The sequence below is a fragment of the Xyrauchen texanus genome, chromosome 4 (assembly GCF_025860055.1).
Source record: "Xyrauchen texanus isolate HMW12.3.18 chromosome 4, RBS_HiC_50CHRs, whole genome shotgun sequence".
NCBI lineage: Eukaryota > Metazoa > Chordata > Actinopteri > Cypriniformes > Catostomidae > Xyrauchen > Xyrauchen texanus.
The window spans coordinates 45624058-45885828 of NC_068279.1; the positions used below are offsets into that span (position 1 = coordinate 45624058).

At 38.2% G+C, this 261771-nt stretch overlaps 8 protein-coding genes across 13 annotated transcripts; 7 read left to right on the forward strand and 1 right to left on the reverse strand.

The window, feature by feature from the left end:
- Window positions 1–13118: 13118 nt before the first annotated feature.
- Window positions 13119–22048, forward strand: LOC127636312 (WD repeat-containing protein 36-like). Its single transcript, XM_052116776.1, has 3 exons — window positions 13119–15043; window positions 17278–17465; window positions 19096–22048. The coding sequence occupies exons 1-3, from the start codon at window positions 15007–15009 to the stop codon at window positions 19243–19245; spliced, it is 375 nt and encodes a 124-aa protein (XP_051972736.1). The 5' UTR covers window positions 13119–15006; the 3' UTR covers window positions 19246–22048.
- A 3019-nt stretch (window positions 22049–25067) lies between these two features.
- Window positions 25068–73767, forward strand: LOC127636296 (calcium/calmodulin-dependent protein kinase type IV-like). The gene is made up of 12 exons (XM_052116756.1): window positions 25068–25192; window positions 25295–25423; window positions 49675–49753; window positions 51151–51213; window positions 51510–51592; window positions 53433–53505; window positions 66296–66386; window positions 67748–67822; window positions 67931–68006; window positions 69598–69724; window positions 70943–71095; window positions 72620–73767. Exons 2-12 carry the CDS (start codon window positions 25314–25316, stop codon window positions 72779–72781), a joined length of 1092 nt encoding a protein of 363 aa, XP_051972716.1. The 5' UTR covers window positions 25068–25192; window positions 25295–25313; the 3' UTR covers window positions 72782–73767.
- Window positions 73768–77201: 3434 nt separating this feature from the next.
- LOC127640051 (E3 ubiquitin-protein ligase KCMF1) lies at window positions 77202–112130 on the forward strand. Its single transcript, XM_052122424.1, has 7 exons — window positions 77202–77411; window positions 91852–92019; window positions 92114–92253; window positions 100811–100912; window positions 101385–101562; window positions 107167–107452; window positions 109020–112130. Exons 1-7 carry the CDS (start codon window positions 77396–77398, stop codon window positions 109279–109281), a joined length of 1152 nt encoding a protein of 383 aa, XP_051978384.1. The 5' UTR covers window positions 77202–77395; the 3' UTR covers window positions 109282–112130.
- A 1928-nt stretch (window positions 112131–114058) lies between these two features.
- Window positions 114059–154867, reverse strand: LOC127634457 (BDNF/NT-3 growth factors receptor-like). 2 transcript variants are annotated; one of them, XR_007969348.1, is made up of 19 exons: window positions 154398–154867; window positions 143372–143446; window positions 143208–143279; window positions 142623–142691; window positions 142370–142515; window positions 141191–141342; window positions 135507–135639; window positions 131882–132196; window positions 130851–130868; window positions 130639–130656; window positions 130515–130543; window positions 130015–130114; window positions 126989–127177; window positions 125629–125759; window positions 124170–124342; window positions 122633–122870; window positions 118918–119076; window positions 116932–117758; window positions 114059–116363 (listed from the first exon to the last, which is right to left on the reverse strand). XR_007969348.1 is itself a non-coding variant. In XM_052114037.1 (18 exons), the coding sequence occupies exons 1-18, from the start codon at window positions 154589–154591 to the stop codon at window positions 117573–117575; spliced, it is 2397 nt and encodes a 798-aa protein (XP_051969997.1). In that variant the 5' UTR covers window positions 154592–154867; the 3' UTR covers window positions 114059–117572. The 2 variants fall into 2 exon arrangements, 1 of the variants encoding a protein (XP_051969997.1); XM_052114037.1 differs by having other exon boundaries at window positions 114059–117758.
- A 2210-nt stretch (window positions 154868–157077) lies between these two features.
- Window positions 157078–191470, forward strand: LOC127637647 (heterogeneous nuclear ribonucleoprotein K-like). Of its 4 annotated transcripts, none has more exons than XM_052118821.1 (16): window positions 157078–157151; window positions 165740–165850; window positions 170700–170797; window positions 170935–170991; window positions 171709–171752; window positions 179128–179200; window positions 181633–181746; window positions 181884–182012; window positions 182426–182736; window positions 183384–183437; window positions 184859–184901; window positions 186005–186020; window positions 186244–186276; window positions 186398–186465; window positions 187353–187522; window positions 190643–191470. In XM_052118821.1, the coding sequence occupies exons 2-16, from the start codon at window positions 165790–165792 to the stop codon at window positions 190671–190673; spliced, it is 1302 nt and encodes a 433-aa protein (XP_051974781.1). In that variant the 5' UTR covers window positions 157078–157151; window positions 165740–165789; the 3' UTR covers window positions 190674–191470. The 4 variants fall into 4 exon arrangements, with proteins under 4 accessions (XP_051974781.1, XP_051974790.1, XP_051974799.1 ...); XM_052118830.1 differs by having other exon boundaries at window positions 184862–184901; XM_052118839.1 differs by lacking the exon at window positions 186244–186276.
- A 2473-nt stretch (window positions 191471–193943) lies between these two features.
- On the forward strand, window positions 193944–203531 carry LOC127642958 (guanine nucleotide-binding protein G(q) subunit alpha-like). Its single transcript, XM_052125429.1, has 7 exons — window positions 193944–194172; window positions 195129–195313; window positions 196071–196225; window positions 197296–197424; window positions 197532–197661; window positions 198866–199019; window positions 201953–203531. The coding sequence occupies exons 1-7, from the start codon at window positions 194037–194039 to the stop codon at window positions 202147–202149; spliced, it is 1086 nt and encodes a 361-aa protein (XP_051981389.1). The 5' UTR covers window positions 193944–194036; the 3' UTR covers window positions 202150–203531.
- A 1816-nt stretch (window positions 203532–205347) lies between these two features.
- On the forward strand, window positions 205348–221817 carry LOC127643196 (guanine nucleotide-binding protein subunit alpha-14-like). The gene is made up of 7 exons (XM_052125822.1): window positions 205348–205528; window positions 209980–210164; window positions 211348–211502; window positions 214860–214988; window positions 215075–215204; window positions 215346–215499; window positions 216114–221817. The coding sequence occupies exons 1-7, from the start codon at window positions 205408–205410 to the stop codon at window positions 216302–216304; spliced, it is 1065 nt and encodes a 354-aa protein (XP_051981782.1). The 5' UTR covers window positions 205348–205407; the 3' UTR covers window positions 216305–221817.
- A 905-nt stretch (window positions 221818–222722) lies between these two features.
- LOC127634522 (protein prune homolog 2-like) lies at window positions 222723–243242 on the forward strand. 2 transcript variants are annotated; one of them, XM_052114123.1, is made up of 12 exons: window positions 222723–222739; window positions 228332–228464; window positions 231382–231458; window positions 231893–232093; window positions 235208–235393; window positions 237067–237169; window positions 237348–237479; window positions 238027–238113; window positions 238220–238318; window positions 242297–242335; window positions 242447–242494; window positions 243076–243242. In XM_052114123.1, exons 3-12 carry the CDS (start codon window positions 231404–231406, stop codon window positions 243101–243103), a joined length of 978 nt encoding a protein of 325 aa, XP_051970083.1. In that variant the 5' UTR covers window positions 222723–222739; window positions 228332–228464; window positions 231382–231403; the 3' UTR covers window positions 243104–243242. The 2 variants fall into 2 exon arrangements, with proteins under 2 accessions (XP_051970083.1, XP_051970091.1); XM_052114131.1 differs by lacking the exons at window positions 242297–242335; window positions 242447–242494; window positions 243076–243242 and adding an exon at window positions 238886–241558.
- The last annotated feature ends 18529 nt before the right edge of the window (window positions 243243–261771 follow it).

Here is a 261771-nt window from a genome sequence, read left to right on the forward strand (position 1 = left end):
TTACCATGCCTAATTATTAAATATTTTTTCATCCTTTCATTCTCATTCACATTTTTGCCTATGTTTTTTCAATATATGTTTCGCTTTCCACTCTAATTCATCTCCAAACGAATAGCAAAAAACTAAAAGTTTATCCAATCAGAATTAATCCCTCGATGCTTATAAGCAAAGCATGTTGCTGTTTCAAAAATCACATGCTCCTTAGCTGAAGCACTGTGTGAGTCTGAGCTCCACCCCATTAGGCCTTCAGAATGTCTGCAGAATCCCTCAACAGTGCAAATAAATGGGCATTTAAAGTCAGATTGTCAGATTCATCAGCCAATCAGATTGATTTATTAGTTTTTAGTGGGTGTGGTCTTTAGGACATGTCCCAGTTCAGGACTTCTAGCTGGCCTTGAGTGACACAATCACTCTTTAAGTAGGGAGTAATACACTGATGCCTCATGACCTTTTCCAAAAGCAGTAATCACCACTACCAGTGTCTGCCGCTTTAGATGCACTTGCCAGGAAACTTTTCTTTGCAGAAGTTTGCATTTTTTTTACAAGTGAGATAAGAAATTATTTCAACCTAATTAAATATTGTCCAACTATTTACTTTTCCTCATACTTTTCCCCAACTCATGGACTGAGCTAAAAGTTAACTTACATTGCATGCACTATAAAGTGATGGATGGTTGTCACAAAGATGACTCAGATTGTACGCGTTGCCCTGTTTCGCAGAGACTTTCCTGATGCAAGCTCTGCAGACAGGGTTACCATCTTCTTTCGGCATGTTTTCACACAAAAAAAAATACAACAATAACAATGTTGCATGATGAAAATCACGCACTGTTTTAATGATAATTAAACGTGACACGGTAATACTGTCTGGGAATTTTATTGTGGTTTACCGTGAAACCGTAATCGTTTCATCCCATATTTTGTGTATTAATCCCCCTCACAATCCACTCTGTCCAGCAGAAAGGGGACTTATTAATAAATCATTTGGGGTTCAGCCAGATACTAAAAGCAACATTTAAGTAAATGTCTGAAATAAAAACTCTGGACACGTTTGTCCATACCGAGTACAAATGTGAGATAATGGGTTGCAATTTAACTTCTCCAGTTAGTTTGATAGAAAGTCTTTGCAATGGTGAAATAGGGGCAAGAACTTCCTGTTCAATACAAAACCAGGGAGGGACTCTTAGCTGGAAGCGACCATTGAGCCAAATGTCTAAGACCGAATTCATAATAATAAAACAAAATCTTGTGTAGGCCTAGCCCACCTTTGTCAATCAGCTAAGGATGTAACTTAGTGAAGTGTAATGTGGGATGCTTACCATTCCAAATGAAGGACTTCACTGTGATCTCAAATTGCTTGAAAGAAGAGAGGGGTCATCTACAGGGAGAGATTGTAGCAGGTAGTTGAATTTTGGAATACAATTCCAAATTTTAATAACATTAATCTTCCCAGTCATAGATAAATGTAATAAAGCCCAACTGCCCACATCGCTCAATCCTTTTTATTAAAGGGTCAAAATTAACTCTAACTAAATCACACACATTTGCTGGGAATAAAATATCTGAATATATAAAAGTTTGTTTGAAATCTTTGCAAATTTATGAAAAATAAAAAACGAAAAAAAATCACATGTTGATGCTGCCACCACCATGCTTCACTGTAGGGATGGTATTGGCCAGGTGATGAGCGGTGCCTGGTTTCCTCCAGACTTGACGCTTGCCATTCAGGCCAATCTTTGTTTCATCAGAACAGAGAATTTTGTTTCTTATGGTCTGAGAGTCCTTCAGGTGCCTTTTGGCAAACTCCAGGCAGGCTGTCATGTGCCTTTTACTGAGGAGTGGCTTCCGTCTGGCCACTCTACCATACAGGCCTGATTGGTGGAGTGCTGCAGAGATGGTTGTTCTTCTGGAAGGTTCTCCTCTCTCCACAGAGAAATGCTGGAGCTCTGTCACAGTGACCATCGGGTTCTTGGTACCCTCCCTGACTAAGGCCCTTCTCCCCCGATCGCTCAGTTTGGCTGGACGGCCAGCTCTAGGAAGAGTCTTGGTGGTTCCAAACTTCTTCCATTTACGGATGATGGAGGCCATTGTGCTCATTGGGACCTTCAATGCTGCAGAAATGTTTCTGTACCCTTCCCCAGATCTGTGCCTCGATACAATCCTGTGGTCTACAGACAATTCCTTGGACTTCATGGCTTGGTTTGTGCACTGACATGCACTGTTAACTGTGGGACCTTATATAGACAGTTGTGTGCCTATCCAAATCATGTCCAATCAACTGAATTTACCACAGGTGGACTCCAATCAAGTTGTAGAAACATCTAAAGGATGATCAGTGGAAACAGGATGCACCTGAGCTCAATTTTGAGTGTCATGGCAAAGACTGTGAATACTTATGTACATGGGAATTATTATTTTTTTTTTTTTTTAATTTACAAAGATTTCAAACAAACTTCTTTCACGTTGTCATTATGGGGTATTGTTTGTAGAATTTTGAGGACAATAATGAATATAATCATTTTAGAATAAGACTGTAACATAACAAAATGTGGAAAAAAAAGTGCTGTGAATACTTTCTGGATGCACTGTATAAAATAACATCTTAAGAAAAAGACTTTCTCTGTTTAATGTATCTAGCCAAAAGCTTCCCTGCTTTGTCCCCCAACTCAAAGTATTACTGTTTTGCCCTGAATAGCCAAAACTCCTCCTTCCCTGACAAAATAGCCTTATATCTGTATTTCAATCAGGTAAATTCTATGAGGCCATCATACGACATTCGGTGCTTCAGCTCTGCCTCTGCACTTTTAATATTCCCTTTCAACAAAGTTCTCGTCTGCCGCCACTGGTCTTCAGAGATTTCTTTTTTGCAAGGCATGGTCCATGTCAGCAGATGCTTCTTGTGAATAGTTTGAATGTTTGAGTGCTTTTTCTAAGTCAAAGTAGCTCTAACCCACACCTCCAATCTGGTTTCATTAATTGGATGCCAGGTCTGCCAACTCCTGACTCTAATAACCTTTTGTTGACATCATTAACCTAGGGGTTTACTTACTTTTCCCAACCTACACTGTGAATGTTTAAATGGTGTTTTCAATATGTACAAGAACAATACAATAATTTGTGTGTTATTAGTTAAAACTGATTGTGTTTGTTCATTATTGTAGTTTAGATGAAGGTCAAACCAGATTTTATTCCAAAGGGTTCGCATACTTTTTCTTGCCATTGTATACTGCTCTGTTTTCTTTGTTATGGAAAGTAGAATAGTCCCATGTTTATGGAGACCAGGGACAAAAAGTCCACCAAAAGTGACAAAAATACCCCTGAAATTCAAAGAGCTTTCTTGATAATTTTTTCATTTAATTATTTTATTTATAAAAACTGATATAGTTATTAATATTCTATTCTAAGCCTATTTAGAAACAATAACAACAATAAAACATAAAATGAAATAAAAAGAAAATTAAATAAAATAATTTGATAATTTAATTTTATGGGTAGGAGGTAATATATTCTCAATCTAAATATTCAAATAAGAATGTATGATAATAAATTGATTACACTTAAGTATTTTAATAAAAGTATGATGTCAATTTTTCTGCTTCAGTCATTGTGGGATTGACTCACATTGTTTGTAGTTTATTGTGCAGAGTGATCAGATGCATTTTAAATAATTGTAAAAAGCTTCATTGGCCAAAACAAATTAACTTTATCACAAAAACCCAAATTTAACTGTTTTTAGGTCCTGGCACAAAATGACAAGCTAACATCATTTCACTAATCATATAGCAGCACCTGGGAAAGTGTGAACGAGTACTAGTCAGGTGACATCACTCTATCATTCTGAGTGGATTATAAGAGCAGATTGATTGCTATAAAAGGAGGGAAGATGTGCTTCTAATCATTGTGTTTTGTTAGCAATGGTTACCTCTAAAGAAAGACATGCAGCCATCATCGCTTTGCATCAAAATTGACTCACATGCAAAGAAATTGCTGCAAAGATTATCGCACCTGAAAGAACCATTTACCGGATCATCAAGAACTTCGAGGAGAGAGGTTCAACTGCAGTAAAGAAGGCTTCAGAACATCCCAGAGTGTCTCTTCCTGAGGAGTCAGCTACGTAATCGTGTCTCCACCAGTGCAGAACTTGCTCAATACTGGCAGCAGGATGTGTGAGTGCATCTGCACACACAGTGAGGTGAAGACTTTTGGACAATGGCCTGGTGTCAAGAAGGGCATCAAAGAAGCAACTTCTCTCCAAGAAAAACATCAAGGACAGACTGAAATTCTGCAGGAAGTACAAGGATTGGACAGCAGAAGGCTGCTGCAAACATATTTTCTCTGATGAAGCCCCCTTCCGAATGTTTGGGACATCTGGAAAATCGATAGTCCGGAGAAGAAAAGATGAATGCTCCTAAGGGGGAGAGATTGAATGAGTCCTGTGTCGTGCCAACAGTGAAGCATCCTGAGACCATCCATGTGTGGGGTTGCTTTTCATCCAAGGGAGTGGGCTCTCTCGCAATTCTGCCCAAAAACACTGCCATGAATAAAGAATGGTATCAAAATGTCCTGCCAGAGCAACTTTTCCCAACGATCTAGGAGCAATTTGGTGATGATCCGTGCATTTTCCAGCATGATGGAGCACCATATCACAAGGCAAGAGTGATAATGAAGTGGCTCGGCGATCATTATATTGAAATTTTGGATCCGTGGCCAGGCAACTCCCCGGATCTTAATCCCATAGAGAACCTGTGGTCAATCTTCAAATGGCGAGTGGACAAACAGAAGCCCACAAATTGTGATCAACTTCAAGCACTAATAAGTCAAGAATGGATCGCCATCAGCCAGGATTTGGCCCAGAAGCTGATATCCAGCAAGCCAGAGTGAATTGCAGAGGTTATGAAGAACAAGGGTCAACACTGTAAATATTGACTCTTTGTATATATTGAATGTTTTTCAATTTACTTATGAAATTATTATTATTATTATTTTCTAGTATACCATAGAAACATGTGAAAAAATTATCTACAAATATTGAAGCAGCAAAACACAAAATAATAGCTTTTTCGTTTCGTTTGGCATGCAATTTTAATTTAGAAATGTATTTGATTTATGTTTCGTTTTTTTTTATTTAAATTAATTAAATTTTCAATGCAAAATCACTACAGAAAGAATATTCACCAACCCCTCAGCCCAGGGGTTGCTGATGTAATTGGATATGGAAATAGCATTATTGCTGAATATATAACAAATATTTACAATATATACACAGTTTTGTTGGCAATTTAAAATTGTCTTCATGACGATCTTGGTTATCTTATGATTATCTTATGGCAGGAAGTTAGTCTCAATCTGAACTGAAGCTGGAGATCTGATTTCATTTTTGGCAATCATTTCTTTCAAACTGAATTATCAGTTTAAACAAGCACAGATTCAGTCATTTGTTTGCATCGTCACAAGCGATTTTATGGAAGGCCTCACAGGGCATTTTACTTTCAATTGTTTTAGTTAAATATATTTGTAGCAAAATACATTGTAGGTGTACAATGTTGGTGTTAATTGTTATGTGTTGTCATACACATATTAATGGTACTAATAAATGGGTATAATGACAAAAAATGATTTTGTGTGTTCAAATAGGGGGTATTTACACTTGGTCACTTTGTGTGTTTTTGCTGATCAGATTGCTATCCGATCATGAAAAGACCTCTGGAGGAAGTTTGAGATGCATTCCATTTAATTAGAGATGCACCTGGATCGGTATCACCTCCAATACTGAAGCTTTTATACGGATCGGGTATCGGTCCGACGAGCCCGATCCAAATCCGATACTGTGTATTAGTCATGTTCGTTACTGTCAAGCTCCAAAAGTAAAACATAAAAGTACAATACCAGTAAAGTAGTTCATATGACTCGTGCATTTTATTCAAAGCCACTTTAAGACGTGCGATAGCTCTGTGAATCACAAAAGGCTGTGTTTAATAAATCTTCATGCCAGCATGTTAATGAATGGTGCTGCTCTTTTGACACAAAGTCACGCACAGGTTGGTGATGCACTCATGGCTATTTTTAGCCTTCACAGCGGTGTTCAATATTTGAGCGCTACTCAAGAACAGCATCTCGGATGTAGATGATCAATAGTTTGGTTTAATATGATTAATATGCTGTGGCAGGGCAGAGGGCCGGGTCGTGATTCTACACGCCCGGTCCCGTATTAGGCTAATCAAGCCTCACAAGAGGGATAAAGGTCGACTGCAGAGGATCGTGCGAGAGAGAGAGATCATTTACGGACATGTCTGTCATGTGTGTGTTTGTCTGTTAAAGTTTCAGTTTATTATTAAACCATTATTTATATTGTCAAGCCGGTTCTCGCCTCTTCCTTTCCATTGATCCCTTTACATATGCATTTAGAACCAAACATTTTACCAGAATTTGAATAAGCAAATTAAACTAATGTGAACTCACCTACAAACAGACACTTACAGGACAGTAGAGTGCAGAATGTCAAAATAAAAGCCTGGAGGTCAGGGGCGTGTCTAGGGGGAGGCTGGGGGAGGCAGTGCCTCCCCTAGGATAAGCTCTGCCTCCCCTGGGAATTTGAGAAATAATCTGTCCATCTGATCAGAGGCGGAGGCAGCCGATTTTGCCGGGGCTGAATGTTTTGAGTGTAGCCTCGAATGTATTTTGAATAGTTGACTGACAAATATGAAACCGGACAAAAGACTATGTAAACCCCCGAAATTATAAGTTGCCTTATTTCATTGTGCTTTGGCTTTGCACATACTGCATACAGCCTGTAAAAATAGACATAGGCATAATCTAGCCTATAGAATAAGTTCCTTTGCTGTCGGTAGCCTATGGGCGACTCGGCAAATAGCAGGAAAGACAGCAAAAATTAAGCAAATGAGGCTTTGGGGATTTTTCCGAAAGAAGTCAGTGGGTAAAAATTCACATTTGTTTTTGTCCTTAAAGTCTTAAGATCATCATCTAGCTGGCTTTCACCCACAGTAGGCAAAACCTCAAGAGTTGTAGCCTCTAACCTGCTTGTTTAGCTTTACGCAGCTTGGTAGCTCCGAATTAACGCAGTTGCCTCTCACGCCGGAGACCGCGGTTCGAGCACCTTTCGGAGCGTACTTTTCTTGTTTATCAGGTGTTGTTTTCGCTAAGGATAACCAATAAGCATTAACATAAAATGTATGTGTGACTTGTTTTGTGATATTAGTTTGTAGTAAATATACACTTTGATTTGATTAAATGGTTTTGTAGAGTGTAGCAAAGATGAGCAACAGACTGAGGAGCAGCAGCAGCTGTGCCAGAATCAGGCATGGAAACTGGTAACAATTAATAAGTCACTTTACTTTAGAGAAAGTTAAAAGTGAAACATTGTTTATCTCAATGATCCTAATGAAAGGATTTTGACAGATGAATTATTCTCATAGAGATGATGAGAATTATATACAGTTCGATGCCATGGTGTGTCAATGAACTTAGACTAAAGTCATTCATGTATTGCTTTAACTTAGGATCTTATACATCATTTTTACTATTTATGTCAAAAAATATTAATTATTTATATTCAATATTTTTTTTACCTCACTTTACTCACTATAATATAACTCTTTTGTGATGACTTTATGGTAATGTACATGAAAATTCAAGAATCATGATAGATCTTAGGGCAATCCCACTGATCTGCTCTTCCCAATACATTTTCTTCAATGGTATTGGTCCACAATTTGAAATATGTAGGACTTGATGAATTAGTTGTTTGAAGCTGATTTGCAATAAGTTATGTGCTGTATCTGTTCTTTTGCATCACAGATGATTCGGGGAGGAGAGAGGATGAGTTAGTCGAGGATAGTACTAGAGTGGAAGATTTAGGAACTGTAGAAACAGGCCCAGCCAGAGCAAAACTCAAAGAATACCCTCTCACCAGCTTTGGACTACAGGGAAGTGGTTGCTAGTGTGAAAATAAAATTGTCTGGGCTAAGCCCCGGATGTCCTTCAATGCTGGAAATGCCTCTGCATCTGATGATAAATTACAATTTAAAAGTGGATTATTTTGTGCATATTTTTCCATCGCTAGCAGATGAGTGAGGTCTGACACAACAAAAATCCAGTTTAAGCCCTATAGTCTAATAGGGGCCCTGTGCCTATCTCTGGGTTCCTGGCTTAGAAAAAGATATGCACTAAAACAGATTGTGTGTAGTATAGCTTAATTTTGCGCAGATTTTTTTCAATTGTTTATGTTGCCCCCCCAAACAAGCCAAATGCCCCCCAAACATGATATCCTGGTAACCCCTCTGCTGGAGGTTTTAAAGTTAAAGGTGCATGATTTAATATTTCACTGTTGTATTTAAAATTCAAAGTCAATGATGATAATAATAATAATTTATTGTTATAATCGTTACTATTTGTTTACAATTTCACAATTCCATTTGACATTTACATCTTTCTTAGTTTAGAACAACATGAATGTTCATATTTGGATGTACTGTTTTGTGCATTATGGAGTTTTTATGAAGTCTCCTTTTGTGCTAAATGTCTGTTGTCCAGACATTTAGCACAGATGGACGTTGGCTGATTACAGCATCTGTGGACTGCACCATCAGAACTTGGGATCTTCCATCTGGTATGTATAAAGTGTATTGGATAATCTTTAATTTTAAGACTCTGTGTATTGTAGCGTGTATGTTACAGGTAGGGCTTTGGGAGGTAAGTGAGATTGCATCTTTGTCGTTCAACCACTAACCGCTGAAGTAGCCCTAGAGAGGAGGGAAAGACCAAGCCGGTCCAGTGAAACCTTCTTCACTTTCTTTATTATTTAGTAGTGAGATATTGGTGATGACCTTTTTCTTTAGTCTGTCACATATTGCTTTTGAAAGTAACCAGTGAAACCAATTTTCGAGATAATTATTATCTTTCAAAGATGTGGCCGGAGTGACATTTAGTGCATTCGATTTTTTTTTTCTTTCATTTGTCTATTGGGGATTCCTCCATCTGATGAAGTCCCCTCTTGCCCAATTGTACATTTTTAAAAGTTATATATTTTTTTATTTTTTTCCAGATATATGTTCTTGTTTTCCAGTAAAAAAAAATATCTAAAAATCCTTAAAACATTAAACATAAACTTTAGGATACTTAAAGGTACACTTAAGTCAGGTTTAAAAATGTAGAAATTTAATTGTATTAAGAACAAAATATCTATTGTTTTATCATTCAAGGCTATAATTATGTTGGCTTGACAATGTTTAGTTTAGGGTTTTTCAAAATCCCTAAAATGGTACCAACATTTCTAACACTAACTCCTCCTAGAGCTTTCAGGCTACATCCACCAGACTTGATACAGACCTTCAGACTGTTCTGGAATATGTTTCTATTCAAGTTGTGAATTTACTTTATTCAAAAATCCATAATATCTAAAAAACAATGTGCAAATATAGCCGCATTTCCATCTCATGTGGTCAAAAGAACAAAATCGTCCCTTCTGGATAAATTGTAGCCACTCTGACACTTTTATTTAAAAAGTACTTTCGGTTTAGAAGACACAGACAAAATACTGTAAAGAACTTTGTCTCATGTTTGGGAGGCGACGGTGCGTCACACAATTCTGGGAGCAATATGTGTATGCGTACCTCCATCCATTACTTTCCCGTGTGGATCTATAACATATTTTTGGGAAATATACTTGCTCTTCGACACAGTTCAAGTTTGTGTGACTTATTTGCTCTACAAACTCTATGCAGGCATTGGATTTTCTAGACACCGTTATTTCAGGATGACCAGAGCAACATTTCAGATGCAGTGATTGGTCCGCTGTTCAGTCCAATTTTGAATGAGTTGTTCAGTCACATGAATTTTTGATGATCTTGTATTCTTTTTTGGGGGGATTTTCACCCCGATATGGAATGCCCAATTCCCAAAGCGCTCGTAAGTCCTCGTGGTGGCGTAGTGACTCACCTCAATCCGGGTGGCTGAGTACGAATCTCAGTTGCCTCCACGTCTGAGACCATCAGTCCACACATCTTATCACGTGGCTTGTTGAGCACCTTACAGCGGAGACATAGCGCATGTGGAGGCTCTATTAACTCTATTCTCCGCAGCATCCATGCACAACTCACCACACGCCCCACCAAGAGCGAACCACATTATAGCGACCACAATGAGGTTACGCCAACATGACCCTACCCACCCTAGCAACCAGGACAAGTTGGTTGCTTATGAGACCTGGTTGAGTCACCCAGCATACACTGGATTCAAACTCGCGACTCAAGGGGTGGTAGTCATCGTCTTTACTCGCTGAGCTACCCCCCCCCCCCCTCGATGCTCTTGTATTCTTACAAAATTCTAATAATTGAATCTTTGTTAATGTTAGTTAATACAAATATATTTTCCATTGTTAGTTCATGTTAGTTCAGTGCATTAACTAATGTTAACAAATTCAGCTTTTGATTTAAAACATGTATGTTGAAATGAACATTATCCAAGATTAATAAATGCTGTAAATGTAGTGTTCATTGCTAGATCATGTTAACTGATGTTGTTAATTAATGTAACCTTGGAATTGATGGAACCTTTGTAAAGTGTTAGCATTATTAGATATAATTGAAATACATTTAAATGTGGCTTAAGTGTCCAAATAAAAGTAAAAATCAACTAAAATTTGTTTATGCTAAAAACAAGAAAATCAATGTGGTAAGAAAAAATAAACTTGACTCAAGATACAGTATATTCTCTGAAAACAAGTCTTAATATCTTATGTGACTTTGCTTCTCAAGTAAATGTATCTTGTTTTAAAGAGGTTTAGATGTTTTTAGACAAAACAACTGATTAGGAAAATGCATTATTTTGCAGTTAGTCCTTTCTTTCACTGGTTTCCTTCCCCCTTTCACTCCTACTCTTTCTCTTCTTGCCTTTAACGGTTTGGTTGACTGTTTCCTGGTAGATGTGGCAATCGTCAGTCTCAGTATGTCCCCTACCGGGAATTTCCTGGCCTTGTCGCATGTCGACAGTCTAAATGTTTAACTTATGGTAAGAGATTGCTTTGCAGATACTGTGACTCTTGTTTTTACTTCTTATTAAATTGGTTTGCACACATAAGATATCGAGATTAGAGCGGTAGAGTTTTGGTAAGTTAAAACTATGATCTTATCATTATTGATCATGACTGAACATATTTACTGTTTGTCTTGTGAGAGATAAACAATTACTCGCAGTGAAAAGGTGTTGTTGGTTTTTGAGGTTGAAGCTTCAATCTGCTGATAACGTATCAATGGCTTTGAACAGTTTAAAGGGATATTTCACCAACGTATTCTCATTCATTATTAACTCTCATTAACACTCATTTTGTTCCAATACTTGTGTGATTCATTTTTGCCTTTGTCTGTAACACAACGAAAAATATTTAGCAGAATGTCCAAAGTGCTCTTTTTATAATAGGGACTGAGGGCTGTCAAGCTAAAAAAATAAAATTAGAGATCGCTGATGTTGTTTTTTAATGACAGATTCGATACAGGTGCTGGTCATATAATTAGAACATCATCAAAAAGTTGATTTATTTCAGTAAATCCATTCAAAAAGTGAAACTTGGATAATGTATACATTCGTTCCACACAGACTGATATATTTCAAGTGTTCATTCCTTTTAATTTTGATGATTATAACTGACAACTAATGAAAAACCCCAAAATCAGTATCTCAGAAAATTAGAATATTGTGAAAAGGTTCAATATTGAAGACACCGGGTGCCACACTCTAATCAGCTAATTAACTCAAAACACCTGCAAAGGCCTTTAAATGGTTTCTCAGTCTAGTTCTGTAGGCTACACAATCATGAGGAAGACTGCTGACTTGACAGCTGTCCAAAAGATGACCATTGACACCTTGCACAAGGAGGGCAAGACACAAAAGGTCATTGCTAAAGAGGCTGGCTGTTCACAGAGCTCTGTGTCCAAGCACATTAATAGAGAGGCGAAGGGAAGGAAAAGATGTGGTAGAAAAAAAGTGTACAAGCAATAGGGATAACCGCACCCTGGAGAGGATTGTGAAACAAAACCCATTCAAAAATGTGGGGGAGATTCACAAAGAGTGGACTGCAGCTGGAGTCAGTGCTTCAAGAACCACCACGCAAAAACATGGGTTTCAGCTGTCACATTCCTTGTGTCAAGCCACTCTTGAACAAGACACAGCATCAGAAGCGTCTCGCCTGGGCTAAAGACAAAAACTACTGGACTGCTGCTATATTGGTCCAAAGTGATGTTCTCTGATGAAAGTAAATTTTGCATTTCCTTTGGAAATCAAGGTCCCAGAGTCTGGAGGAAGAGAGGAGAGGCACAGAATCCACGTTGCTTGAAGTCCAGTGTAAAGTTTCCACAGTCAGTGATGGTTTGGGGTGCCATGTCATCTGCTGGTGTTGGTCCACTGTTTTCTGAGGTCCAAGGTCAACGCAGCCGTCTACCAGGAAGTTTTAGAGCACTTCATGCTTCCTGCTGCTGACCAACTTTATGGAGATGCAGATTTCATTTTCCAACAGGACTTGGCACCTGCATACAGTGCCAAAGCTACCAGTACCTGGTTTAAGGACCATGGTATCCCTGTTCTTAATTGGCCAGCAAACTCGCCTGACCTTAACCCTATAGAAAATCTATGGGGTATTGATACGCCAGACCCAACAATGCAGAAGAGCTGAAGGCCACTATCAGAGCAACCTGGGCTCTCATAACACCCGAGCAGTGCCACAGACTGATCGACTCCACGCCGCATTGCTGCAGTAATTCAGGCAAAAGGAGCCCCAACTAAGTATTGAGTGCTGTACATGCTCATACATTTCATGTTCAACTTTTCAGTTGGCCAACATTTCTAAAAATCCTTTTTTTGTATTGGTCTTAAGTAATATTCTAATTTTCTGAGATACTGAATTTGGGATTTTCATTAGTTGTCAGTTTTAATCATCACAATTAAATGAAATAAACATTTGAAATATATCAGTCTGTGTGTAATGAATGAATATAATATCCAAGTTTCACTTTTTGAATGGAATTACTGAAATAAATCAACTTTTTGATGATATTCTAATTATAATTGGTCAAACCAATTAACGGACTCTAAAAGAAAGAAAACACTATAAAGTAAATTAAAGTAGTCCATGAGTCTTATATTTTCAGAGTCTTCTGTAGCCAAACAATAACCAAAATTTAAGTTGTCGCATCTCTTGAATCTGTTTTTCGCAAGACGCGTTGTGCCTAGTTTGACAGCAGTGGTGAGTAGGTATGGGAATTTTAAGGTAAATTTAACAGTTACAGTTCCAATTGTACTTAACACTTTAGATTCCTTAATGTTTCCATTAACAATTCTTTTAGAAGAATTATTTGAAAATAAGAATAAGAATCGGACTACCCTGGTCACGCTGTGTGACTTGTAAGAGTCGTTCATTCGGGAACCGCACTTCATTGGTCACTACAGTTTTAAAAGAACTGGCTCTTTGGTGTCATTCATTCAGGAATTGGATTATACCGGAAGCACTGTTTGTTTTGCACTGAAGATTCTGGAGTGGGATATCACAGCAGTATTTTAGGACGGTGTTCCATCCACATTGTCGGTAAATTGCACGTTCAGAAAGCTTTAATGGACCTGAAAGTCATGAAAACCATACAGTTCCAGTATTTAAAAAATTATAAAAATGAACTCAACCCTATTGGCAAGCACCCAAGAACCAGTGAAGTGGGAAATAGTGGTATTTGAATTGAACATGAGTGTGAAGGAGATTTCATTTGCATATAGTATGAATACAATGTAGAGTGATTAAGAAACTGCTAATGTAGAGCTGTCTGTACATATCTATATTACTTCCATTGACATTCACTTGTCATTGAGTTCATATCCATAAAACTAAATTATCCTCATCACGTAGCATGTTAAATTCTGCATCTTCTGGCATTCCACAGCCTTTTTTCCAATATGAGGGGAATTTTCAGGATAGAAATCAAAACAACCATAGGATACATTTGCCAATATTAAATAACATCTTTTCAATAAATGTGTCCCCAAAAATATTTAACATTTTTGAATATTCATTCGGCCATCTAAAATCAGTTAAAAGCCAAAATCTCTCTCCTGCATTCCCGCACAACAATGCTTGGGCGCATTTGGACTAAACCTCACCTTTTACTGGCCGAAGTATTTGTATTGTTTTAACACTGCTTTATAAACTATCGGTTTCCTTTCAGAGTTTCTTTTTTAACTCCGAAAATTTACTTTCATGAAATAATTATTGGATCAAAATTAACCGGTTATTAACCAATTTTTAAGAATACTGTTTTCATTCCATAACAATTGAAAAGGATTTCTTTCCCATTTTCTGTGACGTTCTGCAAAAGAATTTCCGTCGCTTTTCGTTCCTTGAAACATTTTTAGTCACTGATTTTTTGTTGTTGTATTCTTTTGAATTTTTGATAATTTACACTTCACATTTTAATACAAATGTAGGTCATCCAGCTATTTTGCACACAGAAAATGTGCATATTGTGCACAATGTACATACTATGTACAGCATAAATAGTAAAAGGAAGATGTTAGTATGCTAATCCGAACATAGCCTTTGCTTTGAAAAGCATGTTTTAATGTTTGTTTTTTTAAGATCATGATTCAAAGGAGTTTTTGCACGTATTACTCTTTCAAATATGACATATTCAGCCTGTGTTATTACATGCCAATTGTTCTGGTTGTTTTTTTAGGTCTAATAACACACTGTGCAGTACGGTGTCATTGCGCCCTCTGCCTTCAGACTATGAGCCCAGTGTGATGCTCTGTGATCATGCTGCCAGACACCTGCCCAATCAAAGGTGCGATTATAGTTTAAAGAGCGCATATGATTAAATCTCACTGATTGTGTTCTTTGTGAGCAGATACAGAAGAGGTGGAAGTCTTGGATGACGATGGCTCTGAGATGGAGGTGTACATATCACCAGCATAGCTGGACAAACAGCTGGTTACTCTCTCTCTGCTTCCTGATTCATGTTGGAAGAACCTCCTGCATCTCGACATCATCGAGGTTTGTATCAGTCTAAATTCTACAAAGAACTATTCATTGCAGGGTTATCTAAGTTGTTCTTTTTCAACTTGTCTTTTCTATTTTTTTTTTTTTCATTGTTAGTTTAGTTCTATTTGTGTGTGTGTGTGTGTGTGTGTGTGTGTGTGTGTGTGTGTGTGTGTGTTTTTCTATTTTCAGTTTAGTTTTTTAATTTATTTAGGCTGCTAAATTGTCTAACTGATGTATTGATGTATGTGAAATGCTGTTATATTACTTCAACACAGTCAACACACTTAACTTGACCTTTTAAACGTTTCTTTCCATTTGCAACTCTAAAGACTGGTAGGAATTACTCAAGCACACACCAACAATCCCGTAGCCTACATAATAGAGAAAGACCTTCTAAATAGCATTTTTATGTTAAATGAAGGCAGATTTTCAAGGTTTGAAATCTGATTATATCAAAAATTTTGTTTAGTTAGTTTTGGAGCCATTATATATATATATATATATATATATATATATATATATATATATATATATATATATATATATATATATAAATATATAACATTTTTATTATTTTATAGTTTCAGTTTTTCTAATAATTTGTATTTTTATTTAATTTATGTTAAAAATGTTTACATATGTTTTTGTTCACGCTGGTTTAGTCCTGGTTCAGTGACATGCTTTATTGTAATCTGTCTGAAAGACTGTACAAAATCCTTTATAATTATTACAGTCTTTTTCTACAGAAAAAGAACAAAGCTCCAAAACTCCCCAAAGCTGCACCCTTCTTCATACCCACCATTCCATTAAATCACTAAACCATTTTTTTTACTTCCTGAAGTGTGAAGCGATTGTTCAGTGAAGTTTTTCTATTTTCAGTTTAGTTTTTTAATTTATTTAGGCTGCTAAATTGTCTAACTGATGTATTGATGTATGTGAAATGCTGTTATATTACTTCAACACAGTCAACACACTTAACTTGACCTTTTAAACGTTTCTTTCCATTTGCAACTCTAAAGACTGGTAGGAATTACTCAAGCACACACCAACAATCCCGTAGCCTACATAATAGAGAAAGACCTTCTAAATAGCATTTTTATGTTAAATGAAGGCAGATTTTCAAGGTTTGAAATCTGATTATATCAAAAATTTTGTTTAGTTAGTTTTGGAGCCATTATATATATATATATATATATATAACATTTTTATTATTTTATAGTTTCAGTTTTTCTAATAATTTGTATTTTTATTTAATTTATGTTAAAAATGTTTACATATGTTTTTGTTCACGCTGGTTTAGTCCTGGTTCAGTGACATGCTTTATTGTAATCTGTCTGAAAGACTGTACAAAATCCTTTATAATTATTACAGTCTTTTTCTACAGAAAAAGAACAAAGCTCCAAAACTCCCCAAAGCTGCACCCTTCTTCATACCCACCATTCCATTAAATCACTAAACCATTTTTTTTACTTCCTGAAGTGTGTAAAAACCTGTGGCTCAAAACATTTCTCTGTTTGAGTGGTGCGACATGTCGTCATCTGGCTCAGATTTATTGTGACATTACCAGTGCTGTGAGATTAAGGAATTACGAGTGTTTGGGAAACCTGTTTGGTTGCAATTGTTAGCACCACTATTATTATTATTGCATATGTAGCAGTGTCAGAAAGTTGTACATTATGGAGCAATTTTTTGCCCCTGGATTTGATATTCAGAGGCATTTTTACCTTTATTAGGGCATGTTTTTTTCTAAAAACATTTGTTTTTGTTTTTTAAACTGTGTCTCATCCTTTTGTGTCGAATACTTACATCTAATCAATTCATTAAAAGATTGAGAATTGAGAATTTATTTTATTTTACCTTAAACATTAAATCACCAACTGACATTTATGCCATCAAATGCACGACTAGGACCATAAGAAAATATTAAATATATCAGATGTTACAAATAAAAAACAGAACGTTATTACAAGGGAAATGTTTTGCACCCACATTTAAACACATTTATTTATTTTTTTATTCATTTTGCAACTGTATTTTTGAATTTATGGACTGGTCCTATTCACTTTAATTGTAAGTGCCTTCCTGTAACCACAAGTTTATCTTTTTGATTTTTAAACAAGTCTAAATTTTGTTGTGGAAATCATTACGCCATTAAATGAATTTAACCTGGAACAGTTCTTTATTTTTCTTTAATCTAAACATGAATGCTCACCCAACAAAATGATGTTCTTTTGGTGTCATTATAGATGAGGAGCCTGTGATGCTGGTGAAGGATTTGGGCCCCTCTGCTGTTGAAGCAGAACTTCGGTCCCTGTCTCCAGATATGAGTGGAGATGTCAGAGTCATGCAGAGCTTCCTGAAGATGATCATCAGCATTCTTCAATCTAAAAGAGATTTTGACCTGGCTCAAGCCTACTCAGCATTGTTCCTTAAGGTATAGTAGGAGCTGCATTAAAACTAGCCCTATAAAAATAAGGTGTTATTTAATTTAAGTTAGATTAGTTTGATTTTACTGTTGCATTTTGAAGTAAAAAAAAATTCTAAAGGTTTTTTCTATTTACTTTGAAGGGTTTGAATAGGTCCTGTTGTGGTGTTAGTACTAATATCATATATGTGCACTATATTCAGGGCCTTGTAATGTTTCACCCGTGCATTAATGCAGCCCTGGTCTCCTCATCCAAATCTCACTACAAATAGTTAACTAAAGTTGGCAGCCCTGCTACCAATACTAAAGTTTTATTGGTAAAGTACTACAATAAATGTGGTTTGCAAGGTGCTTTAGGCATACAGGAAATGGACATTGATACTGTAGCAGAAAATTGACAGTACTGGATAAAACACCAATAGACAGTAAGTATGGTGTAGAATCAAACTAAATTGTAAAAGCAAACAATTGCTGAATCAAATGCATATCTAAACTGTTAACCGTGATTTTTTTTGCCTTTGTTTTTGCTAAAATCTATTTCATATATCTTATAATAATAACAATAATTCAAAAATATCTTTGACATTATGGCATACAAATGTATTGCAGTAGGGAACAAGTCTATTTTTAGTCTAAATGTAGCTTTAACTAAATATTGAACTGCTAATATTACAACCCCAATTCCCAAAAAGTTGGGACAGTATGGAAAATACCAGTAAAACCAAAATTCTGTTCACACTGTGCTATATTGGAAGCACTGCAACAACAGGGTTTTTGATGTTTTACCTTGTGTATTTTATTGTTTCTTTGGAAATATACACTCATTTAAAATCAGATGGTTCCAGCACACTCCAAAAAAGTTGAGACGGGGGCAAAATCCAGCGATGTCATGGTATGGGGGTGTGTCAGTGCCCAAGGCACATCTGTGAGAGCACCATTAATGCTGGAAGAAATGTTCAAATTTTAGACCAACATATACTGCCATCTAGACACAGTCCAGGGATGTCCTTGCATTTTCCAGCATAGTGTCAAACCACATACTGCCCGATTTAGATTGGCCTGCCTGCAGTCCTGACCTGTCACCAATTGAGAATGTGTGCTGCATTATGAAGCGCTCAGAACGGCAGCAAAGTCCATGTACAGTTGCACAGTTGAAGACCTTCATAATGGATGAATTGGGGAAAATTCTGCCCAAGCACTTAAGTGTCATTAGAAGATATGGTGATGTAGCACAGTGGTAAACATTGGAATGTGTTACAATTATCTGATGGGAAATGAGTGTATATTTAAAAAGAAAGCACACACAATTGAATTCACAAGGTAGAACATCAAATCATTTGTGAAAATGTCATTCTGTTACACCCTTAGTTGTACTGGATTTGTCTGGTTCTGAAACAGCAGATGGCAGCAAAAGTATATACAAATATTTACCTTCATGGTTCGTAGTCCTGCACAAAATACCATTCACAAACTGGCTCCTTCGTATACAGCCATATATGACCCAAAATAAAATTCAGTAACATCTGAACAGTATCTTTTAACACTATTATGGATGTTTGACATTAAAGAAGTGATGCAGATATTTTCCTTTGTCTTTCCTAGTCTTTTAGACACAAAGAACCTCATCTTTGTGTTTTAGCTGCATCTTCAGCTCATCGCGGAGCAGCCGGAGCTGATGGAGGAGGCACTGAGAGTGTCCCGACTTCTGAAGGAGACGTGGATCTCCCTGCAGACGCTCTTAAACCAAAATATTTGTCTGTTGTCATACATCAAGAGTGCACTGCTGTAGAGCACCTTTTCATGTATTTGTGATTTTTAAGTGTGGCTTTCTGTTATAAAAATGTGTGCACATCCATTTAGCCACCAAAATTCCCTCAGTCTTACAGATGCAAAGTGTGGTCCCATGGCAGAAATGATCCCACATCATCCTTCTTTTTCATGACTGAGCTGCAAGTAAGCGATTGTTCAGTTGTGGTTGTTTTGTGCTGATCAGACACTGAACAGATGTGTCCCTGTGTGTGTGGGAGCCCAGAACACTCCTTCACGGCTTGAGCTATAAAGGATGACCTGTCATGCAGGCCTGGATGAATTTGGATTCTGTGTGGGTGAATTTTCAGACCATTCTTTATAGCACATTAATTGTCATTGAAAGTGGCATTTGTGGAACATTAAAGGAATGGATCCCTTGCAAAGTCAAACAGTGGGAATTGCTGTCACCCTTACTGTTGATTTTCATTGACCCCACCCAGGATGTAACCAAATGTATAGGTTTGAGGGTTGGTCATATTTATCAACCACAAATCTGAATGTTTACATGACATGGTACTTCAACAGTAGAATTATGTCCAAAATAAACATGGTATTACCTTGGTACCATGTCCAAAACTGTCAATACCATGAAATGTTTTGGTAGTTTGTTATTAAGATCTCCAGAACGGGTTTGAAATGCCCTTGCTAAAATACGGCAATGTCTCACATGGTAATACCATGGTAATTTGTTTTATAATGTGTTACTGGATAATTATTATTATTATTATTTCTCCCAATTTGGAATGCCCATTTCCCACTACTTAGTAGGTCCTCATGGTGGCGCAGTTACTCACCTCAATCCGGGTGGTGGAGGACAAGTCTACATCCCTGCGTTTTATCACAAGGCTCGTTGTGCATGACACCATGGAAACTCACAGCACGTGGAGGCTCATGCTACTCTCGTGATCCACCCACAACTTACCATGCACCCCATTGAGAGCGAGAACCCCTAATTGCGACCACAATGAGGTTAACCCATGTGACTCTACCCTTCCTAGCAACCGGGCCAATTTGGTGGCTTTAGAGACATGGCTGGAGTCACTCAGAACACCCTGGATTTGAACTTGCAACTCCAGGGGTGGTAGTCGGGGTCAATACTCACTGAGCTACCCAGGCCCCGCTACTGGATAATTATTATCATTTTGATGTACCATGGTATTTGGTTTAGAAGTGTGGGTCACCCCAGAATCTAAAGAAGAAAATAAGATAGGCTATACTTTTTATAAAGAAATAGAATCCTGTTGTTATTATGATATTATTTTCATAAGCACATTAATACACAAGACAGTAAAAATGTCAGCACGAAACATTGAAACATCAGAACTGGACAGCTCATTCAACTGTTAGATGTTGCTGATATGAAGACCGTTTCACATCACTCACGTCACGGATTCAGAACACCACGTTATGCAAACAACATGCAGAGCTTTGTCCAACAAATGAAAAGTGTTTGTGTGCACGGTAAACACTGAAAACGTAATTGAGTAAGTTTAGTTAACGTTGCACTTGTTTAGTTTTTCTTTCAGATGTGAATGTGGAGATTTAGAGTAAAAGGGCATAAATATGTTTCTCACCATCTGTTATATCAATTGGGGATATGGATTAAACTACTGGAGTTATTTTTATGCTGACCTTATGTACTTTTTTTAGCTTTAAAGTTTGGGTCACAATTCACTTGCATTGAATGGACCAACAGATCTGAGATATTCTGAACAAAAACAAATAATTTTAGAAGCATAAGAAAGTCACATCTGGGATGAGGGTGAGTAAATAAGATATTTTTAATTTTTGGTTGAACTATCCCTTTAATAATACAATGGGGATTTAACATTAATAAAAAATATATATATATATTGTCCTACATGCTGTTTATTTTTTCAGATTAACAATTTTTATTGATTTACATAATTGAACATAGAAAAACAAAACATATATACACTTCCCCATTCTTCTAAAGGACCCTTCTTCAAAGGCCGCCATAACCTTCCCATCTCCGAGCACCACTCCTGAAAAGGGGATGCTCCAGCTGACCTCCAACCCCTTATATAAGTATCTGCCTGGTGATCATGACACTGGTTAAGACACAACTCTTTATGTCTCTATTTTCAATATTGAAGACCAGCCCAAAATACAGAGTCTGGGGCTAAATGATATCCGAGTGCCCAATACATCACACACCAAACTCTGAACCTTCAACCAAAACTCCTGGATCTTAACACACCCCCAAAAGTTGGGTTTTGTCTCCATCCTCAGATTGGCATCGCTAGCAGGTGGGTGTGTCTTTAAGACCAAGCTTATACAATCTAGAAAGGGTCCAATAGAATCCATGTAAAATCTTGAATTGCATAAGGATCTCTAGTTTTTTAGAATCCTAGCACACACCCCCTCCTCCAATACCAAGTTTAAATCTTTCTCCCATAATCTCTTGAGAGAAGCCGAAGCTCTGTCCCCCAGACTCTGAATTAACAGGGAGTAATACACTGATGCCTCATGACCTTTTCCAAAAGCAGTAATCACCACTCCCAGATTATCTGCCTCTTTAGGGGGGTGTATGTATGTTACTCCCAAAAATAGTACAGAGCAGGTGGCGCAGCTGTAGATACCTAAAAAACAGATCTGGGAATCCCAAAATGTTATATAGGTCTCTGAGTGTAGTAACCCCCCTCCCAATCCACACTGACCAGCAAAAAGGGGACTTATTAATATATCATTTGGGTTTCAGCCATATGCTTGAGGCAACATTTAAATAAATATCCTACATGCTGTTTATACATTGTTTTGTAAAATGAGTTTAAATGTACTTTCTAAAATAAAGGAGGTACCATGTTTATACATTTCTTTATGGTGTGGTTTATTTTACAATATTTTTTTAAGGTTAAAACCATCTGAAAATATTAACCCACTTATTAGATCAAATGAACACAGCATTTCTGTAAATAATTAACCATTATTTGGGTTGAATAAATAACCCATTTTCTTGGTAAAAATGAGCAAACCTTTTTGCTGGGGTAGTTTAGCCCAACATGTGTTCTGTCCCATATTTAAACAGCGGTTAATGGGTTGTTTTTAACTCAGTATTTTTTTGTGTAATGAACACCATCCTGTCCAGAGACAATTATTAGGCCTCTTTTTACAACCCTAATTCTGAAAAAGTTGGGACAGTATGAAAAAATGCTAATAAAAACAAAAAGGAGTGATTTGTAAATTATATTCACCCATTACTAAATTGAACATACCACAACAACACATAATATGATGTTTTACCTTGTGAATTTCAATGTTTTTTTTTAATGTACAGTCGTGTCAAATCAGATGATTGAATCGTGCTCCAAAAAAGTTGAGACAGGCAGTTTAAGACTAATAACAATTTGACGAGTTGAAATAACAAGGCGATGTGAAACAGGAGATGTTAAAATCAGGCAATCATGTCGTAGTATATAAGAAGCCTCCAAAAACAGCCTAGTCCTTCAAGAGCAAGGACTGTTCAATACTTGTCAATTTGCCAACAGATGCTTCAGCAAGTAATCGAGCACTTTGAGATCAATGCTCCCCAAAGACAAATTGGAAGGACATTTCACCCTCCGCAGTGCACAATATAGTTAAAAGATTCAAGATATCTGGTCAAATCTCAGTGTGTAAAGGGCAAGACGAAAACCACTTCTGAATGTGTGTGATCTCTGATCCCTCAGATGTCACCGTCTTAAAAAACATAATTCATCTGTAATGGATATCAAGAACAGGGGCTTGGGATAACCTTTGTTAGTCAACACCTTTCACCGCGGCATCCACAGATGCAAGTTAAGACTTTACTATGCAAAGCAGAAGCCATACATCAACACTGTCACGATTCACTGTTGTCTGCCCTGTGTTTTGCCTTTGTCATCTGTTCCCCATGGACTAAACTTCCCATAATTCCCTGCTCTCATCACTGCCAGCTGTCTTTCATTGTCTTCACCTGTGTTTCATTAAGTAATTACCCACTGTGTATATAATGCTCTGTTGTTTGCTTGTTCTTGGTCAGTTGTTGTATGTATTTGAATTTATCTAGACCTACTGTGTTTTGCCCGTGCCCATCGTGGATGTTTTCTTTGTTCCTGTGTTTACCCGTTATTTTGTACTTGTTTATTTTTGTTGCCGCACCTAGATCCAGCTCCTGAACTTTCTTCCCAGCATTACAAACACTGTCCGGAAGTGCTGCCGAATTCTCTGGGCTCGTTCTCATCTTTTGTGGTCTGAAGAGTCCACATTTCAAAAAGATTTTTAAAAAGTTGTGTTATCCGGGCCAAAGTGGAAAAGAAGCATCCAAGCTGTTATCAGCGTCAGGTCCAAAAGCCAGTGTCTGTATGGGCCAGGGGTGTGTCAGTGCCAATGGGATGGGTAACACATACATCTGTGAGAACACCATGAATGCAGACAGATATGTACAAATTTTGGAGCAACATATACTGCCATCCAGCACCGTTGTTTCCAGGGACGTTCCAGCAGGACAACTTCAAACCACACACTGCCCGGATTACAAGTGCATGACTGTGTAAGCGGAGAGTGTGGGTGCTAGACTGGCCTGCCTGCAGTCCTTGCCTCTCTCCAATTGATAATGTGTGGCGCATTATGAAGCACACTATATTGCAACGAAGACCCCGTACAATTGTGCAGATAAAGACCTTCATAATGGATGAATGGGGGAAATTCCACTTTCTAAAGTTAACAGACTTGTGCCTTCAGTGCCCAAGTGCTTAATAAGTGTTACTAGAAGAAATGGTGATGTTTCACACTGGTAAACACTCGACTGTCCCAACTCTTTTGGAGCGTGTTTCAATCATCTGATTTGAAATTACTGTACATTTTCAAAAGAAATGGGAAATTCACAAGGAAACAGCTTTCAATATAGCAAAAGGTGAATATAATTTACAAATCACTCCTTTTTGTTTTTATTAGCATTTTTCATACTATCGCATCTTTTTCGGAATTGGGGTTGTATATACTGTATGCATTAAAGAATATTCTGTGTTCTACACAAGTTTAGCTCAATCAGCAGCATTTGTGGTGTAATATTGACTACCACAAAAATATATTTCAACTTGTCTCGTCTTTACAAATTGGTTCACAAATTGGGTATTGTAAGGCACTTACAATGGAAGTCAATGGGGCCAATCCATAAATGTTAAAATACTGTTTTAATAGTATAAGACCAGCAATAGGCTATGCGTGTAAATGTGATTTTTAATGTGATAAAATCGCTTACTATTGCTGTGTAAAGTTGTGTCCAATTTTATAACTTTGTTGCGATGATGACGTAAAACTGTTAACCTGAAACTCTACTAAAAACAATGATTTAAACAACTGTATACTTAAAATAGTACACAAGTTATAACATAATAATTAATGTAAGTGCTTTTATAAAATTAGAAGCATCACATTTCTGTATTTAACACCTCCAAAAATGGACCCCATTCACTTCCATTGTAAAAGCCTCACTGTAATCTCGATTTTCACCTTTTAAGTCTAAATTAATTTTTGTGGTAATCAACACTATGCCACTGTTTGGTCAAACTGCCGATTGAGTTTAACTTGTATTAAACCCAGAACATTCCTTTCAAATCTGCGTGAATTAAAGGCAAAACAATAAAAACATTTAAAAGAATTAATCCTCTCAAACTTGAATAACAATTTTATATATATATATATATATATTTTTTTTACATAATTTGAATTGGGGAAAATGTCCATGCAAAAAATGGACATGACACACACACACACACACACACACACACACACACACACACACACACACACACACAGCGCCCTACATAGGCGACAGTAAGACCCAGTGGAAGCCGCGAGCACCGATCAGAGAGCGACATGACAACCGCGAAACACTAACGGTACACATTCAAGTCCACTCAGTGCACCTCAGGAACACATTACAGGTAATTATCAACTATTTCGACAATAATGCGTATTATGTGCCTTTGAGCAATGTATGTGTGGTTTTTCCATGTGATGCTGTGATGTTATTGTTGCCTGTACAGATCCCGTGAAGCGCCAGAGATGCTGAAAGTGACTGTGGCCGCCTCTCGCGCCGCTCCTGAATACTGGATCGACGGATCCAAAAAAGAGACGCTGGCCGACTTCTATGAGCTCGAGTCTGAACTGGGACGGTAAGTGGTGGTGCTGCTGTATCGTGTCGATGAGTTGTTGGGGTGGATGCGGAGAATGGAACCCAGCTTTGGGAATAACCTGCTTTTCGGAAGCAAATTGAAACGCTTGTATAATTTTGGATGATATTTGCTACTTGGACCTCTAATACAAAATATACAAGAATGGATAACAGAAGTGCAAATATAGCTTTAATTAAATACATATTCCGGGTCCAATACATGTTAAGCCAAATTAACAGTATTTGCATCTAAATGTTGATTACAACTAAAATTAATTTAGACACTTTTCTAAAAACAAGAAGAAAAAAATAAATAAATCTTGGTTACAGTGAGGCTCTTACAATTTAAGTCAATGGGGCCAATCCATAAACATTAAAATACTCACTATTTCAAAAGAATAGCCACAAGACATGAATAATATTTGTGTAAACATGATTTTAGTGTGAAAAAATCGCTTACTAATCTTCTCTGTGTAAAAAAACGACTGTAAAAATTACAATTTAAACAACTCTACAGCTCAAGTAATAAACAAGTTATAAGTGCTCTTATAAAACTATAAGCTTCACATTTCTGCCTTAAATTGGTCCCATTCACTTCCACTGAAAGTTCCTCGCTGTAACCTCGTTTTTTGCTTTTTCTAAAGAATAGGGACAAGTCGAAATAATGTTTTGTTTTGTTTGTTTGTTTGTTTGTTTTTTGCTAATGCCACAAAATGCTGTCAAGTGAACTTAACTTGTGATGATATTCCTTTACGATATCACGATATTGATAGCCAATATTTCCTTTAAATTAAAATAAAAAAATAAATAAATGTAAATTGATATTTTTCTTAGAATAATTTTGGCAACAAGGTTGAAGAGTTGAGTGATGCTTGAGCTTGTAAAATGCAGTAAACACTACAAATGTGTAACAATTGACAAGGTTATTTAAACAAGTTTTTACTCCAAAGAACACAGGATGTGTGCATTTATTGCTTTTTTAAAAATAGTAATGTGACATAAATATGTACCATATTCATAAAAAGGTCTATATTAAAAAGTGAACTGTCACTCATGAGGGGGCAGCTAGTTTGAGACTATGTTTGTAGTTTTTTTAATAGAATAGAAATAGACTTACTAAGTGTCATTAGTTTAAACCAGAGTGATAAACTGAACTACTGTTTACGTTGCCACATTTTCACTTATCACCAGGCAACAAGTGTAACAGGAGAGGACAGTCTTAAAGTACAAGGCATTCCCTAGGTCAAGGACACTGAGTTTGAACAATTTGTCAGTAAAAAAAAAGAACAGAATGTTATATTGCACTGATTTTATTCTGGCAGAATATAAAATGTAGGTGCCACATAAAATATTTAAATAAATACACACATTCTTCTCAGAAGATCAGGCATTTGAATAATTCATTTTTTTTTTTTTTCTCATTTGGAGTAATTTTACCTTTAAAAAATAACTTACAGAAAAGTGGAGGGGGCTTTTGATAAAGACTTGAGGGAGACTTGGACCCTTACAAATAAAAAACTACTGGCACAGAATGATTACCATGTTCCTTGGCATTTAAATGGTACCCCAAGGTTCTTCAAAGAATATTATGATTCTGTTTTTACCATGGTTGCATCTCTAAAAATAAAGTAATGACATGGTTACTTTGGTACTGTTTTATTAGTGAGATTTTCAGAACAGTTTTAAACAGAAAGTTTTATAACAAGGTATCAATTATTCAGTGTACATGTAACCGTCCTGTTCGACAAGCTCCGAGCGGGATTCAAACCGGGTTGTGCTAACGAGGAGGCCAGGGGAGTGAGGTTTACACACTGCACAGCTACCTACCAGCTTGCTACCATTACATTCAGTTACACAAAAGTGCCATGGTATTGCTTTGGTTTTTGTTTCTGCCCTTACAAAAAGTATTGTGGCAATATCAGAGATGGTAATACTATGACATTTTTATATATGCTATGATACTGAAGGATTACCATATTCAAGTAACATGGTATTTACATGGTACTCCAAGGTACTTCAAAGAAAAGCACGGTACTGCCATAATATGTCTAAAAACTCATAGTTGTACCATGCAGCTTTAGGTATGATTTAATTACAAAGTAATTAATTACTGTAATCAAATTACTTTTTCCGTGTAGTGTAGCAAATTGCATTTCAAATTCTTGTAATCAGATTACAGTTACTCTCTTTCAATTAATTATGTTTAATTAATTTACTTGGGTTATACATATTTCTAAAATAATATTATATATGTAGAATACAAAGATGAATTACATTAATATGTACATTTGTTTGTTTTCAGACAAATGAAGGGCTTGCTCCCCCTTACAATCAATGAACAAGGAAATATAGACAATATTTAAAATTGAGAGGAAAAACAAAAGCTTTTCTGTGTAAAGTGTTTTAGAAAGTAACTTAAAAGTAATTAGAATGTGATTATGTTTTCAATTAAGTGTAATCTCATTACAATTATAGTGTAGTAAATAGTAATTTGTAGGAAATAACTTTGAATAACTTACCAAACACTGGTACCATGGTAGTGTAACAATACAGACTGAGCTCACTGTGAAATCGGAAACAGTAGGTTGAATTTTCTTAAGCTAAATTGGTCTGCGCTTACCGAAATATTGCCCCCAGTGGCCAAAGCAGTAAATGTTGTTGGGCATATGGCCATGTGTGAGCTCCAATTTTCTGGGTGAAGTGTCCACAGAGGGGCGCCAAAAGCGAGTTGAGAAGCGAGTTGTTTCCAGCTGTACAGGCTGGAAAACCTCAGAATTCAGCTTATAACTATTTATGCAAACGTGATTACTTCTTGATTTCAACAGCTTTTCAGTAAGTCGGCATAATGTGTCAGATCCTAGGGTACCGGAACTCTTAGAAACAACATGCCGACTTACTGTATGATCTTGTTGAGTAATAAGAAATGACCCAATGTCCCATGTGAAAATCTTAGTTCAATTTCAATGCAAAACAACAGTGCATTTATGAAAGACGGGCAGATTCATCTTAAATTTACTCTCTGGAGTCATGGGATGCTACTTGAAGAGGAAAATAATGTAAAATCAGCACTCAAAATCTTAAAGAATATAGCTGTGATCTTATCATACACTAAATCTGGCTTGCATTCTTTAACCATTTGAACAGTCTGGCTGTCTCTCACATATAACAGTTTGTGTTGAATCCAAATTGTCTTTGATAATCAGATTGCGGCATTTCAGCATCTCTGAACAGGGCGCAGCACAGTGTGTAGGAGGGGAACATTCATCGATCTCTGACAGGGGGCCTTGAATTTGTTGCTGAGTGCATATAAAGTGTTTGGCTCTTGTTAACAATGGCTGTCTTACACAACTATTTCAGGCAGGCTTAGAGTTACAGTCTGTACTAAACACTGAAAGGGATAGTTCACCCAAAAATGCTATTTCTCTCATCACCTACTCTTTCTTGACATCGGCATTCTCCTTGACGATCATGATTTCAAGCTTGATTGCATTTCCTAGCGCCATCTAGTGCTCTGCACAAGTGTCATTCACTAGGCAGTGTAATCAAGCTTGAAATCACGATTGCGTCTAGAGACTGCAATGACAAGATGTAAAGTGAAAAGTTGTAACATATGGTCTGTTCTCACCCCAAACCGATCATATCACAATTCCCAGAAAGAACACTGTATGGCAATATATATTCTGCAGTGAACACTGCAATCTGTATTTTGTTTTGCAAAAAAAAAATGTCTAAACATTATTAAAACAATATAATTTACTTTAAAACAAAATTATGCAATTTAATGAGACTTAAGATAATATGGGCCATATTTTAAGAGCACAAGTGTTAAGCACAGTGCTATGCCATATATCAGTGGGCATGGCCATTGAGTTTTGGTATTTCCGTGCAAGTATACGCAAAGTCTAGGCACAAGTGGGCAGCTCTCTACTTAGCCAGTAAACTTACCACACTGCACATAGCTGTACATACTGTACATATCTGTCTATATGGTTCATACAGAATATCCATATTTACTCTGTTTTTCTTATGATATATTCTGCTAATACATTGCATATATCTATATTATTCTACTATTTTAATGTCACTGCTACTACATTGCACATATATGTACATGTTGTTCATACACTGTTCATATTACATAGCCATATTTATTCTGCTCTTATAACACTGCAATATATTTCTTGTCCTGCCTTTGCACCACCTGTCTACACTTGAATATCACAATGCACCTTTCTACTTTTTTGCACTTCTGGTTGGATGCAAACTGCATTTCGTTGTCTTTGTACTTGTACTCTGCACAATGACAATAAAGTTGAATCTAATCTAATCAAATTTATTTTAATTTCATGTCTCGTGTAATATCTTTTCTGTTATTTACAGTCAGTTAGTGATCGAAAAGATTAAATGAAACATTATTTCTAATCATATATTGCACAGATGAATGAAGAAAAAAAACATGAAACCTCTCTCGTTAATGTGCGCTGCATTGCCTTTTCTCTTAAAGAGACAGTAACAATTTAGCACTTGTTATACACTCACCTAAAGGTTTATTAGGAACACCTGTTCAATTTCTCATTAATGCAATTATCTAATCAACCAATCACATGGCAGTTGCTTCAATGCATTTAGGGGTGTGGTCCTGGTCAAGACAATCTCCTGAACTCCAAACTGAATGTCAGAATGGGAAAGAAAGGTGATTTAAGCAATTTTGAGCGTGGCATGGTTGTTGGTGCCAGACGGGCCGGTCTGAGTATTTCACAATCTGCTCAGTTACTGGGATTTTCACACACAACCATTTCTAGGGTTTACAAAGAATGGTGTGAAAAGGGAAAAACATCCAGTATGCGGCAGTCCTGTGGGCGAAAATGCCTTGTTGATGCTAGAGGTCAGAGGAGAATGGGCCGACTGATTCAAGCTGATAGAAGAGCAACTTTGCCTGAAATAACCACTCATTACAACCGAGGTATGCAGCAAAGCATTTGTGAAGCCACAACACGCACAACCTTGAGGCGAATGGGCTACAACAGCAGAAGACCCCACCGGGTACCACTCATCTCCACTACAAATAGGAAAAAGAGGCTACAATTTGCAAGCTCACCAAAATTGGACAGTTGAAGACTGGAAAAATGTTGCCTGGTCTGATGAGTCTCGATTTCTGTTGAGACATTCAGATGGTAGAGTCAGAATTTGGTGTAAACAGAATGAGAACATGGATCCATCATGCCTTGTTACCACTGTGCAGGCTGGTGGTGGTGGTGTAATGGTGTGGGGGATGTTTTCTTGGCACACTTTAGGCCCCTTAGTGCCAATTGGGCATCATTTAAATGCCACGGCCTACCTGAGCATTGTTTCTGACCATGTCCATCCCTTTATGGCCACCATGTACCCATCCTCTGATGGCTACTTCCAGCAGGATAATGCACCATGTCACAAAGCTCAAATAATTTCAAATTGGTTTCTTGAACATGACAATGAGTTCACTGTACTAAAATGGCCCCCACAGTCACCAGATCTCAACCCAATAGAGCATCTTTGGGATGTGGTGGAACGGGAGCTTCGTGCCCTGGATGTGCATCCCACAAATCTCCATCAACTGCAAGATGCTATCCTATCAATATGGGCCAACATTTCTAAAGAATGCTTTCAGCACCTTGTTGAATCAATGCCATGTAGAATTAAGGCAGTTCTGAAGGCGAAAGGGGGTCAAACACAGTATTAGTATGGTGTTCCTAATAATCCTTTAGGCGAGTGTATATATCAGTGTAAATCGCAGAAGCGCATATAAACAAACATGTTACAAAATGTAGTAATGTAGTAAGTGTAATAAATGTGTAAATACATAAATATTTAAAAGGCACAATCATACATTGTAAAATATTTTAACTTCAGAAAACACTATAAATGTTAAAGAAGTTAAAGTCCACTGAAGTGCCTTGACAAGCACTGTTCAATTTAACGTTTTGACTGATTTCCTTCTGAAACAGGAAGCGTGTGCAGAAAATTTCGAACGACTCGTCCCATTTTTAAAAATAGCCAATAGGCTTTAGTTTACAGCCACATACACACCCCTTCACCACACTGCACATGCAAGAGCCACATACTGGGAAAACTTGAAGACTCAGTATCGGCCAGCTTTCCTAAAGTTTTGTGAATGGAATTCTTTACCTGGAGTTCTCATGAGTGCGAATGATCCAAACACACACACAGGACACAGTGCAGATTTTAGCTCAGCTTGATTCGTACCGCCCGGCCAGGGGAAAATATCCTGTGTCTTCTCCCAAGCACACACATATGGCAGGCTTATATAAGATATACTTATGTATAGTTTTGTTTGTTAACAAGTTGCATGTGATTTGACCTCAGCAGATTATTCATGTGATATGAACACAGCAAAATATTTGTTAGGGATGTATTGTATATTTCTTGAGCAAACAAGTTGTCAATTGATCAGACTTCATTAGTATGTTTGTTATAACAAGGAGATATTGACAACAGGAGACAACTGATTCGTCATCCATTTGAACTCATAAGCACAATATAGGGCTGCTCTCATACGGCATTTTCTAGCTTAAAGTATATTATACATGGTGGCAGGGCAGAGGGCGGGTCCAGGTCATGATTCTGCATACCCAACCCCTAATTATGTTGATGAAGCCTGAGACGATTAAAGTGACAGCAGTGTGACAAAGAGAGAGTGTGTCGGGCAGCTGCCACATAAATAAATAATAATGTTTTAATATACCTAACTATTACAATTTATATCACAGAATGATCTTACTGTCAACATTACTACATAACCAGCCCACAAACACACTCAGCACTTGTGGTCTTGGCTTGTGCCAATACAGATGAATGAGAAACAAGCAAGTAAAAAATAATATAACCATGCTTTAATCACAACACACAAAGCATAATGAATAAAGAACACTGCACAAAAAATAAAATAAACTCCAGCCACTTGCCCTCGCAACACAAATGCAAATTCTCCAATATCCCTCCTTCTTTGAAGTGTAAAAATTCAAGCCAGTGGGCATGCAACCAGGGTTTGGAGGGTTTGTAGAGGGGAGAAACATAAAATATATCTTATCGCTATGTTGTTTGCTAATTGCTGCAGTCGTTCATGTGATTGATAGTTAGTTGGAGCGGAGAGGTTGAAACTCATCTGGCTAGTGGTCAAATTAAATGCTCAGCCCTCGGCCATGACATACGTCAGTAGAGAAGTTGTTGTGAAGGGGGTCAATTGTTTATAAAAAATAAAAACAGCTGCATCCAATAAGAAAATAAGAATTGCCACTTTTGAATTCATGGTGGCTAACAAATATGCTTGTGCTGCATCTATGCAAGGGTTTGGTAAAATGTTTTTTTTTGTTGTTTTGGAATAGTAGTTTTTATATAGTAGCCCTTCAATAATTGTTATATGTGTAATTTTATTTTCATTATTAGGTTCCAATCTTGTGAATATTTTGTAAAAATGTGTATGCAAACAGTGACAACAGCTAATATCATTGTTAAAAATGCAATTTTATGACATCATATAAATTGATAGAATGTGAAATTTGTCAAACATTTGTACAAGCTGAAATGTGATGTCACCCCTGGCTCAAAGATGCGATATTAAAGGGAGACGACACGGCAATATTAAATCAAAATAATTTATTACCACAAGAATTACTGAAACCAAAACAAATGTTCTCAAAACCGGAGCGTGGGTCTGGCAAACCACCTAAGCAACAGCTTAGAAGACATCAATTCACGTCTGCACGTTTGTTTAAATGAGGTGCCATGAAGAGATTCAGGTGCGCTTAAGTCACGCCCCAGTCACAAATCAGACCTACAAAAAACAAAGAAACAACCAAACCACAACAACTGGATCATAACAGTGATAAAAATTATTAAAAGTGAAATATAAAATAAAAAGTGAAATCTTGCATACTATATTGCGTGAAGTCATATATGAACATGTGAAGATGCTTATATATTTTTTTAGATGCATTACGCATACATGTTGTCAAAAGTCTGGCGAGTAAAACAAAAATGTAATGGTCACTGTTGATTTCTTTCTCTGTCCATATAGGGTTGGTGAGTTTTTGCATGCGCAACACGCTAACGGGCTGGGTCAAGTGCAATTTAATTCAGAGGTTCTTCTTCAGTTATTGCGTCATATTTTTGTAGTCCATTCCCTCAAGCATCAGCGATATCTAAAAAAAAAGAAACCAGCACGTTCATACTGTAAGACATTGTTAGTGTAAATGGACTGTATGCAGTGAATTAGAAGAATACAAATAAAGACATGCTCCTTTTATATGCTTAGAAAATGTTATTTTCATCAGGATTTGGATATACACTGTTAAATTAGGGAATATAAGTATTATTTAAAAATAATTATACACTGACACATAAATCATGGCTAGTTTTAAAAGTGGTTGTATTGGCACGCACCTTCACTTCTACCTGTCGATTTTGATTTTGAACAGATAAATTCATTTATCGAAACATGAAAAAGTTAAACCAAAAGTATTTCTACATTTAAATTACACTTCAAACGAAATGAAAATATAATCAACATAATGAAATGGTCACAAAATCCTATACCAAATCGAAAAATCAATTAAAAAACTTCCACTGGCCTGTTTTGCAGTGACTTAAACTGGCAACAGGTGGAAAAATACCAATAAGATCATAAATACAATAGTAAGTATAATGATAATAATAATAGAAAAATAAACCATGAACTTAGTTAGAACTTAGATTTAGTTTAACAAAAATCTCATAAACAGTGATTATCAGGGACATCATTTGACAGTGAATTTGATGTTCCACTATATTTTCAGAGTTTGAACATGAACTTTAACCTCCTGCTAAGGTCCAAACTGCAAATGCAGGAACTGAGTAAACACTGTGCTGGAAACAGACCTGCTTTTGAAATGTCTTAGCACAATTATCTATTTCTCAGTCCTCAAGCTTGATTAGTGCTCACTAGGCTTTAAAATGATGATGATGATGATGATTATTATTATTATTATTAAAGGATATTGTTCTTCATATACTGTAGTTCATGTTAACTAATGTAGTTAACTAAAGTTAACAAATGTAAAAAGATTGTAAATTGTTACCATCTTATTTTTCTTTCCCCTTTGACAAATAGTTTTTTTCCCCTTCTTGATTTAAGCATACACTTAATTACATTTTAATAAAAAAAAATACAAAATAAAAATAAAAACAATCAAGAAAAGGAAGTATCAATGGTAAGAAAATGAAATTAATTCTAAGAAAAGTAAATATCTATTTCAAGAAATGTTCTCTCAAAACAAGTCTTAACAGGCCTATGTGATGCAAATTTGCTGAACAAGGAAATGTATCTTGATTTAAGAAAGTTTAGATAATTTTATTCGAAAACAACACAAAATACTGTTTAAGTTTTAATTTTTTTTTGTTTGTTTGTTTGCAGTGAAAACATTGCCTTTATATAGAATTTCATTTTTAATGCTTTTTACTATAATTAAAATCCCTTTTGGTGAAAATTAACAAAGTCTAATTATAAGGCTGTTTTTGAAATAAGCTTGGGAGCTTGGGAACAATTGTAATCCCGGTGTGTCTAATTTGAGGAAGGAAATCAAGCGCATGAAAGAATCGGCACAAATGAAAGCAAAATGCTTGCATATGGAGGTAGTACAGCCTGCAGAAATAAGACCAAATGAACTGTGCCATCTGCTTTGCTGAGATTGATTTGTATCAGTTGGCATACCACATAAAGATAAATTCAGTTAAGCAAATGAATCGTGGGATAAAATAATAAAATAAGCCTCTGCTGACAGGAGTTTTTTAAATCTGATTGATTATTTACCTGGCAGAATTAGGGCACAACATTGTAAATGAAACTAGATTTTGACATTCTCTGTAGAAAAGTGTGAGTGGTGCTTGAATGTGCAAAACTTGCCACCACGATGCAAGGGTGTTTTGGGTGGTTTCCAGGGCATTGCTTTGCACATGCAAAGGTTTTCTGAATGTTTTGTACCATGTTGATATGCGGTTGCAAGGGTGTTCTGATTGGATGACCCAAATGAAAAGAGCCACTCACCAAGTCTTTATAATATTCTGGTCACTAGTTTTGACTCAGTCCCTTCTTCAATGTACAATGGGATTCTTTTGCTCGTCTGATCTCTTAGAAAAGTAATGGCATGGTATTGGAGGAGGCAGAGTGAGCTAGGATTCTAAAAAAAACATCAAGTCTGCATCTAGAGATCCAAGGGTGTACCTTATGCAATTCAAGATTTTACATAGATTGTATTGGACCCCCTATATTGTATAGGCTTGATCTTAAAGACACACCCACCTGCTAGAGATGCCAATCTGAAGATGGAGACACAACCAGTGTATTTTGGTTGAAGATTCAGAGTTTTATGTGTGAGGTACTGGGCACTAAAATTTCATTTTTCCCCAGACTCTGTATTTTTGGTGATGGGGCAGTCATCTATATAGAGAATAAGCACATACAAATTTGGTTCCTAACCAGCGTTATGATCACCAGACAGATAGTTTTAAGGTGATTGAAGACGGCCGGCGCGCCCCCATTTCAGGAGTGGTGCTCAGAGATTGGCAGGGTGGCAGCTTTTGAAGAGGGGTCATCTAGAAACTGGGGAATTTAAACTTGTTTGTGGGGAAATGGGGCAAATATCTGGCGTTCTTGGAGGGCTCTCGGGGAGGGACAGTGGACAGAGGTGTAGTGGTTAATTTGTGTGATTATATATATATATAATTGAAATTATATAATTTTTTTGTGCCTGTAATTATGTGACCACTGGGATGTTGTTGGGGATTGGGGGAGTTGTAATAGTGGGAGTTAAGTATTGATTCTGTTTGTATATATTTTTCTTTTCTTTGTTTCAAAAATTGTAATCATAAAAAAAGAAAAGTAATGGCATGCCTCTTCTCAACAAGCCAATCGATTTGAGCTATCATTCATGTAGCATGAATGTGACCTCAAACAATCATTGCAATGAATACAGTTTTGGAGAATGGCAGAAATGGCAGTAAATAAATATTATAACATTACAGCTGCTGATTCGCTTTGAGTGCATGGCAATAGATTGTGGACTCTTGTAAATGGGGCCAGATGTAAACTGACCAGGTCCTGCAGAAGGCAGAGCAAGCTGAATAATGAAGCCTAGCACCATCCCCAGAGAGCTCATCTTCCTCCCTCTCACACTCACTCTCTGCTGTGATTATATAATGCTGAGAAAGTAGAAAGCAGAAACAGGAGCAGCTTGTGTAACATACACTTCTGCATTCACTCACACAGATGAGCATTAGGAATGCCACAGTAAAGAATCCATTTGAACATTTTATGGTTATAGTGAGAGAGCTGTGAGAGAATGTTGGTTACAGTTCCACATTATGTGTGCTACAGTTAGATAAAGATTAATCCACACAATAGTTTTAAAGGTTGAAAACCTTTTGCCAAAAAAAAAAGTTAGACAGATATCGAGATCATGATGCAATTTAGTAAAACAAAATCTAAACACTTGCAGTATATACCAAACATACTAAAAGGATAGAGGTATAGTTCATCCCAAAATTTTAGTTATGTCATCATTTACTCACCCTCATGTTGTTCCAAACCCATATGGCTTTCTTTCCTCAGTTGAACACAGAAGGAGATGTTACGTAAAAGGTAATTACCGATATTAGTCTTTCACCGATATGTTGTATCCACGTATATGTTTCCCGATATGCACAGATGTGACAATTTATTTTCAGAACATATAATGCAGAAAACAACTGACTCTGCTTACTCTGAACTGATGGTGGTTCTGCAGACAGGGCTTTAAGTGGTGCGGTGTTAAGCGGTGTCTTCTCTGTAAGTTGTTAACTAGTTTGTGAAATAGGTGCTGAAAAGATAATAAACAATGACCTCATAATTTTCCCTTTTCAATATAACTAATGTAAATTATATATTATTATATATTGATGCACCTTTCTGTCCGAGGAAGACTGCTGCGACAGAACCACTCCATCCCCAACCTCCGATGTGTCCACCTCCACCGCAGACTGACATGAAGTGCCGGGAGTACTAAGAATAGGGGCAGTGGTTCTTTAATTTTTAAAATGTGGCTTCGGCCCGCGGAGACCAACAAAAGTCAGTGTGGGTGGAGGTGAGATCTTTAAGAGGTGTGGCGAGTTGGCTGTAGTTACGAATAAACCTGCAATAAAAATAACGAGCCCCAGAAACTTCTGCAAGGCCATGTGGGAATCTGGGGTTGGCCAATCAGAAATGGCTCTGACCTTGCCAGGGTCCATGCGCCCTCCCACAGACAAAACAATGAACCACAGGAACTTAACCGACTGTGCATGAAAAGTGTACTTCTCCACTTTAACGAACAGCTGACACTCTAGCAGTCAATCTAGCACCTTCCTGACATGCTGGAGATGGTCCTGGATATTCTGGAAGAAGATCCGAATATCATCTAGATAGACAAACACAAAACGGTCGACCGTGTCTCGGAGCACGTCATTCACAAGCCTCTGGAAGATGGCTGGGGCATTGACCAATCCGAAAGGCATAAACAAATATTTGAACTGCCCCCTATGGGTGTTAAAAGCAATCTTCCACTCATCCCCTCCCTGATCCGGATATAGGTGATAAGCATTGCGTAAGTCTAACTTCGTAAAGATGGACGCTTTCTACAAGACTTCGAAAGCTGAAGATATTAACGGCAAAGGTTAATGATTCTTCACCGTGATGTCATTCAACCCCCAATAATCTATGCAAGGTGGATGAGAATAGCTGCCAGAGAATCATTGATGTACCTGTTCATGGCCTCTCTCTCAGGAGCAGAGAGCAAAAACAGCCATCCTCGTGGAGGAGATGTGCCAGGAAACCAATCAATAGCACAGTCGTATGGATGGTGAGGAGGAAGGGTCACGGCACGGGACCGGCTGCCCTCAAATCATGGTATGTCAACGCTACTCTGGATAAATCTGCCGATTCATCATGAAACGAAACACAGGACTGGACAGGGGAGACCGCAGAGTTAAGACAATCTGTACAAACTCCATGCAAGAACAGTATTGGTTAACCAGTCGATATGTGGGTTGTGCATGACCAACCAAGGATATTTCAACACTACTGTGCTGATGGAGATTGGACCAGGTAGAAGGATAACTGTTCAGAATGATTGCCATAGATGAAGGTAACCGGCTTGGTGGAATGGGTGAAGATGATCAGGGGCGTGCCGCTGATGGTATGGGTTGTGATAGGTTCATCCAAGTGGACAACCGGAACTTCCCACTTGGAAGCCATGTAGATGTCCAGAAAGTCACTTCTGCTCCAGAATCAGCATGACTGGTTGATCTGTACTGCAGTCGGGCCTGCTGAGAAAGGGTGGAGCAAAGAGTGGATTCCTCTGCTTGGTCCATCCTAGCTATATTGTTCTGTCAGAAATCAAAAGACCCAAGAGCAGAGGAACAGTTCACAGGATTTATTAACAATAAATTAGAACACAGCGGGGCTGGCGAAGCGTGGGGAACCTAGCACCGACTGCAGAAGGAATGCGGTGAGTGTGTTTGTTGATGTGTATGCGCCGTGGCAGTGTAGAGAGCAGATCCATGAGGAATCCTTCATGAAGAGTGTGTTTGTAGGCATGTATGTGTCATGGTAGTAGGGAGCAGATCCATGAAGAATGTGTGGGGAGTGCCAAACACAGCAGCAAACTGGAAGTTAACCGCACTCCAGACACACAAGCAGAGATGGGCAACCAATACAGATACACGAGACAGGACCAACTGAGGCAGAGAGAGAGCGAGGTGCATTACTTTAAAATGTAGTTACAAAAAAAAATCTAGCAAAGATCATGACACAACAAAGGGTTTAAGTAGGCAGAGTATCAGTGGAGAACAGGTGCTGTCAGCATGCTAATTAGTGGCATGATCAGTGTTCCCATGGAAACGCCGATCTTGCATGCAAGCAGCACCTGAGACACACGAGGGAGAGTAAAGCAAAACAAACAGAACAAACTGGCGAATTCACCAGGATCCAGCATCTCATTCCAACTATTGAGTGTTACAACAAAAGGAGATTGACCTCATTAATATAGAATGACTAACTTACTGTATATGTGGATGATTATAAAGAATGTCCAACTAACTATCAATGATGCCCTGAATAATTTGGGAGCATGCAGGACTTTATAACCTACACTCACCTAAAGGATTATTAGGAACACCTGTTCAATTTCTCATTAATGCAATTATCTAATCAACCAATCACATGGCAGTTGCTTCAATGCATTTAGGGGTGTGGTCCTGGTCAAGACAATCTCCTGAACTCCAAACTGAATGTCAGAATGGGAAAGAAAGGTGATTTAAGCAATTTTGAGCGTGGCATGGTTGTTGGTGCCAGACGGGCTGGTCTGAGTATTTCACAATCTGCTCAGTTACTGGGATTTTCACGCACAGCCATTTCTAGGGTTTACAAAGAATGGTGTGAAAAGGAAAAACATCCAGTATGCGGCAGTCCTGTGGGCTGAAAATGCCTTGTTGATGCTAGAGGTCAGAGGAGAATGGGCCGACTGATTCAAGCTGATAGAAGAGCAACTTTGCCTGAAATAACCACTCGTTACAACCGAGGTATGCAGCAAAGCATTTGTAATGCCACAACACGCACATCCTTGAGGCGGATGGGCTACAACAGCAGAAGACCCCACCGGGTACCACTCATCTCCACTACAAATAGGAAAAAGAGGCTACAAATTGCAAGAGCTCACCAAAATTGGACAGTTGAAGACTGGAAAAATGTTGCCTGGTCTGATGAGTCTCGATTTCTGTTGAGACATTCAGATGGTAGAGTCAGAAATTGGCGTAAACAGAATGAGAACATGGATCCATCATGCCTTGTTACCACTGTGCAGGCTGGTGGTGGTGGTGTAATGGTGTGGGGGATGTTTTCTTGGCACACTTTAGGCCCCTTAGTGCCAATTGGGCATCGTTTAAATGCCACGGCCTACCTGAGCATTGTTTCTGACCATGTCCATCCCTTTATGGCCACCATGTACCCATCCTCTGATGGCTACTTCCAGCAGGATAATGCACCATGTCACAAAGCTCGAATCATTTCAAATTGTTTTTTTGAACATGACAATGAGTTCACTGTACTAAAATGGCCCCCACAGTCACCAGATCTCAACCCAATAGGGCATCTTTGGGATGTGGTGGAACGGGAGCTTCGTGCCCTGGATGTGCATCCCACAAATCTCCATCAACTGCAAGATGCTATCCTATCAATATGGGCCAACATTTCTAAAGAATGCTTTCAGCACCTTGTTGAATCAATGCCATGTAGAATTAAGGCAGTTCTGAAGGCAAAAGTGGGTCAAACACAGTATTAGTATGGTGTTCCTAATAATCCTTTAGGTGAGTGTTTGGTTACAAGCCATGCTAACCCCCTTTCAAAATTAAAATTGTGACTTCATCATTCAAAATTGACCCCACTTCTTAATATACAGTATGGGTCTTATTGTGCACTACTTGCCATCAGTGCATTTTATTCTAGGACAAATTTATCAAAATGTAATAAATTGACTGAATTGTCTTTTCCTTTATTGCTGACATCACCTAGAATGGAAATAAACCAAAAGCCAAATCACTATTTAGGCATTGTTTTAGGCTACTGTTTAAAAAATCAAGTATTTTTATCTCACTGAAAATTCAGTTTCACTTGGAAATATGTCATAGAATGGAGTAAAAATGGTTTGCAAATGCTGTTTCATGTTGACTTGAACCCAGTGCGACAGTCCAGACATTGATAAGAGAATTCCTTTATGGTCAAGAATTAAGTCTTAGGTTTCCTGTCTGAATATATTATTTGTGTTAATGTGTATTGACTTCATGTTGTCCATGACAAATGCTAAGGACCTGGAGGAAAAGTGGCCAATCTATTTCCTGTCATGCATTACCCTGCAAGCCGAGTGTCCTCATTAATATTATGTAGGTCCTTCTGCCATGGCATTCTATTAACTTTTAATGATCAAATGTAAAAAAGCATTATGGGTCCAGAATCATACAGTACGCTAAGGCCAGAAACCGCAGATGCTAATGCTAATTCTTGATGCATTGCAAGCACACAGTCCCTTTACACACACTCCACATGTACATGCGCTCTTACTTTACTATGGCAGTAACAAACCTTGTCACTAAAAAGGGCAATAGAGCGCAACAGTCTGGTTCTAGAAGTAATAATCACATTAACTTTTTTTCTTTAGGCAAATGTATTCTTAAGGTTAACCTATAAACCATTAAAGACAGACATGTGTGCACTGAGGTTGTTAATCAATGGTATATGCTTTTGCTGAAGACATCAATCCACCTTATTTCAAGTTAATTTAAAAAAAATATAGTTTTTAATAGCAGACGTATATCCACCAATCAGAGAATTGGGGCCAACAAAGTCCACCAAACGAGCTCAGCAGCAGCTGTCCACTACCACTCTTCCTAGTCTCCCTACACTCTGCAAATGCTTATTTTTTGTGTATATCTGAGTATTTTGCAATAAACTTGTGTGACACTGTTCTCCATGGATGGAAGGAAGACACAGGAAAACAGGCTTCAACTTCACCAGTAAGTTTTAATTCGTGCACTTTCAGCAGTTACAGCTTCACAATCAGCTTTACATAACAACTCATAAGTTACTCAGACAGGCTTGGTCCGAATCTCTCCCTCGCTAGAGGTTCTGTGCCTGCTTTTATGCCACTCTCCCCGTGCTCACTGAAATTAGAGACAGGTGTTAGACATAATTTAGCTCAGGTGCAAGCGCCCTTACCGCTTCCTCTCCCGGACAGGCGCTTGACCACGCCCCCGCTGCCACAACTTGAATTTAGGGCTGCCGATTTAATGCATTAATCTAGTGCAATTAACTATACAAAAAAATAACACATTAAAAAAGGAACAGAAATAATCATGCCCTTTAACTGTACCTAAATCCATATTAAGGAATTCTTCTGATGTTTTGGTGAACCCGGAGCTGTAGGGGGCAGTGAGCACAGCCACAGATTGGGGCTGCACTGGCAACACTTTTGTGCTTAAATACAGCTGGAGCGAGCACTACAGAATGCAGGGATCTCGAGAAAACAACTTTTAACCTAAAACAGCATCCTACAACGCACCTTTCACGGCACGAGACGGTGAAACGCGTCACAGCCCAAAGTGAGATGCTTCAAGAGCATGTGTTTGACACATGTGTACATAATCATTTTAAATAACACAGACGGAAGGCGTCCTGTGAGATATTTAAGAGCTCAATTACAAAATGAATACGATATAGAGTAGGCCAATAATACGCAATGTGCATTGATATGTAAGTAAAAGAAACAATAAATTGACTTCTACAGCCACTTTTTGTATTGTCTAATCAATGCTTTACTTGTGCACACCCAAAATAATGTAATGTATTTGACTATCTCAATTATTTAGATTATCTTTATAATAATTGTTATTAATATATACTAAATTATCTTTATTTGCAGACCTTTCTCAGAAATTATTGATATGCAATTGGCACACCATGTTATTAATTCAGTTAAGATTTTTTATTGATTGACAGCCCTAATTGAAATTTATTTATTCTATAAAGATAATCAACAGCATAAAATTAACAGTTTTTTATTCTCATCGGTTTAATTAGATTGTCAGATTTTCTAATTCTTTTTTTTTGTTGCTTCAAATCAAAGATGTAATGTTCACCTCTGAGCTGGTTGGTATGGTTCATGGCTTAAAATGTTTTTAGGAAGGATTTTCTGAATTCCCTAAGGAAATAAATTAATTAGAAAAATATTTCTGAATATCAAGAAGCTAAAAAAGAAGGCGGGCTGTTGCGCTCTATAGAATTGCCTTCAAATGTTTGCCACTGCAACAAGACTTTGAATGCATTATGAATTACGTTCTAACACATTTCGGAATGCAATGATGCGTGAAAACCATAACTAGAAGTATTTTAATTCACATACTTTTATAGACTGAATTGGCATCTGCCTAATTTGGCTACTGTAGCTTCTACAACTTTTACCAAGTGACAGATACATTTTTAGCAAAGCACATAATATTTCGATTGTACGCACAGCCTATAATGTCAACAACAAAATATGTGACCTGTTTTCTTTTTTAAAAGTTAGCTAGCCAAATTATTTTACTATGCACGATTATTTAGTTAGATGCGTTTTTTTTTATTACAGTTGTACTTTACTAATTGCATTGAATGTTGGCAGGGATATGAATTCCATCAAACATGCTTTCTGGTTATATAATCAAATGAAATGAATGTTTTTGGACATGGATATTTTATGGAGCTGATTGGAGCCATAAGCTAGTTGCTATCCTTGCCTGATGTCTATTCATATGTACTGTCAGTGGGAGGGTACTGTCAGCACAGAGATAGAGGGAGGGGTTTCTATAGCTGTTTGGATCTGGGACAGGTTTCCTAATGAGCACCCAGATGCTCATTCTAGGACACTGCGGTGGACTCTCCTTTAATTGTATTAGCCAAGCTGTCCAACCAAATTTCATTTATTTGCACACTGGACACTTTCCAGCTGAGATTGCTTGTTTGTAACTGCTGGCTTTTGCTTGGATCCAACATATTGGTGTGGTCCCGGGCTAGCGAAATCAGATATTAAGATATCAGAACATAAATCAGATGTTAAGAGGTAGAAAGCCCACAAAGCTAAACAACTTGTAAGGGTAGGGAAATTAGTCAGAATTTCAAAGTATTGCAATATTTTACATTATAATGACGTATTTATATTTTAATGCCAATAATCAAAATTTTAAGCTACATTTTTCACATGATTATTTTGGGGTTATCTAAAATATCTTAAAATATAATAGTTTCAATGACTATATTCCAAACATAAGAATCATAATAATATGGCCTAGATATCAATATAATTCCGTGCCACCAATTACCTGCTGATTCTCACCCCTCATGTGAGTGGTGCTTGCTAATGCATTGCTATGTGGTTGCTAGGGTGCTTTGGGTAGTTGCTAGGCTTAAGGCGCTGGCACACACTGGTGCTTCTTCGCTCAGAGCCAAAAAGAAGTTCAAAACAGCTGAGCAATGACATACTTTTTGCAAACATTCAGACGTCGGCCATGCTGCTGTGGGAGGTGTTTAAAGGAACTTTTAAATATGTGGACACTCAATAATAATAATAATAATAATAAAACGTTATTTTCTATAGCGACTTGAAAAGTTGCATCTCAAAGAGCTTTACAAAAGAAAACATGAAATCAGAACAGAATACAATAATAATCACATAACAATCACAGAAAAGCAACACTATAAAAGTGAGTTTTAAGAGAAGATTTAAAAATACTAAAAGATTCAGCATGTCTAATCTCAGAGGGAAGAGAGTTCCACAGTTTTGGAGCAAAAGAAGAGAAGGCCCTGTCACCCATAGTAGGAGGAAGAGTTAAAAAAAACAGATTCGGAAGAGCAGAGATCACACGTTGGAGTGTAGGGTGTTAAAGGTTCAGACAAGTATTGAGGGGCCAAATCATACAAAGCCTTTAAGGTAAGCATGATCATATTAAAGTCTAGATGGAAATTGACAGGGAGCCAGTGCAAGGAGTCCAAAATAGGAGTGATGTGTTCACTTGTCCTGGTCTTAGTCAAGAGTTTTGCACATACTGCAACTTATTTAAGGTAGATTTAAAGACCCCAACAAGTAAAGCATTGCAATAATCAACACGTGAAAATGCAAAAGTATTGATCAGATTTTTAGCCACCGTGAAAGATAACATGGGGCGCAGTCTTGCAATGTTTCTGAGATGGAAGAATGATGTTTTAACATTATTCTTGACATGAGGATCAAATTTGCATGAAATATCACCCCCAAATTTTTCCATTTTGATTGAAACTCCTGAGCAGAGCCATCCATATTTAAGGTTAAAGAATCAGATTTATGAAGCTGGTGGGGTGAACCAATGAGCATAACCTCAGTCTTGTCACTGTTGAGACAAAGAAAATTTAGCAACATCCATTTTTTTATCTCAGTAATACATTGTGTAAGAAAGTCGATAGCCACACAATCACCAGGTTTGGAATGGATGTATCTTGGTGTCATCTGTGTAAAATTAGAATTATGAGATAACCAAGAGATCTTAAGAGTTGACCAAGGGGAAAAATGTAAATGCTAAAAAGTAAGGGGCCCAAAATTGATCCCTGAGGAACACCACATTTAACCAAACCAACTTTTGACCTACATCCACAACAGGAAACAAACGATGATTAGAGAGATAAGACTTGAACCAGTTTAATACAGTATCAGTAACACCAAAAACTGCCTCAAGTCGAGTGAGCAAAAGAAAATGATCTACAGCGACAAAAGCGGCACTGAGATCAAGAAGGATCAGAATTAAAAGACAGCCAGAGTCTAAAGCCATTAACAAGTAATTTGTGACTTCAACAAATGCCATTTCAGTGCTGTGGAGTTTGCGAAAGCCAGATTGAAGAGGCTCAAAAAGATTGTTTACATTGAGATGAGTGTATAATTGAGAACAATTTATTCTAAAACATTTGCATGAAATGGGACAAAAGTTGTTTAGATTGTCCAAGTCTAACTTGGTCTTTTTAGGTACAGGGGTTACAGCAGCAGTTTTAAATGCTGCTGGCACAACACCAGTGCGCAGGGAGTCATTTATCAAGTCAATTCAAGTCAAATCAAGTCAAATCAATTTTATTTGTAAAGCGCCTTTCACAACACATATCATTTCAAAGCAGCTTTACAGAAGATCAGCATTAACAGACGATGAAACTATAATGTCTATAATGTCAATGAATCATCATTGTGTAATTAGATATGTTTAAAAATAAGTAATTAAATAATAATTGTATTAATAACCCCAGTGAGCAAGCTGAAGGCGACTGTGGCAAGGAACACAAACTCCATAAAATGTAGATTAATAGAGAAAAATAACCAGACTCACTAAGGGAGCCAGTTCCCCTCTGGTTAACATCATGAATTTAATGTAAATATTACTTATGTATAGTTATAGTCATGGTTTAAAATTATTAAACTAAGTAAGTGTTAAGGGTCAGGGTTTAAACATCGATTTTATTTTAACTGTAAGATTAATGTCTAATGTCTTTGAAGTCCTTCCTGGATTAACTGCAGAAGTTCACATAGATGCAATTGTCCTTGTTAATTGGCTGATGAAGGCTTTTGTTGGCAATTGTTAGTCTATGCATTCCATTTCAAGATCGTAGTCCATCAATAGACTGAGGTGATGCAGGCAGAGATCAGGGATGTGAAACGCAGTTCAACCTGGCCGGTAATTTCGGTGAGGTTCGGTGTGGTCCATCCTAAATCCAAGGTTCAGACAATGGCATATGAAGTATCCCATGTCTTATTGTTGGAGTTGGCATCAGTTCATCCTCTGAAGTCCATCATAATAGACTGAAGTGATGTTTGGCTGGCACCGGATGCATTTAGTCATCATCATTACTCGTAATACTCAAGACAACAGGACACAAAGAGGCGAAACATGATTTAAACAAACAAGTTGGAATAGGATCAACTGTGGAAGTGGCAACTTTCATTTGTGATACCTCATTACCAAGAGAAACCAGGTCAAGACTACATGTAAAACCTTGAGTAATATGACATTAAAATGTCGTCAAGTAATTTTTATTTGTATAGCACTTTTCACAACACACATTGAAATTTTTTTTTTTTTATAAATGACTTCATGCCTTATTCTATGTGTAGAATTCACATGAGATCAGTAAAATAATCAGTTTAAACCAGTCAATGATGATTCAAAGTCATTTATACTTTATGTAGAAGATAAAGTGTAATTTGTCATGTTTACCTTTTGCATTCATGGCGCTAATGTGCTAACATGCTCACTAATAACTCTTCATGCCGGTGTGTTCATGTTGTATGAACGGGAATTAGTAGTCAACCTCAAAGTAGGCAGAGCTCCAGGTCACACCTACCGATGACACAGAGCAATGGCAGTAAGAAAGTGTTTTAGCCTGGTCTCATGAAATATACATGAACGTGACAACATTTTTGCAATTCAAAATTTACGTGCTGTTTGGCTGCAGGTTTCCATTGAAATGTCCAGCTGGGGGTGCCAAAAGCAAGTAAAATATTTTAGTTAAAAAAAAATTTTAGTACATTTTTTTTAAAACATGCCTCCCTAAACTAAAAGATTTATTCATCTGTCAGTTTGACAGACTGAGTTGTAAAATTTCCATCATGGTCTATTTTTATCGGTCATACTTGTTTACATTTTATAAGTACTACATTCAGGGGCTTAGCATCCATTATTATGGCATAGACATGACAGTGAATGGGCTTAATTATATTTTTGACTATCCAAGCGCAAGTCTGGTAAACCAAAGTATTCTTGGGTGAAAGTAGCCACCTGTCAATCAATCACTGTATTAAAACAGAGATTATTTAGCAGAGATGGGCCACTTCTATTAAAATGAATGGGAGAAATCGGACCACTCAACCACAGAGCTCTGAGCGCCCAACGCTCAACGGATGTAGAAAGGAATACAATCACCTTTTAGACACATCACATGTCAATCAACTCTAGAACGTGCATGCGCATTAGCTATAAAAAACAGGAAAATGTTTTTTTTTTTACGTAATATTAGATAAAGAATCACAATTTATGATACCAGTTTTGGCAGATTTTATTGCTAGTTTGAAATATGTACTTTGATCGTAATCTTGACCAACTGTTTTTGAGATTTTGGTCTTTCTCCATTCAAGTAGATAGGAGCTCCACTGTCATGACTGGAAATAGCCTCCTGAGAGCATTCCAATGATGGCCGACAGTGGACTGACTTGCTAGAAAGACGAGGTTTTTAAATTGACCAGTGCGTGCAGATTTTAAATGAAATAAACATCCGATTGGAAAATGCACAGGTTTACGGAACTTCTTCAATGTGCCTGATAACCTATAACATTAAAGTCACAGATGAGAAGCACACACATCTCTGAAGCTCTTCTGCAGGTGCTCCTCTAAAATAACTGACAATTCTGCTCTAAATGTAGGCTAATGTTTGCACTTAGATTAAATGCAAGTAATTGGCTGAAACGATGTGCTGCTTTTTCATGCTTTCATTTTGTTACTATACTTTTTGTGCTTCATTATTAAAGTGACACTCTGATCATGCAGTAACATACTAACGTGATGACTGATATGCAGTAAATTATTCAGACCTCTCCTTGAAATCCAAACACAACACTACCAGGTGTTTATGGTGATGACACCTGTTAATTTGCATCTTAATATCAGGCAATAAACAGGGCACACACACACACACACAGCGGGAGTGTGTGTGTGAGAGACAGTGAAAATGCACTAGGTGAAAATGTTTTGTTATTTTTATTAGTGCAATTTCACCTGGAAACTGCAGGAAATTATACCTGGAGACACGTTTACAAGTTTTGCAAAAATTAATATAGTCACATTTTCCCTATGAAACCAGGTTGAAGTGTTTAGCAGTCAGTAAAAAGTTTTCCTGAAAGTTTGTCCTGGCGAACTGTTACGAATCACCGAAACAAACTCATAAACACTTTCTTTTTGGGCAGATTTTGTTCTAAATGATGTCACACCCATTCTTACTTCAATTTCATAGGAAGTGTGCTTTTCTCACTTTAAAGTGTAGAATGCAACTTTATCCACCCACTTTTTCAGCTTTCCTGGTACAGGAAGTATTTTTTCCATTTCATTTTTTTTTTTATAAGTGTTTTATAAAATCCTTCATTACAGAGTTCTTAGCAGCTCTGAGGTGAATCACAACATTACAAACTTTGATTTGAAGTAAAAAAAAATAAAAAATAAACTTGTGTATTGATAAAATGAATGGGATTTGTACTTCCTGAATCAGACTGTTGCACTCTATTGACTCAAGTCAAAAGAGCCCATTCCCAAGTCTCTCTGTTAAAATGCTTAAGTCCCTTCTTCAATATAAGTCTGTCAGAACTTTGGCTTGTTTTATTTTCTCCCAGGGAAATAAAATAATAATTTTAAGATTACTTAGAAGTAATGTAATAGTCCTTAACAAGCCACACGATTTGAATTATCATTTGTGTTCATAGCCCAGTCAGTGCAGGATGAATTATGTACCGAAGTTCAATACTTAGAGTTAGGGGTTTATTTGTATCCCTAAACTTGAGCCCTCCAATTCATGGACTCAAACTCACTTCTAAGTCAGTCATTTGCTCTTTTTCTCTCTTGCAGGGGAGCCACATCAGTGGTGTTCAGATGCCGACAGAAAGACACCCAGAAGCACTATGCTGTGAAGCTGCTGAAGAAAACAGTGAGTGCTCTGACAGATCTCTCTCTTTATGTTGCCAGGCTTTCTGCTCCTCTCTTTGTTTTTCACTGTTTGCTGGTCAGGATTTCCTTTCAGCTGTAACATTGTAAAAGGCCTCACTGTTGTTTTCTTCCATTACTCTACATCCCTCTGATGCGTGATGGGTAGTAATTGCTGTCAGCTAGTCTTTTGCCAGCGCAGTAAACAGTGCCCCTCATAGCTTACCACATACTACTGTGCATCCCATCATTTGCTATTATATAAGTAATATTAAGGCTATTTTAATATATGTGTATTATTATTATTTTTTTGTTGCAGTATACAGTTTTCAAGTTAAGGAGTGAGCTTTTAACTTGAGAACCACAGCGACTGGATCATTGAGAACCAGGTCTTGTAAAGCGGATCAACCAATTAATTGTTTTTTCTCCCAATTTGGAATACCCAATTCCCACTACTTAGTAGGTCCTCATGGTGGCGCGGTTACTCAACTCAATACGGGTGGTGGAGGACAAGTCTCAGTTGCCAATCTGCTCATCTTATCATGTGGCTCTCTGTGTATGACACTCTGGAGATGCCCAGCATGTGGAGGCTCATGCTACTCTCTGGGATTCACTCACAACTTTGATTGAAGAGCGAGAACCACTAAACGCGACCACAAGGAGGTTATCTCATGTGACTCTATCCTCCCTAGCAACCGGGCCAATTTGGTTGCTTAGGAGACCTGGCTGGAGTCATTCAGCACGCCCTGGATTTGAACTCGTGACTCCAGGGATGGTAGTCAGCGTCAATACTCGCTGAGCCTCCCAGGCTCCCCAAAAGAATGATACTTTCACAAATTGGAGATCACTGCTTCTCTCAACAACTCTCTTGAGTGCCCCGAGATCCATTTAAAACTTTTAGTGAGCAACGACTTACATTTTGTTCTGTTCCTAAAACAAAGCTTTTGTATGGCTTCGGAACACTTGTAATATAACACATGATTCATATGGATCACTTTTATAATACATTTATGGTGCTTTTACATCCTTTTTGAGCCTGAAATCTCCAGTCCCCAATCATTGTAATTGCATGGAAAAGAGCAACCAGTGCATTCTTCAAAATTTCTCAGTTTGTATTCCACGCACACACAAAAAATGTCATATGAGTTTCAAGCAATGTCAGGGATTGGTACGTGGATTAGTAAATGCTGTCAGAATATTGATTTTTGTCAACCAGTCCTTTAAATCTACAGTTGTTGGAAGTTTTAAATACATAAAAGTGCTTGATTTACTTCCTTTTCTTGGGCAAATTTTTCCCATCTGAGTTGATGTTGCAATTCCATGTTACCTGATTGCAATGGCTTCATAATAGTGCACTTTGTTCACTTTGTCCTCTGGCAATAACTCTGCTTGTTCTCGCAGGTTGACAAGAAGATTGTACGAACGGAGATAGGTGTATTACTGCGCCTCTCTCATCCAAATATAGTAAGTCTTAAAAAATGCTGTTCACTTTTTTGTCTACTTTTGTTCCGTGGCAGTTCTAATGTTTCACTTCCTAAAATATGCAAAACGATAACAGACCCCTTGCATTTAGATGTTCACTCTTTCTTGTTCCTATACCACTGTCTGAGTTTGATTTAGCAAGGTCTGGGTATGCAAATGTTGGTCAGACATTAAAGATGCCGTAGACTAACGCATGATGGAATATCAATAATTTATCATGCAAAGTTTATAAATTCCTCCAGTGAAATGTTCTCTTTTCGCATGCTGTTCTCTGTCAGATAAAACTGAAGGAGATCTTCGAGACCCCTGTGGAGATTAGCCTTGTGTTAGAACTTGTTACCGGCGGAGAATTATTTGACAGGTCAGTTCACCATGAGGGTAAAGTGGTACATGCTAATAATTGTTGATTAAGCTTTGAACCACATGACATCTATTGAAGGAGTGACCTGAGCCATATCTGGTAAACCCCAAAATTAATATATATATATATATATACACACACACACACACATTTAAATAAATATTTTTCTTATATATATATATATATATATATATATATATATATATATTTATTTATTTACATTTATGCATTTGGCAGACGCTTTTATCCAAAGCGACTTACAGTGCACTTATTACAGGGACAAACCCCCAGAGCAACCTGGAGTTAAGTGCCTTACTCAAGGACACAATTGTGGTGGCTGTGGGGCTCAAACCAGCATCCTTCTGATTACCAGATTACCAGTTATGGTGCTTAGACCACTACACCACCACCATATATATATATATATATATATATATATATATATATATATTGCACTTTCAGTTATTTACATATATATATATATATATATATATATATATATATATATATATATATATATATATATATATATATATATATATATATATATATATATATGCCTCATATCGGCTGCATTGCTTAATTCTATGTGGGTTATTGTATGAAAAGCTTTAATCAGTCTGCTCAGGTCATTACTTGGCAAGTTGGAGTCACCATTTGACACACACCAGTAAAAGAGTGCGTAAGCACAGTATTTAAACATGTTTATTTTTTAGAAATCCCCACGTTTTCCCGATTAAATTGTGAATGCATATTTCAATGCCCATTTTGGGCATACGTAAGGTTTATACATCAGTTCCCAGGGCCGATACTATAGCGCAATCATTGGGGAGGGCAGGGGGACATTTAGATCATTAGGGTGGGCCGTTTCTGTCCACCCGGGGTGGGGACTACAATCATTTTGCCATCGTTAGTTTTTGAAGGGGCACATTGAACCCCCCCTTACACCCTACTATGCTAGTAACCACCTTGCAAAGCCCTAGATACCACCCAGACTACCCAAGCAACATGCTAAATGCCACTCTGAATACCACTAAGCAGCCACATAACAACACCCTAGCATTTTGGCAGCGAGTTTTGCATGGGTTAGAACTACTCACATTTTCTTCAAAATATGTAAAAATCTAGACTAGAGTTCATCATCTTTTATCGAATAATTAATCACCGAGTAAAATAACACCGACCAGGGCACACATCATTTAGTTCAACCAAAATTATTCTGTAATTTACTCTTAATTCATGAGATGTTAATGACAGGATATTAGGGACTGAAAGACTGAAACCTCCATTTTCAGTTTCCAAAGTATGTGGTACTGGAGAGCGTTTCCAAAAATCTCTGTTTTCAGTGGAGGCAACCGTCGTTCCAGTGTGTATAAGAGGCGTAAATATAGTGAAATCACTTCTTTTTTTTTTTTTTTTACGTAAATGGATTAGTGTGTACTTTGCCTCAGTCAACATTTACTTTTATTGTATGTATATTGTAAAAAAAAAAAAAAAAAAAAACGTCAACACTGGAAGAAAGGAAGTTATATAGGTTTGGAATGATATGAGGGTTAATAGAGGAAAACTTTCGACAGTGAATCCCGCTAGTTTTATTGAGCCACACATAATCTCACTTAAGATCATTTTATTGATCGAAAAACATTATTATTGAAAAACAGCCTTTTCTTATTAACAATCGATGGAAAAGTCTCTGTTCATCTCTTGTGATGTGGTTAGGTGTTGTGGACTCACACCAAGGCTGAAAGTTAATGAAGGAAAATATCTGAAAAAGATGTCAGCCTTTTTTCCGCTCTGTATGGAGTTACACTGGAGACTGAATGGTGCCTTCTCTTTTCAGGGTGGTGGAGAAGGGCTACTACAGTGAACGAGATGCGGCTGATGCTGTTAAACAAGTCCTTGAGGCAGTTGCGGTGAGTATTGTACATTTTCTATCTGAAAACGATTTCCTTCTGGTCTTTTGCTTTTTCTGAACTAGAAGCTCCATGAAAGCTTGTACAAAAGACCTCCAAAGTCATGCTGTTACTTTTCTAAGCAGTCAGACTCAATTTTGAACCTTTCTATTTCCAGTATGATGTAGACATAAGTGGTTCTAGATTGCATTTTAGGGCCACAGGAGACCATTTATTATCTTTCCTTGTGGTACACACTTTTCTCTTTGTATTTCCCCTTTTCTTTCTCAGCATTGTATTTCATTTTTGTAGCTTATCTAAAACGAGGCTTGATCTTATCATATATATATTGGTGATTCCAAAACCAGGGTTACACATACCCCAGAAGGTACATAGGAGGGCTATTTCGATTTAGATTTTGCTTTGTTAAAGCCTCCGGCCCCTATTTTAAGAGCACTAGCGCTATGCAATAATAAATACACATAATTTCAGTTGGCATGGCCATGAAGTTTTGGTGTTTTCGTCCAAGTGAATTCTAGTTGCATGTGGGTTTGGTGAAATTGAGTGTGCACAGTGCTAATGGGCTTGGTCAAGTGCAATTTAATTCTGAGGTTCTTCTCCAGTTATTGCACCATCTGCATCCTATTATATGTCCGGTTCCATCAAGCACCAGCGATAAAAGCAAGGACATTACATTCATAAGAAGTTGGTTGTAAAAATGGGCTATATGCAATGAATAAGAAGAATAGAAATATGGACTTGCGTTATTTTGTGCATTAACTGCATCCTTATTGAAGGTCAGGCATATTTTTTCTCTAGAAATTTGAACACATATATCGCACAAAACGTTTTTGTTTCATAAAAAGGTTACGACTGAATTTCAGAGTTTTATTATCGCCTGCTGGTGGACCCTCCAAACTGAAAATGTAGGAACTGAGTTTAGACTTCGCAGGATGAACGAGGCACAGACAACTATTCTCACGTGCAATGAAAACCCACAAAGGGTGTGTTTTATTGTGACAAGTAGAATGAAGGACTTAATGGTGAGTCCTGCTTCCATGAAACGCACGCAGTGATCGGCGCTCACTCGTCGCTGGAGTCTGGAATTCGAGAGAGAGAGAAGAGGATTTTCCTCTCCTCGTCTTCCTCTACCGCCGGCATTTAAATCCCCTCCAGCTGATCGTTTGCAGATGATGCCGATCAGCGGCAGGATTACAGAGTTGATTGGGTAACCAGCTCCAATTCCAGGGCGACGCTGAAACACATGGAACACTTGCCACAGTGCAATGACCTATTTCTCAGGAAATTAGCAATGCGCCACATCATTAACATACAATACACCCACAGTTTGCATGCCTAAACCCACAATAGCGCAAACACTCTTATCCACGGCCACTTGCGTTTTGCACTGGCATGAAAATTGCACTTAGAACTAGTGCTCTCACAAAAATTGGATCAGAAGTAGTGCACAGTCTTTGCATCTTGTGCTGCGCCTTGCGCGATCAAGAAAATAGAGCCCTCCATGATATTAATCAATGTTTTGTTGTTTTTAGCTCATGCCTGTTTTTGAAGCCATCTACTGTATACTGTATGCTAGTGTACTCTTAAGTGTTGACAAAATTCACTTTTACACATTTTACAGAGATTTACACATTTACAATTTACAGCAAAACAAACCAAAGATAATAATGAGTCATATTGAGTCATTATGGAGTGGTGGTGGCGTAGTAGGCTAAAGCACATAACTGTTAAGCAGAAGGTCACTGGTTCGATCCCCACAGCCACCACCATTGTGTCCTTGAGCAAGGCACTTAACTCCAGGTTGCTCCAGGGGGAATGTCCCTGTAATAAGGGCTCTGTAAGTCGCTTTGGATAAAAGCATCTGCCAAATGCATAAATGTAAATGTAAATGTATTACACCCACTCACTTTACCCAATAACACGCTCTCTTGAATGAGACAGTCCATCTCCCTCATACCACCTACTCATGACTAGCAATAGCAAGTAACAAATCATGTTTATGGCAATGATGTAAACTAAAAGCTATTGGCTATTTAAAAAGAAAGGGACATGCCCTTCAAGTCCCGCATCAAGCTCCTGTTTCAAAAGGAAAAACAGGAAGTCAACACAGGAAAGAAAACTGCGCTTTTCAAGTAAATATTTTTTAGGACTGTCAATATTGTAGAATGACATGGAAAACTACCAATAGATTAAAAGTACATTAAACATTGGTTCTTTTACATTTCAAACATCATTCAAGCATGCACATCATGGTTTCAGTAGAGCGCAACAGTGCCCTCCCAATATTTCAGCCTTCTTGACAGGAAGACATTTCTTTCAACTGCAGAACACAAACAAAGATTTTAAAGTCATCATTACATATTTCAAAATAAATGTTAGTGGAAGCTGTGCTTCCTGTGTAGTCTTAAAACAATTGGCACTGGTGTAAATGGATTTTAAATGTATTTTAAAGTGTGCTTTCTACTAGTTGCTCACATTTTATCGCAGATGGTTGTTGCCAAGGATGAGATAGTTAGTAAGTCGGTAAACTTCTCATGGGCTGGATTCAGTTGGTGGGCTACAAGAAGTGAATGGCAACCCACTGGGTTATAAATCCAGGGCACAGGAAATGTGAAAACCTCAAGTCCCCTTTGAAGTGACCCTCCTTTTCAGGGAGTGTTTTTAACATGCAGATGTGTGAAGAGTTTCATGGGTCTCCTGAAAACAGCAGATTCTATTTATTTGTCACATCAAAGCCAGCTGGCTGTTTGGCATCCCTCTGGATGTGTGTTTTGTAGATTTCTGCCAGTGTGATTGGCTGGGATGGCAAGGACCTCTACAGTGGCTTTGTAATATTTTTTGAGTTTTCCTTTTGAAGTCTGGGGCTTCAAAAATATTGCAGTAAAATTTCATTCAGTACAATGAAAGTGAATGGGGCAAGATTTTGTTGGGTTTAAAGCAGAAATGTGACGCTTATAATTTAAAAAAAACTCTTACATTAATTCTCTTAAAACTTGGCATGGCAACGACGTAAAATCAGATATAACTTTACACAAAGATAGCAACCAATTTTATCACACTAAAATCATGTTAATGCACATATTGATTCCGTCTTGTGGGTATACCTTTTAAACAGTAAATATTTTAATGTTTACGAATTGGGAGCATTAACTTCCCTTGTACTGTACTGTGCCTGCCAGCACGTTGCTATGTGTGGTTGCTAAAGTGTTCTAAGTTTTTTTTAAATGGATTGCTATGTGGCTGCTAGGGTGCACGGGGTGGTTGCTGGTATTTTGAGTATTGCCAAAGTGTTGCAATTTGGTTTCTAGGGTGTTCTGGTGTGTGTTGGTTCTGGTTGGCTGACAGGGTGTTGCTTATTTGGTTGCTAAAGTGTTTTATAAAATAATTGCTGTGGTTGCTAGAGTGTTCTGGGTGGTTATTGGAGTGTTCTGGGTGCCGCCAGAGAGTTGTTATGTTGTTGCTAGGGTGTTATGGGTGCATGCCAGTGCATTGCTATGTGGTTGCTAAAGTGTCCAAAGTGTTTTTTAAACTAATTGCTGTATGGTTGTTATGGTGTTCTTAGTGAAATGACCGACTAGTTCAGTTAAGAGACATATTAATTCAGTGGGTCCAACCAATTATATGCTCCTTCACAGCTCGCTCTTGAATGCTTTTGGCTCACGCTAAAGTCAGTCTTTAAAAGCAACACAAATTAAATTTGCATGTCTACATATATATACGTCGACAACATTTTAAAAATTGTTTAAACACCATAACCATTTTCACCACAAATATCAGGTCTTATTTTCCATATATTTTGTCAAATGGTGGGCTTAATTATTACCAAGACAAAGAAAAGGTTTAGGAAAAGTCTAAATATCTTACACTGTGCATCAAAGCACAACATTTCCATCTGCAATTCATGTTATTTTAACTGTATGCTCTTCAGTCATTTTTATACATTCATAAATTTGGGATCATGTTTTGTGTATACCCATAAACTTGTCTTATGTTATCTCACCCATGTCTCTCCTTGTTGAACACGATGGACTCACATGCCGAACTGAACGAACGACATGCCTCCATCTCGTTCAGCAGATCTTCATTCATGAGTCATTCGCAAACAAGTTTACCTGTATATTCAGTTTGTTCACGAACCACCTCTGATCTCGTTCAGACTCAAATGACCGACTAGTTCAGTGATGTTCAGTGTTTTCAGTATTTGTTCAGTGGGTGAAACCAATGATGTGCTCCTTCACTGCAGGCACTCGAATTCTATTGGCTCATGCTATAATCAGTCTTCACGGGCATGAAAAGCAGCTTGTTGGCTATGAAAGGGAGATATGTCATTGAAAGTAAATTATGAGTGTATGGAGGTGAACAAGAACAATTTAGTCACTCAAAAGTGATTTTGTCCAAAAAGATTCATTCATTCACGAACTAAACATCTCTACTATGTGGTTGCCAGGGTGGTTTGGGTGCCGCCAGATTGTTGCTATGTGGTTGCTAGGGTGTTCTAAGGAGTTTTTAGCCCATTGCTTTGTTGTTGCTAAGGTGTTCTAGGTAGTTGCTAGGTGGTTTGCAGGGTGTTCAAGGTGGTTGCTAGTTAATTGTTGACTGGCCCAAGTCAAAACAGCACAGTATCGATTATATTGTGGTACCTAGAAATGGCTTGGCTCCTTCATTCAAGGTAAGCCAATTGAATTTTTTTTTACCTGTTTTAACATCCTCTAGGCCAATCACTTATAAATGTATGAAACACCCAATTTGAGGTTTTTTACATGTCGTGGGGAAGTGTTATGCACCAAAATGTAAGTTTGTTTTTTTCAAATCCATAAATCTAAGTACTGTATGAGCAATAGCAAACACCACTTTGTGTTGCTTTAGCAAACACCACTAATTAGGACAACATCCACTGGTGAAGTCCAAACAGAAAAAAAACGGATCTGTTTTTATAATCAGACCGATGCTCTTGCCAGTGCCGACTTGAGTGTTACCACGGAAACTCATTAAACAGAGTAGCACGGGCCATAGAAATCTGCCTGGTTACAGAGAAACAGCACGTGGTCACCATCTAACATGTGTTACCGAGGGAGCTGATGAAACTGATAGAGAACCTAAGGAAGATTATCACAGTTGCCTTGCTGAAGGTTGTATCACCAGAAACAAACAAAACAAATCTGTCATTAATTAGTGGTGTTTGAATCAAGAGTCACTATTATCATAAATCATATTTAGGGTTAGGGGTAAAACTTTGGAGGGTAACTCGGTAAACTTTGGAGGGTAAAGGGTTTGTGCAATAGACATGAATGATGAGAATGCATTTCAACACCTTTGATTCCAAAAAGAAAAAGAAGATGTTTGTGTGCCATTCCTTGTAGGCTCTGTCCCGGTTTTTATTTGATCCAATTAACACATTCTAGCTTTATATACTGAGTGTACTGCTCAAAATCCTTTCAAGTTCATTATTCTTCATTCTAGTCAGTTGCAGACCCTGGTAGAGGCAGCATATTTAAGAGGAGCATGAGAAAGCATACCCCTGTAAATAGACGCTTCTGTATTGCTCCGTGGTCCTATCTCTGATTCATTGACATTGTGAAATATGGAATCAACTGCTCATCCATTTCTGAGATTTACTGGTATGCAGTAGCAATTTTGCTTAGCTTTTTAATGCTGTATACCCAGAAGGATTTCGAATCTGGGACCACTCGCATCAATAGCAGGACAAAAATATCATTGGCCTACTACCAATCGAGATCAAAAGGCCACTTGACCAACATACTGTAAAAATCTTCACTGTTATTTGTGTATCTATAGTATGTACTCATTTTTTGGCTCCAATCTAGGGCACACCACTGCTTATGCGCATCCCCAGCTCAGTGATGTGCTCCAGAGTGCTACAAAAGTGCATAAATGCAAGATTAATGTGGGGATGCAACACGTAGCCTAGTTCAAGGCATCCAATATTTCTTTCTTCTGCAATAGTTTATTAAAGCAATCCATTTGTCAGACACCCCAACATAAAGAATCGGCAACAGACTCTATAAAATTATTGTCCACAACACCTTACAAATAAATCTTTGGACTATGCATAATAATGGGAACATTGCTCACAGCAGGCCATTTAAAGTCTGATAATGAATAAAATTTACATTTATTGTTGAACGCATTCATTTGTACAGAAGAAATGCTTTAACCCTTGTACGTCAATTTAAAAAAGTTACTCAGAGGTCCTTAGAGTGTCAAAAACTGCCATAATAATATTATACATTTATATTATTTTCCACTTTGAATGAGTAAATGTTTTAACCATCATCATTCCTGATCATAACTACCAAATATTCATTCATTTTCAGGATTTTAACCCTAAAAAATAATAATTTTCCATATACTAAATGCTATGGAGATTATTATTATTTATTTATTTTTTATTATCACGGTCTGGGATATGTCAGTGATTAGCAACAACATAGATTTTTATGCATTATTATTTTTTGTGCAGTGTCATATTTAAAAAAAAAAAAATCTCACACGCAGTACCTTAGAGGATAAAAATGTCAGTTTCAAAAAACTGCCATAAAAATATTAGATATTAATATTATTTTCCACTTCATTTCACTTGAGTCCTGATCAAAACTACCAAATATTCATTCATTTTCAGGATTTTACCCTTTAAAGTTTGTTTACATAATGCCACTGTGGTTTTTACACACATGGACACAAATTTCTCAATGGACACACATACAAATCACACCCACACAATTTTAGTTACATCATTTATTCAACTGGCATGCAGTGCTCTATAATTCAGCAAACAGAAAATAGGAAAAAAGCATGTATTTGCTCCATAGGCTTAACATGAGGCTTCCACCATCTGGTGGAAAATATAACAAATATTAATTTTGAAGCCAGGGCTCCAGAATGATAGTATAATATCAAAGTATTCATGATTTTATGCTTTAATGGCCCTGGTATCAAATATTGCAGATTTAATTGGTTTCAATTAGGACATTTTTGTCTTTAAGGTCCTGAGTTTAACTATTTTGTGTACACAGTGTAGTTTACGTACACTTAGCTTGAAGTCATTAAAAGTCATTTTTTTACCACTCCACAGATTTAATTTTAGCAAACTATAGTCGTTTAGGACATCTACTTTGTGCTTGACTTGTCAAGTAGTACAATTCCAGAAAATGATGTCAAGCCTTTAGACAATTAGCCAATTAGCTTCTGATTGGAGGTGTACCTGTGGATGTATTTTAAGTCCTACCTTCAAACTCAGTGCCTCTTTTCTTGACATCATGGGAATATCAATAAATCAGCCAAGACCTCAGAAAACAAATTGTGGACCTCCACTAGTCTGGTTCATCATGTGAGCATTTTCCAAATGCCTGAAGGTACCATATTCATCTGTACAAAAAATAGTATGCAAGTATAAACACCTTGGGACCACTCAGCCATCATACCCCTCAGGAAGGTGACTCATTCTGTCTTCTAGAGATGAACGCAGTTTGGTGCGAAAAATGCAAATCAAGAAACCAATGCTCCAAATCCACAATAAAAAAGCCAGACTACATTAGGCAAGTGCACATGGGGACAAAGATCTTACTTTACCCTTCTGTCACTCACTCGACGTTGTGTCGTGGCTCTCAGCCCCAGCATCGAGTACCTCGCAGGCGGCATACGCCCCCCCCATCTCCAGGACCCCTTCCAGGACCAGGAAAGCTCTGAAGCGCTCCTGAGACGGGTCGACCCAGGCAGTCAGACGTTCGCTCTGGAGCTGGTACCAAGACCACTCCGTCCCCCGGTGGAGGGCCGGAAGGAGAATCCTTGTTTCATTTGCCGAACTGCCTTCGGGCTGCGGCACCCACATTCTCAATAAAGTGCGATTTCCTCACTCCCTGGTTCTCACGGCACCCGGCCCCAAAACTCTACAGTCCCGGCTCCCCGGACGCAGTTCCCTCGCCTCCAGCCCCGCGACTGCTCAGTCTACCTGTTTTCAGCGGTGTTCGCTGCACTTCCGTGCGCGGTGAGAAAGCCAGCGCCTTACGAGCAGAGATCACGACCCTGCTCCTCAAGGATGCGATAGAGCCCATCCCTCGAGCCGAGATGGAGAAGGGCTCTAGATGTTCTGAGCAGCTCTTTGTCTGCTTTGGCGGACGGCGGAAAGGGAACGCCGTCTCCAAACAGAGGTTAGCTCACTAGGTCGTTGATGCTATTTCCTTGGCTTATCACACCCAGGCCGTGCACGCCCCCTTGCGGGTTCAAGCACACTCTACGAGAAGTGTGGCATTCTCGTGGGCACTGGCCCACGGCACCTCCTTAGCAGACATCTGAAGAGCAGCGGGCTGGGCAACACCCAATACCTTTGCCAGATTTTACAATCTCAGTGTTGAGTCGTTCTAGAACTCGGTAGAACTCGGTAACGTGGCACAACCGACCGGGTGTTCCGCTTGCACACAGTGCCCTTCACCAAGTTGATCCAGTGCGCCTTATATTCCAGGTTAGCCACTAAGTGTCGCTCCCTGGATGTTCTCCTCCCTAGACCCACTATGAGTCACAGGTGCTCTGTAGCCTACTGGGGTCGGGCTCCACGGGCTTAGTTCCCTTTTCAGGCAAACTCCCCATGATGTATTTCCCACAGTATGGTCCCCCTGTTGGCGGACCCGCATTTCCCTTGGGCAGCCCTGCTGCCCCGGTCACCGTGCTTGTAGAGTCCCCCCTTATTAGGCTGGACCTACCACAGCGCCATTTCCCACGTACGGCTTCACAAACCTCGTGGTGTATTTGCCACATGTTACCTCCCCCTAGACTGGGAAGGATGTGGCCTCCAAAGGGTCTTTTCCCCCTGAAAGTATAGGACCGGGAAAGACCGCCTTCCCCGACACATTTCATAGCGTTAAGATAGCCCGAGCCGCTTCACGTCCTATGTGAGAGACATAGTGAGAGAAAAGGCGTGGCTGCCGGGCTTGCTCCCATGCTAGTCATGTAGCGCCTGTTCCCCCGCTCAGGGGTGCGGGGAACCTAAGGTTTGTATGTGACACCTCTTTGGGGGCATTGGGGAGGGCTACGTGCAGCCGACACAGTTGCCTCTAGCACGCAGTAGCCTGCTTGCACCTGTCTCGGCAGTTCATGTAACACAGTCAGTGAGTTGCGTTTTTATATGGGACCCTTTGTGTCACTTCATTCGACACAACGTCGAGTGAATGACAGAAGGGAACGTCATGGTTAGTGTTGTAAACTCAGTTCCCTGAGGGAAGGAACGAGACGTTGTGTCCCTCCTGCCACAGCACTAGACCTTCCACTGTAAACCGCCGTACCTTATTTTCGGCTCCTCAGTGCAAAATCCTGACTGGCACTCGCTGCCTGCTTCCCTTTATACCCGTATGTCCAGGGCGGGGCATGCAAATTCTGTCTGCCGTCTTGTATTTGACTAAGGTGTATGTTAACTTCTGACTTCAGCTGTAGATGTATTATAGCAGGGGTCGGGAACCTATGGCTCGCAAACCACAAGTGGCTTTTGTTAAAAATCAAGAGGCTTGCCGTTTGTCTCACCATTCACCAACACATGATCGTTTAAAACTTTCTAGAGATCATTTTCCTGTTGAAAGTGTGGGTGCGATTGCAAATTTTGAAGTCAATGACCCGCATTTGTCATACAGCCTACTTCTGGTGAACAAGATTTGAAATGAGCACCAGCCAAATGCAGATTTTAATGAAGAGTATTTTGCTGATGTACCAGCCAATGTGGTAGGCAACCTGTAATACTTCTTGGAGTGATTACATGAAATTAGACACAAAGACATGCATTTGACGAAATGTCATTATATTTTGAAAGAAAAGCCGCCAACGTGTGTCTGATTTAATATGTGTGCGCAGTGAGCTCTGCTATTCACAAGTGCAATGAAAGTGCTTCTCCTAGACATGCACATTCATATAGTTCTGTGCCTCGTTTCCCAATAACTATTGATCTTAGCTGTCAAGAGCATTTTCTTTGAGTGATTTTATGAATGTTTGTTATTTTTTATGTGCACCCATGGTGTGAAATAGCATCCGCCACACTCCAAATGTGACGTGGCTCAATCCAGTCCAAGAGCTCTTCGTCCAAATGTATTTCATGTGCGAATAATTTTGCTCATCTACCCGCAATAGGTTGGGGAGTAACGGAGTACATGTAATGGGAATACTTATTTACTTATACAAAATATATATAACTGTATTCCACTACAGTTACAGTTTAAATAATTGGTATTTGTTTTTTTGTTTTTTTTTATTGTCATTTGTTTAATTTAATATTTATTCCTTTCAGAAGGAAAACATTTATACATATAAATGATGCGATCCAAAGTACATTTGAACAGCGCTGAAGCACTTTCTTATGATACGAGCAGACAGAGAAGTCTGTTTGAAGTAAGTTTGGAGCAGAAGAAATAGAAATAAACCTTGTGTATATTGTCAGCTTTATGCTAAGCTAAAATGCTATTTCTAGCCATTCATATTTTTATATCAAGAAAATTCTTGTTGGATCATCATTTCTTTTTTTCTAGTAAGAACTTTGATATTAGGGCAAAAATTATATTCTTGATAATAATTTTTGTATTGTTTTCCTGTAAAAATATTTTAAAAATCCTTAAAACCAGAGCAATTTGATTTCGCTTGTTTTAGAAACAACACTGCATAAGATATTTAGGTTTTTTAGAGAATGTATTTTTAACATGTGTATTTTGTCTTACTGTTGAGAAAACTTACATCACAAAACAAGAGAAAAAATCTTAACAGTGCTGAAGAAGTAATCCAAAGTATTTAGAATACATTACTGACCTTGAGTAATCTAACAGAAATTAAATTTTAAAGCAAGTATTCTGTAATCTGTAGTGGATTACATTTCAAAAGTAACCCTCCCAACCCTGGGTGACCTGTAAGACAGAGTGACACATTACTTTATTATATTTGTAAGAACAGACAAAAGAAAAGGCGTCAGTGCTTGTGTCTGATTCACTGTTTGTTCAGAGGCGTGCAGCACGAGACTGTCTCGTGGTACAAGCGCATGTAAAGAGTTATCACTCATTTTTCTCTCTTTCTTTCGACTGAAAACTATTTGAAAGAATAATGTAGTCTATGAGAATGCTGCAAATGATCTCTGATCATCTCATGATATGCAGTGAGTTTAGTTTGCTTTATTTCCACGGAGCAGTTTGTTCTTACACATTGTGAACGCAACTCCACATGTTCAGTAATATATTTGTGTGTAGTAGCCCCAGTTTCATGTGATTTAAAATTTCATGTTCAGTCTGTGACACCTGGCAAAGCACCACATGGACACCATCCGTAACCATAGTAACAGCTCCAGTACCCACACATGCACAAGAGTTTTTCACATTTAGGATTACAAAATCGTACTAAAAACACTTTTATATTATAGATTTATACATATATATATATATATATATATATATATATATATATATATATATATATATTATTGCCACGTCTATATAAAGCATTTATTTTTTAACCGTGGATTCTAATTTCTTGCGGTTAAATTAACCGTGACATTTTTAATCGTGGTTAATAGTGAAACTGTATAATCATGGCATCCCTAGTTATTTTTAATGTTGTAGTAGTGCATATATTCAATTTGACATCAAAATGTTTACTCTCGGTGTGATTTTATTATATTTTTTAAAATAAATCAGAGACTCCCTGAATGTCAGGTTAGAATATGTAGTCTGTGTTTTCTAGCAAATATACTGTGTGGAAATGCATGTATTTTAAACTCTTTTATAATGTAATGCAAATATTTTAATTATAAATTATATTATCAATTTGAGGAAAAGGTAGTTATGTAAAAGGTAGGGGAAGATGCTTCCCTTAAGAACAAATTTTGCTTTTAAATTTTAAAAGGTAATTTGATTTTAAGAAGTTTAACATGTTCAAAGTTTAGATGACCCCCTACCTTGGACAACAAGAGGAGAAACTTGTACCAGCTGCCATCTGATTTTTATAAAATGCATAAATACATCTGATATCATCAATAATGATGTACTTTTTTCATTTAACTGTTTTAAATGTTACACGTGGGGTAACCTCCTCGTGGTCGTGATTAGTGGTTCTAGCTCTCAATGGGGCACGTGGTAAGTTGTGTGTGGATTGCGGAGAATAGCATGAGTCTCCACATGCTGTGAGTCTCCGGGATGTCATGCACAATGAGCCACGTGATAAAATGCGCAGATTGACGGTCTCAGAAGCGGAGACTTCCACCCAGACAGCCACCCGGATTGAAGTGAGTAACCGTGCCACCACAAGGACCTGCTAAGTAGTGGGTTTTGGGCATTCCAAATAGGGAGAAGAGAGGATAATAAATAAAAAATATCTAAGCATCCATTAATCAAGATCAATATCGATACAATGCAAAATTGTGTTGGATAGTAAGAATTGTTTCCAGAAAATATATATGTTTATTTAATAGTTTAAAAGCATAAAACATCACTAAATGTGGTGGGATCCTAAAATTTGAAAAAATGCAGTTTGCATAAATAAATAAACCTAATTCAAGATTATCAGAAAATGAGTATTGCTGTCTTATTCAAAGTTGCCTCTTAAATTCATCTATGTAGTATAGATATATATATATACTGTTTACCAACCACAGAGGAGCTTCCCAAATTAATATAGAAGATAAACATAATATCACACACATCACGATGAAGACAACGCATGTTAATTAGTGCAGTCACACATGTCTGTGTGTACACAAAGTGTTACAGAGATTAACATGTGGCAACCCCGTCTGTGTCTACATCTCTGTTTGCAGTACCTGCATGAGAACGGCATAGTGCACAGAGACCTGAAACCCGAGAACCTCCTGTACGCCACCACAGCGCCAGATGCTCCACTCAAAATAGGTAATGCTCTCTGTTCGTCTGATGGGAGGATCTGCATTTTGCCTAGACATCCATTGTTGAGGAATTACTTACAAGCAAGCGGCTTAATCCTGTTGAAATCAGACTATAGAGGAACATTCAATTTGCAACATATCGTTTAAATATTTGCCACAGATTTGTGCAGTTTTTTTAATGGTGCTTGCTCATAATTATGATTAGGGATTTGAAACTACCTCATTTAGTTCATCTTGTTAAGGAGAGGTGTGATATTACTTTTCTAAGCGATTGGAAATCTGATTTTCACCTGGCAGATGAAGTATGTAATAATGGGTGAAAGATATTTTAACCCATTTTTCAGATTCAAGCATTTCAATTTTATAACAAAATTCCATCAAATTGAGTTGTGTAAGTTTTAACAACATTTAATTAATAAAATAAATAAATAAAAAAAATCAGTGTATGAAAACGTACCCAAAGGGGGAAAAAATAATAAATTCTATTTTGCGTTAAGAAAAAGAATATTTTATGACCATTAAGTTTTCTCCTTTTTTTTTTTTTTTTGATTTTGTGAGATTATTTTCATTACATTAACCTTATTTTTTACTGTATTACATTTAAAAATATAATAATCATATTAAAAATATATTTGTATTATTATTTTAATTAATAATATATTAATATATTAATAATATATTGTAGTATAAATATATTTACTATATAAAAATATAGTAATAATGATAATTTATAATAATATTAATAATAATAACTTATAAATGATAATATTCTAATATTTATAAGAATAATGTATAATTATAAGAATATATTAAATAACAATATTATTATAATTTAAACAGTACATTAAAATATTTTTTTATTATATATTAATAATATAATTGTTTGTATTCATAAAATATTATTTATTTACTATTATTTATTTATATTATGTTTTTATATTATTATATTTAAAATATTACATAAATCAAATTATAATAATTTTTAAACTTACATAAGTATAAATTAATTCAATTTAGATCAATTTGATTTTTTTTTCAATAATAAGAATTGGAAAGGTCCTGAAACGGTCCTAATGTAAAAAATAGGATTCATTCTCTTTAAACACAATATGATTTCTTCTTTCTTTTGATTGATGCCCATAGATTATCTTTGGAGAAGGGGCTGAGTCAATAGGGATCAGAATATCATAGAGATTTGGGTGTGGCCCAGTCAACCACTTAGCAACCACCCACAACACCCTAGCAACTGCGAAGCAACACTCTAAAGAACAGTCAGAACACCTTAGCAACCATATAAGAGCGCCCTAGCATCATGGTGGCAAGTTTTCCTTGGGCAAGAACCTCTCTCACTTTTTCCATCTTTTTCAGCTGATTTTGGTTTGTCAAAAATTGTGGATGATCAGGTTACTATGAAGACCGTGTGCGGGACTCCAGGCTATTGTGGTGAGTTCATTAAAGATGAGTTCATTAACAGTACACCATCTGTGGCTTTTGTTCACCTAATCTAATCCTCCCCCTTTTCTTCTGATGTTATATCTCTCTCTCCCTCAGCTCCTGAGATTTTGCGGGGATGTGCCTATGGCCCTGAGGTTGACATGTGGTCTGTGGGAGTTATCACGTACATTTTGTGAGTGGCACAACATACTTTGCCATCTTAAGTTATTCATCCAAAATGACGTGCTTAGTCATTCAAACCAAAAAGAGTTTGGTTTTGTCTCAGAGCAGTTGCACTTGTGAAACTCGTGAGGCACGTTTTCAGCTTTTGGGTGTAATTCCTGGAATTTGTGAATGTAGATACAGATACAGAAGTCATACAAAGAATAGAACAAAAACCCTTTTAAAGGAATATTCCAGGTTCAATACAAATCAAGCTCAATCGGCAGCTTTTGTGGCATAATGATGATTATCACAAAAATGTATCTAAACTCGTCCCTCCGTTTGTTTAAAAAAAAAACTTAAATCAAGGTTACAGTAAGGCACTTACAATAGAAGTGAATGGGGGCCAATTTTTGGAGGGTTTAAAGCAGAAACGTGAAGCTGTTGATTTTATAAAAGCACTTACATTGTAAAGTTTGCTGTTTTACAGTCTTTGTAGGGTTTTAAGGGTTAACCCTAACCCCTAACCTAACCCTAATCTAACCCTAACCCTGGGTAACGTCATCATGGCAACAAAGTTGTATGAATGGAAATAACTTTTTACAGAAAAGGGGTTAGTAAGTTATTTTATCACATAAAAAAAAAATATGTTAACATGCATCTTATTTACATCTTGTGGCTATATATTTATATACAGTATACTCATATGTCTATGTCTATGTGTGTATATATATATATATATATATATATATATATATATATATATATATATATATATATACAGTTCTGGAAAAAAATTCTGAGACCTCTGCAAAATTATCAGTTTCTCTGGATTTAGGTATGTTTTTGAGTTAAATTTTTAGTTTTATTCTATAAAGTACTGACAACATTTCTCCCAAATTCCAAATACAAATATTGTCATTTAGAGCATTTATTTGCAGAAAACAACAACTGGTCAAAATAACAAAACATATGCTGTGTTTTTTGCAGACCATAAAGTTCATTTTTAAACAACACAATGATAATGTTTACACCTAATGCAAAGAGAACAAGTTCATTTTTAAACAACACAATGATAATGTTTACACCTAATGCAAAGAGAACAAGTTCATTTTTAAACAACACAATGATAATGTTTACACTTAATGCAAAGAGAACAAGTTCATTTTTAAACAACACAATGATAATGTTTACACTTAATGCAAAGAGAACAAGTTCATTTATAAACAACACAATGATAATGTTTACACTTAATGCAAAGAGAACAAGTTCATTTTTAAACAACACAATGATAATGTTTACACCTAATGCAAAGAGAACAAGTTCATTTTTAAACAACACAATGATAATGTTTACACTTAATGCAAAGAGAACAAGTTCATTTATAAACAACACAATGATAATGTTTACACTTAATGCAAAGAGAACAAGTTCATTTATAAACAACACAATGATAATGTTTACACTTAATGCAAAGAGAACAAGTTCATTTATAAACAACACAATGATAATGTTTACACTTAGGAAGATATTTAGATTTTAAGCTATAAAAAAAAAACTTAAATATTTTTTAGCCTTTAAAACCTGTATTTTGACTTTGTTTGTTTCCTTTCTCTGTACAGGTTGTGTGGTTTTGAGCCCTTTTTTGATGACAGAGGAGACCAGTACATGTTTAAACGCATCTTGAACTGTGAATATGAATTTGTCTCCCCCTGGTGGGATAATGTTTCTCTCAACGCCAAGGACCTGGTGGGTTCACTCACACACGCAATGACATTGTTTCTCATAAATACATGACCAGTCAAAGGTTTGGACACACCTACTCATACTTATTGATATTACTCACACATATAATTACTATTTTTATCAAAAGTCATCAAAAATGTGAAAGAACATAAATGGACACATGGCAATTATGTAGTGATGCCTTTTAAACAGTTTTGAAGGAGTTTTCATGTATTATGGACACATGATTGCTTTTCTTTCACCGTCCTTCACTCATCCATTAAAAATAATAATAATAATATTAAATAATATATATATATTTTTTTAAATAAAAAAGGCTTAAATTGTCTACAAAACTAATTTTAAACATTTAAGTCTAAACTTTTGAATTAAAAGATTTTTAAGATCATGAGAGTCATAAATTCAGTCAAGCGTGTCCAAACTTTTGATTGGTATGGTGTATATTGCATTGCACACTCAAAAAAATTAAATAGAAGAAGGAAAAAAGATTTCACCTATTTTTAAGATTTTCACATTCAAATTTCTTAAAAAAATCTATGGAATTGAATTACTTTTTTTATTTTTATTTAATTAATCAAACTTAAAATATATAGGTTTTTGGTATTTTATTTGATTTAAAATTACTCAATTTAATTGGATGTAATTTAAATGTATAAATATAAAAAATTGAGTTTATAAACACACACACACACACACACATGCACGCACACAAGGTGTTTTGCTGTGTTTTTTTTTTTGGTTTGTTTTTTTTTGGTTTTTGGTAGCCTTGTTAATATTATGTTTTCTAAATTCTGATTGGATGAGCCACGTTAGAAGCTGCTGCTGCAAAATAATAATAATAAAAAATGAAATAATAATAACAACAGTAATAATTAGAATAATATGCATATTTGACTACACATCCAATTAATTCTACTGTAATGAACCAAGTTGCTACAGATAAATGAAGCAATTAGGCCTAATTAACTTTTATTTTGCAAAAGAGGTGTTTAATGTGATGATTATTAATACATGCAATTATTTATTGAGCATTGGTGCTTCTGTTGTATTGTTTATCAAATCCAATTAAATTCCTTTACCTCTTCGATGTCAACCCCAGGTTTAACCTCAGGTTGCTCCAGGGAGAGATCAAATGCCATTTAAAATGGCATGAATATGTAACACAGATGGTTGTTATAAATGTAGATAGATACATGTTTCTCCTCTTTCTCTGCCCTCCAGGTGAAGAAACTGATTGTCCAGGATCCAAAGAAACGGCTGACGACACAGCAGGCACTGCAGCACCCCTGGGTCACTGGAAAGGCTGTTAACTTCACCCATATGGACACAGCTCAGAAGAAACTCCAGGAGTTCAATGCTCGAAGAAAGCTCAAGGTTTGGAGGCATTTCAATGGCATTTTATAATGACGGTTTAAAGGGGAAGAATGTAATTACTTTCTTTTTTTAAATACATTCTCATGCACTCAAAAAAGAACTCTTTGGCTGAACTTGATTCAATCAGTGGTTCCACAAGGGTGGGGTTTTGGAAAGAGGGGGTGTGGCTAATCCAGTGGATCATCTTGTGGAAATTCTAGAACAGACAAAATTGCTTACAGTACCTTTAAATGAGCTCAAAATTTTTCTAGAGATGTACTTATTCTTTCTTTGTTCAGGGGTAAAAATAAGTTCTAAATGGCCGAGCAAAGGTATGCTGTTTCAGAACATTCAGAAACCCGCCACACCGATGTGGGAGGCATTTAGAAGTGCATTTAAATATGAGGACGCTACATGTAAAACCTTAAAACTGTGTTATCAATGACTTTATGCCTCATTCTATGAATATAATTCACATGGTCAGTAAAAGAAGCTGTTTTAACCACTCGATGATGATTTAGAGTAATATATATGCAGTAGAACATTTTTTATTTGTCTTGTTTACATTATTAATTAATAGCGCTAACGTGCTATCATGCTATATGCGGCCATAATATGTGCTGGTACACTCTGTTATTGTAATTTATTATGACACTCATACTACTGAAAATATGAGTATGTAAAAGTGTTAATGTGCAGAATAAAGACAAAAGAATGATGATAGGCATATGTTACTTTGGGCAGATGTTTCAATGGCTTTTGATGCAGAAGGCACATGAGTGAATGAGCACTTGAGAAGATTTGATTCCTTTAGTAGAGATGGTCTTGGAAAATGTCTCTAAGCAAACGATCGTACAGATGTAGGTAAATTTGCACCAGCTTACTAATAAATCTACACACCGGTGTGTTCCTGTTGACTGATTGTGACTGACTGAACAACATAAACTGAATGAACTGTCAGCCTCAAGGTAGGTGGAGCTTCATGTCACACCTACAAATGACGTGGACCAATGGCAGTCTGAAGGTGTCTAGCAGCCAGTCAGAAGTTTTCCTAAAAGTTCACCCCAGTGAGCTTTTACGAATCACCGAAACAAACGCAAAATCAGCTTCTTTTGTTTTTCGAGTTCATAGGAAGTATATCGAGGCCTTTACTCTTCACCATGATGGTAACCAACCCCCTCCCCCCCAAAAACATAACTCGGATATAACAAAAATTCTCCTAAAACTCAACAAATCAAACCATTAAGCACTGCTATTCTCTCCATTTATGCGATGCAAAGCATGCTGGGTATTAGAAATACCCTGCCCAATGTCAGTGAACCAAAAAAAAACAATATTTATGTTGTCCCAACTCAGTTAATTATGTTCACTTGGTTAGATGAATTTTTGTGTGTTTGGAAACAATCATTATTTTTTTATTTAATTCCATTTGTGGCAAGCAAAGAAATCAATGAAGAAATACAATATATTTTCTTTATATAAATATAAATGTCACTTTCCTATTCAAAAAACATGTTACAATACACCATGTTTTTCTTTATACAGGCAGCGGTCAAAGCGGTGGTGGCCTCAACTCGACTGGGCAGCGCAGGAAGCCACAGCAGCACAGACAACAGCAAGACCGACTGCAGCCACTCCATCCAGCAGAAGACAGCAGAAGGTCAGCCAGACACTGAACAGCCTCAAATTCAGAATGAAGGCTCTTAGACTTCCACACCGGAACTGGAATTAGAAACAGAACTACTTCCCTTCATGAAAGGAACTCATTGCTTTTCGCAGTGGGCCTCATAAAGGACCGAACTGGTGGACTTTGTCTGGTACTTCTGCATGCAGACTGTTTGTCTATAGAAAAGTTCCACATTGTGACTCAGCCAGATGCCGTACCATGCCAACATTTGATAAGTACTTAACTTTGGATTTTATTGTGGGTGGCAATGACAAGAACGGAATGTCATTAGATTATGCGATCATTACATCTAAGATGGGGTTCAAAGGTCAGAGACCACACTGGAAATCTGGGATTTTTTTCATGTCTAAACCGGGTAATAAACAAAGTTGTGGGATTTTGAAAATGTAAAAAAGTTATGACATAAAATGCTAAAAAATATATTCGGTTTCAATATTTCTAGGTTACTAATCAAATGTAAGCATCTCAGTGATATTGAGCATGTTAACTGCTCTGTACAACAGGTCAGAATTCCTTGCTTCCATTAAAACACACAGGATGCTCTTTGGAATATTCTCAAATCATGCTGGAATACATGGATTGTCAGGTTTTGAGGGGCATTTCAAATACTAAGAAATTCTGAAAAGTCATTTATAATAATTATTTTATATGAAAGACTTTATATTCAATTAGAAAATGCAAAGTGCAAACATTTTCACTAGACTGGTCTCAGATTCTTGGACCCCAATGTTTGTTCGTACAGATTTATTTCATCATGCTCTTGATAATATCAACATCTTATCATAAAGGTGATGAAGTACTCAATGGACTTCAGTTCTTTAATTGTATAAACTACGTTTGTGATGCTTTTTGTTGAAAATATTTGATTTGTTCAGGTTTTATGCAATATTTAAAGATAAACAAACAGATGTAAGAATTTCCATGTGGACATTTAATTGAACATAAGCTTCAGCTGAGAATATAGAGGGCCAAATTAATAAAAAATAAATATGTATATAAATGACTAAATACACAATGAATATATATATATATATATATATATATATATATATATATATATATATATATATATATATATATATATATATATATATATACAGTGTATATATAGATAGATATTCATTATGTATTTAGTCATTTATTTATATATATATATATATAAATGACTAAATAAATATATAAAATAAATATAACCCTGGGTAACAAATAAATATGTAATATATAAAAAATATATATATAATATATATATATTCATTATGTACATTATGCTAAAATGCCAATGGACTCAAATTAATGCTAAGACAAAATACAAGAGACATTTGATGATTTATATTTAATAATTTTATATTTTTGTAATGATTTCGTTATGTATTTTATGATTTATTTTCATATTTAAATAATTATTTAATGATTTGGTCCTCCATATGAGAATGCCTTATAATATACCATGCTTTTAGAGTTTAAATGATTTCATATTTTAGGCAGAGTACACTCAAAAAAAATATTTTAGCCTATTTTAAGAGTACGCATTTCAATTTCATAACAAAATTCCATTAAATTGAATTGTGTAATTTTCTAGCAAAATTATATAAAACTTAAAATGTTTCAGTTTTATTTACTTTTATTTTGTTATAGATTCAATTTGATGGAATTTTGTTATGAAATTGGAATGTGTCAATATTGTTATTATTATTATTATTATTATTATTGTGTATTAGACAATTTGTTTTAACTTAGAAAACCACACTGGGGATGTAACACATATTGTGCTTTGTTTAAATAGAGATATGGTGAATTACACTTTACTTTTGTCTAAATCAGTGTTCAGTATAGGATAACTAGCCTATAATCTAAAAAAGAAAAAAAACAACTTGGAAAGAAATAACTTCCCTCGTGCCAAAATGGATTTTGTCTCAAAATGTCTCATTTGGGTTTCCCCTTCAATTATTAAACAGCTATCAGTTAATCTAAACGGCTTATTAACTGGCAATAGAACTCATCTTCAAATTCTTTACCAAGAAGTCTGTGATTTAAAACACATGCAAGAAGGTATTTTTCGACCCTATTCATTGTTTTTTATGGCATGCTTGATTTATGGGATGAAGTAATGTTGTTTGATCATTTGATAATCACACTTAAGGAATGTAATATGGGAATACAGCCTGTATTATACAGGGGTTAATGTTTTGCATGTAGGAATGTTTATCTTAACTCCTGCAGTTATCTTTTTAAAATGCACTGTATTTTACTGATAAGAGTTGCTGTCTATTTAACAGTATGATATTGGAGGCCATTTGACGGTCACTTTGTACATGACACAAGTGTGTCAACTTTGTTTATCTGCCTGTTTTCATGTTTAAGGACTCATTCTTAATGACAATACTATAGCACTGCATATTACTTGCGTAAATAAAAGAATGAAAAATAATCTAGTGTGGGTGAATGTGTAATTTTTTACTTACCTGTCATGAGTTTATGTCTTCTCCCACTGGTTCCTGAAATGACCTTGATGGTTGTTATGGATGAATGCTGAGATGACTTTTGAGAATCTCCTGTGGACTTGCCTATGTTAAACTTATGAACTATTCTAAAGACTGTATCCTGTTTGCCCAGCTGTCCTGCACTCTTTGAATGAAGCTCCCACACCTGGGTTCATACCTAATCTCCTCTCTATAGTATAACTACAGCCTAAAAGTATTTTGCTATAATTTTGCTACTGTTTAAGTAATAAAAAAGGCCCTCAAATGGGTCATTTGAAGTTACTGACTGCTCCTTTAGCACTGCTTTTTGAGACATTGTGAATTAATTATTCCTGTGAATCTGACAGGGATACTATCCAGTGGGTCTGGAAACATCAGATTATGGTGGGGACCCCCCTAAGACTTGATTCAGTTCGGGCACTGGTGTGACCTATATGTTCTGCTAAGTTCGACAATCAGAAAGTCATATTTTTGGACAATATGTCTATTGTTTTATTATCTTTCTTTAAAATAAACACCATCTGTTTTTTTGCTGTCTAATTAAATGACGTTCATACATATTTAAGTGTGACTAATATATGTATGACTCAGTTCGACAATCAGAAAGTTATCATATTGAAAAGTAGGCAATATCGTTCTGAGCACATAGATGACTTATCAAAGTTGTATTAATGAGTGTGAAACTCGGAATTCCAGATGAAACACGAGTTTCCGATTTGGAAGGACTGTCCGAGCTCCCCAGGTGCACTTGAAGTCAGCATGTCAGTCAACTCAAGAACGAGCATGTGCATTAGCTGGACCAGCCAATAAATTTCATTTTTGTTTTTGTGTGATCTGAAGCACAATTTACAATATAATTGCTGTCAGATTTAACTGCTGATTTTAAATATGTGGAGATTTCAGTATTTGTCCATTCAAGTAGATAGGAGTTGTAGCCTACGTTAAATGGATAGATCAGCCAAAAATGAAAATTCTCTCATTTACTCACCCTCATGATATCCAGATGTGTATGACTTTCTTTCTGCTGAACTTAAAATGAAGATTTTTAGAAGAATATTTCAGCTCTGTAGGTCCATATAATGCAAGTGAATGGTGATCAGACATTTGAAGCTCCAAAAATGTACATTTACATTTACATTTATGCATTTGGCAGATGCTTTTATCCAACGCGAATTACAGAGCCCTTATTACAGGGACAATCCCCCCGGAGCAACCTGGAGTTAAGTGCCTTGCTCAAGGACACAATGGTGGTGGCTGTGTGGCTCGAACCAGCATCCTTCTGATTAACAGTTATGTGCTTAGACCACTCCATGGTAGTGATCAAAAATCACATAAAGGAAACAGAAGTATTCAAACAACTCCTGTGGTTAAATCCATGTGTTCAGAAGCAATATAGTAAATGTGGGTGAGAAACAGATAACAGTTTAAATTATCTTTTTAAACTAAATCGTTACTTTCAATTTTACACCTGAAAGTGAAAGTTATAATTGAGATTTAGGGTAAAAAGGACTTATATGTTGATCTGTTTCTCACCAACACCTCTTATGTTGCTTCTGAAGATATGTATTTAACCTCTGGAGTCTTATGGAGTAGGCCTACTTCTGGGTTTCCTTTATGTGCTTTTTGGAGCTACAAAGGTCTGGCCACCATTAACTTGCATTTCATGAACCTACAGAGCTGAAATAGTCTTCTAGAAATCTTCAATTAAGTTCAGCAGGAGACAGAAATTCATACACATCTGGGATGGCATGAGGGCGAGTAAATTATTAGATAATTTTCATTTTTGGGTGAACTATTCATGTAATGCCGGATGTATCCATATAAAAAGCTGCCGCGGAGCGTTCCAAAGATGAGTGGACTGACTTGCATTAAAACTGACTTTGTTACCGCCCTTCAAACACCACAGAAGAAGAATCAGATGAGCCGGCTCGCCTCCTGGCGGCAGACCGTGACCGCACTCGCACCGTCACATACACAGGCGGTTGATGACAGACGGGGAGGGGGAAGCGGAGAGAAGTGTGCCCCGGATCCATCTTCAAGACAGAAAACAGGGAAAGAAAGACCGCGTCCCACTTCTATTTCGTTTTTAGCGGCATCTTTCCCACTCACAGGCGTCAGGGAGCCCGAGGAGGGGGCTGTGTCATTGTCTATAGGATGTCCCGACATGAAGGTACGTGCGAAAAAACAGCCGAGCGCCGCGTCGTTGGGCTTGAACGTTAGGCCAGTGCTGACCCGCGGGTTGCCATGTTTTCAATTCAGTGGCTTCGGGGTAGACTCCTCATGGCGGCCGCCATGAATGTAGCAGCGTTTATGAACTTATAAGGTATGGAGAGCGCACAGGGCGTTTTCTCGGAGCCGCTCGGTGTGGTTTTGAGCCGGGCCTGCATGCTAGGCCATGCGGAGGACGCGCGGATCGCCGGCCTGCTGCGGGACTGAGTGCGACTGTGTTCCCGCAGGTAGACCGTGGAAAGGTCAGGGCTTCGGTTGGGCCTGCTTTAATCACTTATTTCACAGTCTTTCTGGTTAGAGTAACCCTGCCCTGCTAGAATGACGGTTATAGGCCGGAACTCAATCCGGTTACCGGTTATAGAGACACTGTGTCCGCTCCAGAGCGCATGTTAGTATTTGTATATGTGCGAGTGTGTGTTGAGCCGTCTTGTGTCATGTCATGTATCAGGCCGGCACAAGTGAATGACTTGCACGTCTCGATTTAGCATTAGCCTGTGTCTGTGAAGCGATAGCCGTGATTGCTCAATATTTGGGGTTAATGAACTAATAATAATAACTTATAAACATAGTAACATTGCCACTGGCATTTCAGATTGAGGTCTCTTATCATAATCTATTCTCATAGCAAAGGAAACTAACATAAATACAATGCTGATACTAATGTTTTATGGAAGTGTGAAGGTAAACATTCAGTGCTTCAGTATATAACGTTAAGTACAATGGCATTGCCATCTGATACACCACAGTATTTTTGTAAGGGGTAGATTTGTCTTGTTTGTCCAGTCTATGGGCAAACAGCAAGGCATGTCTTGTGTGGGGTTCCCTTTCACTTTTCCCCTATGTAATGTGGCAGACAGTGATGTTATCAGATGGTAATACCATGTGTTTTTTATCTGCCATGGTTAGTACATGTTACTTTAAAGGGATGGTTTACCCAAAAATGAAAATCCTTTCATCATGCCATCCCAGATGTGTGTGAATTTCTTTCTTCTGCAGAACACAAGGATTTCTGGAAGAATATTTCAGCTCTGTAGGTCCTTATAATGCAAGTGAATGGGTCCCAAAACTTTGAAGCTCCAAAATCCACATAAGGGCAACAAAAAGTACTCCAGCCGAAATTCATATCTGCTGATTTGATATGATTGGTGTGTGTGTGAGAAAAGATCTGTTTTTTGGGTTTTTTTGTCTTTTTTTCCATCACTTTCACTTTCTCCTCCTGTTTTTGGGGATTCACAATCTTCGTGCATATCGCCCCCTACTGGGTGGGAAGGAGAATTTATGATTAAAAAAATGACTTGGATTTTTATCTGTTTCTCACCCACACTTATCATATCACTTCTCAAGACATGGATTTAACAATTTTGTGCTTAATTTTTGTGGATTTTGGAGCTTCAACATTTTGGCACCCATTCTCTTGCGTTGTATGGACCTACAGAGCTGAAATATTATTCTAAATATCTTCATTTGTTTTCAGCAGAAGAAAGTAAGTCATACACATCTGGGATGGCATGAGGGTGAGTAAATTATGAAAGAATTTTCATTTTTGGGTGAACTATCCCTTGCCCTTCAAGGAATACCATCGTAGGACTGTGGTACATATTATGTAATGATCCGTCATGGTATGATACCACGTACAGACAAATGGTAATTTTGGTAAAATGGTTTTTATATTAACATCAGCATCCTCCGATACTGTAAGGAAAAAGATTGTCCTTTTAGGCTATACCTGCAAATATGTGCCATTTAGCCGAATGTTAACATTAAACGAAGCTAAAGTTGATTTTAAAACCCTGAGTCATCAATAAAACTATGTAGTTCAAAACTTTCTTTCTTCTGCTGAAAACAAATTAAGATTTTTAGAAGAATATTTCAGCTCTGTAGGTCCATACAGTGCAAGTGAATGGTGACCAAATGTTTGAAGTTCCAAAAAGCACATAAAGGCAGCATAAAAGTAATCATACAGCTCCAGAGGTTTAATCCATGTCTTCAGAAGCTATATGATAGGTGTAGGTGAGAAACAGATCAACATTTAAGTATTTTGTTTTACTATAAATTCTCCCTGTCCAGAAATAAAAACACAAGAAGAAGAATGTGAAAATGGAGATTGAAAGTAAAAAAAGTGTTTAAATATTGATCTGTTTCTCACCCACAATTATCATAGTTCTGCAGAAGACATGGATTTAATCACTGGAGTCTTATATGGATGTAGTTGGTTTTAACAATCTGTCTCAGGAGGACAAATATCAAAAAGCCTGCTTAATTCGCCCACACTATGGTGCTCCAGAGAACGCATGCACCACAGTCACGTGAAACATTCACATGTCAGATGAGAAGAATATTTAGCACTTTTAAATCGCCAAACGTGCGATGAAGGTCATTAAATTTGCTTAGGCGGGCGGAAAAAATTGTTCAATCCCGGAAAAAATCTGTCCATGTTTTGTCAATTCACTCAGTCTCACTTGAAGTCTTGCCCACTGATAGATAAGCCCACGGATGTATAAATGATTATTTACATATCACGATATACACGATATAGCACCATCGTTTGACACTTTATAACTTGGCCACAATATACAGCTCTGGAAAAAATTAAGAGACTACTGCAAAATTATCAGTTTCTCTGGATTTGCTATTTAGAAGTATGTGTTTGAGTAAAATGAACATTTTTGTTTTATTCTATAAAGTTCTGACAGCATTTCTCCCTAATGAATCATAAAAATATTGTCATTTAGAGCATTTATTTGCAGAAAATCGCAACTGGTCAAAATAACAAAAATATGCTGTTTTCAGACCTAGAATAATGCAAAGAAAACAATTTCATATTCATTTTTAAACCCAATACTAATGTTTTAAATTAGGAAGAGTTCAAAAATCAGTATTTGGTGGAATAACCCTGATTTTCAAATCACAGCTTTCATGTGTCTTGGCATGGTCTCTACCAGTCTTTCACATTGATGTTGGGTGACATTATGCCACTCCTGGCACAAAAATTCGAGCAGCTTGGCTTTGTTTGGTGGCTTGTGGCAATTCATCTTCCTCAATCCAGAGGTTTTCAATGGGGTTCAGGTCTGGAGACCGGGTCTTGATCCGGTGGTCCTCCATTCACACCTTGATTGACCCGGTGTCTGTGTGGCATGGAGCAATGTCCTGTTGGAAAAACCAATCCTCAGAGTTGGGGAACACTGTCAGCGCAGAAGAAAGCAAGTTTTCTTCCAGGATAACCTTGTACGTGACTTGACTCATGCGTCCTTCACAAAGACGAATCTGCCTGATTCCAGCCTTGCTGAAGCACCCCCAGATAGGGCTGCACCTAACCATTATTTTTTCGATTAGTCGATTAATCTAACGACTAATTTGTAGATTTTTCTAAATATTTTTTATTATTATTTCTTGATTTAATATAACAATGAATTAATCCAAAATAAATATAAAAAACTCGTCTCATTAATATTTTAATAAATGATCTTCTCTTAAACACAAAGAAATGTACAAGAAACAAAGTGTGTACTGCAGGGCATTGTTCTGCAGCAAATTAGCCCTGATTTAACTGGTAATCTCCATTTTACAGTCCAACATTCATTTTATTTTGGAGAAATTTTATGTTGGACTGCTAAACTCGAGGTTGCACAATGTTTTGATGTTTTGAATTTATTTTGATGTTGGATTGCTAAATGTAGATACATTTTATGATTTTAAGAAAGAACTTGTTCAATTCGAGTAAAAGGAAAGTGCAAAATATGTCTAAATAAATAAAATATATCTCTCTTATTTGTCCGATTTACTTTTGATCCATTGGACCTTCAGTGTTTTGTTTTGTTTTGCTTCTTTTGTAACCCAGCTAACCTGTATAGCTATTATATTATATATTATATATTATATTATGTTATGCAATAGTAAAATATTTCTGCCTTAAATTCTTCACTTTCACACATTATTTTAAGGCTCTCTGGTTAACTCACAAGCCCTTATTTCTCATGAAGGAAGACTTTGAGATTCTGTTTCTTGCATTTGATCATCTATCAAAAATAGAGCAGGACATCTCCTCTGTCTCACTACATGTTATAACACTGTTGAATAAACCCACAATGACCACGGACGGATATTTCACATTACATGGCCGTAAAGTGAAACCGGAGCGCTTTTGCGCAAGGCTCTGTAGACGGCGTGCTCATCAGAGCACTTGAGAAGTGGTTCATCTTCACACGATCTCAAGAGTGCTGCTCTTGTGACGTCAGTGCTGCGGTTCCCTGAGATGTTTGGAGTTCAACTGAATGAGACACAAGTGCTTTTTCCTCCGCGCTCACTGGCGAGTGGAAATGTAAAGTTTTACTTGCCAGTGGCTAATAACAGACGTTTTTGGTCGCATATTGTGAAATTTACTCGCAATGTAGAGGGCTGCATGGCCGTTAAAGTAAACAGAAAATATAAGACGGCCAAATAACAAAATTAGATGATGCATGCTGTAAAGTTACTTTGGCAGTGGTGCAGAAATTACTTTTAACATGGGGCGATGAGGATACATTTAGAAAATATATTTTAAGTGACCACTGCTAACAGAAATGCGTGTTGTAATACTATATCATGTTTGGGTTGGGATAAAAAGTAAATGGGACATACGGTGCTGCCGTCTTAACGAGCGCTCCGGGATGCTTTCACTTCAAGTGTTCGTTCATGGCGGTTGTACGGCTGTAATAAACCATTTCCAATTTGCATATCTTGCACTGCACCACATCGTTGGGTCTCCGGCTAAAATACTCCCAAGCTTTAGATCACCATGGGCAAGTTTTTTTTTAAGCTGCAGTTTGTTCTTCGGGGAATCATGCTTAAACCGGTGCTGCCATTTTAATTATTCCATTCCGACGCACATTATGCAAATTGACGTATTTCTGTAATCGATTACGTCAATTACATCGATGAATCATCCCAGCCCTACCCCCAGATCATCACAGGCCCTCCACCAAATTTCACAGTGGGTGCGACTGACGAGACACTGTTGTTTGAAGGCCTCTCCAGGTCTCTGTCTACCCATTAGACGACCAGGTGGGGGATCGGTGACATTTTGGTCTGTTCTCACCCAAAACCAATTGGATTGCTTCGGAAGACTGATAAACCCTCTGGAGTCTTATGGGCTACTTTATGTTTCTTTTATGTGCTTTTGGAGCTTCAAAGTTCTGGCCACCATTAGGGCTGCACGATTATGACAAATCATAATAGTCGATTATTGACCATGATATTGTTATCATGATTATTATTGACGATTATTTGATGAAATCACTGACTTGGCTAAGCTAAGAAAACGGCTTCCGGTTTCTTCAGAACAGCAGGTTATGGGCTGCACTGCAGTTTCTTTTAAGCATTACATACTATAATAATGTTTGTTAATGTTACTAAAGGTTATCATAAAGGTATATCTATGGTTTACAGTGAAGAAATATATGTAGGTTCTTTGTGAACTATTAACATAACCATTGTTCATTTCAGTCAATATGCCTGTGTGTCATGTATCATGTTGATGTATTCACACATTTAACACAATTCCAAAGCCTGAAAAAATGTGGCATAAAAATAAAAAACTAATGTCAGTAAAGTATGTGTCTTTATTGCTTAACTTATTGGCCCACATACAGTAAATAATAATATTTTACATATTCAAATTGTCATTGACAATTTAGACTGAAGCTCCTTACTGCATTTTAAAATAGTATCACCACTGTCACAGTGGTTGCACTTTGGAAGGTAAGATAAGCCAGTTTGCGAGTTTGTGTGACTCATTATAATTTCAGTCTACCAACAGCAGTTGTAGGACAAATAGGTATTTATTTGAGCAGACGCAATAACAAAGAAGATGATCTCTGAAATATGACATTCAAGACTTGTGCCAGACTTGTGTCCAAAACAAGCTGACTTCAAAAGAAGCCACTTTATAGCTGTTTAATGCATAAATACATCTTTTATACTTTTTTTAATAAATTGGACACAAAAACTGTATTCAAACTCTCCCATTATAATGACTGAAGCTGTCACTCACTCTTTGAGCCCTGCAGCTCAGCTCAATCTGTTATTTAGACCATCTGTACCTTGATTATAACGGTCAGGATCGTTTTAATTTTGCTGCATTGCTCGTTTACGGTTTGTTTACCTATTGTAAATGAAACAGTGTGGCACACCTTTGTTCTACAGATTCTTTTCGAGTGTCAGATGATGTTTCTTTAACACAAATTTTAATGTGTCACTGCAAACAGAGATAGAACATACTGTGAGCAAGCATCTGGACATCAGACTATTTCAAACTTGCGCATAAGGATTGATTGTCATGACTGATTGGACTGTAGACTCACTGCGTCTCTGATTGGCCATTGTCATTTCATTGCTCAACGCACATGTCCGGGATTGGTTTGAAACATAACCGCTGTAAAAACATGTTCTAAATGGAAACCATTAACGCAACAGGTGTAGACTTGAATTGAATAATCGTCCATTTTCCATTCGTTTTTAGATTAATTGTGCAGCCCTAGCCACCGTTCACTTGCATTATATGAACCTATAGAGATATTCTTTTAAAAATCTTTGTGTTCAGAAGTCAGTCATACACATCTGGGATGACATGAGTGTGAGTAGATAATGAGAAAATGTTACTTGGTAACTTGGTTACTTAGGTAACTTATCCCTATAATGATTTTCTGTTTCTTTTAGGAATTTGTAATATTTTTATTTAGGTTATGTAGGACAGAGGCTGTTCTAATTTGAGATGGAATGCCATTGACATGTTTGGTGCTTGCTTTGTCTCTCAAAAACATTTGAAATGCCTAGCTAGGCAACATCTTTGTGAATCATATGTGCCCAAGAGTACCAAAAGCACTTTCTAGGTAGGCATCTCATGAGGTTTCGAGACCCAACCATAAGAATCATGCAATGACGGTGAGGTGTCACCTGCCTGCGAATGAAGGCACATGCATCTAGTTCCTCGTTTCTCAGCATACAGAACATGGTGCATGAGAGTAGATGAAAATGGGTGGATCCTGGTGATGTGTGACACCTCCGGTAGTAATTATTGTAATATGTTGATTTGTGAAGGTAGTTTGGCAGCTGTTCAACTCCAGGTTTGTTCTGTAATTCAAGATGAGGAAAACCTGTATTTCATCAATCAATGCTTATTGCTTAGACATAGAACTGATATAATGCTTCTTAAATGGTGCGTGTACTTTTCGAATACGATTAGACAAGTTGATAATTGCTCAAACTAGCCTCTCTTGGCTGGTATCATCTTTGGTTATTTAAGCCTTGTACACACATGCAGCGAGTTAATCACTTGATTACCCCATTCCCATGCTTTTTCATCATTTTGGCTTTTTAAAAATAATCAAATAAATGTATTCAATACATAGTCTCTGTACTGTGTAGTCAATCATGGGCGTTCCTACAGCTGTCGCTCTAACGTTATTGGTGGACTGATTTTGACCATATCTCTTACTGTAAATCTGATCACAGGAGAGACTTTTGCTTGTAAATCTAAGATTATATTCTAATTTGACAAAACATCAGTTTTCTTGTCCCTAAAAATGCATATTCTGCAGGGTAGAGTGGTTTTATATGAACTGCGGCAGTGCTTAATGCATCATAACATTGATATAATGAACAAATGTACAATACTACAATATTACTCATACTGCTGACATTTTCTTTTTCAGTCATAATTTTATTATATCCTTGTACAGTATGTGGTTACAGAATAATCATATAGAACAGCGAAATCGCTACTGACGCAGTTCACTCCTACTGGCTCAAAAGTCACTCCTCATTTGATAGAACTTTTCTCAACTTTGTCATGTTGCTCGTCACGCCCACATCTAGTCGCTAGAGGTCACTGTCTGTTGTGTCACCAGCTCTCATTGGAAATGAACGAGGTGTGGTTGCTTTGTCGCTGGAAGTCGTTGCATGTGTGTACGGGGCTTTATCAGATAAGTTGCTGAAACAATTTTTCTGAATTTTTAACAACCTAATTAGGTCCCTTTACCCCATTCCCATGCTTTTTCATCATTTTGGCTTTTTAAATACGAACAAATAAATGTATTTAATCAATAAATTAGATTTTCTTTCATATTAATTTTGTTACATATTTATTGTAAATAGTACATATTATGCAATTCAGCAAGTATTTACATTGATTTGTTGAACACGTGCTAAAACCGTTCGTCTCTTTAACAAACAGAATTTCTGTAAACGGCACCTTTAAATGAGCGCATGTTAACTAGAGAACAGTCGAATGGCTTTACCTCATCTGTGCGATGCATGGATTGAATTAAATGTTTTATTTATTTTTTTTGTGTTTTTTATTAACAACTGAGTGTAAAGAACAGAAAGGGTATTAAAAAGAGACTATGTTCAATGACAAATGAGTTGCATGGATCTCGTCTTGGACACACATTACACGGAACAAATTTTACTCTCAACACGCTGTGATAGGATCTCGCTGCTGAACACTTCTCGACTGAACTAATATCGATATTGTTCATATGAAGATCGCTGTTAATCGGAAAAAACTATATTTTTACCCACTATGAGTAATGGCACCGTTGTTACAGGACCACATTTAGCTCTGAGTGATATTTGAACTCGCAACCTTTTATAATGGGAAGTGAGCAAGCAAATGAATCAGGAAATGCCCTCAAACTCACCTGTAGCCATTGTGCCGTTTTGGTTCTCTAGGGAAACCACTTCAGCATAGACAAAGTTGTTTTTACACATTGTCTTTGTGCTATTATACTTTGAGAAGTTTCGCCTATTGTACAGAATTGCCTGGGTTTGTTCCTTGTAGGCAGCAGATGCCCTAACCCAGCACCACCAGCCTGCGAGGAACGACTGGGGACACCTTTCTCCTGTCTTGTGAAGTTTCAGGAAGTGAATCCCTTTTCCCCAGATTTCTGTTTAGTTTTCTCTTTTTAGTAATTGATTGTACAAAGACATTGAAGTATATTTGGAAGGAGGAAATAACATTGCAAACAGTAGTTCCGCTATTGTGTTTTCACAAAAGACCAAATCAAACTAATTGTACATGCAGTGTGCAGTGAATATGACACTTATAGCGCACGTGAAACGCTTTTACTTTAAAGTTGTTCTCACACGCTCGGATCCAGCGGATCCAGCGAGAGCACCAATCTATTGCATGCTTCTGGCTTACTTGGCCCGTATCGCCCTCTTGGAGTGTCACAGACTGACCGTCACGCAACATTTGTCAGTCAGAGGGACACCGTTTTGATCCAGGCTATTATAAAATGTGCTTAAATAGAATATATGTTTACACTTCACAGGAAGAAAACAGATTTGCACAAGTTTTGTGAGGTATCTTTATATTTGCACAAGGTGTTTGATAGAAGTACTATTGATACTATTGATGAGCCTTTTAATCATTAGACAAGGCAGTTAACAGTTACAGGGAATTGTAGAGGAGAGAGAGAGAGAGAGAGAGAGAGAATGAAACGTGTGAAGTTTGTAATTAAATCAGTTATAATGATATATCCGCATATATGCAGAAGAAATAAATGAGACTGTTTTAACTGTTGCAGGAACGTATAAATGAGACTGTTGCAATGTCTGTTATACTGATAACCACATAACAACAAAATGAGTTGTGGTCATTTACATGTCTCATATGGCTCCTTCACATTCATGCACATGAATATCGTCATCGTTGTGGCTTGAGAAACTAAACGATGGCCAGATGCCAATAATTGTATAATTCAGAATTTCTTCCATTTTATGTGATATTTTTTCCATCATGCATGTATACACCGGCTTAAGACCATAACTGGCCTCAACATGCACGTGTTAATGAACTGTCTCTTATCTCTTGTCTGTTTTTACCCATAATAAAGCACCACAAATAAAGCGTTAGTTACATGACGGTTATGTGCGCTTCATTTCAAATGATATGGATAGACTACAGGATCTGTCGCTCCTTTTACCATGATGATTCAGATAAGTCACTAATTATTGTGTTGTTTTCTGATGTGTTTCAAGTGTCATCTATAGCCAACATTTGCAAGTGATCATTTTGCCAAACTTTGCTAGTTGAATTGTAATGATAAATTATTTAATATTGCTGCGCTGCTCAGCGTGAACCACTAGAGGGCGTGCCTCTATCTGCAGGGGTTTATGAATGTACAAATAGTTTGATATACAATACTTTCTAGATAAATGTGATCATTAATAGATATTGATTTTTAGATAGACTTGGTTTAGATGAAATGAATGCCTAAACTTTCCTAAGAGGTATTTAGCATTTTTCTTATTTTTGAACATCTGGGTTTATTAGATATTATTTTACATTTACACTCTGTTGACAACCCCCTGTGGTGCTCTTTTTAGTACATGTTTCTTGCACACCTTTGTATCCTGTAATGAAAAGAACTTTGATTTCTCTAACCAGGTTGCCTTGCAATCTGAGTACATTTAAAAGTTTAAAAAAAAAAAAAAAGATTTGTGAATCATACTTAAGTTTGATTAAAATCTATAATAAATTTTTGGGCCAAATCGCTCAGTCCTATAGCGTACCTTAGTTCCAGTGTGTTTATCATTGGGCTACATGAAAACCTTCTTTCGTGCTTTATGGAGAATTTTATGGACCTAGTATTTTGTGTTCCTGTTGTGCACGAGTCCATAACGCCAGACCTGTATTTACACGTGTCTGTGGAGTTATATCATAAAATGACTTCAGAATCATTACAGATGGGTTATTCTGTTCTCCTTGTCATCTGTGTGTTTATGTACTGGGGGATTAAATAAAATGTTTTCAAACATCTGAACTTCAATCTCACAGGGGGCTACTTTCTATAAGAGCTGGGCAACTTTCTTTTTTTCTCGATTAATTCTAATTGAAGTTTTTCTCAAGGTTTTGCATAAAGTTTTAGCAGACTCTGTAGTTAGATATACTGTCAAGAAAAACAAATGTTCACAGCACTTGTCTTGATGCCGCCCTCAATCTGATAGGATGAACGTGTGTGTGTTCACGCTCCAGCGTAACATGTGTTAACAACATGGAGACCGATATAAAAGCCATTTAATATATACAGTGTGATTTTAGGTAGACTTTGTCCATCATGCATGTTTACAACAGCTTAAACAATAACTATGTTCTGTGTAAGTTGTGTAAGTCATGAAGCATTAAGCTACATTTTCTGAGATGTCAACAGAAATGTATGTGGTTATAATAAAGTGTTAGAACGTATGTGACAGATATGGGCGCTTCATATCAAATCATGTAAGGGATAGACTATAAATGGGAGAATCATCCACATCTTTTACCATGATGAGTGACATAGAATGTTAATTATTGCTTTATTCTGTGATGCGTTTAAAATGTACTGCATTTATAGCCAACATTTAGGAAGCGAAGCGATCATTTTGCTAAACGGCAATAGCACTTTTTGTCCATAAATCTGATAAATATTGATATATTCTCCAATGTTTACATGTGATCTCGCCTGAAAGAATTACCCTTCGTCATCGTTCTTCAACAAACGATGCAATCTGAGCAGCATTAATGCTGTAAAACTATATAATATCTTATATATTAGAGTCTCGTAAACAAACCAAGCCTGTCTCCAAAGTCTGTTTTTAAAAATGTGGTGTAGTTTTATTCATAATAGCCAAGCAGTGCATTCAGATTTTGTGTCGTCTTGAAAGGCGGAGCCTTAATTTTACTCTGTACGCTTCCAGTGATTTTACAGAGTAAAAAATCTTGCAGGAACCTCGTTTTTGAGTTTGTTAGATCATCTTCAGATTTGAAACATAACTTCTTTAGACTTGTGGCTTTGAGAACATTTTATTTCTGGGTTGTCTTTGCACTTTCATTAAAGTTTTTTTAGATTATAAAACATTATTAAAATATTTCAATTACTATAAACTTCATATTCTCTAACTTTAAAAAAATAACAACATATATTAATTCTGAAACTTGGGAAATAAATCCCAAAGTGTCTTATTTGAAAAGATACTACAACTGTGTCCATACTCCAAAGGGTCCAGAAAATACAACCATTTAAGTTCAGGTATGTCAATTTCATGGTTTGTGCTCAAAAATGGGGTGTGTATCAACAGATTAAAGCATTGCGGAGGAAGTCAATTCAAACCTCTCAAACAGTAGGCAGTCCTGACATGCCAAACAGCACAGAGGAAAAGAGCAACTCTGTGCTATTCGCTTTTTTAAAATTATTATTATTATTAGGGCTGTCGATTTAACGCGTTGATTCAGTGTGATTAATTTTATTCAAATTAACGCGTAAAACAAATTAGCACAATTAATCGCAATGCCCCCGGACCTTAATAAGGAAGATTCCTGAGAAATGCAAGCTTGTAGTACCACCTGTTTACTCCAGAGGGCAGTAATTGAAATTTAAGATTTGTGGTAACGTGTTATTTTTAATAAAATTAATCACACTGAATTAATGTGTTAAATCGACAGCCCTAATATTTATAAATAATTGTTAAATATTTAAAGATAACTATGTATAATTATTTCATAATTATATATTGAATTATTGTTATATGAGGGGTTTTCAGCAAATATTAATCAGCCCTAATTATTATACGTCTTCACCTTTACAAAATTGTTTCACGATTTTACATGAGTAAAACTAACTGTTATATTTTACAAAATGTTATAGTTTCATAAGAAATAATCTTAAGGTAGAATCTATTAGACCTCAATTTATATCAACGGTGGCAGTTGTAGTTAAAGTTTCATAAATCCTATAATTTGTTATTATTGTTACTATTATTATTATTTAAGACTAGCTACACTAATCTAACCATGGTAATGGGTAGCCTTTCCTTTTGTGTAATATGTATTTTCTGTTTGAATTATGTTTGAAATTAGGAAAGAAAATGGATAATAATGGGCTCATATATGTAAATATGCTCTTCAATTTTTAAAAAGGGGGAGAGAAAACGTCCTGTAGGTTTTGTTGTTGACGTCAACAACAAACATAATGCCACTTGATGCATGTCGTTGTACTTCTCTTTTCACTCCTTTTAAGGGTCATTGTAACTGATAATATTAATTGTGTAATACTGTACACCATATACCGTGAAACCATGATATTTTCTGAGACCGTTATCGTACCGTGAAAATCTCATACCAATGCAAACCTAATCAACAGGTGTTTATGGATATACCTACAAATTGATTGATATACAAAAAATACTTTATAAATAAAATGACTTTTTCCTAGATATTGTTTTCTAGACAACTTTCTAGATGATCTTGATAAAAATAATACCTAAATTGGCTTTGAGGTATTTTGTAGTTTTCTTATTTTATACTATTATTTCTGAACATCAGTGTTATTTTAAATACATTTTATTTTACCTTTACGCTGTTGACAACTTTCTGTGTATTGTTTTTTTTTTTTTTTTGTGCGTTTCTGTTACACACCTTTGTTTTCTATAATGAAAAAAACTTTTTCTAACCAGGTTGACTTGCATTCTAATAAAGAACATGTTATTGGAATCATGTTGGATTTACTTTTTTGAAAATTACCATTAAATGTTAGAAAATGTAATCGTGAATCTTAAATTGTCCTTAAGTTTTGCTATATCCCCCAACCTTCTATATACACCGATCAGCCACAACATTAAAACCACCTGCCTAATATTGTGTAGGTCCCCATTGTGCTGCCAAAACAACACCAACCTGCGCGCATCCCAGGAGAAAAAATACTCAAACAGAAATACTAAAACCAGCCCGTCTGGCACTAACAATCATCCATGCGATTATCTAATCAGCCAATTATGTGGCAGTAGTGCAGTGCATAAAATCATGCAAATATGGGTCAGGAGCTTCAGTTAATATTCACATCAACCATCAGAATGGTGAAAAAAAATTGATCTCATTGATTTGGACCATGGCATGATTGTTGGTGCCATATGGGCCGGTTTGAGTTTTTCTGTAACTGCTGATCTTCTGGGATTTTCACACACAACAGTCTCTAGAATTTACTCAGAATGGTGCCAAAAACAAAAAAACATCCAATGAGTGGCAGTTCTGTGGACAGAAACGACTTGTTGATGATAGAGGACAACAGCGAATGGCCAGACTTTATCGAACTGACAAAGTCTACGGTAACTCAGATAACCGCTCTGTACAATTGTGGTGAGACGGATATCATGTGTGAATGCTATTCTGAGATGCGGGCTGGCACTGTTTTGGCAGCACGAGGGGGACTTGCGTAATATTAGGCAGGTGGTTTTCATTTTGTGGCTGATTAGAGTATAGCATTTGTAATCTCTAACAAGGCAGAGCTGCTTTGAATGTGTTCTTCGCCTCAGAGAAGCTACTTTTGTTTGTTTGTTTGTTTATTTAAATGCCTTCTGTTCTTTTGCAGGTGTGAGCTGTGATGCGTGTTTAAAAGGGAACTTCAGAGGGCGCCGATACAAGTGTTTAATTTGCTACGACTACGACCTTTGTGCATCTTGCTACGAAAGTGGAGCTACAACAACTAGACATACCACGGAGCACCCAATGCAGTGCATACTAACCAGGGTAGACTTTGGTAAGTAGAGCAGTTTTACTTTTCATCAGCAAATAGTAAGGATGTCTTGATAATGTGCAGTAAAGGTGACTGGTTTGATCTAAACTCTCTGCAGATTTGTATTATGGGGGAGAGGCATTCTCAGTAGAGCAGCCTCAGTCGTTTACTTGTCCTTACTGTGGTAAAATGGGCTACACAGAAACATCTCTACAGGAGCACGTCACCTCAGAGCACGCAGAGACCTCTACAGAAGTGGTTAGTACAAATGCCATCTATTTGAAATTTTAAGGGTGAAGATGGTTTTGCGTTTGGTTCTTTAATATTTTGTTGCCTTAAAGATCATTAGATAGTAACGCAGTGTTTCCCAAGACCTTTGCTGGCATTTATTCATGTAATTTTTAGAGGCCGACCAATATATAATTTTCCCCGGAGGTGCTTAGTACACATGCTGTCTTTAAAATTTTAAGGGTGAAGCTGGTATTGGTTTTTGTTTCTTTGATGTTTTGTTCCCATAACAACCATTCAATAAAAACGCATGGAGCAGTATATTGGTTTTACCGATTATTCTGTGGCGATATTTGCTTATTGGCAAAAATCTGTGCCGATAATTGCAGATACACATTTTTGTAATTCTTCAATGTTTGTCTTTGGCCATAATCTTTCATCTGGTGAATAAAAAAGAAAAAATGCAAAAAATCTTAACATTGTGAATATTTACATACAGTGCATCCAGAAAGTATTAACTGTGCTTCACTTTTTCCACCTTTTTGTTATGTTACAGTCTTATTCCAAAATGGATTAAATTCATTGTTTTCCTCAAAATTCTACAAACAATACGCCATAATGACAACGTGAAAGAAGTTTGTTTGAAATCTTTGACATTTCTAAAAAATAAAAAATTTAAAAAATCACATGTACATAATCGTTATGACATTTACAGTGCACTTACAGGTTGTCAAAATTAGGCTGTTTACCAAATTTGGTGAGAATTGGCCCTAGTTGGTGCTATAATGAGCTAATTTGTATTTTTGGTAACAACTTCCAAACCGTAAGGGGTAGAATTAACAATTAAGTTTCTTCTGTATTCCTGCCATTTTAAAATTTTCTGAAAATACTACTATTTCAAACTCCTCTTAGGCTATTAATGCGATGGCATTTAGTTCACTTTCATCTAGGGACCGTCCTGCCAATTTGTTTTCACCCAAATTTTTGATTTGTCAAATCGTTTCAAAGATATAAGCAAATTAATTCTTTGGGCTTGACCCTAATTTACACAATGACCTTAATCTTCTGAACACAAGGTTCAAACTATACAAAACTTTAAATACTTTATCCGAACATTTTGAGGATGCATGCACAGTTTTGTCCAATTTCACCCATCGGGGGCGCTACAACTATAAATTCTGTTGAAACTCCACAGACATTTGACATTTTCCAACAAGTGAATAAGTTGGAATTTGGCAAGCATCTTCTTTGGGTCACATGCTAACATATCGTTACAAGAATGATTTGACAACTCAACAAAAATGGCCACCAGCAGCCAATCAAAATTCAGCAGCTAATAACTTGTTGTGATTGGGCGATCATTATAAAACTTATCAGACTGCCATGTGATTGATTAGAGCAGCGGGTAATCGCATGCTTGGCATTCGCAGTCCAACCGAGGCAGATCGCTTGATTGGTTACAGCTACGGCCAAACACGTGCCTTGCTACAGCAGCGCTAACACAGTGAATCTGCATCTGACAGGAATGGAGCATGAAGGGCTCTGGAGAAGTGACATTTGTGAAACTTTTAATTCTTAAACAAACTGAATGACCCAGTATGCATGGGCATGTCAGTCTTTTTTCCTGGTTACAATGGATAAATGATAAATGGAAACGTATCGGTTACCTAACGTAACCTCGGTTCTCTCTAGATGAGGGAACGAGTATTGCGTAAGCTAGCTTACGCTACGGGAAAGATTAATCTTTTCTGAGATATTGAAGCCAAAAAATTATCCTTAATTTTGTATCCATTGTCAACGCAGTGCGGCAGCTGCAGACCTTGAGCGGGCTAGCTAGCGAGCTCATTGGTTGCTCTGCGGCAACTGATGCAGCCTATAGACGAGCTTGGGCGAACTCGCATCCAATGAAAGGCGTCCAGCGCTCACTGCATCAAAGCCCGCCAAAAAGGGCGTGACTAGAGTGCATATAAGTGTAGTTCAGTAGGCTGGAACCCTGGTTTTCATTGACTGAAGCGAAAAGTCAGCCGGTGGCGCTGAACGACGGCCGGCTACGCAATACTCGTTCCCTCATCTAGAGAGAACCGAGGTTACGTTAGGTAACCGATACGTTCTCTTACGAGAGGTTCTCTCGTATTGCGTAAGCTAGCTTACGCTCACGGGAACCCATTGTCAACGCCGTCGCGCCAAGCATCCACTGTATGAGCCCAGGGAATTAAGGGGAACCGGGGAGCCCTTATGAGTGGGGAAATAAGATTTGGCCGGCAAGAATGCGGGTCAGTGTTTGTGTAATATATAAGCACATAGTGGGAAGGGAGCGACAGAGCGGCGGTGCCGGTCTGTGTGGAATGTGTCCCATCAGTGCAGCTCACCAGGGGAGCTGTAGCATATTAAACCGCTAGTAGTTTTGCCTGCAGAGCGGGCACTTCCATATTGTAAAATCTGACAAATGTGGAGGGAAGTCCATCCGCTGCCACACATATGTCGTGAATGGGAATCCAGCTGGACCATGCCTACGAGGATGCCATGCCTCTAGTGGTGTGAGCCCTAATGCCCAACGGGCATGGCAGGTCTTTTGACGCGTATGCAGCAGCAATAGCGTCCACTATCCATCTAGATAGTGTCTGTTTCGAGCGCGAGACCTTTGGTGCACCCTCCGAGCGAAGCGAAAAGCTGCTCAGAGCGTCTGATAGCGCGAGTCGCGCGGTATACAATCTCAGTGCTCTGACTGGGCAAAGGAGATTGGCGTCGCGTTCAGCTATCGGATGCTGGTAGCGCCGATAGGGAAATGACCTGTGCTCTGAAAGGAGTACCGATCACCTTGGGAACATAGCCGTGTCTAGGTTTTAAAATGACCTTGGAGTCACTTGGTCCAAACTCAAGACACGCATGCGCTGACAGACAGCGTGTGAAGGTCTCCCACACGTTTGACTGATGACAGGGCAGTCAGAAAAGCGGTTTTGAGTGAAAGGTATTTCAAATCCATGGATTGAAGTGGTTCGAAAGGGGGGCTTTCATAGTTTCGAGAACTATAGAAAGATCCCAGATAGGAACCGATGGAGGCGCGGGGGTTCATCCTTCTAGCTCCCCTAAGGAAGCGGATGACCAGCTCGTTTTTCCCCATGACTGGCCGTGCAGGGGTTCAGCGAACGCCGCAACGGCTGCCACATACACTTTGAGCGTGGATGGGGATCTGCCCTTATCCAGCAGCTCTTGTAGAAATACGAGCAGCGACGACACCCCACATGTCCGCGGGTCCAGGTCTCTGTCGGTGCACCATTTTGAGAACACAGACCATTTTGATGCATAGAGTCTTCTTGTGGAAGGGGCTCTAGCTTGTATAATGGTATTTATTACTCCTCCTGGCAGAGTGACGGGTAGTCGTTGATCATCCATGCATGCAGCGCCCAGCGCTCTGGGTGGGGATGCCAGATTGTGCCGCGTGCTTGAGAGACGAGATCTGCTCTCACTGGGATGGGCCACGGCGCTGTCAGTGACAGCTGCGTAAGCTCCGGGAACCATGTCTGATTCTCCCAACGCGGGGCTATGAGGAGCACCGAGTGACGCGTTTCCCTGATCCTCTGCATTACCTGTGGCAATAGCGAGGCGGGGAAGGCGTAAGCGGGCACCTGGGCCAGTCCTGGGCCAGCGCGTCCTCGCGTTTCGAGAAAAATATCGGGCAGTGAGAGTTCTCTTCTGGCGCAAAGAGGTCTATCTCTGCTCTGCCGAATAGGTGCCATAGCGTCTGGACTGTTTGAGCGTGCAGGGACCATTCCCTGGGGAATATTGTCTCTGGACAGTCTGTCGGGCCGTCGTTCAGGTGGCCTGGCACGTCGCGTCGCCCTCAGCGGCGCAGGTGGCACTGGGACCAACTCAGTATGCGTTCCGTCAGATGGAAAAGGTTCCTGGATCTGACACCGCCCTGACGGTTTAGGTAGGATACCACAGATCTGTTGTCCGAGCGGACCAGGGCGTGGTGACCCTGAATGACCGGGAGAAAGCGCCGCGGCGTGCTTCGACCGCTATCATTTCCAGACAATTTATGTGAAGGAGCTTTTCCTGAACTGACCATAGGCCGAAAACCGGAGAGCCTTCGCGGACCGCGCTCCAACCCGTGTTGGACGCGTCTGTCGAGATGACTTTTCGGCGAGATACAGCTCCCATTGTCACTCCTCGCTGATACCACTCGGCCACTGTCCAAGGCTGCAGAGCTGAAATACAGGTCCGAGTCACCTTGATGAGCTGGCGGCCTGTGGCCCAAGCCCGGCGAGACGCGCGGGTGCTTAGCCAATGCTGAAGCGGGCGCATGTGCAGTAAACCCAGCTGAAGTACTGCTGCGGCTGAGGCCATGTAACCTAGCACTCTCTGGAATTTCTTCAGAGGCGTGAGGCTGTTCATCTGAAAAGATGCGGCTAGTCGCTGAACACGGCGTGCACGCTGTGTAGATAAGCGAGCCGTCATTGCCACGGAGTCTAGTTCTATCCCAAGGAAGGAAATTGTCTGACTGGGCTGTAGTGAGCTCTTGGTCCAATTGACTGCAAGACCCAAACTGTTCAGATGGCTGAGGAGAACTGCTCTGTGAGACAGAAGCTCCATATGTGACTGAGCCGTAATCAGCCAGTCGTCCAAATAGTTCAGAATTCGCAAACCCTGACTCCGCAGGGGTGCGAGCGCCGCATCCATGCACTTCGTGAAAGTACGGGGTGCTAAGGACAGGCCGAACGGAAGGACGGTGTATTGATAAACCTGGCCGTCGAGGCGAATCTCAAGAATGGCCTGTGACAGGGATTTATCTGAATCTGAATGTATGCATCTTTCAGATCGAGAGAAATAAACCAGTCCCCTGGCGCACATGCTGCGAGGAGTTTCCTGATTGTAAGCATTTTGAACTGTCTTTTTGCAAGCACCTTGTTCAAAACCCTGAGATCTAATATGGGTCTGAGGCCGCCGTCTTTCTTGGGAACAAGAAAATAACAGCTGTAAAGCCCGACTCAGCTCAGAGAGGGTGGCACTTTCTCTATGGCCCTTTTGCACAGAAGGCTTGCTATTTCTGAACGAAGCATGCACGCTGCTTCCGTGTTCACAGTGGTTTCGAGCCAGCTCTGAAGCGAGGAGGCGGCGATCGAACTGTAGCAAATAGCCCTGTTGTATTGTGCTTAACACCCACTTGGATATCCCTGGAATAGCTTCCCACGCTTTGAAGCGTAACGCTAGAGGGTGAATGGCCAATTCAGCTCTGATTGCCGCACACAGAGCTGAACAAAATGTGTGAGCGCGTTTAGTGTATTTATGCATGATTGCTCGCAGACAGCATGAACAGGCTGTTTTGTGAGTGACTTCCGATTGGAATGAATGGGGAAAGAGTCACATCTGTTACGTGATGCGCAAGCATAGTCATGGGCACGGGACTTACACACAGAGGAATGTTTGCTGGCCGTGTAACAGAGCGGGCAGAGAATGGGCGCGCGCACGTATTCGTGGGCGCATTTATTGACTCTAGCGCTCGAGCGGTTCGTAACCGCTTTATGTGAGCGTGCTCTGGTGGGGACACGAGACATGCAGTGCTTGTGTGCAGAAGTGAACACTGGATTGTGGGCACGTTTTCTACACATAGGGCTGGTCGGTGTGACAGAGCGGCCAGAGAATGGGCGCGCGCACGCATTTGTGGGCGCCTTCGTTGACTCTGACGCTCGAGCGGTTCATAACCGCTTTATGAGAGCGTGCTCTGATAGGGGCACGGGACGTGTTATGCTTGTGTGTAGGGGCGAACACAGGGTTGTGGGCACATTTTCTACACATAAGACATGTTTGCTCTTTACAAGATTTATTTGGGTCGCCGTGAAAACGGCGTTTGAGTGCAGGCAAGCGGGCAGTGTCTCCGGCTTGTTGGCTGATAAATTCACCACTGCAGTAGCCTGAGAGGAGGGGACTGACAGGGGGCGAAGCTTTGACGGTGGTCCGGCCGCGGCGGGACTGAGCCGTCGTTTGTTCAACAAAGCTAGGAGGACTTCGGTTGTTCAGGTTTCAGCGCAATCTTTGGCCGAGGCCCGCGGGGGGGTGGTGGTCTACGGCGGCTGTCTGAGCGCGATCTGGGGCGGCCGCCCTGTCGGTGCTGGGAAGTTTGGCTTTGTTGAGCTGGGCGCTGTGAAGATGCTCGTGCAGGAGGCTGGTTACGTGGGCGGCCTGCAGAGGAGCTAGCGCGGCGAGGCAGGAAGAGATTCATGGCTTGGGTGGCTTTCTGGACTTCCAAAACGGTCAACAATGCCACTTACCGCGGAACCGAAGAGACCGGACGGAGAGAGCGCGCTGAGGAACGTGGAGCGCTCAGTTTCTCCCATGTCGGCTAGCGTTAGCTACAGGTGTCTCTCGGTTACAGTCAGCGAGGCCATGCACTTCCCTATAGCTTGGGCTGCAGCTTTGGTGGCCTGAAGGGCGAGGTCCGTCGCGCTCCTTAGATCTGTAACAGCCTCTGGGTGCCTGCCTCTCTCATCCCACTCCCGAAGAAGGTCCGCTTGGAGGATCTGCAAGACGGCCATGGAATGCAGAGCAGATGCGGCTTGGCCGGCGGCGGAATAGGCGCGGCCAACACAGGCGGAAGTAGTTCTGCAGGCCTTAGACGGGAGCACTGGTTTATACCGCCATCTCGCGGAGGGCGGGCAAAGGTGTGCTGCTACCGAATCCTCGACCGGGGGGATGGAAGAGTAGCCCTTCTCGGCGGCGGCGTCCACTGAAGCGAGGCGGTGGAGACGTGGGATCGAGTCCTGGCCGAGAGAGCGCGTTCCACGATTTAGAGAGCTCGGCGTGGAGTTCGGCAGGAAGGGAGCGGCCCGGCCGCTGCCGCCGCTGGTGACTGCTTTGAAGAAAACAGCCGTCGAGTCTGTTGGGAGCCTGCTCAGGGGCGGTGACCACTTTCGAGCCCGAGGCGGTCGACGGCCTGTGTGAGGAGGCGTATCAGTTCCCCTTCGACTCCGGCGCAGGTCCTGCTGGATTCCTGGGCCGTTGAGGAGGCTTGTGACCACTCCTCGCTGTCCGAAGCCATGATGGAACAGCAGCCTTTGTCCTCCGCCTGCGCTCGCCGAGGTGGCAGCAGTGCGACCACTCGGCGGCAACTGCGTGTCCCGGGGCGGGGAGGGTGAACGCGATGCTTCGAGGGAGGGGCTCCGGCGAGACAGTCGCTTCTAAAACCGGTTCCGGCAGCCTTTGGGAGCGGCGCTTCTTCGGCGCGGCGAAACAGAAGGCGCGCGGCAGCTCGGTTTTGCATACTTCGAGTCGAGCCCGCGAGGGTCGACATCGAAGCTCCTCGCAGAGGTCGCATCCGCCGTCAGCGAGGGCGAGCTCTGCATGCCCCAGTCCCAGGCAGAGAGCGCAGATGATGTGTCGGTCTCTGGCGCTGAGAGGAAGTGCGAGGCATCTTTAAAAAGACGCTCGATACTCTTTTGTGATGTTCGCTGAGGAACTTAGCTTGCTCTAAAAAAGGATACGTCGCCGGATGGCGTAGCTCGCAGGATGGCTGAAGGTGGCGAAGACGGCCGGCCTCTTCGAGCGCTGTCCACGCTTGCTAGATGCCCCTCGAACGGCGACGCGGCTTCCAGTTCAGAGATGCGAAGAGCTTCGCTGAAGAGATGAAAATCAGGGTTCCAGCCTACGAACTACGCTTATATGCACTCTAGTCACTCCCTTTTTGGCGGGCTTTGATGCAGTGAGCGCGGACGCCTCTCATTGGATCGCGAGTTCAGCCCAAGCTCGTCTATAGGCTGCAGCAGTTGCCGCAGAGCAACCAATGAGCTCGCTAGCTAGCCCGCTCAAGGTCTGCAGCTGCCGCACTGTGTTGACAATGGATACAAAATTAAGGATAATTTTTTGGCTTCAATATCTCAGAAAAGATGAATCTTTCCCGTAGCGTAAGCTAGCTTACGCAATACGAGAGAACCTCTCGTAAGAGAACAAGGGATTTGCACTAGGACCCGAGTACTCGGTTTCAGCCACGACTGATCATGAAAACAATGATCGATAATAAACATGCGTGATGTGAGACTTCAATTGGAGATTCAGTAAAAAAGGGACCTTGTTTTTAATTTTGTTATTATGTTGAGATTTTCGGCGGTACCTTTATAACTACGTTAACCTGCAGGAAGTGCAGAGAGATGCGGTCAGCGAGTCTTCACATAAATGACAAAATATGATGCCTTATGTTTTTATTATACTTTTTCTACCTTTTTGGAACAGGTTATGTTATATCAACCTATAATAATGAAAGTGAGACAATGAAACAACAATACCATGCCATTGCCAAAGTGTAGCTAAAGTGGACCAATTAAAAAATGTACACTTCGTGTACTAGAGTATACAAAATCATTATGGCTTAATATTTGTTTTGGAATTGGCAAGATGTGTGTTGTAGTACAGATGAATTGTTGTTAAATACCAAAGCTGCTATTCACCTTACGCTTTTTATCCACAGGCATGTTGGAACTAATTAAAAGCCATGGCTTTTTACTCTACAACTTTAGGCAAAGGCCTTAATCCATCATTTGGGGTTAAAATAAGAGTTATTCTAGTCTGTATGATTCTCTCTGTGTCTCTTTTTCAGATTTGCCCAATCTGTGCCGCTTTGCCTGGTGGTGACCCCAATCATGTGACCGATGACTTTGCTGCTCATCTCACACTTGAACACAGAGCACCTAGAGATTTAATATCCTTTTATCTGACTTATGAAATTATGTATTTGTTCATTTACACAAAGCTTGTATATCGACAAGTCACCACAGTAAACGTTTCCAAAGATAATCGACTATGCACAGCGGTTGCATGAGGTTATTGCTTAAGGTTTGTGTCCACTTTGAGGAAATTAATGCAGGTTTTCAATTTATTTGAGGTTTTTGCCTTTGTTTTGGGTTTATTTGGCAGACGTAGTAGAGAGAGGCAAGAAATTATTGGGCGAAGAGCATCAGGACACGTTCCAAGCCAGACTCGAACCTGCATCACCCAGATTAGCACCTCAGCTCAACATCACTGTGCCACAGCTCAGACAAAATTTGTGTGTTTTTTTTAATTATTTTTTTTTATGATGTATTTGTGTATTCAGGACAATTCATATAATTTTTTTATTTTCATCGGCTGTGTGGCTTATTCTGAAGTATTTGCTCCTTAACCAGCGTGTGCACGATGAGAGCAGTGGCGTGCGACACGTGCGCCGGATGTTCCACCCTGGGCGGGGGCTGGGTGGTCCGCGGGCACGCAGGACAAACATGCACTTTACTAGCAGCTCTACCGGTGGTCTCTCCTCTTCACAAAGCTCCTCCTACTCACCAAGCAATAGGGAAGCAATGGACCCCATAGCAGGTATGTAATGTGTAAGGACAGGTTAGGGGACATACACACAGGAAGCGTTCTTGCATTTAAAAGCTGCTAGAAGGAATTGAGTGGAATGGAGGTGAATTTTGGGGTCTCGGAATGTGTTTTTAGTAGAGATGTCATATAAATTCAGAGTTATTAATTATATAAACATAATGCATAAAATATTAATTAAATTAATCTTGTATCCGCACCGTAAAATTGAATATTCCTACCGTCGGTGCAATTTAAGCTACCTGTTTTCAGCAGGGGGCAGTAAGCGAAACTCCAGCTATATTGGCAACGAGCAGCTGTACAGAACAATAACCACATTTAGGCTTGCTTCAACTAGCGACAGCACAAGATGAGAATGCATTCTTGCATTCAAACGCAGCTGCACAGATCGCAATTACGAAAGCAGGGATTTAGAGATGTGTTTTTCTCAGCTTCAAACAGGTTTAACTTGAAACAGCAACCGAAAACTGCACTTCATGACACAGTTCAACCAAAGTGAGATGCTTCCTTCTGACGCATGTGTGCATTGATGCATCCTTTGAAAAGCCCTTATAATAAATCTATATTGAACAGATTGATTAATTTAATTGCCAAATAGATGTTGACTGTAAAACAATGATAGGCTAATGTTCAGTAAAATGGAAATAATCAATGTGTTGCCCTATAAAGGTACTTTTTGTGTTTAATATCAAAGCTTTACTCATCTGCCACAATAATTGAATTAATATAAATTATCTGTGTTATATTTAAAATATATACAGTGGCAAGAATATATGTGAACCCTTTGGAATTACCTGCATTTATGTATAAATAGGGTTGGGCAATGTCCCCTAAATTGGCAGTTGACGATGTTGACAGTAAAACATCGCGATGGACGATGATATCGTCGGTGGGGGTGGGGGGGGGGGGTTAATATAATTTCATATAATTTTCAAAAATGATATGAAAAATTATTATTTCGTTATTTTACTAACCCAACTAATGACTCGTCGGCGCTTTATCAGTAGGTTGCACGACACGTGAAGCATTTTTTTTTGCTTTCAGAGATATATTATTTTAATATATCTCTTTACATAAATACTATTTTCCACTTAAAAACAATAATTTCGTCATTTTACTCACTGATGAGCAAAAGGTCGAGGCAGAAATGACCATGTACCTGCAGGAAATGGCCATTGATGGGGAAGAGGACCCGCTGACTTGGTGGAAAATGAACGACAAAAGATTTCCGTTCATGGCAAGATTAGCACGGAAATATCTGTGCATATGTGCTACCAGTACTCCATCAGAGCGGGTCTTCAGCACAGCGGGTAGTGTAGTTACTCCAATCCGCAGCTTATTAAAACCAGATAAAGTGAATATGTTGGTATTTCTGGCCAGAAACATCGAAATTTAAACATGGTCTATGGTGAAAGATATTAAACTTCTTTACGCATTTTTCGCCATCCGTTGCGGAGCTATTCGATTTTGCATATTATTTTTTAAACGTTCATTTGTGTAGTTCATATGACTACTTTACAATATTTCAATAACATAATTTATTTTGTAGCCTGTTCTGAAGTTAATTGTGCTGCTAATTATAAGTGAAATGTTAATGCCGAGTTTCGGTCTGAGTGTTGTTCCCGTTTTCTAGTTCTTTATTTGTTGTTCTTCTATGTTTTAATAAATGTGTTGTTATTATTATTCACCTTGTTTCTTTCAGTTGATTTGACATTATGGATTTATGGCCAAGGAAATTTTTCTTTAAAAGTATTAACCAGACAAAAGTTATTTGACGTTCGCTGGTCTGGGTTTATCTTAAACTGCCGCTTCAGTGTATACAAGAGCTATGTGACAATGAGCAAGATTTTCTGAGACACTACAACTACTAATAATTAATTAATAAAGGCTATTTTCTTGTAGCCTACAACATAAAATATTTTAATCTAAATGTACAGTGTAAGACATGTAAAAAAAAAGACAAGAAGCTAACAATGTCAAGATCAATATTTGTGTAGCCTGCCTGACACGGTATTTTCACAGACTAACACGTCACGTCTCTGGCATATACTACAGTATTTAAAATAGCATATATGCATTAGTTATATTCTCAATTTAATTTACAGAGCAATCCCTGCAAAGTTTTTAGGTTAACTATAGAAGAGACTAGGATTAGTGAGTCACACTAGCAAGACTCGCAAAAGGGGGCGTGGCATCACGATGGTGGCTCTACATCGTGATGTTGGTCAGCCATCACGATGGACGATGATATCGTCCATCGGCACAACCCTATGTATAAATTTGTCTTAAAATCTGGTTTAATCTTCATCTAAGTTACAATGTTGAACAAACACAATCTGTTTTAACAAATAACACACAAGTTATTTCATATTCATATTCAATACATCATTCAAACATTCACAGTGTATGGCTTGGAAAAAGTATGTGAACCCCTTGGGTAATGATGTCAACAAAAGCTAAAGCTAAGTCAGATGGCGGCAAACCTGGCATCCAATAATTAAAATGAGATTCGAGGTGTGATTTAGAGCTACTTTGACTAAGAAAAATCACTCCGATATTTAGATTTTGATACAGGGACTAAAAGCAGTTGCAGAACATAACCAAAAATGGGAATAAAGTGATTTGAAATTGTTCTGGAGTTAAAACATTATTTTTAAATGCTGGTACTATCAATTAAAAAAAGACATTAACCATTTGTGGTAGACAAATCTCTCGTTCATCGGTAGAGGAGGAAGCAGGAACCTGATTGACACAAGACTAATTACAACTTAAAACACTGAACTGGAACATAACACAATGACACACACACACACACAGCTCCGTGTGTATCTCTGTCTCTCTCTCCAGCACTCCCGACAACTCCTTATCTCTCTCCTACTGATTGGGTCACTCAGCACAAGGCGTGTACACTTACACCCTGGCCACGCCCCTGGTCCTCGTCACATACACCCACAATCCATTTCAGGCCGGGGAAAGCTCCAGACTGACTTACTCTGTGGAGGGGAGGAGTTGCCCCTTGCCCATGCAGCCGGCTGGTTTTCCCCCCCTCCTGGGTACCTGGGTAGGAAGAGGGGAGAGGAAAAAGGGTCGGGAGAGAGAGAAACGTATTCCAGCTCCTGACTATGCCGCATTTTGATCCTTGGCCAGCTTGGTAGTGGTCATCTGCGATGCCGGGTGATGGCACTGGACCTCACCTCTTGGTGGACAACAGCAGCTGCTTCATCTCCCCTGGTGGACTCTACTGGCTCCTCCACCCTCTAGCGAATGGCAGCAGCTCTTCCACTTCCTGCCGAATTCCAGCGAGCTCCCCCGCCCCCTGTCGGATGACAGTGGTTACTTCATCTCCTGGTAGACAGCATCGGGCTCCTCTGTCAACGGTGAGGGCTCTCTGACTGCATGTCTTCCACCAGTCCCGGGTTTCAGCACCAGTGTGGCAGACAAGCCTCTCGTTCGTCGGTAGAGGAGGAAGCAGGAACCGGATTGACACTCAACAAGACTAATTAGAACTTAAAACATTAACCCGGAACATAACATGATGACACACAGTTCCTTGTGTGTCTCTCTTACTCTCTCAGGCATTCCCGACTCCTCTTATCTCTCTCCCACTGATTGGGACACTCAGAACCAGGCGCGCACACTCACCGCCCAGCCACGCCCCCCTCCTTGTCACACCATTCCTTTTTTTGTTATTTCCAGTAACCATTTTGAAAGGAGGCTGCAGAACTTTAGAACCGGAGTGAAAAAATACTGTTTTTGTTTAGAACGAACCAAAATGAAAAACATTTTTGTTGTAGTCCCTGGTTTGCTATTCACAAGGAGCATCTGCTGACTTGGACCATGCCTTGCAAAAAAAGAGATCTCGTAAGACCTATGATCAGGAGTTATTTGTTTGCATAAAGCTGGAAAGGGTTACAAAGTTATCTTGAGTTTAGATATTCATATGTCCACAGTTAGACAAATTGTCTGTAAATGGTGATGATTTAGTACTGTGGCTACTCTTCCTAGAAGTGGCCAAGATGACTCTGCACACAGCAGAATGCTCTTTGAGGTAAAAAAAAAAAAAAAAAAAGAACCCTAGAGTGACAGCTAAAGACTTAAAGGAATCATTGGAACTGGTTAACATCTCTGTTGATGATACTACTTTACAGAAAACAATAAACAGGCATGTGTACATGGCAGGACACCACAAAGGAAGCCGCTGCTTTCCAACAAAAACATTGCTGTGTGCCGGAAGTTTGACAAAGACCACCTTGACACTCCACAACACTACTGGGAAAATGTTTTGTGGACTGATAAAACCAAGATTGAATTGTTTGGGAAGAACACGCAGCACGTATGGCGTAAAAAGGACACCGCATACCAACATGAAAACATCATCCCAACGATGAAATATCGTGGAGAGAGCTTCATGATTTGGGGCTGCTTTGCTGTTTATTGAGAGATCCTACAGGATAATGTCAGGGTGGCTGTGTGCCAGCTAAAGCTCAGTAGAAGTTGGGTGATGCAGCAGGACTATTACCTAAACATCAAAGTAAATCCATTACAGAATGGCTTAAAAAAAAAAGAAAATCCATCTTTTGGAGTGGCCCAGTCAGAGCCCAGGCCTAAACCCAAAAGAAATGCTGTGGAATGACCTCAAGAGAGTTGTTCACACTAGACATCCCAAGAATATAGCTGATCTGAAGGAGTTCTGAAAGGTAGAATAATCCAAAATTCCTTCTGAACCTTGTTTAGGTATAATCCACAGGTTCCGGAAACACTTGGTTGAGTTGGATATTTAATCCAAGGGTTCACATACTTTTTCCAACCTACACTGTGAATGTTTAAATGATGTATTCAATATGTACAGGAGTAATAAGAGTTCTAATCCATGAACCAAAACATCCAGCTTTGAGGTGAATCACAACATTACAAACTTTAAATGTTAAAAATAATAATCAAAAGAAAAAGGAACAAGACTGTCTTTAAAGCTTAAGTATGTAACGTTTTCTATATTAAAACACTTCTGTCACAGCTTAACCTTCTGAGAGCTCAGTGTGACTGCTGTGTACATTTTTCATTTCCCTATTTGATTTGTAACTAGTAGCACCTAAAAATTAATGTACACATATGTGGACAGCGGGACTATGTTATGAAAATGTAAGTAATATCATGCTAATATATATATAATAGAACTGTATTGAATAACAAAATAAAATATAACAGTTTATATTAAAATGATTCAAAACGACCCATAGATGTGTTATAGTTGAATATTATTTAAAATAACTAACATGTTAAACTGTAAACACTTTGTCTCTGTGGCACTATAAACATTTATGTGTTTGTTTTGAATAACCTTCCCCAACAATGTTACTCAACCAATTACGTGAGTTGGGAGCGGGACTGTCTCTTTGACCAACAGCAGACGGGAGATTTGAAAACTTTTTCTGATTTGGAATTTTTGCAATTCCATTCAGTGGCATTAGTGTAGCAGGATTTACGTACTTCAGATTTAATGACAGAATGAACTACAGTCTTAAGAAGCATTGCAATTGAACTAATTAAATTAAAAATCAATATTGATTGATAGATTTTGTCTCTTTATGTCTTCATCAGAGTTGCTCTCTCAGCTGTCGGGTGTGCGTCGCTCTGCAGGAGGGCAGCTCAACTCTTCAGGCCCCTCGGCCTCGCAGCTGCAGCAATTGCAGATGCAGCTTCAGCTGGAGCGTCAGCAGGCTCAGGCAGCACGTCAGCAGCTGGAGACTGCTCGCAACACCACGCGCCAGCGCAGCAACCCTAGCAACATCAGCGCCAGCATCCCGCCGCCTAACACCACCACAAACACAGCCATGACTGAGAGCAACCCGCTGGCCTCGCACAGCTCCCAGTTCCTTCTCACACGGTATGCTGAAGGTGTCTCAGATCAGATCATTATTCTTAAAGGGATAGTCAAATGAAATTCTTCAAAATCTACTTACCCTCATGTCTCTTGAAACCAGTGATTGTTTTTTTTTGTTTTGTTTTTTTTTTATGGAACGGCCAGGCTGCTTTTTACCATAAAATGTAAATAACGATCATGGCTGCCAAACACTAACATCGACGTTGAAGTACCCTACAAAAGTCCATACAAATTCTTATGCTATGTGCCAAGACTTCTCGAACCACATGATAGCTTTGCGTGAAGAACAGAGCAATATTTTAAAAGTGCTCTCTAGAGGTTGACCGATAGTGGATTTTGCTGGTGTGATAACTAAAGTGGTGGAAAATTCTGATAAACAATTAATTGACCAATCGTTTAAAAAAAAAAAAAAAAAAAATACAATTATTTGTCTTTTTTTACTACGATGGCCCCAGACCCAGAAACCACAAAATGAGTCCAAAATGAATAAAAGCACAGATGCACTTTATTCAAAACCAAAAACCCAATAATAACCAGAGAAAATGAAGATTTGAAGCATAACACTGTACTTGTAAGTATAAACAAGCCATAACCACACTTGGGACTCTTATTTTGAAAAGATGGGGACTTGGCCTCTTTATAATGCTCTATATTAAGTATTAGCCAAATGAAGCTTTTTAAGCCTATACATTCACTAGATGAAAGGTTTTGTATTTGTAGATTTCACCAGATCAGGTTTAAAGAGGAATACGTTTTATTATAGAGGTAGGAAACAATATTAATATGTTAAAGTAACGTAATATTTTTCCTTGTGATGTTGTATTGATATTTGAATATCAATATTATTATTATTTACATTTCAAATCTCTGTGCCAAATCAATCTAGGAATTCATCAACAGTCCCTTAGAAGGTGCAGTTATCATGCTTTACAGATAATCACCCTCCTTTACTAAAATGTATCATGACCTTACAGTAGTAAAGTTAACTGAGGTGTAAACAAACAAGAAAACAGTCTGCAGCTCTACCTAGGCAAATACAAGTGATAATCACTTGATAATTTCATCAAAATAACAAAATATGCGTTGAAGTGAATTAAAGTTCAAATCAATGATGAAAGATTTAGATACAGCAGTTGTTTTTATTTTTTAGATCTAGAGGCTGCTGTTGTACTGTAAAACGGTTGACTCCAACGGCGGCCATAAAGAAACAAAAAAAATAAAAGTTTTTGTCAATAACCGATAGTTTGAAAAAGCGACTATCGGCACAGATTATTCAGTACAACCGATATATTGGTCTAACTCTTGTACATTCAGTAATTTTTCTTACATCTCATTCACACTTCTGCACATTCAAATCTGGTGCACTGATGAGTCGCATTAGAACCAAGGAAGTTTTTGTGCAGTTTCTTCTATACTTTATGCATAGAAGTTCTCTTGTGTAACATGAAAGCTGCAGATTCTTGGTTCTTATGGATCGAAAAGTGCCTACCCCACAAATTAGGTCTTAATTAAATTAATATTATGTATGTTAGAATGTAGTGGTCACCTCTTCTCCATTTACTTCCACCAGGTTGAACGAACCGAAAATGTCGGAGGCGGAACGACAGGCGCTGGAGAGCGAGCGCGCCGACCGCAGCCTGTTCGTGCAGGAGCTGCTGCTGTCCACGCTAATGCGAGAGGAGAGCTCATCCTCCGACGAGGACGAAAGGCGAGACTTTGCTGACTTCGGCGCCATGGGCTGCGTGGATATCATGCCTTTAGATGTGGCTCTGGAGAGCCTCAACCTGAAGGAGAGCTCCAGAGGCAAAGAGCCTCCACCGCCGCCTCTTTGATGATATCCCACCACCACGCAGACAATGTCCTCTGTGCTGTAACTGCCAATGACGGTGGGCAAAACACAGCACTCTCTAATGTCCCCCCCCTTTTTTCTTTTTTTTTGGTGATTGTAATTTCAGGTCTGTCACTTTTGTTACATTGTATAAATCCATAAAAGGAGAGCGCGAGGTGAAAAAAAATATATCAAAACACATCAGAACAGGCGTGTGTGAGAGAGAGAGCGCGAAAAAGAGAGATATGTATGTATGTATGTTGATAATTCCACATAACTAATTTTTCTCCATTAGCAGGTGAGCATAGGTATCTGTGGCAGACCTCAGCTTCCTGTGTCTTGCAAAGAGGCTCTCCTTATAAATACTCCACATTCAAAAACTGAAGGGGAAACCAGAGACCTTCTCTAATGAAGCTGCTGTGTGTATTTATGAATATTAATGAATAAAAAGTGCTTGGATGGTTTACCATAACTACTGCATGAGGTTATTTGCAGCGTGCATGATTTTTAATGACCTTGTCATTAAAAAGGCAAAATATCCCAAAGGTTTCTTTAACTTTTTTTCTTTTCAAGTGTTACTTGAACAGAAATGGGTTGTCGAGTGAAATATCTCAAATTTTAGTTTTTGTTTTTTAGTTTACTTTTTTGTTAAATACAGAGATCAAAAGCAAAATTGGAAGAACAAAAACAGCAATCCACTTTGTCACTCAACTCCAATTTGCCCCTCCTCATCTGCGACACTATAGGATGTTCAAACAAATGGTCTGCCCTGATTTGCCGAGGCAAATTTACTCAAAGCAGTGGTTCTCAACTGGTGAGTTGCCGGTCGGTTCCGAAAGGGTCGAAAAAATTCTAAATGCATATAAGAAACTGCATTTTATAATATATAATCGTGCATTGTTAGGATAGCAAAATGAATGGGCTTAGCAACACTGTTATAAGGTAGGAGTAAACCGTTCCCATTCCTTTTGTTGCTGGTGTCAAAAGGATTGTGTCCAGGTCAGGTTTTTTTGTTTTGTTTTCCATATTTAGACAGTATGTTAGCCTCAGTCACCATTCACTGTCATTGCATTTTTTTTTCATAGATACAAAGAAAACAAATTGTGACTGAGGCTAACATACTGCCTAGCACTTCTTTTTGTGTTTCACAGCAGAAGAAAAAAATCACAGATTTGGAACAATAATAATGGTATGAGTTTCTTATTATATTTTCTGAAATAGTTTTGAGTTCCCTCCCACAAATGTTTGCATTCCCTCACAATTATTTGGGTTCCCTTGAAATGCTTTTATCCATCTTTTATGAAAATATAATTGAACTGTAGTATTTGTAGTAAAACCATAGTAAAAACAAAATGTACCATTGTTGTACTACAGTAACTACAGTTGTACTATGGTACATCATATTTGTAGTAAAACCATAATTGATGTAAAATGTACTATGGTTTTACTACAGTAGCTGTTGTTTAATGGTGGTATTTTTATTAAAACCATAAAAATATTTACATAGGTTTTTAATGAAGTAACCTATAGTTGAACTATGGTATTTATAGTACAATCACAATAACCACCAAATGTACTATGGTTTTACTACAGTAACTATACATGTTATTTAAAGTAAAACAATAGGAAACACAAAATGTACTATGGTATTACTGCAGTAGCTCTTGTTCAACTTTTGTTCTACAACATTAATTATATTTCCACCATGATATTCATGGGAAATCTAGTAATAATACAGGAAAACCAAAACGATGGTAATTCTTAAACTTTCTGCCAAAAAAAAATATATATATATAGTAACACCATGGCTAATTTGTGGTGCATGTACCATGGGTTTTAAAACCATTTTTCTAACCACAAAAATGTCTAATGCAGGTTTTCTATAATTGTGTGTGTGTGACTATTGTAACCATTTAATTTTATTTTGGCAGAAAGATTGATTTTTATTACCATTGTTTTGGTTTTCCTCTATTATTAATATGGTTTTGTTCAACTATGGTTACTGTAGTAAAACCATGGTTATTTTTTGTAAAGGATGGATAGCTTTTGCAAGAGAACCCAAAATAATTTCGAGGGAATGCAAAACTATTGCCTGTGACCAGAAATCTTATTGCAAGAGAATGCAAAATAAATAAAGGGTGAGTAAATAATGACAGAATTATGTTTGTGTGAACTAGTCCTTTAAATATAGGTTATGTTATGGTACTGTGTTGGTTTGACAATATAACTATACAAATGGGTCCTGAAGTAAATCCAGTTGAGAAGTACTGCCTTAAAGAATGTTTTGTTGCCTACGAGAATAAAAACAAAGAATATACAGGTGTCGACAAAAAGATTTATACCATTTTAACTAGACGTTGATGTCTTGGTGTCTGTGTAACCACCAGATGTACTCTCAAACAGTATCTTATGCACCTGTACAGACAAGTTAGACTTGCCATTGTCATCTTGCTCTACTCTTCACATATCTGCTTTTAGCGTGCTTGGAAAGCCCTCTTTTACGCCAGCTTCCTTTCTCTTCGTTGGTAAATGAGGGTGCAAGTCTTGCCACGTTTGCATTTTTTTTTTTTTTTTTTTTTTTACTTTTCAAAAGAGTGACATGCTAAATTCCTCGCTCATAGACAGCACCTTCTATTTATTCAGTTTTTTTTTTTTTATCTCTCTTTGATTCTTTGAAGCCTTGTGATTGATCATGCCACCTCCATGCCTATACTCTTATACTCTATGTAAAATACAATGAGATGTATATGGAATTTGTGCGTTAACTTTCATAATGGAATCTAGGACATGGGCATACTTTCTTTTTTTAATGTAATTTAGAATACTACAATAAAAACATTGCACAGCTTTTGATGAAACCAAACCCCATCCTCTTACTCTCTGTGGCTGTGGTCTGAATACTAGTCACATGTGCCTTTTAAGAACATTTTCTACTTATGTTCCAAAAACTCTACTCCCTTTCTAGATGTAGTATTGGTACACACAAGGTTTATGATGAAAGTACACTTCTTAAGGTGAAGTGTGTAGTTTCTAGTGTGCCACTAGAGGCAAATGGTATAACAAAATAAGTAGATTTTTTTTATTTTCAAATAAATGTTGTAAAGAAAAAAGCTCTGCAGCAACCGCCCACGCCCATAACTCACTTTGATTGATGCAGTTGAGTCTCCCTACACTATTAAACTACTAATATAGCTGTACCTATCTGAATATTTTGCAGTAAAACTAAAATATACTGTTTTTATGCTAATAATCAACAACTTGAAATTAATAGGTTTATATATTTAATTTGATTGTTATTCGCAACCTGTATTAAAAAAAAAAAAAAAGTACTTTTCAGTTTCATGTCTGCCACTAGCAGTATCACAACGAACATGGCTAACAATAGTGTCGCCCTCAAGCCTGAAGATACTTCAGACCATTTTTACATGCAAGCCATGGGCGCTTTACCAAAAGAAGTTTAGTGCAAACTACTATAGATTGGCCATATGAATCACACCTTGGTTTGAAGCAGCTGCCCGTCACTTCATTGGCTATTATTAGACCTCAGAATTACCCTTGCCTAGCCTTTCATGTCTTACAGTGACTGAGATGAATTTGGTTTTTTGCTGCATTACAGTATGACTTCAGTTGACTAGACCAGCTAACTGGATCTAAAACCCAAATATCACATCAAGATAATAAAACGCTTATAGAAAAAATAATTTCACTAAATATTTTAATTATCGATGTCATGTGTTTGGAAAAAATACTTGGTGCATTTTTAGAAGGTAGGAATATGATTTGCAACATAAACGGCATTGTAAGATATACCACTTTTATTAAATGCACAGTATTACAAGGAACATTTCCATTGACTGCAGAGAAGCTTCTCACAGGATGCACAAGCATAAGAGTACTGACACCTAAAGCCGTGAGAGAATGAGTCTGCCAGGAGCACACTCACACATGCACAGCAGATCACGCATGTAAACGGACACATTCACACTCGCCACCAGTGATCCAGCTTAAAAAAAGGTGAAAAAGTGGAATAAAGTAAATTGCAAATCTACTTTTAAAAAGTTTTCATGAGATTCACCCATACAGAGCATGAAACAGTGTTTCAGTAATCTATCACAGTTCTTCATTCATATAGAATGTTTAAGAGGTTTTAATATATCAAATGAGGATGGGTGAACACGTGACCCTTTCCCCCCTGAATGAGGATGGTGACTGGGACAAAGGTTGCCATTAATATGGCATTCCTTAATGTAAAACCAACCCTTAACAATATTAAGGGTCATATATAATAATTACATACTACATAAGGGAAAAGGCTAGTTGATCAATTACAGAGATTTTTTTTTTTTAAATACATTTTTCATTGTGAACAACAGAAAAACGAATACATTGTCACATTAAATAAACTGTATTTACACTCACATATTGCCGAAGGCCCATTAGATGAGTTTTTCTTCCCTTTATAATATCTCACATTTTGACATGATGCCTGTTTTTTTAAACAGAATATATAGAGAGAACATACTATTTATATAGACATCTATTAGAACTGTACAGAATTGATTATAAAGTACAGGCTGGCTTTTTAGAACAGACATAAAACCTTATACCAAGAACTGAGAAAATGCCATGTTTGTTCAATAAAGTCTTTACATTGCCACAACACAAGAAAAATTGTTCAGCCTAACTGACTGAATACATGTCTTCAATATCTGTGCTGTTAGCAAATAGTCCCTTCAATTTAAACAACCTCTTTCAGTGCATCCCCCCACCCCAAACCCAGTTTTTGCAGTGCTTACAATTGTAGGGTGAAAACTACAAAAATATGAGCAGTACATCTATAAAGAAAGTGCAAAGCTCTAAGAGGTCATTAAAAGTCGCTGCTCAAAAGATCATGACCGAAATGACCAACACTTGATTGGACACCCTGTTCAACAACTCGTACGTTCTGTGATGTTGTGTAGTCGGCTATTAAAGTAAGTCCTGCCAGTGGACCGTTTGGAAAGAATTTTGACATCAGTGTACAAAGAATGATTGATCCTGCTCATTTATATTTACAGTCTAATTGCATATATACAGACACTCTCGGAGCAACACATCTGCAACACTTCTTACCCCAAACAATCAGTAGTTCGGCACAAAATGTGTTGCTGGAGACCACAAAGCGCCACCTCAATCTTGAAATAGAGAAACCTTTTACCCATGCAGAGGAGGACAATTCATACAAATATTGTAGCCCTGGAGTTAGTCAACAGAGATGATGGTAAACTTGAGAAACTGGACTAGATTTAGTTCTCATGGGACAAATTATAATTGGTTGTGTGGTCAAGTGGGAAGTCAGTGGGTTTACAAATACAATTGGATCTAAAATTCAATGTCGTAATGTCATAAATATGCCGTAGAAATGCTCTACGCTCTATCAAATCTAAGTCTGTCAGTCTTAATGTGCAAAACTCGCTGCCATGATTCCGAACTTATTCTGGTTGATGTGTTGCTAGGTAGTTCTTGGTGGTTGCTAGATGGTAACTCAAGTCCAAGTCAAAAGAGCCCACCCCAAGTCTCTTTGATATTCTGGTCCTTAGACATGGCACGGGTCCATCCTTCAATACATCTCTATTGGTTTCTGTTGTCGTTTTATTGACTGCCAGGTAAAAATATTAAGTCCAATTTCATCGAAAACCTCTCCTTAAGACGTACAATTTACAATGTCATTTGTGTCCATAGCAGAAATGGTGCGACACGAGTAACGCTTCAAATATACCCTTTTGACCGCAAGCTGAAACGGACACATTACTGTGATACTTCTTAGGACAGTCAATGGCTGGTGCATGTCCCAACAACATGGAAAGATCAGGACTGTCCACACGTCTACAAAATTTGGGCTACATGAGGACAGTCCACATGTGGTGTGCTGATGATGAAATTTTCTGCACGTGGAAAACCGAAGTATACTTTGGCCTTAAGGAAATACTGATAACGGCGTATGATATTAGCATTTTTAGTTAAAGGTCATTCATTTGTAGTCTATTTAATCCTGTTTCTTGTCAGTTGTCCTCCTCTGTTATCTTGTTTGGTGGGGTTGAAGCACACAGTTCGAGTCGAGACTGTTCCTTCATTGGGTCTTTCAGCTGTGACCTCAGGGCCAGTCCAACTTGTATCATTCTCAAATGAACATTCACATCACAGTGCCCACCATGACCACCGTTGCTTTGAAACGGTCCACAATACATCAAAAACAAATTGATCATCGATTATCACATACATGTATTATTTAGCAGTTATTTTGTAGACGATACATAAACAGATAGCAATGAATAATCTGAGAACAAATCAAATCCAGCTGTTCAGTAGGGTCTATTACATTATGGACAACATCTACAGTATCTACTCCCTAGGAACAGGTACGAAAGAAATCTCCCCAAAATCTTACCATAGGCAAGGTCCATTAAATTGCAACATGATGACGATTGAGGGCGTCTACACACGAGAGTTTACGCTACGTCAGAGAAATCCATTGGTTGCCATGGGGATGGTGTGTTGTAAGGACGTAGAGGAAAAACACGAGACTGTGAAAGTGACGCTCCGTTATGCAACCAAAAGTTGAGAAGATTTTTACTTTTGTTGGTTCAAGGTTTGGCTGGTTAGCATGTTCCAGTTTTCCCCTGCTGGTAGAAGCAGTTCCTACACCATACTGTGGACAAAAAGCAACTTTCTCATTTTACAGCAATTCAAAAGTAGACGTAGACGATGAAATATAAATTGCAAATATTTCATTACAGTATATTTTGCCATGAAACAGACTTATTTTTCCTTATCTGCTGCCTTTGGTGTCACAGGTCAGGATAGTCAGTAATGAAAAGCTTGGAACTGTGAGCGTTCCTGAGGTGCCATCAGGATGTCAATTTCCTGTGCCTCCATAGTGATTAGTCACATCATGGCAGTTACGACTCAGCGTCCACCCTCAAGCCTCGTCAAAAAGAAAATAATCAGAGGTGTCTTTATCCCTTTCAGGTTCAGACTTAGTTTGATGGGGCGCACTGACACATCCAAAAACACGCCTTTCATCAATCTCAAGGTTAGACATCAAAACTTTGCACAGAGAGGATGGTTTAGCAGAATAGTCCAAAATTAAATCGTACCTGTTAAAAAATAATGGATAAAACTCATTGTCAATCTGGCAGTTAAATGATTGTTACTCCATAGTTTGCTCCGCGGATAATATTGCGATCTGCATTGAGTCTGCCCGAATTCATGTATTTAAATAATTGGTCATATTAACCCATAATACCCTATACTGTACTGTTAAGTGTGCATGAGGGAAATGTTAGGCCAATCAGTGTTTGCAATATTGTCCGTCCAGCCTATTTTGGGCCTGAAAAATATGCAAGTATGAATTCTTTCTTCAAACCACAGTTGGAGAGCAAGTTCCCTTAGTTAATACTTCAGCACATATGGCCTGGGAGCCAAGGTCTGAGGAAATACTTCAACGCAATTGCTGGTGACTAACTCAGCGTCAACCCTCAAGCCTCTTCAAAAAGAAAATAACAGGTGTCTTTATCCCTGTGCTTCTATAACAAGGTTCAGACTGAGTTTGATGGGGCGCACTGACACATCCAAAAACACGCCTTTCATCAACCTCAAGGTTAGACATCAAAACTTTGCACAGAGAGGATGGTTTAGCAGAATAGTCCAAAATTAAATCGTACCTGTTAAAAAATAATGGATAAAACTCATTGTCAATCTGGCAGTTAAATGATTGTTACTCCATAGTTTGCTCCGCGGATAGTATTGCGATCTGCATTGAGTCTGCCTTGAATGTGTCGCCAGGGCATCAACAGCATTGTGCTAATGATTGGGTCCTCATCAAAACCAGATTTTGTCCATCTCATTAAACAAAAAGTGACAACTTTCTTAAACCAAAGTACCTTTTTCATAAAGGCTGTTAATCAAAGGGTCTACATTGTCTTTAACGCATATTTACAACAAATGTTTCCATTCGTTCATTTTGTAGACCATTTAGGATCTAAAAAAATAGAATGGTGCATGAGAGATATGGACATATCCAGATGGGTAAAACTCAAATGCAAATGCACAAAGTCAATTTTAAGGCCTTTAGTCTATGTGGTGAGAAGGCTGAAACACAAGCTATGTTTAAACACTCGCACAAAATTATTTATTTAATCACTCTTCCTAATCTAAACCATCCCTTACTCCTTTAATTCCACACATTCACTCATATACACGGTCTCTCTTTCTCACGATTACACCCACACTGACAAAAAGATGTTCAATGCAGGGTCAGCCCAGGATGTCCAGGTAAACCGGAGAGGCCTTGGCCAGACTCTGGAGCAGATTGTGGATTTCTTTGATGTTGAGTCTCATGTAGGGCTCCCTCTGCCAGCAGCCCAGCATTAGGTCATACACCTCTTTGGGGCAAGTACGAGGTCTCTGAAGCACCCGGCCCTGTGTGATGCACTCGATCACCTACAGGAGGCAGCACAAATCAGTCCAGAATGACACTGTGCCTATGTTTACTACCATACTACTCCTCGCTCAAACTTAACCAGTGATTCATGAGACATGGTGCACAACCAGTCCCATAACTTTGTCTGCCATTAATTTTTAAAATGGCGACATTTCGACTTTGAAGTGAATCATGAGATGATCACTAGAAAGTTCTTAACGCAATGTACCATCCATTTAAACATGTTTACCATCTACAGACATATATGTTTTTTAAGTAACTGCTAGTTCTGTGCTGCAACTATGATATAGTATGTTACCACCTCCACACTTAATGTGAAGAAATTGTTAAGGGATTTTTAGATAATTTCCCTCATTTTAAGTTGGTCTTATTGTGCATTTACAGGCACCGATTATGCTGTGTATGGTCATGTAAATGCATTAAATGGCAATCCTTTATCTGTGCAAGGTCATTAATGGTGTAAGAATGAACCGATTGACACGGGTAGATTCTCATTACGCCGATGTCGCGTTGCACGTAAACACATATTTACCAGCGTTCTTGCCTCTTCACCGTTTGATGTCAAAAGCAGAGAATAACGTGATAATTTCAAATGTCATGTAAACGTGGGTTTCTTGCTTTGATTTAGTAAAAAAAGCAGATTTTTGGGAGTAGTCAGCTATTAAATTGCATGTAAATGGGCGCAGTATCAGATTTTGTTCCACCGTGGTGACAGTTCAATAGATGGAGCTGAACATCAGTTTGAAATCATCCTGTAATGTTAGTTTATTCATTCATTGAACAATGCCAGATTTGTCAGTATTTATAATAAATATTTGACCCATTTTTTGCATCTGACATTGTTGACCCATGGTGAACTATAGGAAATAAAAACATGCATTTTGTGAGAAAAAGGAAGTGGAAAATTCCACCCAAACACAAGTGAATGCCTCTGAACAGTCCCTAACAGATTAATAATAAATACATCTGAACACAGGCTGAGTTGGGAATGGCATTCTAACCACACTACTTTACAACTTCTGATTTACCTATAAATGGCTAATCCCGGTACCACTGGTGCTCTACTAAGAAGATGTGCTTTATGAATCAGCCCTGATGGATTCTGTAGATTTTGTCATATTTTATGCTTTGATTGGTTAAAATCTGACTTATTCTTACCTCATTATTTGAGAGTTGGTACCAGGGCTGCTTGCCATAGGTAAAGATTTCCCACAGGACCACTCCCAGACTCCATACGTCACTCTCTGTGGTGAATCTCCTGTACATGATGCTCTCTGGAGGCATCCAGCGAATGGGCAGCATGGTGTGACCACCCACCTGTTGTTATAGATATACATTTACATTGTGATTAAATGATCTCCTAGTATCCCTGCTGAAAAGACCAGCTTACACCACCTTGAATTTCAGTGATGGACAGTAGCTTCACAACAAATAAGCTAAACTACATTTCTCAGTAGTGAGGTGGTAGCTTCTCTAGTTTCTAAATCCAAAAAGCCTTTCAGTAACAAAGCTATATTTTTGATTAGGTAGCAATGTAGCATTGACAAAAGCTACATCACTACATCAAGCCGTGCACCCACTACCAGTGTAAAGTACATGGTAGTACCATGGTATTCTTTACAGTACTTTAAATAACCATGTAAATACAAAACAGTTGCATATCAAAATACCATGGTAGATCCATGTAATACCATCAGATATCCGAGTGTTGTTGCCCCATTTAGGTTTGTAGAGGTAGTAGCGCAAATATCTAAAAAATAAAATTGAACATTGCATTTATTTTGCATATTTTGTTTGTATAAGTAGAATGTATAAATATGATATGTTTTGTACATGCACATACATTTATCTTAAATTATACTGTATACACTTTTATATGGCACTATACTGTACCAAGGCTTTGATAAACATGTTACACAAAGCATATTAAAAAGTCTTATTCACATGATGTAAACGTCATGTGAATAAGACTGTTAGATGCTTTGTCTGACAGTATGATCTGTGCATCTTGTTGAAAATAAAAATAAGTAGCTTAAATGTAGCAAGCTATTTTTAGTTTGTAGCTTGTGGAGTAACGAGATACTTTCTCTAAAGTGTGGCTTTTAGCTATAGCTTTTACTATTTTTTCTGTTGAGTAGTGGGCAGCTTAGCTAGCTACATTTTTTTAGCAACTTGCCCAACACTGCTGAAGTTAAATGCTGATCTCCTCCATTTTTTGAATGCTGGTTTGCTGGTGGACCATCATAGCCAGACTGTTGACAACCATTTTATTTGCAATTGCGCTTAGATACACTAGTGGCACAAAAATTAATTACACTTTACCTTTCAAGTGTTTTCTGTATGTGGAGTCAAATGTTCTGTTTTGAAGATCATAAAGGGGAATGTGACTGAAAGTTTGCACAAATTTTAACAGCGCAACTTAAATTTGCAGCCAGTGCCTTATGGAAGTCCTACAAGTACCTGACTACTGCAATATAACAATACCTAAAAATTATTTCAGTAGCGGTATTTGTGACATCGATTTCATGACTTTTTTGCACTGCTGGATCCCTGATAAAAATGCATAAATTACATTTTATTCTGTGTTTTTCTATTTTATTACAGCAGAGGGAGCTGATAGTCTTTCATCACACACACACACACACACACACACACACACACACACACACACACACACACACACACACACACACACACACGCATGCCTGCTGACACAGCAGTGTTTCCGGCTGTGTTGGCAGGGTGCAGAATGAGGAGAGCCCTTCAGTGTCAGATGGTGCTTTTGGCCTTCCTTTCTGGAGGAAATCACTGTGGGGAACCATAATATGTAGTCAGCTGTTCATATGCTTGTATTTAAATAATTGGTCATAATAACACATAATACCTGAAACTCACTTTTAAGTGTACATGAGGGAAATGTTAGGATAATCAGTGTTTGCAATATTGTCTATCCAGCCTGTTTTTGGCCCAAAACATACGCAAGTGGAATGCAAATGTTTCTAGCTATGCATGCTCGGCTTTGTGTTATACTTGGAGCAAACAATCCGTTGGCATTCTCGGTCATCTGAATAGAGCTGTTTGTCCTTGATATTGATTCCTATGAGTTTTTATAATAGCAGTTTTGGATTTATGAGTAAAATAAGGTATGTGGTTCAAATTAATTGAAAAGATTTTTCATGTTTTGTTCTGCAAAATAAATTACAGTCATACCTCAAACGATAATTTGAAGCAGCTTTTTTTTTTTTTCCTTTCAACATTGTAAATTTTTATTCCTTTTCTTGTTATGAGCATAAACGTTAATATATTTTGTTAGTTTTCTCTGAAAAGAAGACTTAAAGGGATAGTTCACCTAAAAATGAAAATTCTCTCATAATTTACTCACTCACATGCCATCCCAGATGTGTATGACTTTCTTTCTTCAGCAGAACACAAATAAATATATTTAGAAGAATATTTCAGCTCTATTGGTCCATACAATACAAGTGAATGGTGACCAGAACTTTGACGTTCCAAAAAGCACATAAATGCTGCATAAAAGTAATCCATAAGACTCCAGTGGTTTAATCCTTGTCTTCTGAAGTGATATGATAGGTGTGGGTGAGAAGCAGATCAATATTTAAGTCCTCTTTTGCTAGAATTTGTTCTCTCGGCCCAGTAGGGGGTGATATACAAGAAGAATGTGAATCACCAAAAACACAAGAAGAAGAATGAGAAAGTTAAAATGGAGATTGACTGAGCAGGGAGGAGAATTTATAGTAAAAAAAAAAAAAGGACTTGTATATACTGATCTGTTTCTCACCCACACCTATCAAATCGCTTCAGAATATATGGATTTAACCACTGGAGTCTTATGGATTACTTTTATGCTGCCTTTATGTGCTTTTTGGAGCTTCAAAATGTTGGCACCCATTCACTTGCATTGTATGGACTAAATCAGACATTTTTCAAAACAATGTAATTTGAGTTCTGCAGAAGAAAGTCTTCTGGGATGGCATGAGGGCAAGGAAATGTTGAGAGAATTTTCATTTTGGGTGAACTATCCCTTTAATATCTGTCACAGCATCATTTTGTTTAGTTTAGATTAGAAATCCGTGTTTAGATCCGTTAGAAAACGAGACAAAAATACTAGGAATTTTGAATTTTTTGCAGTGTACATAATCAATCAAATGCTTGTGAGAGTTGTAGCCTAGTCACTATTTAGCTGAGTTTAATAAAATTAAACTATATAACCGACATATAACTTTGTGCATTTCAACATTTTAGCTAAGAAAAGTGTTAAATGTCACATCACTATTCGTTCACTTAAAGCAATCTGATTTTTTATACGTCATTAAGTCCATAGAAGACAGTTGACACACCATCCTTACACACTATTGAAGCCGTACTCCTATGGGAATCTATGGCAGATCCAGGTAGCCTACTATTCGGTTTAAGAGGAGAAAATAACCACATTGATTGGACGAAAGACTCTAAACATGCCTGGACACTGTGCTTTTTTGGGAGATCCATGCGCAGTTACCTGCAATCTGACTTAACACATTTATTTCAACTTTTATAATGGGACATTTTGATGATTTTGTTGTAAAAAAACACTTTAGAGTTCAGTTAGATTGTTAAGAAATGTCAGTGTTTGCATACTTTTGAAAGCAAAATTGCAGACACTTTAAAAATAGTCTGTGCTTCCCACTGCAGTGCAATATAATGTAGCATTTAATCTAAACTTCACATATAATCATATATATATATATATATTTTTTTTTTTATGAAATAAGAAATTTGAAAGAGATATTGAGGTTCCTTAGATCAAAAAGACATTGCACAAAATGGATATTATGTGGATATCCACTTTTGAAGGTGGTCCACCCGCACTTACTCTATAGTAGTCAGTGCTGTAGACATCTCTGGACATGCCAAAGTCTCCGATCTTCACAAGCAGGTTCTCTCCCACCAGGCAGTTTCGTGTGGCCAAGTCTCTGTGCACAAAATGCTGTGAAGCCAGATACACCATTCCTGCTGCTATCTGCTGAGCAATGTGCAGCATCTGCGGCTGGGTTAACTCCATCAAACTCTGCTGCCCATCCAACATCAAAACCGCATCTGGACCATGAGCCCTGAGAATTGCAAATGAGGATTATGCAGTGACCAAACATTTTAAACAAAACCAAAATCTCTTGTATTCTTCCTTCTTCAAAGTAGCCACCCTCAAATGGCCTACATTACAGCTATGCACACTGATCATTCTCTCATGGGGTGCCACCTGAGCTGCTTTTAAAACAGCATTGAAGGAGTTCCCAGGTATGCTGTGCACTTATTAGCTTCTTTTCCTTCACTATCTGCTCTAACTCATCAAAAATGCATTTACAGCCTGGGTAGCTAAGTGACAATTGATGCTGACTACCACCCCTGGATTCTCGAGTTTGAATCCAGGGTGTGCTGAGTGACTCCAGCCAGGTCTCCTAAGCAACCAAATTGACCCGGTTGCTAGGGAGGGTAGAGTCACATGGGGTAACTTCCTCGTGGTCATGATTTGTGTTTCTCACTCTCAATGGGGCACATGGTAAATTGTGCGGGGATCGCGGATAGTAGCATGAGCCTTCACTTGCGGAGTCTCCATGGTGTCATGCACAACGAGCCACTTGATAAGATGCGCGGGTTGACTGTCTCAGAAGAGGAGGCAACTGAGAGTTGTCCTCAGCCACCTGGATTGAGGTGAGTATCCACGCCACTATGAGGAGCTACTAAGTAGTGCGAATTGGGAGAAAAGGGGATAAAAAATACATTTACAGTAATGCACTTCCAACAGTCTATGTGACAACATCTGATAACCAGAATAAATGTTGACACATTTATCTTGCTCTTTCAAAAGTATAGCCACAAGACTTAAAGTATCTGCATGAGACAAGGGTGATAGAATCATTGTTGGTGCAAAGATATATAAAACCACTCAACCATGTCATGGCCATGTAAACTCAGTAAACCCGGTAACTTTTGCACAATATGCGCGAGGATGTCAGAAATGGTGTAACTATCTGAAAAAAAAAACTGCTTACAAGTTCAACCCACAGGAATAACTTCTGAAACACACAACCAAAAGTCTTCCACTTCGAAAAGAAGTCCCACGTTAAATTGGACAATTTAAACAACTTTTCATATGAAAGAATATTTTGAAAAATGTACTGTATATAAAATAGCAGCCTCACATTTCTACTTCTAAACCCCCACAGCCCCGTAGACCTCCATTGTAAGTGCATTACTGTAAACATGCTGAGGGTCATGCTAATTTCTGTGCTAATCACAAGTATGTCACAGATGCTGTCATTAGAAATCATTTTGGATTAAACCCCAAATATTCCTTTGACTAAAACATTAATGTTGATACCAGTTCAAAGTGTGGGTGCTTTCTTGCAAACCTGAGAAACTTGTTGAGGTCTCCATGTTTCATGTACTCAAACACCATGATGAGGGGGTCACTTTCTACACACACACCATAAAACTTGACAATGTGCTCATGTTGCAGGTTGGTAAGAAGCTCCGCCTCTCTGTGGAAATCTGCCCGCCCACTTTCACTGGCCTCTTTCAGCGTCTGTGAGAAAGAACGCCATGTATTATCTCTTACTTCAGATATAACTTACAGATGCTTACCTTAAAGGGATAGTTCACCCAAAAATGTAAATTCTCTCATCAATTGACACTAGTGCCATCCCAGATGTGTCTGACTTTCTTTCATCTGCTGAACACAAACAAAGATTTGTAGACTAATATTTCATCTCTGTAGGTCCTCACAAAGCAAGTGAAGGGTGGCCAAGAAATGTGAAGGTCCAAGAAGGTCCAAAAAGCAAATAAAGGCATCTTAAAAGTAATCCATACTTCTTAAATTGTTAAATCCATATCTAGCGATATGATAGGTGTGTGTGTGTGTGTGTGTGTGTGTGTGTGTGAGCGTGTATTTATCACTTTGTGGGGACCAAATGTCCCCATAAGGATAGTAAAACCCGACATTTTTGACCTTGTGGGGACATTTTGTCGGTCCCCATGAGGAAAACAGCTTATAAATCATACTAAATTATGTTTTTTGAAAATGCAAAAATGCAGAAAGTTTTCTGTGAGGGTTAGGTTTAGGGGATAGAATATAAAGTTTGTACAGTATAAAAACCATTATGTCTATGGAAAGTCCCCATAAAACATGGAAACACAACAAGTGTGTGTGTGTGAGAGAAACTGATCAATATTTAAGTCTTTTTTTACTATCAATCTTCACTTTCACTTTCTCATTCTTAAATTATTAAAATTGTAATAATATAAATATTGATCTGTTTCTCACACACACCTATCATATCACTTCTGAAGATATGGATGTAACAATTTAAGAAGTACGGATTACTTTTAAGCTGCCTTTATTTGCTTTGTGGACCTTCAAATTTCTGTTCACCATTCAATTGTATTGTATGGACCTACAAAGCTGAAATATTCCTCTAAAAGAATTTGTGTTCTGCTGAAGAAAGAAAGTCAAACACATTTGGGATGGCATGAGGGTGAGTAAATGATGAGAGAATTTTAAATTTGGGGTAAAATGTTGCTTAAAACGTCATTTTGTGGCCACTCTAACTTGATAACTTAGTCACCAAGAAGCGGCATAAGCAACCCATTTAACTTCCATAATCTGACGTAATTCAGAGTGAAACAGGAAATTGCATAAGAAAGTCAGGTGGTTGAAGGATGAAAGATTAAAAAAATAAAAAACATTTGGGGGTGGTTAGAGGCTAATGTGTTTATTTATAGTAATAAGTGTTAATTTTGACATTTCTCTGAAGAGAATTTCTTAGATGTTAAAATGTATTTAATAAATGTTTTGTTGTGTAAATGCCATACCTTAACAGCCACCAAAATCTTCTCTTGGTCAGGTGTCAAGTTGTAGCATTCTGCCAAGAACACTTTTCCAAAAGCACCCTCTCCAAGCTCCCTTTTTAGCAGAATGTTGTGACGCTTTATGTGCTGGACGACTGCAAAAGAAGGAACACATTTATTGTTTTATTGAATGTTAAATGCACGGGTCCCTCTTTCAGTGTCAAAATGTAAAAAAAAAAATGGTTTTGCATGTTTTAATGTCTGCCAGGCAGGACATGTTGAGCAGAAAATTTTATATTTATCATTAAGGATTTTGAAAAACCCTAACACCAATTATAAGCAATCGTTTTGGTGATGTTTGCCTTACACACATCCTTTTAACAAGTTACATTTATTTGAGAAACAAATTTGTGTAAGATAAAAAGACTAGTTTTCAGAGAATGTCTTGAAATCGGAAGCAAACTTACCAGGGCTAAAGGTGTGTCTGTGTGTAAATACCATATGCCGCATAAGTAAAATGGATAGAGAGCATGAAATGTATAATTTGGTAGTATTGTACTCTGTGGTTACAACTCCAGTGGTTAAATAAATGTCTTCAGAAGTGATTTGATAGGTGTGGGTTAGAAACAGATCAATATTTAAGTCCTTTTTACTATAATTCTCCACCTTTGACCAGCCCTGACCAGTAGGTGGCGATATGCACGTAGATTGCAAATCGGCAAAAAAATAAAATGTGAAAGTGAAAGTGGAGATTTATTGTAAAAAAAAGAAAAAGAAAAAAAAAGGACTTTAATATTGATCTGTTTCTAACCCACATGCCTTTATGTGCTTTTTAGACCTTAAAGGTTTTGGTCTCCATTCACTTGCATTATATGGACTTACAGAGCTGAAATATTCTTCTAAAAATCTTCATTTGTTTTCAGCAGAAAAAAGAAAGTCATACACATCTGGGATGCCTTCAGGGGGAGCAAATGATGAGAGAATTTACATTTTTGGGTGAACTATTTCTGAAAGTATAAATCTAACTTTTCTTAGATTTATCCTTAAACAAGAAATAACTATTTGCAAATGTGGTAAGAAAGTAAACCTAATTCAAGATATATTCTCTGAAAACAAGTCTTAATATCTTAAGCTATTTTGTTCATAAGTAATATTGTTTTAAATATTTTTTTATATTTTTACTAGACACAAGACACAAATACAGATTATGAAAATGATAACTTAACAGTGATTAAGTTACTCAGCATCAGCCACCCCTGCTATCATTGCTGTGGTGACAGAGGGGGAGGTTACTATGAAAACTGACCAGCAGCAACCTAGGGCTGGAAAATATTTCAGATGATGGAGTGGGGTGCTGGCGGCCCAGCATGCCATGGCAACTCACAAGTGTCCGATTTGAGCATGCTTCCAGGGTTACGGAAGTACTGCGGGTTCTCAATGACTGGGATCTTTGTCATTCCGATAATAACGGCATCCGGGCCCATTTCTGAGGATGATGGCGTGTTGTTGCCATTGGAAACATGGTGGAGGGGACTGGCTGAGTCGTCGTCATTGCTAATGACAGATGAAGAGCCTGGTGGAGATGGCAAAAATCCCAGACAATGCAATAATCAATCCAAATAAAAAGAATGCGATTGGTTATGAATAATGCATAAATGGCAATGCACTGGTTCTAAGAAAGAATTTCAAAGGTGTATTGAAAGTTGAATATTAGAAGTTATATCAGAAGAAGCTGATAAGCCTATTGTTATTTTGCAATTATAACTATTCATGATAAATAAATTTTTTTGTTTTTTGCATTTAGCATAAAAAAACTTTTCCGTACATTTAGATTAAAACCTGATAAAACATTACTGTTGAAACATTATTTCGAAACAGCATTCTTTACTTGATTTATTTCCAAGTAAAATAAAAGAATATTCAATGAGCGGGACATAATTTTCTCCATCAGGATTTGATTGGATCTTGAAAATGGATCATTTCATCCCAGAATGGAGCCAGTGCCTGAATAGTTGTCTGGCTATTGGTTAACATTATCCTGTATTTGCACGTCCTTGGTAAAGTCAGAATAAAAGGAAAGTTATTTCAATGCCTTCAGTTTTGATCACAGACAAAGTAAAAAAAAATTCCCTTTGAAATAACATGGACTTATGAATCATATTAACCCTTGTGTGGTGTTCACTTTTTGGACCCTTTGGTACTGTTCGGGTCAAATTGACCCGGTACATTATTGGGGTTTTAAAAGCAATACAGAAATAACATACCTTAACATATATTGTCTTTATCTCAATTCCAAACAATATAGACAACATATATGATTAATGTTTGCAATTAATCTCTGCTAGATCACAATTAACAATGGAAATGTATTTTGATTTTTGTGATAAAGTTCTAATTTATGTAAAAAAAATCCACTATAATAAAACTTGGATATCTTCAGAACAGAATATCGTAGAGACTTGCTGATTAGCGCCTTTGAGTCAGGCCAGTAAACAGCCAATAAGAATCACTCTGTTTAATGGTTAACCACTCCCTAGCAACAATATAGAGCACCCTAGCAAGCAGCCCCATTGACATCCATTCAAAAAGGCTGAGAGGGATATCTTCGGATCAGAATGTCCTAGAGACATGAGAGTTGGCTTGTTTGACTTGGGTGAGCAATCAGTCTTCAAGTATCATCATAGACGCTACTAAGCCATGTCCTAGCAACCATTTAGAGCACCCTAGCAACCAAACCCCATTGACTTCCATTCCAAATCACTTAGATGTGTATCTCATGATCAGAGTGTCATAGAGACTTCATAGTTGGCTTGTATGACTCAAGACAGAAAGCAGCCTTCTTCGTATCACCCTGGCAACTGCCTAGCAACCATATTGGCATACCCTAGCAACCAAATAGCAAAACACATATCTCTGCACCAGAAAATCGTAGAGACTTCCGGGTTGACTTATTTCACTCAGGATAGCAAGTAGGGATGCACAGATACCACTTTTTCTCTTCCGATCCCGATCTAATACCAGTGTTGTTTTTTTTGCATAATCAGTTTATAATATCATTACATTATTGTGTGTTTTTAACTAATTGGGTGTTCTCTTTAATATTTAAAGAAACACAAACCTCTAACTACACATTATTTCAATATAAATGTATAGCTTATTAAGAAATACTTTATTATTAACTAGTATACTTGGTAATGTAGCAGGAAAATTAACAGTAATTCTAGTATAAGTCATCAGTAGAAAATAAGCTGTTTTTGTTCAACTTGTATCTGGACTTTTAAGGATTCAGATCTCTGAGCATCTACATCTGAGATGATGTTCATGAGTAGCACTCAAATATTGTGCACTGTTTAAAGGATAAAAATAGCCGTGAGTGGGTGTAAACAGAGCAGCGCCATTCATTAACGTGCTGGAGCTGCACGTGCATTTTATATATTATTAAACACAGCCTTTTGTGATTCACAGAGCTATCACAAGTCTTCAAGTGGCTTTGAGTAAAATGCACTATCATATGAACTGCTTTAATGGTGTTTTTATGGTTCTTTTATTTCATTTTTGGAGCTTGACAGTAATGAACATGACTAATACACAGTATCGGATTTGGATCGGGCTCGTAGGACCGATACCCGATCAGTCTATAATCCCTAATAGCAAGAAGCCTTGATAAGCATCACCCTGGTAACTTCCTAGCAACCAGATGTGGTTATCCTAGCAACCATGGAACAACACCAATATCTCTGGACCGGAACATCCTACTGTCATATGGGTGGCCTTTTTTCAACTTGAGGCAGTTGGTGGGACATCGTGGTGAGAAATTTGCCACGGCAAGCACCACTCCTATCATACCTATCTAGTGAGTGAGTATGTGTGCGTGTGTGCATGTTTCTGTGTGTCTGTCTGTGTGTCTCTGTAGATTCCCACACTACAGAGGGTAAAGAAAGCGGGAGCAGAAGGTTTCTTGGTGCTTGGATTGTAACAATGTAGCAGGTGCAAGTGTGTGTAAGTCTCTCTCTATCTGTGTGTGTGCTCTCTCTAGCTCTCTATGTGTGGGTGAGTTTGTGTGTGTGTGTGTGCGTGCATGTTTCTGTGTGTCTGTTTGTGTGTCTGTCTGTGTGTCTCTGTTTTTATGCGGGTCAAATTGACCCGAACATAGTATGAATGTGTGGGGGCATTGTAGTATGTGTACTCAATTAATTGTTTTCTTTTGCATGTTCTTCACAGAATATAAGGCCATGGAGTTTCAGGCTGAACAATTGTATCCTTTTATCATTTTTATTTTTGTTAAAATTTGAAATGGGTCAATTTGACCCGAACACCACATAAGGGAAACTAAATAGGGTAAACTTTGGCTTTAAAAAAAACATTCAGCAGCAGTGAAAAGATGAAGTGGAATCTACATAATTTACTTACCCTTCATGCCAAATTTTGAGCTTCTGCCATACTTGAGGAAAACTAACATGAGAATGCATCCAGTTAAAGCAACCCCAGCTATCCCAACCACTATATACACCTAGAATAGAAAGCACATTAATATAGTAAATGTACTTTAAACGAAGAAACACTCAAGCAAGCAATTTACCCATTTGTGGTAGGGTTTTCATTGATTTAGCACAGTTAGTGTGACATGGCAGTATTGTAAGATTGTATGAAATTAAGCCACTTACTTATTGAAATGACTTGTTTCTACAATGTTGTCCCTAATGTGCTCTTATAAATAATATGTGCACTTACAAATAAATCACAGTGAAAGGAACTTTTCAAATACGAGGTACACCCCAGAAGTTAAGCTCGATCAACAGCATCTGTTGCTAAATACGTTTTAAAAAGAAAACTCATTTGACTTGCTTCATAGTTTGTAAAAACAGGGGAAAACCAGAATTTTAAGTGTAATGGACAACTGGGAAACTTACCGCAACTGTGTCCTCCAACGGCGGGGTTTCTTTAAAAAGGCAAAAAAATGAAAATATCACTGAGTATAAAATTGCAATTCACAACTTAACAAATTTTCAACAAAGAAAGGTGAAACACACTTACCAGGGCTAAACGTTGTGTCTGTATGAAAATACCATATGCCGCATAAGTAAAATGGATAGGGAGTGTGAAATTAATAATTTGGTAGTAAATAACATTAAATAAACTCATCACAATATTTTAGAATGTGTTCATTAGTGTAAAAAGCTAACTTTGTTATAATAAAAATGTACTCATTATAATTCATCAAAATGCTGTGTCACAGGATAACTTACCATAATAGAATGTTCCATCTGCGGAAACAAAAATATCTCAAAGTTTAAAACTGCTCTTATACACATACATGCATAAATTATATTTCAGTGCATTATCTGGCACTTTCAACAAAAAGGGTACCAAATGGGGTTTGAATTTTAAATTACGTCACTTTTTTTAAACTTTTTCAGCAAACTAAATACATGAGCTCTTTCATTTTCCATATTTGACAGTTTTCTTCACAGATTTACAACTGTTTGCTGTATGAATACAGTTTAAATCCCTGATGTGTGTGCTTTTATTGTTTTCTAGCAATAAACATTAATTAAACAAAAATTCAATAATACAATTTTAAAAGTACACCAGAATGAGTACAGGGTTGCATGTTTAGCCTCAGTTAAGGTATCACTCTAGGTACTCTGACTCAGAAGCTTAGGATGACTCAGGGGCCACAGCAAACTCAACCAGGACATGGAATAGGATAGACTTGATGACCTGGGGCGTGAACGGCCTCCGTGACAGGAACCTCAGGACATTTGGGGATGAGGGAACTGGAGGTCATGCAAAACTTTATTTACAGTCCAGATCCAAGCAAACAGTTCCAAAGCAGATAGATTCAAGGTAAGAGGTAAGTTATTAACTAAAAATATCTATAACCTATAATCTATAATCTCCAAACACTGTTGTATGTTTTTAATAGTTCAATACAGACGAGAGGGTTAAAAGCTCTGAGATGGGAGAAGCCAAAATCATGATTTTAAGGTGCTTATGCTATATAATAGTTATCTTAAATGTTTATAAAATATCTCATAATCTAATAATTCTCAATCCAAAGAACATAGTATTTGTGACTTTGGTAGTGCCGAGGAGGAGGAGAGTTTCAGTGAGAAAACTCTTGTGGCGGGCTGCAGTTTACCTACTTTCCTGCAAACGACTTGGGAAACATAAATGCTAGACAAAGAGGGAGTTGGTGCAAAGAACCAATCACCATGCACCATGTAGAGTTTCATGATTGAACTTTAATTAGTAAAACAAGAAAACACAGATCCACCTGTCCCGGAGTGGTCCACATCAGGCATGTGCATGAAGTGTGCCGTGATGTTTCCGCTGTCTTCTCCAAACTCATTGCTGGCCACCAGCTTGTAAATGCCATTATGGATGTGGGTCGGTATGACCAGCTGCAGACAGCCATGGTACTCCGTATCCGTGATTTCATGGATCTCCGTCCTGATGTACTGCTGTTCCTCCAGCAACATCCCCTCGTGGTACCAGCGCAGCTCAGGCTTCGGGTTGCCTGTCACAGTGAATGGGATGCACCAGTCCTGATGCCTTTCGGGCTCCTCCAGCTGCACGATAGATGGGGGAACTGACCCAGGAAGAAGATAAGAGGAAGGAGAAAGAAGGAAAGAGAGGAGGAGGAGAGGAAGTGTGATCACAGGATGTACCACAGGAGTAAACAAGAGGAATGTGGAAACATTTTCTGCAGTTTGATGAAAGGACAGTGTCCGACAGCACATGGGGTGGAGGGACAGTATAGAAGGGTACTAGGGTGACGAATACAAGAGAGTGATAAAAAAGAGGCTTACTGCAATATTTGAAACCAACATAAAGAAACATACAGTGTATAACCAAAAGCAAAAAGGAGAAAATTCCAACTTGGCTGGTTATTTGGTTTGGCATTGATAATATACTACACAAGTATATACACGTGACATACACCGTTACGTGAAGAAGATATATATATATATACATATAGCGGATTAACCGTTGCACCTCAGTTGTGCATTAATTTTATTAATCCAATGGGCCGGAGTCAATTATTCCGCTTATATCACAGTTATCACACCTTAATACATCGTTTTTCCGCCACGGATTCAGCGTCTTGCTTTAATACAGTTCGAGCCCTCATTGCTAGTTCGATAACATCACTTCAGAAATAGCAACGGAGTATAGCACTGCTTTACTGGAGCACTTACTGAAGTAACAAGTTAGTGCGTTTGTGCGTGTGTGTGAGAGTTTGTGATTGAATTTGTTTTTGAAGGATCGAAAGAGAGAAGCTCAGAAACTGAGAGAGATCTCCTCTGGGATTACCTTTATTTGTTGCAGCTCTGATTGTCACAGAATTTTCTTTTATAAATAATTTGATTATAAATATATTATAAATATTATAATTAGTAGTTTATTAATACTTAATAATTTATTATGTAAATGTCAGTTAGCAAGTTATGGTTTTCTTAAACTAACCTTATCTCTGGTCCAGAGATACTCGTGCATTTTACCTTCATAGACTGAACAACCTGGCACCCCTCTTATTTCAGAGATCTTACGGCACTTTGCCAACACAAGAACTTGTAAATTATAAATGTATAAATAATTTTGTTTGTATGCATTTTGTTTTATTAATTTTTGGCTTGATTCAAATAATGTTTGTGTTTGAAAATAAAAAAATTTGGAATTACTTATAAATATATAATATAATATACATTTAAAGTGTTTTATAGGTTTTTATCAGGCTTTTTATTATCTGTCCTTTTTATGTTATGTAATTGTTATTTACTTAGTGGAATTTACTCCTATTTAATGTACTATTTGGTATATATAATCTTGTTTATTTATTTTTTTATATGTAGTGCCAAAAGACAGAGTACTGAGTGTGAATGCATGTTTTTGTACTGTCTTGTATGTTATTCCACCTTATAGGGGGGCCAAAGACTCATTTCCATGAGAACGGACAATAAAGATTCAATTCAATTGTATATAACCCCCACCACAAACCCAAATTATTTAGGGGCCCTAAAATAATTCTGTACCCAGGGCCCAACATTTGGTGCTATGCCTCTGAATGGGGTTAACATGTATTAAACCCAGAATATTCCTTTAACATAGTAAAAAATTACACACTTCACCTTTAAATGCAAACAGTCATTGGTACACAAAATCCAATGAGTAAATTCTACAAGAAAGCATAAAGCTTTGCTACATTGTAGAAAAACTTTGAAATATTTTAGCGCCATTATGAAACATTGTGGGCTCTATTATTGTGGGTGCACAAAGCACAGCACTTTGCACAACAACCATGCAAAAACAATGTAATTATCCAATGTCTTATTCAATGTAAGCACTAATTCAAATCACAATGACAGCACAAAACGCAAGTGGGCATGGGTGGGAGTGTTCGTGTTATCTGTTGGCATATGCACACAAACTGTGGGTGTAGTGTTTGTAAATGAAGTGTCGCAAAGCAAAATTTGCTGTTTTCCTGAGAAATAGGTAATTGCACTTAGACATTTCAAAAGCAAGTCTGTTTTCAGCGCTAAGTCCAAACTCAGTCCCTGCATTTGCAGTTTGGAGATTCCACCCGCAGATGGTAACAAACTCAAGTAATTTTTAGTCACTGCAAAAGGGGCCAGTGGCAGAAGTTGGAGAGGATAAAATGTTTGGATTATGTATATAACTATTTGACCATTTCATTATTTGTATTATATATATGTTTTGTTTGAATTGTAATTAAAATGTAAATTTTTTTGTGTTTCAATAAATGAATTTAACTGTTCAAAATCAACCAGTAGAAGTGAATTATTTGCCAATACAATCATTATAAATACTAGCCATGATTTGTGTATCAGTAGATGAAAATATACAGTAATGGTGTATACATCCAAATCCTGATTAAAATAAAATTTTCTAAGCATAGAAAAGTATGGTTTCCATAATTCTATTCATCTAATTCATTATATATAGTCCATTTACATTACCAACTTCTTAGGTATGTGCAGTTTTTGTTCATATCACTGGTAATGAGGGAATGGACTATGCAGTATAATAAGACGCAGACAATAGCTGGAGAAAAACCACAAAATTATATTGCAATTGATCCAGCCCATTAGTGTATTGTGTGCGCAGTTTCGCCAAACCCACTTGGGCCTAGTCTTAGCGCATGCTTGTACGAAAATACCAAAACTGCATGGCATGCCCACTGACTTTGCACTTTTGACTTATGGCAAAGTGCTCCGCTTAGTGCTATCGCTCTTAAAATAGGGCCCTGTGAGTTTAACAGAGCACAGTAGACTCATATGATAGCCTGAGGGCAAATTTCCTGTATTTTAAGAATTTGGCATATTTTCAAACATGTCTTCAACTCTTAGACCCTGTCCAATAGTTCAACCTACCATTTCCTAAAATCAAGTCAGTCTTATAAAAGTTTAACTTAGTGTCAGTTGTTTCATGATTATTGTATGTCTCTCCATTGCCTTCAGAAGGATGCCAAGGTTAGGAAAGAGCGGCTGAATTTTTTTTTCCCAAGGTCCCTGATCATTTCAGTATGACCCTAACAGATTGCGTGGCACATTTCAGCATGGATTGTTTGTTTAAATCTGTCAAAATGTAATGCTTGCTTTGCAAAGAGGCTGTTATTATTGATAAATTGGTTTAGGAAACCTGCTGTATATTATACCCATCAGCAAATTTACAAATCATTGGTAAACATTCCAAAAAGGGCATTTACATAGAATTCTTAAAGGTAGAGTAACAAGCATTCACAACTAAATAACTACCACTTTGTTTTGTACTTGTAAGAAACTTGGACAAACATTATAAGTGCACCTGATGAATAGGATAAGATGATAATAAATACATTTAAAAAAGAACTTGGTACCATCACAAACACTGAGTCTTACAGAGAATATTGAGCAGGACTGAAGACTCATTCTGGCCGACGATGTTCTCAGCGCTACAGGTGAGCTCTCGGCCGTTGTCATCAGGTGAAAGTCCACTTAGAGTCAACACTGACTGCAGATCCATTTTGTTAATCTATGAGAAAGACAACAACACTGGTTTCTGATCTGAATTAGTTTCTAACTGAAGTTTATAAAAAAAAATTCAGAGTTGACTGGAAGGCGAATAGAACTCTCTCATTAACTCTGAATATGCATGTATTTGTTTTTAGAGCCCTAAAACATGGATTGTGTGAAGCTGAAATATTTTTAATATATTTTACTATTAGACACTAAATAACTAAGCGACTCAAATAACAAAGATGTATAAAAATACAGCCGACTGCATGTGACATATAACTGATTTAAAAAATGTCATACATTGCTTTACTCAAAGATCTAGCTGTGCATGCTCTCATGTGATAGCACATCATTGCAAAGAGTGACAAATGGCTGTACAGCAGAAGTTGTAAGGAAAGCCCTCATATGGACATTTTTGCATATTATGCAAATTACTAACTCCAGGCACATGCTCCCTCTGTCACGGAATGGGGTGTTTTAAGGAAGGACCTAAGCACATGGATCATGCACTGACGGATGGAAAATAACATGGGGAGATGGAAAAAGGAAGATGCCCATTGTGCCTCTGCTGGGTCCGGTACTGGCTGGATTGTTCTGTCACAGAATGGGGTGTTTTAAGGAAGGACCCAAGCGCAGATGGCATCAATGAGCTTTTTTTAAAATAGGAATCAAACATAACTCAATCTCTCTTGAGGGATAAAAGAACACAAACAAAACAAACTGAAATAAATACACAAAGAACTGAACCGACAGGGAAGGAAACCAACCAACAAATGAAACAATCCAGCACAGGCCAGCAAACACAAGAGAGAAATCAAACATGTTAATGAGGGATAGGTGAAACCAATAAACTAATAATAAGCAGACAAGGAGGCAGGGTGTGACGCAAGACTGAGAGACACATGGCAATACAGAAACTAAACAAAGCCATGAACTCTCACGGACACAACACCCAAATAACACAAACGCATAGTGCCAGAGACAAAGGCAACATACGCCCATGCCAAACAACAGACAAGATGGGACATTTGTGCGAGGGTTCGGCCACAAATAAACAGGCACCAAGACCGAAGCGGCCCAGCACAACGGATCATGACCTGGACGCACAGCACAAAGTGAGCGCAACACGAAGTGCGCCCGAGGTCACAAGAGATAAGCACAAAACAATTGACACGAGTGCATACCTCAAGAATTACATAAGAGCAATGCACTCATGCTAGTAACCAAGACAAGAGAATGCATGGCAATGCCAAAAGGACGAGCCATGCACTCTCACATAGACTAGACAAGACACTAAACAAGAGTGTCAGAGCTCAGCTACAAAGACAACAAAACAGAATCAACATAAGTGGCTGAACTCTGACACCCTCATGTACAAAAATAATTTTGATTCATGAGGGTAAGAAAGAATACATTTACGTAACTGTAACTGTGAAATTTTGTGTGAGAGCTTTTTCCAATGAGCGCTTAAAGGAAAGTTCACCCAAAAATTACAATTGTCTCATCATTTGCTCCCCCTGAAGCCATCCCAGATGTGTATGACTTTCTTTCTTCTGCTGAATACAAAAGAAGATTTTTAGAGGAATATGTCAGCTTAGTAGGTCCATAAAATCAAGTGAATGGTGATCAGCACTTTGAAGCTCCAAAAAGCCCTTACAGTGATAGTAAAAGTAATCCACTCGACTCCAGTGGTTACATTTATATCTTTTAAAGTGATGTGATAAGTAGGTGTGAAACAGATCAATATTTACAGAACGTCCTTTTCACTATACTGTAATTGTTTACTTCAGAGAATTGGCGCGATACAACCAGAAGTGCATCTCGATTGTTCACAAGCTTCAATGGATTTGCTTTCATTTTAACACGTCAGATCGCGTACGTAGCACTTAAAATGGCATTAATTTAACCACTGGAGTCGTCTGGATTACCTTTACTGTGACTGTCTGTGCTTTTAGCAGCTTCAAAGTGCTGATCACCATCCACTTTTATTGAAAGGACCTACAGAGCTGAGATATTCTTCTAAAAATCTTCATTTGAGTTCTGCTGATGAAAGAAAGTCATACATATTCATTTTTGGGTGAACAATCTTTTTAAGTACGCAACGACTCGATTAATAATGACTGAGACCCACCTTGAGTGCTTGATGATGCAAATTTGTTCTGGGTGGTTGCCAGGGCAATGCTATGGGGTTGCTAATGTTTTCTGAGTGTTATGAGTGCATTTCTATGCCATTGCTAGGGTGTTGCTAGGATGTTGTGGGTGGTTGCTTTCTGGCCCAAACGACAAAGTCAAAGGAGCCCACTCCCAAACCTCCATGATCTGGTCCCATTGGTTGGGTTCTTCAATGTAAATGTATGTGATTTTTTTCACCCATTGTATCATCCTGAAATCATCTGATCACTTTGAAAAGTAATAGCACACCTCTCCTCAACAAACCACATACTTTGAGGTATCATTCATGTCTGTTGAAACCAAAAATGTTAGGGTTTTTCAATTTATGAGTAGAATAAGGTCTGTGGTAAACATTATTTGAAGATACTAGGATGTTTTGTTCTACAACATAAATTATACACAATCATACCTCAAATGTGAATTTTCTGTTGCTAAGGAGTTGCTAAATAAGGACTACAAGAATGTGAGTGTTGTAGTCTTCCTTATCTTGCAACTTGCAACCTACTTTTTTTTTTTAAACACGGCAGCTTCAAAATTCACATTTGAGGTATGAAAGTGTGTAATTTCCAGGTAATGTTTACCACAAACCTTATTTGACTCATAGGAATATCCAGGGAACCCACTGCTTGAAAATGCTTTGTTTTTAAGGTGTTTGGATAAAAAACAGCTCAATACTGTAGTGATGCCCTACAAAACTTTAAAAAATTTTACAATTTGTTGGCACCAAATAATTCATCTTCCTCATCTATACATCTGTCACACAGGCTGCTGTTTTCACTATGGATGAAGGCCCCTTTAATGTAAGTTTTATATGAGTGTGTTTAATATTAATGGAAAATGCTTTCAGGGGTTAGGATCAAGTACCTGCGGTTCCACTGTGTTCAAATGAAAGCCCATTACAGGATGCTAGAGAGATTAAGTGTTTAAATGTTCTTAATATATAAAATGGTGTAAGGGGTAGGTTGGTTAAAACTGATGGGAGGGAGACTGCAGTATTTGTAGGCTATACGGTATGAAGAGCTAAATAGGGTTTAGACAAAATATGCTCCCTGTACATTTGATTATTCTGTTAAACATAGTATTTCATGTAATTTTCTCCACTGTAGCAAATTTCTTGTTTGTCTGTCTATATGTATAAATGCAATAAAAAGGTGGGGAAAACAGTATTTCACCATCATTTTAGTTAATTATCAGGATCTCAGCTTTGTGATTTTGTGAAAGATCTCACTATGTTATGCATCTAAAAAAGAATGATATGGTTGATATGATACCGAAGTTCAAGAGTAGGGACATAACAACCATGGGGAATTTAATTTTTTTTTTAACTTACCTTCTAAAAGTGTAAATAATTATTTGAAAAATATTAAGAAGAAGCAGAAGTCAAACGTTGGTGGCGGCAACATACAAGAGGGAATCAGCAATCCTAACACCTATTTACCAACCTTTGCTTTTCAGCAAATCAGGTAGGACTAATGGGTGAATGTCACAGCACTTAATTAATATTCATGAAGTAAGCTGTAAAGTTTTAAAATGTGTCCCCTCCACTTTTCTATGCCCCATAGGTTATATCTAACTAACTTCTTACTGAATACTACACATTACTGCCTACTATTTTAAAAAAAATAGTAAGCATTATGTAACAATAAACATTTCAATCAGTAGTATGCTAAATTTTTGTCTCATGACCTCATCACTTTGCATTTGAGTGGCGTCCAGTTATGATCTTGAAAAACAATATGGTTAATTAGCATTTTTAAAGGGATAGTTCACCCAAAAATGAAAATTCTCTCATAATGTACACACCTTCTTGCCATCACAGATGTGTGTGACTGTCTTTCTTTAGCAGAACACAAATAAAGATTTTTAGAAGAAGATAGAGCTCTGTCAGGACCTTATAATGCAAGTAAACAGGTGCCAGCACATTAACGGTCCAGAAGTCACATTTAGGCAGCATAAAAGTAATCCACGCGACTCCAGTCGATCAATGAATGACTTCAGAAGTGAACTGTTAGGTTTATGTAAGAAACAAGTCGATAATTAAAACGTTTTTAATTTTAAATCGCGCTTCCGTCCAGGGCTTTGATGTGGTTTGAAATGGCTGAACTCTCGCATGACGTTCGTACTTCTGTTGTTAATTAATCGCTTCCGAATTCTCACGTGAACTCGTCGACTTGCTTACATGATGCGACTACAGCTGGCAGGAAGCATTTTTTAAAAGTTAATTATGTTTTAATTATCGATTTATTTTTTACACAAACTTTGCGATTAGCTTCAGAAAATATTCATTGATCGAGTCACATGGATTACTTATATGCTGCCTAAATGTCACTTTTGGACTGTCAAAGTGCTGGCACCTATTTACTTGCATTATAAGGTCTTTTTCTAAAAAACTTTATTTGAGCTCTGCTGAAAAAAGACAGTCATACACATCTGGGGTGGCATCAGGGTAAGTGAATAATGAGAGAATTCAAATTTTTGGGTGAACTATTTCTTGAACTCAATCAAATAATCAATATAAAATTGAATGCTCGATTTAACGTATTAATACTACAAAAAACTATACATTAAAAAGTACCCGCAACTCCATAACAAACCGACAGATAAACATAGACAGCTGGATGGTGCAGGGGTCTCAAGACACATTTTTTTTTAAAGTTTAAAGTTTTTAAATTTATTTAATTCCATTAAGCATCCTAAAAAGTCTGCATTCATGGCTACAGATGCTGAAAAACAATGAACCGAGAGTCATGATGCCACTACAGTGAGACGCTTCAAAAGCGTTCAAGAGTACATGGACCACCAAACAAAGCGTAGACGCAACACAAAAATGTACCCTCAGAAAAACTCATAAACATACTAGATGTGGACTGTAGGCCAGAAAGGCTTACGTTCAATAAATATGAATTAATATATATATATGAGTACTAAAGCCACTTTTTGTATTATCTAATAAACTATTATACTCATATGCAACAATAATATAATGTCTTTGATTTATCTGAATTATTATATATCTATTAAGTTATTTTTGTTAATTTTATTTGGGGGCCATTTTTTGGCAAATATATGCAGTTAATTGCAATTAATTATGATTAATTTGATTAATGAATCTGCTTATCATGTCATTAATTTGATAAAAAAATATAAAACAATTGCATTTGTAATTACTTCTGATTCATTCATCACACTGGAAATGGTCAGTCAAGTCATGCATTACATTGGGGAGACAGTATTCAGCACAGTGTACTTTGTTGCATACAGGTTATTTAAGTAAATGTAGTGGGTCATTTTGGTATTTCATGCATAAAGAAAATTTGCATACAGAACACATTATGCATACTGAAGTAATAGTTAATCGCCATATACAGTACTTGAAAAGAAAAGCAGGATGTTACCTCGTGGCTGGTTATGAGAGGAGGGTGATCACTTGAGTTTAAGCTCCAGGAGAGTTCAGGTGTTGGGGCCCCAGATGCACTACACATCACTTTAGCATCACTTCCTGCCATTTGATTGATGACAGCAGGGATTACCTCAACATGCGGATACTCTGGAAGACAGAATTAGAGGTGATGTTCAGTTTATAGCCCGTGCCATACAACTACCAATAGAATTCTAAATGTAACAAATCAAATATCTTCGGACCGTTTGGCTATAAAATGTTATACCTAAAAGAAATAGTTCACCCAAAAATGAAAATTTGGTTGCATTTTCACACTCATGTTGTTTCTGTGGAACATGAAAGGAGAAACTTTAAAATATTAATTTTACTAATTACATTTTATTCGTTTTCATCATTTTGGTCACATTTTGTCTTTTTTTAAAAATGAAAAAATCCATGTATTCAATCAAAAAATAAGATATTATAATCCAATATTTTTTGTTACTGTTATTAAATATTTGTATTGTTTAATTGAATAATTTGTGCTATTTACAAGTATTTACACTGAATTGTTGTACGCATGCTAAAACCGGTACTTCTATAAAGAGCATCTGTAATTGAGCACATGTTTACAAGAGACTCTTTTCCTCATCTGTGCATGCATGATTATAATAATAAAAAAAAAAGTTTTTGTTTTTGACCATGAAGAACAGAAAGGGTATTAAAATAGACACTATTCAATGACAAATCTGTGGATCTCGTCTTGGACACACATTACACGGAAAAACTTTTACTGTCAACACGCTGCGAAAGGATCTCGCTGCTGAACACTTCTCGACTAAACTACACAATTATTGGTGAGTGAAATGTAAACATTTACCAGCCAGTTGCTAATTAAATACATTTTAGGAGCATAGCGCAAAATTTGGTTAAAAATGCAGAAGTGATCTCCTTGCATTTTCGTTGAGGGTTGCACGTATAGTAAAAGATCAATCTTAGAATTTAAGAATCAATATCGATCAAATGAAGATTGTGATGCATCAGAAAATCAATATTTTTACCCACCCCTAATTAGAGGTAAATAATGACAGGATTGTCATTTTTGGGTGCACTATTCCAGTACTTCTATTATGTTTTACCGCTAACATGTGAAGCTTATCTGCGCATTGAACATCATATACTATAGTTTAATTACTGCATGAAGGAAGAGTGAGTCTGATGAGGGCGTTTGCTCTTCCTCCTTCCTGTAGACATTGCAGCCCCTCTCTCTCACTGTCATCCAACCACAGTTTAATCCAGATGTTCTCACATATACATTGCAAAGGGTTCCCAGACAGCAACCTAAAGCAAACAAAAAACAGTCAGTTTGACTGTTGACATGTATGCTTACATGCTGGACAAACAGCATACTGTACATAAATAAAGTTCTTGTATTGAATAGATCTTACAAAGTTGACATGTTTGAATTTCGAATCGCCATCCACGATAGTGTTGATAAATTATTGTCTCTGAGATTCCTATAGATAGAGAATAGAAAACAAGAAAAACTTATTTGCAATGCAGACAACACAATAGCCCCTAACTCCCAAACCCGGCCAGAAAACCCAAAGGTTTGTCAGAAATCATTGACTTTGGGTCGGGTAGAAGACCTCTATTGCATGTCTAGAATAACTTAATAGTGATTCTGGTATTCGAATTGTGGTACATCGCGTGGTTAACGGAATATTGACTATCCGTGCACATCTTGAATAAATGACATTCGTCGTCCTAGCAACACAGAAGGAAATGTTGGCCAGAATGTTAGAGACTGAAACCCTTAATCACTATTAATTTTCATTGCATGGAAAAAAAAGATGCAATGAATGTGAATGGTGACTGAGGCTAACATTCTTTCTAACATCTCCTTTTGTGTTCAACCGAAGAAGGAAAATCATACAGCATTGGAACAACACAAGGATGAGTAAATAATGACTGAATTGTAATTTTGGGTGAAAATCATTTAGTTTCAATGTAGTATGAAAAAGAAAACTCACAGATATTGAAGTTTGGAATTGTTGAAGAAGGCCATCGTAGATACAGATGTCAGGTGAGTATTGGTCACTGTTCTGTGAGAGGCAAAAGTTTACAGCAAATAAGTGCTGCTGGTCTATAAGTTGACTTTAATACTTTATATACCCTTAAAATATAAAATACTCACAAATTCCTGAGATTTGAGTAGAACTTCATATGGTCCTCATTAATTGTCAATAGCTTTTTTTGATTTGAGATGTATCTGTCGAAAGGAAAAATGAATACCCTTACAAAAAGTACTATGGGGTAAAAAGGTGTTGATATTGATATATACAGTATCATGTTACTGACAGATAAACATACAGTGTATATGCCATGGTACTCTAAGGAACTTCAAAGAATGCTACAAAAAATATTACAATGGTACGTCCACAAATAACATGGCAACACCATGGTACTTTGATATATACCAACTGAAAGATTAATTTATTCATATAATGGTATTCAAAGAAACTTAAAAAATAGCATACATGTCTGAAAATATTGTAATAAAATAGTACTTTTTTAGTTACATAAGGACTGTCAAATAACAAACTATTTAATTTGACTATGCCTAACAAATAATCAGGCATACAATGATAATAACATGGTACTTTGTGTAACGGGACTAAACGGCCTGCATGGTAAAACTGTTCATTTTTATTAAAACAATTAGTTTCTTCTTTGTTATGAAGAATGTTCAAAATGGGTTCACATTGACTGATCCAATCACAATGGAGATTTGTTTGTCTATTGAATACATGAGATGTTATGAAATACAAATATAATCGAAATGAACAGGAGATGGCACAATCTTTTGTGAAGTGGTTATTTTTAAAAAGCATTATCTTTATTTGTTTATATAAAAAAGCATCTTTTGAAAACGTATTTGCATACAGTAATTTGACACATTTTGTCCTATAACTATTGCCCCATTGTGTTTACTGTAATCTATATCATATATCCCCCTTGCCACCTCTTAAAAAAAAAAGAAATACAGTATGTCATCAAAACAACCATGTCTTATTATTTAATTACATTAAACCACATCATAATGAAATTAAACCACAAACATTGAAATTCATTCAAATTACAATTAATTTAATCCACAACACGATGAAATTAAACCAAAACACAATGTAATTAAACCACAACACAATGAAATTAAACCAAATTACAATTAATTTAATCCACAACACGATGAAATTAAACCAAAACACATTGTAATTAAACCACAACACAATGAAATTAAACCAAATTACAATTAAATTAACCCACAACACAATGAAATTAAACCACAACACAATGAAATTAACAACAGCACAATGAAATTAAACCACAACACAATGAAATTAAACCAAATTACAATTAAATTAACCCACAACACAATAAAATTAATCCACAACACAATGAAATTAAACCAAATTACAATTAAATTAACCCACAACACAATAAAATTAATCCACAACACAATGAAATTAAACCAAATTACAATTAAATTAACCCACAACACAATAAAATTAATCCACAACACAATGAAATTAAACCAAAACACAATGAAATTAAACCACAACACAATGAAATTAACCCACAACACAATAAAATTAATCCACAACACAATGAAATTAAACCAAAACACAATGAAATTAAACCACAACACAATGAAATTAAACCACAACACAATGAAATTAAACAACAGCACCATGAAATTAAACCACGACACAATGGATTTAAACCACAACACAATGAAATTAAAACAAATCATAATTTAATTAAACCACAACACATTGAAATTAAATCAAATGACAGTTAAATTAACCCACAACACAATTTTTTTTTACCAAAGCACAATGCAATTAAACCACAACACAATTAAATTAAACCACAATACAATGAAATTAAACCACAACACAATGAAATTAAACCAGAGAACAAAGAAATTAAACCACAACACATTGAAATTAAACCAAAATACAATGAAATTAAACCACAATACAATTAAATTAAACCACAACACAATTAAATTAAACCAGAGCACAAAGAAATTAAACCACAACACATTGAAATTAAACCACAATACAATGAAATAAAACCACAACACATTGAAATTAAATCAAATTACAATTAAATTAACCCACAACACAATGAAATTAAACCACAACACAATGATATTAAACCACATCATAATTAAATTAAAACCACAAACCATAGAAATTCAATCAAATTACAATGAATTTAAGCCACAACACAAGGGAATAAACCAAAACACAATGAAATTAAACGTCATGGTTACTGTCATAACCTCCGTTCCCCGAGGGAGGGAACGAGACGTTGTGTCGAATTAAGTGACACAGGGGGTCTTCCTTGGATGCCGAATCATACCTCTGAACCTGAGATAAGGCCAATGTCAAGTTGACAGACAGAATTTGCATGCCCCGCCCCGGACATAAGGGTATAAAGGGGCTGCCCGGGTGAAATGCGGGTCCGCTGACAAGGGGGACCGTACCGCAGAAAATACATCACAGGGAGTTAGCCTGAAGAGGGAACTATGCCTGTGGAGCCCGACCCCAGTACAGAGCATTTGAGACTCGTAGTGGGTCTGGCCGCAAATTGCTCCACTGAATTCGTGGGCCAGAGGGCTAGGGAGGAGAAACATCCAGGCAGCGACACTCAGTGGCTGACCTGGGACAGAAGGCGCACTGGATCAACTTGGTGAAGGGCGCAAGGTGCAAGTGGAACACCCAATCGGTTGTGCCGCGTTACGAGTTCTACTGGCTCGGACCTGACAGAACACGGGACGAGACCGAATCAACCCTCAGATTGTAAAACCTGGCAAAGGTATTGGGTGTTTCCCAGTCCGCTGCTCTGCAGATGTCTGCAAGGGAGGTGCCATGGCTCAGTGCCCACGAGTATGCCACACTTCTAGTAGAGTGTGCTCGAACCTGCAAGGGGGCGGGCATGGCCTGGGTGTGATAGGCTAAGGCAATAGCATCAATGACCCAGTGGGCTAACCTCTGTTTGGAGACGTGTTCCCTTTCCGCCATCCGCCAAAGCAGACAAAGAGCTGCTCAGAACATCTAAAGCTCTGCGTGCGGTCCAAATAGGTACGCAAAGCACGCACCGGACATAGCAACGAAAGGGCTGGGTTTGCCTCCTCCCGAGGCAGCTCTTGCAAGTTCACGACCTGGTCCCTGAAAGGGATCGTAGGAACCTTGGGCACGTAGCCCGGTCGGGGTCTCAGGATAACGTGAGAAAGCGCCGGACCGAACTCCAGGCAGTTGTCGCTGACAGAGAACTCTTGCAGGTCTCCAACGCTCTTGATGGAGGCTAACGCGATCAGGAGGGCCGTCTTCAGGGAGAGGGCCTTGAGCTCGACTGAATCAAGCGGTTCGAAGGGGGGTCTCTGAAGACCCGAGAGGACCACTGAGAGATCCCAAGAGGGGAACAGGCTAGGCCGAGCCTCCCCTCCAGCCTCTTGCAGGAATAGAAGCACTGACCGAACTGCGCATCTCTGTGGGTCCTCGGCCCGGGAAGAACACCAATTTGCGAACAAGAGTCACTTTAGGGAGTAGAGTTGCCTGGTGGAGGGAGCTTTGGCTTGGTTGATCATGTCTACGACAGCAGGTGGTAGATACACTAGATCTCCCGCATCCGGTCCAGGGGCCAGTCGTGGAGGTTCCAGAGGTCTGGGTGCGGATGCCAGAGGGTGCCCCGTCCCTGAGAAAGAAGGTCCTTCCTCAGGGGAATTTTTCAGGGAGGGGCTGTCGCAAGGAGCGTGAGATCCGACAACAAGGTGCGGGTGGGCCAGTAGGGGGGCCACCAGGATGACCTGTTCCTTGTCCTCCCTGATCTTGCACAGCACCTATGCAAGAAGGCTCACTGGGGGAAATGCGTACTTGCGCAGCCAGTGCTGTAGCGTTCTCATGTGCATCAACCCAAGCAGTGTGACCACGGCTGAGGATGCCATATACCCCATGAGCCTCTGGAATTATTTAAGAGGAATCGCTGTGCCGGGCTCGAAGAGAGCGAGGCACCTGAGCACTGACTGAGCGCGCTCGTTGGTGCGCTGTCCTTGAGACTGAGTCTAACTCCATGCCGAGAAAAGAGATGCTCTGAACCAGGTCGAGCTTGCTCTTTTCCCAGTTGACCTGAAGCCCTAGACGGCTGAGGTGCCTGAGCACCTGGTCCCTGTGGGCGCATAGTAACTCTTGAAAGTGGGCCAGGATGATCCAGTCGTCAAGGTAGTTGAGTATGCGGATGCATATGTCTTTGGTGTGTTATGTCTTTTTCGCTGTGCTGTAGGTTAATTTTGTTGTGTTGTGGCTTTTTCGCTTTGTTGTGGGTCAATTTTGTTGTGTTGTGTCTTAATTTGATTGTGTAGTGGCTAAATTGTGTTCTGTTGTGGCTTTTTCGCTTTGTTGTGGGTCAATCTTGTTGTGTTGTGTCTTAATTTGATTGTGTAGTAGCTAAATTGTGTTCTGTTGTGGCTTTTTCGCTGTGTTGTTGGTTAAGTTTGTTGTGTTGTGGCTTTTTCGCTTTGTTGTGGGTCAATTTTGTTGTGTTGTGGCTTAATTTGAGTGTTTGTGGCTTAATTTTTTTGTGTTGTGGGTTTTTTGGTATGTTATGTCTTTTTCGCTGTGTTGTGGGTTAATTTTGTTGTGTTGTGGCTTTTTCGCTTTGTTGTGGGTCAATTTGGTTGTGTTGTGTCTTAATTTGAGTGTTTGTGGCTTAATTTTGTTGTGTTGTGGGTTTTTTGGTGTGTTATGTCTCTTTCGCTGGGTTGTTGGTTAATTTTGTTCTGTTGTGGGTCAATTTTGTTGTGTTGTGGCTTTTGCTGTTTTGTGGCTTAATTTGATTGTGTAGTGGCTAAATTTTGTTCTGTTGTGGCTTTTTCGCTTTGTTGTTGGTCAATTTTGTTGTGTTGTGGCTTAATTTGAGTGTGTTGTGATTTAATTTTGTTGTGGGATTTTTAGTGTGTTATATCTTTTTCGCTGTGTTGTGGGTTAATTTTGTTGTGTTGTGGCTTTTTCGCTTTGTTGTGGGTCAATTTGTTTGTGTTGTGTCTTAATTTGAGTGTTTGTGGCTTAATTTTGTTGTGTTGTGGGTTTTTTGGTGTGTTATGTCTTTTTCGCTGTGTTGTGGGTTAATTTTGTTGTTTTGTGGCTTTTTCGCTTTGTTGTGGGTCAGTTTAGTTCTGTTGTGTCTTAATTTGATTGTGTAGTGGCTAAATTGTGTTCTGTTGTGGCTTTTTCGCTTTTTTTTTTTGGTGTGTTATGTCTCTTTCGCTGGGTTGTTGGTTGGTTGTGTTGTGGCTTTTTTGGTGTGTTATGTCTTTTTCGCTGTGTTGTAGGTTAATTTTGTTCTGTTGTGGGTCAATTTTGTTGTGTTGTGGCTTTTGCTGTTTTGTGGCTTAATTTGATTGTGTAGTGGCTAAATTTTGTTCTGTTGTGGCTTTTTCGCTTTGTTGTTGGTCAATTTTGTTGTGTTGTGGCTTAATTTGAGTGTGTTGTGGTTTAATTTTGTTGTGGGATTTTTAGTGTGTTATGTTTTTTTCGCTGTGTTGTGGGTTCATTTTGTTGTGTTGTGGCTTTTTTGTTGTGTTGTGCATACATTTTGTTGTGTTGTGGCTTTTTCACTTTGTTATGGGTCAATTTTGTTGTGTTGTGGCTTAATTTTGTTGTGTTGTGGCGTTTTGTTGCGTTGCGGGTACATTTTGTTGTGTTGTGACTTTTTCGCTTTGTTGTGGGTCAATTTTGTTGTGTTGTGGCTTTTTTGTTGTGTTACGCATACATTTTGTTGTGTTGTGGCTTTTTCGCTTTGTTGTGGGTCAATTTTGTTGTGTTGTGTCTTAATTTGATTGTGTAGTGGCTAAATTGTGTTCTGTTGTGGCTTTTTCGCGTTGTTGTTGGTTAATTTTGTTGTGTTGTGGCTTTTTCGCTTTGTTGTGGGTCAGTTTTGTTGTGTTGTGGCTTAATTTGAGTGTTTGTGTCTTAATTTTGTTGTGTTGTGGGTTTTTTGGTGTGTTATGTCTTTTTCGCTGTGTTGTGGGTTAATTTTGTTGTTTTGTGGCTTTTTCGCTTTGTTGTGGGTCAGTTTAGTTCTGTTGTGTCTTAATTTGATTGTGTAGTGGCTAAATTGTGTTCTGTTGTGGCTTTTTCGCTGTGTTGTTGGTTAAGTTTATTGTGTTGTGGCTTTTATGCTTTGTTGTGGGTCAATTTTGTTGTGTTGTGGGTTTTTTGGTGTGTTATTTCTTTTTCGCTGTGTTGTGGGTTAATTTTGTTGTGTTGTGGCTTTTTCGCTTTGTTGTGGGTCAATTTTGTTGTGTTGTGTCTTAATTTGAGTGTTTGTGGCTTAATTTTGTTGTGTTGTGGGTTTTTTGGTGTGTTATGTCTTTTTCGCTGTGTTGTTGGTTAATTTTGTTCTGTTGTGGGTCAATTTTGTTGTGTTGTGGCTTAATTTGATTGTGTAGTGGCAAAATTTTGTTCTGTTGTGGCTTTTTTGCTTTGTTGTGGATCAATTTTGTTGTGTTGTGGCTTAATTTTGTTGTGTTGTGGCATTTTTGTTGTGTTGCAGCTTTTTCGCTGTGTATGGGTTAATTTTGTTGTGTTGTGGCTTTTTTGTTGTGTGTGGGTCAATTTTGTTGTGTTGTGGCTTTTTTGCTTTGTTGTGGGTCAATTTTGTTGTGTTGTGGCTTAATTTGAGTGTGTTGTGGCTTAATTTTGGTGTGTTGTGGCTTAATTTTAGTGTGTTGTGGCTTAATTTTGGTGTGTTGTAGCTTAATGTGTTGTGGCTTAATTTTATTGTGTTGTGGCTTAATTTGAGTGTGTTGTGGCTTAATTTTGTTGTGTTGTGGCTTAATTTTGGTGTGTTGTGGCTTTTTCGCTGTGTTGTTGGTCAATTTTGTTGTGTTGTGGCTTAATTTGCGTTGTAGCTTTTTTGTTGGGTTGTGGATACATTTTGTTGTGTTTTGGATTTTTTGTTGTGTTGTGGATACATTTGGTTGTGTTTTGGCTTTTTTTGTTGTGTTGTGGATACATTTTGTTGTGTTGTGGCTTTTTTGTTGTGTTGTGGATACATTTTGTTGTGTTTTGGCTTTTTTGTTGTGTTGTGGGTTTTTTGTTGTGTTGTGGCTTTTTTGTTGTGTGTGGGTTAATTTTGTTGTGTTGTGGCTTTTTTGCTTTGTTGTGGGTTTTTTGTTGTGTTTTGGCTTTTTTTGTTGTGTTGTGGATACATTTTGTTGTGTTGTGGCTTTTTTGTTGTGTTGTGGATACATTTTGTTGTATTGTGGCATTTTTGTTGTGTTGTGGGTTTTTTGTTGTGTTGTGGCTTTTTTGTTGTGTGTGGGTTAATTTTGTTGTGTTGTGGCTTTTTTGCTTTGTTGTGGGTCAATTTTGTTGTGTTGTGGCTTTTTTGCTTTGTTGTGGGTCAATTTTGTTGTGTTGTGGCTTAATTTGAGTGTGTTGTGGCTTAATTTTGGTGTGTTTTGGCTTAATTTTAGTGTGTTGTGGCTTAATTTTGGTGTGTTGTAGCTTAATGTGTTGTGGCTTAATTTTATTGTGTTGTGGCTTAATTTGAGTGTGTTGTGGCTTAATTTTGGTGTGTTGTGGCTTTTTCGCTGTGTTGTTGGTCAATTTTGTTGTGTTGTGGCTTAATTTGCGTGTGTTGTGACTTTTTCGCTGTGTGTGGGTTAATTTAGTTGTGTTGTGGCTTTTTTTGTGTTGTGGCTTTTTTGTTGGGTTGTGGATACATTTTGTTGTGTTTTGGCTTTTTTGTTGTGTTGTGGATACATTTGGTTGTGTTTTGGCTTTTTTTGTTGTGTTGTGGATACATTTTGTTGTGTTGTGGCTTTTTTGTTGTGTTGTGGATACATTTTGTTGTGTTTTGGCTTTTTTGTTGTGTTGTGGGTTTTTTGTTGTGTTGTGGCTTTTTTGTTGTGTTGTGGATACATTTTGTTGTGTTGTGGCTTTTTTGTTGTGTTGTGGATACATTTTGTTGTGTTGTGGCTTTTTTGTTGTGTTGTGGGTCAATTTTGTTGTGTTGTAGCTTTTTTGTTGTGTTGTGGATACATTTTGTTGTGTTTTGGCTTTTTTGTTGTGTTGTGGGTCAATTTTGTTGTGTTGTGGCTTTTTTGTTGTGTTGTGGATACATTTTGTTGTGTTGTGGCTTTTTTGTTGTGTTGTGGGTCAATTTTGTTGTGTTGTGGCTTTTTTGTTGTGTTGTGGATACATTTTGTTGTGTTGTGGCTTTTTTGTTGTGTTTTGGATACATTTTGTTGTGTTTTGGCTTTTTTGTTGTGTTGTGGGTCAATTTTGTTGTGTTGTGGCTTTTTTGTTGTGTTGTGGATACATTTTGTTGTGTTGTGGCTTTTTTGTTGTGTTGTGGATACATTTTGTTGTGTTGTGGCTTTTTTGTTGTGTTGTGGATACATTTTGTTGTGTTGTGGCTTTTTTGTTGTGTTGTGGATACATTTTGTTGTGTTCTGGCTTTTTTGTTGTGTTGTGGGTCAATTTTGTTGTGTTGTGGCTTTTTTGTTGTGTTGTGGGTCAATTTTGTTGTGTTGTGGCTTTTTTGTTGTGTTGTGGATACATTTTGTTGTGTTGTGGCTTTTTTGTTGTGTTGTGGATACATTTTGTTGTGTTGTGGCTTTTTTGTTGTGTTGTGGATACATTTTGTTGTGTTGTGGCTTTTTTGTTGTGTTGTGGATACATTTTGTTGTGTTCTGGCTTTTTTGTTGTGTTGTGGGTCAATTTTGTTGTGTTGTGGCTTTTTTGTTGTGTTGTGGATACATTTTGTTGTGTTGTGGCTTTTTTGTTGTGTTGTGGATACATTTTGTTGTGTTGTGGCTTTTTTGTTGTGTTGTGGATACATTTTGTTGTGTTGTGGCTTTTTTGTTGTGTTACGCATACATTTTGTTGTGTTTTGGCTTTTTTGTTGTGTTGTGGCTTTTTTGTTGTGTTGTGGGTACATTTTGTTGTGTTGTGGCTTTTTTGTTGTGTTGTGGATACATTTTGTTGTGTTGTGGGTCAATTTTGTTGTGTTGTGTCTTAATTTTGTTGTGTTGTGACTTTTTTGTTGTGGGTTTTTTGTTGTGTTGTCGGTTCATTTTGTTGTGTTGTGGCTTTTCGCTGTATTGTGGCTTTTTTGCTGTGTTGTGGCTTAATTTTGTTGTATTGTGACTTTTTGTTGTGGGTTTTTGTTGTGTTGTGGCTTAATTTTGTTGTGTTGTGGGTTCATTTTGTTGTATTGTGACTTTTTTGTTGTGGGTTTTTTGTTGTGATGTGGGTTCATTTTGTTGTGTTGAAGCTTAATTTTGTTGTGTTGTGGCTTTTCGCTGTATTGTGGCTTTTGGCTTTTTTGCTGTGTTGTGGCTTAATTTTGTTGTGTTGTGGCATTTTTGTGTTTGCTGTATATATATATACCTGTATATATATATATATATATATATATATATATATATATATATATATATATATATATATATATACAGATTCTCTCTAAATGCGTATGGAGCAGCAGGAGTGCAACTGATGTCACAGGGAAGAGACAGTCCGACTGAGCTGATCCACCATCAGAATGTTAATTTCAGACGTGATTGGATATTTGCTCAACAATAATAATTTTGGTTTTAGTAAGGGGTGGGACATTAAAAGGAACATTAATGACACCTATTAATTTAAATACTTATTTAACATCAAGTTACCATACCATGACTCTTACCCTGATAAACATTTTGTAAGTTTATGTGGGACTATAACTACAAAAGCCATTATTCTAATGATTTTTTTTTTCATTCTTACAATTTTTACACAAGTACTGTATATAAATATACATATATGAATTTTAGAGATTGAGTTATTATTATTATTATTATTATTATTGTATTTATTTATTTTATTTTAATGGGGGGTCTTTCATAAATTCACAGTATGCCCACCTCTTCAGAAACTTCTACACAACTGGGTATAGCCTAATTCTTTATGAGTAACATTCAAGTTTCAGTAATATTATCTGTGTAAAATGTTCAATTTTATTTCCAATGAATATGGGCATGTAAACTAAAAATATATGATTATATAGAATATAGGATTATCGCGGATAAAAAAAACAAAACAAAAAAAAAAAACAGACAAATAGGTTATTAGAATATTAGTAGGCTATAAACTATGTTTTCTGAAAACATCTTAAATATGTCGCACCGTCATTTCACATCTCCGTTATCAAACTAGCGCCTTTACTAACACATTAATATCGGTTTGCAATGCATGGTAAAAAGCCATGATTTCACTACAGCGCGCGCTGATGGAGTGAGTCCGCTGCGCCGTTGTCGTGGAAACGGAGTGACATGTTTGCGTAGACTACTCCCCAACTATACCATACACAACAATTAACGTTACACCAACTGACGCTCAATTATGCGTTAAGTCGGCAGTGATTTCAGAAAACAGCTGTGACGCATTCATCATTTCAGGCCTAAACGCACGGTTTTTCCCCTTCAGGACCGTGCCGCGTGAATCATTTGACGGTCTCTCGAGTCGACTCGTCTTTCAGTGGTGCCTAATGCAAGCACTGAGTGATACACCTCTATGAACCGGACGCGGTATCGCCACCGATCCGTATCGAATTGCTTTATGTGGGCATTTGATACATTTTACTTGTGTAACGTCTTATAATTCCTATTCTGCCAGCAATATTAAGAGAAAGTCTGCTAAGGTGATTCAGCAGCCCACTAAATGATGCTCTGAGAGGTCCTTTAGATTTGCTATCATGCCAACTTATTGCCTATATGGCCCCCACCCCTTACAAACACCCACATCCACATACAATACATAACACGCACAAACAAACGACACGAAATGTCTGTTTGATGTCCACAAGATGCATTTGCATGGTGTTTATTTGATAGGCTAGCCTATATGAGTCAAGAGCTCACGTTCATTTTACGCCCTGCATTATTATAGCAAACTCTTCATATATGACGGTGGGTGAAACTGTGAAGGTTGTGGATACAAAAGGTATCAATCTACAATGTAACGGCCCTTAATACATTGCCAAATCTCCCCAGACTTATCGCGCGCACGCACACTCACTCATAAACGCGCAAACACTCGCGCGCTCTTTTCATCACTCGTATGTAGGCTACAGATGTTTATCCCTCACTTAAGCACTCCACTTACATTTCCGTGATGTTTTCCATGTCAGTCTCTGGCACCAAAACAGGGAATTCCTCGATTCCTGGTTCTTGGTCGATACACGAGATCCTCGAGGCATTGCACGAGCACGATACAGGACAAGCCGCGCCGAGCCTTAGCAGCCCGAATAAAAGCCCATACAATCCCCAGAGAGCCATGCCATGAACCCCTGCGACCATAGCAGGTTATTGTCCCGTACGCAATAAAACCCAAATGTTGTGTAATAGCGTCCTGTAGTATTTCAGCGATTCCGCGATGAGACGCCGTTGCTGTGTGATGCGCAAAGACGTTGTGCGCGAGGCGAGACTGTCATGGAGTGGCCTTCTCCTGTCTCCGCAGAAAGGTGATAACACAATGTGTAATTTTAGCACCGCTATGTTTTAGAGGCGCCAAAATTGTGCGCTAATTTCGCTTCTTCCAGACACGGGCTGCGGTGCTGATGCTAACGCCTCACATCCTGCGCTGGGGACGGAACAAGCGAGTGTGTGTGCGCGCGTGCGTGTGTGCGTGCGCGCGTGCGAGGAGAGGCAGCAGCGCGTACCTGCAAGCGTCTATTGATCACCGACCGCATCTCCCCTTATCCATCGCTGTAATTACATGTGGAGGGGCATGTTTAAAATGCTCTCACCGATGCGATATCGGCAATAATTGATCATCAGCGGTGTCAATAGGGAGATTTACGTTGACAGGCAATTTGTTGATATATTGAATATGTTAAGCAATTATTATGATTTCCACGTTGCAATAAGTGCTGGTCTCGAACGCGAGGATGTGTTGCGTTTCCCGCGCGCTCTTTTTTATACCACAAAACCATAACTTCATGAATTGCCATTATTACCGGAGTGTGACGTGCGGTTTGACGCACACGATGGGCAGCATCTAGAAAAATAATTTCTAAACAAAAATGCCAGGCTGTTTATTTATATTTTATTGGGTATGTTAGTCTTACATTCCGGTCACGATACTGGTGAAGTATAGCCTATGTGTAAAAGGAGACTAAATTAATAGAGAGCTTTGAAAAATAGGCTATCAGCTTGTCTTGTTTACCTAAAGTCAGGATTTTAGAAGGGGTTCGGAAAATTGTGCACATATAAATCTCACATTTGACTGTAAAGGTTGGATTTCTACGTCTCATCTTGCAAGACAAGTTTTAACACTTATTCGCTAGATTCCACTCATAAACATTTTGTGTTTTATATTCTCCTGGATCAGTAAACGAGTCTCCAGCACAGAAGAGTAAAATCGCTGATACAATGTTAGGGATATTTTTCCAGGAGAGGGCGACAAAGACACAAAAAAGAAAGAAAGAAAAAAAGAGTAACACAATTTTGTGTATCTATATTGATTAATTTGATTCATTTTAATTTATCAATTTATATATATATATATATATATATATATATATATATATATATATATATATATATATATATATATATATATAGCCTATATATATATATATATATATATATATATATATATATATATATATATATATATATATATAGTTCTCTATATAAGCAATGCATAGGCCTATACTACTAAAATTAAAATCGCAGAGCTCTAAATTGAATTTTTACTAGGAAGATTTCCAGTTAGAGAGCTCTACAATTCAATTGTTACTATTAAAAATGTATCGAATTTTACTAGTTAGAAGGTAATTGCAAGGTAATCTTCTAGATGCAAATACTGTATATGGCATTGCTGAATTTTTACAAGTAATATTTAAATTAGAGAGCTGTACAACATTTCTACTTGTGAGAATTTCTCATTACAGAGCTCTCTGTTTGTAAGAAAGCTCCTTAAGATATCAATAATTACTTTACAATTTATTGATACCTTCAATCCATTGATATCTGAAATACCACATCTAACATGTTGATACATATTCACAGATATCAAAAATAAGCATTTTCACTAGTTGGAACTTGATATAGTTACTATGAAGTGCATTGTTGATATGTGTGTGTATTTGGAATTTCAACTAATAAGAAATATCTGTAATTGCATTTTGAACAGGAATGAATGACATAATCCATGTAAAATCCTACTAGTGAACACACAACTGCTACTGCTTGGGACTGGCCTGTTTTGACTTGGGACTTAACTTGGACAGGCCTGTTTTGACTAAGGGCTTGACTTAAGACTTACACAAAATAATGACTTGGTCCCACCTGTGCTATAATTCATAAAGGTCAAGGGCTTGGAATATACCCACCACTAAACCAGTATTTAATCATAGAAATGAATCCAACAACTAAATAATATCGACTACGTATACATTTGCTAAGAAAGTGTAATTGGCCTACATTAGTATGTTTTGACAAATTCGATGCGAATGAGATGAGATGTCGCACAAATATCACTGAAAAATTCAGTGTCTCCAATCAATTAATTATGGAAATGATTAAAAAAACAAATCTAATTTCTTTATGTCTGTTGCGAATCTTTTAAACGTAGAACAACGACACGAAAGCGCTTCTCAGTTGCTATGGCGATAGCCACTAATGGAAGCCAAAGACAAAGGGTGGAACAACCCGACATGACTGACAGCCTTTTATCCAATTAGATTCTTAGATTTTATATTTACAGTTTTTCTAGCCAATGATAATGCGAGTTTGAGTTTCGTTATAGCCAATCACAGGACTCAATAATGCACGTAAACCTAAAATAAAGTCAAGGTAGATTGCGCAGAAAATCCTCGAGCGAAAATTGGTGTGACGGGAGGGGAGTCTTAAGGTTTGTGAAATATTTTGATAAACATTATAATAATTACACTTTAGGTTGAATTCTTACATTTAGCTTCAGAAATAATAAATGTCAGTGGTGTCAAGCGTTAATTAGGGCATTGCATGTCTTTGCCGTGCTGTAAATTAGCCAAGAGGCGCAATTCTCAAAATGGAGAGTTTCCTGACGATGAGAAACAACAGTCATCGATCCCGCGGTTTCACATTGTTTTCGCATTTAACAAAAAACGGAGACTTAAATACTAAAACAAGCTCCTTATTTATAAGTGCAGCAAATAAACGAAGAAAACCTCGTGTCGTCGTGAGATGTCCGCTTGAAAACAAGCCATTTTGTGCCGAAGGATTGCCACAAGAAAGGGCTCGTTTACTGTCATTTTTGAGGCGGTAACTGTCGTTATAGTTCGCTAAATGCAGATGTATTTCTCTTGTGGAGTTTAGTGGATGCTGTTGTGTTGATCTTTCATGATGGCTCATACTGGCAGGTTACTGTAACTGTAACGCTAGCAGGCTAAGTGCTACCTGCGCACCATTTTGAAAGCAGTGGGCCTTGACAGAGCCCTAAACGAGTCATTTTAATGTATAACCAAGGCCAAATCTAGTTAACGAGAGGCTTCGTTTGTGTTCATGTAAGTGGGAGAAATTATACTTTGCCTTTCGCCTGACCGGTATATTTTTAGTAATATATCAGGTAATTGGCACAACATGCTGGTTCTCAAATATTCATTTATTGTTTATACTCCGTGCTTTTGTTAAAATTGCAGGTAAAGTAAATTAGAGCTGAACATTTTGATATTCTTTCAGGAAAGCGATAAATAACAAAAGAAAGTGTACTCGAGTAATATGATTTTTTTTTTTTTTTTTTTTGTACTTGTGTTGGACATGATTTTTGGCGAGTCACATTCTTCATGCATATCGCCCCCTACTGGGCAGGGAGAACATTTTCAAGAAGAAAAAAAAATACTTTAATACTGATCTGTTTCTCACCCATATGTATCATATCACTTCTGTAAATATGGGTTAAAATCTGGAGTCATATGGGTTACTTTTATGATCAACATTTTGGCACCCATTCACTTGCATTGTGTGGGCCTACAGAGCTGAAATATAATAAGTCATACAAATCTGGGCTGGCATGAGAGTAAGTAAATTATGCGAATTTGCACTTTTGGGTGAACAATTATTTTAACCATGCATGTAAATGCAGTAATTATACACCGATCAGCCACTACATTAAAACCACTTGCCTAATATTGTGTAGGTCCCCCTCGTGCTGCCAAAACAGCACCAACCCACATCTCAGAATGTCATTCAGTGATGATATTCTTCTCACCACAATTGTACAGAGTGGATATCTTTGTCAGTTCAAACCAGTCTGGCCATTCTCTGTTGATCTCTCATCAGCAAGATATTTCCATCACAGAACTGTCGCTCACTGGATGTTTTTTGTTTTTGGCACCGCTTCAGAGTAAATTCTAGAGACTGTTGTGTGTGAAAATCCCTGGAGATCAGCAGTTACAGAAATACTTAAACCAGCCCATCTGGCACCAACAATCATGTTCTTAAGAAAACAAATTAAGAATGTTCTTAGGATAAATTATAAGAAGTTTGTAAGTGGGTCAATGACGTATAAGGCCTTTGAGAGGCCAATTTTTAAAATACTTGAAATAATAATATATTTGGCTATTTTCTAAACATTTGGAGTGTAGCCTACACATGCATGTGTGTGAAAACTTCAAACAAAGATATTTTAGTGCTTTTAAACTCAAATGAATAGGGCAACGACCTTAAAGTCATTTGGGGCGACCGTAATTTATCTTAAAATTAATAGATTTCCTTTACATAAGTTATATTTTAAGAAGTATCAGTAATTAATTGAACTGTTTAAGAAAGATATACTCATGTGTCCTTTCATTTATTGCAAATTATGTTAAATACATTTTTATCTATAATGGTAGTGTCACCCTCATAAAGCAATTACATATTTTTTTTACTCATATAATCCATAAAACTGATTTAAAATGTGTAGATATAGTATCCACTTATTGATGTTATACCAATGAATTATATTTCAACCAAAATGGACAGACATTATTTTTTGAATTTACTACAGAATTGAATATGGTTGGTTACCCCACATGACAAGTGGTCGCCCCACATGATGAAAAACAGCAGGCAATTAAGAATATTCAATGATTTTGATAGTTAAAACACATTTAATGAAATTTTATGAAGAATCAGCATATCCATTTCATTTGACACATTTCATAACATTAACAGTTTCCTCACTATTTCATTTGACACATAACCATCATATTAATATTTTCAATACTAATGCATTAAACGCTTGGACATAACATTGAACAGCATTTTCCTTTATCATCTCTGCTAGTTTTTCTTCCAGTTTTCGGTTCTCCTCACGTAGTTTACGATTCTGAGCCTGCAGTCTCTTTCTCTTTCTTTCTCGTTTCTCGGGTGTTTTCTCTCTTTCTCTCTCTGGTGTAGAGGACATCGGTGGATTAAATTCCTCCACTAGAGGTAGGGGATTCACCACAATTTGCCGTGGTTTCTCCTGCTGCTTATAAAGCCCTATACCAACTAAAACTGGTGGGTTGTTTTCTAAGGATGGTGGTGTCATTTCCAGCATCGCCTTTTCTATCTTCTTCCTCTCCCTGTAACCTTTTGATGCAGCCTTCCACTTGGCTTTCTGTTTCTTCCTCTCTCTCTCTGATAGTTCATCTGACTTCATGTATTTGATTGTGCCCTTTTGCTTTCTTCTCTGGTAGCTGAAACAAATTATTGTATAATAAACTATTGACATTAGTATACTGTCACTGATTCTGGTGGCCTAACATTACATTTTATGTACTGTTAACTACCTATAGATTTTACCTTTCTTTTTTCCTGGCAAGATAGTCAGCTCTTGCTACAGGATCTGCATTGATCCTCTGCCTGTAGCGAGCAGTCTTTTCTTTGCTTGTTAGTGGGGCCATCTAGAAAAAAAGTATATTTAAACATACACAGAGTTAGAAAAGGAATTGGAAAAAGTAGAATGAATGCTTAATATTCACACATTTCTCTGATAAAAACATAATAATCAAAAAGAAGTAAGCTTAGTCCTCTCTGAAGTAGGATGGAAATTATTGAAATTTAGAAAAAATATGTGGTGAAATGTAGAAAGTTATTTAAAACAACTAAATGCATATAATGAATGAAAACATTTGCATACAGAAACTACAAATACATGATATGTGTTTTCTATCATTTAAGCAATCAGTGGCGGTCGCCCCAGATGATGCTCAGTCGCCCCAGATGATGTTTTCAAGTTTAATCAAGTATAACAGGCTAATGCTTAGCTATAGAACCCAAGCTAGCTTCTTCTCACCACATATCACTGACAAATTTACATTAAAAATAAAGATTTGCGTATAAAACTTATTATTTACAGTTTTAGGTTGGTCGCCCCACATGATGTCAAAATGTGACGTATACACTGCAGCAGTTTTAAAGAGGATTTGTTTATAAAAATGAGAGTGACTACTCACCTGCTAGTTGTCTCTGTGGGACCCTCACCATGAGACTGGCTGATGCAACATCCTCTTTGAGATGATTGTCAAAATAAAAGTCCCTTAATTGTATTTTCTTGATGGTCGCCCCAGATGATATTTCAGACAATGAACATCTTCGGACAAGATTTGTTTATTATGATTGAAATGTGTGTACAAGTGTTTCATAACTTTGTCAATCAATGGAAAACAATTTTAAAATTATGCCAAATAGGGTAAGGATTATATTTAAATTATTTTAGTTTGATTTAAAACCAGTTGTCCAAACAGAAGTCAAGGCCGGACGGTCGCCCCACATGATGTTTTCACACTTCAGGTGGCAGAAAATGGCCAATAAGCCAATTATTTTTAAAGAAATAAGAGTGGGCATATGTATAAGGGAGGTGGTAGACATACATGTTATAATTTTATTCATTTTAATGTTTATTAATTGGTAAAAAGTTCAGTTGGACAGAAAAAGCAAGCGTCACGTCTTTGACCCAAGTACATCCTAAGTGCAAGTCTTAAAAAATTCTTAAGTTGTCAAATAGTTTCTTCATTAAGAATAAAAAGACAGGCTTTGACATTGTCTGATCAGCCTGCTCATGAGCTTGCCTTGTCACATAGCCAAATTCAATACTTGAACACTGCTAAATCGTAATGATACATTAATCTATTAAACATTCTTTTTATTTATTTTAGCAAGCGCCTCGTGATCTTTTTTTTTGAATGTAAAGTGGGTGAAATGTGTTTAATGACACTATCCGTCATAGGAGAATTTACATGCTGCTAACCATTTGATAACTTTTAATTTGTCATGGAAGAAAAGAAAAGAAACAAAACTTCAATAGACAAGAGCTGAGGAAATTACTGCAAGGAAAAAGTTCTTCTTGGGAAGCTTGATAATAATATAATAGTATGAGGCGGGTAAATTGGAAATGGTGGCGGAGGCTGTCTCCGCTGTGCCCAACTCTGATAGGGATGTGGATGGAGAGTGAAAAAGTCTCAGCTTTCTAATCTTATAATTATTATGTTTCTATAAACTAAAGATTGCAGAGAGAGCGCTATATACTGCACATCCATTTGAATTAACATGATTGGTCAATAGGGCTGCCCCTTGATATTCGACCAAACGTTAGTCGATGAGAAGAGGATTGGTCGGTTGGTCGCAGGGGAAAAAAAACTCCACAGGAAACCGTCGAACACCGGTATAACCGCTGGTTGTACGCTAGGTGGTACTATGGGATAATTTTTGTTAAGCATGGTTGGGGTTAAGCCCACACAATAAAGCAAGATGCCTTGATATCAAACATTGAACTTTATTTTAACTAAAAATTCAAATGAAACTGGAAAAAAGTTGTGCAATTAAAACTTAAATTAAATAGATTTCTAAATTCTAATTCCTTGGCCTTCCAGACATAGGCCGTGCTTCGAGCACACTCAACGAGAAGTGTGGGATCCTCGTAGGCACTGGCCAATGGCTGCTCCCTAGCAGACATCTGCAGAGCAGATGGGCAACACCCAATACCTTTGCGAGATTTTACAATCTCAGGGTTGAGTCGGTCTCATCCCTTGTTTTGTCAGGTCCGAGCCGGTAGAACTCGTAATGCGGAATAACCAACCGGGTGTTCCACTCTTCACCAAGCTGATCCAGTGTGCTTTCTCTCCCAGGTTAGCCACTAAGCGTCACTTCCTGGATGTTCTTCCTCCCTAGCCTTCTGGCCTGCGAATTCAGCAGAGCAATTTGCGACCAGACCCTCTACGAGCCACAAGTGTTCTGTACTTGTGTAGGGCTCCACAGGCTTAATTCCCTCTTCAGGCAACTCCCTGTGATGTATTTTCTGCAGTATGGTCCTCCTGTCGGCGGAACCGCGTCTCCCTTTGGCACTCCCACTCCCCCGGTCACAGTGTTTGTAGAGCTCCTCCCTCATCAGGCAGGACCTACCACCGCGCCGCTCCCACGTGCAGCTTCACAACCCACATGGTGTATTTGCCACATGTCACCTCCCCCTAGTCTGGGCAGGATGTGGCCTCCTTAGGGTCTTTTCCCCCTGAAAGAATAGGATCTGGAAAAATTGCCTTCCCCAACGCATTTCATAGTGTTAAGATATCCCCAGCCGCTTCACACTATATGCGAGGGACATAGAGAGAGAAAAGGCTGCGTCTGCCGGGCTTGCTCCCATGCTAGTCATGTAGCACCTGTTACCCCCTCAGGGGTGCTGGGAACCTAAGATTTGTATATGACACCTTTTTCTGGGGGCGTTTGGGAGGGTTATGTGCAGCCGATACAGTTGCTTCTAGCACGCAGCAGCCTGCTTGCACCTGTGTCAGCAGATCACATAACGGTCTAGTGCATGGCGCTTTTGAATGGGACCCCTTGTGTCACTTCATTCGACACAATGTCGAGTGAGTGACAGAAGGGAAACGTCACAGTTACTGTTGTAACCTCCGTTCCCTGAGGGAGGGAATGAGAAGTTGTGTCCCTTCTGCCATGACACTAGACCTACCACTGTAAATGGCCGTAATTTATGCTCGGCTACTCCATGCAAAAACCTGACTGACAGACGCATGCCCGCTTCCCCTTATACCCGTATATCCGGGGGCGGGACATGCAAATTCTGTCTGCCAATTTCTCATTGGCCTTTTCTCAAGTTCAGAGGTACGCGAGGCTCCCAAGGAAGACCCCTTGCGTCACTTCATTCGACTCAACGTCTCGTTCCCTCCCTCAGGGAAAGGAGGTTACAACCGTAGCCATGGCGATTTCTAAGTTGTCTTGGCACTTTTATTATTGTTTTTTTTAGATTAACATGTTCAACACAAAATATTTCCATTACTATAAACTTCAGTTTCTATAACTTTAAAAACAACCTATATTAATTCTGGAACTTGGGAAATAAAGCCCAAAGTGTCTTCTTTCAAAATATACTACAACAGTGTCCATACTCCAAAGGGTCCAGTAAATACAACCATGTAATTTCAGTATGTAATTTTCATGGTTTGTGCTCAAAAAGGGGGTGTGTATCAACAGGTTAAAAATAACTAAACTGGTGTGTTCAATGGCACATTATAATATTAGCATATTTTTGTTGTGGTATCGAAATTGGTTTCGAGAACCATGACATTTCACTGGTATTTGTACCGTCTATGGAAACCTGGATCATATCGGCTCCAATAATGAAGCTTTTAGATGGATCGAGTATCGGTCCGACAAGCCTGATCCAAATCAGATACTGTTTGTTAGTCATGTTCGTTACTGTCAAGCTCCAAAAATGACATATAAGAACATTAAAAACACTAGTAAAGTGGTTCATATGACTTGTGCATTTTATTCAAAGCCACTTGAAGACGTGCGATAGCTCTGTGAATCACAAAATCAGCCGATACTGAGATTTCTGAAATCAGATAAAAAGTGGTATCGGTGCATCCCTAGTGACTAGTGCCCGACCAATATATTGGTTGGCCGATATTAGTCTTTCACTGGTGTATCATATCGGCATATATGTTTACCGATATGCGCAGATATGAAAACTTTTTCAGAACATATAATGCAGAAACAAGGCTTTAGAATTGGTGTCAATGTAGTTGTCCAGCAGAGCGTGCTCCAACTCCATTGTTTAGAGGAGCTGAGCTGATGGTGGATCTGCAGATAGGGCGGAGTTTAGCGGTGTCTTCCCGGTAAGTTGCTAACTAATTTGTGAACTACATACTGGATAGTTAATAAAAAACTAAATCGCTTTTCAGTATAACTAATATAACGTTAACTCTGTCCCTGACAACAATGTCACTCATGTCTGTTTGCTGTTAGCCAGCTATAGTTTGCCAGTGCAGTCAGTAATGTAGCAGATTGAAAGTTAAACATCACAGCATCTTTTTGCAGCTCAGCAGACAAGTGCAATGGTGGATTGTGTCTGTTGAGTGTTGATTTCACGCTTTGTTGTTACCTAGTTGGTGTGACGCAATGCTGGAAAGTAAATAAATAACGTCCATCTTTTACTCTCCGTGATAACGAGCTTATAGCTAACAAGTTAACCATGTATCTACTTTCATACCTTGCAGCTGAGTGGAAGCTAATGTGTAAACATCTATTCACCAAATTAACTATTTCTATCCCCTTCAACCGAACAATTCCAGTCATTGCATTTATACAATTTAATATTTAAAAGTCTGGTTTTCCACCGTTGAACGTTTCTCCTGAACTTGTATAGCAGAATATGGTGAAACACTGCTGCAGCTTTTGTCTCTTGACTCTGCAGGTGTAAATGCTTCTTGTTTTACAACTTGCCCCTAATTGACTGGCAGTAATCCCATAATCGGTCGGCTCTAGTGACAACACTAGTGCCAAAAACATCCAGTGAGTGGCAGTTCTGTGGATGGAAATTCCTTGTTGTTGAGAGAGGTCAACGGAGAATGGCCTGACTGGTTCGAACTGACAAAGTCTATGGTAACTCAGATAAATGCTCTGTACAATTGTGGTTGAGAAGAATAACACTGAATGCAATTCTGAGATGCAGATTTGCTCTGTTTTGGCTCTATGTGGAGGACCTACACAATATTAAGAAGGTGGTTTTAATGTTGTGGCTGATCGGTGTATATAGTTGTCTAAAGGGTCTTCAGCATGTCACAGAATTTTACATCCACAACATGCATTAAGGCAAAGAAATGTGTGATGCAGCTGTTTCCTTCAAAATCAAAGCACATGCTTATTTTCTACTGAAAAGAGAGAAGCCTCATTTTTGGGGGCAACGAGTGGTGTAATACCTCAAATTTACTGTGATAAACCATAAGACGTCGGTACATGGCTAAAAAACTGGTATTACCCAGCTACCAACATTTATAAATAAAATGTTCACTCCTGAACAATTGAAAGGGAATTTGTTCCTGTTTTCGGTTATGCTCTGCAAAAACATTAGTTCATTTTCTTTCCTTGGAACATTTTCAGTCCATAATTGTTATTATTTGGAAAATACATGTTATTGAATATATCACAGACCAGGTAGTTTCTGATTTGTTTTAAAACTCAATCCTCTCTGTCTTTCAGAGTTACCGGTTGAGGACAGCCTATTCCATATTCACTGCTGGCTGAAGACAATGGAGACAGAAATTGAGCAGCAGGAAGAAGAGAACGCATTCAGCAACACTGACACTAACGGTAACATATAATCTCTGAATCACATAGTGCCACGAAAGCTTCCATATCATATATATATTTTCTGCAAAAAAGCTTTCAATACAGGTAACTGTAGCTTTAAGTCAACATGAAATCAACTGGACCCTATTTAATGTTGTGAACTACACATTATTCGGTACACATTATTCCAAAGAATTAGTTCTTTCACCAATTTGTAACCGCTTGCTCTGCTTTCGCTCCACTTTCATTTATTCAGCAGATGTCACCAGTCCCTCTTATTATTTTTCAACCCCTCCCGTCCAACCACCTGTCACAGAGACCAATTCAAGATTTATCAATTACAGGTGGATCATGTCCTGGCCTACATTTTATTGAATATTCTGATTTAGTCGGAAATACGTCACATTGCAGAAGTATTTAAGAACATTTGTGTTGTACCAATATTTCAGATTATTTAGAACAACATCTGCTGATACCGATCGTTTGGCAGTTCTCTTTGTGAAACTTATTTGATCTGACAGTCAATCTGCACACAATAATGTTTACGACACATGTGTAACAGTCATATGCCTTTTTCCGCCCCTTTTGATTACTGGTAAATCAACTCTTAACATCCGCTGTTTGTAAACAATCAGCTGATTTCCTATAGTGCAGAAAGTGGCTTTATTGGCTGGTACGGAAGATTGGTCAACACTAGTAAAATGGGTGGCTAACGCTGGGTATTGATACGGATTTCCAGATTAGATTCAGATTCATATTGGTATATTTCAGTTTTAGGGCATTATTTTAGGAGGGGTGGTAGTGCAGTGGGCTAAAGCACATAACTGTTAATCAGAAGGTCGCTGGTTCGATCCCCACAGCAACCACCATTGTGTCCTTGAGCAAGGTAATCAACTCCAGGTTGCTCCGGGGGAATTGTCCCTGTAATAAGTGCACTGTAAGTCGCTTTGAATAAAAGTGTCTGCCAAATGCATAAATGTAAAATGTAAATGTAATTTTTAAGAGCACTAGCATTAAGCACAACACTATGCTTTTAAGTAATAAGCGCAAAGTCAGTGGGCATGGCCATTGTTTTTTGGTATTTTCATACAAGCATTCGCTTAAGTCTAAATGCAACTGGGTTTGGTGAAATCGAGTGCGTAACGCGGTAATGTGATGGGTCGTGTAATTTCATTCAGAGATTTTTCTCTGGTTATTACATCATTTGAGTCCTTTTATATAGTCCATTCCCTGTTAAGCATCAGTGATATAAACGAAGACCGCACATTCATAAGAAGTTAGTAGTGTAAATGAACTGCATGCAATGAACATTCTTTTTGTGCATCATCTTTCGTCCTTGATGAATGCAGGCATATTTCTATGACAGTGACACACTCCTTTTATACCAATTTTTTTTTAATTCTTGTCAGGATTTGGATGTAGGCACCGTTAAATTATAAGGAATCTAGCTATTATTAATCATTTTCATCTACTGACACATAAATCATGGCTAGTATTAACTCTTTCCCCGCCAAACATGGAATTTTCCGTGTTTTATGAAAAAACGCTTCCCCGCCAAACACGGAATTTCCGTGTTTCCGTGTTTTAGGTGTTATACGGTAAGGAAGACCCCTGCGCATGTTTTGAAAGAGTACGCAACTCTTTGATCAAAGAAACAGACTGCGATCGTCTCAAACATGAAGAAGTGGAGTATTGAGAAGCTCAAAATATCAGACATAAACATGCCTTTTTATCAGCTTTTTGTCTGAAATGTTGTATTTTGACAAAACTAACCTCTGTTCAAGTCGCAATAAAAAAAGAACAATTGAAGATAAAATAAAATCGTTTTTTTTTTTGCCTAAAAGCAGAGGCTCAGATCTTTATTGTGATATATAGCATCTTCATATATTCATGGAAGAAAATATTCTGTGGGCCATTAAAGTTTAGTGAAAATCGTCAAAAACCCTGGCGATGGCTGGCAACTTTTTTTTAAAAACGCTGGCGGGGAAAGAGTTAACAGTGATTGGATCGATTGGATTCACTTCTACTGGTCGATTTTGACTTCAAAAAAATTTATTGAAACTAAATAATTAAACCCCAAAAAAATTCTAAATTCAAATTACAAATCAAATTAAACAAAAATATTATCAAAATAACAATGTGGTCGAAAAAATCATTTCAAATTCAAATATTTCACCCTCTTTCCACCAGCCACTTTTGCAGACTTAAAAATCACTGACAACAGGTGTTTTATATCATAAATGCAATTGTAAATATAAAAACATTATTTAAATTTTAAATAATTAAAAATGGAACCTTGGACCTATAGGTAGTTTAACACAAATCTCATACATTTTTGTTTCATAAAACTGCAATTTTGTACATTAACTTTATTACCACCTACATATCTCAAAACTGCAAATGCAGGAGATAAGTGCTGAGATGAGATGTGGTTTTGAAACGTCTTTGCACAATGACCTATTTCTTAGGGAACTAGCAAATTGCACTTTGCGCCACCATTTACATAAAATAAACCCACATTTTGCCTGCATACACCCACAGATTGCGCAAACACTCCCACCCACGCACTCTTGTACTTTGCACTGGCACGAAAATTGCACTTCGAATTAGCGTTCTCACGAAAATTGGATAAGACGTCACACACGGTCATAGCTAGGGCTGGGATAAACGATTATTTTTTTAAACGATTAATCTAGCGATTTATTTTTTCGATGCATCGATTAATCTTAACGATTAATTTTTTTCAGTTCTTTTTTCTGATCTATAATCAGACCTGTGAAATTTTTTTCAATTCGATTAATCGACTTGTGACAACACCGGTAATACCGGTTTCATCGGGGGTGGGGTGTATAAAATGTTAAAAAAAAAACATTTGCCGGGAGTTTGATTGACTGGCGATCTGATCAATAAATCATAATACGCCATTTTTGTCCGACAATTAGTCAGGAGAGAGAAGATTAACGTCGGTGGATTTGAATTTGAATAATGGATTGTAGGCTACCGTACTGACATCTTTCCGTGGTTAAAACAACAGTCCTTCTGATGTAGGCTACATTCATGTTTAGCCTATTTGATGCTATAAATTAACCAAGGAAAAGATTATCGGTTCACGAGCAGCTTTAACTGAGGCAATCTGTCACGACACATTAAAGAGCCACAAAACAGTAGGCCTATTTATGGTTTAATTTTCTTTGAATGACCAAATTTGAAAGTTGAGACTTAATTAAATGTTACCTGCTTGGTCCTGTCTGTCAGCGCGTTGTCATTGTCCTCTATGTATTTTTCACGACATTCATAGCTATAAGCGCATTATTAATAGCTATAAGCGAAAACTTTAGGTGTTGACAACGTATTATAGCCTACTCCAACATCGAGTGCAAAGTGGGGAGTTGAAAAAAAACTTACGGTGCTCTGTCATCTGCAGCTGCAACTGGGTGGCGCCTCTTAAGGTGCTGGTGCATTGCCGTGGTGCTAGAATGGAAGGCCATCTCCCTTTTGCACAGACGACATATCACGGAATTGTTTCCTTTTAAATTAAAGAATTCCCATACTTTAGAGGAACGAGTGCATGCCGCCTTGCACTTCTGATAGTCTGAGGAGCCACTCGTGTTACTACTACTCGCCTGCGCCGCCATCTTTGTTTTGGGTCTGACGAATCGACGCGCATATTTTGCGTCATCGATGATGCCGACGCGTTGTCCCAGCCCTAGTCATAGCGCATGCATGAAGATAGAGCCCATAATGTTCATTTTTGCTAAAGTGAAAGAAGTGCTCTCTCTGCTAATGCTGTTAGTTATACCTGTGGTTCCCAAAAAAAAAAATGTATTGGTCAGGCCCCTCTTTCAAACAATTTTTATTTTTATAAAATCTAATATTTCATTTCAAGAATTAATTCCTGTAATTGGAAATCCACCACAGCAAAATCTATAAAAGCATTTTTAAACTTACAGTAATACTGAATCACTATGATTGGCCCATCCTGATCAGCACTGAGTAAAGTAACAGGTACCACAAACAGTGCCATCTTCACGCTGTTTCGGAAGCAAACCTCTGGACAATAATTTAACACTGATTAATGATACAAAAAAAAAACTCTAATAACCACTGAAATAAAACAGACCTGAGACCAAAGCCGTCACGTGGTTTCCCTGGATACGTGCCTAAGCCCACACCAAAAGGTCCACCAACTACCCTTCTCCACACATTATATGTTATTGAAGGGCCGATAGCGCACATTAGTTCTTGTGTGTATCGTCACTAATTTTGTTTAATTTGTGTGAAGTAATTTGAGAACGGGTCAGTCTTGGACACATGTTACTCAGAACAAATTAAACTAAACTTTTACTCTGAACATCTAGTGAAAACATCTCTGTGCTGAACTTCTTACTGAACCCCTATCCTTGCTGAATCACTGGCGAGTGAAATCTGAACATTTATCAGCCAGTGGCTGATCACAGACATTTTGACATTTCAGCAAAACAATTTGGTCACTTATGCAAGTGATTTACTCTCATTGTAGAGGGTTGCCACGTAGATCTATCTTGGGATTTAAGAATAGATATCAAGATTATTCAAATTGAAAAATCTATATTTTTACCTAGCCCTTGTGAATACCTTTTTAGGTTTCCTTAAGAGTTGCATGAATCTTGAATTAATCTTGCTGATTCTATATTGGGCTAGATTCTTATAAATAAATCCCCCCACATAAATGCTGAATTTAAGTTTTCTTTAGGTCTTCAAAGTTCATGAGAACATTTGCTCAGTTATGTTTTGAATTCCATGATGGCACTTTCTCATAACGAGTAATTTGATAATCAGGAATGTTTTAGATTGTCATCAAAGCTCATGTGCCAGATTTGTGCTCCCTCAGGCAAGCGCCCCGCTGAGGACATGGATGAGGAGCAGGCTTTCAAGCGCTCTCGCAACACCGATGAAATGGTTGAACTCAGGGTGCTTCTCCAGAGCAAAGTGAGTCAGATAAAGTGGCATACATGCCCAACCTAATGTTGTCTGATCTATAATCAGACCTGTGAAATTGTTTTAATATTTTTATAGTGCATTTTCACATCATTAAAAGTGACATCTTGTTGATTTTGCATTTCCAGAATGCAGGGGCTGTGATTGGAAAGGGGGGCAAGAACATTAAAGCCTTGCGCACAGATGTGAGTATTTAGATTAAGATCTTATTATGAACTTATAAGCACTGTTCTTTAATGGTAAAGTTTCAGCAAGACTTCTGACAGCATTTTTCAAATCCTTTGACCAAATGTTGTTTTCATGAGCATTTCAGCACTTTATCAGCCCAAAACTCAAATATATCAGATTTGAAATCCCTCAAACCAAAGCCCATGACACCAATCCGTCCATTAAAATCCCATTAATATAAAAATCCTTAAAGTATTACATGAGTTTGAACCTGAGGGAAGATCTTCTTCCATTATGTAGATAGGTTGGCTCATTCGGACAGACAAGCTCTCTGAAATGGGGCTGACATCTTTGACATTGCATAAACCGTAAACCGCATGTCCAGCCCTGTTTCTTGTGCACTCATTGCCAAGTCTCTTCAAAAAACTATTTTTGGACATTAGAGTAATGAGTATAGCCTTGTATTCAATTAAAAATGTATTCCTTCTCCCCCTCTTCCTTCTCCTGTACTTTTTTGTTTTTGGCCACCTTCCTCCATTGCCCATGTACTGGATCGACTTGCCCCTCCTGCGTTGCCCACCTTGATGTTGGCCCAACCTCCGCCCCTGAACGCCCGCCCACCTGACACCCCGGTTGGCCCCGCCCATAAATGTGCCCCTCCTTAAATGGGCACCTTACTTGACATCATGTGATTGAATGCCCTTGCCCAATGCCAACCTCCACGGCCAATGCAGTACAATGCCAGTGTATCAGTCCCAGACAGCAGTGGCCCAGAGCGGTATGTCCCACCAGTTATTGCCTCACTGCCTGATTAGAAAGAGAACATGTCTTTGATATTCTGCCTTCTGTTTCATTTTAACATTTTCACACATGTAGTCCCCCTCCCCCTTTTTAAGAAACGTGTATTGTTCCATTTGTATTTTTTTTTCTTCTTAATTTGTAGGTTTTTATTTATACAGTATCTCACAAAAGTGAGTACACCCCTCACATTTTTGTAAATATTTGATTATATCTTTTCATGTGACAACACTGAAGAAATGACACTTTGCTACAATGTAAAGTAGTGAGTGTACAACTTGTATAACAGTGTAAATTTGCTGTCCCCTCAAAATAACTCCAACACACGCCATTAATGTCTAAATCGCTGGCAACAAAAGTGAGTACACCCCTAAGTGAAAATGTCCAAATTGGGCCCAAAGTGTCAATATTTTGTGTGGCCACCATTATTTTCCAGCACTGCTGTAACCCTCCTGGGCATGGAGTTCACCAGAGCTTCACAGGTTGCCACTGGAGTCCTCTTCCACTCCTCCATGACAACATCACAGAGCCGGTGGATGTTAGAGACCTTGTGCTCCTCCACCTTCCATTTGAGGATGCCCCACAGATGCTCAATAGGGTTTAGGTCTGGAGACATGCTTGGCCAGTCATCACCTTCACCCTCAGCTTCTTTAGCAAGGCAGTGGCCATCTTGAAGGTGTATTTTGGGTCGTTATCATGCTGGAATACTGCCCTGCGGCCCAGTCTCCGAAGGGAGGGGATCATGCTCTTCTTCAGTATGTCACGGTACATGTTGGCATTCATGTTTCTCTCAATGAACTGGAGCTCCCCATTACCGGCAGCTGTCATGCAGCCCCAGACCATTACACTCCCACCACCATGCTTCACTGTAGGCAAGACACACTTGTCTTTGTACTCCTCACCATGACACCGGGGAGGGAAAATTGCTAATTGGGCCCAATTTGGACATTTTCACTTAGGGGTGTACTCACTTTTGTTGCCAGCGGTTTAGACATTAATGGCTGTGTGTTGAGTTATTTTGAGGGTACAGCAAATTTACACTGTTTACACTGTTATACAAAGCTGTACACTCACTACACATTGTAGCAAAGTGTCATTTCTTCTGTTATCACATGAAAAGATATACTGAAATATTTACAAAAATGTGAGGTGTGTACTCCCTTTTGTGAGATAGTGTGTGTGTGTGTGTGTGTGTGTGTGTGTGTGTGTGTGTGTGTGTGTGTGTGTGTGTGTGTGTGTGTGTGTATATATATATATATATATATATATATATATATATTTTATACACACACACACACATGTCTGCTCTCCTCCCCCAACACCCCCATTAAGTCTTTGAATGTAATTTGTGAACATTCTTGTCACACAGAATTGTATATAATCAATCACTTCTACTGGTTCAGATGAAGAGAGCCCTCACACATATCAGTCTCTGTTGAATGAAGTGTTTGGATTAGGGGTGGGCGGTATGACAAAAAGCTTATCATGCATGAATAGTTTTATGTCATGTTAATGTTTTTTATATATATATTAATTATAAGCTCTGGAAAAAAATTAAGAGACCACTGCAAAATTATTAGTTTCTCGGGATTTACCATTTATGCATATTTGTTTTGAGTAAAATTAAAACATTTTATTCTATAAAGTACTGACAGAATTTCTCCCAAATTCCAAATAAAAATATTGTCATTTAGAGCATTTATTTGCAGAAAATCACAACTGGTCAAAATTACAAAAATTATGCAGCATTTTCATACCTCGAATAATGCAAAGAAAACAAGTTAATATTCACTTTTAAATGACACAATAATAATGTTTTAACTTGAGAAGATTTCAGAAATCGGTATTTGGTGGAATAAACCTGATTTTCAATCACAGCTTTTATGTGTCTTGGCATGTCTACCAGTCTTTCACATTGATGTTGGCTGACTTTATGCCACTCCTGGTACAAAAATTTAAGCAGCTTATCTTTGTTTAATGGCTTGTGGACATCCGTCTTCCTCTTGATCACATTCCAGAGGTTTTCAATGGGGTTCAGGTCTGGAGATTGGGTTGGCCTTGATAGGGTCTGGATCCGGTGGTCCTCCATCCACACCTTGATTGATTGGGGGTGCTTCAGCAAGGCTGGAATCAGGCAGATTCGTGTTTGTGAAGGACGCATGAGTCAAGTCATCTACAAGGTTATCCTGGAAGAAAACTTGCTTTCTTCTGCGCTGACAGTGTTCTCCAACTCTTGAGGATTGTTTTTTCCAGCAGGACATTGCTCCATGCCACACAGACAGGTCAATCAAGGTGTGGATAGAGGACCACCGGATCAAGACCCTGTCATGGTCTGCCCAATAACCAGACCTGAAACCCATTGAAAACCTTTGGATTGTGATCAAAAGGAAGATGGAGGGCCACAAGCCACCAAACAAAGCTGAACTGCCTGATTTTTGCACCAGGAGTGGCAGAAATTCACCCTACAGCAATGTGAAAGACTGGTAGAGACCATGCCAAGACACATGAAAGCTGTGATTTGAAAATCAGGGTTATTCCACCAAATATTGATTTTTGAACTCTTCCTAATTTAAAACATTAGTATTGGGGTTAAAAATGAATATGAAATTGTTTTCTTTGCATTATTCTAGGTTTGAAAACAGCATAATTTTGTTATTTTGACCAGTTGTCATTTTCTGCAAATAAATGCTCTAAATGACAATATTTTTATTTGGAATTTAGGAGAAATGCTGGCAGTACTTCATAGAATAAAGCAAAAAAAAGTCATTTTACTCAAACACATACCTATTAATGGTGAATCCAGAGAAACTGATAATTTTGTAGTTATATGTATATATGTGTATGTATGTATTAGTTGAAGTCAGAAGTTTACATACACTTAGGTTGAAGTCATTAAAAAGATTTTTAACCACTCCACAGATTTCATTTTAGCAAACTATAATTTTAGCAAGTCATACAGGACATCTACTTTATGCATGACATGAGTAATTTTTCCAACAATTGTTTACAGACAGATTTTCACTTTTAATTGACTGTCACAATTCCAGTGGGTCAGAAGGTTACGGTACCTTTAAGCAGCTTGGAAAGTTCCAGAAAATGATGTCAAGCCTTTAGGCAATTTGCCAATTAGCTTCTGATAGGCTAATTGGAGTCAGTTGTGGTGTACCTGTGGATGTATTTTAAGGCCTCATTTCAAACTCCGTGCCTCTTTGCTTGACATCATGGGGAAATCAAAATAAATCAGCCAAGACCTCAGAAAAAAATGTGGGAATCTCCCATATGACTGGCAATTTCCAAACACCTGAAGGTACCACATTCATCTGTACCAAAAATAGTATGCAAGTATACATGCCATGGGACCATGAAGATATCATACCACTCAGGAAGTATACACATTCTGTCTCCTAGAGATGAACATAGTTTAGTGCGAAAAGTGCAAATCAACACCAGAACAAAAGCAAAGGACCTTGTGAAGATGCTGGAGGAAATGGGTAGACAAGTATCTGATCCACAGTAAAACAGGTCCTATATTGACATAACCTGAAAACAAAGATCTTACTGGAGAAATGTCCTGTGGTCTGATGAAGCAAAAATTTAACTGTTTGACCTTCGTTATGTTTGGAGGAAAAAGGGTGAGGCTTGCAAGCTGAAGAACACCATCCCAAACATGAAGCATGGGGTTGGCAGCATTATGTTGTGGGGTGCTTTGCTGCAGCAAGAACTGGTGCACATCACAAAATAGATGGCTTCATGAGGAAGGAAAATTATGTAGATATATTGAAGCAACATCTCAAGACATTAGCCAGGAAGTTAAAGCTCGGTCGTAAATGGGTCTTCAAAATAGACAATGACCCCAATGGCTTAAGGACAACAAAGTCAAGGTATTGGAGTGGCCATCACAAAGCCCTGACCTGAAACCTTACAAACTTAACTCGGTTACACCAGTTCTGTCTGGAGGAATGGGCCACAATTCCAGCAACTTATTGTGAGAAGCTTGTGGAAGGTTACCCAAAAGGTTTGACCAAAGTTAAACAATTTTAAGGCAATGCTACCAAATACTAACAAAGTGTATGTAAACTTCTGACCCACTGGGAATGTGGTGAAAGAAATAAAAGCTGAAATAAATAATTCTCTCTACTATTATTCTGATGTTTCACATTCTTAAAATAAAGTAGTGATCCTAACTGACCTAAGTTAGTACTTGAGTTGATAACCAAATACTCTACTTTGTATTACTACATAAAATGAATTTCAATTTTATAGCTTCAACCCTCCAGCTCTAAATTCGAATATGATTAGCTACATCCAAAGTTGCTGGAAATAGCCATTATACACACCTGTGACTGCATATCAATTGAGTTCTATATTAATGAGGCAAGTCAACGTAATCACAAACAATTAAATTCAGTTTCGTTTTACACCCAAATAACATGTTTTTCCCTGTCTTGCGCTGTATTTTCACATTACTTGCATTATATTAACATAAACCAGCCTTGCTTACTAATAGACACGCACGCATACAGAGGAGTCCAAAAGTCTGAGGCAACCTAAAAAATGTGGGATTCAAAATTGTATTTAATCCTGACAATAGTTTTAGTACTCTAAAAAAATCAAAACGGTTCTTTGTTGTAAATTTTTTGGGATTCTAAAACTCAAATAAATGTAATGATGTAAATGAGTTAGAAATATTTAAATGTCTTCACTATTTCTAGGTCCCTAATAAAAAAAGTACATTTGTGGCACTGACCAAGTTTATTCCTTTGTTAAAAAGATCAGATTTCCTTGCTTTCATTGAAGCATTGCAAGAAGCTCTATGGGGTGCTATCAATAAAGCAAAACAAAATTCTGAAAATTGTTAATTTTGCAATTGACCCTTTGCTAAGCCCCACCATTAAAGTGCTTCTGACCAATCCTGTTTTAGCAACCCTGCTGCGTGTTTGCTATTTTACAAGGAGAGCCTATGGGAGTAATGTGTGTGTGAGAACTTTTAAAGCTAGATTTTATCAAAACAATTCAAAACACGCTGTTACTGTGTCTTAATTTTTTTTTTTTTTTAAAGTCTGGAGAAGAGCAGGTTATGGATTTAACTGTTTCAGCCCTCTTTCCCAAATTAACATACAGTGCAACACCTGTATCGACACCTACATTTGCTCCAAGTTAAATTAAAGCTAATAACTGAATGTGAATTAATTTATGTATTGATTCAAGTCACCGTAAAAGTGATATTAAATAACATAATAGTATGTCATGATGTTATAAACCGCTCCGTTCAATTTTCTAATGTTATTAGATTTGTAATCGCTATTATGTTTTCCTCTTCAAGTGACTAATAGTAATTTGCCTTGATTCCGATTCAGTCTCCACAGTTTTCTTATCTAATTATATTGTTATTTAACAATTTCAAAAAATATATTATAAATATGTATTACAATGTCACACTACATACCAGCCCACATAAAAATAATGTCCATTCCGTTTATGAGAATATTTGGCCAAAAACCACGTCCTTCTCGGTAATCTTAACCAAGGGGGTCGGAGCTTAGTGGAGGATCAATTAGACTTGTTATGCTGATAACAGAATTTGTAATGGAAAAATTTATCAAAGGTATGGTACACCCAAAAATGCATTTCTGTATGCCTTTATTTTGTGGAATACAAAAGGAGAAGAATGTTAGGGACTGACAGCCTTACCATTCACTTTCATTGCACCATTTTCATACAATGAAAGCAGTGTGAGAAATTAACTTTTACATTAAGAGACTATATTTGTCCTCCAGCCTCAAATCAACTCCTAAATGCCATAATACATATAACTTGGACAATAATAGAATATTAAGAACTTAATCTGATGTTTCAAATAAAAATCATAAGATTTCATTTCGGGCTAATTTTTGCCCCCTCGTTTAAAATTGTTGGGGCATTTTTGTAGTTTTTGGTGGCATTTCTGGCATATGCCCCCCTAAATTTCTGACCCTGAATGAAAGTGAATGGTGACTGCGGCTGTGAATCCCTCACATGCTGCCTGACATCAATCTTTAAGTTCCATGGAAGAAAAAGTCATACAGGTTTGGAACGATATTAGGGTGGGTAAATGCCATTTTTTTTGGGTGAACTATACCTTTTAAGTTAAAGGCAAAATAGATTTATTTTAAGTGATTTTGGTTCCCACTGTGTAATTACCACATTTGTACAGTATATACCGTCATACTGCCCAGTCCTAGTTTGAATGATATTTGATGATTATTGTCGATGTTGTTGGGTACTGACTGTGCAATTGTGGGAAATCTGTTTTTCGCTCTGTCCTTTTCGGCCCACCTCGCTTCCCCCTGCCCACTTCTTGAGCCCATCCCCCACCCCTTTCACTGTTCCCAACATCACTGTCCATGACTCTCAGCCCTCTCTGTCATTTATCACTGTTGTCTTTGATTTTTCTCTGGTGCTACATTTCCATCCCCTTATTTATTTCTCTCAGTCCACATACGTTCAGGCTCTTTATATGCCAAAATCTCTCATTCCTCCCTTACCCCCCTGCCTCCCCTTGCCTCGTTCTTTTGCTGCTTTTGTTTTTGGTTTGATTTCTCTTTCTGACTCCTCGTTGAGAGAATGTTGCGTGCTGATGGCACCATAAAGTGATTTGCAAAGGACTTGCATTTCTTCTCCCCAAAATTGTTCGGGTGGTGGGATAGTGGTAAGCAGGCCTGTCTATCCCCTCTCTCTCTCTCTCTCTCTCTCTCTCATCATCTCTGTTGGCTCGTGCAGCCGTACAGTGCCTGCTCAGTCTCTTTCCTTCCGCTGTCGCCCATCTCTTTCAAGTCCTGTATTTGAATGCGAAAACCAAGTGCATGTCAACTGCCCATATTTTAGTCCAGTGTTGGAAGACTTCAAGGGATAGTTCACCCAAAAATGAACATGCTATTGTCATTCACTCACCCTTATGTTGATCCAAACTTGTATTACTTTTTCCTTCAGTGGAACACAAAAGAAATGTTTGGCAGAATGTTAGAGAGCCCAGTCACCATTAATTTTCATTTGAAGGAATAAAAGAGCCAATGAAAGTCAATGGGAACTCAGGCTTCCAATCTGCCTAACATAGTTTGTGTTCCATGGAAGCAAGAAAGTAATACGAGTTTGAAACGACAAACTGTTAATTAAATGATGACAGAATTTTCATTTTGGGTGAACCATCCCTTTAAACATGTGTGTTCTGCAGTCCTCTTTTGATTTTCTTTCTTTTCATTCAGAATCTTTTTCCCCTCCTTTGATTGCTTTGTGGTGTACAGCAGGGTTCAGGATCTAAAGTTTTGTATCCATTTGTTTTGCTTTTGTCTTTCCTTTTGCTTGATGTGCTGCTACAGTATCCTGAGTGTGAGTGCAGATATCGAGACCATTGGTGATATTCTGCTAAAGATCATTCCTACCCTGGAGGAGGTAAGTGTGCTAAACGCAGTGTACCCAGAGTTCACCCAGAAATGTACATCATTTACTCATGCTTGTATCTTTCCAAACCAGTTTGACTTTCTTTGTTCCAGGGAAAACAAAAGGAAAAGTTTAGCTCAATGACACTGTTCTTTTCCATACACTGACCACGGGCTTCCAAGCTCCAAAAAGGATTTAAAAAGATGTGTGTGCTTCAGTCTTCTGAAGCCATACATGCAGACATTTTTTTTAAAGTTGTTATTCACTCAAAACCTTTCCCTTAGCTGTAGCTCTCATATTTAATTAAATTTAAATGTGGTGCACTAAAGGCGCACTCACATTTATATTTGCACGTCTAAATTCTTTGGGCGAAATGGAGTAATCTCATTGGTAATCTGCACATCTTGAATTTTTACACAATGGATTTACGGTGGCAAATAATTTCCCCCCCACGTTTAATGTGGCGCTCAAGTTTGGTGAACTTGTGCCATTTGGTGAACTGAATATTCACATTCTTCTGCAAAACACAAAGGTTTTTTTGAAGAATATTTCAGCTCTGTTGGTCCACACAATGCAAGTGAATGTTGGTCAGAACACAGAAACTCCAAAAAGGACATTAAAACAGCATAAAACTAATCCATACGACTACAATGGTTAATGGTCTAATGGTTAGAAACCGATCAATATTTAAGTCCCTTTTGTACTACCGTAATTTCCGGACTATAAGCCGCAACTTTTTTTCCCACGCTTTGAACCTCGCGGCTTAAACAACGACGCGGCTAATATATGGATTTTTCCCGCTTTCAAACTTTATTTAAAAAAAAAACAAAAAACATTCTGTGACGTGCTCAGTTTTTTGGCGGCATGAAGCTTTCATTAGACCAATGAAATTGCCGAACGGGTTAAGGTCAAACAACTTTTTAGATTAAATCGAGCATGCTCAAACTTCCCATCATTCTGATTACGGTAGTAATTTTGTCACCCTCAAGACACGGAGAAATGCATATGATGCAGCTTTCATATGATGCAGCTTTTCACAGCAGCGTGATGAATTGACTCAGTGCAAAAAGACAACTAAAGCTGAGGCTTCATTGATGACTTCAGTGGTTTCATGTGCACAAGAGGAGGAAGATAGTGACCAATGACTTTCTCGCTAGGCTACTGTTTACTGCTAATTTTTTGTTACAAGCCGTGTGTGGCAGCGGGGGCGTGGTCAAGCGCCCGTCCGGGAGAGAAAAGCGGTAAGCTAATGTCTAACACCGGTGTCTAATTTCAGTAAGCGTGGGGAGAGCGGCATAAAAAGGCAGCAGAGAGAGAGTGAGTGAGTGAGTGACAGACAGACACACGTCAGTCTAGTGTTGGCGCATAGAAGACCAAGAATTGAGAAACTTTATAAAATTGATTGTAAACATTGCTGTGGCCATTAAAAGCCTTACCTGGAACGTCAAGTGCCCTGCTTCACGTGTCCTTCTTGGGAAAACTGGCACCAGTGTGACAGTTTTCAGCACTTGATGTAAGCGCCCTTACCGCTTTTCTCTCCCGGACGGGCACTTGACCACGCCCCCGCTGCCTCACCGTGTTTCGTAAAAGCCTATTTATTTGTGTTACAAGCCGTGTTTCGTTAAAGCCTGTGTAAAGTTAATTTGTTTCAATGTACCGGTAGGCACCTGCGGCTTATAGACAGGTGCGGCTTATTTATGTTCAAAATAAAAAAAATAAAAAAATTCTGTGGGTGCGGCTTATATTCAGGTGCGCTCAATAGTCTGGAAATTACGGTATATAAATCTCCACTTTCACATTATTTTGCTTTCGTGTATGCATATGGGCAGGGAGGAGAATATATATATATATATAATGTAATATGTTAGTAAAAAAAGGCTTAAATATCTATTTCTCACCTTCACCTATCATATTGCTTCTGAAGACATGGATTTAAACACTGCAGTCATAAGGATTTCATTAGTGCTGCCTTAAAATGATTTTTGGAGCTTCAAAGTTCTGCTCACTATTCACTTGCATTGTGAGGACCAACAGAGCTGAGATATTCTTTTAAAAATGTTCTTGGTGTTCTGCAGAAGAAAGTCATACACATCTGAGATGGCATGAAGGTGAGTAAATGATGAGATTTTTTATTTTTGGGTGGACTATTCCTTTAAATTCAATCTCACAGAGTATGAAATGCAGCATTAAAAAGAGGCTGCTTGACAATTTGTTTCATTGACAATGTAAATATGACCGCTCCTTAAGATGTGTTGTGGTGCCCCAGGGGTGCAGTCGCACCCTAATTGAATTGAATGAGATCATACAGGTTTTTTTTTTTTACTATTGAGTATTCTGTTCTTTACAAGAAAAACAAAAATACACATGATATTCAATAAGGATGTGTGTTATATCATGTATGTTAGTATGCAGTTGTACTTTTAGATGTTCTTTCTGTCTGGCAGTATCAACACTACAGCGGTACTGACTTTGACTGTGAGCTGCGTCTGCTGATTCATCAGAGTTTGGCTGGTGGCATTATTGGAGTCAAAGGTGCCAAGATCAAGGAACTGAGGGAGGTAAGAACAGTGCTAAAAATAACATATGCTGTAAAATAAGACCGTTGTTATTAACCAGGTGGCTTTATGTTGTTAAATCTGTTCTGCCATAAAGATTGCACTACCCTGACATTTATAATTGGTTGACTTGTTTTTAGAACACCCAGACAACCATCAAGCTCTTTCAGGAGTGCTGCCCTCATTCCACTGACCGTGTGGTGTTAGTCGGGGGTAAACCTGAGCGTGTGGTCGAATGCATCAAGGTCCTTCTGGAGCTGATTGCAGAGGTGAAAAGACAACGCTATTATTATTGCTTGTACTAAGTATTAAACTTAAGCATGTTATCATGCCACCATAATCCAGCTCATGCCTCATGCAACTTGTTGAGGAAAGGTGTGCTATTACTTTTCTAAGCGGTCAGACAGATTTTGCCTGCTGGACGATACAACAATCAAACATCAGAATGTTAGAGACTTGGGAGTGGGCTCTTTTTATTTGGGCCAATAAGCAACACCCTAGAATGTCTAAAACTATTTTAAGGTCTGCAAAGCACTAGCCTGGCAATCACCTAGAACATCCTAGTGGCAGCATGGGCAAGCTCCACTCACTTGAATGTCTAGTAAAAATACAGGTGAGTTATGTTTGGTTTTGTAAAGCTTATTGATTAGTAAACTTCTGATTTGTTCTGCATTCTCTGTAGGCACCCATCAAAGGTCGAGCCCAACCCTATGACCCAAACTTTTATGATGAGACCTATGACTATGGCGGCTTCACAATGATGTTCGAGGAGAGAGGTCGACGGCCTATGGGAGGGTTCCCTATGCGAGGGCGGGGAGGGTTTGATCGCATGCCTCTTGGACGTGGAGGTCGTTCCTTGCCCCCTTCTAGGCGGGATTATGATGATTTGAGCCCCCGCCGCGGACCACCTCCACCCCCCACAGGGAGAGGAGGACGAGGGGGCAGCAGGGCCAGAAATCTGCCTCTGCCCCCACCACCACTACCTAGAGGAGGGTAAGAGAATGAAGCTCATCTTTAATGGAGTTTTTCCAAAATAGCCAAAGTTTTCATGCTTTTCTTTAAACATTAAAAAAAATATTATTCTTAACTCCATGGTTCCCACAATCATGGACAACCTAGAAATATGTATCATGAACATTTTGATACCCAATATAGTGAAGATACATTTTAGTTACACGCTTTGCCAATGTTGTGTAGATTACTTCTGAAATCTAATCTGGTATTAATACTGTAATTATTACAAATTGCATTGAACTCAAATTGTAATCAGTAATGTAAAATATTACTCTTTTTATGTGATTCATCTGACTACTTACTGAACATTTTGATTACTCTAATTTTAAGTGTATTAAACATTAGTAAATGTCAAATCAAACAATTTTCTATTTGTCAGTCCTTGAGTCCAGAACTCCTCCTACCCAAAAAGTAAATGTAATCTGATTACTCACATTTAAAAAATCCAATAAACTAAGTACAAATACTTATTTTTGTAATCCAGATGCTCTGTTCAAAGTTTTTAAATCAGCTACAAATTGCTCTTTTTGAATACAAGATTTCCAGGATCCATGCATTCCTTGTGTGTTCTTTGGACTATCTGTCTGATCTTATATGATGTTACAGCACAATTTGTTTGTTTACAGAGGTGACCGATATTCTCACCAGAGCTATCACAGCAATATGGATGATAGACCAAAGTAAGTAAACACAAAAGCAGGAGATTTAAATACCCCAAGGCCTGTTCACACCTACGTAGATGAAAGAAAAAGGAAATGCACATTGTATTTACTCCAGAACTTTTAAGTGTTGCAAGAATTATTTCAGCTTTTCTGCCATCCACCATAAGCTACTTAAAGGGGTAGTTCACCCAAAAATGTCTGTCCTCTCATCATTTACTCACCCCTATGCTGTCTCAAGCTCATGTGACTTTCTTCTGTGAATAAAAAAAAAATAATTCTAAGGATGTATGATCTGTTTTAGTGCATACAATATAAATAATTGGGGTCTAAAACTCTCAAGCTACAAAAAGGACATAAATTGTAGCATAAAAGTAATCCATATGATGTGGTTTAATACATGTCTTCTGAAGTGATCCAATCACAAATGTTCTTATTCACTATAAATCTGCAAATGAGTCACTATTAACTTGTTTTATTTGCATAGTGTCTAAGGTCTAAAGTGATCAAGTCTTTTTCCTACAGTGAAAAAATTGAGCTGGTTGTTGTTTTATTTAATCAATAAATGATAATAAAAAACGGTCGTGATTCTTATATAATCGTCTGATCACAGTAATTTGATGTAACCGTGGTTATTTGACAGAACTGTGCACTTCAAATTCCAATAACATTTAAATGCCCAAATAAGGGAATTTTGAGTGAAAATATAAGTGCTATCAACAGTGCGTTTGTGTGTTATTCAGTTGAACACTGAAGTATCACTGCGCCGCACCACAGAGGTCATCCAGAGCAGGTCTTGTCTGGAAGAGCGTGTGAAGTGCTACATCAGCGGAGGCTTGCGACAAACTCCCACAAAATATAAACTTTGATAGCGCTCCTGCTTCACTTTAAACAATCATTTAACGGCAAATGTTCTTAACTGTATTTCTGCGAAGTGATTAAATGATGAAACGAAATCTGAAAGGTTTTGTTTCATGAGAAAAAGGGCTTGTGAGTGCAATCAAAGATTCAAATAATGTGTGAAAGTCAAGAAATTAGGACAGAAATATTTTATTATAGTGTTATATATATATATATATATATATATCCAAAAACAACCGTGTAAATGTATAATTGACCAAAACTAAATTTGACCAAAAAGGAGACACATTTTAAATATTTAGAAATATTTTTCATGTAATACGTTTTAAACCCTTAACAGGAAATCATATACCCCTATTTTATCTGTTTGCTTTGTAATATTTGAAGTTAAATGTGCAAAAAAGACTTTTATCATGCACCTTAAGAAATATTACAGTTTATATGAGAGTTAATAGTGAAAGCCATATTGCAGTTATTTGTTTGACGATGAATCGTTAGCTAAATTTTAAATAGTTTTATAAGCAACAATAATCATGCTGATCCTGAGCATATAAAACTAAGCTTGTTTCCCTTATTGTAAGCAGTGACCGAAGGGGGCGACCTGGAGACCGTTATGAGAGTATGGTAAGTACAAATGAACATTTGCACTCATGAATTAGTATTTTTGTGAACATCAGGAGATTCATCCATTGATGGTCATCTCTTGTAAGAGCTGGAGACTTTTTATTAACGGGCACTTGTAGAAAACCGGAGTGGAACTGCTTGTTCTTCTGAAGTGACTGTAATAGATGCATATGCGGAGCTCTTATGCCTGGCACACTGATTTGGCCTGCTGTTGCTTGGCAACAGATTTTTTAATCACTTGTTGCCTTGGTTACCAAGAAGCAGTTAAATACATAGGTGAAAGCCATCACACCCGCCAGTGAACTTTGGGCAACGCTGCTCTGAGTGAGTTGAGCTTTCTGGAACATGGCAAGTCTGTTGATGCAAATATAGAGTATCAACACATCTATGTCAAATTTTGTCCTATAAAATGACATTTATATACAAATGTTGTCTGCAAAATCTGATTGCTGAAGCCATTTTTGAGCCATTGTAAATTATCCCATATGCACCAAGTCTATATATGGGTAGATAAGAAATAATATTTTGTCTAAAGAAAGTGAAGCCTATTTCAGGACCATGTTTTAGGAGGTTTTGCATTGTGACATTTTCATGTACATTTCCCACCCAAAATTGTTGAGAAAACACAACATTTTAAATTGTGATACTGTTTATTATAGAAGAACAATATCATAAAATGTCAGCTATATTTTAAAATTGAGATGAATTGAAGGCATTTTAACAAATACTACCATGATGTGTAAATGCATAACAGTTTTTTTCTCATTATAGTAATGAGGTTGAGTTTTGATCATTGGGGGAATGTGCTTAATTGTCATTTAAGTGTTTTTGATTTTAGAAAAGCAATAAGCAACTCAAGGCTGTGCATTACAAGGACCTCACCACATATAAGGTGTGGTAAAGCACACTGCAAAGAAGTGGACTAAAACCCCTTTAACCATGCTAAAATCACTGTGAAGTACAACCTTCAATGGCTTATTGTTTGAATTTGAAATAAACATGTCAGATTGAAAGCTTAAAGAATCAAAACTCTGTGCTTTGAGTAAACCGTTTGCTCTCTGAATTGACACATTCTCTTTTTTTCCCTCCAACATTGTATACAGAGTGGAGGTGGATATGGTGAGTGTTGTTCAGCTACACACACACACACACACTCACACACACACACACACACACACACACACGTATACAATCTCAAGGTTACCTCCAGTCAAACAGAACACTGCACTCTATCTCAATTACCTAGTTTCCTGCTTTTCTCTTTCTGTATTCTTCCTTGTCGTAGCTCTGACATCTTTATCACTTTATACATTTTCTTTTTCTTGTCTTGTTTTATCTGAAGACAATAATTCTTCTTGGGAGCCCTTCCAGTCTGGTGAGTGTGTCAGATAAAACTGCAATTAAATCCATATTCCATTTTCAGAGATCACATTATAAGTGTACTAAGAGAGTGCTACACAAGCATTGGCTAAATCGCAGTTGTTTGTTTTCATCAGGTGGTCGAGGTTCCTACAGCGACATCGGTGGGCCAGTTATTACAACACAAGTGACCATCCCCAAAGATGTGAGTGCACAGAAAATACACAATATACACATACTTATATGTTGTGCACAACGCTTACACCTTATTGGATATTGTTTTTTATCGGCAGACTAAGAAAATGCATTTATCTGCTCATCGGAAAAAAACTCTGTCACATGTATTTTTGTCCTTGGTGTGAAAACATCCCAACTGTGGTGATTATGTATGCCTAATTATGGTTTTATAAGAGTACAATGAGAGACCTACTTAAGCATTGGCTATTGACGAATGTGCAACCCTTCTAAGGTTTTGTATTTTTCCATCTTCAAAATTGTTGGAAATACTCAAGTTTACTTTGATTTTCAGTTCAGTTTTAGTTCGTTTCAGCAATGTGTTTGTTTCATGGGAACATTTTAGGTTAAAGTAATTATACAGAACATTATTCACAACAGATTGAATTATATACATCTGAAATAAAACCTTAAATTGAATTTTCAAAATCTGTTAGAGGATATTTTTAATACGCTTTTGAATATTTGCTCGATTTACTTGGGCTCTGAAGCACTCCGTACATTTATACATAGTTATTTTTGATATGTGTCTCACTGTTTCTTTCATGCACACTGTTGCCATTTCACGTTTTCGTCGCAATAATCAGTTTAACTTCTGACACACTTTGTCACCAACTGCAGGTGGGATGTCATTTCCCCACGTAGATACAAAAAAGTCAGATATGTTTTTAACGTTGTGTGACGATGGCTGGATGACCACGAAAAGCGATTTTTGTTTGTTTATTTCTGTTTGTTTTTCAATCACTATTTTAGTTTTTATCTACTTTGCATTATTATGATTTATTTTTCATCTTAGTTTTAGAGATGGAAAAACCCTGTATTCACAAAAGCCTTGCCTGTGTTTGTGTTTTGTTTTAGCTGGCCGGCTCCATCATTGGGAAAGGCGGGCAGAGGATCAAGCAGATCCGTCATGAGTCGGGAGCATCTATCAAAATCGACGAGCCTCTGGAGGGCTCAGAAGACAGGATCATTACCATCACAGGCACACAGGACCAGATTCAGAATGCCCAGTATCTACTACAGAACAGGCAAGTCTATCACCGATTCCAGCACTTTACTACAAGCCCAAAAAGGCATCACCATCCTGACACAGTGTCCTCGTTTTCTTTTCTTTTTTTGGTCTAAATTTTTGTGGAAAAATATCAAACCAAATCAGAATTCAATGAGATTTCACTATTGGCAGGGATACCCAATTCTATATGACTCAAATAGAGAGTAACAGTCTGATTCCAGAAGCAGCTTGTCAACTAAATCACTGACGAAAATCTTTGTTGAAGGGTTTTCTGATTTCGCCAATAATAACGTATACGAGACGAAAAAGATGCATCATGCCGATAAATAAACATTGAATTGAAACATTGTTATTGAAACATACTGTTGATGAATATGTGACGAGAGAAAAAAATAATGCTGCAAGATATTAACAGTGCATGATTTAAACAGATGACAAAAAATATAGAGAAACATCTGTTTATAGAAGAGGATATTAGATATGGATTTATCTAATATCCTGCTGTGCGAGTTAAACACGCTGAACGGAAGAGCTTTAAAATAGGTTGATTGCCTCACTCAAACGCATCCTATTTATACATGAGATTAAACACTGTCAGCAACATACTGTAAATGAAATATTACAACTTATATCTGCACAGACATTGAAGTGAATGAACAGGTGAATTTGAATTGTCTTAATATGCATAACTTCACATTAACTACGTTTCCATCCAAGGATTTTTTGGTTAAAAACGTTTTGGCGCATCAAAATAAAGCTGATGGAAATGCAAATTATCGCTAACATTTCACAAGTGTTGACATAATATTGTTCTGTTTAACTCTATCGAATAAACTCTGTTGATACATCCGATGTCACAAACTGGTTTGGAAGCACTTTTTGTCGAGAAAATAGGCATTAATGCAAAAATATAGTGTCACATGACAGAATTTACTCCTATCGTTAGCCTGTGATAATCATGATGACAAGGTGTACATCCTTGTAAGCTAATTTATTGTACATGATTGTGGATTTGAAATTAACGGCATGTAGATCCGATGCTGCAAACATGACACTTCCAGGAGTGCCATCACAAATATCTGGTATCGTGCACGTCGACAAGTGCACGGAGAACACCTGGGTTTTCTGGGTTTACTTTAGTCATGTGATGGGGTAAAAAAAAATCTTTGTCAACTCCCTATCTCTTCTTTTCTTGAGTGTTTAAATTTAAAGTGACTTGCTTTATGCTTCATATACATTTTAATACTGTCTAACATCTCTTTGCCTGATCTACATAACCGCTTCAAACCTCAGGGGGAAATTTATTTTCTTTTTCCTGTTGTGAAATGTGTACGAAAGGGGTTGTTTTATTATTTCTGTTCGGATATAATCCAAATCGAATTCACAGAGGGGCAAAGTAGTGGCACCCAGGAGAATGACGTGAAAGCTGGCTTGCTTCTGTGTGGAAGACTTGTGATTTTGTTGTTGTTAGTTAGATAAAGTGACAACAAATCATAGTCTGCCCTACAGCACAGGCCCAGCATCATCTGCCCCCTCCACCCTCAAACACATTTCACCCACCCTAACTGAGGAGGCCTGCCAGTTTAACCTACTCTGACTAACATGTTGAACTCTCCTCTTACCACATATCAGTGCTGGTTTATACTTGTTTTGACCTCATTATTGCGAGCTGCTTTTTGTGGCTCTTATTAACAAAAGCAACAACAACATACCAACATGTTGATGTAACATGGACAAATGGAGAATAAACCAGCCTTTTATATGTAACTTGCCTGCCTGACTACTTTCTAACACTAAACTTTAAACCTGTTTCCTTTCTGTAACCTGCTGTATCTTATATACCCATGTCAATGTGACAGTTCACTATTATTGCATGTTGTTAATTTAGGATGTCCTTTTAACTGCAGCTGGCTTGTTTAAATATGAAGTCAACATGAAATCAAAATTGACCTTACACTTAATACATGTTCCTAGTCTTGTGCATGATTCATTACTGCATGCTATTCCAAAGTTTGTTTGGTTTTTTTTCTTTTCATTTGCTCCGCCTCTGAAATTACTTACCTTTTCGGCCGCCACCACAAGGGCCACGTGGATTATCGGTAAATGCTAACCAATAGCCAAATATTTATTTAGGCCTTATTTTTGGCTGTAGGTAATCCAGCCTTTCTAAAGTCTTGCCAATTCTTGACACCATAATTTAATGTCGGTTTAATAATTCACAATTCAGATTACAGCACAAATAATAAAGATTTGTTGAAAGCGTATACATTGAGATGTTGAAATGCTTTGGTTTGGTGGTGTTTGAGAAGGGAGTAGTCCTGCATAATCGACTGCAATCTTGTATTCAAATCTGGCTAAATTCTGGTTGGAAACGCCCACTTTTCAAGAGCCTGTCATTTCCCAATTACAGTACTAAGATCAAGTTTTGGCCGGGACATATTTCAAAGTCGAGTATCTTGTTTACCTCAGAAATTCTTCACATCACAGAAGTCAAATGGGTTGCAAATGCTGTTTCATGTTGACTTTATTCCTCTTGCATATACCATTTCAATATTTATTGTGTGAAAAATTATTTCTATAACTTTTATAATTATTTTCTCCCCCAAAAGTATACCTGTTAACCAAGTCAATAAAAGTGTCCGTGAAAAGCATACTTAATCAAATGTAAATATCACATGCTCAGTATGTTGATTGAGCGCTATTTCCAATCAAGCTGTCATTTTGCCAAATTACACATTGTGTGCCTTTTTGACAAAAAGTTAGCTATGAAATGATCAACGAAATCAGCCATTTTAATATTGAACTTCCATCTCTTTCATTTCCACCACAGCATTTCCACAGGAATTTCCCTGACTTTCATCAAAAAGTCACATAAATCTCAAGCAATGCATTTACATACACAGTTGGACATTATCAGTAGACAAGTTTTGAATTTGTTGAGTGACATTTTACGCCGAAAGTGTCCATAAACGATTTGTGTTGTTTATTGTAACTGTATTGCCGGATTATAGAATCACTTGGCTACTGAATGATGTGATGAACATTTCAAATTTTGTCTCTGGTCATACTAAAGTATTTACCCTCTGGGATCTTTCAGGCTAGCCTCTGTCTCAACTGTGTCGTTTTCCTCTTTCAGTGTGAAGCAGTACTCCGGTCGGTTCTTCTAGAGAGTGGAGAGTGAAGCCAAACTGCCATACCCATTGACTTCAACTTATTTTCAGAGCCTACATTCCTCTAATTCTTGGATAGATGTGCTCCCTGCCATTTCTCCTAATCATTTAAACGACACATTTGAAGGAAACGTTTTGTCAATAGCAAGTGGATCCGTTTATTTCTTTAACATTTTCTTTCTGTTCTTGCACGCTGTTTTTCCATTATCGATTGTACTGTTTTGTAAGTTGAGGGAGCCCATCTGTAATGTCCACTGTTGGCCTTACCAGAGCTGCATGCTTTGTGCAACATGCAGAATGTAATCTTATTTTATACGTTTTTTTTTTGGTGATAGATTTATTGTACCCTGCCCTTTTTCTTGATCATGAGCGTTTTTGGGAAAGTGTAAATATTCAGTTAATTCTTTAAAAGTTTTAGTATCCGTATCAGTTTTATTTAAAGGATGAACATCTATTTTGATTGGAAGAATTGGGGGGGGTTAAAGGTGGGGTCGTCACTCCACTCGTTTTTCAAATTCATATAACTTCGATCGATTGTATTTCACTGATATTGGGATCCATTAAGTCTTGCTGGCTCTTCTTTTGTATCTGTTTGTAAACCATTTTTACCATTTTAGATGGATCTTTCTAGATACCTTTCTCTCCACTGATGGAGGGAAACAAAAGCTTCTCTTTAAAAAAAAAAAACACAAAAAAAATGTTTCTCATATCTTTCTCTCTCTCTGTCCCCTCTGATGTCTTTGTAGAATGTGCTGCAAATCTAAAAAATAAAGTCTGTGCCACCTTTTACTAGACACTTGTTTGTGGCTTATTGGGCATGTTTTTGTATTTTAATGGTAATGCATGAATGGATTTCCATTCGAGTAGACCATGGTGCAATTAAGTGGGAGTTATTTTGATGAGAACTGATGTGTGTCATGACAAAGTGGTGGAGCTGGCACATGCGCCTCGAGGGTGTTGAAGACAAATGTAAAAATCTCACTTAATGTAAACCTTTAAAGAATCATTTAAGATATATAACATTCAGGTCCTTGGCAGATGTTTGTACTGTATTGTTCAAAGCATGCCATGGATAGTATGTGGAACCAAGCAAGAATCACTAGTTATCGATTTCAGTTGAGTGGAGTTCAAAAATCTGAGACCACATTGAAAATCTGGGCTTCTAAATCTGACTTAAACCTGGAAATAATGTTTTGGGATTTTAAAAGATTTATCATTTTTAAAACATGGAAACGTTACAATAAATAAGAAATATTTATGATGCACCATTTCTAGGTCACTAATCAAGGAGTGAATTTGTGACATGATACATTTGAGCTCCTATAAAGTAAGATTTATTTGTTTCCATTTAAGATTCTCTTTCAAACTTTTTTAGATTATTAATATTCATCATGCCAGATAACATCAGGTTGTGCACAAATTTGTGGAGTCCATGATGCATGCTTTCATTAAAGCAAAATGGAAAAATAAAGTCAGTATTTTTAAGCATTTTACTCATTGTTATGCTGATAATATAATTTGTAAAAAATATACAACATAAAGGCAAAGCCAGTATTTACTGGTGATCTCAGACCCATGAATTTTAGGTTTGTCAATAATAATGTTAGTCTTTTATACATGCTGAGATATTGAAACGGATAACTTAAAAGATGGTTCATCCAAATATTACATTTCCCTCTTTTACTCGCCCTCGTGTCAGCCCAGATGTGATTTTTATTTATTTATTTTTTTTAGCTGAACTCAAAGATTTTTAGAAGAATATTTCAACTCTGTTGGTCCATACAAATCAAGTGAATGGTGACCAAAACTTCAAAAACACAAAGGTATCTTAAAAGTGATTCATACGACTCCAGTGTGTAAATCCATGTCTTCAGAAATGATATAATAGGAGCTGAGATTTTCTTCTAAAAATCTTCATTTGTGTTCAACAGAAGAAAGTCCAAAACATCTGGGATTGCATAAAGGGGAGGAAATGGCCAAACTATTCCTTTAATGACATAATTAATGTTTTGTCAGATGACTTTATTTTTTAAGGATCTTGGTCTGGTCTTGAGGTGACCAGCAAAAAGTGCTTAGATATTTTAATGTTATAGCACACTATCCACACAAATTCTCATATATAGGCGATAACATGCACCTTAAGGTTCTGTTGTTTTCCATCATGAAAAGCTGGTTATCTTTAGAACAACCTCAGTTTTTAAATTTTATGTTTTGTAATCATATCAAAAGATCACAAAATGTAAAGTAATAATGAGGCAGTTTTTGAGATGATAATTTCAAGAAATATACATGTATTGATTTTTTCACTAAACTGTTTCATTGACAGTATATTGCTAATTCTAAATGCATGTGATTACATTTGGAATTTCAATCATAATTTGTAAATAATATCCTACTGGATAAACAGGTTTGTATTGGACAAACTCGTATTGGATATTGTGTTGGGTACAACTGGGCTAAAGGCCCCCTGGGGAACTAAACCACAACTATCTATCACAGTACTTTTCCTTTGTCACTATGTGCTGCAAAATATTCCTGATCCACGAGGTCATTGAGATGATCACATTTTCAGATTTGTTTCATATATATAATATATATATATATATATATATATATTTATTTATTAAGAACATTGTTTTTCTTAAAAGGGAGACCTTATTCAAACTAGTGCCATCTTTGAATCCATAATTTTTAATGGGAATGACATCGAGGCTGTGAGTGAAAGACTTTCAGTCTCTTCAATGGCACAAAGATAGTCATGTTTATTTAGTTTTATGTTTATAGTGTTTGTGTTTGCTGACCAGCAGCCCCTCGTCTCCACGCGTCACACAGCAAGGAGTGAATGGAAGCTGCTGCTGTCTTTAATGAACAACATGAATTCAGAGTTTAACATTCTGAATCATTTATCGAATCGGTTCTTTCAGATGGTTCATTTCAATGAATCGGCTCCCAAGACTGATCCATCAAGTAATTTGAGTCGGGCTTCCACAGTCGCTCTCCCTACACGATACTGTAGTCATTATTTTGGAGTAAAATATAATAAATTTTACAAACTGCTGTTTTTGACTACACATAAACTGTGTCAAAAGTTGCGGTGTTTACAGACGGTTCTAACAAACCCATCGACATTCTAGTAATTCAAACACGTTGCGAATCGGTTCTATAGAATCATAAAAAAAAGATCCTATTCAAAAGAGTGATTCTTTCCGACATCACTATGACATATGGAGTGGAAGAGAGTCCAAACCGAGCATGTTCTAACTGGCATTTACATCAACAGGAGGAAAACCTGTATGGATTAGATTTGAGTTGGCGTTGATGCCCTTCCAGTGGAGTAACTGTAAATAGTCGTGGAGAGTCATGACACTGGACTCCGTCATGGCGTGCTGCCTCAGCGAGGAGGCGAAAAACGCGCGGCGGATCAACGATGAGATCGAGCGGCAGCTGCGCCGCGACAAGAAAGACGCGCGGCGTGAACTCAAGCTGCTGCTGCTGGGTACGAGACATGCTTCAGATCTGACGCGTTTATTACACTTTCGCGCGGCGTTACGAATGAACACACCGAGTTTTATTCCGGAATATGAACCCGTTTATTCATTAAATGATGCTTGAGAAATCTAAAGTAACATCTGTGTCAGTGCTTCATTTTACTGCACGATTAATTGTCTTACTAAGAAACGACTGATCTCTTTTTTTTTTTACATTCATGCATGATCAGAGGGTGGGACAACTGTTGCAGGACAACTGTTGCACGTTTGGCCGTTCTTGTGGATAAATCAGCGACTCACCAACGAATCGTTCTTTAGAATCAATTATTTTACTATTATACTGTTGAACCGATTCGGAAAGCGTTTGTGAATCACTTATTCTGTGGTGGGAATTTGTTTGGGAGGGAAAGTTTGATGCAACTGATATGATATACTATTATATATAACTAATAACATTATTAGTTGATGTTATTTGTTTTATCTGGTGAAAACAAAGATACAATCAACATGGGGTCTCGATTAGTGACTGAATCAAACTGAAATTGATTCTTTTTTATTATTTGGTTAAACTGATTCGAAAAGCGTTTGTGAATCACTTGACTGTGGTGGGAATTTGTTTGGAAGGAAAAGTGTGTGATATTAAAACACAACATTAAGCATTTGGCTTTTTTTATTTGGCCAAAAACAATATGACAAAATCAATCTGGAACAGATACATTTACAATAGTACAATCAATGCAATTAAAAGCAGCCTAATGTATAGTGCCTAGTTGAAAACCATGATAGCATCAGTATTTAACTGAATTTTTGTTGCACAAAACAAACACACTACTTCTGAGAACCCTTTTGAGTGGTGATTCAAGCAAACCGGTTCATTAGAACAAACTGCCCGATTCATTCAAATGAATCTGATTTCTCAAAGCTAGATCATATAATTTTTCACATTTACTTTTTCCACTTTCAGGGACTGGAGAGAGTGGGAAAAGCACCTTTATTAAACAGATGAGAATCATCAATGGATCGGGGTATTCAGAGGAGGACAGGAGAGGCTTTATTAAGCTGGTCTTCCAAAACATCTTCACATCAGTGCAGGCCATGATCCGAGCAATGGATACTCTCCAGATCCCCTTCAAACACGAACATAATAAGGTACTGTGATGTTTTGTAATGCGCACTATATAGGAAGTAATATGTTATGCGTTATATAGTGTTTAAAATGTCACAGCTACTGTATGTTTTTCAGCCCTTTTGAAATTTTTGTGGATGGGATAGTTAAGAGATGACAGGAAATAATTACGAGAAGAAGGGGGAAAGGAAAAGTGAAATGTTGCAAGCCAGATTCAAAATTGCATTGGCTGCATGAGTGCTATGGCTCAATGAATCCGGTACGTCCATTGTAACAGCTCCACCTATGCATATACAAATTCCCATTTGTATATGTAGATGCCACTTAGTAACCTCGCTATTATAATTAGGTCACCCGCTAAGTCGAATACCATGAGAGATACTTTCACCCTGGCTAATCATGTTGCCAAGCTTAACAAAATTACCCCTCCAAGCAATGAAATCAATTATACCCTATTTATTGCCTTGCAGAACTTTGCTGTCTTGTTTTTTTTCCATTTGTAGATAGCCCGGAAGGCAAACCTATTTTTCTTTTGTGTGCTGTTGAAATATTATTAGTTCAATCTTACTGGGTCAGATGTAGTGAAATAGAGAAAATTACCAAACTTGAGTCTCAAGTAAAATGGGTCAATAAAGTTTTAACCAGGTTACAAATACGCATAAGTTGGTTGGACGTGACTAAGAGGGTTTAGTGTGTCCTGTTGAACGAAGCATCAGATTTATGCTGATAACACTATGGCAAAGACATTGTTTTGTTTTTAAATACCTTTTCCCTTCACAGGCTAATGCAAACATAGTCTGTGAAATGGATGTAGAGAAGGTCTTCACTTTCGTCAACCCCTATGTAGATGCCATCAGGAGTTTATGGTATGACCCAGGAATTCAGGAGTGCTATGACCGGAGGAGAGAGTACCAGCTCTCAGATTCTACAAAATAGTGAGTGCTTTCTCAACCTTTCATAAGAATGGAATAATGGCAAATGAGATCTCTTTAATATCTGAATCGTTTTTTCCTAGAGAGCAAAGAGGTTAAATGGAGGCTTTTGCGGAAGTCTTCTCGAGACAAACACCCTTGCATCAGAAGTTATGGAAGAGATCTCAACAATGTCTCGGACTGTGATAAGATTTGTTAAGGTCTTTTGCCAAAGTCTGCAATCATAAGTCAGACATTTCAATATGAACTTGATATGATCTTCCAAGATCAAAGGATCTGAGCCAGTTTTTTTGGAATGTCAACAATTGTCTCATTTGTTTCTAGATTTATTCCTAAGGAATTTTTGGAGGAACATCTGACACAAAGTTGACACTTAAATGAAACATAATTGAGAACTCCGCTAAGACTCATGAGCTATGAAAGAGCAACCTCTTAGCCATCATATTTTCCCCTCTGGGCTGTAGTCTGGCTTCAATATGAGATATCCAACACATTCTTTATACCAATTTATGCAGTCACGTGTCATTTAGGATTTACATTTATTGTCTTTATCCAGTGACCTATTCCAGTATGGAATTATATGGAGTTATATCATGTCTACTTGGAGAGCTCTACATCATTGAACGTTTTGATTATTAACAAATTCATATACAATTGAGCTGAATAAAGTAACTACCTCCTCTATCTCATAAAGGTCCAGGTCACATTTCACCCCAAAATCGAAAATAAATCAATAAAAAAAATTCTACAAAGAAAATCAGGGCTGGACTTATATAAGGTTGTTAACATTAGTAAACTATATTAGTTAACATGAGTAAATTACAGCATTAATCTTGGTTCATGTTAATTTTAACATATACTAACACTTTCAAAAATGAATGCATTTTGAACTAACATCAAGTAACAAGGAACATTATTAAAAATAGGCTTAATTTTCTTTATACAAAATATGTTTTTCTTTTGATTCTGGGGAGACATATGACCCAGACATGTTCTCGACAGGTTGCGTGAGATTTAGCCCAGTAGATGCTTTAGATCTGTGAAAATTCCTTATGATCCTTGTTTGTCCACAGCTATCTAAATTCACTGGATCGCATTTCTGATCCTTCTTACGTTCCCACCCAGCAAGATGTGCTCAGGGTCCGAGTGCCCACGACAGGCATCATTGAATACCCCTTTGACCTACACAGTGTCATATTCAGGTAAATCCACTCTCCACTTCTAGGTCACTGTTGTAGATAAGTGTTTATGTCTCACAGCATTGTTTAGAAGAACTTTCCGATTGTAAGTATATCTCCATTTCCATCAGGATGGTAGATGTAGGTGGCCAGCGGTCAGAGAGGCGGAAGTGGATCCACTGCTTTGAAAACGTCACCTCCATCATGTTCCTGGTGGCACTCAGTGAATATGACCAAGTCTTGGTAGAGTCTGACAATGAGGTAATGAACTACCAGCAGAGGGAGCCAAATGATCCATAATACCTTTTCAGTGTTTAACAAGTTGTAAAGTGGAGAAAGAGCTAGTTTATAAGTGTGTTTTCTTTAGTAGTGGTTATCTTTGTTGGTTTCAACCACCTAATTAAAAAAAAAAAATGTCTTTGATTTGTGAATTCTTACATCCAAAGTAAAATTTAAATATCATCGTATGTTGTTGGGGTAAATATTGGTTGTATATTGACTTATTCAAGCATTTTATGGGTGTTGCCCACAACCTCAGTTCTGTACTTGATTGTTTGAGTTGTTGGTACTTAAAAACTTAATTTTATGGATTTTTAAGCCAAAGAAGTTCAGGGATCTCACAATTGTTCCTTCACTTTATGCATCACTCTTAAGTTCACCTTATGATTAATATTTTGTGTTTTACACATTAATGCAAATGAAGTCAAGCTAAACTAGTCAACAAATAGATTTTTAGGTCAAGGGTATTTTTCATAAATGTGAAGTCGATTGCCATATTTATGTTGGCCAAGTTGTTATGTGTATTTTTATGTAATATTTGTTATAAAAGATATTAACTACATTTTCTGTTGGTTCATATTTTTGCATGTATGAAAATCCATTAACTACACTAAATACAGGTGTGTTGTGGAAGATGGATTAAAAATGTAATGGCTAATATTTAATACATCCAAAAACATATTCTTCTCAAATCAATGTAAAAAAAAAAAAAGCTGCTTCTTAATTTGACTACTTACTACACATACAGTGTGACATCTTGCGCTGCTACTGTATAGGGACAAAAAAAAAAGGTCAACATGCTTTTAATTAACTTTTCTTTTTTTTTGTATTCAAAACTTGTAGATGTATCTATACAAAAATAAACGTACACTGACAGATATTCACTGGAGTAGTGAATATAAAGGATTCTATTCTAACATGGGCTCTCTCTTACATTTTAAATATTATTTGTGTTTAAAAAAAAGAGAGCTGTATCTGTCCTTAAGAGTTTGCCTGTTACTGTGCTTTCTTGGTGAATGATATAAACCTATCACTGAGGACAATCTATGTTTATATTATGGATTTAAAACCACAAGCTGTGCTCATTTTAGTGATGTTTGAATGGGAGCACATACATTTGATTGCTAAACTATAGCAGGTCTAAAATAAACTTTGAAACTGCCATGTTGTTGTGTTTTTCCCTCAGAATCGAATGGAGGAAAGTAAAGCATTGTTTAGGACGATAGTAACATACCCCTGGTTCCTGAATTCATCAGTTATTCTTTTCCTGAACAAGAAAGACCTTCTGGAGGAGAAAATAATGTTTTCACATCTTGTAGATTACTTTCCTGAATATGATGGTAAGTAAAAATACTGCGATCTGTTGTTTTGTAATCTAGTATCGCCAAGTCGCGTACCAAATCACCTATCGCCAAGTCGCGTACCAAATCACCTATCGCCAAGTCGCGTACCAAATCACCTATCGCCAAGTCGCGTACCAAATCACCTATCGCCAAGTCGCGTACCAAATCACCTATCGCCAAGTCGCGTACCAAATCACCTATCGCCAAGTCGCGTACCAAATCACCTATCGCCAAGTCGCGTACCAAATCACCTATCGCCAAGTCGCGTACCAAATCTGGTTTCGCCAAGTGCATATTTAAGTTCCTACAGAGGTGGGTAGAGTAGCCAAAAACTGTACTCAAATAAAAGTACAATTACTTCAAAAACATAATTACTCAAGTAAAAGTACTAACATAAATAATTACTTGAGTAAAAAAGTATCCAATTAAAAGAGTACTCAAGTAGTGAGTAACTCGTTACTTTCACAAATGACATAATGGACGTTTACTCCCCTATATTCCATTACATAAAACACATTGAACAAGTACTACAGAATTATGATTATTATTAATGTAAATTCTGTCATCATTAACCATCATGTTGTTCCAAACCCATATGACTTTCTTTCTTCAATGCAACACAAAAAAGGAGATTTTAGACAGAATGTTTGCCTGAGTCACTATTTACTTTCAGTGATTTTTATTTATATATATATATATGTGTGTGAATGATGACTGTCAGTCCCTAACATTCTAACATATTTTGTGTTCCACATAATACAAAGCCTCACACTGGTTTGGAACAACATGAGGGTGGAGAAATGATGACCTAATATTAACTTATGGCTGAGCTATCACTTTAAAGAGATAGTTTACCCAAAAATGAACATTTTCTCCCCCTCATGCCATCCCAGATGAGTATGACTTCCTTTCTTATGCAGAACACAAATTCATATTATTTTAGCTCTGTAGGCCAAATTTTTTATGCTCCAAAATTCAAATAATGGCAGTATAAAAGTACTCCATAAGACTCGAGTGGTTTAATCCATGTCTTCAGAAGTGATATGATAGGTGTGGGTGAGAAACTGATCAATATTTGTAATTTTTTGCTAGGCTGCAGGGGTGATATGCAGAGAAGAATGTGAAAGTGATCTGTTTCTCTGTTTCTCATCCACACCTATCACGCTTCTGAAGATGCTGATTTAACCACTAGAGTCTCATGGATTAATTTTATGCTGACTTGTGTTTGTTTGTTTAGCTTTAAAATGTTGCCTTGCCACCCATTCACTTGCATTGTATGGACCTACAGAGCTGAGAAATTCTTCTAAAAATCTTAATTTAAATTCAGCAGAAGAATGTCATACACATCTGGGGTTGCATGAGGGTGAGTAAATAATGAGAATTGTAATTTTTGGTTGAACTATCCCTTTAAGGGCTCTTGTCAGATCTGGATGAATTTGCCAATAAGAAGAGAGGTTTGGAAACATTTCTAGTAATTATTACAGTGAAAACGTGAAAATGTCCCCACAAGGACATTATATATAATGCTGAAATATAATACCTTCTTTTGCTATTTCATAGCTTTTAAAGTCCTGTGTGGATTCTTATTTCAGTGTAGTTACAGTTTTCAGTGTCGTAAGAATTTAGATTGTTAGTTCTGTACATAAGTACCGCTACTCTCTAAATGCAGAGAACGCAGCCTACGTACCAACCCTAATCGTGGAACACTCACTGTGTCTGAAACCGCCCCCTATCCACTATATAATGCACTATTTCGAGTTTTCGCTTTTTTGTAGAAGTGTCTGAATTCTGAGTGAGCCACTCATTCCCTACTTTTGTTCACTCATTGTTACCCACAATGCACTCTAATTTCAAACTAACATTTCAAGTACACTCGATGACGATTAATTTCCCACAATTCACCACAGGGAAGATGTACAAGCTGGGAGTTTACTGCTTCCTTCACTCCTGCAATGTTTTATTTCATGCTGTATGTATTTAATTACTTTTTGACAAATCATAACTTGATTAAAATAAATAGAGAGAGACATTTTAAAATGTACTCTTTATTTGATCAATTGTGTTTACTCTTTATATTAACACACAGTATATATAAAAAATGACAAACTGAATGAAGATGTATTGTATTAATATGTTATATAGTAAGAATAACAAATAAGGCCCAAGTATTTTAAAATTTCATATGTGGCGTTTCTGCACCAGCCCCAGAGCTCCGACACTCACGTCTGAATTCACTAATTGTGTTCACTTACTGCTGAGGTGTAGTGCACTAACTGCCTTTTACTACATAGGAAATAGAGAATGAGTGAACAATTGCGGACACAGCCACTCTCGTCACGACGATTGCCTTGTGCACATCACATACGCGCGCCCCGCGCCCCTCGCTGTCCACGCGCAGAAATGCTGTCCGCAATCCAGTTGTCGATCAGGCGAATGGCAGTAATTTACACTTAACCTGGATTTTTACACGGATTTATACAGTTAATCCACCTGAATTATTTGTGATTTGTTTCCAAAATGTTACTCGAGTAAATGTAACGAGTTACTACCCACCTCTGAGTTTGTTTTTTCCCTGCAAGAGAGGTTTACTTATAATTTAAGTAAACTGATAGGCGATGTTCCTATCAAAAAGTTGGTTGGCTCTTTTAACTGTAAGATGGGACTTCCATTCATACGGCTGCCATATTGAGTGTTACGATTTCTCCCATTAATATGTACACAAATGACCCGTCTCATCCTTAATGTCTCTGTTACACCTTTGAAACCTGAACCAGAATGTCATGGACAGAGAACTGTGAGTGAGATCTTTAACTTGGGTCAGTAAGCAACTGCAACCACCAAGAACAATGATTGGTCCGTTTGTTAGATGACCATAAAGACAGATCAGTTTCGAACAAAGTTAACCTTGTTTTCTTCTGTGATATCTTTAGGAGTCCAAAGAGATTCTCACGCCGCACGGGAATTCATCCTAAAGATGTTTGTCGACCTCAATCCAGACTCCAGAATCCAGAAAATAATGTATTCTCACTTCACCTGCGCGACTGACACAGAAAACATTAGATTCGTGTTCGCTGCTGTAAAGGACTCCATCTTGCAGTTCACGTTGAAGGAATACAATCTAGTCTGAAAAACAACTGATCACAGTTTTATCATCTTGCCTGGTTAAAAGTCTAGAGTCTGCCTTTGTGGTGTGAGCCATTCACATCTGCTTTAATTATAAAAAAGGCAATTTTCCGAATGATTCAAATGTAAACGTGCACACATCCTTTTATTTGCTATCAATATTTAGTATGTTCCTCCATCTTGGGAATATAATTTTTATTTTCTGTAGTGCAAGAGGTCATTAGAGGTTAATGAATAGTTCCTGGTATGGTATTCTAACATTGTATTCTTTTAAGAGTTTTAAAGCTTCACAGATACAGGACATTTATTTAAAGAATAGACAATAGACTTCAGTAGGTTTACAGTAAAAGTGCCAAAGTTGTCTACTAATGTGGTTGTCTTATGTATTGCTAAATTAATATTCATACCACACAGGCAACAGGTTGCCCCTATTAGATGTCCCATACCCGTTCATGTATTGATTATAAAGATGTATTTATTTAGTGTTTTACAACATCACGCCTGTATAGATGCTACAAAGTATTTACTAAATGATGCTTTGTATAGATTATATATATTCACCAGATCGTGTTTAATGAGGAATATGGTTTATTATTATTCCCATGATATGAAGAGGCAAGATGTTTGTGCCGACGGGGCACATTTAGTCATATTTCCTTTGCATTTAGAACACTTTATTAACTTATTCAAAGTGGCAAAATATTCATTGGATTAAGGATAAAAATATGGATTTATGTTGTCAATGATGAAAGATTTCAATACAGCAAATCTCCACGAGGTGTGAGTGATTGTTTTTATTTCACCTGTTGTTTTCTTGGAGAATCGAGCCGTTCTAACTGGAGAGTCCTCCAGCACCGGCCACAGACAAACATGGAGGAATAAAAAGAAAACTATCGTCTTTATAGATTTTTTTTACTGATAACTGATCGTTACAAAATGCAACTATCGGCACTGGTGAAACGGCAAAAACCGATATATCGGTCTACCTCTAGAACAATTGCAGCATTTTAAAATATTCAATAATACTGTAAAACGATAATTTTCTTTTCATGTAATTAATTGCATCATCAGTGAGACAGTGATGCTGGTATTGACTTGACTTGACAGAGTGAAGCTTTGGTCAGTATGTGATGTTGTTTTTAAAGACGGTGCCTGTTTACTGATTTGTAAAGAGTGAGTCATGTGATTTATGTGAATAAACAATTTATGTTTCATGTTCAGCCAAGAGTAAAGGACCAAACTGCTGTTGTGATCCTCCAAAATTCATTGTCAGGTATAGCTAAAAATGATGTGGTTGCCTCTAAATTTGGTTTCATTGCTGAATTTGTGCAATAAAGGACTGATATTTTAGAGAAACATGTATGATTTTTGCTGTTCAAATGTAAAAAATAAACTTGAGCAAACTTAAGCTTAATGATTGCATTAGATTGTATTTTTGTATTTATTTATATGGTTACAAAACAACAGAGATTTTCTGAATTGAGTCATGGCAGATCTATCTTATTGGTGATCTTGTGCTAATCTAAAAGTGTCCAGCCTTGCTCATTGTGCATTAAATAGCCAACAATTTGAAAGAAAAGAAAATCTCTCAGTTCAAGTTGTTCATCTGCACTTTGAGAACAAGATGTAAAGCCACAAATTCCTTGTATGTAACATGATAACCAGTGTTTGAAAAGGTCTTTTTGTGTGCACAAGAAGAAAATAAACCAGTCTCAATTCTTCGTGGCATGGATTCCACAAGTTGTTGGAAACATTCCTTTGAGATTCTGGTCTATGTTGATATGATTGCATTACGCAATTTCTGCAGATTTGTCAGCTGCTCAATCATGCTGCAAATCTCCCTTTCTACAATTTCTGACCGTACCATCTGTGTGCCTCAGCAGAAAGCGAGATTCATCAGACCAGGCTACTTTTTCCAGTCTTCAGCTGTCCAGTTTTGTTGAGCCTGTGCCCACTTTAGCCTCGGCTTTCTGTTCTCGGCTGACAGAAGTGGAACCCAAAGTGGTCCTCTGCTGTTGTAGCCCATCCACCTCAAGGTTTGACATGTTGTGCATTCTGAGACACTGTTCTGCTCACTACAATTGTACAGAGGGGTTATCTGAGTTATTGCAGCCTTTCTGTCAGATTAAACCAATCTGGCCATTCTCCGCTGACCTCTCTCACCACCAAGCATTTTTGTCTGCAGATCTGCTGCCATTCTCTTTACACTCTAGAGAATGTCCCAGGAGATCAGCAGTTTCAGAAATACTCAACTCAGCCCGTCACCAACAATCATGCCACGGTTGAAATCACGGAGATTACATTTTTTCCCCATTCTGATGGTTGATGTGAACATTAACTGAAGCCCCTGACCCATATCTGCATGATTTTATGCACTGCACTGCTGCCACACGATTGGCCGATTAGATAATCACATGAATATGTAGATGTACTGGCGTTCCTAATGAAGTGCTCAGTGAGTGTTGAAACTGCATGTTTCAGTCATAAGAACCCGGCTCTGAAGTCAAATTAAAAGTTCCAAAAATGGGAGCAGAACATTTTATGGATATTTTTTTTTTTATTATTGCCAAAACGTTCATGGATATATAAATTAAATGGTTCATATTAATACACATATTATCACTTGAAAAAAATTATAATTAAAATAACCATATAGCTTGAAAGTTATTTAATACAGTCTATAATTTTTTATTGTCTGTGTATGACACAAATTTAATTTAATTTTGTACATTTCTGGAAATCTAGAAACCCTTGTCATCTGTTCTGAGCAAAGACGTACCAATCTTTTAAAAGGGGGAGGAGCAATGTTATGAACTATATTAAAAACAAACCAAACAATTACATTTTTAAAGCTTAATAACCTATATTTACTTAATAAACCGCAATGATGGCACAGCAAAAATCTCATATCTAATACTTTTATAGCCTGTTTATAAAGTGATATAATGGGCTTTAAATTTATTCTCTGTCTTTTTCTTCTTGAAGTGGAGAAATAGTTCAGAATAGACCATAATACTTCCTAATCAAACATATTGAATGAATGATACAAAAGGTTATTCCTGTGTATCGAATGATTTGAAATACTGGAAAGGGGAAAAAGGAAACTGAAGTACACTCAAAAGGTACGCCCCTGTCCACTGAATAAGGAAGAAACTTACCTGCAAATTACATCACACTGGTTTTGTTATAGTTGTTTTATAGAGCTGTTGAACGAGTTGATGAATTAAGCGGACAATCCTGAAAACATATTGGACTCTTCAAGATGGGGGATTGTTGCATGTCAGGTGATGTCCGAGAAAGCTTCAGGATTCACCAAGAAATTGAGAGACAGTTGAGGATGGATAAGCGTGATGCATCCAGGCAGCTGAAACTATTACTTTTAGGTATGTTCTGGCTCTTGGCTTGTTTTTTATTTTAAATGACACCCCATGTGGCTGTCATGTTCAGCAGCACCATTTAAACTCTTTAATAATTTAAGTGAATAATTTATTGACATTTTGCAGAATTATTCATGTACATTTACAAAAGATTCAAAAGATTTTGGAATTCAATACAACAATTCAGATGGTACCATCAAAACATCGAAACCTATAAAACAGCAATTGTAAATATAGAGCAAATCTGTCAAATGGTTGAAATAACTCATTGCTTTCGAAGCAATGAAAACAAACTCAGGATGTAATGTGTGTAAGTTTTATACATTTGTGTGACACATTGGAGAATAGACCTATATGTGCTACTTGGTATACATTTGTTTGTTTTGCAGTGAATTTAATTATGTTAACGATAATGCTAAATTAAATATTTGTGATACATGTTTGTAATTTAGTGCACAGTTTCACAGTTTCAGTCGTGGTACAAAGAGTATAGATTCTGCCTGACTGTTACTGGCCACATGCAAATATATGCAAAAAGACATCCATGGAAGGATACTGAGTGTCGTAAGGTAAAGCAATAGTTTTAATTCTAAATGACACTAAAGAATAAACATGTCAGTGTGTGCAATAAAATAAAATATATTCATATTTCTTTTCATAGGTTGTAGTGATAGCATCAGCTGTAGCCTATGTGCACTTGTTGCATATACAATAAAGGCAGTTATGCATGGCGGTTGAGTAAGTTAATGGTTAACAATTACGGGTATACAATATTGTTTTGTGATAAATAAGGTTAAGTCTATTTCTGATAAGTCGTCTCAATGACATGTTAATATAAGAACACATGAATGTGTTCATCTAGTGTTTCCTTGTTCTAACCTTGATAACAATCTGCACTCTTTCTGCAAAACTCCCATTTGCCAGACCTGTTTCACATGTAATAGAAGAGTCTGCAATTTATCACATTGATCAATTCAGTGCCATGTTACTCTTATTATCAAACTCAAGATAGGCTATGCACATAGATGTGTTTGTTATTCCTACACAGACAATTCTACAAGTTTTTGACAGTCACAATCAGAGGCACACAGGATACAATATTAATCTGTCACCCGGCAAATCTACTGCAAAGCATTTACACTATCAAATTGATTGTAGTATTATGTTGTGTTTAAATATACAGTACTAACTGTAAACTGTGGTTTAATATACAAACAAATCATATACAAATCATACTTTCCTTGTGAAACTGTTCTGATGACATGTTAATGAGGCAAATATGCAAACTACTGTATTAAAACCAGTCTTTGTCAGGTCTAAAAATAGTCTTTCTAAAAATAAGCATTAGAAGTAAATTTGTTGTGTAAAATAGAGCCATGTAATGTTTTCAACAGTTCCCCTAAAATTATTGTACATACTTTGGATTACATTTAGCTGCAATAATGCAATGGTCCATTAGAGGTCTCTGAAAATGATGGCTTTACCATTGGCATTAAAGGGATGGTTCAACAAAAAATACTGTCATCATCATATCACTGTAAAAAAAAATTTTTTCTTGAAGCATAAAAGGAGATATTTAGCATAATATTCAGACTGTTCATTTCCATACAATGAAAGTTGATGGTGACCTGTGGCTTTCAATCCCAAACAGGACATAAAAATAAAGAATTTCAGTGTGCTCCCCAACCAAAACTTTTGTATGGCTTTTTCGTTTAGTTTTTCTTTTTTTATTATCAGTTTTTATTGATTCCATACATAAATCATACAAACATGACATAAAATACATAATCAATTATATACATTAATCCCCTACCCCCAAACATTCCCCCACAACCCCCACCTGACACAAACACCAATGCAGTGGTCACCAACATTTTGAATATTAAAACATATTCTTAAATAAATAAAACATAAAAAAAATATACTTTCAAACAACATCATCTATTCTAGAATAAATATTATGGCCTAAAGAAAAGAATGTATGGGCTTTCCCAGATGGGTTAAAAAGTCTCCAAATATCTGTAATACCAAGATTTTTACACATGCTGTGAAGCGTCATTGCTGCTCTAGGGAGCTTTCACACTTTTGTCTTATGATCAAGGATTGAGTCCATCAAAAGATTAAAGTCTCCTCACAATATTATATCATGAGGGGTGCCAGCGGCTTGCAACATACCATCATCTATAAAAAAAACCCTGATCATCAACGTTAGGTGCGATAATCAACTAGATGCAAAGATATTTGCCATAATCAACTTTTGCTCCTGAATTTCTGCTAAAACAATAATGACTCTTCCTAATTTATCTTTAATCTGTTTGAGACATTTGAATTGAATGTTAACTTATCAGTGTAATGACTCCCCTGCTCTTACTCGAGCCAGAACTAAAGAAGATATGCCCATCCCATATCCTCACAAAATGTTCAGCTTCCTGGGGGGAAGATGCGTTTCTTGTAGAAACGCTATATCACCTTCCTTATGCTTAAGAGAAATAACCTTCCTTTTTTGGGGGGGGCTGCCCCAACCCATTTACATTCCACCTGGAGAGAGACAATCTACTCATATTAACATTTGACATATGAGGAAAAAAAAGATTGTGTGTCAAAAACAAGATTATAAGACCACATTCCAACTTTAGTGCAACCATCAAAACCCAAACATCTCCTGGAACCAAACAAACAGAAAAAAGAAACATGTGCGCTTTGATCACGCACACGTCAGCACCAACTGGCGTCCATCCCTCAAAACTCATACAGTCCATGTAGGCCTACGAGAGCCCCTACAACAACTTTGCCATCGGATTGCTCAAGTTTGGTGATTCTATCCAAATTTTGTGAGACAGAATTACAAATAGAAAATATTCTATAAAACAAACTCCAGCCAATAAGCGGACAAAACACAAAGTGTAGATTGCCCCCAAGGTGTGTTCCTCCACAAAACAATCTCCAGCTGCTAGCGGAACCGGCACCAAAAATAAAATCCATTCAGTTCCTCGGGCAGTCAAACAAATGTTCATTCACCAGGTCCATTCGGTCGTTGCACGAGTGCAAAACATGCCCTGCCTAATCACTCCAATGTCTTTCCACAAAACAAACTCCAGCCAACAGGAGGCATAAGCACCAAGAACGAGCAGATTCATCCACAGATTCATCCACAACTGTCGTTTTTATGAAGGTCTTGCTGTGGGCATGTAAATTCTCTACAGCCATCCTTAGTATCTATTCTCCGTTTAGCCGGAAACATCAGTGCAAAAGCGAACTTCCGTTGAGGTAAGAGATTTTTGTATTCCTTGAATCGATCACATTTCTCTCTTGTTGAATTCGCAAAGTCTGGGAACAAGAAACTGTTATGATTCTTCCAAGAAAGCCTTCCTTTACTCCTCACCTCACGCAATACATCAACTTTATCAGATGATCTCAGACATTTGGTCAGAATTGATTGGGGCCTATCCCCTTCAGCGGATGGCCTGTTACGTCAAGCTGACTCGGGAAGAGTTCGTCTAGGAATTTCACCATATCTCGACCTTCTTCATGCTCAGGAATTCCAACAATTCGGACATTGTTTCGGCAATTATAATTCTCCAAATCCTCCAGTTTTTCCTAAATGCTTTGCATTTCTGTCTTGGCCGCTAGCGTGTTAGCAGCCAATTCCCTCTCCAATGAGTCCAGGTAATCAATAAGTTTCTGAACGTCTGACAATCTTGTATCCAACTCCAATGGAAATGATCGATTGACGTATTACAGCAAGAAGTCAGTGGTGGTGGTGTAGTGGTCTAAGCACATAACTGGTAATCTGGTAATCAGAAGGATGCTGGTTCAAGCCCCACAGCCACCACCATTGTGTCCTTGAGCAAGTCACTTAACTCCAGGTTGCTCTGGGGGGGATTGTCCCTGTAATAAGTGCACTGTAAGTCGCTTTGGATAAAAGCGTCTGCCAAATGCATAAATGTAAATCTAAATTTAGTCTGTCGGTTTCTGGCCTGATGCTGAGGGGAATCAGCCCGTGTACGTAAGTGTCTTTTAATATATCCAGAGGCCGATGATTCTGAATTCTTTGATATTGTCTTCCCAGAACAATTAAGGATCAGGGTGTATCGATTCTCACTGGTTTGTGATACAAATATGATTAAAACAAGCAAAGTGAGCAGAGCTCGCCGTTCACACATCTGACCCTCGCATGGCGCCCATGAGACTCCAATTTTTTATGGCTTTAAAAGACTTGGAGTATAGTGAAAGTTGTACGGACTATTCTTATGGATTTTTTATAGCTATTAGCTGACTTTTTTGTAGATTGAGGTTCACTAGTCATCATCTACCTAGTCTTGCTAATTAACAAAGTTCAAGTGACAGCAGGGAGAGTAGAATATGATGTCAGAATTTCCATTTTTAGTTGAACTAGTCCTTTAGTAAGGGAAATATCCATTTAATAATCCTGATAAATTTTCCATGGTCCTCCACAGGCACAGGAGAGAGTGGGAAGAGCACCTTTATCAAGCAAATGAGAATCATACATGGCCGAGGCTACACAGAGGAGGACAGGAGAGCTTATGCTAAGCTCGTATTCCAGAACATCTTTGTTGCCATTCAAACCATACTTCAAGCCATGGAAAACTTCAACATCCGCTTTGCTAATCTCCAAAATGCTGTAAGCATCAGGAAATTTGAAACAATATGTTTTTTTAATCACTCTTAGAAAAATAATGTCTGTGATTAATGTGTTAATTTAGGTTGATTATATGAAAGTTCTAGACCCGTATTCAGTTGAAAGAAACTTTCCAACCATTTGATGAATGTTGAGGGCACAAAACCCAAATGTAATCAAATTTGGTCCTAAATTTAATGAAGGCCTTAAATTTTATACAGTCAGGTCCATAAATATTGGGACATCGACACAATTGGTCGCTTAAAAAGTGGGAGGCACATATACAAACTGTTGTAATTCCTACACCGTTCACCTGATTTGGATGTAAATACCCTCAAATTAAAGCTGAAAGTCTGCAGTTAAAGCACATCTTGTTCGTTTCATTTCAAATCCATTGTGGTGGTGTATAGAGCCAAAAAGATTAGAATTGTGTCGATGTCCCAATATTTATGGACCTGACTGTAAGTCATAAATGTAAAAGGCCTGTTATTAAACATTTTATTAATGACTTTTATTATGTTCAGGATCAAAAGCTATTACAATTAGGACCTTTAATTTTTTACACCCCAGTGCAAATAGTGGCAGATATTATTTGCACCCAAACCCTGGTGCAAATAATGGTAGATACGAATTACACCCTGGTGCAAATAGTGTCAGATACTATTGGCTCCCTTATTTAAATACTAACATACAGTATATGGGCATCACTACAGTGTGTTTATTGTGTTTATTTAGTGACCCACAGACATGCTACATTAACCCCTACCCCTAAACCTAACTTTTACCTTGCCTTAGAAAAAATAAACTTGGTTTTAATACAGTAACAAGTTTCACTGTGGTGTTTTGTTGTAAATTTACATTAACCTCAAAATTAACCATAGTTACTATTTTAACAACATATTACTGTTGTAACACCATGGTGGGAACGAGTGTAATCAACAGACCTGTCTCCGGATTAAACCCTTCTCTGTACTCCTCAACATTCTCACTACAGAAATGTAATGCATTAGAATTACCTTCATTTAGGGTTTTTTCTTAGCAAGTATTCATATAATTAATATGTACTGCATATATTAATTAGCAAATACAAATTTTATTCAGGTAATAAGCTATTGACAGTCTAAATAATTATGTATCATCTCTCCACTCAAAAAGATGTGACTGAAATCTTGTGCATGTGTTGTAGACCTATGCTGCAAAACTTAAAAAAGTGACACCAGATACGGTACAATCACTGGACTCTGAACATGCTGAAGCCATTAAGACTGTTTGGAAAGATCGGGGACTGCAGACATGTTATGAACGCAGGAGAGAGTTCCAGATATCAGATTCTGCAAAATAGTGAGTGCAGTCAATATTTCTAGCCTCTTTTTACATTTCAGATAACTTTATTTGTCAGGATCTGTGCAAATAGCATAGTAAATCCAGCAAAGTAAACAATTTAGCATCCAATTGACTCTTTTGGGTAGATAAAGATAACTACAGTATGTTATATAATATAGTATATATTATATAGTATATATATACTGTAAATAGTTTATATGGCATTATTAAGCAATATCACATGAGCAAGAGTGCGATATGGCCATACATCAGCAGTGCTGTGATTTGGCCATAGGTAATCAAAGCAGTGCTGATATAAGGTCATATAGCACGAGTGTGATATTGTTTATATACAACAGTTCAATGAACAAGTACATTTAAAAAAATTAGGACAAACTGAGTACATAAAACGCATTTGTGTATGGAACTGCTTTATTACACAACCAGAATCTGCCATTGCTGCTTCAAAACAAATGATGTGTCCAAGCATTCGTTAGTAATTTAAAATATTCACTTCAGAAATAGTATCACGGCTTGTGCTGTTTCTAACAAGTTATTGGATAAACAAGGATAGACGGATGGAAGTGTTTTTGTCTATGTGTGAGAGAGAGAGAGAGAGAGAGAGAGCGAGAGATGGAGCATGCGCGATCACCTGATCACCTGAAGCTAACAGCTTTCTGAAGGTCAGCTTTCTCTGTGGAATATTGATGTCCAAGCGGGGTATTCCTCTCTATTTCGGGGTAGCTGGTGCGCAAATGTCATTCACTATAGATACAGCGGTGTCCTCCGTCATTTTAAACTGTATGTATCCAATGTGGAACCTCACGGAGCGCTGTTCTATGTAAACAATGACTAACGGATTCACTTTACGTCACCAACTGGCTCATATTACACACAAAAATGATCTTTTGCCACCACCTACTAGCTAACATATGTAATTTCAAAAATATAGACAGTAACTCCTAACACATATGCACTACGCTTACACTTTAGTTTAGAACGGCAAGAATACAGGCGGATTGATTCACACACAGTGAAGCGTCTGAGTGCTGATGATGTCACACCATCAGTGCTCATGGAACGTCTCTCGTCCAATCAGATTCGAGGACCGGAACTAACTGTGGTATATTGTGTGATAATTGTTAAAAACTCCACAGGTGCACGATTAACAAAACGGAGTATATTAAGCATTTTTCACTGTCTCTGCAAATGTTTGCTAAACAAGTTTTATTATGAAGTAATTTTGGAACTTTGACTTATTGATCCTATTTATTTATTTTTTTTGTACATTCGGTTTATATTTTTGTCTGTTCCATGTTGTTCTTTGCCCATCCTAATTCCATTCAGTTCATTCACCTGCCCTCCTTGTTTGTGCTCCTGATTACCCCCCTCCCTTTATATTCCTCTTGTGTCTCTTCTCTTGTTTTGCATTCTTCTTTGTGGTTTCCTTGTCTGTCGTGTGTTTCCTGTTGGTCTGGTTTCTTTATGATTTTTGCGTGTTTTTTATTTGATTTCATCTGGGCAGAGTGAGGCTGGGAGATGAGTGGTGAATGAGTTCCACCTGTGCGCCACACCGGTCTCACGTTCCAGTGAGGAGTTGTGGGAGGAGAGGAGACAGCAGCAAGATGGAGAGAGAGATGCATGGAGCTGTATGTATGTGTCTGTGTACTGGCACTGATGAAAAGCAGAGTGATGTGTGTGCTGCTGAAAAGCAGTGTTTTCGTAATGTGTTTTTGTTACACCGAAAAGTGTTTACAATTGATATCTAAGTTTGGACATTTACCCGGCTCCTGCTTCCTCCATCCATCAGTTTTCTGCCACGAGACCGGTGTGGCGCACAGGTGGAACTCGTTCACCACTCATCTTCCCGGCCTCACTCTGCCCACACGCCGCTCATCCATGCCCTGAACACTACAGTTTCCAAATTGAAAGTCTGAATTCAAGTGGCAATCTATAGAACAAATCAGTCTGGTTCCGGCAGTAAGATTGCCATACACAAAACTACACAGCCCATGATCCTTTAGGGGGAAAATCCATCAATCAATGAATTGCATCAAATAAACCGCAACAAAAGAGCTCTGCAGCTGCTGGCCTCTCCCATGATGCTCTGTGAATGGTGCAATCAAGCCGCTCTCCATCCACTCTCAAACTGCTTATATATGTGTACAATATGTATGTTTATAATCAAAAGTTTAAATCAATAGTTTTATGTATTTCAATTTTTTATTTATGTCATTAGCAATGGTTGATTGTAGTTTGTGCCCTCATTGAAGAGCGTTAAGAACTGTCTTGTACCTTTGTCTTTTTGTCTGATTTTCAAATAGAGCTGGTTGGTTTGGTTCATGAATTAAAATATTTTATGAAGAAATTTCATGAAATCCCTGTGGAAAAAAAAGAATGGGAAAAATTCTTCAGGAATAAAAAAGTGGGAAAGCACTGTTACGCTCTATTGTAGGAAGTTGGGAATTCCAAGCTACCGAGTTGAATAGAACTCAGCCTTATACAGGGAGGGTATTTCTGAATAATATGTAAAGCAGCCTACCACAGTTCATTTTGTTTTTATGAGTCATTTTGGGGCTGGTTTGTCTGAAATAGAATAATACTACAATAAGTATAAGATGCGCATCTTTTTCAAACAAATGCACTGCAGTGTTGGTATGAAACCGGTAAAGAAAATAATCAAAAAAGTTACTGGAAATTTGTGTAGACTAAGATTTTCTGTTCTTCTAAAAGTAATAAGTATATACATATCTTAGGATTCTGTTTGTGGCTATCTATTGGACTTGCATTGTATCAAACTTGTGCACTCAATTTTTGTTTACAGACTCCCTCGTAGCCTCAGCTAATCAGATTGACACTGGCGATTTCAGACAGCTCTTGTCAATTTAATGCTTAATATGTCAGTCAGTCAGTAATTGGACTGTGGGGGTTCTGTAGGTTTGTCGTTGAGGCTAAAACTCCCGGCCATATAACTTTTGGCACAACCAATGGAATGAGTTTGGGGTGGGACTTCATGTTTTTCCAAACCAAGCAGATTTGGCAGATTGTGGCCAGGGCAGGAGTAGTGATTGGGAAACCTGTTAGGAAACAACCATTCTTTATGAAATTCCATTTGGCACAGATAGTAGCACAGCAATTACTCACTTCCTTTTTAATGCAACCTTTATATATATATATATGTATACTGTATACATATATTTATTTGTTTGTGTGTGTGTGTGTGTGTGTGTGTGTGTGTGTGTGTGTGGGTGGGTGTGTGGGTGTGTGTGTGAAAGTTACTAGAGATTTGTAGTTTTCTCAAAGAGATTTATACATGGATTTACTGTGGTTTTAAAAGTCCAAGAATTAATGATCACTTTTGTTTATTTTTGCTAGTTACTTTGACGACATTGACAGAATCTCTGCAGCATTTTACTTGCCAAGTCTGCAGGATATTCTACGAGTCAGAATCCCAACCACAGGCATCATTGAGTATGTCTTTGACCTTCAGACAGTCATATTCAGGTACTTTTAATTAACCTTTAAAGTTTGAAGATGGATGTATGACTTTGAGTCACTGTGTAATGCAAGACCACTGCCTGTTTCTGTAGAATGGTTGATGTGGGAGGCCAAAAGTCAGAGAGACGCAAGTGGATTCATTGTTTTGAAAATGTCACCTCCATCATCTTCCTGGTGGCTCTGAGCGAGTATGATCAGGTCTTATATGAGTGTGAGAATGAGGTTAGTCCACAGTCTTAAATGCTATTAGTAGCTCTTAAGGGCTATGGAGGTTCCTTATCGTTACAGTGCAGTAGATTCATGTGATTGGAAAAATGCTGGATTTGTGGAACTTCATTTTATTTGCATGATATTCTACCACAGAACCGCATGGAAGAGAGTAAAGCTCTATTTAAAACTATCATCTCATACCCCTGGTTCCAGGAGACCTCTATCATCCTCTTCCTCAATAAGACAGATCTCATGAAGGAGAAGATCTCAAAGTCGCACCTTGCAGACTATTTTCCAGAATATAGAGGTTAGAGAAATTAGATGTTCCAACAATTATGGACAAAACTCAGTAATTTGTTGGGGAATCTTAGCTTGCCAAGCTCCAGGCTACTCATAAAGTAAACTAGTCAAGATAATCTTTTGGAAAAAATATTTCTCCTTATAATAACATAATATTGCTATCTAAATGATCCTGCTTTCAGAGAGAATAGAAAACATGGAGAACGGCAAGTTTATTCTTGCATATTTCTTGGGAACTTTTATTATGACACCCTAATATATGTTAGTCTGTTGGCTTGTTGACGATAGTGGAATTTTGGCCAATTACATGCTATAAGTAAATATGTACAACATTCATCAAATGGTTACTGATATATTTAAATGTATATGATCTAAACGTCAAGCAATAACCACATCTAAAAAAAATTATCTACGAGTTTCCAAGCTGTAATTACGACTTGAGAGGGTGTTCATGTGTTATTTCCAAGTGTGAAACTCATATTTACGATCATTCCGATAGCATGTGAATGCAGCATAAGTTAATAGCATCCCTGTTTTTGGTTTGATACTCCCAAAAATAAATTGCACTTTAGATAAAGCTTAGTAGAATTCCACTGAAATGTGTATCTGCTCTTTCCGCAGGCCCTAAAAATGATGCAGATGCTGCAATGAAGTTTATCCTGAGAATGTACGAGCAACAGAACTCAGACACACAGAAACAAATCTACGCACATTTCACCTGTGCCACAGACACCGAGAATATCCGCTTTGTTTTTGAAGCAGTGAAGCAAACCATTCTGCGGAACAACCTTTCGATGTTTAATTTGGGCTAGCCTAGGCGACGGAAGTGCTTTTACATATAATGTGAAATTGAATATTTTTTACTAGTTAAATAAAAACATATTCAGTTATATATATATGTATATATATATATACATATATATAAAAAAATATATAAATATACTGTTAAATGTAATAATGTTACGGTTGCTCAGTGAGCCACTTCTGAACATCTCTCTATGTGCGCAACACCGTTACAAAGTTCATCCTTTTTATCTAACATGTTGCCTACTTGTTATTGACAAATGATCCAAAAACTTCCCAGTAAAACGATGCTACCTTCTCCTGAGCAATTCCTACTTACATGGAAATTGTAATTATGATGTCATAATTCCACTAATTCAAGTCATAATTATGATGGTACATGCGTTCAAGTGATTTAGGTTGGAATAAAACTGATAAGGTGGGTAAAGTTGCCAACCAAAGACACATATGGCAGAAGTAGTAAGAGTAGTATTGGTAGTATGCCATTCTGAACTCAGCAACTGAACCTTTGTTAAGCTCCGCCCCCCTTGGATACCGTTGCTCACTCTGACAAGCTCTGAAGAATTCACTATAAGAGTGAATGGGAGATTGCCGTGAACGATGCAGTTTTTGGCAAAATATTCTCAGAAACAGAATGGATAATATTTTTACGTGGCCTGGTATGAAGAGTGACATTGTAAAGCAGATTTATATGTTTTTTGTTAAAGAAATTGTTTAATTACTCTGTGGAGACTGTGAATCAGAATCAAGGCAAACGATTATTATAGTCACTTTAAAAGAGAAAAACTTAATTTAATAGCAATTACACATCTAATAACATTAGAGTAATTGAATGGAACTGTTTATAACGTCTCATGACATACTCATTTTGATGCTGTGAACTGTTATTTGCTGTCGCTTTTACTATGACTTGAATCAATACATAAATGAATTAACGTTCAGTTATTAGCTTTAATTTAACTTGGAGCAAATGTAGGTGTTGAAAGACAATAAAAAGACAACCTAGAAAACACAAGGAAGGGAAATATGAAGCAAGACATGACATGGGAAATAGATATGACAAGAACAAAACATGAAACAAGAACAGTCAATTTTGTTTGGTTGTTCCTTAAAAACAGCTAAACGATTAAGTTCTGGAAATTTGAAACCAGTTTTTCATCAAAATTACACAAAAATCATTTTCAAGCATTCAGCTCAGGAAGTCTGGGCTCAAAGAGAATTCCAACTTTCCCACTGGTATTTGTGACATTGTGGTGGCATACATGTTCTCTCATTAGGGACCAAGCCTTTGAATGAAAAGTAATGTAAGCACAGCGTAGTTCTAGCAGGAAGACTTGCAGTTGTACATCATCGCACCATTAGTGGTGTAGTTCCCAGCCAATCACACGTAAGCCGTTGCTTGATAAGTCTGCTCACAATCTATCACATTGCTGTTTCAGTGTGCTAACACGGCAACCTCCACCACCCCACCACCACAGGTTGAGTCATTACTTTTCTGTTTTATATTAATCTAATAAATGTCATCTTAAATTTCACTCGTCTGCAAGTCTTCCTGGTTGAAGTATCTGTCTTTGGCATCCTCCGTTCAACTTGCCAACTGTTTAGAAGATGCAATGAACATTAATTATATCCACACTATTGGGGGGGCTTGGCCCCTTCATGGCTGCTTACAGCTATACCTTCAAAACATTATTAATGGTATCAGATCGTCTATAAATGTTTTCATCAACACTTCATGGGTTCAGTGAAAGTCCACATATAGCCATGTTATTTTTCTTTCCCGCACAAGATTTCAATTATTATGAAAAAAGACAAACTTTGGATCCATGCAAATCAACTAGCCACTGATTTGCTATTCAGATATTCTGCCCACCACTGACATGGATACTGGACAGATGATACTGTAATATCGGCAGACAGAACATATTCATCAACAATGTCACAATGACCACAATGTATTTGGGTGGCTTGATCTGACCTAGTTTACATGCAAGAGAAAATCTGCTGCTAATCATACAGTGAACTGGACATTTTTAGTGGAACATCATAATAACAAAACTGATGTATAACTTACAAATGCAGTTGGTCTAAATTTCTCAAATGCAAAGGTTTCAAGGAACTATTGCAAATCAAATGACTAAATAACTGTATTGTTGTAGTTTGTGTGATTTAGGCCTTAGATCACAGTAGGACAAAGAACACGGGGTGTCTGCCTATTGCTTTGATATTGTGAAAGGGGAGTAACGATTAAGTATGTGAACATTTTTTTAAATTTCTGGCAGAAGCAGTAAGAGTAGAATGGGTAGTATGCCGTTCTAAACTCAGATAATGTCAAGATAATTTGTGCTGATACGGGTTTCTAGTTCTTCCCTTTCTGATAGTGTTTCCTCAATTAAAGGGAGAGCTTCTGTTATCAATAACTCACATTCCAAACTTCCTGAGAATTTCTTATGAATTTCTTATCTCAACATGTTTTCTGTTTCAGTTTAAACAATTCAAGCATTCCTTTGCAACAATGTAATAATGTACAGTACATGCAACAGCATATATAAATGATCTAACAGTCCAGATGTAAAATTGCAATTTTTAGCTTTTGAATAGAAATATTTGAACATTACTATTGTTTCTTCATCTCTGTGCCTTGAATCTCTTGAGTCAGTTTTTTGTAAGTATTTATTAAAGAGAAGTGTTTACTATAAATGTAAAAATATATATAATATTGTGTTGGCATGTGAAATTCTGTGTGCTGTTTAACACAAAATAGGAATACAAATATCTTAAAGAAATGTTCAAGGTTCAGTATAAGTTAAGCTAAATCAACAACATTTGTAGCATAATGATGATTACCACAAACATTTATTTTGCCTCGTTCCTCAGTTTCTAAAAATGATGCAGATGCAGCAATTAAGTTTCTCCTGAGAATGTACGAGCAACAGATAAAATGTAAAAGTGCTGGCTAATGCTAAATGTTAAGATTGTCATTCATGTTGGCACTAAAGATGGCTGGCTTTGCCAGTAAGAGATCACTATAAATAACATTAAAAAGGTGTGTGAACTTGCAAAAACGATGTTAGACACTGTAATATATTATGGCCCCATCCCTGCTCATTGTGGTGACAAGGTTTATAGTAGATTATTGTCATTGAATGGTTGGATGTCTGATTGGTGTCCAGAGAATAGCATAGGATTAATAGATAATAGAATAATTTTCCAATGGATTCATCCCTCCAGGGAATGTGCCACTCTCCTCTCTAGTAAATTAGATAATAATCTTAATATTGATAGTATTTGACTAACTGGGTCCCAGGTCAGGAAGTGGACAGACTAGCTGAACCATCCATCTACTAGCTGCCTTAAGACATCACACAAGTCACATAAACTAAAACTCACACAGACTGTTTCACCTAGATATCATATAGAGACTGTATCTGTTCCCTGAACTGCCAAACACAAAACCCTCATTAAGTCATTTCGATTTTTTTTTATTGCTGACAAACGTAAGATAAACATCTTATAAAGGTGGGGCTACTAAACATTAGATCGCTTTCATCAAAAGCACTGATTGTAAATGAAATTATTACAGATCACGGTTTGGATTCGCTCTGTTGGACATAAACCTGGCTTAAACCGGATTAATATATTAGTTTAAATTAGTCTACTAAACCAGGATATTGATATAAACAGGAGCCTCACCTGAAGGGTCAAGGAAGAAGTGTTGCTAGAATATACAGTGGAGGTCAGGATACAAGATTGATTCTTTTGAAGTGATAATGCTTAATGTGACATTGTCTGAAATTAATAATAAAAATCTTTCTCTTGCTACAATATATAGACCACCAGGATCATATTATGATTTCCTTAGTGGTTTTGCAGATTGTCTTTCAGATCTAGTAGTTATTTTGTATACAGCTTTAATTGTTGGTAACTAACATTAACATAGATAATGAAAATACTGAGATTACATACATTGGGATTAGCATTTATCGATATTCTAAACTCTGTTGGGGTCAGAAAAAATGTGACTGGACCAACTCATCACCATAATCATTGCAGAGATGATGTTGATAATATAGCAATTCTGCCACAAATGACTAGTTAGGAATTTCTTTACTGATTAAATTGAAACTTTCAGAAACAAAATTACATTTATGCAACCATCTCCCACAGCACCTCAGAAGACAGTGTCTCATAGTTTTCCCTACAAGCAACTTCAGTCCTTCGCTGTTATATGTCAGGAAGAGCTAAACAAACTTATTAAAGCATAAAAGTGACAACATGTATGTTAGATCCCATACATACTAAGCTACTGAAAGAGGTGTCTCCTGTACCTCTTCTCAGAACCTCTTCTTAATATTAATAACTCCTCACTATCTATAGGGCATCTCCCATTTATGTCAAAAACACTAGAAAAGGTAGTGTAAATTATGTAAATATTTTACAGAGAAATGGTATCTGTAAAGATCTTCAGTCAGGATTTTTACCCCATCATAGTACAGAGACTGCCATTATCAGCAGTGCCGGCGCTCCATATACGCATAGTACGCAGTCTGCATGGGGCACCAACTCCATGGGGGGCACCAGAAACTCCACCCGCTGCCCTTACTTGCACAATATACGTTATTCAGGGACCCGGTAGCAGTCACAGACCACAGATGACCGCCTTGCACTCGCAATTTCTTCAACTTGTAGTTATGATGCATTAGTTAAGTCTGCTGGAACTGTAAATACTTCTCATATTCTCTAACCCTGCTTTAAAGTGAATGGCATCTATGCTAATATTATTCTATTTGTTCCCTGTCTCAACCTCGGGATACATATCCTGAGGTTACCAGAGCATATGAAATACTGCTCCAGGCCTGCCCGATGTCCTATGCTGCTATGTACCACTGATTAATGACTACTTCCTGCAGCCTATGCCAACCCGACATCCCTTGAGTCTATGATGATTGAGTAGTAGTATTGATGACTACTAACTGCTGCCTATTAAAGACAGCCTATCTCTACAGCCAGGCATACACTAGATATAACTTCAGTCTATGATGAAATTGTGTACTTCTGCAGTCAATTCGGGATGGACTTCAAAGACTTTTATTCATTAATCTTAAAGTTCATACAAAATCCTTTAGTTTAAACATTGGCCACCAACATCTACTAAATGTACTAATTTAAACCATGACTTGTGTTACACATAGATAACTAATACTGGCATTACATTCATGCTGTTTAGACAGATGGGAAGAAGACTTGAAGACATTACAGCTTCATTTTCTGTTACAGCATAAATTTCTGTAAAGCTGCTTTGAGACAATGTGTGTTGTAAAAAGTGCTGAACAAATAAGACTTGACTTGACTTACTTAATGGGAACTGATGTAGTATCTGAATGTTATCAAATTCAACCTTATTTCAAAATCTTAACAGGAATGTAAATACAACTATGTTCCAAATACAATTATGTACTTAACATGCTAAATCTAAAAGCTATTTTTGAGTATGTTTTGGCTGAGGACTGTTAAGTATGGTGATGCAAAACTGCATAAATCCTTTTTTTTTTTATGTATGTTTTATGTTTTGCTGTTTTATAATGGTTGTAAGTGCTGTCAAGTTAAAAAAATAAAATTCTATATATATAAAAAAAAAACTATGCAAGACCAATTTTTGTCTTAATGTGAATGCAATAATTCTGAAAATTAAATTTAAAAGATTACAGGCTCTGCAGAGAGACTGTTGTAAAGTAGTTCTCGTGCAACTTCACAAAACCAGCAAGGTGCATAGAAAAAAACATATTAAAAGTACTAGTGTAAAGCAAATCCAGCAACACTCATGGAATGGAGAAATATAAGGAATAAAACTTTATTTGCCAATGCATTTCGGCACAAAAACCTTCATCGGGTCTAAAAGAAAACAAGTGGAAAAAAGGAAACATTCACTTAGAAACAAAGGCAGGGTTGAAACTAACAAACAACCAATTAGAGGGCTGAAGTAAAATCACATGGTATAGTGTCTTCTAATTATATGGCACAGTGAAAAGGAGCAAAAAGAAAAAAATAATGGAAGCTTTTCTTCTATAATATGAATTATAAAAAATATTTAATACCCAATAAAAACACGACAGAACAAGAGAACATAAATACATGTGAAAACATCCTTTAAAATACACAAACATTTAAGAAGATTATGAAAATTCATAAGAATTCTTTTAAAACCAACTCTACATTCATCCCTTCAGGAAAAAATAAATACATTACTAGATAAGTACAAGTGTGTGTGTTTCTAGTCAAACGGAGATGTGTTTGACAACTTTTATAGTGATTTATAATTTAACACCTGCTTTTTTTAGGTGTGGCACAGTTGCCATAGCTATGAACATTGGACTGAGTAAAGGGTCATAGAGCACCTCCTATTGCTTCCTTCAACACTTCAAGACACTAGGAACACAAAGCTGGTGAGTAGCTGAATGCACAACACAATTCTCTCGGCACTGTGACTTAAATCTTAAATCACAGAATATGATATGAAACAGAGCGAGCCTTGACTGGGCTCACTTTTACATATTGATTTCCATTGTCATTATTTATTATGAAGGTACAGATTCATACCAGCAAATCTCGGTGTAGTGCACTTATTCTACTGAACATATAGTCTTCCCTGTCTGTGCTTATGCTATTAATGAAACCTCATAAAGAGAATGATCCTCTGTCTATGTGAATGATCTAAAGCATAGGTATAACAGTGACAAGAATACTACATATGATTTCAGTATGTATACATATTCAGAAATGCATCAGTTGATGTGACATGATACAACAGTGTCCTGCAGTGTGATATAATCCAACTAAACTGCTTTAAACACCATTTTCATATTTTTGTAGGCCTGTCATTATTATGCATGCACTTTTTATGAACTCATGTTAATTGAGAAACTACATATTTGTGTCAGGTTAGAGTGCATGCTTAATGCACCTAATGCTTTATTTTCTTTTAGCAATATATATATGTGTGTGAAAATTGAAAATGTGGCTTAATTTCCACCAAATCAAACAATTTAGCCCCTAATAATATTATAATTTTTTTTTATTTAGTGTTGTTAACCAGTTTGTCAAAAATTTCAGTGAAGACCATGCATGATAAAATATAAGACAAATGATGTTTAAAGCAATGTAACCCGAAACACACACACACAAGTAGAGACAGTCACAATGTCGGTGAGAACTGCTTTTAATGTGTTTAAAAGCAGTGCAACAGTACAAAAAGGGGCAAGTCAAGAGAAGAATGGTCAAGGGGGAGCGTAGGGTCAAAAGCCGGGGTAATCTGAATAACAATAACAAGTGGGAACGAAGACAGGGGAACGAGTTGGCAAGCTAAGAGGTGACGAGTAGGGGCAAAACTAGACGGGACTAGCAGGGGCAAAACTAGACAGGAAAGGGGGGGCAAAACTAGAGAGCTCGTAATAGCAGAACGAGCGTGTGAGCTCGCGAGGGAGGAAACAGAGCGTACGAGCTCAAGGGGGCGGAGCGAGGAAGCGGGAAGCGAGCACGCTCGTGGAGTGCATGTGTGCGTGCTCGTGGACGCGGAGATGGGGCAGAGGAGCGGGGTTCATGACAGTACTCCCCCCTCTGAATAGGACGGCTCCTGACGGCCGCGCTCGGCTGCGAGGAGCGCGAGGGGACAGAACGATCGTGTGAGCTCGCGGGGGACAGAACGAGCGTGTGAGCTCGCGGGGGACAGAACGAGCGTGTGAGCTCGCGGGGGACAGAACGAGCGTGTGAGCTCGCGGGGTGCAGAACGAGCATGTGAGCTCGAGGGAATAGAAAACCCACAAAACACACAAACAATATGAGGGCAGTCCAAGGGGGATAGAAGGTACAAAAGGGAAATAAAACAGTCCATGGGGGTCAATGGGCAGTTCAAGGCAAGGTCAGGGGGAACATAGCGGACAGGCGGGTGGTTGGGAGATCTAGGGGGCAGCCATAGGGCAGAGACTGGGTCAGGAGGTCTGGAAGGCGACTGGAGGACAGGGACTGGGTCCGGGGGTCTGGAAGGTGACCACCGGACAGGAACAGGGTCCGGAGGCCAGGGAAGAGGCCACAGGACAGGTAGAGGGTCAGGAAGTCCGGGCTGAGCCGTGAAAGGCGGAGTCGTCAGAGGCGGCACCGTAGTTGGCTCTGGAGGTGGGGTCCTGGAAGGCTCCGGAGGTGGAGCCGACGGAGGCTTTAGGGGCGAAGGCCTGGAAGGCTCTGGAGGTGGAGCCGAAGGAGGCTTTAGGGGCGAAGGCCTGGAAGGCTCTGGAGGTGGAGCCAAGGGGGGCTTTAGGGGCGAAGGCCTGGAAGGCTCAGGAAGTGGAGCCCATGGAGGTGGTGCCGTAGGAGGCTCCAGAGGTGAAGCCCTGGAAGGCTCTGGAGGCAGAGCCGAGGGAGGTAACGCCGTGGGAGGTGGCGCCGTAGAAGGCTCCAGGAGTGAAGCCCTGGTAGGCTCTGGAGGCAGAGCCGGGGGAGGTGGCGACGTAGGAGGCTTGGGAGGCGGGGCCGCAGGAGGCTCGGGAGGCGAATATCTAGAAGGCTCTGGAGTCTTAGGGAGCAGAGCCGTAGGAGGCTCGGGTGGTGGAGCCGTGGAAGGCTCGAGAGGCGGAGCCCTAGGAAGCTCTGGAGTCTTTGGGAGCAGAGCCATGAGGGGCTCGGGAGGTGGAGCCGTAGGAGGCTCTGGAGGGGGAGCCGTAGGAGGCTCGGGAGGCAGAGCCGTAGGAGCCTCTAGTGGCCGAGCCCTGGAAGGCTCGAGAGGCTTGAGGGGGGGAGCCTTGAAGGACTCGAGAGACGAAGCCCTGAGAGGCTTGAGAGGAGGAGGAGCCCTGAAAGACTCGAGGGGGAGCCCTGAGAGGCTTGAGAGGGGGAGGAGCCCTGAGAGACTCGAGAGGCGAAGCCGTGAGAGGCTTGAGGGGTGGAGCCCTGAAAGACTCGAGGGGCGGAGCCCTGAAAGACTCGAGGGGCGGAGCCCTGAAAGACTCGAGGGGCGGAGCCGTGAGAGGCTTGAGGGGTGGAGCCGTGAGAGGCTTGAGGGGTGGAGCACTGAGAGACTCGAGGGATGGAGCACTGAGAGACTCGAGGGGCGAAGCTGTGAGAGGCTTGAGGGGTGGAGCCATGAAAGACTCGAGGGATGGAGCCCTGAAAGACTCGAGGGGTGAAGCCGTGAGAGGCTTGGAAGGAGGGGGAGCCCTGAGGGACTTGAGGGGTAGAGCTCTGGGAGGCTCGTGAGGAGGAGCCCTAGGAGGCTCGTGAGGAGGAGTTCTCGGAGGCTCAAGCGGATGATCCCTGGGAGGCTCGAGAGGAGGAGCCCTGAGAGACTCGTGAGGCGGAGCCCGGGAGGGCTCTGAGGGGCGAGCAGAGGCCGGCAGAGTTGTGGAAGACTCTGAGGGCGGAGCAGAGCCCAGCAGAGCCGTGGAAGACTCGGGGGGCGGAGCAGAGGTCGGCAGAGCCGTGGAAGACTCGGGGGGCGGAGCAGAGGTCGGCAGAGCCGTGGAAGACTCGGGGGGCGGAGCAGAACCCGGCAGAGCCGTGGAAGACTCGGGGCGGAGCAGAACCCGCAGAGCCGTGGAAGACTCGGGGCGGAGCAGAACCCGGCAGAGCCGTGGAAGACTCTGGGGAACCTCTGCGGTCTTGAGCACAAGACGAGACTGGGGAGAAGGGGCCCTCTTCCTTCTCTGACGCCTTCGGCCAACAGGGGATGTGGCCATGGGGACGGTCGAGGCTACAGGCGCTGGCTCTGGGGCGGTCGAGGCTACAGGCGCTGGCTCGCTGACCGTGGCGGACATGGGCGCTGGCTCGCTGGCGCGTGGCGGCATGGGCGCTGGCTCGCTGGTCGTGGCGGGCATGGGCGCTGGCTCGCTGGCCGTGGCGGGCATGGGCGCTGGCTCGCTGGCGCGGGCGGCATGGGCGCTGGCTCGCTGGTCGTGGGCGGCATGGGCGCTGGCTCGCTGGCCGTGGCGGGCATGGGCGCTGGCTCGCTGGCCGTGGCGGGCATGGGCGCTGGCTCGCTGGCCGTGCGGCATGGCGCTGGCTCGCTGGCCGGGCGGCATGGGCGCTGGCTCTCTGGCCGTGGCGGCATGGGCGCTGGCTCTCTGGCGTGCAGGCTGAGGCTGGGGCCGTGACAGGCCTCGGGATTGGGGCCGTGTCAGGCTTCGGGACTAGGGCCGTGTAAGGCTTAAAAACGGGGGCCGTGTAAGGCTTCAAGAGGGGGGTCTTTGTGTGGAGCGCTGGTTCAGTGTCTGCCTCCCCCACAGTGAACGAGGAACCAGAGTACAGTAGGGCGAGGTCAATAAACTGAACCAGGTTAAGGGGGCAGCGACCACCAGGCATTAATGATGAGGTTGGCTCATTCAGTCCACATTGAAAAATGTCTTTCAGAGCCACCTCATCAAAATTCACCTGGTCAGCCAGGGCACAAAAATCAAAAATAAAAACCTCCAAGGGTTGACTCCCCTGACGCAACCCCAAGAGTCGGGCCGCTGGCTCCATAATGTCAAGGGCGGGGTTATGCGTTACACAACCGCTGCCTTGCATAGAAAACCCTAGGTTAGCGCCCGAAGAGTGCACGGCGCTCAGAAATGCACTGGATGCATAAACGGGCTCGGGGGCAGACACAGGTGAAACAAGGTGACATAAATCAGACATTGTGCATACCTGCTGCCCCCGGGCCGTGAGCGCGTGGTCCTCTCTCCACACTGTAGCTCCGCGCGCCGAATGAGATGTGCTTCTCCGCTCTAGAGAGCTGCGCGAATCCTTAGCGTGAAACATTGTGACTGTCTGCGGTGAGGTTGGTTATTCTGTAACCCCAAACACACACACACAAGTAGAGACAGTCACAATGTCGGTGAGAACTGCTTTTAATGTGTTTAAAAGCAGTGCAACAGTACAAAAAGGGGCAAGTCAAGAGAAGAATGGTCAACGGGGAGCGTAGGGTCAAAAGCCGGGGTAATCTGAATAACAATAACAAGTGGGAACGAGTTGGCAAGCTAAGAGGTGACGAGTAGGGGCAAAACTAGACGGGACTAGCAGGGGCAAAACTAGACGGGACTAGCGGGGGCAAAGGTACGGGAAACTAAACACAGGAATCTAAATACAATAACCAACACCCGTGAAACGGAAGTGCTGGGTATTTATAGGGGAAGGTGCAGGTGAAACGAATGACAGGTGATTGGGACTGTGGCAGGTGAAACTAATGTGTGAAGATAGGAAGCGCGTGAGTGCAAGTGGGTCAGAGGGGGGAGAGAGTTTACGAGCGAGAGCTCGTAATAGCAGAACGAGCGTGTGAGCTCGCGAGGGAGGAAACAGAGCGTACGAGCTCAAGGGGGCGGAGCGAGGAAGCGGGAAGCGAGCACGCTCGCGGAGTGCATGTGTGCGTGCTCGTGGACGCGGAGATGGGGCAGAGGAGCGGGGTTCGTGACAAGCAATATATATATATATATATATATATATATATATATATATATATATATATATATATATAAGCACTTAATTTCCAATCAAGCAGTAAGCTTTGAAAGCATATAAAAAGTGTCATTAATTGTGTTTTTATGATACATAAAATGAGAGTGTGAAAAATGTTTTAATGGGACTTTACTTTTTAGAAGTCCACAGTGCTAAAAGTGCCCATATAAATAAAAAAAAACACCTATATATTGTAATCATTATTATTAATAAAAAATAGTAACTAAATGCAGTGCACCACCAATATGAGAACAGCTTTATTTATTTAATAAATCTGAACCCAAATGCTCATAGTGACTCAACAGATTTGCAGCTGTTCCAATGGCTCTCACATTTTGCCTCATTCATGTCCATTCAGCTTCATATCATATCCATCCTGAGGCACATCTCTCCCTCCCTACTTGACAGTCAGACTCATTCATAGTTCACCTGTTCTGTCAGACCCCCAACGGCTTCATATTTAGCTGCGCAGCAGTGTGTTGAGCCTCTCTCACTCATGTGTATCTCAAGCTCAGGGCGGAGGAAACAGCCTCACATGCTTATTTGTTGCTTGATAGGGTCACATGACCAGAAAATGGTGGAGGCTCTCGTCAGCAGATGAGCTGAGCATCCCTGACTCTGAGAGATACAGGCACACATCTATGATCTTAAATCCAGGTCAGGAGAGAGAACTGCATCTCAGCCGTGGTGGTGAGTGTATTATGGGTGATTATATCAGGGGATGTGAGGGTTTTAAGAAAGACATGTTAGCATTTTAAACCCTGAGATGGGAACCCACAGGGATGGAGGCAGGGAATGGGATGGGCGGCTGTTTGTGATGCATCTGTGTTTGTTCGGTAACGGAAGAGGCTTTGATTCAGCATCCTTTATGATGCAAGACAACGGCAGCTGCCTTTATGTGTGCTTACATCCTAAATGAGTGTTTGTCATGCTTGAAGTCTCTTTTTTATCATGATGAAGTTTCAGCCAATCAGAACAGCTGACCTGCTTTAGCCAGCATTCAAATCCATGGCTCATGTATTTAATTATGTGTGTGTGCAACTGTGTTTGTGCACACTGAGGCGGAAGACTGATTCACAATGAAAAAGAAGGGGTTGTTGATGATGGCATATAAGCACTTCCCCCATCTCCTGTTTCTTGCTGTAGAGGATGGATGGATGGATTAATCCAGCATTTTAGGAATAGAGGGAATAGATCACCCACCACTCTCTTTCTCTCTCATTCTCTGTTTGAAAACTATCAACCATCTGGCAGATGGCTATTAAATCATGCAGATCTTCATGTACGTAGGTTTCTAATGTTGGGAATTCTTCATATGTGTCCACTTTACATGAAAGTACATTTTCTTAAATTACTAGTTATTACACATTTATAACATGTGAGGTAAAATGGCTCGTCATTTGTAACGTATTTCATGACTGTCACCCTTTTTGATCATGTTTATATAACTGAATATCAATTATTTATAATGCATAAGTAAATTAATTGTTAGTCATTAATGATCCAATTTGTAATCCTTTACAAAGAGTATGTTAATGTGGAGTTTTACCAAAATATTATTGGCTCAGTTTAAAAAGTAATTGGAAAGTCCCTACCATGATGTGTGTGTGGAGGTGTGGCGATCATTTCTGGGATATTGCAAAGCTTATTTTCATGTGAAAAATAAACAGTGGCAAGTTTGAACTCTATATTTTTGTTAGGGTTTAGCTTACATTGTGAGGACCAGCCATCAGTCCTCATGAGGTAAATGGCTTTAGGGGATAGAAAATATCATTAGCTCAGTATAAAAAGTTAATGGAAAGCCCCCACCATGATAAAAAAAAAAAAATGGTTTGTGTGTGTGTGTGTGTGTGTGAGTGTTCACGCCTCTGTGAGTGTGTGTGTGCGCCTGTGTGAGTGTGTGTGTGTGTGTGTGTGAGCCTGTGTGTGTGTGTGTGTACCCACCTGTGAGTGTGTGTGTGTGTGTGTGTGTGTGTGTGTGTGCGTGCGTGCCTGTGTGAGTGGGTGTGCACTTTGGTACTGTAGATTTACACACGTAGTCACAATACTGATAAAAAAGACAAAAGATTTTGCACACAGCTTTTCTTAGACACACCTTAATGATATAAAATTAAGGAAAATTTACTTCATGACATAATATTGATTAAAGTGAATATTGATTTAAGTGAGTAAATGTAATAAAAAGATTATGGTGAATGCAGTAACTTTTACTCACATTTATATATACTGTACGTCAAGTCAAGTCATGTTTATTTGTATTGCGCCTTTCACAACACACATCGTTTCAAAGCGGCTTTACAGAAAACCATGCATTAACAGAAAATGAAAACTGTAAAATCTGTAATGTCTTAAGAGTCATCATTGTATAGTTTGATAAAACCCCATGTAAAATACATGGTACTTAAATACACTTTTCGTGAAAAGACATTTCACGTTTTGAAATTTCCTTACAATCACATGTTTAATCGTGAACAACATGACATACAGAAGCCTCCCATGAGGAAACATTATGCATGCTATGTAGTTTATGAGACAATCACCTTGCATTAGTGGTGAAAGTAATAAATTAAAGAGCTCCGCACGCAGACCTGAACACTTGGTGCACAAAACATCATGACGGTGACAATCAACGCATAATTGTTTTGATTGTGAACAGGTCATTTTGAGCAGAAAATGAAATTAAGACTGCACAAGATAAGGAGTTACCAAACTGAACAATAAAATTAACAATTCAAATGTTGTAAATAAACCTTCAAACAGTGAAACCATGCACACTCAATAATTATATAAGCCCAGTGCATGCTGGGAAGACCAGCTTTGAAATGTTAAGTAGAATTGACTTATTATATTAACCAGTGAAATTGACTCAATTTAGCAAATGACTATGACTTTTTTTGGTTTTCTTATTTAGGATTGATACATGATGACACAGTGTACAGATAACAAACAATCATAAATCACATTTTCTTATAAGGTAGATCAATCAGTCGAATGATGAATTTACTTAATATTTTCAAGTTCGTGCTTGAACTTATCAATGAAGAAAGTACTTAATGTTTTCTGCTATGTTTCACCATAAAAGCTTTTTCTTTTTCAGTTAATGCTTCTAAATTGTATGTATAATTGATGTAGGAATGGTAACTAAAGATAGAATTGTAGTTCAGATTAGACTATCCACACTACTTCCTGTTTGCTGTTGACAGCCTGCACATTTGTTGTGTACTGTAAACGACAAGAGCGCTATTACAACATATCAAAGGGCTACAGCATTTCCGGATTCTTTCTGAAGTCCCTATTTTATAGCTCACATTTCAACAGAAGTGTTTTAAAAGTGGAGGGCCTGTAAGTATGGCTGGATTAGCTATGGTTTATTATGGTCCATTTGAATTATTTTAGTGACTTTCCACTTATGTAAATATACCATCTTTATAAGGGTGCTTAATATATTAGGTTTATTATTATGATGATTGCATTTTATGATCATGTTATGGATATATAACAACAAGTTTATAAAAAAAAGTGCTTAGAGAAAAACAAGCCTGACAGAAATATTTAAATGCAGTGATGATGATTGTTGATGTGACATCTGACACATAGTCTCCCATAGTTCCCCTTCTGGCAATGTGTGGATGGCCCAGCCTCCTGAACGCAAGATGAGTTTTGAGGGGGCAGACAGTAGACCAGGTGAGACTGGAAAATACTGACACTTACAGAATCAGATTGAATTTAAGATATCACAAGATATCTGTGAATAAATTTACAAAGCTTACTGAAAGTTCACAGAGCAGTGAAACTGTCATGAATCAGAGGTGCAAATGAAAAGCCATCTTCTAATTATATCCAGTCATGTTAGGCTTAACATGATTTACTCAGATCATAACCATTTTTTCAATATTATTCTAAGGGAACATTTGGGCAAGGGGTTATGGTTAGTGGTAGAGCTCTGATTACTTGATAGGCATGTTGTTTCAAAATAAAAAAAAGGATGTTGCTCCAGGAACATGTCCTACTTTGGTAACTGACATTGTGCATCAGGGCAGTGTATTATTTGGAATTCTTAAAATACAGATTTGAAATATTATGATCTATGTATTAGTCTCTCCGTTGATTCCCTCTAGTCCCACCCACCTCCCTGCCACTACAGGGCCAAGAGGGCGGTGGCACACAGAGAAAAAAACTGTCAGCTCCTCTTATTAGCCTGTCATTGGACCAAAGTGAAGATGACCTGTTCGACACACCAGATGACCTCGACATCAATGTGGATGATCTGGACACACCTGATGAGGCAGATTACACTGACCATGAAATAGACTGGGAAGGTAGGAAATAAAATTCAACACATACAGTATCTATCTATCTATCTGTCTGTCTGTCCGTCCGTCATTCCATCTATATATCTATCCATCTGTCCGTCCGTCCATCCATACATCCATCCATCTATCTATATATCCATCCATCCATCCATCTATCTATATATCCATCCATCCATCCATCTATCTATATATCCATCCATCCATCCATCTATCCATATATCCATCCATCTATCCATTCCTCCATCCATCCATCCATCCATCCATCCATCCATCCATCCATCCATCCATCCATCCATCCATCCATCCATCCATCCATCCATCTGTCTGTCTTTCTGTCCGTCCATCCATCCATCTGTCTTTCTGTCCGTCCGTCCATCCATCATATCTATCTATCTATCTATCTATCTATCTATCTATCTATCTATCTATCTATCTATCTATCTATCTATCTATCGATCCATCTGTCCGTCCGTCCGTCATTCCATCTATATATCTATCCGTCATTCCATCCGTCCATCCGTCCGTCCGTCATTCCATCTATATGTCTATCCATCTGTCCGTCTGTCCGTCCGTCCGTCCGTCCGTCATTCCATCTATATATCTATCCATCTGTCTGTCCGTCCATCCGTCCGTCCGTCATTCCATCTATATGTCTATCCATCTGTCTGTCCGTCTGTCCGTCCGTCATTCCATCTATATATCTATCCATCTGTCCGTCCGTCCATCCATCCATCCATCCATCCATCTATCTATATATCCATCCATCCATCTATCTATATATCCATCCATCTATCTATATATCCATCCATCCATCCATCCATTCCTCCCATCCATCCATCCATCTATCCATCCATCCATCTGTCTGTCTTTCTGTCCGATCCATCCATCCATCCATCCATCCATCCATCTGTCTGTCTTTCTGTCCGTCCGTCAGTCCATCCATCATATCTATCTATCTATCTATCTATCTATCTATCTATCTATCTATCTATCTATCTATCTATCTATCTATCTATCTATCTATCTATCTATCTATCTATCTATCTATCTATCTATCTATCTATCCGTCCATATATCCATCCATCCATCCATCCATCCATCCAATCTATCATCCATCCATCTATCTATCCATCCATCCATCCATCCATCCATCCATCCATCCATCCATCTGTCTGTCTTTCTGTCCGTCTGTCCGTCCAGCCATTCATCAAATCTATCTATCTATCTATCTATCTATCTATCTATCTATCTATCTATCTATCTATCTATCTATCTATCTATCTATCTATCTATCTATCTATCCATCGATCCATCAGTCTGTCTTTCTGTCCATCCATCTATCTATCTACATTATGTACAAATTATAAATGATGTTGCTAATTTGAAGTTGAATATTAACTGATTACAGTATTTCTCTGTCCAGCAGTGTGGAATTGCTTCACCGATATGTTTGGGCAGGGAAAGTAGGGTGACTGAAGCGGTTATAAAAATGCATACTATAAATATTTGTTTAATACAATTTCGATTTTGATCGCACATGAAATGTAACCAAAATTGCAGATTTTTTATTTAACATAAAATTCATAAAAGAATCTGAAAATCCACATGATCTATTGACAAGGATTTTGGAACTGACACAAGGAAGCGCTGACACTTCTGTTAACTTATAAAATAAAAATAAAAAAGTGCCTAAAACCCCCTTACCCATAGTAAAATAGCTGTAATGTATAGGCTAGAATGACATATTGCTTTTATAAAATGGTGACAACAGCAATATGATAAAAGACACCAATATTCATTGAATAGTTAAACGCATTATTAAAAATAAAGGGGAAAAACAATTCTTCCACCAAGTAATCACTTTAAAGCATAATGTTGTTTTTACTGGAATAATCAAGTTGTCTTAATTAAACAATTCTTGAAATGTCAAGTTTTGGGTGCATATAACTCAAATATCTTAACTTCAAAATCTATAGACTTAAGATTTTATGTTTTCATAACTCTTGAGCCATTTAGTACAAAACCTTGCGGTTGAACTATGTAACTTTCCATGGTCAAAGGAAACATATAGGGGCATTTAAATAGTTTAAATAGTTTTAAATATTTAAATAGGTTTTACCTTATTATTTATGTTGTTTTGTTGCAAACAGTTCTATCATGTGATGTCACCATTAGGGTGATCTGTGTCCCCTTTGGTCAAGTTGGACCCTGTTAACACTATCTCAGTTTTCTTTGTGATTTTGCTACAGAAGTACAGATGACTGCATTTCTGTGGAGAAACAAGGATTGACCTAGAATCAGTTAAAATCTTCATTTTCTAAGCTGTGTTATATTATGATTGAGATTTGCGTTAATTCAACTAAAATTATTAAGTTAAAACAAGAACATTCAATGGCATGCACACACTCACACACACAGAGTTTAGATATAGTTACCTTCATTTAAATAGTTGAGTTCATTCTATATGAACAACAAGTTGAGTGAACTTAATTACTCAAGTTTTGGAGACACCATTACTCAATTCAATTGAAGGAATGAGTTTACTCAATCCATTGAGTAGAGTCAATTTATTAGGGTTTTTAGTTCATTATATTAACACAAGGAGTTTACTAACTTGGTGCGTAATGTTGAATTTAATGCAGGATGAGATTCTGACTTGTGTTCATATCTTCTTCTATGAAAGCTCCAAATTGACAGTCATTAAAAAGAGGTTTACACATATTTCTGTTTGATATACAATTTTCTTATTTACAGTTTTAGCTGGTGCACTTTCTCTGCTCTTAAAGTTTTTGTAGGCACATATAGAGGTGAATTAATGTAGTGATTCAATATTTTAGTGTCATCAACAACAAAGCCGCACATGGATGGGTTATCAGTGTTGCCATAGACACAAATCATTTCTCAGAGGACATTAAATGCTCCGTGTTGAATCTACAAGTTGTCAAGTTAAAATAACAGTTTTCTGACATGAAGTGAACGCACCATTCATTTATAGAATGCTCAGTAACAGGTGCGTTTACAGTAATTCCACAGCTGGTTGTCGAGAAGGCTCGTCTAGCATTGGAACTATCTGTTTTACATATAGAAAACTACTATCTTGGCACTTAATTTTTTCCTCAGAGCCTAAAGCATCCCAGAGAGATTCTGTCAAAGAAACAATCACACATGCAGAGCCAATTCCTACATACACCGCTGAGCAAGAGAGGCAGGATTCCAAACTCTGGAGAACCGTCATCATTGGAGAGCAGGAACATCGCATCAACATGAAGTGCATTGAACCTTACCAAAAAGTCATCTCCCATGGAGGTACGTTCACCCTCTACATCAGTGGTTCTTTGTTGTACCAAAAAACAAGGAACACCCCCGCACCCCACCACAAAACACACTATTTGTGATAGCAGGCTTATGCGTCATGAATGTGAGACCAAACCTTGCATTTCTTGAATTCAAGCAAATGGAGGTTACATCTGGGCCTATAAAATGAAAATGCAAAGACTAATAATAAAAGTGATATTGTTAATTGATTTTACATTTGCCTTTTTGAAAATTTACAATTATTAATTTTAATTTTTAATTTTTATAGTTTTAACAGTGGTATTTGTAACAAGACCACAGTAAACACATGGAAGCATGGATCTTCTTCACTACCATGGTTAGATGTAACATGATTTCTATAAAAAAAACTATGGCATTTTTGAAATTATTAACAGTAGACCTACTCTAAACACATGTATAAACAATAAATACAAATATAGATATTTCTAAGTTGTGACAAAAATGTATTATATTCCCTCACTCCCCTAATGTAACCTATGACAAAGTTAATGGAGCTATAGTAGTGATATGATAGTAGTGACATTTCTGCCTAAAGTAGAGTAAGTGTTACTATAATAAATTCAAGGGTGATGATGTAGAATTATGTGACGAATTCAAATGTCTTCTCTTCTCGCGCCGCACTTCTCACTGATTCTAGCAAAGCTGCAAGTTTAAGAGCTCAAGCATTAAGAGCTTTGCGCTCGCGCTGCTCTGTCCATTGACCCATTACCATCTACAGAGCCATACAGGTGCATTAGCCGAGGTTGTGCCTCCACTTGTGTATTTGACGTTGTTAAACCAGATACTTTGTAGTGCATCACTACACTTCAAAATCAGATGAGCCGTGGTACAAATCCATAAAAACCTGTATTATTGAGAACCAACTGATATACTCCAAGTCTAGATAAACGTTTTAATGCAAAGAGGATCTTGATGATAGATATTATTATTATGACTGATAAACACCCCCCATTTGTAACCTAACATCCCCCTCTCTACTAATTTGCTCTCAGCACCCCCTGGCATCCTTTGAACGCCCCCGTTGAGAATTCCTGCTATACATGATAATCGTTTTCAAAGGAATATTCCTCGTTAAATACAAGCTAAGCTGTATCGACAGCCTCTGCAATATATACAGAAATGCACTTACAATGGAAGTCTATGGGGCATGTTGACCAGAGCCTCTAAAAGAAGAAATGTGCAGCTTATATTTTTGTTAACACATTTTCATAAAAAATTTGAAATTTGAGTTGTAAAATTGCCAAACCATCCTCTTAATGCAGGACTACTTTTCTAGGTGGATGAATTTTTGGTTATGTGTTATCATGTATTTCTTCTGGGTGGAGTTTTGGGGTTTACATAGTCATGACATGAGTTGAAAGACCCGATATAAGTTTCCACAGAATAGGCTGGTAAGTGATTCTATCACACCACTCTCATGCTAACATGTGTAATGTGTTATGGTTGTACTTTTGAAACAGTGTGACAATTGTATAAGTTAAATGTTTATTTGTAGTTCTGCACACTTGCCTCATACTGTATGTCTCCATTGTAAGTACATACTAACTATACATTGATGACTTTGTGTGCTAATGGAGAAATGATTCAGATAAATCTGCTTTGACAGGATATCCTTTACATTACTGATTTTCTTCCGCTCACAGGCTACTATGGCAATGGTGCCAATGCTATCATTGTATTTGCTGCATGTTTCCTGCCTGACAGTGACAGAGAGGACTACCACGAGATTATGGAAAATCTCTTTCTGTAAGTTCAACCAGAATTAGATTCCCATTAGGATTTTTGGGTTATTCGATTGCTCTGATATAATTGAAATGATTGATAAAGACTTGTTAACTCAGTCATGAAAGAGAAGTAGTAATATGATTATAATAATAATATGTATTGATAATAAATCACTAAATGAATGTGAATTACTCTTCAGTTTTGCAATCAGTACACTGGAGCTCATGGTAGCAGAGGACTACATGATCGTCTATCTGAATGGAGCCACTCCACACCGCAGGATGCCAGGCCTCAACTGGCTCAAGAGATGCTACCAGATGATTGATAGGAGGTAAAGGAAATATATATACTATTATATTTATATACTACTGGCATAGTGGTGTTTGCTAAGAATGGACATGAAAGTTACCTCAAATTATATGTGGTTTTGCGGAGATGTGAGCTATTAAAAGTGATCAGATTTATGATTTCGGCCTGACTGACTATAAAACCGTCAGTTAGCTACCTACTGTAGCAACCACTCAGAACACCTCAGCATCTGAGCAATGTGCTAAAAACGTGACAATAAAATTGGCGAATGTACTCCTTAATCTTATATTGAAGGAGGGAGCCTAGCCATATTTAGCAACCATGATAGTATCATGCTAAATACACTCACACAACCTTAGAAACCACAAAGCAATGTCCTGGAAACCACCCACAACACAATAGCATCATGGCAGTGAGTTTTGTTTGGGCAAGCACCCCTCACATTTTATTCTGAAAATGTAAAATATGTGTCAATAAAATTGCTATGTTAAATGTAGAATATGCAGAGCACCAAATGTTTGAACACACATGAAAAAAGATCTTATTTTGATGTGTTTACACGTTTTCAGGCTGAGAAAGAACTTGAAATCTTTCATCATTGTTCATCCATCATGGTTCATCAGGACAATTCTAGCAATCACTAAACCGTTTATCAGGTACAGTGACAGAAATAAAGACAATTTTAAAACAAAAGTGATCAAAATGATCAAAATGAATGAATGGTTTTCTGCTGTTTTACTGGAAAATGTTCTCTTTGCCCAGCTCAAAGTTCAGCAGTAAGATCAGGTATGTGAACAGCTTAGCAGAACTAGAAGAACTCATCCCAATGGAGTACGTCGACATACCTGAATGCATCATCAGGTGAGTAATATAAATGCTTTAGAAATTAGTGATATGTAAACTACCAGTCAAACATTTGGATACACTTGACTGACATGTTTGCCATGATCTTAAAAATCTTTTGATCTATTGGATTATGCTTAAATATGGAACTAGCACAAAGACTAAAGTACAGTATTTAAATAAAAAAAGGTTAATTTGAATTATAGATATGTGAAATTTTTGTGGCATATTTGTAAACAGCAGATTTGTTTACTTTTTTTTTTTAGAAGTGGAATATGTTGTACAAATTCCGATTATAGAATTCAAATTCCTGGTTCAAATTTTCAAATTTTCAAATTAAGAAGAAAATCAGAACTCCAAATGCAAATCTATCACAATCTCAGAAATTAAGACTATGCCAAAAGTCAAAATACACCACAAAATTCTTCAGTTTTGTGAAACAATTCAGTTTAGTCTACAATTCAAATTAACACATTTTAGATTCAAGTAGTAATTGTTGTTCAGTTTTGTAGACAAACATAAATTGTGCCTAAGCTTGAACTTCTTTACAAACTAACATTTTTTTATTTTTTTTTAATGGATGAGATGGAACAGATAATGAAGGAAAACAGCTGCAAATGTCCAGCATGCATGGGAACACCTTTAACTAAAGGCTTATTTTCTTACTGTAAATGCTTGAAAGTAGTTTATTAGACAAAAATAAATTGCCTTCTGTGTGTATGATTTTTTTAACAAAACATTTAAATGTATTTGTTTGTTAGATGTGGGAAAGAATACAATTTAACAGAGAATGGTCTGGGTATCTCAGCGAATATTGACGCTGACTACCACCCCTGGAGTCGCGAGTTCGAATCCAGGGTGTGCTGAGTGACTCCAGCCAGGTCTCCTAAGCAACCAAATTGGCCCGGTTGCTTGTGAGGGTAGAGTCACATGAGGTAACCTCCTCGTGGTCACGATTAGTGGTTCTTGCTCTCAGTGGGGTGCCTGGTAAGATGTGCATGGATCACGGAGGATAGCATGAGCCATGAGGCTCCACATGCTGGGAGTCTCCGTGGTGTCATGCACAACGAGCCACATAAGATGCGTGGATTGTCCTCCGCCACCCGGATTGAGGAGAGTAACCGCGCCACCACGAGGACCTACTTAGTAGTGGGAATTGGGCATTCCAAATTGGGAGAAAAAGGGGATGAAAGAAAGAAGCTAATATATAATTTAGTTTTTATTTGTTTAACATTTTGTGGTCACTACATAATTCACATACTTTTGAGTTATTTCTTAGTTTCAGTCACTTTACTTTTATTGTAAAATGTGAAAAGAGCAGTTATAATAAAGAAAGTGTAGGTGTGTCTAAACTTTTGACTGGTAACAAATAACTGACTGATACATATAAATGTGTTGCAATGCATCTTTGCCATTAGTATATACAGAATGAGAGTAAACAGGGAAGCCATCAAGACACTGATCATTTGTGCATGTAAAAAGCCTGTTCAGAGAGAGACAGTCGCTGACAGCTTTAGCTGTTGAAGAGGTGTTGGGTGTATTTGTGAGAATCTGTTCAGGAGTTGTGACTGTATAATTTAAAACCTGTGAATACATGTTTCCATAGGAACAGACATTTAAAAAGCTGGGCTAAAGGGCACCGTTATTTGCATATGCACATACATACAAAGGACTCTGTCCTTTACCAGGGATTCTCAGCTATTTTTGTCTGTTGAACCCTGAACCCTTTACAGTATAATATAATTTTTTTTATACAATTTCCCACTTCATACTTCTCTCCAGGTTTCCATCCATTTGTATATATCTCACACTGTTATTTTCTGGTCTGAATCAAATCTGAATGACAGACAGTACATTATATTCATAGGTCAACATAGATCCTCATGTGCCCCCTTTTCACAAGGTGCCCCGCAAGGCTCTGTCCTTGGTCCTCTTCACTTCTTCATTTATCTGGTCTATAATTCGTCTTCTTGGTCTTCACTATCACTGATGATACACAGATTTATCTAAGCATGTATTAGAAGCAAGTACCACCGATATTAAGTAGTGGGTAAACTAAAAGTTTCTCAAACTAATCCCTTCCAGGATAGAAATCATGCTTATTGGATCTCAAACTGTAATTTCCCATTACTCAGATTTATCAATCGACACTGATGGAGTTAAAAATGTCTATGACCTTGACATTACATTCGACCCCTTCCTCAACTTTGAAGACCACATCAGCTCCATGGCTATAACTTTCTGCCATCTCCATAACATAGCTAGCCTCTGCTATATCCTTAATCACCTTCATCACTTCAAGCCTTGATTACTTCTCATCGGGCGTCCTTCTAAAACTATTTCCAGACTTCAATACATTCAAAGCGCAGCAGCCAGAGTCCTCACTATTATATGTGGTCACACAAGAATTATAAAATAAGTATATTACGCATCAATTACACACCTAATGCATGGCTTTGCTCTTCATTTTGTTGCATTTGTTCTAACAAGCTTTGCCAGTAAGTGAAAAATTGGAAATTGCAAAACTGGTCCATTCTTTCTTAAGTAAATTGAAGGCACATCAAATCATATTTACCATCTCTGATCTTATAAGTACTGTATGAACTTTACAGAAGGACTTCAATGCACCATCAGGACTACTCTGTTCCGATGTAGTTTCAAATTCTGACTTCCTAGTATCCTTATGTTTAGGGGTAGGTGTAGGAATGGGCTTTATGGGTAGGGACCAATAAGGTTAGGGTTTGGGGAAGGTGTAGGGGTTGGCTTTAGGGATAAGGGCCAATCAATTAGCAGGGAGTCAGAATCTGGTGGGGAGTCAGATTTCGACACAACATCGACTTTCTACCATAGGTGGAAGATCTTTTGCTTTCATGGCTTGCATATACTGGAACTTACTCCCACAGACCCTCAGTGACATCACCTCTATCACTGCCCTCAAAACTCACACAGTATTACTCCTGTAAATGTTCATTTTGTCTTCCTGTTGTCTCTCTGTTCATAATGCTAAGTTTGTCATGCATTGATACTATTCTTTCATTTTGTATTGCCAGTTGTTTAACTCAGTGTGCTCATTTACTCTACTGTTGTTTTCTTTTTTCATGTCACTATGTCTGTTATATACAGCTTTGTTTTACCCTTATGTTTTATTTCTGCCATCATTTTTGATTGTTAAGTGTCCTTAAGCCTTGGAATGGAGTTATAGAAATTAATATAAAATATGATTATTATGATTATTATTATAATTTAATAATTTTTGCCTGTGAGATATCAAGTAATGTTCCAACATTACAATAAATTAAATGAATAAAACATTTAATGACTCATTTTAATATAAGATCAGAATGAAAATGCTACCAATTTATAATAAGTTTAATTTAATATAATGGGCAGTAACAGGTTATAATAGCTTTCATTTTTTAACATCAGTAAATGAATAAGTTTCAATAACAAAATATGTTTTTGACTGTGTTTATTCATCTTTGTTAATGTTAGTTAACATAAAGACAATTATTCATTGTTAGTTCATGTTAATTCACAAAGCATTATCTAATGTTAACATAAACACATTTTGGTTTTAGAAATGTGCTAGTATATGTTGAAATGAACATTAACAAAGATTATTAAATGATATTCAAGTATTGTTCTTTGTTAGTTCATGTTAACTACTGTTGTTAACAATTGTAAGCTTATGTTAATGTTACCAGATTGACTTTTGTGGCTTTCAGTCCATGTCTGTTAGCTCTGAGGCCATCTACAGTATATGCTAGAGCACTCATAAATGTTGACAAAATAAATCTTTATTACATATTTGCATTTAAATTGTACAGTCTTTCTCTTCCAGGAAAAATATAAAAATTGTGTATGTCAAACCAAATCATGGGTTCTTTAATTTTGCATTGGCAAATGCTGTTTTTTTACTTTTTTATTAAACCTAATTAAATTTTCTTTGTATCATTTTGTATCTGCATATAAATGAATGAATGTCTTTATCTCTAGACTGGATGAGGAGTTACGGGAAGCAGCAGAAAGCTCTAAGTGAGTATTAGACAGTAGCATACTTTTGACACTGTATAAATGCCATACTGCTATACAGAACCCTTGCTACGTGAATATCTAAATCTTCCTCCATTTCCCTTCTCTATAAAGAATCAACAGCTTCCTCTACGGGCCTGAGATTCCACCAAATTCATCTATGTATGTTTTTTAATCTTGTTATCGAAAATCCATTTTATTATGTTGACAGTGTAGTTTAAAACTTGATGTCAAAATCAAGTCTTGGCCCCCATTTACTTTCTCAATACACGTTCCAGGACTTACTGTGCACAGTTCGTTTTTAAGTTTTTCCAAAGAAGAAAAAAAGTCTGTCTTCCTAATCTTTCACCAAAATAATCTGCTCTGAAATGACTTTTCTGTAATTTATTGGAAGTAACGTCAATCTAATAATGGCTACAGCAATTATAGCAAATTACAATAAATTTAAAAATGAGCATTAACATTGGGATATCAAGATGCTCTTGAGTAGTAGTTAACCTTCAGCCTCCAAAAGCTTCTTCAAACATTGATGTCTTCATTGTAGAATGTAAAGGCCACTTTTCACAATCAGTTTCTGATGGATAAAATCAAGTCCCATCCTTTTTCCTATTGAATATGCTGTTTTACTCTGAAATATGTCACAATACTGAAGTAAAATGTTGTTTCATGTTGACTTTAAAGTATGTTAAATTCTTTTGCAGGGAATATAAATTATATTACTTTTATTTTGTATTTTTTTGCAGATCTCAACTCAACACGAGCAGTTCATAAGCACAGACAGCAGAGGATGCATGAATTATATGTTTCTGAAGGTCTTTTATGGATGTGGATGCAATAATAATGTAAAGTAAGAAAATATGGGTACTTTTATGCTTTGATGTTTCACAGTGCTGGGATGAGTAGAGCAAACCACCCCCAATACAATATTTTCTTACTCTCACATATTTATCTTGCGAAAGGTTTTTTTTTTTTTCAAACTTGCCCAGTTGGGGTAATCAGGTTTTTGCTTTCCCTGCTAACATTTAACATTCACTGCCGTTACTTTTTTTTGTGTTTTTTTTTCAATTGTTATACTTTTCATTTCATGTCAAGTTTTCCTTACAAAAAACTATTAATAGGTTTTTAATTAGCAATAATAGCTTTTTTTTATTGTATTTTTTTTTTTTTTAAGCATTTAGCAAATGTAAGTCAGAGTGACAACACAGCACTGGCCTGATTCTGTTTGTTACAGTTCTGTTAATAGGCCCGAAACTCTCTCACATATTCTTATTATTGAAGTTCTTGCAAATCCAAGCTCTCACAAGTTTCCAGCCTGCTCGGACAAACCAGAACACTTGAGCTGTACTGAATGAATGCATGCATGATTATCCTAAACACAAAAACAATGTGTAGAACCCTGTTAGCTCCAATGCTAACTATGCTAACTATGTACATTCTCATGCTAAGCAGAGGAGGTGCAGCACTCAGTTAATTATTGCCATTGTCAAAAACTACATGGGTCAAGTTTAAATTTAAACAATGGCTAATTTAACTTTTTTTGTGTGTCATTTCAAATTCAGCAGGGAGAAAACATTTGTAGTCCTTAAAGATGTGTAAATGTTTTTTTTAATTTTTTTATGTTAAAATATTTTCTTCTATTCCACTTTAATGTGCAGAGACAACTATCATAAGCAAGACATTTGTGGTTTGACTTCCCAGAAAACTGACTCTTTGACATCAAAATTGATGATGTGAGTTTGAAAGAGTTTGGGACCTTTTTGTTGAACACTGACAGACAAGTAGCAGGATGGTAGAAGCACAGTATTCGGGAAACCTGTTTAAAAACAACCATCAGTGATGTTTGCTTGCTATTAGTTTGGGTTTTTAGACCCTAACCCTGAGTATTAAACATCAGTATATAATTCTTATTGAGGAGGTGTGCTATTAATGCTCTAAGCAATCAAACATACGATTTTCTGCTAGAGACACAGAAATTACACACTTTATCTTCATGAATAAATCCATAGTCATGCATTAGCTGACCTTGTGCTCTTAGCACTAAAAAGAATTTACGAAATGTATTGTCTTATTTTGAGTGTTTGCAATGTATAGAGAAAATATAGTTGACACAATCAAAAGGTCTGTAAAATCTAAAGAGCATGCAGTTTTAGACATTTATCAACTACGTTGTGACTACTCTGTCTACTTCCAAACATCTATCGTGTTATTGGCTACATTTACATGCACCCATAGTTCGAATTACAGGGGGTACTGGGGGGTACTATACCCCCCAATGAAGACCCAGTACCCCCCAAAGGGACAGAAATATCAGTTTTGGGGGGGTCAGATAATTTTTCTGATATTGTGAAAAAATATATTTACGGTTACAATATAAGTCAACTCCTATTTTCACTGTAGGAACATTTTAATGTAAAGCGATTTCAGACACCCCTATAGTAGACCGTGCCATTTTTAACCACCGTGGCGGCTAGAAGCAATGGAGATAGAGAACGGTTTGCTGCTGACGTGCATGGATAATTGTAAGTTGCTAGCTGACGTCTAGCTTGTTGATTTTACAACCTTCATTTATTAACGTGTTTTGTTCTTTCATAGCTCATGTCACGTCTTCATATATTGAATTACCGGCTACTTACCTGTAGGGATGGGACGATTACCGGTTTCACTATAAACCACTATAAAATGTATTGACTACATATGGTTACACGTTGGCCTTGTTGACATGCCCTGCTTTTAACCTTTAGTGACACATTTTACTGGAAACAACAACAGTTTACTTTGCTCACCCAACAACAAAACGAGTCATCGCCCATATTTCTGCTTGCATCATCTGATTGTGGAGAACTATGTTGTGGTTTTCTCTCTTCAGGTATGTTTCCACTCAAAAATAATTTCTCTTGACCTTTTATATGCTCAAAGCGCACATAACAAAACAGTTGGAATGTAAGGGCTGGCATATTGAGGTAAACTCATAACAATGTTACCGTGAATAAGACCCTCGGTCATTGTCCATATTAAAACAGAACATGTAAAGAATAACCTTCATGTGTTGACTGAGCAAATATAAATGTCCTTAAAGGAATAGTTCACCCAAAAATTACAATTCTCACATCATTTACTCACTCACTTTGAAGGAAAATCTTAATTTGAGCTCAACAGAAGAAAGTCATGTACATGCACAGCTCTGTAGGTCCATACAATGCAAATGAATTGGTACCAAAAAGTTGAAGCTCAATAAAGCAAAAAAGGTAGCATAATAGTAATCCATACGATATGAAAGGTGTACGTGAGAAACAGATCAATATTGCAGTTGCTTTTTACTATAAATATCCTCCCTGGCCAGTAGGTGGCGTTATGCATGAAGAATTTGAATCGCCAAAAACAAAAGAAGAAAAAAGTGAAAGTGGAGATTTATAGTAAAAAAAGGACTTAAATGTTGATCTGTCGCTCACCCACACCTATTATATAACTTTTTTTTTATCCCTTTTTCTACCAATTTGGAATACCCAGTTCCCACTACTTAGTAGGTCCTCGTGGTGGCGAGGCTACTCACCTCAATCCGTGAGGCGCATGACACCACGGAGACTCACAGCATGTGGAGGCTCATGCTATTCTCCGCGATCCATGCACAATTTACCACTCACCCCAAAAAGAGTGAGAACCACTAATCGTGACCACGAGGAGATTACCCCATGTGGCTGTACCCTCCCTAGCAACCGGACCAATTTGATTGCTTAAGAAACCTGGCTGGAAGGAGCAGTACCCCCCAATTATGGTGGGGTAATTCGCACTCTGCATGCACCCTCATGTTACCGGTCCTGCTCAACCCGCTCCGAGCGGGATTCGAACCGGTATCAGATGACATGGGAGGCGGGTGCACTAACGAGGAGGCTAAAGGTTACAGCCCCTAGCATTAGTTGCTATTGCGCCTCTTGAAGCCAGGGGAGTGAGGTTTAAACATACCGCACAGCTATCACATACCAGCAGCCTCCCGTTACACTCATAATGCGATTACAATGCGATTAAGGCAATACTGCAATTAAACTATTAATCATGTAAACAGAATTTTGTGATTGTGATATTGCAATTATCCCAATAATCAGAGTAATGATAATCACAGTAAGATATGTGGAGTACTCCTATTGTAATAGCTTTAATCGCATTTATTCCACTCTGAACAATGTGTGACTGCGCCAGTGCTGCAGACGGATGATGTTACACTCAAGCACTGGTTCAAAAACATCACGAAACAGAAGAAGCTGCACTTACTTCTCTGCTTCATGTGAAACGACAGTTCCTTGCACTGTTTTCCAGCAGTAGTGCTCCCCAACTGCAGAATCTACAGCCCCACGGCAAAAGAAAACATATGTTCCTGTTGCGAATGTCCGTTTGCAGTCTGAATTGAATTTTGGTGTAATAAAAAAGACAGAATACAGCAAAATAAACAAAAAAAGTTTGTCTTTCAAATATGTTTTTCCTCACGTGGGAACACAACAGCACGTGTATTCCGATTGACAAACATGTGCCTCTTATGAACTGATTCTTTTTAGTGAATCAAAACAAACAGCAAATCCAGTGTAGTTGAAATTACTCTTATTAACTGGTTATTTAAAAAAATCATTCAAAAATACTCACAAACTGACTAATGTTCCTTATGCCAAGCTGTATTTAAAGATACATATTTGGACCAATATTTTTGTAATATTATTTTATAAACAAGCATTAAAACATCACATTTCTCAACGAATAATCAGAATACTGGCAACTAGCATGTAAACGGGATTTAAGAGGTTTGTCTAAATCATCTTAATCTAATTATTCCTAATACTCTGATTACTGAAATTATCTGAGTATTGGTGTGCATGTAAACGTAGCCATGTGTATATGTGTGAGGATATGTGTGTGTATGTGTTTGTACAGTATGTGGGTATGTTTGTTGGTGTATGAGTATTATATGCTGTTAAGTCTCTCCAACTAACAGGTTTGAATGTTATAAGGGAATTAAAAGATTGCTGTGAAGCACAATATAAATGAAAGTGTGCAAGTGTGACTGTGAATATATGAGGACATTTACGTGTAATTCTATTACTGCATGCGTCCCTGGTTGTCGATATCTGATCCTTTTAGACTGAAATTTTATCAAATAATATGAGTACTGTAGATGAAAACTTTGATCCAGAGGCCTTTCTTCAGCAGAGAATATTGAGATGTTATATCATGATACAGAGTAAATCAATAAATTGAAATCTAATCTGAACTGTTGTGCGTGGGTCGACTTATTATGACTCTATTCCAACACCTGTGACATTTCTAACACTGCTTAAGATAAAAATAATACAAACTTGCTTCTTTTCCAATCCCTGTATTGACAGATAGTCTGGTTGGGGGTTCCCTGGGTCTGTAAAGGTTGAAATCCCTTGACATTGTACACTGGGTATTATTATAGTAATTATAATAAATTACTAAATACTTAGTTATGTGTAGTGATGTGTAGTAAACTGAGTCCTAAAATATTAGCTTCCTTATCTGTCACTCACTCGACGTTGCATCGATGTAAAAACACTAGGGGTCACTCTTGGCAGCCCGAGACACCTCTGATCTTAGATAAAAGCCAATGGGAATTGGTGAGGGTATAAATGAGGGGTGTGCATACCGTTCATTCAGATTTTCTCGCAGACTCTCGGGCGGAATATGTCCACACTGTTGGCCCAGGAGCGCCACCTATGGCTTAACCTGGTCAAGATGCACGTGGCTGACAAGACATGACTCTTGAACAACCCCATCTCCCTGGCTGGCCTATTCGGTGACACTGTCAATGACTTTTCCCAGTAGTTCTCGACAGTGAAGCAGCAGACGGAGACCATCCTGCCCAGAAAGCGGAGTGGTTCAAGACCAAGCACTCCGTCTGCTTGTCACCGAGGGTGTCTCTCTGTGGCGGCTGCACCGGCTCCACCTCAGCCCGCCCCCATGGCCCCGCCCTGGCATCAAGCCCTCCGGAGACGGGTGACCCAGGGACCTGGAGATCCGCTATTCCGGAGCTGGTGAACAGACCACTCCATCCCTGGTGGATGGCCGGTTGGAGAATCTTTTGTTCCTTTCTCATTTCATTTCGTCGCATGCTCAAGTGGCTGTGGTACCCAAGTAACAGTTTCCTCAGTCTTCTATCTCCCTTTGGCAGGTCCAGCACCCCGGTGGCAATTTCCGCACCACTGTGGTACAAACATACTCAAACCCGGACGGTTTCGATGGAACGCGGGGACGAAACACCTCCTCCCCCCTCCTCGACCGTTCTGCCGGTGAGTATCAGGAGAGAGGTAAGTACTTTGATGTCTCTCGACTCAGCACCGCCACAGGGCTCAAACCCCATCAATGTGGCCTCCCTGGCTCCGGCCCACCGTGAGGCCCCACCCGCTAGTATGTCTACCTGAGGTTTGCATTCGAGGGTCAGTCATACCAGTGCAAAGTCCTCCCTTTCGGCCTGTGCTTGTCCCCTCGCATCTTCACAAAGATCGCAGAGGCTGCCCTTGCCCCATTAAAGGAAGTGGGCATCCGGATTCTCAGCTACCTCAATGACTGGCTAATCCTAGCTCACTCTCGGGATGTGTTGTGTGCACACAGGTACCTGGTACACACGCACCTCAGCAGGCTAGGACTTCGGGTCAACTAGGAAAAGCTCAAGCGTTCGCTGTCAGTGAAACGTGCCTGGAGTTCGGTCCGGGCTACTCTTACGTAATCCTGAGACCCCGACCGGGCAATGTGCCCAAGGTTCCCACGACCCCTTTCAGGGACCAGGTGGTGAACCTGAAAGCGCTGCCCCAGGAGTGCACGCTTTGCGCATCTATTTGGATCGCACACAGTGCTTTAGGATCTCTGAGAAGCTCTTTGTCTGCTTTGATGGACAGCGGAAAGGAAGCGCTGTCTCCAAACAGAGGATCACCTACTTGGTCATCAATGATAGTTGTGGCCTACCAGGCCCAGCTTTTGCCGCCCCCTGCTGGGCTACAAGCACATTCTACCAGGAGCGTGGCGGCCTCCTGGGCACTGACCAGTGCCGCCTCTCTATTTGACATTTGCAGAGCAGCGGCCTGGGCTACACCCAATAACTTTGCGAGATTCTACAATCTCTGGGTCTCATCCCATGTCTTAGCAGGAACAAAAGGGTAAGTCCGGACCGACCAGCCGGGTATACCGCTTGCGCCTAGCACCTTTCACCTCCCTCGAGCTGAAGATGTGCATTGTTGATTCCCAGCAATGTTCACAAATGTGTTCCCTGGTTTATTTCCTCCTAGCCCTGCTGCAGATGTGTTTGTGGAGAAACTCACTGCCAGCCCAGTACTTGTGTTAACTACGCCCCGTGCTGCACCAGGTGCTCCAGATACGCTGGTTCCCCATAGGCAACCCCTTGTGATGTATTTCCCGCTGAAAAACTTTTCCCGGTTTGCAAACTGCGTACTCCTTGGGCAGAGACCCCTCTGCCCCAGTCTCCATGCTCGTAGAGCTTCCTCCCCTGCATTGGGTAGGACCTACCATGGGACTTCTCCACATGACATACTTCTAATTAGACTCGGCAAGACCATGTGATGTATTTCCACTTAATTCCCCCCTCTCTCTGGGCAGGGTGTGGTCTCCGTGGTGTCTTCCCCTTGGGAGTGTCACACCAAAGAGTGAAGAGAGGCACGCCTGTCCCCATTCTTTAAGTACTCAACTTGTCCCCAAAGGGCTGTTCGACACTCACACTGCATCAGGGGAGGTTACAGGCTGGCCCGGTGCAGTGGCAAAGTGGCACACAGCAACCCAGTTCAGCCAGTTTTGGCGGTTTTATAGGAGACCCCTAGTGTCACTACATTGACACAATGTCGAGTGAGTGACACATAGGGAATGTCCTGGTTACTTTTGTAACCTCTGTTCCCGGAAATGGCCGGTATGCCATTTGTGCTCCTCAGCACAAAACCGGAATGAACGGTATGCAGGCCCCCTCCTTTATACCTGCATGTCCGGGGGAGGGGCATGCAAATACCGCTTGCCAATTACCATTGGCCTTTTATCAAAGATCAAAGGTGTCTCGGGCTCCCAAGAGTGACTTCTAGTGTTACTACATCGACACCACGTCTCGTACCCTCCATCAGGGAACGGAGGTTAAGAAAGTAACCAGGATGTTTACTTTTATTACAATTTATAGTTACACAATGACATACTGCAGACACTCCATAAAATCCACTCACACAGTTAAAACAGAATTAAAAAGCAATCAAACATGTTTAAAATGAACAAAACTCTGCTGTTGTCTTAAAAGATGGAGATGGACAAAAGAGACAAGAATTCATCTTGACAGGACCAACTATTAAAAACCAAAATTCTAAATCACTTATAAAGACATATGAAGTAAATGAATGACGATATATATCATCATATTCAGTAAATGAATATTCACATGTTAGTTCATAACTTTGCTGAATTTTCCATATGTAATTATACTATTGTTGCATTTTACTGGATATTTGTTATAATTTAATGTTTCACTCTAGTAACTCCCATATGAAAACCATGTAAAGGTGTTATCTGTAGTTATAACTCTCATCATCATACTCCAACTCATTCTCCTGCTCGTCTCCCAGCTGCCCGTATCTTTACGATACACGGTGCCATCCTGCCCCATGTACCCAATATCTTCATCCTCACATCGTCATCATACTGGCTCACCTTCCGATCATTGAGTTCCACCAGCTGTGCCTCGTGGAATCGTCCAGAAATAGAGCTTGCTTGTCCACCGTAGCTGGAGTTGGATGATGTGCCTCTGTGGTAACTGTTTCTGCCGCCGCCGTGACCCAGTTTCTCATACCCACATGGGACAGAGGTGTCGGGCATTTACCGTTTAGAGAGAGAATGCTTAATGAGGATGGCCACAACCATCAAGGCGAGGACGAGCAGGATAGATGTGGTGATGAAAAGTGGGAGGTTTCCTGTGTACCCTTCTTCCTCGTGGTAATGGAAAGCAAAGTTTGTGCTGAGGACACACTCACCTTCAACAGAGATAAAAGATTCTTAATACAACCAAGACAGGAACAATATTTAATTTTATTGCAGGAACATTAAAGGAATAGTTCACCCAAGCATGAAATCTGGTCATCATTTACTCACACTCATGTTGTTTCAAACTCATTTTATTATTATTTCTTCCATTGAACACAAACGTAGATATTTAGCAGAATGTCCAAGCTGCAAGGTATTAAATTACCATAAAAAAAGTTCAAAACAGTTAAAAAAAAAGTAGTCCATACAACTTCTACAATATTACAAATCTAAACTTTTTATACTAGGGCTGGGAAATTTAACAGGTAAATTTCCGCAATTAAGACTTTTCTCTTAAAAAGAAAATTCTCTCATTTACTCTTTCTTTCTTCTGCAGAACACAAATAAAGATATTTAGAAGAATATTACAGCTCTGTTGGTCCATAAAATGCAAGTGAATGGTGACTAGAACTCAGAAGGTTCAAAAATCACATGTAAGTCAGCATAAAAGTAATGCATTTGACTCAACTGGTTAAACCCATGTCTTCAGAAGCGATATGATAGGTGTGGGTGAGAAACAAATACTGTAAATATTTAAGTACTGAATATTAAGGCTGAATGTGAAAGTGTAAGTGGAGATTTTCAGTGAAAAAAGGGATGCATTCACTTGCATTGTGAGGACCAACAGAGCTGAGATATTCTTCTAAAAATCTTTATTTGTGTTAAGCAGATGAAAGAAATTCATACATATCTGTGATGGTATGAGATTGATTAAATTATAAGAGACTTTAGATTTTTAGTTGAACTATCCCTTTAACTGTTTAACGTGTCAAAAAAATAACACAATTTAAGTAGTTTCCCTTTTTTCTCTTCAATTACTGAAACTTCAATAAAGCCTTTCCCCACTTCCTGTGGCTAAAATTGGAGGTACACACTTGACTCCTATTCCTAGCAGAGACACTGATTGTTTGGAGCATGTCCCAGGCAAAATAAAAATGGGAGCAGATTTTGCAGAGAAGGGTTTAGCTGCAGACAGAGCTCCAAAAAGGGTGGGAACCCCTTACCTAACCCTTTTCCTTACCCTAACCATCTTTTGGAGCTGGCACGATCCACTTTTGGAGTAACCACGCCCCTTCTGAAGAAACCACGCATGCATCTGACGCATTGCAGCATCAAGATGACAGTGATCCAGTTGATAATGACAGCGAGCCTCATGATGTAGATCAAGATATTGTGATTAAGTTCATAGATGGGCTCATTCCAGCGAGCTGCCAGCTCGAAATAGACCACGTGCACAGAGCTCTCAGTCAGCTTCCCAAACCTGGTGACAGACCCTGATCCATTCTGGCAAGACTCTTGCGGTCAACAGATAAAGACTTTGTTTTATGAGCAGCGATGAATAAAGGCAAGTTGTGCTGGGAGGACTGCAACATTGTGGCTTTTCCAGACTTTGCTAGAGGGACACAAGCGAAGCGGGATAGATTCAAAGAGTGTAAGAAATTTCTGCACGTGCAGGGAAGCTTCGCATTGCTTTGCTGAGAATTGACGCAAAAGATGGATGCAAGACTTTCACATGCCCACGACAAGCTATGGCATTCATTAAATCAATGGAGTGGGTAACTTTGACTGCACTACACATCGTACATTTTGCTGATGCAGTCTGAGAGGGTCTGTTATTCTGTTGGCTGCCCACTGACTCTCGCTTTTTTCCTTTTTTTCTTCTTTCACACTTTATTGACTTGTTGAGTTAATTTTATAATTTTGTTGGTTTGATGTTATTATGTACTGGGCCTATTTTATTGAATACATTTATGTGCAGTTTAATGGCATGGTTTATGAAAAAAAAAAAAAAAGAAAGACAGACCTTAGCAATCTGGTAGCAATAGTGTTGCGGAAAATCTTGTGAGCGTGCATGGACCATGGAATCAAGTAAGTTAGGACTGTTTTGTGTGGGACTGAAGCGCGTCTTTTTAAGAGTGGTGGTGGCGTAGTGGCTAAAACACAGGGCTGTTAATCAGAAGGTCGTTGGTTCAAACCCCACGGCCACCACCATTGTGTCTTTGAGTAAGACACTTAACTCCAGGTTGCTCTGGGGGAATTGTCCCTGTAATAACTGCACTGTAAGTCACTTTGGATAAAAGCATCTGCCAAATGCATAAATGTAAATGTCTTTTTTATGTTCTGTGGGTTGTTCATGATTTTATGGTTACATCAATGTTGGAAAGTGGTCTATATCATTTTTCCTTGGATACACAATTTATCTTTGCATGTCAATATGTCACACTTATAATATTTGTAAAATGTTTCTCTCCATGTGGAATGTAAATGATATAGTGCTCCTATATAATGAATATAATGAAATGCACCTTTCTTCACAGGAAGCTGAAAAGCTTAGTAGAGCATGGCGTGGGTATGCATTTTGCAGTGCTGGTTCAAGTAAGAGCAGGGGAGTCATCACATTGATAAGTAAGCATTTACAATTTAATTGTCTCAAACAGATCAAAGATAATTTAGGAAGAGTCATTATTGTTTTGGCTGAAATGCAGGGGCAACATCTTATATTGGCTAATATTTATGCACCCAACACTGATGATCAGAAATGTTTTATAGATCTTGAGGGAAAGTTAAAAGCAGCTGGGATCCTTCACAATATGGTTTTGGGTGGAGACTTCAATCTGTTAATGGATCCAGTCCTCGATCATAGTGATGCAAAAGTGTGTAGACCCATTACAGCAATGTTGACACTTCAGAGCATGTGTTAAAATCTTATTCTTACATACATTTGGAGACTTCTGATTCAATATGGGAGGGATTCTTTTTTTTCTTTTATTTTTTTTTCTTTTATTTTTTTTATCAGTTCACAAGATTTACTCTAGAATAGATTATATATATATATAATATATATATATATATATATATATATATATATATATATATATATACACACACACACATATACATATACACATATATAAGTCACTCATTCCTTTTGCCACTGATTGCTCAATTGGGAACATGTTAGTTTCAGATGATGCTTTTGTGTGTTTAGAGATGTTGCTGCATATAGAGAAAAGAAAATCATATAGATGGCGCTTTAATAAACCCCTTCTACAAGACCCTGAATTTTAACAAATGTTAAAGACAGAAGTTAAAGTTTATGTAGAAACTAATTGGTCCTCAGTGTCCTCTGTGGGCATGACATGGGAGGCACTTAAGGCAGTCCTTAGGGGGCGGATCATACAATAAGCCTCCCTCATTAAAAAGATCAAAGCACAGGAATTAATTGAATTGGAAAACAGTATTAAAAGTGCTGAAACAGCGACGAAGCACCGAATGTCATCCAATGGTCTTAGAGAGTTAACTCAGCTAAAACATAGGTACAATACAATTTTGTCACGGGAGGTTGAGTTTTGGTTATTCAGGGCAAGACTTTGAGTCGGTTGACAAGGCAGTAAAACCTCTTGCCAGATACATAAAACAGAGAGAGTTGTCTTCTACCATTCCTTCAGTGAAGTCTTCTGGAGGCAAGATATTTAGTTCTGCAACAGATATTAATAAGGTCTTTAAAGATTTATATTTCGATCTTTATAGTTCCACGTCTTTGGCTACCGATAAGGATATTAGCAATGTCTTAGAGCCATTAGAATTTCCTAAATTGACGAATGATCAAAAATTATTTCTGGACTCAGATATTACTTTGAAAAGCTTGCTGAAGTAATTAAAGCTTTTCCAACAGGTAAGGCACCTGGGCCAGATGGTTTTGCAGCAGAATGTTTTAGATCTTATGTCACAGAACTGACTCCACTTATGTTCGAATTTTACACAGAGTCATTGAAGAGAGGTGAACTATCGCCAACTATGATCAGTCTCATTCTTAAAAAAGATAAAGACCCAAATTTATGTAAAAGTTCTCGTCCAATTTCCCTGATCCAGTTAGATGTTAATGTCATAATATAAAACAAGTGGAGCAGTGTGATTGATGGTTAACCTTATTTAATTTTGGGAATTGTTATTGATTGATATAGTGATTGTTTCTTATAAAACTTTATATTTGTTTGCTGTGTTTTTCCTTATGGTTTGCTGTGGATTGATTATATTGTTTGCTGTGATGTTGCTGGACATTTGATAGTACTGTTTTCCCTCTTTCACAAACTGCAACAACAAACACTAATTGACACACCTGTAGAACCCCGTTCCCATCAGCGATCTAATTTGCCAGCTGATTAGATTACTCCTAATAAAAGGAGGCTAGATCTCTCACCGAGGAGGTGAACGCTCTGGGCGGATGGACGTGTCGTGTGTGGTAGCGGACTGGCTTGCGAATCTTCTTTTCCCTCGGTGTTGCTGCTGACTGGATCTTTTGTGCCTTGGTGGAACCGACTCTTGGACTTTACAGTATCAATGCTAACAAAACTCTGACTAAAGGGAAGTGGTTCTTTTTCTCCCACACTGATGCGCGCGTGTGTGTTTTCTTTGCATTCGAGCTAAGAAGTCGTTTAGTTGTTGTTCATTTCTGTGAAAATTAAATAAGGTTAACCATCAATCACACTGCTCCACTTGTTTTATATTAAGACACTCCTGCCCCCTTTATCAGTTGTCGTCCCGACAAAGTCTTAGTGTCCATACCTGTCTGGAGGCCTACCCCTATTTTGTCTCTGGGACCTACGCAGGGGTGATCTATCTCCTGGCTCAGGTCTCAGAATAGGGGCTACTGGGTCTCATCCACTGAAACTGCAGGAGGGGCACATGCTATGGGCACAAAGGTCAGAGGTAACAAAGGCCCAGGATACAAGGCATTCGAAAAATTGGGGTTCACCATTTCAGTCTCTGGGGCTTGTTGAGGCTCCTCAGGGGGGTTGAAAAGGCAAGGCCTGAGGTGATTACGATGAATTGTCCTGATGGGGCCTTCTTTTCCTTCAGGCTTTATCTGGAAAAACTGGCAGGCCTGGACGTAGTTGATCAATAACCACGTAAAGTTGGGGCTGCCAGTGAGATGCCAACTTCCCTGTTCACTGCGGCGGAAGTTGCGCAAGAGCACTCGCTCTCCGGGCAACAAGGGGAGGTTCTTTGTTTTCCGATCGTACCTGACCTTGTCCCACATTCTGCTCTCTCTAGTTTTTACTGCCACCTGTCTGTAGACTTTCTGTAGGGTCTGATTGTGTTGGTGAACCCAATCCTCCAAGTCTTGTCTTTGGGTCAATGGTGGCGCACCGACAGCCGTTTCCACTGGCAGGCGGGCATGTCGGCCAAATATGACAAAGTGTGGGGTCAGTCCAGTGGTCTCATGAGGGGTGTTGTTATACATCTGCAGGAGAGTCGGCAAGTGATCTGGCCACCACACTTGGTCTTCTGGACTCAGTGTTCCTAGTAGAGACAGAACAGTCTTATTAAACCTTTCATAGGCCCCATTTCCTTGGGGCCTGTAGGGTGTGGTTCGAACTTTGACACACCCATACAGACTGCACAGCTGTGCCACCATGGTCGACTCAAAGGCCGCTCCTTGATCTGAGAGAATTCGTCCTGGACATCCCCATGGCTGGATAAGGTGGCGCCAAAGGGCACGTGTCGTAGTGGCTGCTGTCTGGTCTTTTGTAGGGACAGCCCATCCGTACTTTGAGAAAAGATCAGTTATTACCAACAGATAAGGATAAGTGTCACCAAGCCTACCAAGAGACAAATAGTCGATTGAAATGGTTTCCAAAGGGTATGATACAAGAATAGGCACCAAGGGTGCCCTTACCTCTGGTCCTGTTTTCTGTTGAGTGCATATTGCACATTTGGATGCCCATCCCTGCAAGTCCACACCCATCCCGGGCCAGTAAAAGTTTTTTCTCAGCAAGCCCTCAATCTTGGCTATTCCCATATGGCCTGAGGCATTGTGATACATCTCCCACAACTTATAAGTCTTATCCGTGGGAACCACAATTTTGAGGAGGCTCAACCCTGTATGCCGCTCTTGGGCCCTCCGCTGTAACACACCCTCCTGGATGTGCAGTCGACTCCATTCCCTTAAGAGGTGTTTTGTTGCCGGCAGGCACACTTTCCTCTCCTCGGCTCCTGGAAAACAATTTCCAACCACCCAACCCTTGATTTGGGACACAGTCTGATCTTTCTCCTGCCAATCCTTCCAATGGTCTTCGGCTTCAGTGCTGACATCTGACTCCACCACTACTGTCTCCACTTGGGCCTGTTGGTCGGATCCTGTTTCCTGTGGTAACCTGGACAAAACATCAGCATTACGATTGGAAGCACCAGGGCGATACTTAAGTTCAAAGTCAAAATTTGCTAGCTGTGCTGCCCACCGCTGCTCCGTGGCCCCCAAGTGTGCCGTGTTCAGGTGGAAAGAAAGAAAGAAAGAAAGAAAGAATGAAAGAAGTAGGTAAAGTAATTAAGTAATTAAAGGAAAGGAAAGAAGAGGAAAAAGAAAGAAAAGGAAAATTCAAGTAAAGTAAGTTATGACATTAGTAAAGTAAAGTAAGAAAGAAGGAGAGCTGGAAGGAAGGAAGGAAGGATTTATTTAGAATTTACGTATATGTTTAATGTAAGAATTTAAAGCATGTACAGTGCATCCGGAAAGTATTCACAGCACTTCACTTTTTCCACATTTTGTTATGTTACAGCCTCACATGTACATAGACTATGAATACTTATGTACATGTGATTTTTTTTTTCTACGTTTTTTATTTTTAATACATTTGCAAAGATTTCAAACAAACTTCTTTCACGTTGTCATTATGGGGTATTTTTATTTAAATTTTGAGGAAAATATTGAATTTAATACATTTTGGAATGAGGCTGTAACATAACAATGTGAAATAAGTGAAATGCTGTGAATACTTTCCAGATGCACTGTATATATAAAAAGGTAATAATTTGGTCTGGGTGAATTGGTGTGGGTCTTAGTGGGTCTGGTACTGTTTTGGGTTCTAGGGGTCAGGAAAATGAAGGTCTCTGAACAAAACGCTGATCTAATAAAGTCACTATGATAGTTTGCAGGACTTTTATTTTGTATTTGTAAATATTATGTGCAATAAGGTTTTTTTTTTTGTGCAATTTTGTGTACATCTTATTTGCTATCGTTAGATTGCTATAAGTGGTAATTATGTACAGTACTTATAGTATATCAGCCTAATATCGGCTACCTACTGTCTAAATACTGGCATCGGCTAAAGAAAAACTTCAGTCAATAACTAACTGAAACTCACTGCAGTAATCTTAAACTGATGTTTATTTTTCAATTTCATTCTCTTTATGTCAAAGCACTCACGTAGTTCTGCTTGAGGTCTGGATGCTGTCTTTCTATTCCATCATCCAGAATGGAGACCACAACCCCTTTCCCTGTGCACCCTCTGCTCCAGGCTCCCTTTACGTTCATGTCTGTCAAGCAGTTGTGATCACAGTGCTGAAGAACAAATGATACACACACATTTTTCAAAATACTGTATCTATTTTTATGAGCCTTAGAATATTTCCTTATGAAATTATATTCTATTGGAATGGATGCATCTCACAAAGTAGTTTGATGTTTCTTCAACTACAGGCACTTTTTTATGTCCAAGAAGTTGATTTTTATTCAAACTAACAGAAAATGTAATATGTAAGCATATTTATTCAATATACATAAAATGGTAGCTATGCAATTAGCCTTATATAGACAAAGGGGTCAAACATTGTATATAGTATATACCGTGCCTGAACATATATACAGTATATACGTATATATATAGACAACTCTTGGACTTGGACATGGACTTTGTAAGATATATATATATATATATATATATATATATATATATATATATATATATATACACACTCACCTAAAGGATTATTAGGAACACCTGTTCAATTTCTCATTAATGCAATTATCTAATCAACCAATCACATGGCAGTTGCTTCAATGCATTTAGGGGTGTGGTCCTGGTCAAGACAATCTCCTGAACTCCAAACTGAATGTCAGAATGGGAAAGAAAGGTGATTTAAGCAATTTTGAGCGTGGCATGGTTGTTGGTGCCAGACGGGCCGGTCTGAGTATTTCACAATCTGCTCAGTTACTGGGATTTTCACACACAACCATTTCTAGGGTTTACAAAGAATGGTGTGAAAAGGGAAAAACATCCAGTATGCGGCAGTCCTGTGGGCGAAAATGCCTTGTTGATGCTAGAGGTCAGAGGAGAATGGGCCGACTGATACAAGCTGATAGAAGAGCAACTTTGACTGAAATAACCACTCGTTACAACAAAATGCAGCAAAGCATTTGTGAAGCCACAACACGCACAACCTTGAGGCGGATGGGCTACAACAGCAGAAGACCCCACCGGGTACAACTCATCTCCAATACAAATAGGAAAAAGAGGCTACAATTTGCAAGAGCTCACCAAAATTGGACAGTTGAAGACTGGAAAAATGTTGCCTGGTCTGATGAGTCTCGATTTCTGTTGAGACATTCAGATGGTAGAGTCCGAATTTGGTGTAAACAGAATGAGAACATGGATCCATCCTCTGATGGCTACTTCCAGCAGGATAATGCACCATGTCAGAAAGCTCGAATCATTTCAAATTGGTTTCTTGAACATGACAATGAATTCACTGTACTACAATGGCCCCCACAGTCACCAGATCTCAACCCAATAGAGCATCTTTGGGATGTGGTGGAACGGGAGCTTCGTGCCCTGGATGTGCATCCCACAAATCTCCATCAACTGCAAGATGCTATCCTATCAATATGGGCCAACATTTCTAAAGAATGCTTTCAGCACATTGTTGAATCAATGCCACGTAGAATTAAGGCAGTTCTGAAGTCGAAGGGGGTCAAACACAGTAGTAGTATGGTGTTCCTAATAATCCTTTAGGTGAGTGTATATATATATCTTTTCCACCACAGAATGAATTTGAAATATTGCGTGGTGTAGTTTAACTTATTAACTATTCAGTGGCATCACAGTGACTGGAGGTATATGATCCTTGTCCCTTGGTCTCTGTGGCAATGAGACTGGTTTCCTCTGCTTTTAATAGTGGATCGTTTGATAGTTATGCTGTGCAGGAACTGATAATGGTCCTCCAGCCCACCTATCTGCAAATGGAGATGAGGATTGTCTTGTATTTTATAGACATGCCACAACTCAGCCGCTGCTCAACCATGACTGACTGAGATAGAAATAATGTATCTATCCCTGACGCATGCCTGTGAAACAGCAAAAGGGTTATCGTACACAGCCGATAGACTTACCATTAGAGGAAACCTGAGCTACTAGTGCACAACTAAGCTGAGTTTAAATGTTGGCTGTGGATTACTCTTTGACACCCTGTGCCATGACATTATGATGTTGGCCAAAGACGAACCAGATTTAACCAGATCTAAATAGTTGATGCCTTAATCTAATGATCTTGCTCTTGAGACTTCACTAGTTCTCGAACAAACAGGTCTTGGTCTGGGTCTTTGTGTGGTCAAATATTTGTCAGAGTCTTAGGGGGTCTGGTGTTGGCCTGTGACTTGGGGGGTCTAATATTGGTCTGGGTCTTGGTGGGTCTAGAATTGGTCTGGGTCTAGGAGCTCAAGTGTTGTCTAAATCTAAGTGGGTCTGGTATTGGTCTGGGTTATAGGGGGTCTGGTGTTGGCCTGTGACTTGGGGGGTCTAATATTGTTCTGGGTCTTGATGGGTCTGGAATTGGTCTGGGTCTAGGAGCTCAAGAGTTGTCTAAATCTAAGTGGGTCTGGTATTGGTCTGGGTTATAGGGGGTCTGGTATTCTGGGTCTTGGGGGGACTAAAATTGGTCTGGGTCTTGGTCGGTCTGGAATTGGTCTGAGTCATGATGAGTCTGGTAATAGTCTGGGTATTAGGATCTCTAGTGTAGTCTAAATCTAAGTGGGTCTGGTATTGGTCTGGGTCTTGGGGGACCTAATATTGTTCTGGGTCTTAATGGTTCTGGTATTGTCTGGGTGTTAGTGGGTCTGGTATTTGTCTGGGTCTTAGGGGGTCTGGTACAGTATTGTTCTGGTTCTTAGTGGTACTGGTATTGCTATTATTCTGGGTCTTGGAGGTAAAATTGATCTGGGCCTTGAATCCAACTTTGGTCTACAGTGGATGATAGTTCATATTTTATTTGAATATATGTGAACACATGTCAGCATCTTACGTTGTACCACAGAAAACTTTTACATGTAGGACTTTTATCTGTCTTTCTTTTGATGCATTGAACCCAGAATATTTATTTAAAACAAATGACATTAAAAAAATCTCTATTAATCTCTCATCTCATTGAATTGTGTCTCTGAGTGAATACTCAACAGTTGTTATATTGATTTTTGTAGTAAGTTTATTCATGACTTTTTTCTCTTTTTGGGACACAGAAAGTGTGGCAGTTGGTTAACTAAGGCATAAGATCCCCATCAGGGTTAGGAGCTCAACTTGCATGGTTAAACACATTTATTA

Bases quoted from the DNA above. Each gene is read 5' to 3' on its own strand.
- LOC127642958 (XM_052125429.1), top strand. From the start codon at position 194,037: ATGACACTGGACTCCGTCATGGCGTGCTGCCTCAGCGAGGAGGCGAAA. The intron at 195,314-196,070 runs GTACTGTGATGT...TTCCCTTCACAG, and splicing joins TCAAACACGAACATAATAAG to GCTAATGCAAACATAGTCTG. The intron at 197,425-197,531 runs GTAAATCCACTC...CATTTCCATCAG, and splicing joins CTACACAGTGTCATATTCAG to GATGGTAGATGTAGGTGGCC.
- LOC127636296 (XM_052116756.1), top strand. From the start codon at position 25,314: ATGCTGAAAGTGACTGTGGCCGCCTCTCGCGCCGCTCCTGAATACTGG. The intron at 53,506-66,295 runs GTGAGTATTGTA...CTCTGTTTGCAG, and splicing joins AAGTCCTTGAGGCAGTTGCG to TACCTGCATGAGAACGGCAT. The intron at 69,725-70,942 runs GTGGGTTCACTC...TCTGCCCTCCAG, and splicing joins CTCTCAACGCCAAGGACCTG to GTGAAGAAACTGATTGTCCA.
- LOC127634522 (XM_052114123.1), top strand. From the start codon at position 231,404: ATGGCCCAGCCTCCTGAACGCAAGATGAGTTTTGAGGGGGCAGACAGT. The intron at 232,094-235,207 runs GTAGGAAATAAA...TTTTTTCCTCAG, and splicing joins CCATGAAATAGACTGGGAAG to AGCCTAAAGCATCCCAGAGA. The intron at 238,114-238,219 runs GTACAGTGACAG...CTCTTTGCCCAG, and splicing joins ATCACTAAACCGTTTATCAG to CTCAAAGTTCAGCAGTAAGA.
- LOC127636312 (XM_052116776.1), top strand. From the start codon at position 15,007: ATGTTGGAAGAACCTCCTGCATCTCGACATCATCGAG. The intron at 15,044-17,277 runs GTTTGTATCAGT...GTGTCATTATAG, and splicing joins TGCATCTCGACATCATCGAG to ATGAGGAGCCTGTGATGCTG. The intron at 17,466-19,095 runs GTATAGTAGGAG...TTTGTGTTTTAG, and splicing joins ACTCAGCATTGTTCCTTAAG to CTGCATCTTCAGCTCATCGC.
- LOC127640051 (XM_052122424.1), top strand. The intron at 100,913-101,384 runs ATATCCTTTTAT...CAGCGTGTGCAC, and splicing joins ACAGAGCACCTAGAGATTTA to GATGAGAGCAGTGGCGTGCG. The intron at 101,563-107,166 runs GTATGTAATGTG...TGTCTTCATCAG, and splicing joins AGCAATGGACCCCATAGCAG to AGTTGCTCTCTCAGCTGTCG.
- LOC127634457 (XM_052114037.1), bottom strand. From the start codon at position 154,591: ATGGTCGCAGGGGTTCATGGCATGGCTCTCTGGGGATTGTATGGGCTT. The intron at 135,640-141,190 runs GTAACATCCTGC...TCTTTCTCATAG, and splicing joins CTCTCATAACCAGCCACGAG to ATTAACAAAATGGATCTGCA. The intron at 117,759-118,917 runs GTAAGAATAAGT...TGCCTCCTGTAG, and splicing joins ACCAACTCTCAAATAATGAG to GTGATCGAGTGCATCACACA.
- LOC127643196 (XM_052125822.1), top strand. From the start codon at position 205,408: ATGGGGGATTGTTGCATGTCAGGTGATGTCCGAGAAAGCTTCAGGATT. The intron at 210,165-211,347 runs GTAAGCATCAGG...CATGTGTTGTAG, and splicing joins TTGCTAATCTCCAAAATGCT to ACCTATGCTGCAAAACTTAA. The intron at 211,503-214,859 runs GTGAGTGCAGTC...TATTTTTGCTAG, and splicing joins ATATCAGATTCTGCAAAATA to TTACTTTGACGACATTGACA.
- LOC127637647 (XM_052118821.1), top strand. From the start codon at position 165,790: ATGGAGACAGAAATTGAGCAGCAGGAAGAAGAGAACGCATTCAGCAAC. The intron at 181,747-181,883 runs GTAAGAACAGTG...ACTTGTTTTTAG, and splicing joins AGATCAAGGAACTGAGGGAG to AACACCCAGACAACCATCAA. The intron at 187,523-190,642 runs GCAAGTCTATCA...TTCCTCTTTCAG, and splicing joins CAGTATCTACTACAGAACAG to TGTGAAGCAGTACTCCGGTC.